General features: G+C 41.8%; 3 protein-coding genes and 1 long non-coding RNA gene across 5 annotated transcripts; 1 reads left to right on the top strand and 3 right to left on the bottom strand.

Annotated features, from left to right (window-relative positions):
* Positions 1–47,417: 47,417 nt before the first annotated feature.
* Positions 47,418–53,663, bottom strand: LOC117524303 (serine/threonine-protein kinase Nek2-like). Its single transcript, XM_034186069.1, has 7 exons — positions 53,571–53,663; positions 51,816–52,033; positions 51,464–51,701; positions 49,995–50,077; positions 49,782–49,905; positions 49,172–49,373; positions 47,418–47,437 (listed from the first exon to the last, which is right to left on the bottom strand). The coding sequence occupies exons 1-7, from the start codon at positions 53,661–53,663 to the stop codon at positions 47,418–47,420; spliced, it is 978 nt and encodes a 325-aa protein (XP_034041960.1).
* A 15,983-nt stretch (positions 53,664–69,646) lies between these two features.
* On the top strand, positions 69,647–181,234 carry LOC117524426 (radixin). Of its 2 annotated transcripts, none has more exons than XM_034186202.1 (15): positions 69,647–69,862; positions 104,631–104,731; positions 143,317–143,400; positions 155,160–155,255; positions 157,027–157,149; positions 162,403–162,554; positions 165,247–165,330; positions 165,402–165,548; positions 173,305–173,401; positions 175,147–175,310; positions 176,429–176,559; positions 178,124–178,284; positions 178,467–178,559; positions 180,215–180,424; positions 180,551–181,234. In XM_034186202.1, the coding sequence occupies exons 2-15, from the start codon at positions 104,720–104,722 to the stop codon at positions 180,713–180,715; spliced, it is 1,719 nt and encodes a 572-aa protein (XP_034042093.1). In that variant the 5' UTR covers positions 69,647–69,862; positions 104,631–104,719; the 3' UTR covers positions 180,716–181,234. The 2 variants fall into 2 exon arrangements, with proteins under 2 accessions (XP_034042093.1, XP_034042092.1); XM_034186201.1 differs by lacking the exon at positions 69,647–69,862 and adding an exon at positions 69,869–70,018.
* On the bottom strand, positions 107,273–132,453 carry LOC117524427. The gene is made up of 3 exons (XR_004564770.1): positions 132,423–132,453; positions 109,965–109,969; positions 107,273–107,344 (listed from the first exon to the last, which is right to left on the bottom strand). It is a non-coding gene; the product is annotated as an uncharacterized LOC117524427 (long non-coding RNA).
* Positions 181,235–221,635: 40,401 nt separating the features above from the next.
* LOC117525267 (probable ribonuclease ZC3H12C) lies at positions 221,636–234,855 on the bottom strand. Its single transcript, XM_034187108.1, has 5 exons — positions 234,013–234,855; positions 226,902–227,041; positions 226,582–226,816; positions 226,231–226,337; positions 221,636–223,969 (listed from the first exon to the last, which is right to left on the bottom strand). The coding sequence occupies exons 1-5, from the start codon at positions 234,780–234,782 to the stop codon at positions 222,462–222,464; spliced, it is 2,760 nt and encodes a 919-aa protein (XP_034042999.1). The 5' UTR covers positions 234,783–234,855; the 3' UTR covers positions 221,636–222,461.
* Positions 234,856–288,358: the final 53,503 nt, after the last annotated feature.

The following is a 288,358-nucleotide window of genomic DNA, read 5'->3' as shown; positions in this document are numbered from 1 at the left end:
TTCATGTAAATGGGGAATCTTCTTCACAGACTAAAGTTAATTATGGAGTTCCACAAGGTTCTGTGCTAGGACCAGTTTTATTCACTTATACATGCTTCCCTTAGGCAGTATTATTAGACGGTATTGCTTAAATTTTCTTGTTACGCAGATGATACCCAGCTTTATCTATCCATGAAGCCAGAGGACACACACCAATTAGCTAAACTGCAGGATTGTCTTACAGACTATAAGACATGGATGACCTCTAATTTCCTGCTTTTAAACTCAGATAAAACTGAAGTTATGTACTTGGCCCCACAAATCTTAGAAACATGGTGTCTAACCAGATCCTTACTCTGGTGGCATTACCCTGACCCTCTAGTAATACTGTGAGAAATCTTGGAGTCATTTTTGATCAGGATATGTCATTCAAAGCACATATTAAACAAATATGTAGGACTGCTTTTTTGCATTTACGCAATATCTCTAAAATCAGAAAGGTCTTGTCTCAGAGTGATGCTGAAAAACCTAATTCTGCAATTTATTTCCTCTAGGCTGGACTATTGTAATTCATTATTATCAGGTTGTCCTAAAAGTTCCCTAAAAAGCCTTCAGTTAATTCAAATGCTGCAGCTAGAGTACTGCGGGGACTAGAAGGAGAGAGCATATCTCACCCATATTGGCCTCTCTTCATTGGCTTCCTGTAATTCTAGAATAGAATTTAAAATTCTTCTTCTTACTTATAAGGTTTTGAATAAGCAGGTCCCATCTTATCTTAGGACCTCATAGTACCATATCACCCCAATAGAGCGCTTCGCTCTCAGACTGCAGGCTTACTTGTAGTTCCTAGGGTTTGTAAGAGTAGAATGGGAGGCAGAGCCTTCAGCTTTCAGGCTCCTCTCCTGTGGAACCAGCTCCCAATTCAGATCAGGGAGACAGACACCCTCTCTACTTTTAAGATTAGGCTTAAAACTTTCCGTTTTGCTAAAGCTTATAGTTAGGGCTGGATCAGGTGACCCTGAACCATCCCTTAGTTATGCTGCTATAGACGTAGACTGCTGGGGGGTTCCCATGATGCATTGTTTCTTTCTCTTTTTGCTCTGTATGCACCACTCTGCATTTAATCATTAGTGATCGATCTCTGCTCCCCTCCACAGTATGTCTTTTTCCTGGTTCTCTCCCTCAGCCCCAACCAGTCCCAGCAGAAGACTGCCCCTCCCTGAGCCTGGTTCTGCTGGAGGTTTCTTCCTGTTAAAAGGGAGTTTTTCCTTCCCACTGTAGCCAAGTGCTTGCTCACGGGGGGTCGTTTTGACCGTTGGGGTTTTACATAATTATTGTATGGCCTTGCCTTACAATATAAAGCGCCTTGGGGCAACTGTTTGTTGTGATTTGGCGCTATATAAAAAAAATTGATTGATTGATTGATTGATTGCTACTCTCATTGAAAACATATTTACGAATGACATTGATAATAAGGCAATAGTGGATTATTAATTACGACATTAGTGAGATCTCCCAGTATTTACAGTTAATAATATAAACCTTGGGAAAAAAAGAGACAAAAAATAGAATACAGACGAGTATAGACAGAGGAATTCATAAAAGCACTAAGGAAAGAACTGTTGGAACAGAACTGGGATACAATATATAATGATAACAATGTTGATTACGCTTACAATGAATTCTTAAAAATATTTACTTTATTATATGATAAGCACTGTCCAATTAAGAAATACAACAAGAAACTGGCATATAATATTTCTCCATGGATGACAAGATAGTTAAAAAATGCATGTAAAAAGAAGAAAACACTATACAGAGATTTTATTAGACAGAGAACTATAGAGGCAGAATGCAAATATAAAAAATATAAAAATAAGTTAACTAATATTGTAAGAGCGAGTAAGAAAGATTATTATAAGATATTAGAGGACAATAAAAATATTAAAGGAACATGGAAGGTACTAAATGTAATAAAAAAAAAACAATATGCACAATAGATTACCTAAATATTTTATTGATAAGGATATAGAAAATTATAACATGGATGAAGTAGCTAATAGATTTAATGATTTCTTTGTAAACATTGGACCTGAATTAGCAAAACAAATCCCTAATACTGGGAAATATAAAGAGTGTATGTCAGAGAGAAATCCTTGTTCTTTATTTCTTAAAGCTGTGACAGAAGAGGAAATACTGGATATTGTCATTAAAAGTAAGAACAAAAAATCTGCAGATTATAATGATACTGATATGTCACTAGTGAAAAGGGTAACTGAGGGCATCTCCAAACCATTAACATACATATGTAATGTTTAATTTCAAACTGGTTCATTTCCAAATAAAATGAAAATAGCCAAGGTTATACCTTTACACAAAACTGGGAACAAGCATCATTTCACTAATTATAGACCAATCTCATTATTACTGCAATTCTCAAGAATACTGGAAAAACTTTTTAATAACAGAATTGACTCATTTTTAGAAAAACACAACATACTTGCAGAGAATCAGTATGGATTTAAGTCAAATAGATCGACAACACTGGCAATAACAGAAGCAATAGAACTAATCACAAACTCTATAGACCACAAGAAATATGCTGCAGGGGTGTTCATAGACTTGAAGAAAGCATTTGACAGAATCAGCCATGACATATTAACCAATAATCTCAAAAGAAATGGTATCAGGGGATTAGTGCTTGATTGGGTCAAAACCTATTTAAGTGGGAGACAATAGTTTGTTAAGTTGGGTAAATGTTCCTCATCATGTCTGGACATTGTTTGTGGCGTCCCCCAGGGGTCAGTATTGGGCCCCAAACTCTTTATTCTGTATATCAATGATATGTATAAGGTTTCTAAGCTACTGCATTTTGTACTGTTTGCTGATTATACCAATATTTTTCACTCAGGGAATAATATAGTGCAATTGCAGGAGGAAATAACTACATAAATGAACAAATTAAAATATGGTTTGACAGTAATAGATTATCATTAAATTTAGGTAAGACAAAAATAATGTTATGTGGAAATTGTAGAATGAACACAAAGGTAAAGATAAAAGTAGATGGGGTAGAAATTGAGAGGGTTCATGAAATAAAACTTTTGGGGGTAATTATAGACAGTGGTGGGCACAGATAACCAAAAAATTAACTTCAATAAATAACATTAATACTGATAGAATAACTCCATTAATGTCAATTATGTCATTTGTATAAAGTTAAAATATAACATATATCTTTTAATGTTGAATAATGCACTAATTCTGAGGTTTTGTAACAAACAGACAGATCGCAAAGGATTCTGGGTAAAAGTGCCTCTTTTTGGAGCGAGGCGGAGGGGAAGGCGAAGGGCTACAAATCCCTCCGTTTGGAGGGGTAGGAGGAGCTTACTGCTGTCTCTGAAAAAACAAACATGGCGCCGAAAGAGCCACACAAATGAAGCGGCTTTCATTACAAATTACACTGTTTAGAAAGTTAGAACTTGCCAAAAAAAAACTTTACAGGCAGTTATCTATGACAGCAGCGTGTCTGCTGCTGGATGCGTGTTGCGTATGTTGTCGTTCTGAAGAATATCGTAACGTCGCTCGTGCGCTGCGTTATAATGCACATACACACAAACGCTACGATAACACACTTTTATATCTCACAACGGAGAATGATAAAGTGTAAGCACGTTAATTTGTATGTTCATAAATCTTTGGATAATATCAATCCCTGCTGTTGGATTTCAAGGTCTGTAACGTGTGTGTATTTTGTAAACAAACGGAGCCCTGAACACACTCATCTAATAAACTTTCAGGCAGAAAATGAAAAGTTTCATCAATGGGAATAAGTTGGAAAATATATACACACACATGTATATGTGTAACACATAACCTGACGTCCTAATAGACTGATATTATTTGTCAAAGAAATTTCTAAAGGAAATAAGGCTGGATGCAAAAAATGGGAGAATTTGAAAAGAAATAAGGTTGTAATTCCATTAAAAAAGTGAAACTTGTATAATGTATACATTCATTGCACACAAAAATAGCCATTTGCAAAGCCAAAAAGTTGATTTGACAATCATCTGACATAACAGGGGTCAAAATAAATAGAACACTGCTATCTACTGGTTCCCACACGCTTAGTGAACACTACTGACCAGTAGATGGCAGTAGAGGCCTTGAAAACAAAATTCCAGATACAGTAATCCCTGTCTGCTACATTTAAAATGCGTGGAATTTAACAAACGCAAATAAAACCAACATCTATAAACGCAGAGAATATATTCAAGAGAGTTTTAGGCACTAGAGTTTAATGCTGTTGTCTGTGGCGCCTGAACAGAGTGTCTGAAATGCATTTGTCCTGTCGTGATGTACTGAGATTACATCATCCTACCCAAAATGCATTGCGGGTCACAGGATGTGCTCACAAAACCTTAAAAATTAGCACATTACTTTAAAACTAAAACATATATCTGATATTTTCACTTAATAAAACTTCAGACATGACAGGAATTTTAAATAACTTGTCCAAAATTTGCTGATAAAGAAAACATTATCTTCGATAATTATCTATTATCGGAAGTGTGCCCACCACTGATTATAGATGACAAAATTAGCTGGAAACCACATAAACATATACAGAGTAAAATCTCAAGAAACATTGCAGTAATAAATAATGCAAAGAAGGTCTTAGATGGCAAATCACTCCACACTCTATACTGTTCACTAGTCTCTCCTTATTTGCAGCACTGTGCTGAGGTTTGGGGCAACAACTACAAAACCTCATTAAGTTCATTAAATATCCTACAGAAAAGAGCGATACAGATCATTCGCAATGCAGGTTATCAGGATCACACAAAGGCACTATTTCTAAAGTCACAATTACTCAAGCTTACAGACATTGTGCAAGACCAAACAGCACAAATAATGTTCAAAGCAACAAATAATCTACAACCGGGGAATATTCAACAACTGTTCAAAAATCATGAAGGGGATTACAATCTAAGGAGAAAAGATAACTTTAAAGACCAAGATTTCATACAACCAGAAAACATTTTTGTCTATTAGTCTGCGGGGTGAGACTTCTGAAGGGATTTAGTGTGGAATTGAAACAATGTTCAAATATGAGACCATTCAAAATGCTGTATAAAAATAGAATTTTCAAAAGATATTAAGATGAAGGAGGTGTTGTTGGGAAAGTGTAGTGACACGGACCCACAACAGGGGGCGCAAATGAACGGTCAATAGATGAGCCAAAAGGTAACAATTTAATGTTGTGAAACGTGCACAATGAACATACAGACAATCTCAGAATATAATTACAGTCACATTACAAAGGTGACGTGTGGGCAGGCTCGAGGATAGAAGACGTCTGTCCTGAGAAGAGCCGGAACCACACGATTTCCGCCCCCACAGAACCTGGTGAATACTGGAGCCGCCAAGTCCCGAATTCCCAGGTGATCACTGTCCCCGACTGTCGGATCTGGTACTGCTGGCGAAGAACAAAGACAGTCAAGTGTGGGTGTGTGTACACCCAGTAACAACAGCGGTGGGAATGCCACCTCCACCTCTCACTCAACACGTTGCAGCGGTCTCAGATGAAAAGGAGCGCCGTCTTGCCCAGCCTCCGCAAAAACGACCGGTTCTCCTGCAAACACTCACAATAACAGATTTATAAATCTCACAATCTCACATTTCACATTTCATCATTCATGTTGCTGTCAGGAATTCTCAAAGATTATGTTTTTTTGTTTTGTTTTTTGTTTCTTTATCTGACAGCAGGCTGTCATGGATAGAGCTGAGAACAGACTTATCCTGAGGTCTGTGACTGCAGAATTCTTTGCACACCTGTTACTAATCAGCTCTGTCACTATTTAAGCAGGAACTCACACTATGTTAGGTTGATGGGTTTTTTTTTTCCAATGCGATCCACAGTGAGGACCACAGCCACATCTCCATGCTCCATGAGAGAATATAAGTACTCGGGAACTCCAGACGTCATTCTTCAACACTCAAGTCCTGGGCCCGTATCCACGAAGCAACCTAAGGCTAAAAATAGCTCCTAGTGACGTTTTACTAAGAAAAATCTTAGAATACCTTGAATTCTTAGACATTTCTTAGAATTTTCCCTTGGTAAGATGAAAGTTGTCTGCAAAGCACCTTGGGCCTTAAAAGAGCTCCAAAGGTGCCAAACTGGTAAGAGTAGTGAGGAGAACTAGAAGCCTAAGATTGTCTTAAGCAGAGAAGATGGTGGAAAAGACACAGAGGAAGGAGAAACATTCTCCATATGTAGGATGACAGTGAGTCAGTAACACGCTACCAGCTTGATCCATGCAATTATTTTATGTTATTTTACTGTCTTAATGTATTTAGAAATTGTTTAGGTTGTTGTTGTTATATTCACACATAAATATTATCATTATTTTATTATTCTGATCAGTATTAGTAATATTATTTTATTATTACTTCTATTTCGTCATTTGATTTTTAAATGGGCCATAATGTTAATAAGTGTTTTCAATTTCTTGTGAAAAAAAAAAACAACAGACATTTGTTGTTAAGGGCCCCTTCACACGTAACATGATTGAAGCTGACTAGAGTATGCAGTCGACTTCCATGTCACTGCCGCGAGGGCTGGCTGGAATACGGTAGCGCTCCGCGCCGCCTTCGTAAATGGACTGTCTTCGGTCCTGAAGGAGCACCTGGTGGGTAGAGATGAGCCGCGGGATTTAGACGGGCTTATTGATTTAGTCATACGTTTAGACAACCGATTGGAAGAACGTCGACAGGAGCGAGACGAAGGACGTGGCCGGGCACGCGCCGCCCCTCTCCCTTCCCGGTCCGAAGAAGCCCCGCCTTCCCCACACTCCAGAGCCGACAGCTCCCCCTGCTGACAAAGCTATGGACACAAGCAGGGCCAAAATAAAATTAGAAAACAGACAGAGGAGGCTGGCCCGTGGAGAGTGCTTTTTCTGTGGCTCTAATGAGCATTTGCAGAAACAATGCCCCAAGCGGTTAAACACCAACGCTCACCCAGAGACTGGGCTAAGGGTGGACCATAACACATACACGGGTAATGCATGAAAATCCGCACAAATCCCAGTTGTGATCCTCTGTGGGGATTTAACCCTTCAAGCCCCAGCACTAATCGACACTGGGTCAGAAGGGAATCTGCTAGATAGCAGATGGGCTAAAGAAGTAGGGCTCCCTCTAGTGGCCCTTCCTTCACCAGTGAGGGTACGGGCACTAGATGGCACCCTCCTTCCACTAATAACATACCAGACACAGCCCTTAACACTGGTTGTGTCTGGAAACCACAGGGAGGAGATCGTGTTCTTCGTAACACCTTCTACCTCCAGAGTTATTTTGGGCTATCCATGGATTAGTAAGCACAATTCCCGGATCGATTGGCCGTCTGGGGTTGTGGCTCAATGGAGCGAAACCTGCCACCAGGAGTGTTTAAGATCCTCGGTCCCACCCGGTGTGACTGCTAAAGAGGAGGTTTGAGTCCCTCCCAATCTCACGGCGGTGCCAGCTGAGTACCACGATCTTGCTGACGTTTTCAGCAAAGATCTGGCACTCACGCTTCCCCCGCATCGACCATATGATTGTGCCATTGATTTGATCCCGGACGCTGAGTTTCCGTCCAGCAAACTGTACAACCTCTCACGCCCCGAGTGCGAATCGATGGAGACCTACATCCGGGACTCTTTAGCTGCCGGGTTGATCCGGAACTCTTCCTCCCCGTTAGGTGCTGGTTTCTTTTTTGTGGGCAAGAAGGATGGCAGACTCCATCCATGCATTGATTTTAGAGGGCTGAACGAGATCACGGTTCGCAACCAATACCCGTTGCCCCTATTAGATTCAGTGTTCATGCCCCTGCATGGAGCCAAAATATTTACAAAATTGGATCTTAGGAATGCGTATCACCTGGTTCGGATCCGGAAGGGAGACGAATGGAAGATGGCATTTAACACCCCATTAGGTCACTTTGAGTACCTGGTCATGCCGTTCGGCCTCACTAACGCCCCCGCGACGTTCCAAGCATTGGTAAACGACGTCTTGCGGGATTTCCTGCATTGGTTCGTCTTCATATACCTAGACGATATCCTCATCTTCTCCCCGGATCCTGAGACTCATGTGCAACATGTACGTCAGGTCCTGCAGCGGTTGTTGGAGAACCGGCTGTTTGTGAAGGGCGAGAAGTGCGAGTTCCACCGTACTTCTTTGTTCTTCCTGAGGTTCAGCATGTCCTCCAACTCCGTCTCCCCCGATCCGGCCAAGGTAGCGGCGGTGAGAGATTGGCCCCAACCGGCAAGCCGTAGGAAGCTGCAACAGTTCCTCGGCTTCGCTAATTTCTATCGGAGGTTTATCAAGGGCTATCGTCAGGTTGTTGGTCCCCTTACAGCCCTGACCTCCCCAAAAGTTCCCTTCACCTGGTCGGATCGGTGCGAAGCCACGTTTAGGGAGTTGAAACGCTGGTTCTCTACTGCGCCAGTTCTGGTGCAGCCCGATCCTAGCCACCAGTTTGTTGTGGAAGTAGATGCCTCTGACTCAGGGATAGGAGCCGTGCTGTCCCAGAGCGGGGAGTCTGATAATGTTCTCCACCCCTGTGCCTATTTCTCCCGCAGGTTGACCCCAGCAGAGCGGAATTATGACGTCGGCAATCGGGAGCTCCTGGCGGGTGAAGGAGGCTCTGGAGGAGTGGAGACACTTGTTGGAGGGAGCTGTGGTTCCATTCACGGTTTTCACTGACCATCGGAACCTGGTGTATATTCGGACCGCTAAGCGTCTGAACCCCAGGCAAGCCCATTGGTCTCTATTTTTTGGACATTTTGACTTCAGGATCACCTATCGCCCCGGGACCAAGAACCAGCGGTCAGATGCACTGTCCTGGGTGCATGAAGGAGAAGTCAAAATGGAGCTGTCGGATCCACCAGAAAACATCATCCCAGAGTCCACTATCGTCGCCACACTGACGTGGGACATGGAGAACATCGTCAGGGAGGCCCTGACGCGTCACCCGGATCCCGGCGGTGGACCACATAACCATTTGTACGTCCCACCAGACGCTAGGACTGCAGTTTGGGACTTCTGTCATGGTTCTAAGCTCACCTGCCATCCAGGGGTGCGAAGGACCGTGGCAGTTGTCCGACAGCGGTTCTGGTGGGCGTCTTTGGAAGCCGACGTCCGGGAGTATGTCCGGGCGCTTGTACCACCTGTGCCAGGGGCAAGGCAGTCCACCAACCGGAGAAGGGACTCCTCCAGCTGCTGCCAGTGCCTCGTCGCCCCTGGTCCCACATCGGCCTGGACTTCGTCACGGGTCTCCCTGTGTCCCAGGGAATGACAACCATCTTGACAATAGTGGACCGGTTCTCCAAGGCGGCCCACTTCGTGGCCCTCCCGAAGCTCCCGACGGCCCAGGAGACTGCAGACCTCCTGGTCCACCACGTCATACGTCTGCATGGTATCCCTGCGAACATCGTCTCGGATCGTGGTCCCCAGTTCTCCTCGCAAGTCTGGAGGAGTTTCTGTAGGGAACTGGGGGCCACCGTGAGCCTTTCATCCGGGTACCACCCACAGACCAACGGACAAGCAGAGCAGGCTAATCAAGAGCTGGAACAGGCCCTAACGGTGTATGACCTCCGCGCACCCGATGGCCTGGAGTTAACATCTGGCCTGGATCGAGTATGCTCATAATAGTCATGTTTCATCAGCAACTGGCCCTCTCCCCATTTGAAGCGTGTTTGGGGTACCAGCCCCCATTGTTTCAGGCTGTGGAGGGAGAGGTCGGGGTTCCCTCGTCCAGTCCCACCTCAGGAGGGTGCCATCGGGTGTGGCGAACAGCCCGCTCTGCCCCTGCTGAAAGCCCGGACGAGGGTGAAGAGCCATGCAGACCGCCGACAGCGCCCCGGCCCCAGAATATCACAAAGAACATTCCTCTCAACACGGAGTCACCCAACTGATGGACAGGTATATCGGACCATTTAAGATCACCAAAATCATCAGTCCAGCCGCAGTGAAGCTGAAACTCCCAGCTTCACTGCGGATCCATCCGGTTTTCCATGTTTCCAAAGTCAAACCATACCACACCTCGGACCTTTGCACCCCCGGACCAGCGCCGCCTCCTGCCTGCATCATCAACGGCAAGCGTGCGTGGACAGTCCACAGGCTCCTGGATGGTCGCCGGAGGTCGGGGTCTCCAATATCTGGTGGACTGGGAGGGTTATGGACCTGAAGAACACTCCTGGGTGAAGAGGAGCTTCATCCTGGATCCGGCCCTCCTGGCCGAGTTCTACCAGCGGCACCCCGACAAGCCTGGTCGGGCGCCAGGAGGCGCCCGTTGAGGGGGGGGGGGGGGGGGTCCTGTTGTGTGGACCGCCCGAAGAGGAGGTACTGCTGGCCAATGCCAGAGGGCACCCTGCCTGTTGTCGGGTTTCAGGCACTAGAGGGCGCAGTGGCCACCCAGGAGCCATGATTGACAGCTGTCAGTAATCATCATCAGCTCACTATAAAAGCCTGGAGGAGACACCACATCTCTGCCGAGATATCAGCTTACCTCACAGGTAAACTGCTCAGCCTGTTTTGAGTCTTTCACATACAGCTTTTGCTTCTGTATGTTTGCAGTCGTTTCTGTGAGTGCTTGCAGCTGGAGGCTGGGTTGTGGTTCGTGGAGGGCTGACGTCTTCGCTCCCCACGCCAAACTTTGCTAAGTAACTCACTGATACTGCACGTGCCGGGTTTCTGGATTGGAGGTGGAGGTTTTCCCTCCGTTGGAAACTAAAGACTGTTTTTTTGCTGACTGTTTGCTGGGTGTGTGCTCACACCTACCCTTAACCTGTTTTTGTTCCTGCCAGCAGTACCGATCTGACAGCTGGGAAGCAGAGGCCACCTGGGGACTCGGGACTTGGCGGCTTCGGTATACTGCAGGTCTTTGTTGGCGGCGGAACCTTGTGGGCCCCGGCTCTTCTCTGGATAGGCGTCTCCTACCCTTGGGCCTGCCCACACGTCACTTATTGTATCTTGTGATTGATTGTCTAAAAGCAGTATTCGACCTGTTGTGCACATTTGCCGCAATAAATTGTATTTATTGGACTATCTATTGACCGTTCATTTGCGCCCCTGTTGTGGGTCCGTGCATTACACTTTCCCCAACAGCAAGCATAGTTGGTGCGGCTGGTGATGAACATCCATGGACACATGGAGCGAACAGCAGAAAAATGCAATATCCAGTCACCCTCTCTACTGGCATGGAGGAAAAGAAGAAGTACCTCCACCATCTCAAGATAAGAACACCAGAACTGGAATGTTGGGCATTCTTCCTTTGACTGGATGAAGGAATACTTCTGGCACAGGTTGTTGAATTCAGGTGTTGTCACAACTTCTTTGTAACCCTGTGAAGGGAACTTTTAGGGCAGACATGATTTGTTCCACCTGGCTGAGATCTGGCTTTGGAACTGTCTCTAAGAAACATTGCCATCAAAGACGATGAAGGGCCTCGTACATCAATTTGTGGCACCTTACACTGCGATTGTAATGGTGGCCACTAATCACCCCCATTGACAGAACCCTCAGCACAAAGCTCAGTCTCAGTTACTATGTCTCGCAAGCCTGCATCTCTAAATCGCTTGCCAATGCAAGCTAAGAAGGTCATGGCAGTGTGAAACTCACCCATACGAATAACAGTTCTGGCGAGAAACAGCTCTGTTTGCTTCCTTGATTTAGGCATTGGTCAGCCATCAATTCTAATGATTTTTTTTTCTTGGATAAAAATCTATTTTTCTAGAAAATGTGCAAATCTTTTCAAGTGGTAACAGGCTGAAATATTGATAGGAAAATAAATTTTAAAGTAATTTCCCAGTAGTTACCAGATGTGCAAAAATGAAAAATAAATGGGTTACGTTCTCATGGCCCCATGAATACTAAGATCATTGGATGTCCGTTGGTACAAAGTATCTTCAAAAGGATCCTTGGGTAGCGCCTGGAATGACTTTGTCAAACAACAAGAAGTTAGAGAGGCTCAGATGAGGAATATCAACATTTTCTCCATCTGCCACTTGTCTCGGCATGATCGAGCAGGCAGATGAACCCAGCAGCTGAGGAGGGTCAAGGGGATGCCCACGCTTCACCTGGCTGTGGCAGATAGTGGTTACTGTGGAGAGATGGGCATAGACTGCGTCTGTTTGGTTCATTCCAGTGGTTTTGTGGGTGTGGGTGGATGCAGCTGATGTGCAGCATCAAGCACAGACCTCATAGTCCTGCCAATGCAAAAGAAAATCGAATGATCGAGGTCGTGAATCAACAACAGTGTTAATTATCCCATCTCATCCATGTTTTGGACTGAACGACAACAAATATCCCACGACAACAGTAACAACATGTAAAAAATGTGGGCAGAAAAATGGTTAAACATCTGCTACTGCGCACACAGACAGACACAACCAAGCAGTATGGGTTCTCATCCCCCTCCAGCACAAAAGTCAAGCATGTTAATCAGGATTAAGAAGAAACAATGAGGATTATATGTTCATAATGTGAGATTGAAGGGAACATTTGGTGAGCTCTGTCCATCTGTATAATGTGAACGATGTCAAACAGCCTGTGCAACCTGTGTGTGAACTCGTGGAGGACGTTCAGAGTCAAAGCTCACAAACATAGTGAGACATGTTAGTAGCACATGTTTAAAATGTCAACTGCAGTAAATAACCTCCTGACACTGACACACTGTTGGATACAACCAACGAAAACAACACAAAACAGTCCAACCCAGGACAAAAGGATCAACTTAACATTCATCCAACAATTTCTTCCTAACGAGACAGACACGAGGAATATCTGCGATACTGCACAGCTGGAGAGTAATATCCTCTCAGCAAATATAAATGAGAGATAATGACAGACCTCCCCCAAAAAAGTGATTGAGACTGAGAATAACATTTAAAAATCCAGAAGGAAACGAAGATGTAGAGTGAAGCAGCTGTCAAGTTCAAAACCAACAACCTGTCATTATTAAAACACCAAAGCATGCCTGTCAGGGTCGAAACCCGAGACAGGAGCTGTTCCAAACACAGGGCATGAGGTCAAAGGTTAAAGGTTGAACTTTGATCAAACAAGAAAAAGAGTCTGAACATTCTTTAGACATCACATTTAAAGCAAATTACTGAATATATGTACAATTTTTACTCTCCAGATACTCTATATTTTTTGTTTGTAGGTTTTATTTGGTTTTTAGTCTATATGTAACACAGATCCAATAATTTCTGTTGCTCCACAATGAAGACACAGATTCTGAGTGAGAGAGGAAATACATTTGTACATACACACAACTGGAGTTGACACAAAGCTTCAATTTTTTTTTTTTTAATGGACATGCTGGAATGTCATTTGTGTGTGAGGAGCATACTGGTGCCAAAACAAATATACCGCTGACATCTGTAGAACAAACCCTCTTGATGAAATCCTGAGCAGTGACACATCAGAGTGCAACAAAGGGTCACAAAATAAAGTCGGCCAGACAGGGTCTACATTTGCAACAAAATTAAATTAAATATGATAGTTTTTTTTTTCCTACAGGTCTGTCAGAGTATGTGGAATTTACTTCAGACAGAAATGATCCAAATACTGAAAACATTCTGTTGTGGATCCCATAATGAAATGGAATTTGTCAACAACTCAGCAGCAGTGCTAACAGTAGCAAATTGTAAATGGACTGTATTTGTGCTTTTCCATCTGTATCAGACTCTCAAAGCGTTTTACAACCCCAATTCCAAAGAAGTTGGGATGTTGGGTAAAATGTAAATAAAAACAGAATACAATCATTTGCAAATCCTCTTCAACCTGTATTCAATTGAATACACCACAAAGACAAGATATTTAATGTTCAAACTGATAAACTTTATTGTTTTTATGTAAATATTTGTTCATTTTGAAATGGATGCCTGCAACACATTTCAAAAAAGTTGGAACAGTGGTATGTTTACCACTGTGTTACATCACCTTTCCTTCTAACAACAGTGTATAATTGTGTACAATTGTACAATTATGCCATTCACACAGACACACTTGCACATTGATGTCAGGGTGCTGCCATACAAGGCGTTCACTACACACCGGGAGCAACTCGGGGATTAAGGACCTTGCCCAAGGGCCCTTGGTGATTTTCCAGTCAGCCTGGGATTTGAACCAAGGATCCTCTGGTCTGAAGCCCAACGCTTAACCACTAGACCACCACCTCCCAAGAAGGTGAGGGTATTGGTGATTGTATTTTATTGATATCAAAATTAATGTATATTTGGCGTTATCATCACTTTACCGAGGCGTTGCTAGGCCGGTATCATAGACTTACGTTGACACTACCTGGCTATACCCGCCCGCTGTGCGTAAACAAATGACGTCATAGCGCACGCGCAGCCCAAGAACTATCCGCAGTGGAAAACATAAAAAGGCGAGAGGTGTGTATGTTGGTCCCGATATGGATATTCTGGATGATTTTCTCATGGATAGTATGACAATGAACAGCAGCCAAAGCAGCCAGCTTGATGAGGACGCACTGCAGAATTTGGAGAGCAGCGTGCACCAGCCAACACGACAAAAGTTAAAGTGAGCCAACTTTTTATGTACGCGTTACGTGTTGTGTATCTCAGTAAACTGATAATAATGCAAATAACATGCATTTGTCATGCGGTATGCATTTTCAGAGGCCCGACGTCCATGCCCAGTCGCCCAAAATGACAGATATTTCCCAGAGTTAGACGAGGGTGTGGATGTCGGGCCTCTGAAAATGCATACCGCATGACAAATGCATGTTATTGTATTATTATTTTTCATGTTTGGTTCTTTAGTGTTTCATAAAAATTGGCCCAATATGTGTTATTACAGTGTTGATGGTATTGTTTCCGTACAATGATGCACTATCAAACCGGGGATGACTGTGACACTGGTGTACCGCCCACCCAGAGGTAAGCCAATAAGTTTCCTCCGACTGAACTAAAGCCGTGGTCACAACCTGCCGCACTTGCACGTGCTTGCAGTCTACTTGCAAAAACGTGGGCTAAATTTGGAGATCCGTACTTCGTAAGTACTGCCTCATTACGAATTTAGGAGCACGCAGACACACGCAGACACGCCGTAGAGATTTTAGTGCATGCAGAACTTTCGCTGCGGTCAGGCTGCGGATTCACCAGCAGTACAGATGAGGCACGTTGTGAGTACTGCCTCAGTACGGATTTAGTTAATTCAATAGTAATTGAATGAAAATGTGCTGCTTTCCGTACGGAGGCAGTAGGCTACTCACCACATACTATGGAATTAAGTTGTAGGTATCAGATTTTGAAGATTGTGATACACATATATAAATTACAATTAAGTTGAAATTTAAAAAGCTGGTAATCAAGTGTGTAGTGAATATATTCCTCTATCAGTGTTTCACACCTTGTGTGACTTTTCACTAACAGGCTGGACATGCTCATGCATCGCCGACGCCGAAAAACACCTGCCGCTCCGCTCCCGCTCATAACACACACACACACACTGCTTTATTGTCAACTCTCTTTATCATTACACTCCTAGAGACGTGCGTTGAACGTACTCCCTCCCTCCTCTTGCTACTGCCTCCGTACGTTTCCACAAAAACGCAGTGGCCGTGGCATCCGCAGAAAACGTACGGTGGAAAAAAAAAAAACGCACGGTGGGTTGTGACCCGCGCTTAACTTACCTGGTTTTGCAGTGATATTTCCTTGTGTACTGTCAGTGTGGATCCTACAGTGATTTGTAACATCTGTGACAATGACGATATAATTTGATGAGGACTCTTTTATTCTTTATTGTCCACACACTCAAAAGCTAACAGGGTTTTAAAAAGTTAATAGGGTTTTAAATGTGTATGCCATGCTTAGTTGTCATGTTAATGCTGCGTTTACACATCAATCAATCAATCAATTTTTTTATATAGCGCCAAATCACAACAAACAGTTGCCCCAAGGCGCTTTATATTGTAAGGCAAGGCCATACAATAATTATGTAAAACCCCAACGGTCAAAACGACCCCCTGTGAGCAAGCACTGTGAGCTGGTTCCACAGGAGAGGAGCCTGAAAGCTGAAGGCTCTGCCTCCCATTCTACTCTTACAAACCCTAGGAACTACAAGTAAGCCTGCAGTCTGAGAGCGAAGCGCTCTATTGGGGTGATATGGTACTACGAGGTCCCTAAGATAAGATGGGACCTGATTATTCAAAACCTTATAAGTAAGAAGAAGAATTTTAAATTCTATTCTAGAATTAACAGGAAGCCAAAGAAGAGAGGCCAATATGGGTGAGATATGTTCTCTCCTTCTAGTCCCTGTCAGTACTCTAGCTGCAGCATTTTGAATTAACTGAAGGCTTTTTAGGGAACTTTTAGGACAACCTGATAATAATGAATTACAATAGTCCAGCCTAGAGGAAATAAATGCATGAATTAGTTTTTCAGCATCACTCTGAGACAAGACCTTTCTGATTTTAGAGATATTGCGTAAATGCAAAAAAGCAGTCCTACATATTTGTTTAATATGCGCTTTGAATGACATATCCTGATCAAAAATGACTCCAAGAATTCTCACAGTATTACTAGAGGTCAGGGTAATGCCATCCAGAGTAAGGATCTGGTTAGACACCATGTTTCTAAGATTTGTGGGGCCAAGTACAATAACTTCAGTTTTATCTGAGTTTAAAAGCAGGAAATTAGAGGTCATCCATGTCTTTATGTCTGTAAGACAATCCTGCAGTTTAGCTAATTGGTGTGTGTCCTCTGGCTTCATGGATAGATAAAGCTGGGTATCATCTGCGTAACAATGAAAATTTAAGCAATGCCGTCTAATAACACTGCCTAAGGGAAGCATGTATAAAGTGAATAAAATTGGTCCTAGCACAGAACCTTGTGGAACTCCATAATTAACTTTAGTCTGTGAAGAAGATTCCCCATTTACATGAACAAATTGTAATCTATTAGACAAATATGATTCAAACCACCGCAGCGCAATCAATCAATCAATCAATCAATCAATTTTTTTATATAGCGCCAAATCACAACAAACAGTTGCCCCAAGGCGCTTTATATTGTAAGGCAAGGCCATACAATAATTATGTAAAACCCCAATGGTCAAAACGACCCCCTGTGAGCAAGCACTTGGCTACAGTGGGAAGGAAAAACTCCCTTTTAACAGGAAGAAACCTCCAGCAGAACCAGGCTCAGGGAGGGGCAGTCTTCTGCTGGGACTGGTTGGGGCTGAGGGAGAGAACCAGGAAAAAGACATGCTGTGGAGGGGAGCAGAGATCGATCACTAATGATTAAATGCAGAGTGGTGCATACAGAGCAAAAAGAGAAAGAAACAGTGCATCATGGGAACCCCCCAGCAGTCTACGTCTATAGCAGCATAACTAAGGGATGGTTCAGGGTCACCTGATCCAGCCCTAACTATAAGCTTTAGCAAAAAGGAAAGTTTTAAGCCTAATCTTAAAAGTAGAGAGGGTGTCTGTCTCCCTGATCTGAAAGCGCAGTGCCTTTAATACCTATGGCATGCTCTAATCTCTGTAATAAAATTTTATGGTCAACAGTATCAAAAGCAGCACTGAGGTCTAACAGAACAAGCACAGAGATGAGTCCACTGTCTGAGGCCATAAGAAGATCATTTGTAACCTTCACTAATGCTGTTTCTGTACTATGATGAATTCTAAAACCTGACTGAAACTCTTCAAATAGACCATTCCTCTGCAGATGATCAGTTAGCTGTTTACAACTACCCTTTCAAGAATTTTTGAGAGAAAAGGAAGGTTGGAGATTGGCCTATAATTAGCTAAGATAGCTGGGTCAAGTGATGGCTTTTAAGTAATGGTTTAATTACTGCCACCTTAAAAGCCTGTGGTACATAGCCAACTAACAAAGATAGATTGATCATATTTAAGATCGAAGCATTAAATAATGGTAGGGCTTCCTTGAGCAGCCTGGTAGGAATGGGGTCTAATAAACATGTTGATGGTTTGGATGAAGTAACTAATGAAAATAACTCAGACAGAACAATCGGAGCGAAAGAGTCTAACCAAATACCGACATCACTGAAAGCAGCCAAAGATAACGATACGTCTTTGGGATGGTTATGAGTAATTTTTTCTCTAATAGTTAAAATTTTGTTAGCAAAGAAAGTCATGAAGTCATTACTAGTTAAAGTTAATGGAATACTCAGCTCAATAGAGCTCTGACTCTTTGTCAGCCTGGCTACAGTGCTGAAAAGAAACCTGGGGTTGTTCTTATTTTCTTCAATTAGTGATGAGTAGGAAGATGTCCTAGCTTTACGGAGGGCTTTTTTATAGAGCAACAAACTCTTTTTCCAGGCTAAGTGAAGATCTTCTAAATTAGTGAGACGCCATTTCCTCTCCAACTTACGGGTTATCTGCTTTAAGCTACGGGTTTGTGAGTTATACCACAGAGTCAGACACTTCTGATTTAAAGCTCTCTTTTTCAGAGGAGCTACAGCATCCAAAGTTGTCTTCAATGAGGATGTAAAACTATTGACGAGATACTCTATCTCCCTTACAGAGTTTAGGTAGCTACTCTGCACTGTGTTGGTATATGGCATTAGAGAACATAAAGAAGGAATCATATCCTTAAACCTAGTTACAGCGCTTTCTGAAAGACTTCTAGTGTAATGAAACTTATTCCCCACTGCTGGGTAGTCCATCAGAGTAAATGTAAATGTTATTAAGAAATGATCAGACAGAAGGGAGTTTTCAGGGAATACTGTTAAGTCTTCTATTTCCATACCATAAGTCAGAACAAGATCTAAGATATGATTAAAGTGGTGGGTGGACTCATTTACTTTTTGAGCAAAGCCAATAGAGTATAATAATAGATTAAATGCAGTGTTGAGGCTGTCATTCTCAGCATCTGTGTGGATGTTAAAATCGCCCACTATAATTATCTTATCTGAGCTAAGCACTAAGTCAGACAAAAGGTCTGAAAATTCACAGAGAAACTCACAGTAACGACCAGGTGGACGATAGATAATAACAAATAAAACTGGTTTTTGGGACTTCCAATTTGGATGGACAAGACTAAGAGACAAGCTTTCAAATGAATTAAAGCTCTGTCTGGGTTTTTGATTAATTAATAAGCTGGAATGGAAGATTGCTGCTAATCCTCCGCCCCGGCCCGTGCTACGAGCATTCTGACAGTTAGTGTGACTCGGGGGTGTTGACTCATTTAAACTAACATATTCATCCTGCTGTAACCAGGTTTCTGTTAGGCAGAATAAATCAATATGTTGATCAATTATTATATCATTTACCAACAGGGACTTAGAAGAGAGAGACCTAATGTTTAATAGACCACATTTAACTGTTTTAGTCTGTGGTGCAGTTGAAGGTGCTATATTATTTTTTCTATTTGAATTTTTATGCTTAAATAGATTTTTGCTGGTTATTGGTAGTCTGGGAGCAGGCACCGTCTCTACGGGGATGGGGTAATGAGGGGATGGCAGGGGGAGAGAAGCTGCAGAGAGGTGTGTAAGACTACAACTCTGCTTCCTGGTCCCAACCCTGGATAGTCACGGTTTGGAGGATTTAAGAAAATTGGCCAGATTTCTAGAAATGAGAGCTGCTCCATCCAAAGTGGGATGGATGCCGTCTCTCCTAACAAGACCAGGTTTTCCCCAGAAGCTTTGCCAATTATCTATGAAGCCCACCTCATTTAGATGAACAGCCTATAATTTTTTGCACCTGCGTACAAGTTTTCCCCTCTCCAATCAACTTTTTAATCAAACTACGCTGTTCTTCTGAACAATGTCTTGAACGTCCCATTTTCCTCAGGCTTTCAAAGAGAAAAGCATGTTCAACAGGTGCTGGCTTCATCCTTAAATAGGGGACACCTGATTCACACCTGTTTGTTCCACAAAATTGATGAACTCACTGACTGAATACCACACTAATATTATTGTGAACACCCCCTTTTCTACTTTTTTTTACTAATAGCCCAATTTCATAGCCTTAAGAGTGTGCATATCATGAATGCTTGGTCTTGTTGTATTTGTGAGAATCTACTGAATCTACTGGTACCTTGTTTCCCATGTAACAATAAGAAATATACTCAAAACCTGGATTGATCTTTTTAGTCACATAGCACTACTATTATTCTGAACATTACTGTATATGCGTTCTTACTGCCAAAGAAAGAACAAAAACATGCTTGTGTCAAATGTTAAAAATAATTGCTGAGTCCAGTGCATGCTGACGGTGCAGCCTGTACTGGGTTCACATTCATTTAACTGCATGTTTATTTTAATACAAATGTGATTCTTTAGTTTCTGAGTAATCAGGCGGACATACAGGCAGGAACATCACCTTCTGGATGGGGATGATAAAAACCTGACTAAACACACTGTGTCCTGTGGGACAGCACTGTATGTAGACTGCTCTCATGCACTCATGTGCACACTGAGATCCAGGCAGGTTCAAGCACACACCCATAAACACACACACGCATGCACAGAAGATTCTCTGTGTAAATGTTTAGGAATGTTCTTGTCTGAATGCCAGACTAGGTTAGGACAGTGTGGCAGAGGTCAGACAGGATAAAAAGAAAATACACTTTTTAAAACTAAATGCGTCAGTTATCAGCTCCAACACACCCCCATCACAGTCTGTCATGAAAGTGATTTTTGTGTGGTCATTTATTTCTGTTGTTTATTACTGTCACTTGTATCTCTGAATACTGGATGCGGAGTTTCCCTTGATGTTCTGGAACGACCTATTGACCTCTCAGTCTCTCTCTCCAGTTGCTTTCTGCTCTGTTATTCTCTGTCTTTTCTGCTTCTCGTCACTTTAAGTTTCCATTTTGTCATGGTCATTTCTCGTCTCGTCTTCGGTCCCTGGCCTGCGTTCGTGCTGCACTCACTCCTCTTTGATGCAGTGATTACTCCATATAAAGCAAAGAAAACACAACTGAAAGAGGCGTGTGCCACTCGTCACTGAGAGTGACTGTACAACTTGTAAAAACATCAGTCCCACCGAGAACTTTTCTGCGCCACACCAACATGGTGCGACTAGCTTCAACTGCCATCAAACATATCAGACTGGAACACAAAAGCCAGCTGGAATAAAAACGTACATGTGACAGTCTTGACCTCCAACAATGGAAAAGTTTCCATTTGCTTTGCTTTTGTCATAACTCTGCTCCCAAATGAGTTAAATCAAATTCAATTCAAATTTATTAATTTATATAGCGCCATTTCTTGATGAAATTTTCTCAAGGCGCGTCACACAATATATATATATATATATATATATATATAAAAAAACTGAATTAAAAATTTAAAACACAATAAAAAGATGACCATAAAAGAATACAAGAATAAAAACACATCATAACACTAAGAAATGAGTCTTTAAACGTGACTTGAAAGTCTCCACAGTATCCGACTGCCGAATGTGTGCTGGGAGATCGTTCCACAGAGCTGGAGCACAGTAGGAGAAAGCTCTGTGACCGGCAGAGTTTTTATTCTCCCTGGGAACACATAAAAGTCCTGCACCCTGAGAACGCAGAGCCCGAGCTGGTACATAGGGGCTTACCAGGTCAGCCAGATAGGGAGGTGCAAGTCCATGAACAATTTTATAAACTAATAACAGTACTTTAAAATCCGATCTTGCAACAATTGGAAGCCAGTGCAGGGACGCCAAAATGGGCATAATGTGGTCAAACTTTCTGCTTTGTGTCAAAAGTCTGGCAGCAGCATTTTGAACCAGTTGAAGACCCCTAATCCTGGACTGCGATAAGCCAGAAAATAGAGCATTACAATAGTTAAGCTCCTCTCACGCAGTAGGTATGTGCTTGGTGTTTAAAGGTGCATGTAGCACTCGCCACTCTTTGCCACAAATGTCACACTGTTGCCAGCACTCACCAGGGTGTGTGTGGCAAGTTTTTGGTCATGTTCCACACACTTGCCACTCAACTTTACTCACTCTGCATTTGCGACCTTGACACTTGCACTAATTTGATCACTGCACTGATGCGCAATCTGCCGTGCCAGAGAGTAAACTCAAACTGTGCACGGCTGCATGCAAGTATGCAAAGAAAATTTTGAAATGTTCACAATCTCTGGCATGCATTAATTTTGTGAACTACACATGAACATTGTGCAACCTATTCAAAAATACTGTGTGTCAGTGCAAGTCAATGCGTCAGTGCAGCTCATCTGAACGATTATGACGAGATGTTAAATCTATAATAAACATAATATTACAGATACTCTTAAGAAGGAATGGAAATGCATCTGTTTTACCAAGCCATTACAATCTAAATATTACAAACGAGAAGCACTCAGAGAGTGCAAACCTCCGCCAAGGCCATGAGGTCACTGACACTGTAACATCTACACGCCGTGGAATCATTGAACCTAAAAAAGTCTAACGATGTTTGCTCAGTAGTAAAAAAAAGTTTAATTTGCTGTGACTGGATAGCATGTATCCTTAGCGCTTGGCATCACAGTTTATTGGAACTTGCACCTTTCCCAGAAGCTACTGTCATTAGATACTGATATTGCATGAGCTTATAGACAAAAACAAATAAGAGACAAAATTCAATTTATTATTCAACTAATCTGCAAATATATGAATTTTTTAACATTTATTAAACACTTCTCTAAACAAGGCCATTGGGTCACTGACCCTAAAGAGATTCCCTCCTTGGCACAGTGATCTATTTCTTTTTGTCTCTTTCTCTAAAATTGTATATAATAATCATTAGATTATTAATATATAAACAAAATTCAATTTAAGAAGTATTAAAATTTGAAAACAAATGCACCCGGTGATGATGATGATGGTGATCCAGATCACCACTAAAATTTAATCACTTGTTCCTCTTGTCATTTCCAACCATTCCACAAAATTTCAACAAAAATAAATTTAAGAAATATTACAATTTGAAAACAAATGCACCCGAACGTGATGACAGCTGCAACTGCTTAATGCTAACTTTTAACATTGAAAATGCCATAGACATGCTAACGCATTAGCATCTTGATCCGGATCATGATCCGGATCACCACTAAATTTTAAACACTTGTTCCTCTTGTCATTTCCAACCACTCCATAAAATTTCATCAAAATCCGTTAAAAACGTTTGGAGTTATCCTGCTGACAAACAGACAAACAAACAAATGCGACCGAAAGCATAACCTCCTTGGTGGAGGTAATAATTACCTTTGAGATGATTCCAAATGCGTTCTCCACATCATGAAGTGCACAAGAGAGAGAAAGAAAAAAGCTGCAACTGTCAAAAATTCCTCTGTGATTCCAAAAGTGATTGGAGGTGGTTTCATCAGCCAAACTCAGAGCAAATGATTAATCTGCTATGGAATAATTATTTTATATAACACAGCATCCAGCGGCACAAAGCATAGCATCCAGTGGGACAAAGCAGGTCACACTGGCATGACAAATTGCGAGGCAATACAGGGGTTAAATGTGTGCAAGTGTCAAGGTGGTTTTACATGGCACTAACACCTCGTTTCCACATAGCATATGTGCCCATAACCGTGATGACTGTTTCCTATTCATTTCTACAGAAGCCCTTGAAATGTAATCAGTTACTGAATTCCAATACAATCTGAATGCTTTGGATTTAAACATTTATTTAATGGAAAACCTGCAACATTAGCAAAACTTGTAAAAAATTAGCAAAAACTGCTTGACACATAATTATTTACACATTGTAGCAAATCCCAGTGGGTGTTAAAATGAGGCAGTGCATAAATCTATTGAAATTAGAACTTGCTATTAATCTGGAGATGAAAAACTGAAAAATTTGGGGAACTCAAGAAGATTATTGAACATTCTGAAATATGGCCAAGACAATATAAAAGAGACAATTAAATGGCAAATATTCATCATCATTTATCGCTCTCACTTCCATTACTTGAGTGTGATGATTCAGAAATGGGGATGCAGTTAGTACAGTCATTGGAGAGGTCACTGTCATTTGCATCATCCAAGAGAGACTATTCAGAAGTTATGGAACATTGATTACCACGGTCCAGCAAACACAGAAATCAGTGCATGAAACCTGATCTGAGAGGGAGGAACACACTTCAAACTCGCATTTTGATCTCAACTCATTTTAGAGCAGGTATCCCAGTGAATAAAGAGCTAGTCTACCAATATGTAGACCTGGGTTTTGAATCCAGCTCACGCTACCTGTTTGGATCCTTGGACAAGACATTTCTACATTGTCGCAGTGACAACTCTGTACTGGCCTCAGCTGGGGAGGTAACCTGCCTTGGACTGGCGTGCCATCCAGGGGCAGTCATAGACTCTAATCCGCTTGATCCTACGGACTCTGGAGATAACCATGGCACCAACTGGCCTCATGGCCTATATAGGACTTCTTCATTAACAGCGAACAACATCTCAAATCTTTAACATCTTTAACATCTCAAATCCAGTGAGTTTGAATTTGTTTTTGTGTGCAGTGCACATAAAGTTTAGCTATAGGCTGTTTCTGAGTAATGCAAAAGGAAAGTGGAATGTAATGAGTTAAGTTCCATTGTTCGTCATGTCCAGGCATTTCTTGTGGTGTCTCGCAGGGTTCAGTGTTGGGGTCGGAATTCTTTATTCTGTATATCAATGACATAAACAAGGTTTCCAATACTGAAACTGAATACTGAATAGAATGCTGAAATTGGTTTTGTTTCCTGATGATACTAATGTTTTCTGTTCTGGGAAGAATTTAAAACAATTATTGGACGATATGACTAATGAAATAAGTAAGTTCAAAACATGGTTTGATAAAAACTAATTTTCATTAAATTTCAACAAAACAAAATTTTATTTGGTAACTTTAGAGTGGATACGCAAATACAGATGCAGATACATGGTGCTGACATTGAAAGGGTTTATGAAAATAAATTTCACTGGGTAACCATTGATAGAATCACCTGGGAATGGCACATTAAACATGTACAAAATAAACTGTCAAAAAGCATTTTAGTACTGAATAGAGCAAAACAGCGTGGAGCAGAAATCACTCCACACTCTTTACGCTTCTCTAGTCTTTATCATATTTAGCTACTGTACAGAAATCTGGGGCAACAACTTCAAATGTTCATTACATTCTATCCAATTCTCTAAAAAAAAGAGCAATGTGGATTATTCAGAATGTAGAATATCTGGATCACACCAGCCTATTATTTTTACAGCCAAAATTATTAAAAGTCATAGCTATTGTGGAATTTAAACCAGTGCAAATAATGCTTAAGGCAAAAAACAACAAACTACTTGGAAATATTCATAAAACGTCACTGTTGAAGAGGGTAGTAGAGCTATACGTTAAGAGGAAAATCTAATTTCAAACCTCACAGGGTTCATATTAACTTGGAAAAGTTTTTTGTTTATCGAATGCACAGTAAAGCTATGTAACAGTTTAATGTGGGATGAAGCAATGTACAAACATAAACCAGTTTAAACATAAACCACGAAATAAGTACTGGACCCCCTACCAACCAGCAAGAATTCTGGCACACACAGACCTGTTAATTTTTCTTTAAGAAGCCCTCTTATTCTGCACTCTTTACCTGTATTAATTGCACCTGTTTGAACTTGTTACCTGTATAAAAGACACCTGTTCACACACTCAGTCAATCACACTCCAACCTGTCCACCATAGCCAAGACCAAAGAGCTGTCTATAGACCTGCACAAGGCTGGGATGGACTACAGGACAACAGGCAAGCAGCTTGGTAGAAGACAACAACTGTTAAGATTATTTATTAGAAAGTGGAAGAACCACAAGATGACTGTCAGTCTCCCTCGGTCTGGGATTCCATGCAAGATCTCACTTTGTGGGGTAAGGATGAGTCTGAGAAAGCTCAGAACTACACAGGAGGACCTGGTCAATGACCTGAAGAGAGCTGGGACCACAGTCACAAAGATTACATTAGTAACACATGATGCTGTCATGGTTTAAAATTCTGCAGGGCAGCAAGGTCCCCCTGCTCAAGCCAGCACATGGCCAGACCCGTTTGAAGTTCACCAGTGACCATCTGGATGATCCAGAGGAGGTATGGGAGAAGGTCATGTGGTCAGATGAGACCAAAATAGAGCTTTTTGGAATCAATTCCACTTACCATGTTTAGAGGATGAGAACAACCCCAAGAAAACCATCCCAACCATGAAGCAGGGGGGTGGAAACATTATACTCTGGGGGTGCTCTTCTGCAAAGGGGACAGGATGACTGCAGCATACTGAAGGGAGGATGGATGGGTCATTTATTGCAAGATTTTGGCAAACAACCTCCTTCCCTCAGTAAGAGCATTGAAGATAGGTCATGGCTGGGTCTTCCAGCATGACAGTGACCCTAAACACACAGCCAGGGCAACTAAGGAGGGGCTCTGTAAGAAGCATTTCAAGGTCTTGGAGTAGCCTGGCCAGTCTCCAGACCTAAACTCAATAGAAAATCTTTGGAGGGAACTGAAACTCCAAACCTGAAAGATTTGGAGAAGATCTGTATGGAGGAGTGGACCAAAATCCCTGCTGCAGTGTGTGAAAACTTGGTCAAGAACTACAGGAAACATCTGACCTCTGTAATGGCAGACAAATTTTTCTGTACCAATTGTTAAGCTCTGTTTTTCTAGGGGATCAAATACTTATTTCATGCAATAAATGCAAATTAATTATTTAAAAATCATACAATGTGATTTTCTGGATTTTTTTTTATAACTTAAAAACGGGACAGATGCTAACATTAGCATGTCTGTGGCATTTTCAATGTAAAGTTAGCATTATGATGAGCCATTATCAAGCCTCCCTCCTCAGTGTACAAAGGATTCTGGGATACTCTAAAACCGTGAAAAAAAAATATATATATGTTCTCCAGTCAGATTGCGATAGCCAATCACAGATTAGCCTTTCTGTCCATCATTTACCTGTATTTTGGCATGCTTGGTGCCAGAAAGTTATGTTGGATCCAAAGGGATCCAAAAAGGCTAGGACCAAAAGTTATTTTGGATCGGTTCCCACTGACCAATAGCGTTAGAGCTTTCTGCCAACAGCTAGCCAATCAGAGCGTGGCATACAATTATTCATGAGATGACATCACTAATGACGTAGCAGAGGTCAGGAACTTGCTGACTGTCTGTATGTGATTCATGCCACCTCAATATTTATTTTTGGCCCATATGTCAGTACATACAGATTAATTAGAATTTGGCTAGCTCTGTTATAAGGTCTGTATGATCCTATGTTTCCTACATAGGAGTATGATGGTGAGAGGAATGGAGCTAGCTGATGGAGAGAAGAAATGTAGACATAGATACCATGTGCATAAGAGACCAAGTGGAATGGAATTAAGGCCAGGTCAGAGGTGGCTTCAAACTGTTTAATCATGGTGTGGATGGGAGAATACATGGTGTAGGGGTAATCTTGAAGGAAGACTATATTAGTATATCAGTGGTGTCTGACAGGGTGATGAGTGTGAAGCTGAAAGCTGGACAGATGATGATGAATGTCATCAGTACATATGCCCCACAAGTGTGTTGTGGGAGGGAGGAGAAGGAATATTTCTGGAGTGAGTGAGATGAGGTCATACAGTATGTGCTCAAGGAAGAAAGAGTAGTGATTAGAGCAGACTTTCTGGGCATGTTGGTGAAGGGAACAGAGGTGATCAAGTAATGGGTCAATGCAATATCAAGTCAAGCAATGTGGATAGCAGATGTTGGTGGTTTGCACCAAAAGGATGGGCATAGCTGTGGTAAATACTTTTTCTGAGAAGAAGGAGGATCATAGGATGACATATAAGAGTGGAGGAAGGTCATATATTGGAAATGCAACCTAAAAGAAACTGGAGACTGTAATGTGGTGGCAGGGGAGAGTGTAGCCAGACCACATTGTATGATAGTTTGCAAGGTGGCTTTGGAGGTGGAGAAGTGGAAGAGAGTGAGAACTAAACCATGGATCAGACAGTGGAAGCTAAAGAAGGAAGACAGCCTTGTGAAATTCAGGGAGGAGACAAGACAGGCACTGGATGAAGGTTAAGTCACGCTGGATGACTGGACAGTTACTGCAGAAGTGATGAGACAGACAGCTAGGAAGGTAGTGGGTGTGACTTCTGGACAGAGGAAGGAAGACAAGGAGGCTTGGTTGTGAAATGAAGAGAATTGGGGTAGTCAGAGAAATGAAGAAAGTAAACAGGAGTATTAGGAGATGTGGTAGAAGGTGAAAAGAGAGATAGAAAAGACTAAGGAAATGGAGCATAGCAAGCACTACCTGAAGTTTAACACAAATAATGATGGAGAAAAGAACGTGTACCTTTTGACCACACAAAGAAGCTGAGCTGGAAAGGAAGAACAGCATGTTAGGTAGATAAAGGATATCAATGGAAATGCACACTTGAGTCAGTGTTGGATCTCGTCGTTGATCTCAGTGTTTGATGACACACAGCTGCCCAGGTATGGAAAAGTGGGTCACATCTGTCCAGGATCTGTTTGTGCAGTCTCACAGCAAGAAGATTTGGTTTGACCAAGTTGGGTGGAGGCTGATACGGGATCTGTGCCCTTTTCAGGTTGATGTGAAGACCAAGCTTGGTATGCTTCATCAAAGGTTTTGAGGATTTTCTGAAGAGTTTCTACCATAAATGAAGACGTGTGGTCACTGGCATACTGGAAGTCCAGGAGCAAAGTAGTGGTGATTTTCTTCTTGGTTTTCAGTCAGGTCAGGTTGAAGAAATTTTTCATCTGTTCTGTACATGATGTCAATTAATGGTGACAATTTGTCTTTAATCAGGTGGAAAACTGTGACCACAAAGATGCTGAAAAGCATAGCAGCAAAAATGCAGCCCTGCTTTACTCCTGATTGAACATCAGTTTTTGTGCCATTCACCAGAACTGTGGCAGACATGTCATTATGGAGAATCCTCAGGACCTTGATGAACTTCTCACAGCCCATTTTGTTCAGGATCTTCCACAGAAGTGGGTGTGAGATGCTGCCAAAAGCCTTTGTCAGAATAATGAAGGTGAGATACAGCAGTTGGTGTTGCTCCTGAAAATTTTCTTGCAATTGCGCACTGTAGTCTCATCTGTGGGCGGGCAGTAAAGTGGTAAAATATGACTCATAGGATGTAATTTCTCTATTTCCTGAGACATAAACACTGCATTTTGTCTGAGTTTTTGGGCATATTACATACAACATACATGTGATGATGAGTTGTTGCACTTGGTGTTGGAGAAACAGACCTCCTTCTATACAGACTTCAATGGGAATGTTGTTTTCACCAGGTGCTTTGTTGTTTTTCATGTCTTTCATGGTGAGGAGAGTTTCTTCCAGAGTTGACTGAGTTCTTCAATGATGTCTTGTCTTGGTGAATGGCTGGACATTCCCTCCTTCTCATCAATAAGGTTGGTGTTCAAAAGGTTCTTTCCATTGATCAATGATGTGAGCTTTGGTCTTCAGCAGACTCAGGCCATTCTTGCATCAAATTGATGCTTGTACTTGGGTGTATGAGACATAGCTTTGGTGCTATTGAAAAAGTCTCTGCTGTCATTTGTGTGGGCAAGGGTTTGGATTTCAGCAGCCTTGCTGATCTACCACTGATTTTTCAGCATGCAAGCTTCACTTTGCAGAGTTGCTTTTCTTTTCTGGGGTTGAGACATTCCTTTACGAGGTTGGATCTTTCTGGAGGTTGAAGCTTTTCAGTTTTCATTGATGAGTCATTGGAGGACCTGGCTGTTCTCATCAAACCAGTCAGAGTGTTTCTTGGCAGGCTGTTATGGCTGTCTTGAGCTCCTCCTAATTTTTATGAGCCCAGAGAGAGTCCTTCACGACGAGTTCTTTCAGCAGGCAGTGTTGAAACTGCATTTATTTCTGAGCCTTCAAGTTTGGAGATGTTGAACCTTTTGGCAGTTTTGCAATATCCAGTCCTCCTCTTGGGGTGAATGTGCAGCCGAATCCTGGGGCAAATCAGACAGTGATCCCACCAACAGTCACCTACACCAGCCATTGCCCTTTTGGACATCTTTCTTGTCACGCTTTTGGACAGTGATGTAGTTGAGCAGGTGCCAATGTTTTAAGCGAGGGTGCTGCCAGGAGACTTTGAACTTTTATTTTTGCCTGAAGATAGTGTTGGACATGACAAGATCATTCTCACTTTGTGAGAAGCAGGGTGCCCCTGACATTCCATTTGCCCACTCAATTTCTCCCAGTGGTACTATTCCAGATCTGGTGGTCCAACTCAGACATTGTAGTCTCCTAGGAAGATGATCTTGTCAGATGCTGGGATTGCAGATAAAATGGTGTCCAGTTTGCTGTAGAAGTTTTCCTTCTTTTCATGGGCAGCATTGAGTGTTGGGGCATGAGCATGGATGACGGTGGCATGGCATGCGCTTGCAAGTTGGAGATGGCATGTTCTCGGTTGTTCACTGATGGCCAACAGAGGCTTGGTCAACTTTGGGAGGAGATACACTCAACAAAAATATAAACGCAACACTTTTGGTTTTGCTCCCATTTTGTATAAGATGAACTCAAAGATCTAAAACATTTTCCACATACACAATATCACCATTTCCCTCAAATATTGTTCACAAACCAGTCTAAATCTGTAATAGTGAGCACTTCTCCTTTGCTGAGATAATCCATCCCACCTCACAGGTGTGCCATACCAAGATGCTGATTAGACACCATGATTAGTGCACAGGTGTGCCTTAGACTGCCCACAATAAAAGGCCACTCTGAAAGGTGCAGTTTGTTTTATTGGGGGGGGATACCAGTCAGTATCTGGTGTGACCACCATTTGCCTCATGCAGTGCAACACATCTCCTTCGCATAGAGTTGATCAGGTTGTCAATTGTGGCCTGTGGAATGTTGGTCCACTCCTCTTCAATGGCTGTCCGAAGTTGCTGGATATTGGCAGGAACTGGTACACGCTGTCGTATACGCCGGTCCAGAGCATCCCAAACATGCTCAATGGGTGACATGTCCGGTGAGTATGCCGGCCATGCAAGAACTGGGACATTTTCAGCTTCCAAGAATTGTGTACACATCCTTGCAACATGGGGCCGTGGATTATCCTGCTGCAACATGAGGTGATGTTCTTGGATGTTGGCACATGGGCCTCAGGATCCCGTCACGGTATCTCTGTGCATTCAAAATGCCATCAATAAAATGCACCTGTGTTCTTCGTCCATAACAGATGCCTGCCCATACCATAACCCCACCGCCACCATGGGCCACTCGATCCACAACATTGACATCAGAAAGCCGCTCACCCACACGACGCCACACACGCTGTCTGCCATCTGCCCTAAACAGTGTGAACCGGGATTCATCCATGAAGAGAACACCTCTCCAACGTGCCAAACGCCAGAGAATGTGAGCATTTGCCCACTCAAGTCGGTTACGACGACGAACTGGAGTCAGGTCGAGACCCCGATGAGGACGACGAGCATGCAGATGAGCTTCCCTGAGACGGTTTCTGACATTTTGTGCAGAAATTCTTTGGTTATGCAAACCGATTGTTCCAGCAGCTGTCCGAGTGGCTGGTCTCAGACGATCTTGGAGGTGAACATGCTGGATGTGGAGGTCCTGGGCTGGTGTGGTTACATGTGGTCTGCGGTTGTGAGGCTGGTTGGATGTACCGCCAAATTCTCTGAAACGCCTTTGGAGACGGCTTATGGTAGAGAAATGAACATTCAATACACGAGCAACAGCTCTGGTTGACATTCCTGCTGTCAGCATGCCAATTGCACGCTCCCTCAAATCTTGCGACATCTGTGGCATTGTGCTGTGTGATAAAACTGCACCTTTCAGAGTGGCCTTTTATTGTGGACAGTCTAAGACACACCTGTGCACTAATCATGGTGTCTAATCAGCATCTTGATATGGCACACCTGTGAGGTGGGATGGATTATCTCAGCAAAGGAGAAGTGCTCACTATCACAGATTTAGACTGGTTTGTGAACAATATTTGAGGGAAATGGTGATATTGTGTATGTGGAAAAAGTTTTAGATCTTTGAGTTCATCTCATACAAAATGGGAGCAAAACCAAAAGTGTTGCGTTTATATTTTTGTTGAGTGTAGTTCTTAATGGCAAAACTGATGCTGTGGTTTCATCATTTTTTCCCAGGAAGCCCTTTCCAGAAGAAAGTGTAGCCCCTTGCTCCTCCTGCAGTTGGCCTTCTCCTGTTCTTCTTGTTTCACTCAAGCCAATGATGTTGAGGTCAAGATTCTGGAGTTTACAAGAGATGAGAGCTGTTTGCCCAGTCTGACTTTTTGTTCTCCATCAAGTTTCATATGTTCCATGTACCAAATCTCATCACTTGTGTTTTTCTGTCACAGAGCTGGTGACCCACTGAACGCAGTAATCCAGACAGGTTAAGGTGAAGTAGACTATGTTTAGGACACCTTTTCTAGCCCCACCCCTGTTCAGGGTGAGCAGAATGGATCTTAAATTGGGCTGCTCATTTACAAATTCAACTACCAAAAAAACCCTCCTGCTTCTTCCAAGAATCTGAAGAATGAATCACACCTTTCCTGCTTCTGTGCCGGGTTACAGCTTAAGAGCATCAAGATTCAGTCTTGCCACTGTCACTGTTCACCATTTGCTGAAGGAAATGTTGGTGTGCAGTCCAGCATTGAAAATCTGCATCCATGGTCGATTGGGAGACACTTGTGTATAGGTTTGTTTAATGTGGGAATGCTGTTGCATGTCAATAAACACAGTCCCTGACAGATCCTCAGCTTGGTCCAGTGGCCAGAAAATCCAATACAATCAGGGTCTGAGGATGGTCTACAGCCTTCATCCACCTTCACAGCTGTTGGGTTAGTGGTCATCACCTTCTCTATCTGATCTGCTGTTGAGGACTTCTTGTTTCAACAGAGCCCTCTTAGCCAGCTTATGCTCAAGGTTCATGTTGGGCGTTCATGACTACCACAGCCACCACGGGGTGCGCAAGGTTTCCATCATATTTTTCTCCAACAGGCACTCCCCTGCTTGAGCAGTAGCCCAGATGTCACAAAGTGGACGCAGGGTTGGACTAACATTCTAACGAACTTAAATCAGAATCAGAATAGCTTTTGTTCACCAAGTATCCACAGAATACAAGGAATTTGACTTTGGTTTGAGCTGCACTCTCTCTGTACGGTGTATCTTTGTATAAATATACACTAAACACTGAATAATTCATGGTAATAAAATGTGCAAATGAAATGTGCAACTAAAATAAAATGTGCAATAAGAGAAAAAAATGTGTGAAATAGACAAACAGATTGAAGTTAAGTTGCACATGAGGTATGTGAATTAGTGAGTTTTTTGGCAGGTTAAATTGTTCATCAGTGTGATGGCCTTAAAGCACGATTGTTTGACAAAGTGGAATAAATGCAATTAGGAAAAACTGATTTTAAAAGTTTTTAGCCAATGCATATGTACAAGGTCTGTGAGAAAAGTATCTGACCTTTTTATTTTTTCAAAAACCATATGGATTTGAATCACGTGTAATTGCATCAGCCAAGCTTGAACCTTCATGCGCATGCGTGAGTTTTTTCACGCCTGTCGGTTGCGTCATTCACCTGTGAGCAGGCTTTATGTGAGCACTGGTCCACCCCTCTCATCGTTTTTTTATTGCGAATAAATGTCTGAACGATTTGGAGCTTTGCTGCATCAATTTTTTTACAGAAACTGTGAGAGACCTCCAGGTGGACACCGTTTGGAAAATTAATATGGCTTTCAGGGATGATTTTATGGGGATTACACAGATTAAGGAGTGATCCAGCCGGTTTAAAGACCACCCACAACTGCTGAGAGCGCACCGCGCTCCGAGCGCCGATCGACAGGCTCCAACCCCGCTGGAACAACCAGATCATTTCCAACATGAAGGCTTTGTTGATCCGGGACATCGTCTGACTTTCACAAAAAGGCAGAAGGTGTGGACATCAGCACTTTTTCGGCACATTCCACTGTTACAGGAGTTTTTTTCATGGAAAGAAAAGCGGAGGGACGCGCCACAGAGCCGTTCATTACGCGGCACAAAACCACCTCCGTGTTGGTCTCACAGGACGGCTTTCAGGTGGATTTCAGACGGCTGTCAGTTGCTTTTCAGTCGTGTGATTATCCGAGAAATTGAGCCTGAGCTGGACATGCCCCAACATGTCCTGTGAGGCTTCATCACGGCGTTGCTTTGCGCCATACGGCTCCACCGCAATGCACGGAACTCCTCCGCACGTCTGTCTCAGTGTGCAGAAAAAGTGCTGATGTTCACGTCTTTTCACAATTCCTGTGCTAGTCAGACGACATACCGGATCAAGACAGCGTCCAGTTTAGAAATGAACAGCACATTCCACTGTTACAGGAGTTTTTGTCATGGAAAGAGGAGCACTAATCATGGTGTCTAATCAGCATCTTGATATGGCACACCTGTGAGGTGGGATGGATTATCTCAGCAAAGTAGAAGTGCTCACTATCACAGATTTAGACTGGTTTGTGAACAATATTTGAGAGAAATGGTGATATTGTATATGTGGAAAAAGTTTTAGATCTTTGAGTTCATCTCATACAAAATGGGAGCAAAACCAAAAGTGTTGCGTGGCTCTCATAGACCTGTTAGTTTTTCTTTAAGAAGCCCTCTTATTCTGCACTCTTTACCTATATTAATGGCACCTGTTTGAACTTGTTACCCGTATAAAAGACACCTGTTCACACACTCAATCAATCACACTCCAACCTTAAAGATCTCTGAAGAAGAAGTCATGAAAAAGGTCACATAATATCATGAGAAGACCTTATCCGAACAGACCTCAGTCATCAAACTGGCAAAGAACTTTGGCAGAGAACTCTTACAAGAGAGAGAAAGCAACAATCTGACGCCTGCAACAAAATTCGTAAGACAGACCAGAGAACAATACAGCAAAAGAGAATGAAAACACAGAGTGGACAGATGGAAACAGCACAAAAGGGCTGGACAATTTCAAGAAGAACTCTAAAAGGAGTACATTGACAAAGTTGGATCAATGCAGTGGCTGACAAATGGAGAACTTGGTTTTGATGGAGAAAGAACTCTAGTTGGAGCACAAGATCAAGGACTTGGCAGGGATCTCACAAAATGACAAATGCTGATTCTGTCATACATGGCAGATGGACATCATACATCCCGACACAACAAGATCTGTCAATATCTCCACTGGAAAGTATGCAAGGAACTGGAGATGGAAGTCAAGGAAAACATCTGGGAGCATGAGCCAGCACCAGTCTTGTCCAATGGAAAAGTAACTGTCTTCTACGACAAAGAGATCCCAGCAGGAAGACATACCAAAGGAGGTGCAATAAAACCTAATATTATCATCGAACAAGCAAAAGAAAACAGCCAAAATCATTGATGTGACAGTCCCCAATGACTATGGCCTGAATCAAGCTGAAAGGGGAAAGATCACGAAATACCAAGACCTGAAAAATGACCTACGAACAACATGGTCATTGAAAGACATCAATATCATCCCAGTTGTGGTGGGGGCAACAGGCCTTATGAAGAAGAACCTGAAGAAATACCTTGAGGCAATCCCCAGTCACCCAAGCGTACAGGAGGTGCAGTCGTCTGCAATTAAGGGAACGATCACCATCTTGAAGCGAGTCCTCAGATACAGTGCCAGCTATGGTTATGGTAACTATAGAGCCGAGGGTGCAACTTTAGACCCCGGCCTGGGGCCCACTGCATTCTATTAAAAAGAAATCAAAGATAAATGAAAAACAAAGACAACCTATCCACCATGGCTAAGACCAAAGAGCTGTCTAAGGACACCAGGGACAAAATTGAAGACCTGCACAAGGCTGGGATGGGCTACAGGACAACAGGCAAACATCTTGGTGAGAAGGCAACAACTGTTGGCGTAATTATTAGAAAATGTAAGAAACACAAGATGACTGCCAGTCTTCCTCGGTCTGGGGCTCCGTGCAAGATCTCACCTCGTCTGGTCAATAACCTGAAGAGAGCTGGGACCACAGTCACAAAGATTACATTAGTAACACACTATGCCATCATGGTTTAAAATCCTTCAGGGCACGCAAGGTCCCCCCTGCTCAAGCCAGCACATGTCCAGGCCCGTTTGAAGTTCACCAGTGACCATATGGATGATCCAGAGGAGGCATGGGAGAAGATCATGTGGCCAGATGAGACCAAAATAGAGCTTTTTGGTATCAGCTCCACTCGCCGTGATTGGAGGATGAGAACAACCCCAAGAACACCGTCCAAACCGTGAAGCATGGGGGTGGAAATATAATTTTTGGGGCACAGGACAACTGCAACATATTGAAGGGAGGATGGATGGGGTCATGTATCGTGAGATTTTGGCAAACAACCTCCTTGCCCCAGTAAGAGCATTGAAGATGGGTCATGGCTGGGTCTTACAGCATGACATTGACCTGAAACACACAGCCAGGGCAACTAAGGAGTGGCTCCGTAAGAAGCATTTCAAGGTCCTAGAGTGGCTTCGCCTCCAGACCTGAACTCAATAGAAAATCTTTGGAGGGAGCTGAAACTGGAAACCTGAAAGATCTGGAGAAGATCTGTATGGAGGAGTGGACCAAAATCCCTGCTGCAGTGTGCAAACTTGGTCAAGAACTACAGGAAACGTCTGACCTGTACCAAATATTAAAGTCTGTTTTTGTTATTGTATCAGATTCTTATTTCATGCAATAAAATGCAAATTAATAATTTAAAATCATACAATGTGATTTTCTGTTTGTTTGTTTTTTATTCTGTCTCTCACAGTTGAAGAGTATCAATGGTAAAAAAATTACAGACCTCTCCATTCTATGTAGATGGGAAAACTTGCAAAATCGACAGTGGATCAAATGCTTATTTGCCTCAATGTACATAGCATTATTTTTTTTTATCTAGTTTTGTAATGTGTACAATGTGTACAATGTAATGTGTACACTGCGTGTTTAAACATTATAAATCATTCTTCATGTCATCAGTCTGTTGTGTTCTTTTATCTTCCTGTGAATTCCACAGAGCTGTTCACTGGTCAGCACATTCAGTCCTACAAACACACCTCACAAAAGAACCTCCACCTCCAAACACGTGCACTCTCATGTACTGTACTCAAAGTAACACACTGTGGACCTACAATTTCAAAGAGTTACCACACAAAGCAGGCCCTGTGTGAGCACAAACATCAAAGGGCGCCCTATCATTGGCTGATATATCCAAATGATAAAGGGGAACTTCAGAAGGTGTTTTGCTGCCCCCATGTGGAAGTATGTCGAGGAAACATTCACACCGATTTGGAACTGGGAAAAATGGGAAATGGAATGTCTGTCGAGATCATAAAGGTAAAGCTGACAACTGAATTCTATGACGTAAAAAGACTAAGAAAAATAAAGGTTGTTTATTTCAAAGTGAAGAGCTGTCAGAGGACTGCGAGCCTTGAGTCATCATCTTGGACTCTAATCTTTCCTTCAAAAAACGTGAAAAAAGTTAACACTGTAAAATTTAACCTTCAAAACTTCAGGCTTTGTATTTCGACTGATGCCGCAAGATCGTACCTTCATTGTATGATCCTGTCTCATATGAGACAGGATATATTGAATATGCAGCAATATTGAATATTGCTGCACAACATGGTCATTTGCTGGTATGGCATTACTAAAACCTTTAGAGCAACTTTATAAAAAAGCCATCAAAGTGTTTGCTAAAAAGCCATACTCCACTCATTACTGTGAAATTCTGGAGAAATACCATCTTTTAAGTTTTAACAACTTTATGCGTGCTTGTCTCATCTATAAAACTCTCCATGGCCGAGCCCCACCTCCTCTGGAGGAATTTATTAGACATAGAGATCCTAACCTCAGGACTCGGTCTGCTTCTAGAGGGGACTGTGAGGTGCCCCTGAGGCGAACTGCCACAGGACAAAACACCATCTCTGTGAAGGATTGTACAAACTGGAACAGCCTTCCAACAAGGATACGAGACAGTCCCACCCTGAGTGCTTTTAAGAATGACCTTAAAAAATGGCTCAAAAACCATCAAACCTGTCAACACAAGTGAGAAAATGTACAAAGTGTTTGTTAATGTGCATTGTCCTCATCAAATAAACAATAAAGAAAGAAAGAGTCTCCCACATGGTCTGTGACATGGAAATGACCCAATTTTGTGAAAGTTGTGGAGACACAGAGCTTCATTGCCCTCTGCTTTGAATCTATGCTCACATGTACAAAGTCTGAGATTCACCACAAGCTTTTAAATGCCTTCCCAACATCATTTCACACCCTCTGCCAGGACAATTGTAGATGTGCTGTTTGCCCAAATTTGGAATCAGATCATTGTCTTAATCATTTAAATTGTATCAGCAGCTGAACAGAACATTTTTGAAATTTTATTATTATCACTAGTAATTAATTTATGCTAATATATAAGTACTTCATAATTTACAGTTCTGCTCAGAGTGATTGGCACGCTGGAATTTAAAACATATACAAAATTGTATAAAATGTTGAGAATTATTAAACAAACAACAACAAAATAAGGCTTAATTTACTAGAATAACTTTTTTTTTTTTCTTCAAAAAACTAGGTGGTGGCTTTGCCAAAAGCCTCTGTCTGGTGTTGTCATGATTCCATAAGCTCTAATGTCTCACCACTTCATAAGCCAAGCTTTGAGAGACATGAACGCCACTACTGACATGGGTATATCACTCAACAAGTTTGACGCTTTCACCACTAGGGTTGGGACGACTAATAAAAATTATTACTCAGCTAATTGGGTACCATTAATCATTAACTAGTCGACTGGTCAACAACTAAATTTGACATTGAATGAATTAGGCCAATTATTAATCTTCACTGTAAAACTCCAATTTATCTGTATTGTAATAGCCAAGTGGCCCCTGTGTGTGTGTGTGTGTGTGTGTGTGTGTGTGTGTGTGTGTGTGTGTGTGTGTGTGTGTGTGTGTGTGTGTGTGTGTGTGTGTGTGTGTGTGTGGCTTCGATCACGGCAAAACCAGAGAGAGCTGACATTTGCCGTTTGGTATGCTTATGTATTTTGGGTGAAAGATGAACGCTGTGAAAATGGAAAGTTGATAGGACTAATATTTTTTGAAAAATTTGTGATTTTAGCAAACCAGCAAAGAATGGACACTGTGTTGCAACGCTTTGGGGTTTTAAATGTTGTTATTGTGGTTCATGTTAGTTTGACAGTGATAGTGTTATCACCTGCTTTTCTTTTTTATTATTTTTTATTTTCACACATTGTGCTGGACAGAAAAAAGCTGCCACACTAAAAATGTGTGACACTAAGACTTGGTCAGTTTTTTCTTATTTTTATATACAGTAGGAAATGTTACAAATACTGAAAGAAAAAAAAAAAACAGAAAAAAAAAACGACCACAAAGTCACTGGATTACTTATAAATTTCCACCATAAAGTAGTGGGGTTAACAGGTGACGGGAAAACCTCTGTCGTCATGGCCTTAGATGGCCACTAAGGTGTCAATGTTGAGCAACAAAAATGATTAACTATAGCAAGCACCCAGTAATCACTGTTGGCATTTTACTGTCAAGTACTATATTAATAATGAATTAATTAATGTTGTTGCTGTTGTTGTTAAACAGAAACCTTACAGAATCGTATTAAATGTTGCATACTTTATTGCTTAAAACTAACTCACAGATCAAAAATAAATTGTGAAACAAATTTACATATCTTTAACATTTGTAGTGCTGATATTTTATGGCTGATTATATGTTTTTAAGAGCGCACTGTTGCAAATTCGACTCAAAATTGACATGCGTAGCAATGTCTCAACACACAAAAGATAATGTTACTTTTGGATGATCTTGATGTCAAGCACACAAAAAGATGCTAAAAGAAATGTTAGTATCACTTTTGTTGTATTTTCAAAAACATCAAACAACTGAAAACCCAAAATGTATTGTGATGTTGTTAGACTTTTTGCCTAATATGTATATGTCATGGACACGAACAAGTGAAGCTCTTCAGTATCTCACCATGTTATTTAGGGCCTTCAGACTTTTTTTCAGTAAACACTTCTGGTGGGAGGAGAGGCATTAGCATAGCTAAAAACCTTCAACTTCTGGGGAGCTTCACCCCCCGAACTACGGCCCTCTTAACCCCTTGCCATCATTTCTCTTTATTTGTGTCTCACATGCCTGGAATGTCCTCACCATCTTATTTAGGTCCTTTGCACTTTATTTTCAGTAAATGTTTCTGGAGAGCATTAGCATGGCTAATAAACCTCAGCTTCTGGGGGAGGCTTATTATTATCATTATTACTTCTATTTTGTCATTTGATTTTTAAATGGATGACAATGGAAATAAGTGTTTTCATAGTAAGTAAGACCCTTCGGCTGCTCCCTTATTTTCACTCAGGGTAGCCACAGCAAATCCCAGGTGGATTTGCATGTTGATTGTGGCAGAAGTTTTAAGCAGGATGCCCTTCCTGACGCAACTCCACATTACATGGAGATACGTGGCAGGGGTGGAATTTGAACCTGGAACCTTCCGCACTGAAACTTGGCCACCAAGTGGTTCCTGGTTCTTAGAGAATAAGTACAACTGTTCATATTAATTTTCAGAACCTTTTTCTTTGCACTGGAGCGATCAGACTACAACCTGCCTGTGCACCTGTCAGAGGTGTGAGGGTTTAACATCCCCCTGCCTGCCCCAAGCCTTGCATATTTTAATACCATCTGGCAAATAGCCTGCCCGCACACTGGCCCATGTGGGAGTAGGCAGAGTGAAGCCACCTGTAAGGCGGGATGGCAGGGCCCGCGAAGCATGCCCCATCACCCTCCCGCCTCCATCGGGTGGGGGGGGGGGCGATTGCTCCCACAGCCGCGATGTGAACACAGCCCTGCTTCGCACCCCAGCCCAACCGTCCCAGCCCTTAAAGCCAATCCTTTCCCCAAAGTTACGGATCTGACTTGCCGACTTCCCTGACCTGTCATTCCAACATACCAGAGGCTGTTCACCTTCAAGACCTGCTGCGGATATGGGTCCAGACACGGGCGTGAGATTTACACCCTCTCCCACAGATTTTCAAGGGCTAGCGAGAGCTCACTGGACCGCCGGAACTGCAACGCTTTCAAGGGCATGGACCCCTTTCTCAGGGCCCATTCCAGGGTGCCCTGCCCTTCACAAAGAAACAAGAACTGCTTCTCCGGGAACGTGGCGCTCCTCTCTGCCACTCCAGATTTGGGGATCTGAACCCGACTCCCTTTTGATAGGCTGGGGGACATAGGGCACGGCCAATCGAAAGGGAGTCGAGTTCTCTGGTTTTGTGATGTTTGTGTGTTGTTGTTGGATGAACACAGTAATATTAAATTAATGATGTAGATCATCTTAAAAACCATCAAACAAGACAACTCAAATGTCTGAATGGGCTCCGTTTTTTTTTTTTGTTTGTTTGTTTGCAGGGGCAGAGCCAAAGGGGTGGCAGGGGTGGCAATTGCCACCCCCAACCAGTGGCAGAGCTCGACTTTTTTTTCAAGGGGTGGCCAGAGGTAAAAAGGGACCATGGAGCAGTGAACATGTAAATGTAACTCAGAGCCCAGAACAGGACTAAAATCTAATTCTCAAAAATAAATAAATAAATACATAAATAAAACTGGCTCAAACTGCAAACTGAAATCAAGGATACACTCAAGAGAGCATAATTCTCCGATTCCAGTGGGAAGCAGCAAAATGTTTTACAAAGTCATCCATGTTGAGGCTTTGTGCCCTCCTGGACTCAACACTGAGAATGCCGAGGTGACCTAACCTGTCATCAGCCATAGTTGTCCTAAAGTGGTTTTTGATCAGTTTTAGAGCAGAAAAACTTTGCTCACAGGACGCAGTACTGACTGGGATAACAACTGATATCTTACGAAGCCTAAACAGCTCATGAAAAACCTCTTTATAAGGTTCCAGGAACACAACAAAATCAAGTAAAACAGAGGGTCTCTCTAATCCATTTTTCTCTCTCCTTAGAAGAAGCCGTCTGGTTTGGTGAACCTCATGTTTAAGATCTTCTAGATCTGACTCAAATGTCTGTCCAAAGGCAAACAGTGGTTCCTCTTTCAAAAATAATGGGCTTTCTGGGACTAGAGACTGAATCCTGTCCATTATCTCACAATTCTTCTGTGAAAAACACCTCTCAAGTTCAGCTGTGAGACAGTCAAGTACCAGATAAAAGACACCTCTGTTAAAATCCTCATTACTTTGGTCACTGTGCCTCTGTCCTACAGTACTCATTACCAGTGAGTCCAAAAACCTAGAACTGGCTTTAGGCTGTCTCTTGCTGAGTGGCAGGGTGCTGATTTTGCAGCACTCTACTAGTTCTTGAGTGTCCCTCAGAAGTTCACCAAAGCAAGCTTCACTTCTGTGGCTTTTCAATGTGTTTCTCAGGGAGCCACTAAATCTACAGCTTTTGATAAATGAAGACTGCTAGATTGAAGCATGTCAGACCGGATTTTGACATCTCCAAGCGCCTTACAAAAAGTAACTAAAGTGCTATAAACTGAAAATCAGTCTGAGCCAAAAGACCCTTTGCTTCCACTTTTCTATCCCCACTGTTATTCTCGAGGGAAATATCTTGCAGAAGCCTCAAAACAGCTGGAGGCCTGTTTCTCAGATTGCGACATGCCGGGTATCTACATGCTCACCTAACATTTGTCAGTCTCTGGAGCTGCCTAGGCTTCTCTTGTGGATACAGCTCTTTTTGGACAGCAAGCCACTTGATGTGAACAGCAGAACCAGTTACAAATCTATAAATATTCTGAAGAAGAGGAAAAAAAAGTCCTCAGTTTCAGGCACTGACTTTACCACATCAACAAGAACAAGATTCAAACAGTGTGAATGACAATGTATATAAAATGCAAACTTGGCATTGTTTTTAATGCGTGCAGCAACACCTCAATGCTTTCCACTCATCACAGAGGCACCATCTTTCTTTTGTCAATCTTTAGTCTCATCTGCCAACACACCGAACACCTCGCTTTGTTTAAATTCAGCTATGATTTCTTTTGGAACCATTTCGGCCAATCCCTGCAGAATTTCATTTTGGATTTGGTGGCTAGTATACTTTGTATTGCCATGTGCATCTAGCCTTCTCTGCACAAAGGGGCAATGCTTTGCAATTTGATTCAAAATGGCTAAAAAAAATTGCCTTTATTGTCAGAGTCATCAGACTCCCCGTGAACCCTTTTGTGCAATATTTTGAGGCGCTGTTAATAGTAATACCTCAGCAATTGTTTTAATATATTTTTATTTTTGTCAACTTTCTTTTTCCTAGCCTCATTTAAGGCATCAAGAATAGATCTGTTACCTTCATTGCCCCTTTTGTACTCTGTCCAGGCATACATTGCATTTAGGTGCTGCTCTGATTTTGAGTGAACTTTAAACCCAGCATCCTTAAACAAGGCTTTTTTTCCATTCAAAAACCCTGATTCAGATGTGAAGGATGATTCTGTGTAACTAGGGAGGGAAAAATGCCTGCAGGCAAAACAATAACTGGCATTTTGAGATACAGAGTACTCAAGCCATGGATTGTCTTTGTACCAAGAGCTGTTGAAGGCCCTTGTTCTTGTTCCATGCTGAGTTCTTGGGAACTTTGTTAGACATAGCTGAGCTGGACCTTCCTCTTTAGTTCTTGAGATGTCTGGAATAAATATTAAGTAGTTATATTAAGGCCTAGTTAAAAAAATAATGAAGCCTAACTGCTGATTTGCATTGCATTTGTCATGAACAAGCCATTATTTTATTTAGCACCATCCAGATTTATCTGAGTTGCCTATAGTCTCTTTGACAGGTACTGAAAATTTCATGGAAAAATTCCGCACGGTTCCAGAGATATGCACGAAATTTACCCCAAAAATAGCACTTTTTTCATCAATTTTGTGTGACATTGATATTTATCATTATCATTTAAAGTTAAATGTTAAAGAAATAACCTTGTATTCTGTCAGTTTGTTTGTTTGTGCTTCACACTAACACACAGTAATACATTTTTGTAAAGGTAGAAATGTCATTTCCTACAAAAAACGTTTCTAAAGCAAGGTAAAACTGTCGCAAGCGTAACGCTGAGAATAAGTCCTTGATTTATTTGTGTCTAAACCTTAGCTATATCTCCTACTCTGCTTCCATAGAATAATTATATTACTTGTTCAATAATACCAGGAACTAATGGACAGAATTTCGTTTCAGGCTTCTGCAGACTAAAGAAGATACCTCCAACTGTTGTCACAGGCGTTACGCTCTAGCACATTATAGTATATATGCACTGATAATTTCTAGCAATGACTGACCCGAGACCAGTGTTGCCACAGTTACTTTGAAAAAGTAATCCAATTACTGATTACTGATTACTCCTTGAAAAAGTAACTTAGTTACTTTACTGATTACTCAATTGTAAAAGTAACTAAGTTAGATTACTAGTTACTTTTTTAGTTACTTTCCCCAGCTGCCGACAACAACCCACGTCAACATGACAATGATACCTGTTTTGCCAAAACTCAACTTTATAGTCACCCTTTCTTGACTTCAATGAAAATAAATACTTGTTTTATAAAAAGTAAAATAAAGACGTCTTTCTTGACCTCATATTTAACTGTTGACAGCACTGTAACAGTAAAACTTGCAATTTCAAACCTACATTGTTTATAAATGTAACTATTAAATTCTAACATTTTTCTAACATTTAAATTCTCTCTAAACATTTTACTTGTCAAAATTATTATTATTTTAAGCAATATTAGTAGTTGTAGTAAAAAAACGGCTTCAAAACTGGACCTTTAATCTAGGGGTGTTGTGGGGGAGGGGGGCACATCCCTGCCCCACGCCCCCATTCCATCTGGATTCGCCCCTGCTTTGGCGTTTGAGCACAAAGAATGGATAACATTTATTTATGCAGAAAACATGACCAGATTTACAGGTAAGAAAGTTTTATTGCGTTTTCACATCACGTGGTCCTCAGAAAGACAGTTTAGGTGCATTAACACTTTTAATAGTGTTGTTGACGCGTCGCGGAGGATCAGCTGTTTTTAACGAGACGATACAGAGCGGCTCAGCTCAGAATTCTAAATAAAGGAGGGAAAAAAGTATAAAAATGTCTTTGTAAAGCTCAGTGCAGGTGTGCTGATCACCGCACTTTAAGAGGTGAGGACGAGTCGAGCAGCTGCAAAAAAACGCGGATGAAAAGCTCACAGTTCGCTTAAAGTGGGCAGTTCAGTCGAACCCCGACCTCCTGCCCACAGACCAAGTTTAATGCTGCTATCAACCCACAATGAAAAATAATAGTAACGCACAGTGACATGGAGAAGTAACTTTAATCTGATTACTGACTTGGAAAGATTAACGCGTTAGATTACTCGTTACTAAAAGAAGTGGTCAGATTAGAGAACTATTAGAGTAACGCGTTACTAAGTAACGCGTAACTAGGCCTTGACACTATTTTAACTATAGTTTTTATTTCCTATAGCTAACATAATACTAAATTAAAAAAGATTAATTAAATTATTTAAAATAAGTAGTTAATTGGTTACAATTCAAAGTTAACTTGATTCAAAGCTTTAATATGACATAGCCTGCTTACATTCAGTAATAGAAAACTAACAATAACAATAGTTAGTTAACACTCAGCCTTGGCTCGTGTGTCATACATCACACTGACAAAGTGAGGAATCTTGGGGTAATTTTTGATCCTTCGATGTCCTTTGGCCTCCACATTAGAAATATTACTAGGACTGCTTTCTTCCACCTGCGAAATATAGCGAAGATTCGTCCCATCCTGTCTATGGCTGATGCTGAGCGATTCATGTGTTTATCTCTTCAAGATTGCACTACTGCAATGTTCTATTTTCTGGTTTACCGCAGTCTAGCATTAGGGGTCTCCAATTGGTTCAGAATGCTGCAGCCAGACTTTTGACACGAAGCAGAAAGTTCGACCACATTACAACCATTTTGGCATCCCTTCACTGGCTTCCTGTCCCAGTGAGATCAGATTTTAAGATTCTGCTACTAACCTCTAAAATTATTCATGGACTGGCACCTCCCTACCTAGCTGACCTAATTAAACCTTACGTACCGGCCCGGGCTTTACGTTCTCAGGGTGCAGGACTACTTTGTGTCCCTAAGGTGAATAAGAAGCCGGCAGGTCACAGAGCTTACTCTTATGGTGCCCCTATTCTGTGGAATGATCTCCCTGCGTCAATAAAACAGTCAGATTCTGTGGAGATTTTCAAGTCCAGACTTAAGACACGCTTATTTTCCCTTTCATATGGCTAGCATACTGGTACAGTTTTGTTTTACGCTTTTTACTCTTTTAATTCATTTATTAGTAATTGGAGCGGGCTGCGGCCTCAACTTTACCTAAATTCTGGGTCTTTTAGTGAAGTTTAGGGCTAGCGGCCGGCGATCACCTTAGTATTTCTCTGTTTTTCTTGTTGTTTAATGCTGGCAAATTACACAGTATTTCTGTCTTTCTGATGCCTGATTCTGTTTTTTCTCTGTTTAAGGTGCAGCTCCATCCAGAGATGGGAGTTGTATTTGTGTTGGCAATCCTCCTGTCCTGTGCGCCAATAGCATTTCTTGTATATTCGTCCGTGAATTGTTCTGTAATTTATGTTTGTAGCATGGCCCAAGCAGAGGGTCACCCCTTTGAGTCTGGTCTACTTGAGGTTTCTTCCTCAGAGGGAGTTTTTCCTTACCACTGTTGCTCTGGGGGTTGGTAAGGTTAGACCTTACCTGTGTGAAGTGCTTTGAGGCAACTCTGTTGTGATTTGGTGCTATATAAATGAAAATAAATTGAAATTGAAATTGAATGGTTCTCCACATATACTTACAACACACATTTCAAGCAAGAGCTGGGAGATATAGCCTTGCTAAATTAACAAAACATTACAGGCCAGCATGTGCACTAAAACATATGTTCAAAGAATCTGTCTAAAAGACCATCTATCAGCACTAGCATGGCTAATTTAAATAATAAATGAGGCATGCACGGAGCAGTGCACCGTTGTTGTCTTCCTCACAAATCTTTGCCGATCTCCGAAGTAGTATATTTTAATATTGCCATTTCCAGTTGGGTGGCAGTAGGGGTGGCAAGGGCTCTGTTGGGGGTGGCAATAGCCACCCCTTTGGCTCTGCCCGTTTTCACTTAGGGTCGCCACAGACCCTGAGTATGTTTAATGGAGTATTTTTTTAAATGACATTGTGTATAAGTTGACAGTTTAATGTCTGCATTGATCATCACATTTATTGGAGGCAACATGATTGAAAGCTTTTATGTATCAAGAAAAAAAAAAACTGTTTTGTAAATTGAAGATGAGAAACAATAAGAGATATATTGAAGTTTACCAGAATCATTTGTAATTTAAAGAAAACAGAAACAGAAACAAGTTCCTGAGAAACTCGAGCAGTGAGTGAAGGTTGATGGGGGTCACCTCAGACGGGGTCACATCAACTGAAGTCACACAACCCTGTGGAAGACAAGGACAAAATGTTATTCAGGCATTCATCAAGTCCTCTGTATGTTTTTTTCTTTCTTTATTAGATAAATGTTCCAACTGTCTGTTATTCTATTTCAGAATGATTCACTTTAAACAACAGACCACAGCAGGTTGAAACAGGATCCACATCAACTTTCACACAAAAATGTCAAACATTTAAAAGATGGACAGTGTGGGAAAACTACAGTCATACAAGGTCTGTTAGAAAAGTATCTGACCTTTTTATTTTTAGCAATAACCTTATGGATTTGAATTACGTGTGATTGCATCAGCCAAGCTTGAACCTTCGTGCGCATGCGTGAGTTTTTTCACGCCTGTCGGTTGCGTCATTCGCCTGTGAGCAGGCTTTGTGGGAGGAGTGGTCCAGCCCCCTCGGTGGATTTTTATTGTCAGGAAAATGGCTGAGCGACTGCCGCTGTGCTGCATCAAAATTTTTTCAGAAACTGTGAGAGAAAGCCAGGTGGAAACCATTCGGAAACTTCAGATGACTTTTGGTGAAGATCTTATGGGCATCACACAGATTAAGGAGCATTACAACTGGATTAAAGACGGCCCACAGCGGCTGAGGGCGTGCCGCACTTCGAGTGGCCATCGACAGGCTGAACCGACCAGATCATTTCCAAAGTGAAGGCTGTGTTGATCCGGGACGTCGTCTGACTACCAGAGAAATGGCAAGAGAGGTGGACATAGCACTTTTTCTGCACATTCCACTGTTACAGGAGATTTTGTAATGAAAGACGTGCGGCGGAATTCGCGCGTCAGGATGGAGCCGCTAATGGCGCAGAACAAAAAGCACCTCCGTGTTGGAAGTCTCACGGGACATGTTGTGACATGCCCAGTTCTTCCACCACTCGGAAGATTCAGATGGCTTTGGGTGGCTTTTCAGTCGAGTGAGTATCCGAGAAATTGTCAAAGAGCTGAACATGTCACATGTCCTGTGATACAAAACACGGAGGTGCTTTCGTTCTGCGCCATTAGCGGTTCCGTGGCGAATTCCTCCGCTCCTGTTTTCATGACAAAATCTCCTTTAACATTGGAATGTGCCGGGAAAGTGCTGATGTCCACCTTTTCTGCCATTTCTCTGGTAGTCAGACGACGTCCCGGATCAACACAGCATTCAGTTTGGAAATGATCTGGTTGTTTCAGCCTGTTGATCGCCGCTCAGAGCGCGGCGCGCCCTCAGCCATTGTGCGTCGTCTTTAAACCGGCTGTAACACTCCTTAATCTGTGCGATCCCCATAAAATCGTCCCTGAAAGCCATCTGAATTTTCTGAGTGGTGTCCACCTGGCTGTCTCTCACAGTTTCTGGAAAAATTTTGATGCAGCGCTGCTCCAGCCGTTCAGACATTTTCCTCACAATGAAAATCCGACGAAGGGGGTGGACCAGTGCTCACTCAAAGCCTGCTCACAGGCGAATGACGCAACCGACAGGCGTGAAAAAACTCACACATGCGCACGAAGGTTCAAGCTTGGCTGATGCAATCACACGTGATTCAAATCCATAAGGTTATTGCCAAAAATAAAAAGGTCTGATACTTTTCTAACAGACCTCGTACTGTGTTTTGAGGGTAATAATTAGGAAGAATAGATGATTTGAGCAGGCTTTGTGGAGACTGATTCATAATATGAGTAATCCAGCAAACTGACAAACAAATAGTTGCCACTGAAAACAGAACCTCTTTGGTTGTTGGTGACATCACTGACCTTCTCGTCTCCGTTTGCTAGCTTGATGATCCTCAGTGTCCAGCCTCCGCTTCCACTTATTTGGTGTGGCCTCTTGTTGGTCCCTGGGCTTCAGGCCTGCAGCTGACGTGGATGGATGAAGAAGTTGATCCAAGTCACCGGCTCTGTGATCAGCCAGGAGTCTGCTGCTGAGGATGTCTTCAGCGGAAGGCCTCAGAAAGTCCTAGAAAGAGAACCATTTTTCATTTGGGATGTGATCCAACAACATCATAAATCAGTCAGAACAATGGTTTTAACAACAGAAACTGAATGTTTAAAAAGCTCCATGAGTTCTGCAGAACTCCTCAAAGGTCACCTGACCACATGTCGCAGGTTAAACCCACAAACATAAACCAGGATCACTGCAGAGGTTTTAATGTGGATCTCCTCAAGATGCTGATTGTATGGTGACGTCTTTGAGCCAATTACATCATTGTGATGAGCTTCCTTTCAGACTGAGTTGGTTCAGATTTGTTCCCACCCCTCATCAAATCCACGAGGTCACAGATAAAACATGTTCTTATAAGCTGGTGTGAAAATGACAGATGTGAATGTCTAAAATAACAGTGCAGTAAATAAACGTTTATCTCACCACGACTTGCAGCATGTCCCTGATCAGGGCGTTCAGCTGGTCAGAGTACTGGGCTGGGATTCGTTTGAACGCCCCGCGGTTGACACAGTCCTGCAGTTTTCCACTGGGGGCATTAAATGGAAGCCTGAAGAGGAGAAATTCATCAAAACGTTATGCAGCTTTATTGTTATCAAAGTCTTCAAAATCAGCTCAGCTGTAATTTTCAGAACTTACCTTTTTGCACACAGCTCATAAATCAGACACCCCAGAGACCAGATGTCAGACTTCTCGTGATAAAAAGTCTCGTTTAATTTTTCCTGGGGAAAAAAAAAGGAAACAAGTTTAGGAGATCTGCACAATTTCATGTTCAATGTTCCACATTTACAATATGACACTTTGTGTTGTTCTTCAGAATTTTGTTATTTCCTGAAGCGTAATCCCAGATTTTAGGAGCAGTTGGCCTGACCTCTTGACCTGACCTCACTAACTCGAATAACAGGTTTGGGCAGAAACCAAGTGGGCCTTCCTCATTGTTTTCTCTTATTAGATATGGTGATGGAACGTGAAGCTTCCCCACCCACAGCCACGGTTAAAGGTGCAGGTCAGTGTGTCTCAAACAGACCACCAAACTCCACGAATGTCTAAAAACAATAGATCTGCTGACCACTCAGTAGGATTTTACAACTGTATATTACTATCTATTAGACTTTGAAGTCACATTTAAACAGTGTGAGAAACACTAGATAGAGCACAAAACTATTTTACAAATATACTCAGGGACCACTAGGGGTTGCTAGTTGCTAGAAGAAATACAAACAGTGTGGCACTCTATGGTCAGTCTGCATGGAGTAGATCAGGGGTGGCCAAGTTCGGTCCTCAAGAGCCACATTCCTGACACTCTTAGTTGTCTCCCTGCTCCAACACACCTGAATCCAATGAAAGACTCATTAGCAGACTTTTAATGAGCCTTTCATTGGATTCAGGTGTGTTGGAGCAGGGAGACAACTAAGAGTGTCAGGAATGTGGCTCTCGAGGACCAAACTTGGCCACCCCTGGAGTAGATAGTTCTCAAAAACTGAGTGACTGTGCAAGACGGAGCAGAGTGAGGAAAGACACCCAGACAACCCAGAAGAAGTTATAGGCTGATGTGACTGATTGGAGAACTTGTGTACAGTGCAAATTTTACATTTTGTATCTCCACTCTTCGTTTCATAGTGGAGTAGACCGGAGAAGGATATTCTTTCACCAAAACAGATCAAATCTCGGCTTGCATCTCAGATGTACCTTCTGGCAATTTGTAGCTAAACTTTCAGGTCTTCTTTTTTAAGAAAGTCCTCCTCTATACCACTTCATCATGAAGCTGTAGAACTGGTGATACAACTGGTGCACAATTTCTCCAACTACCACAAAAGACTCCAAGCTGTCATTGATGTTAAAGGGGGCAAAAATTATTTCTGGTGTTCATGAAGTGATGGTTTTCTATTTGATTCTGGGGTTTTAGGGAATTTTTGAGGTTATGGTTGGGGTCCGGGTTAAAATTAGTAAACTAATGGTGACCATGTCATATCCACGAGTGTAGACAGGACCACTGTTACTGAGGAAGATCCCTTTGTGCTCTGCATTGAACCGAACCTCAAAATCTCTGAGAACTTCTCCTGACAAGAAGGAAGTTCAAAAAGAAACAGACAAGAAAAATAACTCACTGGACACATGTACTTCACGGTCCCATCATATGCCTTGATGTAATCATTCCTGCTGGGGAGGATGTGTGCCAGCCCAAAGTCACCCAGCTTGACACTGAAGTCCTTGTCCAAGAAAACATTGGCTGGTTTAAGGTCCTGGTGAAGAACAATGCTGCCATCAGGGCGTCTGTGGCAGAGCTTCAGGGCCGACGTAAGCTGCACCAAAACCCGAAGAATGTATTCCTCGGACAGGAAACTCCTGTTGGGATGAAGAGAGAGACAGTTAATACTGCAGACACTGCTACAGAGCACAGAAGTCAAGACTTTCTGAAATGATGCAAAGCCAAGAGAAAATAACGTTTGATGTTTTTACTTTTGTTTGGTGCAGTCTTTGATCACACTGTCCAGACTTCCACCCACACAGTACTCCATCACTATGTAGACCGTTTTGTTCTGGTGGTCTATGAAGTGATCGTAGCACTTTACGATGTTTGGATGCTGGAGCTCCCTCAGAAGGTTGATTTCCTGGATGAGCATCTCTTCTTCAAATTCACTCATCTTCTGAGTGCTCACCACCTTCCAGGCCAGGATCTACACAGACAAACAGGTTTCATGGAAACACATCTTAAATTCATATTCCACAATAAAATACATTTTAGTGTTAGTGTGTTTAGTTTATAATGAAACATCCTTTTAGTCAACACTTGACTTTCGCAATTTTAAGACAAAATATTCTTTTGTGACTGCAAAAGAATATTTTGTCCCATGTCCATGTATTTTCTAAACCCACGTGTTCCAGTTCAGGGTCATGATGTGTTGCAGCCAATCCCAGTGGTCTAGAGGATGTCATTTAAAAAACGAAAAAAAAAAAAAAAAATTAGCTTAAAAAAAGAAGCAATTTTTCTTTAAGCTATTTAATATAAACAACATAATGTGAATCATACTTGAAATCAATTATTCTGGACTGTGTGGTGGACCAGGTGTGAGGTGATTTTGTCAACAGTATCAACTCCTTGGTTGCATGTTCCTGTATGTAGGTACATCTGTCAGAGGATGGAGAATTTTTCAAAAAATGGTTACAAATGAACCTAAAAGTCAGTTTATAGTGTCCGGCAACCACAGTTATTGACAGACTGGTGTGGTGAGAATACACTCAAAATTAACTAATAAGATTTACTTTTATGTTGCAAAAACAGTAAAAACCACACACAAAAACATTTATATTCCCTCTTAATTCAAATCAATTGTTTGTCCGAAACTGATGCTTTTATTTACCTGACTATATATATTTTTTTTTAAACTTATTTCTCAACATTATTAAGGTTTCCCTGATGGCCATGACAGTCATTTTATAACCTGGACTATAAATTACACTAATTATGGTATATAATCAAGGAATTATTTTTTTAATAAACTACAATGTGACAATTTATTTGTGTGCATGTGTACACATACACACACACACATCTGAAATTAAAATAGTAAATAATTTGTATGTGGAGATGCTGTCAGTTAATTACTTTGACGTTTTGAAGAAAACGAATCGTCTTAAGAACTTGGTGTGTGTCTTTGCCAAAAACAAGTAGGTCTGTTTAATTTTGTTACATTGCAAATGTTGATGATTTTATTATTATTTCTTGATAATTAATGTAAACACTTCGCAGTCAAGAAAAGTATCCCCAAGGGGCAATTCAAAGACATTATTCATGTTGTATTTAAATTAATGAATTATCCTTGCATGTTTTGTTTTTTGTTTTTTTCGTGAAAAGCTGGATTAAAACGGTCGAAAACCGAACGTTGATTAGACGTTGATAAATTGGTGGGAAAAAAAACTTTCACTTTTGAACGTCTTTTTAAAAGGAAAAATGCTCAAACTACAAAATGTGTCCGGTTCTGTGCACCGGGGACTGAAACAACCGGTCAGCACCGACAGCACCACCTACAGGAAGACCGACGATACAACCGTTTTTTTCCCGGTCATTTTCATATTTGTTTCACAAGTTTGATCATAAACATTTTAACATTTGTTATGGAGTCAGTTTCATCGGTATTGAGACTAGAAGAAAATGTGTTTTGACTTTTTGTTATCACCGTTGTCAGTGATATGTTTTACTTAAGTGTTACTTACTTTCCTATCAGACTTTCTCCTGATTTTCTGGCATTTACCAAATGCACCAGAACCAACTGTAGCCAGAACCTCAAAGTCTTTGATAAAAGACATCCTGAAAGTCTGCAATAAAATCCTGATGTGCTCCTTCTGGACAACTGATCCCCACTGACTGACTGTTCAGAACTGTATCACTTGAGACCTCCTGAGCTCTTTGTGACGTCACTCCTCCTGAGTTCTGTGTGACGTCACTTCTTCTGTGTTATTTGTGACGTCAGTCCTGTGTTTTTCTTTGATCATATTCTCCATGAGCTTTGTTTAAATGCAGGATTCAAAATTAACATCACATGACCTCGCTGTTGTTGTGTTTGTTTGTTTTTTGTTCCCTGTGATCTCAGATTAAAGTGTTACATTTCTACACTGTAAAAAGTAATTCAGCGGCTCTGTATATATCACAGTAAGAGCTGTACTCGTAGGTCCCTTCAACTGCTCCCTTGTTTTCACTCAGGGTCGCCACAGCAGGTCCCAGGTGGATCTGCATGTTGAATTGGCAGAAGTTTTACACCGGGTGCCCTTTGTGATGCAGCTCCACATTACATGGAGAAATGTGACAGGGGTAGGGTTTGAACCAGGAACCTTCTGCACTGAAACCAACCACACTCACCACTCATTCAACACCTGACTTAATAAAATCTCTGAAACTCATTCAATTGATTGTTTGAGTTGGATAAATCAAATGAAATACCTAAAGATTTTAACTGCTGATTTTATCTTAACTTTACATTTAGAATTTGAGCTTATTTCATTTAAATAAATTAGCATTTGCTTAACAAGTTATAGTTTATGAAATATACTTAATTTGTTATTTCATTCAAACTATTTGGAAAGGATTAAAATACTCTATATTTTTACTTAGATTTGCCAAGATCATCGGATATATTTAAATGATGAACTTCACGCAGTAATATCTTATAAATCATGAGGAATTAACATGCTTTCAGAGTTGATAATCAGTAATAATCACAGATTATATATATATATATATATATATATATATATATATATATATATATATATATATATATATATATATATATATATATATATATATAATTATTATTATTATTATTATGATTATAGATGTAAGATGAGATCATAGTCTATCACACAGTCTCTTATTGTGGCCGATTGTCAATCATAATATACTTATGGCCATGACAAACATTTAACACAAATATCTAACCTCTTTAATTGAAACATTTTGGTTTGGTTTGTTAAAACAAAAGAAAAATGCCCCCCTTTTTAAAAACACTGGATTCTGAAATGTATTTGCCAATAAATGCATGATTTAATATATCAATCAATCAATTTTTTTATATAGCGCCAAATCACAACAAACAGTTGCCCCAAGGCGCTTTATATTGTAAGGCAAGGCCATACAATAATTATGTAAAACCCCAACGGTCAAAACGACCCCCTGTGAGCAAGCACTTGGCTACAGTGGGAAGGAAAAACTCCCTTTTAACAGGAAGAAACCTCCAGCAGAACCAGGCTCAGGGAGGGGCAGTCTTCTGCTGGGACTGGTTGGGGCTGAGGGAGAGAACCAGGAAAAAGACATGCTGTGGAGGGGAGCAGAGATCGATCACTAATGATTAAATGCAGAGTGGTGCATACAGAGCAAAAAGAAAAAGAAACAGTGCATCATGGGAACCCCCCAGCAGTCTACGTCTATAGCAGCATAACTAAGGGATGGTTCAGGGTCACCTGATCCAGCCCTAACTATAAGCTTTAGCAAAAAGGAAAGTTTTAAGCCTAATCTTAAAAGTAGAGAGGGTGTCTGTCTCCCTGATCTGAATTGGGAGCTGGTTCCACAGGAGAGGAGCCTGAAAGCTGAAGGCTCTGCCTCCCATTCTACTCTTACAAACCCTAGGAACTACAAGTAAGCCTGCAGTCTGAGAGCGAAGCGCTCTATTGGGGTAATATGGTACTACGAGGTCCCTAAGATAAGATGGGACCTGATTATTCAAAACCTTATAAGTAAGAAGAAGAATTTTAAATTCTATTCTAGAATTAACAGGAAGCCAATGAAGAGAGGCCAATATGGGTGAGATATGCTCTCTCCTTCTAGTCCCCGTCAGTACTCTAGCTGCAGCATTTTGAATTAACTGAAGGCTTTTTAGGGAACTTTTAGGACAACCTGATAATAATGAATTACAATAGTCCAGCCTAGAGGAAATAAATGCATGAATTAGTTTTTCAGCATCACTCTGAGACAAGACCTTTCTGATTTTAGAGATATTGCGTAAATGCAAAAAAGCAGTCCTACATATTTGTTTAATATGCACTTTGAATGACATATCCTGATCAAAAATGACTCCAAGATTTCTCACAGTATTACTAGAGGTCAGGGTAATGCCATCCAGAGTAAGGATCTGGTTAGACACCATGTTTCTAAGATTTGTGGGGCCAAGTACAATAACTTCAGTTTTATCTGAGTTTAAAAGCAGGAAATTAGAGGTCATCCATGTCTTTATGTCTGTAAGACAATCCTGCAGTTTAGCTAATTGGTGTGTGTCCTCTGGCTTCAATATACACAATAAATATTTTAGCTCTTTATAGAATCTGGTCAGAATGTGGACTGATTAGAGTTGTGCAAACACACTGGTGTCTGTGCTCGTGTGTGTGTGTGTCCGGAAGATCAATTGAAATCCAGTAAAAGCTGACTTTCGTCCTTTCGCATACTTGTGTATTTTTTCATGAGGATTCAAGTGGTGAAAACAACAAGGTGATCGGACCAATATTTTTTGAGAAATCAGTGATTTTTTTGAATTTTTGAAAACAACAAGCCTGTTTATGTCACACTTCCACAATAAGAGCCTGTATTTCAAAATAAAAGCCTGTGAGGTTGCTGCAGACCTGACAGAATTAATCAGTCTGTCCATCCTCAAACATCTCAGACAGCAGATTCAGATCTGGACATTTTCTGTGTGCATGTGACCCTAAACCCAGAATTAACATGTTCACACTCTCGACAAAACAGCAGAATTTTTGGTAACACTTTACTTGAAGGTATCGTTATAATAGTGACATAACACTGTCATAAGTGTTACATGACACAGTCATGAATGTGTCATGTCAATGTCATAAATGTTTATGACTGATGCCATTCCGTGTCATTCGGTTTTTGTAATAACAAGTTGACATTTTTGGGTTGTCTTGAATATGACAACTTGATATTAATCAAAACGACATAACCAGAAGTTGTCTTTGGTCTTTTTGGTCTTCAGTTATATGCCAACTTGTCAACTTGTCATTAGAAAAACGAATGACACGTAATGACAGCAGTCATAAACATTTATGACATTGACATAATGTTTATGACACATTTATGAACTGTGTCATGTAACAGCTATGACAGTGTTATGTCACTATTATGACGATACCTTCAAGTAAAGTGTTACCGAATTTTGTCTCAACAGTGTTTCACAAACTCCAAAAAAAGGGAAAAAAATTTAATCTTATTTTTTTATTTGGCCTTAAATGGCCTCATTTTGTGTAGCTAACATGATAAAACATTCAAAATACCATGGTAAACAGAAATACAGAAGTCCACATCGGCACGTGTGTTTATCCTGTTTTTTTGTCAGTGTCATGTCTGCAAAACCTTCGATCAGTTCACCCCTGAAAATAGTGAATGGCAAAATATGCCAATTTTCAATAGTGAAAATCACCAATATCGAGCTACTATCATGAATGTGAAATAAGGAGATCTTAAACTCTGATGGTCTAACCCCTAACCCTAACCCGACCGCGGCCGTTCCATTCCATCAGTCGTGAATAAATTTAGATGGCCGGCAAAACAGTGCAACCCACCATTTTGCCGGTGCGGCGTACAGCGAAATATCGTCCAATTCAACTTTGCCGAGAGCACCGCCATGTTGAAATAAACTCTTCGATGATGTCATTTGAACTACCCAATCAGCAAGGAGATCCGGTCAAATAGCGCTAGGTGCGTGTTTGCCGTATCCGGCAAAATATCCACTGACCATTTATTAACATTCGCTTTGTTGAATTTGACTTAAGTTCTGAAACGTTTTATAGACAGACATCTGGTCGTCTCTCAGTGGTAGCAAAAAAGCTGTTTCCGCCCCCACTTACATTACATCATGTGTCTGTGTTCTGTGGTTTTTAAAACGAGTCCTCTTGTACAGTTACAAAACTAAACATCCATTTATGATTGAATGACCAGCAGCAGCAATGTTTTATCCCCACATTTAGCACATAACTCTGTTAATCGTGGAAGCTCTCTGTAGCAGCGTGAGTGGACAAACACTCACCCAGTCATGCGGTTATGCTGTATTTTGCTGCTCTCTTTACCTGTCAGATGAAATGAAAAGAAAGATTACTGCCTACTTCAGCAAGTGTAGTAAAAAAAAGTAAAAAGCGATGGAAGTCTTGAAAGGAGGGACAGTGAGGTCAGGCAGAATGAGACAGAAGTCAGAGCAAATTGTACAGCACAACAGCAAAAGAGAAACGACAACAACATTAACCAAAACGGAAAAGGCAGGTACCTTCGGGCAACACGAGTCATCACTGATTGGACGGTGGTCCGTCCTGTCCTGTGAACCGTAAGACCGTATACTCAGGTGCCAGACGAACAGAAAAAAACGAACATGCCGCGATGTATTGCCAAAACTGTGGCAAAGAGTTAGAGGAAAAAACAAACTTCTGCAGTGATTGTGGGAAACAGCTAAAAGAAGACGATGACGACACTCACGTGCGACCTTCAAGTTTAAGAGCACGTATGTATTCACTTGCGGCACTCATATTTTGAAAACATGTAAACCTTCCGGTTCACAGGACAGGACAGACCACCGTCCAATCAGTGATGATTCGTGTCACCCGAAGGTACCTACCTTTTCCGTTTTGGTTAATGTTGTTGTCGTTTCTCTTTTGCTGTTGTGTTGTGCGATTTGCTGTTGTGTTTTTTGATTTGCTGTTGTGTTTTTTAATTTGCTGTTGTGCTGTGCGATTTGCTGTTGTGTTTTTTTGATTCGCTGCTGTGCTGTGCGATTTGCTGTTGTGTTTTTTTTTTTTTTGCTGTTGTGCCGTGCAATTTGCTGTTGTGTTTTGCATTTCAGGGCCACTGTACCCTCTGCTGTTTGAATCTACCAGACACTTACTGACACTCTTTGCTTTTCTTCTACGGTGTTTTATGGCAGCTTGCAAGAAATACATATGGACATTGATCTATGTATCCCTGAGCCTGGTTCTGCTGGAGGTGTTGTGTGGGCCGCTGAAGAGGAGGTACTGCTGGCCCACCACCACAAGATGGCGCCCTGCTTGAAGTGCGGGCTTCAAGCACGAGAGGGCATCGGCTTTGCTGGAGGTGACAGCTGTCATCAATCAACACAAGCTGTCACCCATCACCACCACTACAAAGACCGGACTGCAACTCCACCTCCTCGCCGAGAAATCAACTACCATTCAGGCAATTTCTCTGCTGACTGACACTTTGTGTGTAATAACCTGAACTTCTGTTGCAGCCGTTTTCCTGGAGTGTGTCCTTATCTGAGGGATTGGCGTTTGGTGTGACAGCGACGGCTTCGCCTCACACCCCAACCCAGATAAGTGGTTGACCAGGAGCTGCACGAGTGTGTGTGATTGGAGGTGGAGGTTTTCCCTCCTTTACTTAATACAGACTGTGGGATTACTGAGTGTGCAAACTCACACTCATCTGGACTGTCTCTGTTCTCTGCCAGCAGTACCGGGTCTGACTGCTGAAGACAGCGGCCACCTGGGGCGCAGGGCTTGGCGGCTCTGGTGTTCTTCAGCTCCGTTGGTGTTGGAAGCTGTGTGGGGATCCAGCTCTTCTCTCTCCAGGCGTCTTCTATCGTCGAGCCTGCCCACACGTCACCTGGTGTATGATTGACAGTCCACCATATTGTTATTGTCTGTACGTTGTTGGGCGATTCACAACATTAAATTGTTACTTTTTGGCTTATCCATTGTCCGTTCATTAACGTCCCCTGTTGTGGGTCCATGTCACGACACTTTCACAACAGGATTTCTCGGCCAGCGTCATGGATCCCGAGGGGCGTCAACCATCGCTTGAACAGCCAATGGGAGAGCGAGGTGCACAGGCAGGAGGCGTGGTGGGTGAGCTGCAACACATCTTAACCGCCTTTGCCGCTCGGTTGGACTTGGTTACCGAGCAGAGCAGTGTTCTCAATCGCAGGATAGAGGCTCTCACCGCCCAGGTGGAAGCGCATGATCAGGGCGCTGCTGCAGCACCTCCTCCTGCTGACCGTGTGCCAGAAACAGACATTCCGCTGGTCGTTCAACGACCCCCCCCCCACCTTCCCCTGAAGCATACATAAGCCCTCCGGAGCCGTACGGAGGCTGTGTGGAGACGTGCGCGGACTTCTTGATGCAGTGCTCGCTCGTCTTTTCACAGCGTCCCGTCATGTACGCGTCAGACGCCAGCCGGGTGGCTTACGTTATAAACTTGCTTCGAGGAGATGCACGCGCCTGGGCTACGGCGCTTTGGGAGCAGAATTCACGGCTCCTAACGGTTTATACTGAGTTTGTGAGGGAGTTCCGACAGGTGTTCGGCCACCCTCATAGAGGCGAGACCGCTTCAAGTGTGCTGCTGTCGATAAGACAGGGGCGTCGGAGCGCAGCAAAGTATGCAGTCGACTTCCGCATCGCGGCAGCGCGAGCCGGCTGGAATGCTGTTGCGCTCCGCGCCGCCTTTGTAAACGGACTGTCTCTGGTCCTCAAGGAGCACCTGGTGGCGAAGGACGAGCCGCGGGATTTAGACGGGCTTATCGACCTGGTTATACGGTTAGACAACCGATTAACAGAACACCGACGGGAGCGAGACGAAGGGCGTGGTCAGGCACAAGCCGTCCCTCTTCCTCCCGGGTCTGAAAGGGAGCCGACTTCCCCACGCTCCACTGCCAGGGCTCTCCACGTGACAACAGCTCCCCCTGCTGACGTTGCTATGGAAACGAGCAGGGCCAAAAAACGATCAGATCAGAGACAAAGGAGGCTGATCCGTGGAGAGTGTTTTCTCTGTAGCTCAACTGAGCACACACAGAGAGAATGCCCCAAACGATCAAAACAGCAGCACTCTGTAGGGCTAAGGGTGGGTCACAATACCCACGCGGGAGACCCTGTAAATCTGCACGAATCCCAGTCACGATCCTGAGTGAGGATTTAACCCTTCACGCCCCAGCACTGGTGGACACGGGGTCGGAGGGAAATCTGCTGGATAGCAGATGGGCAAAGGAGGTTGGGCTCCCTCTAGTGGCCTTACTGTCACCATTGTCGGTGCGGGCACTAGATGGCACCCTTCTTCCACTAATCACACACCAGACTCAGCCAGTGACATTGGTGGTGTCTGGGAATCACAGGGAGGAGATTGTGTTTTATGTAACACCTTCTACCTCCCGAGTGATATTGGGTTTTCCATGGGTGTTAAAACACAATCCCCGGATTGATTGGCCGTCTGGGGTTGTGGTTCAGTGGAGCGAAACCTGCCACCGGGAGTGTTTAGGATCCTCGGTTCCCACTGGTGTGACAGCTAAGGAGGAGGTTTTAGTCCCCCCCAATCTGGCGGCGGTGCCAGCCGAGTACCACGACCTTGCTGACGTCTTCAGCAAGGATCTGGCACTCACGCTGCCCCCGCACCGTCCGTACGATTGTGCCATTGATTTGATACCGGGCGCTGAGTACCCGTCCAGCAGGCTGTACAACCTCTCACGTCCGGAACGCGAATCAATGGAGACCTACATCCGGGACTCGTTAGCTGCCGGGTTGATCCGGAACTCCACCTCCCCGATGGGTGCTGGTTTCTTTTTTGTGGGCAAGAAGGACGGCGGACTCCGTCCATGCATTGATTACAGAGGGCTGAACGAGATCACGGTTCGTAACTGATACCCGTTACCTCTGTTGGATTCAGTGTTCACGCCCCTGCATGGAGCCCAAATTTTCACGAAATTGGATCTTAGGAATGCTTATCACCTGGTTCGGATCCGGGAGGGAGACGAGTGGAAGACGGCATTTAACACCCCGTTAGGTCACCTTGAGTACCTGGTCATGCCGTTCGGCCTCACCAATGCGCCCGCGACGTTCCAAGCATTGGTTAATGACATCTTGCGGGACTTCCTGCATCGGTTTGTCTTCGTATATCTAGACGATATACTAATTTTTTCTCCGGATCCTGAGACCCATGTTAAGCATGTACGTCAGGTCCTACAGCGGTTGTTGGAGAACCGGCTGTTTGTGAAGGGCGAGAAGTGTGAGTTCCACCGCTCTTCTTTGTCCTTCTTGGGGTTCATCATCTCCTCCAACTCCGTCGCCCCTGATCCGGCCAAGGTTGCGGCGGTGAGAGATTGGCCCCAACCAACGAACCGTAGGAAACTACAACAGTTCCTCGGTTTTGCAAATTTCTACCGGAGGTTCATCAAGGGTTACAGTCAGGTAGTTAGCCCCCTGACAGCCCTGACCTCCACAAAAGTCCCCTTCACCTGGTCGGATCGGTGCGAAGCCGCGTTTAGGGAGTTGAAACGCCGGTTCTCAACTGCACCAGTTCTGGTGCAGCCCGATCCCAAGCGCCAGTTTATTGTTGAAGTGGATGCCTCTGACTCAGGGATAGGAGCCGTGCTATCCCAGAGCGGGGAGTCCGACAAGGTTCTCCATCCATGTGCCTACTTTTCCCGCAGGTTGACCCCAGCTGAACGGAACTATGACGTCGGCAATCGGGAACTTCTTGCGGTGAAGGAGGCTCTTGAAGAGTGGAGACACCTGTTGGAGGGAGCGTCGGTACCATTTACAGTTTTCACGGACCATCGGAACCTGGAGTACATCCGGACCGCAAAGCGTCTGAACCCCAGGCAAGCCCGCTGGTCGCTGTTCTTCGGGCGTTTTGACTTCCGGATCACCTACCGCCCCGGGACAAAGAACCAACGATCTGATGCCCTGTCCCGGGTGCACGAAGAGGAGGTCAAGACCGAGCTGTCAGACCCCACTGATACCATCATCCCCGAGTCCACTGTCGTGGCTGCCCTTACCTGGGACGTGGAGAAGACCGTCCGGGAGGCCCTGACATGGAGCCCGGACCCGGGGACCGGTCCGAAGAACAAACTGTACGTCCCACCAGAGGCCAGGGCTGCGGTCCTTGACTTCTGTCACGGTTCCAAGCTCTCCTGTCACCCAGGGGTGCGAAGAACCGTGGCAGTGGTCCGGCAGCGCTTCTGGTGGGCGTCTATGGAAGCCGACGTCCGGGAGTATGTCCAGGCCTGCACCACCTGCGCCAGGGGCAAAGCTGACCATCACAAGGCCCAAGGCCTCCTCCAGCCTCTGCCAGTGCCTCGTCGCCCCTGGTCTCATATCGGCCTGGACTTTGTCACGGGCCTCCCGTCGTCCCAGGGAAACACCACCATCCTAACGATAGTGGACCGGTTTTCCAAGGCGGCCCACTTCGTGGCCCTCCCATAGCTCCCGACGGCCCAGGAGACTGCAGACCTCCTGGTCCACCATGTCGTGCGTCTGCATGGGATTCCATCAGACATTGTCTCGGATTGTGGTCCTCAGTTCTCCTCCCAGGTCTGGAGGAGTTTCTGTAGGGAACTGGGGGCTACCGTCAGTCTCTCGTCTGGGTACCACCCCCAGACGAACGGGCAGGCAGAGCGGACAAACCAGGAACTGGAGCAGGCCCTCCGTTGCGTGACCTCCGCGCACCCGACGGCCTGGAGTGACCATCTGGCCTGGATCGAGTACGCTCATAATAGCCAAGTCTCGTCTGCCACCGGCCTCTCCCCATTTGAAGTGTGTTTGGGGTACCAGCCCCCATTGTTCCCGCTAGTGGAGGGAGAGGTCGGGGTGCCCTCGGTCCAGGCCCATCTGAGAAGGTGCCGTCGGGTGTGGCGTACCGCCCGCTCTGCCCTGCTCAAAGCCCGGACGAGGGCCAAGAACCATGCAGACCGCCGGCGTGCCCCGGCCCCTGCATACCAGCCTGGGCAGGAGGTTTGGCTTTCTACAAAGGACATTCCCCTGCAAGTGGAATCCCAAAAGTTGAAGGACAGATACATCGGACCTTTCCCTATCCTCAAGGTCCTCAGTCCAGCCGCAGTGAAGCTGAAGCTGCCAGCTTCACTGTGGATCCACCCGGTTTTCCATGTGTCCCACATCAAACCTCACCACGTGTCACCCCTCTGTGCCCCCGGACCGGCGCCGCCTCCTGCCCGGATCATCGACGGGGAGCCGGCTTGGACCGTGCGCCGGCTCCTGGACGTCCGTCGGAAGGGCCGGGGGTTCCAGTATTTGGTGGACTGGGAGGGGTATGGACCCGAAGAACGCTCCTGGGTGAAGAGGAGCTTCATCCTGGACCCGGCCCTCCTGGCCGACTTCTACCGGCGGCACCCGGACAAGCCTGGTCGGGCGCCAGGAGGCGCCCGTTGAGGGGGGGGTCCTGTTGTGTGGGCCGCTGAAGACGAGGTACTGCTGGCCCACCACCACAAGATGGTGCCCTGCTTGAAGTGCGGGCTTCAAGCACGAGAGGGCGTCGGCTTTGCTGGAGGTGACAGCTGTCATCAATCAACACAAGCTGTCACCCATCACCACCACTACAAAGACCGGACTGCAACTCCACCTCCTCACCGAGAAATCAACTACCATTCAGGTAATTTCTCTGCTGATTGACACTTTGTGTGTAATAACCTGAACTTCTGTTGCAGCCGTTTTCCTGGAGTGTGTCCTTATCTGAGGGATTGGCGTTTGGTGTGACAGCGACGGCTTCGCCTCACACCCCAACCCAGATAAGTGGTTGACCAGGAGCTGCACGAGTGTGTGTGATTGGAGGTGGAGGTTTTCCCTCCTTTACTTAATACAGACTGTGGGATTACTGAGTGTGCGAACTCACACTCATCTGGACTGTCTCTGTTCTCTGCCAGCAGTACCGGGTCTGACTGCTGAAGACAGCGGCCACCTGGGGCGCAGGGCTTGGCGGCTCCGGTGTTCTTCAGCTCCGTTGGTGTTGGAAGCTGTGTGGGGATCCAGCTCTTCTCTCTCCAGGCGTCTTCTATCGTCGAGCCTGCCCACACGTCACCTGGTGTATGATTGACAGTCCACCATATTGTTGTTGTTGTGCGATTCACAACACTAAATTGTTACTTTTTGGCTTATCCATTGTCCGTTCATTAACGTCCCCTGTTGTGGGTCTGTGTCACGACACTTTCACAACAGGAGGTTTCTTCCTGTTAAAAGGGAGTTTTTTCCTTCCCACTGTAGCCAAGTGCTTGCTCACAGGGGGTCGTTTTGACCGTTGGGGTTTTACATAATTATTGTATGGCCTTGCCTTACAATATAAAGCGCCTTGGGGCAACTGTTTGTTGTGATTTGGCGCTATATAAAAAAATTGATTGATTGATTGACATGGTTGAAATGTCTTAGTGTTTTTTTTTTTTTTTTCCTTCTTTAGACATCTCCAGATCAAGGGCTGATGCACCTGTCCAGCCACAACTAAAGTTTTCCCAAGGACAGCCTTTGGAGACAGGCGAAGAAATGTCAATGCCTCGTGGTCCACTCAGCACACATGGACTGAGAACTCCCAGTGCAAGGACACTGCTTACTGTTACACCTGCAGACACTTTAGCTTTCCAAGCACAGTCAAGACTTTCACACATGCAGGGTACAACAACTGGAAGAAGGTAATGTTCACGGATGGAGGCTTTGCTGCTCATGCTAAATCTGAGGTGTAGAAGTGGGCGGATCGATCCTAATATCAATACCAATGCTGGTATTGATATTGAATGATCCTCGTGTAAAAAGATTGATACTCAAGCTTTCTTTCTCTCCCGCATGCACTGACTGCTGCACACACAGATTCATCAAAGTCCACTCTCTGTCTGTAAGAGCAGCGCTGCGCTGAATCACACGACATGGAGCAGTGCACCCTTGTATTGTGGTTTGTCAGCCCTCTACCTCAGGAGATTTTCTTTTAAGTTGTGTTGAGTGATATTTTTTAAACAAAAAATGTTGATTGTGATAATGAAGTATTTTGTAGTCACGTACAATGTTTGGCGAAATTCTGTCCTAGGTCTTTTGGATCCTTTGGATCAATGAAGCTTAAATATGAAAAAGTATCGGTATTGATAGCGGCAATACTGGGCCTGTATTTACTTGGTATCGGATCAATACCAAAATTCCCGGTATTGCCCACCTCTACTGAGGTGCACATCAGTGCCACGTCAGCTTGTAAAGATTTTGAGAAAATTGGCCAAGACACTCCAAAGAAATCAATGTCACAAGAGTACACAAATTTGGTACAAAAAAAAAAAAAAATCATTACATTAAATGTGTTGTTCAAGTGTTATTGTTAACTGCCACTCAGAATATATCACACAAAGGCCACAGGGAGACTGAAAGTGATGCTAACTAAAGGAAACTTTTTAGCCATTTTAGAACTCCTTGCACAGCATGGCATGGTTGTTGAGAAAAAATTAAATGGGCTGCATAATGCCAAATATACTTCACATCACATCCAAAATGAAGTTTTAGATGTAACAGAAATGGTGCACTCCACCATTATAAATGAAGTGAAGGAGAATGAGGTCTTTGCACTTTTAGCAGATGAATCTAAAGATGTTGGAAAGACAGAACAGATGTCTTTTGTACTCAGGTACTGTTATCGTGTCCAGGGCAGGCACTCACACACCTACACCTGCCTGTGTTCCATTTGAATGAGGAAATATAAGCTGGTACATTTTATCGAGACATGACACATCTGTTCATCGTTGTTCTTCACCTCCAATAATAATGATTATTTTTGTTAAATCTGGGGCCGTTGCCGTCGTATACGACGGCTAAAACCAAGCTTTACTAAATTATAAATAACTTTTGAATGAAATGAGATAGAAACTTACTTTTTTTTTTTGCTGAAAAGTTAATTCCGCGGACTTTCGAGTCAGCCATCGGCCATCTTTGTACTCCTCATAGAACCTGTGTGATGACGTGTGCAATGTGAGTGTCCAATCGGAATTAGTTCACTGTCACATGGTTTTCCAAAATCCAATCGTAGGAAAGATTTACCTCACATGAAAAGCCAAAGATCATTTTCAGGAGTGATATGTTACTAGTTCGCCCATTTGAATAACCCCCTGGGTGCTTCAATGAGTACATACTATTAGTACATACTCAGTGCGCCCTGTGCTATTATATACAGGGAAAGTGAAAGCAGATGGAGCGCCTCTGATGACAATCTCACGTGCTAAAACAAAGAGTGTGTAACTATCAGGATTGCTCCACTAGTTTGCATGTGAATGTTACTGGATAACTCTATTGCTTTCTCTGCGTAAAGCACTGTTTACCATATCAAAATAACAAAACTGTAGACCAGGGGTGCTCAAGTTCGGGCCTCGAGAGCTACCTTCCTGATACTCTTAGTTGTCTCCCTGCTCCAACACACCTGAATCCAATAAAAGGTTTCATTAAAAGCCTGCTAACAAGTCTTTCATGTTGATAACCATTTGTAAAATCCTCCTTTGGAAGCCTTAAGGACAGTGATGCCGGTAACGCGTTACTTAGTAACGCGTTACTTAGTAACGCGTTACTCTAATCTGACCACTTTTTTTTAGTAACGAGTAATCTAACGCGTTAATCTTTCCAAATCAGTAATCAGATTAAAGTTACTTCTCCATGTCACTGTGCGCTACTATTATTTTTCATTGTGGGTCGATAGCAGCATTAAACTTGGTCTGTGGGCAGGAGGTCGGGGTTCGACTGAACTGCCCACTTTAAGCGAGCTGTGAGCTTTTAATCCGCGGTTTTTTGCAGCTGCTCGACTCGTCCTCACCTCTTAAAGTGCGGTGATCAGCACACCTGCACTGAGCTTTACAAAGACATTTTTATACTTTTTCCCCTCCTTTATTTAGAATTCTGAGCTGAGCCGCTCTGTATCGTCTCGTTAAAAACAGCTGATCCTCCGCGACGTGTCAACAACTAACACTATTTTCCACTCAAATGCACCTAAACTCTCTTTCTGAGGACCACATGATGTGAAAACGCAATAAAACTTTCTTACCTGTAAATCTGGTCCTGTTTTCTGCATAAATAAATGTTATCCATTCTTTGTGCTCAAACGCCAAAGCAGGGGCGAATCTAGATGGAATGGGGGCGTGGGGCAAGGATGTGCCCCCCCAACACCCCTAGATTAAAGGTGCAATTTTGAAGCCGTTTTTTACTACAACTAATATTGCTTAAAATAATAATAATTTCGACAAGTAAAATGTTTAGAGAGAATTTAAATGTTAGAAAAATGTTAGAATTTAATAGTTACCTTTATAAACAATGTAGGCTCGAAATTGCAAGTTTTACTGTTACAGTGCTGTCAACAGTTAAATATGAGGTCAAGAAAGACGTCTTTATTTTACTTTTTATAAAACAAGTATTTATTTTCATTGAAGTCAAGAAAGGGTGACTATAAAGTGAGTTTTGGCAAAACAGGTATCATTGTCATGTTGAGGTGGCAGAGGGTTGTTGTCGGCAGCTGGGAAAAGTAACTAAAAAAGTAACTAGTAATTTAACTTATTTACTTTTACAATTGAGTAATCAGTAAAGTAACTAAGTTACTTTTACAATTGAGTAATCAGTAAAGTAACTAAGTTACTTTTTCAAAGTAACTGTGGCAACACTGCTTAAGGACAAGTTGGAACATGTCCAGCTGTTAAACAATTTCTCATATACTCACTCCACTGAAAGCCATCAAAAGCTGCCTGGATTTTACAAATGGTTATCAACACGGAGGTGTTTTTCCTGTGCCGTCGCACCGCGCCGGCTGGACAACTGGACATGTTCCAACTTGTCCTTAAGTCTTCCAACAGAGGTGTTTTTCCTGTGGCGGAGCGTCGCGGCGGCTGCGAGCCGACGCGCGGACCCGTCCGCACGTCTTTCATTAAAAAAATCTCCTTTAACAGTGGAATATCCGGATAAAATGCTGAAACCGACTTCTTCTGAAACTTCTCTGTTCTCTCACAACGTCCTGGATCAATAGAGCCTGAAATGTGGAGGTTTTCAGCTTGAAACAGGCCGACGACGGCGCCTGGGAGTGCTGCGCGACGTCTCGCACCGTGGGAAGTCCTTAAAGCGACAGTATCACCTCAAAATCTCTCATCAGGTGTTAAAATTTTCACCGAAAACCAGCTTAATTTTCTGAACCGTGTGCACTTCGATGTGTCTCACAGGTTTAGAAAAAATTTTGATCAAACAAAGCGCCAGTCTCTCAGCAACTTCTCAGACAAAGGAATTCCGACGAGGGGCTGGATGACTCCTCCCACAAGGAGTGCTCACAGGCGAATGACGTCACCGACAGGTTTGGAAAAACTCACGCATGCACACGAGGGTTCAAGCATGTCTGACGTAAAAACATATGAGTGAAATCCATATAGTTTTTGAAAAAATAAAAAGGACCTATAGTTTATGGACAGACCTCTTATTATATATATTAGTCTGGAACAAAGAGGACAAACAGTGTTGTAAAGAACAATAATTAAGACGTTAAAGAGCAAACTTCACTTTCCCACAGAACGACATGATCAGGAAGCGAGCGAAGCTCACAGCAGCTCCCATTGAAAATAACAGAGAGACAGACTGTGATTCTCGCATGTTTACATAAAGCAAGCGCAATAACAACGTCTATAAACCCACAGAATATATTCACAAGAGTTTTTGGCACAATATAAGAATAGTTTTATGTTGCAGTGTTAATGGTGTTGTCCGTGTGCAGCGGTTAAAGTGCAGCCCGATCAGAGCGTCTCAATGCAGTTCTCAATGTTACTGAGATCTCGCAGTGCGGCGACCCCTCCGAGGTGCAATATGCATCATATTTTAGCCTTTAGCGCCCGCCCTCAAACGAGACTGCACTGTCCAATTAGCAGCCAAGATACAAATAGCGGTATGGTCCTTTAAAGCTGGGGTGATCTCCAGAGCCCCCCCTGCAGATTATGCTGCCTACGCCCCTGCTGTTTGGGGCACGAAGAACTTTAGGAGCTAATAACACCCCCTGCAGCAGGGAGGGGGAGAGTGTGCAGGGCTCACCACCGCCACGGCTCAGTACGGTGAGTTCGTCAGCCATATTGAGTGTGTTCACCTCTTCTCCGGTCGTGGGAGCGTCCACGCCGCAGTCTGCATCATCACTGCGGGCACCGGGAGGCGAAGCGCTCTATTTTTACTCCCCGTGGACTTATAAAGAGACGCCGCCGGCTGGAGGGGAGCAGCCGGACACGTCCTGAGCGCAGGCAGGCGTCACAGAGGTGAGTTGAGCTGCTTCCTTTCAGCCTCTTGGCAGCAGTCGATGTTATTTTTTCCTCTCCCCGGCGGCTGCCGGCAGGCCGCCTCTTATCGCGGCGCTTTCAGCCTGACAGGCGGCGTGAGGCTCACATTTTGTGTGTTACACGTTCGTGTACCGGGTGAGTAAACCGCTTTCTTCGGTCGAAACGTTCCGCGGCAGGACGCGGGTTTTTATTTTATTCCTGGTGGTTTTTTTGTTGTTGTTTTTCGGCCCGGGCGCTGTCAGCGGCACCCCGCCGCTAAACGTTACTGACAGACTGCGGCTTTAGCGCAAACACCGTCCTCCTTAACTTTCTGAACACAAGCCTCCACCGACAGCCGGGCTATCGTGGTCTGAACTCGCGGAAATATTTTGGCTGGCTTCTCAAATTCCGCTATTTTTGCGCCTTTCAGGCAAATAGGTTCCAAATGCAACAAGTGTGTCAACACATCAGGTCTTTTTTTTTGTTTTTTCCTCTCTTAAAATACGTCTTCTGCATGATGAATTGTAGTTTGTTTCCTGTGTGAGTGACCTTTGTTTCTCAAACAAGTTCAGAGTTTTGTTCTGGTGGAGAAACTGAACCTGCACAAAAACTGGTCCTGACGTCGCGCGCCCGTGTGATGCTGGACTTTGTTGCCAGATTTGCTGAGAGAAATAAGCAACTTGGTAGTTTATATGTAGGACCCGTCACCAGCCTTTTTAAACATCACTCCTACTAAACCGGATGTTGGATTTTAATTAAACTTTACACAATAGGACTGTACCATATGAAGATATGCAGTAAGAGCTAAGTGGGCTGTTGTTTTAGTAGTACTAAAGTGTATTATATGGTATTCAATTTGTAAACAACTCTTCTTCAACCAGCTGGTGGATTTCAGTGAGTCTATACTAGGGTGACCAAATGTCCTGTTTTCCCAGGACATGTCCTGTCCTGGGTCTTTTTTTTGTTTGTTTGTTTTTTTAGAAAGTGATGACAGTGCCCTGGTTTTCATTATTTTTCATTGGGCCATTAAATTGACCAACATTCCAGAAGCTACTAATCGCCGGAACTATAGGCGGAATGGAACCGGAACAACTGGTAATTGGCGGGATGGATTGTTTTTGCACATATTACACCCAAAACATGTATTGAGATGATCAGGTCTCACTATGAAAGTAATCAAATTATTTAGCCACTATATAAAGCAGGGTTGCCCAAGTTCGGTCCTGAATCTAATGAGACATGTTAGCAGGCTTTTAATGAGCCTTTCGTTGGATTCAGGTGTGTTGGTGCAGGGAGACAACTAAGAGTGTCAGGAAGGTAGATCTCGAGGACCGAACTTGGGTACCCTTGATATAAAGCTATAGGTCAGGATGAGAAGCCCCAAACTCTTGACAGAATAGTGACGTAATGGCAGAACGGGATCTTGTGTGGTGCCATCTAGTGTTAGTGAGGGTAAATTTTCCAATGTGGTGATCTGCTATTCCGGTGATTAGTGGTATTTGGGACAGAAAACATATATGTTTGTGCTTTGAACATGACAGGGAGGGGGGCATTATCTTGTGATTGGTTATCAATATTTTGAGAGTAGGGGGCATAGAAGGTGCTGTTCTGTTAAACATTCCGTCAGTTGTATTATCGTTCTGGTTCTGCCGATTAGTACCCACTGTCAACAGAGTGTCATTTAAGTATCTCATTGCTGGGCCAGGTGTCTTGGTTTTTGGTAATCAAAATATGGTCACCCTCGTCTGTACCCCATGGAAGTACACTGTATGATGATATTCTGGTATAATGTTTTTAAGGAGAGAAAATTGGACTTTTTTGTTGTTGCTTTTTTGCATCTATTGGTTACACGTGCACCCCGCTGGTGGGCTGTCCAGAGTGGATTCTGTCTCTCTCTATGACTACTAAAATAGATTCAGGCCCCCTGTGACCATTTAACTAGAATAAATGGGTTCAGAAAATTAATGGATGGATCTGCTGCTCGGTGCACACCTGTACCTGTCAAGTCTCAGAAATGAAACACGGAAGGTCCTGATTAGTACTTGGCTAGGGGACTGTTTAGGAATGCCAGCAGTTTTGTGTGTGTGTGTGTGTGTGTGTGTGTGTGTGTGTGTGTGTGTGTGTAAATAACTGGAGTGGTGTCAGGAAGGGCACCTGGTGTACAACTTGTGCCAATTCCCAAAGCAGATCTTTCCCAGATTCATCGAAAAAATTTGGGACAGCTGAAAGCCTGTCATTTGTAAGCCTAAACAGATGTGTTGGACAACCTGCTTGTAAATTCAATCAGTATAATCTATAAAATAAACTACTATGATGGGGGGTATACTTTTATTATATTACTCATTTTCCAGAGCTATCTTCAGAAACTTAAAGTACAATAATGCTGCACTGGTGTACAAAGGTGGTTTGGGGGAAAGCTATCACATTTTTTTTTTTCCTTTTTCAAATACAATTAAAGGCCATTTGCTGTTTTGCAGTTGTGAATCTTGTGGTCCATGACTCACGCGAGCGGTCAGTTTCAGAGTTCCGGTTCAGGGCACAGTGTAAACAAACCTCGTGAAGTATGGACAACAAGACATCGGGCCACAGCAGAAGTCCATCACAGGTGCTACACCTCCTCCAGATAACCCTCTCAACTTGGGAGAACGTGTCATCATCATAATCGCCTGTGAACTCACTGGATCAACGCCATCCACATCCTCACAAGCCATTGTTTACATGCGCTGTGAGACGCCAGAACTCTGCCACGGTGCATTCTGGGAAGTGCAGGGGGCTGTCAGGAGGATTATGGGAAATGTTAAAATACTGAATTTCCTGCAACTTCATGTTTTATCTAAAATAACAAACTAAAGAGACAGACACAAATCTTCAAACCGAAGTTCCTCTTTAAGAGCATCACTTAGCAGTACCCCAAAAGCCCCGGTCACACGGCACTAACGAAGGACACCAAAGACAAAATAAAACAAGAAATCTGGACTTACGTTGACTTTTGGGACATGGTTTAACCCTCTTCGGGACCATCGGGACATGGTTTGTCCATCTTCGTTCCTGTAGCTGGGGTTCTTCATCAGAATTTTCAAACTGTTGAAAAATGTGAATGAATCCCAATGACAACCTCAGTTTGTTTGTATTGTGTTTTTCTTCCGTCTCTTTCTGTCTTCATCATTGTTTGTGTAGTTTCAGTAACGTCAGCGTTAAATGGTAAATGGACTGCATTTATATAGCGCTTTTCCATCTGTATCAGATGCTCAAAGTGCTTTACAATAATGGCTCACATTCACCCCGATGTCAGGGTGCTGCCATACATGGTGCTCACTACACACCGGGAGCAACAGGGGATTAAAGACCTTGCCCAAGGGCCCTTAGTGATTTTCCAGTCTCAAGCCCAATGCCTTAACCACTAGACCATCACCTACCCTAGCGTTTCGTTTGATTGTCATCCAACCTCCCAAGTCCGATGTCTTGCATGACCGTTAATATCTGAACGGATCAATAACTAAAGCTCAGACGAGCTGACGGTGACTAATCCATGTGTGGGACGAAAAGCAACGTTTTCACACAGAAACAATAGCAGCAAGAAAGTTTTACCAACTATTGTAACTAGATTTGCACACGTTGTGGCTGCACACACATTGTCAAGACAACCAGATCCCACACTTGCAGGTGCTGCAGACTTGAGGAAGTGGCTGGCTGCGCTTGGGCTGTCAGTCACGTTATCATGAATGTTTCATATTGATTTTTTTTTGAAAGCGTCAAGGTCGCCGTTCGCTTCCTTTTTCTTTTGTTAGTTTCGGTTTTGTTTCATTACTTTTGGTGCTCTTGATTTGCAGACTATTCGGTGATGGGAGAACTGCAGGATCATTCATCCACCTTTTCGCGACACTTTGTGACTTTTTTCCTTCGTTCAGTTGTCATCGTGTGCTGTCTGTCCGGGCCCTTACCAAGCAAAATCAAAAACCTATAAGAGAGTAAAAATGCTATTCTGAAAAACAGGAAAAAGTGTCTGAGACATTTCACTGTCTTGTCTCTGTGCAATTACAGTGAAAAGTTTGAATCTTCAAATCGCCATGTTGGAGGGGTGTTACGGTACACAGAATTATGGTTCAATAAGGATTTTGGGTTTCAGCTTGTCGTGTGATATGTTTTAGTCACTGTAAATCAGAAAGAAAACAGACTGTTTACATTAAAAAGAAATTATGGAGAGAGGGAACTTTTAGTATATAGTATGTTTAAAGGACATGTCGCACAGAAATCTTAACAATAAGGATTTAGGCTGTTACCGACCATCCAGTGATCCACCAGGATTGCTTTGCACACTTCTGTACGGCATTCGCAGCAAAGAGCTACGAAGACTTCCGAAAACAAAGTACTCGTGTGTTTCCGACAAGTGACGTAACTATTAGAAGCATCCCAGCGTGTGCGTCAATGGAATGTAGCTGCCAACATTAAAAACTGAGGCAGTGAACACAGTGCAATAAAACAGCTGAGCAGCACGTTAAAACAGCTGCTGAACACACATCCAGACTCTCTCAAAGTCAAAAACTGTTTTACTTTCATTGAAAGCTCCATTGAAAGGAACACAAAGCATAAGATGAAAAAAATTAACATTCCACTCACCCAGTGAAAAGATTTCCAAGTAAGTCCACAACAAAAAGCAGCGTATGTGAGGGCCAAGTAAAAGGTCCACTTGTCCTCACTCGGATGGACAGCCAGAGATCATTTTCAGGTACGGATGGCCGGCCAGAGAATAATGTCTAGGTCCGCTTGTCCTCAGAACCTGACGACAAGCGGCGAGCGCAGACGCATAATGTCCGATCCCAGCTCTGCCTTCAACTCAAATTCTATCACGATTGTGGCACGTAGATAGAGAGTCCATTATCAACTGAAAATACTGTCTTCCTTCCAATATGTGACATAAATCTGTACGTCTAGGCAGTCTGTGGTGGAGACAGTCCACGTCATGTTCACAGCAGCGTCACGACACTTTAGGTTCTAAAATCTGATAGACTCTGAAAATTTAAGCGTTTCAGGGTGAAGTGTGTCGTCTCCTCTGTAAATCCGAGCCATCACTTTTAAATAAGACATAACCACATTTGTTTCCCTCGTTCTGTCAGCTATCAGATGTTTCTGTTTTGCTAATAAGTATGTCACATGCTGAGAATTGCAGAGTGAGACATTTTTCGGAAATGCACCTGTTAACTTGCTCAGGGAGAGGAATAAAAAACATCAGAGGCCACTAATTATAAGCACGTGCACGGAAAGACTTACAATCATGAATACTTTCATGTTGTGTTGCTAACTGGGATGTTAAAAAACATACGACATGTCCTTGAGATACCATGTTATCACAAATTTGATGTATTACAACCCCAATTCCAGTGAAGTTGGGACATTGTGTAAAATGTAAATGAAAGCAGAATACAATGATTTGCAAATCCTCTTCAACCTATATTGAATTAAATACACCACAAAGACAAGATATTTTATGTTCAAACTGATAAACTTTATTGTTTTGTGCAAATATTTGCTCATTTTGAAATGGATGTCTGCAACATGTTCCAAAAAAAGCTGGGACAGTGGTATGTTTACCACTGTGTTACATCACCTTTCCTTCTAACAACACTCAATAAGCGTTTGGGAACTGAGGACACTAATTGTGTGTGTCATGATTGGGTATAAAAGGAGCATCCCCAAAAGGCTCAGCCGTTCACAAGCAAAGATGGGGTTAGGATCACCACTTTGTGAAACACTGCATGAAAAAATAGTCCAACAGTTTAAGAACAATGTTTCTCAATGTTCAACTGCAAGGAATTTAGGAGTTCCATCATCTACAGGTGATGGGAAGACGTTGCATCAGAATTTTGGCTCTCTGTTGGAACTGTTTACACAGAGACTGCTACCTGCTGCTTTGGACTTTGAACTAACAGTCTTTTTCAAGACTTTTTTACTTTTTACTTTTTTTTTTTTTTTTTAACTTTTTCACCGTGCTCCAACGCCTAAAGAAGACCTCTAACGGTCGAAACATCGCGACGGAGCACTTTCATCAGCTAACTTTCATCAGCGTTGGCAAGCTAACTAGCTTGCTAACGCTTTCGTTTTTATTTTATTTTTTAGCACCGTTGTCGTGCATTCGCTGTTGCCGTGCGTTACCTGTGCTGCTTCATGGCCTGTCTGGTGCCTTAACTAAAGCACTCCTTCTGCTGAATCACCTCTAAATTATTTACACATTATTCACTTTGCGTGTTTTTAGGAATCCGCTAGGTTGCGTAGCTACTAGCTCTTAGCCGATTTAGCATGGCGGCTTCTCCTGTCTCTCCCGTACTTTTCTGCTCTGGGTGTGAAATGTTTAGTTATTCCTCGGCCTCCTTTAGCAGTAACGGTACTTGTAATAAGTGCAGCTTATTCGTAGCTTTGGAGGCCAGGCTGGGCGAATTGGAGACTTGGCTCCGCACCGTGGAAAATTCTACAGCTAGCCAGGCCCCTGTAGTCAGTGCAGATCCCGGGCAGTCGGGAAAGCAGGCTGACTGGGTGACTGTGAGGAGGAAGCGTAGCCCTAAACAGAAGCCCCGTGTACACCGTCAACCCGTTAACATCTCTAACCGTTTTTCCCCACTCGACGATACACTCGCCGAGGATCAAACTCTGGTTATTGGCGACTCTGTTTTGAGAAATGTGAAGTTAGCGACACCAGCAACCATTGTCAATTGTCTTCCGGGGGCCAGAGCAGGCGACATTGAAGGAAATTTGAAATTGCTGGCTAAGGCTAAGCGTAAATTTGGTAAGATTGTAATTCACGTCGGCAGTAATGACACTCGGTTACGCCAATCGGAGGTCACTAAAATTAACATTAAATCGGTGTGTAACTTTGCAAAAACAATGTCGGACTCTGTTGTTTTCTCTGGGCCCCTCCCCAATCGGACCGGGAGTGACATGTTTAGCCGCATGTTCTCCTTGAATTGCTGGCTGTCTGAGTGGTGTCCAAAAAATGAGGTGGGCTTCATAGATAATTGGCAAAGCTTCTGGGGAAAACCTGGTCTTGTTAGGAGAGACGGCATCCATCCCACTTTGGATGGAGCAGCTCTCATTTCTAGAAATCTGGCCAATTTTCTTGGATCCTCCAAACTGTGACTGTCCAGCGTTGGGACCAGGAGGCAGAGCTGTGGTCTTATACACCTCTCTGCAGCTTCTCTCCCCCTGCCATCCCCTCATTACCCCATCCCCGTAGAGACGGTGCCTGCTCCCAGACCACCAATAACCAGCAAAAATCTATTTAAGCATAAAAATTCAAAAAGAAAAAATAATATAGCACCTTCAACTGCACCACAGACTAAAACAGTTAAATGTGGTCTATTAAACATTAGGTCTCTCTCTTCTAAGTCCCTGTTGGTAAATGATATAATAATTGATCAACGTATTGATTTATTCTGCCTAACAGAAACCTGGTTACAGCAGGATGAATATGTTAGTTTAAATGAGTCAACACCCCCGAGTCACACTAACTGTCAGAATGCTCGTAGCACGGGCCGGGGCGGAGGATTAGCAGCAATCTTCCATTCCAGCTTATTAATTAATCAAAAACCTAGACAGAGCTTTAATTCATTTGAAAGCTTGTCTCTTAGTCTTGTCCATCCAAATTGGAAGTCCCAAAAACCAGTTTTATTTGTTATTATCTATCGTCCACCTGGTCGTTACTGTGAGTTTCTCTGTGAATTTTCAGACCTTTTGTCTGACTTAGTGCTTAGCTCAGATAAGATAATTATAGTGGGCGATTTTAACATCCACACAGATGCTGAGAATGACAGCCTCAACACTGCATTTAATCTAGTATTAGACTCTATTGGCTTTGCTCAAAAAGTAAATGAGTCCACCCACCACTTTAATCATATCTTAGATCTTGTTCTGACTTATGGTATGGAAATAGAAGACTTAACAGTATTCCCTGAAAACTCCCTTCTGTCTGATCATTTTTTAATAACATTTACATTTACCCTGATGGACTTCCCTGCAGTGGGGAATAAGTTTCATTACACTAGAAGTCTTTCAGAAAGCGCTGTAACTAGGTTTAAGGATATGATTCTTTCTTTATGTTCTCTAATGTCATATACCAACACAGAGCAGAGTAGCTACCTAAACTCTGTAAGGGAGTTAGAGTATCTCGTCAATAGTTTTACATTCTCATTGAAGACAACTTTGGATGCTGTAGCTCCTCTGAAAAAGAGAGCTTTAAATCAGAAGTGTCTGACTCCATGGTATAACTCACAAACTTGTAGCTTAAAGCAGATAACCCGTAAGTTGGAGAGGAAATGGCGTCTCGCTAATTTAGAAGATCTTCACTTAGCCTGGAAAAAGAGTTTGTTGCTCTATAAAAAAGCCCTCCGTAAAGCTAGGACATCTTCCTACTCATCACTAATTGAAGAAAATAAGAACAACCCCAGGTTTCTTTTCAGCACTGTAGCCAGGCTGACAAAGAGTCAGAGCTCTATTGAGCTGAGTATTCCATTAACTTTAACTAGTAATGACTTCATGACTTTCTTTGCTAACAAAATTTTGACTATTAGAGAAAAAATTACTCATAACCATCCCAAAGATGTATCGTTATCTTTGGCTGCTTTCCGTGATGCTGGTATTTGGTTAGACTCTTTCTCTCCGATTGTTCTGTCTGAGTTATTTTCATTAGTTACTTCATCCAAACCATCAACATGTTTATTAGACCCCATTCCTGCCAGGCTGCTCAAGGAAGTCCTACCATTATTTAATGCTTCAATCTTAAATATGATCAATCTATCTTTGTTAGTTGGCTATGTACCACAGGCTTTTAAGGTGGCAGTAATTAAACCATTACTTAAAAAGCCATCACTTGACCCAGCTATCTTAGCTAATTATAGGCCAATCTCCAACCTTCCTTTTCTCTCAAAGATTCTTGAGAGGGTAGTTGTAAAACAGCTAACTGATCACCTGCAGAGGAATGGTCTATTTGAAGAGTTTCAGTCAGGTTTTAGAATTCATCATAGTACAGAAACAGCATTAGTGAAGGTTACAAATGATCTTCTTATGGCTTCGGACAGTGGACTTATCTCTGTGCTTGTTCTGTTGGACCTCAGTGCTGCTTTTGATACTGTTGACCATAAAATTTTATTACAGAGATTAGAGCATGTCATAGGTATTAAAGGCACTGCGCTGCGGTGGTTTGAATCATATTTGTCTAATAGATTACAGTTTGTTCATGTAAATGGGGAATCTTCTTCACAGACTAAAGTTAATTATGGAGTTCCACAAGGTTCTGTGCTAGGACCAATTTTATTCACTTTATACATGCTTCCCTTAGGCAGTATTATTAGACGGTATTGCTTAAATTTTCATTGTTACGCAGATGATACCCAGCTTTATCTATCCATGAAGCCAGAGGACACACACCAATTAGCTAAACTGCAGGATTGTCTTACAGACATAAAGACATGGATGACCTCTAATTTCCTGCTTTTAAACTCAGATAAAACTGAAGTTATTGTACTTGGCCCCACAAATCTTAGAAGCATGGTGTCTAACCAGATCTTTACTCTGGATGGCATTTCCCTGACCTCTAGTAATACTGTGAGAAATCTTGGAGTCATTATTGATCAGGATATGTCATTCAAAGCGCATATTAAACAAATATGTAGGACTGCCTTTTTGCATTTACGCAATATCTCTAAAATCAGAAAGGTCTTGTCTCAGAGTGATGCTGAAAAACTAATTCATGCATTTATTTCCTCTAGGCTGGACTATTGTAATTCATTATTATCAGGTTGTCCTAAAAGTTCCCTAAAAAGCCTTCAGTTAATTCAAAATGCTGCAGCTAGAGTACTGACGGGGACTAGCAGGAGAGAGCATATCTCACCCGTGTTGGCCTCTCTTCATTGGCTTCCTGTTAATTCTAGAATAGAATTTAAAATTCTTCTTCTTACTTATAAGGTTTTGAATAATCAGGTCCCATCTTATCTTAGGGACCTCGTAGTACCATATTACCCCATTAGAGCGCTTCGCTCTCAGACTGCAGGCTTACTTGTAGTTCCTAGGGTTTGTAAGAGTAGAATGGGAGGCAGAGCCTTCAGCTTTCAGGCTCCTCTCCTGTGGAACCAGCTCCCAATTCAGATCAGGGAGACAGATACCCTCTCTACTTTTAAGATTAGGCTTAAAACTTTCCTTTTCGCTAAGGCTTATAGTTAGGGCTGGATCAGGTGACCCTGGACCATCCCTTGGTTATGCTGCTTTAGACGTAGACTGTGGGGGGGTTCCCATGATGCACTGTTTCTTTCTCTTTTTGCTCTGTATGCATCACTCTGCATTTGATCATTAGTGATCGATCTCTGCCCCCCTCCACAGCATGTCTTTTTCCTGGTTCTTTCCCTCAGCCCCAACCAGTCTCAGCAGAAGACTGCCCCTCCCTGAGCCTGGTTCTGCTGGAGGTTTCTTCCTGTTAAAAGGGAGTTTTTCCTTCCCACTGTAGCCAAGTGCTTGCTCACAGGGGGTCGTTTTGACCGTTGGGGTTTTTCATAATTATTGTATGGCCTTGCCTTACAATATAAAGCGCCTTGGGGCAACTGTTTGTTGTGATTTGGCGCTATATAAAAAAAAGTTGATTGATTGATTGATAATATAATCAGAAGATTCAGAGAATCTGGAGAACTTTCTACACATAAGCGGTAAGACTGAAAACCAACATTGAATGCCCATGACCTTTGATCCCTCAGGCGGCATTGTGTAAAGGATCTTACCGCATGGACTCAGGAGCACGTCAGAAAACCATTGTCAATTAACACAGTTCGTCGCTACATCTACAGCTACAAGTTAAAACTCTACCATGCAAATCGAAAGCCATACACCAACAACATCCAGAAACGCCGCCACCTTCTCTGGGCCCGAGCCCATTTGAAATGGACAGATGCAAAGTGGAAAAGTGTGCTGTGGTCTGAGTCCACATTTCAAATTGTTTTTGGAAATCATGGACTTTCTGTCCTCTGGACAAAGGAGGAAAAAGACCACCCAGATTGTTACCAGTGCAAAGTTCAAAATCCAGCATCTGTGATGGTATGGGGGTGTGTTAATGCCCATGGCATAGACAACTTACACATCTATGATGGCACCGTCAATGCTGAAAGGTACATCCAGATTTTGGAGCAACACATGCTGCCATCCAAGCATTACCTTTTTCAGGGACGTCCCTGCTTATTTCAGCAAGACAATGCCAAGCCACATTCTGCACATTTTACAACAGCATGGCTTCGTAGTAAAAGAGTGCAGGTACTAGACTGGCCTACCTGCAGTCCGGACCTGTCGCCCATTGAAAATGTGTGGGGCATTATGAAGCGCAAAATATGACAACGGAGACCCCGGACTGTTTAACAACTTAAGTCATACATCAAGCAAGAATGGGAAAGAATTCCACCTACAAAGCTTCAACAATTAGTGTCCTCAGTTCCCAAACGCTTATTGAGTGTTGTTAGAAGGAAAGGTGATGTAACACAGTGCTAAACATACCAATGTCCCAACTTTTTTGAAACGTGTTGCAGGCATCCATTTCAAAATGAGCAAATATTTGCACAAAAACAAAGTTTATCAGTTGGAACATTAAATATCTTGTCTTTGTGGTGTATTTAATTGAATATAGGTTGAAGAAGATTTGCAAATTGTGCTCCAGCCCCCCGCAACCCTTAATTGGACTAAGTGGTAGAAGATGAATGAATGAATGTATTTTGTTTTTATTTACATTTTACACAACATCCTGACTTCATTGGAATTGGAGTTGTGCTCCATGCCCTGACCGCTTTGCTATGCAGATGACAATAATGGTGCTGGAGCAACGACGCTGTTGCTGCGGTAAGCTTTGCTTACAGAAAAATAAACCGTGCAAAAGATGGTATTGGATTAGAATGGGAATAACCCCATTGTGTCTGATTTGCAGATGTTAGTGATGGATTACAGTCACAAATAGCTGTTTTAAAACTCCTCTTTGCCGTAAAATCCAGCATTAACGTCCGCAAATCATCAGACACAACAGGGTTATTCCCTAATTGCATGGCAATATTGTGGCAGGCATGGGGTTTGAACTGGGAACCTTCTGCACTGAAACCAAGTGCCCTAACCACTTGGCCCCCATCCCTGCATAATCTAAAATAAAGGTAAAAAAAATAAAGCAAAAAAAAAGTCTCTCTATCTCTAACAACTAAACACATGCCATGAATGAACACCTTCCACACTCTGAGGGTGTTGACCTTTGATGACCCGTCCACCTCCTAGCATGAGATGAAAGGTTAAGAGTGGCAGCTGAGCATGTTAAGCCCTGGCTCCTTCTGTCACAATTGCCAGACACACAGACGGCCTGAGGAGCACTGACACATTTAAATTGTACAAATACCTGAATATGAAATATAACTATTGCAATGTTACTACATCCAGCAAAATGATAAAAAAAGAGGCATTAAAAAACTGAAATGATAGTGATATAATATGTAATATCTTTACATACAGTGAGGCAAATAAGTATTTGATTCACTCTTTTTTTTTTTCCCACCTACAGAAAATAGGTCTGTAATTTTTATCATAGGTACACTTCAACTGTGAGAGACAGAATAAAAAAAATCAGAAAATCACACTGTATGTTTTTTAAATAATTCATTTGCATTTTATTGCATGAAATAAGTATTTGATCATCTACCAACCTGCAAGAATTCTGGCTCTCACAGACCTGTTAGGTTTTTCTTTAAGAAGCCCTCATAGTCTGCACTCTTTACCTGTATTAATTGCACCTGTTTGAACTCCTTAGCTGTATAAAAGACACCTGTTCACACACTCAATCAATCACACTCCAACCTGTCCACTATGGCCAAGACGAAAGAGCTGTCTAAGGACACCAGGGACAAAATCTTAGACCTGCACAAGGCTGGGATGGACTACAGGACAACAGGCAAGCAGCTTGGTGAGAAAGCAACAACTGTTGGCCTAATTTTTAGAAAATGGAAGCAACACAAGATGACTGTTAATCTTCTTTGGTCTGCGGCTCCATGTAAGATCTTGCCTCGTGGTGTAAGGATGATTCTGAGAAAGCCCAGAACTAGGGATGGGTATCGAGAACTTGTTCCTTTCGGGTATCATTAAGAAATAATTCGATCCACCGACATCAATAACCTTTTTGCTTAACGATTCCCTTATCGGTCCTTCAGAGAGGCAGTTGTTTTTGGAGGTGTTTTGTCAGGAAAATTATAATTTCTCTACATTGATTACAGACCCCGCAGTGGGTCTGTAATCAACTTTTCTGCAGCGCAGCTTTGCTTTGAGCCTTGAACCAATCAAAGCAGTGATTCGCAGATCGAAGCAGTGCTTTGATCTTTTGCTTTGTTGATTCATTTTTTTTTCTTTCGGTTTATCTTAATTTTCCCCCGCTAAAACCCTAAAGAGCATATGTCTGTGAGTATTATTTACCTTTTTTATGTTAAACTGACCTGTTATGGTCTTCTGAAACAGTTGATGTATTTTATAACTTAAATACGGGACTGATGCTTACGTGTTAGCATGTCTATGGCATTCTCAATGTTAAAGTTAGCATTAAGCAGTTGCAGCTCTCAGCACGTTTGTGTGAATTTGTTTTCTGTATAATAAGCATTTGTTGTCGTAAAAGAGTCAACTGTATTACAAATTGTAATTGTTTTAATTTATTTTATTTATATATTAATAATAATAGCAACCACAACAATAATTGTAATAATAACTAATCTAATGATTAGTTATTATATACAATTTTAGAGAAAGAGACAAAAAGAACCTGAATAAAAACAAACAGAAAATATAAAACCAACTAACTATAAATATACAGAAATAAATAACCATTTCCTGTGAACACCTAGTGACTATCATACCTCCACTTCATCCCTGTCTTACTTAAGTTTAATGACAATTTGTTTCAGTCAAACCATATTTTCAATGTGTTAATTTCTTCAGTGATTTCCTCCAGAACTATCTGACAAACTAGAAAACGCTGCAACAGAATAGAGCAGAATACTACTGGAATGAATTTTAATAAGGAAAGTTGTTTTTTTCTCACCTAAATGGATGCTGCACTCACTGCAGTTTATTTTCTGGAATAGCCCCAGATTGCATCTCAGAGCTTCTAGAATTCAAACATTTTCATGTGGGTGGTGGTGGGGGTTAATTTTGGTTTCAGCTTTTTTTGTTTTTCACCACTTTCATCCCTGAATATGTCAATCGTGAGTCACTTTTGTGCGGATTAAAGTTACTAACTGGGACTCCTGTCTTGTTATGAGAAAGATGAGAATCGTCTGCCGTTCTGTTCACACAGCTCCAAACGCTGTGCGGCTCTCTGCCGAGTCAAGTTAGAACGATAGTCCAGTCAGAGTTAAAAACTTCAAAGCGAAACGCCGTTTTGTTTATTTTTAATTATGTCCAGAGATCAAGGATACAGTGACCAATTTCATATTTATTTACTTTAAGACACAATGAAATACATAGAAAACCTGTAAAACCTACTTTTAGTACAAAATTCACAAGAGGTATCGATAAGGGATTCGATAAGGAATCAGATCGATAAGCAGAATCGATAATGATATCGATGTCGATAAAATCTTATCAATACCCATCCCTACCCAGATCTGCACGGGAGGACCTGATCAGTGACCTGAAGAGAGCTTGGATCATAGTCACAAAGATTACATTAATAACACACGATGCAGTCATGGTTTAAAATCCTGCAGGGTCCCTCTGTTCAAGCCAGCACATGTCCAGGCCTGTTTGAAGTTCACCACTGACCATTTGGATGATCCAGAGGAGGCATGGGAGAAGGTCATGTGGTCAGATGAGACCAGAATAGAGCTTTTTGCTATCAACTTCACTCGCTGTGTTTGGATGTTGAGAACAACCCCAAGAACACCATCCCAGCCGTGAAGCATGGGGGTGGAAACATTATTTTTGGGTGAACAGGACAACTGCACTGTATTGAAAGGATGATTGATGGGGTCATGTATCGTGAGATTTTGGCAAACAGCCTCCTTCCCTCAGTCAGAGCATTGAAAATGGGTCGTGGCTGGGTCTTCCAGCATGACAATGACCTGAAACACAGCCAGGGCAACTAAAGAGTGGCTCTGTAAGAAGCATTTCAAGGTCCTGGAGTGGCCTAGCTAGTCTCCAGACCTGAACTCGATAGAAAATCCTTGGAGGGAGATGAAACTCAAAACCTGAAAGATCTGGAGAAGATCTGTATGGAGTAGTGGACCAAAATCTTTAAATGGCTTTGAGAGGGGTTAAGAAGTGGACTTTCTGCTTCTGAAAACCAATGAATGCTTCAAGCAGAGCCGCTGCTGAAGCAGTTGATTGCAGACCCGCTGCAGGGTCTGTATTCAACGTAGGGAAATTATCATTTTCCTGATAAACACCCTCAAAAACAGTGGCCGCTGTGAATGACCAATAGGAATCATTAAGCAAAAAGGCTATTGATGTCAAAGGATCGAATAATTTCTTAACGATTCTTGAACTGGTTCTTGATACCCAAGCCTAATCATGGTTGTGATTGTGATGCAATTAATTGTGCCAGCCCAGTTAGCCTGCTAGCTTTGTTTGGGAACTTTGGAGATAGAAGTGTGTTCTTCGTACCGAGGCCACACAGGGTCTTGCCACCACTACCCATGTATGGTGTGGCAGTTAAGCAGCAGCCATAGCCTGGTGTTAATTAAACAGTGTAACGTATCTGAATATTCTTTTAAATGTGCAGTAACACATATTTTAAGTATGCCCATAAGGAGCCCAGTAGCCCAAGCTAAGTAATGCAGACAGTTTTTTTTATTGCATGTTTTTTTTTTTTTTTGCAAGTCTGTTGCTGACTGCTGCCGCAGACATGGAGAAGGGAATGGAACTTTTACATGGCCATTTTAATTTAAAGTGCTTCCAGACGGCGTAGTCGACAGAACTGAATCTGCTAAAGTTCTCCAGCAGTGTGCCCTGTACCGAGCGCTGGGGGAAAAGTTTTCCTACAGCCGCTAAAGGTCTCCTTACAGAAAACCTGAAACGATTCATCGAGTAATTCGATTACAAAAAATGTTTGAGGCAAATTCTTTGCCTCGAGGCTTCGTTTAAAGCTGTAGTACATACGTATGTGGCACTGTAACGCTCCCACAAAAAAACACAGAAGACCATAGCGCTCATTAATGTAGCAGGCAATGCTACAAGTTTGCAAAGCCACACGCTGAGTAAAATAAAGCCTTTTAAGAGAAAGGGTCCGCACGAATTGTCTGAAACGGACTTATTGCGCATTTTAAGTGAAGCAGTATGTTTGTATATATTAAAAAAAAAAAACAAGTTTTGCTCCACTGGCCGTTCTCCACCTCCGCAGATGAAGCGAAAGGACACACACTTTAAATGAGTCATGTTTAATGATTTAAAAAAAGCTTTAATTCAGATTTGGTAAGAGTTTTTATCAACAGGCAGCTTTTGTGGAAACACTGCAATCCAAAGCCGTTTTTCAAAGGCTCTGTTATTCGCCATGTATCCACAGAAAACAAAGAATTTGACTTTGGTTTGAGCTGCACTCTGTATGGCATGTATAAATATACACTAAACACTGAATAAATCACAGTAATAAAAAGTGCAAATGAAATATGCAATAAGAAGGAAAAAAAGAATGCAGACTGAAGATTTCACTGACTGCCTGGGCTTATGGTTTGGCAAAGCTCTAAAACTCTTAATATGAAAAAATTACTAACCCGGCAAAACAGAGAGAGGGAACACCCTAAACTTAAAAATCTGCATGATGGCACAGCAACATTGTGCCACTGCTTTAGGGAGAGCCCTGCCACTGCTGATATTGTTTAAAAATTCAAAAGTACTTTTTATCCGAATAATCGATAGAATATATGATTCCAAAAATATTCGATAGCTGCAGCCCTGCCAGGCACTGGTCCAGTCGCTAAAGTTCTCCTTGCAACGAGCTGCTGAGCATCCCCACCTCTGGCTTTTTAAGGTTTGCGCACTTTCGTTCATATGGCAGAACATTTAAAAAATAAAATTGTGTTATGCACTACTTTTGAATTCATTTTTGGATTTTGTGTATGGCAAAGCGATTAATCATGGAAATCATGGAATTAATCGCGATTAAAAAAATTTTCACTGCCCACCTCTAATAAATAAATATTTATGTGTGTGTGTGTGTGTGTGTGTTAAAATGTCATGGTTTGGTACAGGAGCTTTTATCTGAGCTGCACAGAGCTGCCATCAGCCACTTTAGCATTGTGACACAAAATGTAAATGTAAGCTTTCTTTTTTGATTAAATGCTCATGAATTGATTAGTGTGTTGCCCATGGGGATCCACGGGCTCTAGATTGGGTAGTGTTTATAAAATAGGCAGCTGACATTTTTCAAGGGTGGTAATAAATTAAGCAACGCTTGTATAATGAGTTGGAATGGCGTGTGAGACGTCAACAATTTTTAGAAGAGGAACTCAACCCTTTTATTTCCTGGTAATTATGTAATTTTTAATGTTAATTTACTGTCTTAATGTATTTATAAATTGTTTAGGTTCTTGTTATCACACTATTTTTATTATCATTATTGTTGTTTTCATTTTATTAATACTTCTATTTTGTCATTTGATTTTTAAATGGACCACAATGGAAATAAGTGTTTTCACTTTTTGTGTCATCCATGTATGTTTAATGTATTTACAATTATATGCACTTACACTCACGCTTTTAATGTAAAGATGATTTACTGCATGCATTAAAGTTCTTCGTCACCACGACGGATTTCCGTCATTTGGAAAATTTAACCACACATACGCGTGCGCACGTGGTGTCATGCGTGTTTTGGGGCCAAAATATGATAATCTCACTGTCAAAGCAACATCCCATTCTGTGCTAATCAAAGCAGCAGCAATGTCAGCGTGGTCTGCGGAGGAAGGGACTGTGTGAATTTTCACTCCTCTCTGCTCTGTTTACTGCTTGCTATGAGCCATGGTTCTTCTCCTCCCTGTCTTTGTGGGAACATTGGCAGATACTCCCCAAGTTGAGCAGGGCATGGCTTTGGTTTGAACCAATGAAGCATTGATCCGACTCACCGTTTCGATGGTTTCGCTTTGTCTTGATTTTCCCATGCTAAAACCATAAAGAGCATATGTCTGTGAGTAATATTTACCTTTTTTATATTAAACCGACCGGTTATGGTCTTCTAAAACAGTTGATAGATGTATTTTATAACTTAAAAACAGGACCGATGCTAACGCGTTAGCATGTCTATGGCATTTTCAATGCTAAAATTAGCATTAAGCTGTTTGCATCTCAGCACAGTTTGTGTGCATGTTTTCTGTATAATAAATAATTAATGGCTTAGTGTTTGTGGTAAAAGAGTCAAATGTATTACGAATTGGATTTTTTTTATTTATATATTAATAAATAATAATAATAATACCAACAACAACAAAAGTAATAACTAATATTGCTACAGTACAATTTTAGAGCAACAGACAAAAAGAAACTGATAAAACAAAACACAACAGAAGAGGTAAAACCAAGTAACAATGAACATAAATAAATATAGAAATAAATAACTGTGAACACCTAGTGACTCTTACATCTCCACTTCATCCCTGTTTTATTTAAGTTTAATGACAATTTATTTCAGTCAAACCACATCTAAGCTGTTTTTAGACAAGAAAAAAATAATATGCAGTAAACTGCACATTTGTGTCTTTTTTCATGAAAATAACATTAAAGATCATATATTACACTTTAGTCAGGCCTTCAAAATACTTTTGTGGACTCTTTTTGATGAGAATATAACATCATAACTTTATTACAAGCTCAAACGTTGATGTTGCGTGATAAAGGCCTTTTAATAATAACTCACTTCAAGAAATAATGGCAAAACTCATATGTAAGTAAAAAACAAACCAACAAAAAAATGATTAATCGATTACTAAAATAATCGTTAATTGCAGCCCTAGTTTGTTTTACAAGTGAGATTACAGATTAAATGTGAATAAGACAGTTTTGAGTTTCTCAGTACGCATGCGTTTTCAAAACTGGTGACAGCGTTACTTTGTGCACAGCAGAACAACGTTGTCAGTTGGTTTAGGCCCTAATTTTGTATTTTATTGACTGTACATCCAGCAACACAGCACCCATTTGGTGCATTTACCGGTTTAGAACAAATCAAAATACTACAGAAGACAAAGAATTTTTACTTGACAGTTTGAAGTGAGTTTTCTTTGTTTCAGAGGGCTTCATACCCATTACAATTCACCAGAATATACAAAATTTGACTTGCTCTTTTAAAAACAAATTCTGGGGGAGATCCCCAGACCCCCCATAATCAATACTGTGTTTTTACTTAACAGTTTGAAGTGAGTTTTCTTTGTTTCAGAGGGCTTCATACCCTTTACAATTCACAAGAATATATAAAATTTGACTTGCTCTTTTAAAAAAATTCTGGGGAAGCACCCCCAGACCCCTCCATAATCAATAGTGTGTTTTTACTTTACACTTTGAAGTGACTTTTATTTGTTTCAGTGGGCTTCATACTCATTAACATTCACCAGAATATCCAAAATTCGGCTTGCTCTTTAAAAAAAAATTCTGGGGGAGATCCCCCAGACCTCCCATAATCAATACTGTGTTTTTACCTAACAGTTTGAAGTGAGTTTTCTTTGTTTCAGAGGGCTTCATACCCATTAAAATTCACCAAAATATACAAAATTTGACTTGCTCTTTTAAAAAAAATTCTGTGGGAGATCCCCCAGACCCCCATAGTTTGAAGTGAGTTTTCTTTGTTTCAGAGGGCTTCATACCCATTAAAATTCACCAGAACATACAAAATTTAACTTGCTCTTTTAAAAAAATTCTGGGGGAGATCCCCCAGACCCCCCATAATCAATACTGTGTTTTTACTTCACAGTTTGAAGTGAGTTTTCTTTGTTTCAGAGGCCTTCATACCTGTTAAAATTCACCAGAATACACAAAATTTCACTTGGTCTTTAAAAAATGTTCTGGGGGAGCACCCTCAGACCCCCAGATTTAAGACTACACCCCACAAAACAACACCACCCTTTTATGTACCTTTGTGTTCAGGTTTTGCATTCTTTTTATGCTTTGTCTGTCTCTCCTTAGAGGCTATTTAGAATAGATTTGTATACTGTATAATGTGTTTGTTGTATTTATTGAGGAAAAAAGTGTGTGTGCCCCCACTACGCCACATTTTAGGGAATTGCTGGCATTGATTTTTGCCAGGAAAAAATTTCAGTCAGATGAGAATTTATTGCTTTAACCCATGATTTACTGTGACCCACGCTAACTAATGCAGACAGTTTTTTTTTTATCGCACGTTAACGCAGTTTTTTTTTTTTTTTTTTTTTTTTTTTGCAACACCCGAGCAGACTTTCCTCTGCAGCCGACCTGTTTTCCAGAATCGGCCTTGTCAGCCTGGAGTTGACCTGGACCACCACCTTTGTACTCTTTGAACAATCCGGTTGTTAAGCGCTGACGTAACGCATCACGTGATAAATCTGTTTCCGGGTCCAAAGACCTCCAAGTTTACAATTAAAGTTACGTCTCTTTGGTCCTTTTAAGGATTTACAGTTTAAGTTTAGTTTGTGTTTACATTGTGCGCAAACCTCTGTCCCTCCCTTCTCCGCCTCCACCTCTGTTAACCACATTCGTGTGGTTCTGTGGTCACAGCACTTAATAAAACTTTTTTTTTCTTTTACTTTACATATTTTATTATGTACAGGTAAAATATACATGTCTGTTTGTTAATAAAAAAAAATATTTATTACAGTAAACAGGACGTTAAAGTGCAAACTTCACTTTCTCCCCGAACAACATGAACAGCAACTCCCATTGAAAATAACGGAGAAACAACCTGAGTGTCTGACATTTTTACATACACTCAACAAAAATATAAACGCAACACTTTTGGTTTTGCTCCCATTTTGTATGAGATAAACTCAAAGATCTAAAACTTTTTCCACATACACAATATCACCATTTCCCTCAAATATTGTTCACAAACCAGTCTAAATCTGTGATAGTGAGCACTTCTCCTTTGCTGAGATAATCCATCCCACCTCACAGGTGTGCCATATCAAGATGCTGATTAGACACCATGACTAGTGCACAGGTGTGCCTTAGACTGCCCACAATAAAAGGCCACTCTGAAAGGTGCAGTTTTGTTTTATTGGGGGGGGGGGGGGGGATACCAGTCAGTATCTGGTGTGACCGCCATTTGCCTCATGCAGTGCAACACATCTCCTTCGCATAAAGTTGAAGAGAACACCTCTCCAATGTGCCAAATGCCAGCGAATGTGAGCATTTGCCCACTCAAGTCGGTTACGACGACGAACTGGAGTCAGGTTGAGACCCCGATGAGGACGACGAGCATGCAGATGAGCTTCCCTGAGATGGTTTCTGACAGTTTGTGCAGAAATTCTTTGGTCATGCAAACCGATTGTTTCAGCAGCTGTCCGAGTGGCTGGTCTCAGACGATCTTGGAGGTGAACATGCTGGATGTGGAGGTCCTGGGCTGGTGTGATTACACGTGGTCTGCGGTTGTGAGGCTGGTTGGATGTACTGCCAAATTCTCTGAAATGCCTTTGGAGACGGCTTATGGTAGAGAAATGAACATTCAATACACGAGCAACAGCTCTGGTTGACATTCCTGCTGTCAGCATGCCAATTGTACGCTCCCTCAAATCTTGCGACATCTGTGGCATTGTGCTGTGTGATAAAACTGCACCTTTCAGAGTGGCCTTTTATTGTGAGCAGTCTAAGGCACACCTGTGCACTAATCATGGTGTCTAATCAGCATCTTGATATGGCACACCTGTGAGGTGGGATGGATTATCTCAGCAAAGGAGAAGTGCTCACTATCACAGATTTAGACTGGTTTGTGAACAATATTTGAGGGAAATGGTGATATTGTGTATGTGGAAAAAGTTCTAGATCTTTGAGTTCATCTCATACAAAATGGGAGCAAAACCAAAAGTGTTGCGTTTATATTTTTGTTGAGTATAAAACAAACGCAGTAACAACGTCTAAAAACCCAGTTAATATATCCAGAAGAGTTTTAGGCACAATATACAAAGAGTTTTATGTTGCGATGTTAATGCTGTTGTCCGTGTGCAACGGTGTAAGTGCAGCCTGATTAGATCGTCTCAGTGCAGTTCTCAATGTTAATAACAACGTGCCTTTTTTGTTTGGAGCCGGAAGTTGAAAATCACATGATAGTGACGGATAGTGACAGAAACATTAAGGAAACTCTAATTAGTCGACACTTACCGCGACCTTCATAATTTTCTTGGATTCACTGTATAGGACCAAAAGTTTAGCTTCATCAGACACTTGGGAGTGGATTGTTTGTCATTAATTTCTTCTGCTCTTGGTTGTCTTATTGTGTTTTGACCATGTTTGTCCGTGCTCTATGTCATCATTAGTTGGAGATACGGGTGGTGGTGTTTGTTGGTGCATGGTAGTGGGCAAGTTTTAACAGCTTTATAACAAAATGATACATTTGCTAATAATGATGAGGTTATTATTTGACATGTATGGCACTTGGTTAATATTATGGAACAAGCCTAAAAAATCCCCAACTTTTTTGCTTTGGGAGGTGATGGTCTAGTGGTTAAGGTGTTGGGCTTGAGTCCAGAAGATCATGGGTTCAAATCCCCGCCTGACTGGAAAATCACTAAGGGCCCTTGGGCAAGGCCTTTAATCCGCTATTGCTCCTGGTGTGTAGTGAGCGCCTTGTATGGCAGCACCCTGACATCGGGTTGAATGTGAGGCATTATTGTAAAGCGCTTTGAGCGTCTGATACAGATGGAAAAGCGCTATATAAATGCAGTCCATTTACTAACCTGGCAACTCTGATTCTAGGGTCCATCTGGCATAAACCGTTTCTGTTTTGGCTGTCAAGAGTCCTGATTGGCTCATTACAGTTCAGGTTATCACTTCATTGGCTGTTGTCACAGTCTGTCAATTTTGTCTTGATTTTAGCCCCGCCCCCCTACAGGGACTTAAGCCCAGGTTACACATAGACGGTTTTGTCGGCGGGCAGTACGTAGACCGAAGTTCGCGGTAATTCCGGCTGTTTTCGCGGTGGAAAGGGGTGGAGCATTTCGCCGGTGTTTTGAGCGCCATACTAGCCGCAAATGCACGGATGAAGCGGCGTTTTGATGCCGTAGCATCCGGCACACGTCAGGCAACGGGGGTTAATACCCAGTTCTATCCTTTACAATCGCAGGTTAAGACACGCGTGAGAACGGCGGTGTTCTGCTGCTGCCGATAATGCCCTGTGTACCGCTGGATGTATCCAGGCAAATCGTGCGTTACTCCAGGAACTTTTGCATATAGGCACCGCCCCCAGAGTATAATAGGCTGAAGCAGCTGTCACTGCAGGGGGAGGGAGCTCATCTCTCAGCCTTTTATTCTCCTTTCCTTTTCCCCTCCTCAACGTGTTGCTCGTCTCCACTACAGGGCTCTCCTCTGCTTCTGAACCAGACCTCTTGGTAAGTCCTTGCCGCTGCCAATTTTCTTTTAGTGAGAAGTGAGAGGCCTGCATGCAGCGCGCTAGCATTTTTATATTGACCACCATCTATCGGCCGTTTGGAACGCTGTTAACCGGGAGGTGGCGTTTAGCGCCAGCGTTTTGTCTGCCTCTGTCGCCGGGTAAAACGCCTTTGACGCCGATGTGGGCTATATCGCCGTTTTACACACCGTTGGTTAGGGATACAATGCCGGCCGCCAAATACGGCGGTGTAAACTGCGGCACTACAGGAAGGGGCAGGATGAAACGGCGATTAAAAAGTATCGAATGCCGTTGTTCGCGTTGTCTCCGTCGTCACGCGAATTCTCCGGGAGCGCTCCCGGAATTATTTGACATGTTGAATAATTTTTTCGACGATTCCCGGTAAAGCCGGAACTAAGCCACGCCCCCTAGTGCTGGCATTGACAACAGCGTTTGATCCTTAAGACGGCCAAAAACTCTTCCGGGACGCTTCCGGGAGCTCTTACCATCTATGTGTAAACGGGGCTTAAGTTACAACTCATCTGAGAAAGAGGCTCGGCATCATGACATGAGATACCTGTGATGGCTGGTTTTAGATGTCCCAGCTATTATTATTTTTTGGTAACTTTTGAATTCTATCACAGCTCAATTATAGGAAAATATTTTCTCATCAAATGTGCACACACTTTGGTTATCTGAAAAGTTAATTACTGCAAATAAGAGGTTTTCCTAGTCTTCTGTTTGGAACTTGTGTTTATCTTGTCACACTGGCTTTCTTAAGATGCCCTCCTATTTCTTTGGATTCTGCATTGGAAAAGCTGAGCCACGTACCCTGTAACTTGTCCATGCATTAATTTTCAGTCAACTCTGGTAGCTGTCATGCTGCTTTTCACTGGTCTGTCCCAAAAACAATTGGACACCTGCAGCAAATTTGACCTCTGCTGCTTGTATCCTCATTGTCAACATGAAACCACCCAAAAAAATTAAAAAGCATACTTAATTTACTCATATTTGAAGTCAGTCCGGGTAAATCGTCTCATTTGTCTGATTTTGTCTTTTTGCTCTGGTTAAAAAAAAAATCCTTGCATTATTAAATGTGGTGCTTTATCAGATGTTTGATTCAGGTCGTGACAGAGCGTTTCCACCCTCTGTGCGTTGGCTGAAATAAATAAACAGCTTTGAAAAATATCAGTGACGGAACAAGCATCTCACAAACTTACATGAACAGCAGTGAGAGTCAGTCACCTCAGCTCAGAACACCCCTCTCCACCACAGCAAACTGGTTCTCACACACACACACAGCTTCACAGAGGAGTTTTGCTGGATCGAGAAACTGCGCAGCAGTTATTGCGATTAGTCGGTGGAGTCCAAATCTCTACTGTCAGGCCAAAATTATACTGTGTCAGTTAAACCGGCTAAACCATGCACCGCAATCAGGGACAAGTCAGAGGACTGGTTCCAACAGAGGATACAGTTTAAAACACACACAGACTTAACCAAAATAAAGAAAATGTGTACTGTATTTTCTGGACTATATATCACACCAGAGTATTAGTGCCATCTGCCCAAAAATGCATCAGGAAGAGGAAAAACTTACTTAACTCGCACCAAATGAATTTAATTGGCACATTTATCTGTAATGCAAGCACTGTTAGTAAGCAGAGACTAATGGGCTAATTAGTCTTATTGTATGAGGCCCAAAGAGCTTAAGAATAAATAGTGTTGCCACTGAACAGAAGAAAACCTCAAAGCAGAGCTAAGCATATGCACGTTTACCTCACAAAATGTAAATAAAAGATTATACATTATTGGTTATACACTTTTATAAATTTTTGGTTATCCCTTCTGTGGCCTAGTGCAACCAGGTGAAGTCCTGAGTAGTATGAAAGTTATTCCCTTGCTTTATTTAAGAGCGGTATAAAGATAATTCCCTCTGTTTATTTAAGATTGTGGTCTTTCAGTTTTAGTTTTTTAAATTCAGATCTGTTATAGTGGTTGATATCCAGCTTAATGATGCATTAGTCACCTTTTGCACCTGAGTGTGGATTAATGCTGCAGCTATTGAATGTTTTTGGGATTGATTATGCTATCAATTTTTTTTTTTTTTTTTTATTCAGTTAATCGTGTAGTTGGATTAAAAAAGTACTTTTGCATTTTTAAACCATATCAAGAGTGCGAGGGCTTACCCCAAGCAATGGCACAACAGTGCTATGCCATCATTCAGATTTTCAAATTCAGGGTGTTCCCTCTCTGTTTTACTGGGTAATTGTTTTTTTGTTTTTTTTTTCATGTTATGAGTTTTGGTGCTCTCCCAAACCATAAGCACAAGTGATTGGAGAAATTCTCAGTCAGCGGACAGGTTGTTTATGAATGTGAACACAGGGTGTGAAAAAAATTGGGCTGTGGAGTCCAGCTTTTCTGCAAAAGCCACATTGTTAAATCTGCTGTTTACCCTGTTGATAAAACTGATCGAATCTGAATACAGGCTTTTTGAATAGTTAAACTTGCTTCAGTTAAATTCCGCATCCTTTCGCATCATCTGTGAGGTGGCGAGCAGCCAGTGGACCAAAACAGTGTCATGTTTTTTTTTTTTAATACGCAAACTCACTGCTTCACTTTAAATACGCATTAAGTCTATTTCAGATGATTAGCGTGGACCCTCCTTCTCTTAAAAGGTTTTATTTTACTCAGTGTGCCCTCTGAGAAGTTGTAGCTCCATATCGTTTTAATTTTTTGGGGGGGCTTTTTTTTCCTTCTTCTTTTTTAATAAACACCTTATACACCTTTTTAAAAATCAAAATAATGTGAATCATCAGGGGCTTCTGGAATTGAGAACATGCAAACTCCACACAGAAAGGCCACAGATGGGAATCGATCCTATGACCTTCTCATTGTGAGGCAGCAGTGCTAACCACTAAGCCGCCATGCTGTCTGTCTAATATTTACAAACTTTTATTTACAGCCAAACATCATGGAAAAGTTTAGAGAACCATACAAAATTTAAACTCCCCCTCCCTTTCTCTCTCTCTCTCTCTCACGTCCCCTTTTGTGTGTGTGTGTGTGTGTGTGTGTGTGCGTGCGTGCGCTCAGTTCTGTGTCTGTAATCCTGTCCCCTCCTGCTAAGTGCAGTGTGGACACAAACACTGCCACATGTAGTTGACCAATCACGTGCAACATTAAAAGAGAAAACTACAATAAACACCGCTCTGCCTCGCAGACAGGAGCTGATGTTCTGTCAAGATGAGCTCCCCCATCGAGTTGATCTCCCCGTAGTACAAATCGACAGTTACGTGTGTCGAGTTGAGCTCCCTGTTGAGCTGAACTCCCCGTTATCTAATGACAATATTCTCCTTTAAAGACAGCATGTACATGCAACTCTTTACTTTTTTTTTTAATTGAAAAGACACTTATTACTGTATTTTTATGTAAATACAAAACTTACGTGGGTTTTCTTCGGTAGTGGAGCGCATCTGGATGGGTGACTGTGTCCTGTCGAGATGAGTTCCACTGCGCATGTGCACCTTACCTATCGAGTTGAGCTTGGCCACTGAAGCAAATCTTCACATAAAAATACAGTAATGTGTCTTTTCAATTTTAAAAAAGTAGACTTGCAAGTACACATGCTGTCTTTAAAGCAGAATATTGTTGTTAGATGACTGGGAGCTCATCTTGATGGGGAGATAAACTCAATGAGAGGAGGTGTCAAAGTCCGGGGCAGAGAAAACTGCGCAGTTGCACACTGGAAATCCTTTCGATGGGTAGATTCTCGTTGGGACACCGGCTCAGATCATCACTTCAAAGAGCAAACTCTAAGAGCCATTCTGTTTGTGAACGACACATTAGTGTGAAAGGTTTTTAAGTTTTTCAGGTCTGATAGTTGTGCTAACTTGTTCTCCTACGTAAAGGTGCCTTGACACTTGCACACATTTAACCCCTGCACGGCTGCACAACTCGTCGTGCCAATGCAATCCACTGCGCTTTGTGCGGTCGGACGCTGCGTTAGTTTTTGAGAACTGCCTACTTGACACAGATTTACCATAAAGTACCACACTGTATTTGTGATGCAAATGAAGTCTAAGAAATATTCAGTGAGTTGGAAATGTTCATGTATTCATCCCTGACTTTTCTCAAGAAAACTGGCTTTGCAGTGTTAAGAAAACAAAACTCCTCAATGTGGGCCTGTTTAGCTGACTGCTATGTGCAGAAGAGACTGCTCAAAACACTCCTCCCAAGACACGCCTTAGCTGAGGACACCCCTTCTCTTTGCAGTCTGTCTGCTGCAGGAAAGGAGCAGTGCTTCACAGATGATTCACAGAGTTTTCGTGGATCGAAAAAACTGCGGGTTGTATCGGAAGCATTATTGCAATTGTTCAGTGGAGTCCAAATCTCTATTGTGAGCCAAATTTATATAATTTCTACTGTCAACTGTAAAAAAACGTGCAGCCCTAGTTTTATGTACTGGCCAACCGGACCCAAAACTTACTTGCTAACAAATTGGACATTTTTCCAGTTCATGAATTTGGAAAATATGACAGCTTGTTTGTTTGATTTTCTTTTTTTAATGTTTTTGCACATTTGATATAGGGCTGCACGGTATATCCGTTTATAGGGTACACTGTATAAATTTGGCCTACGGTAGAGTTTTGGACTCCGACTAATTGCGATAACGCCCACCGAAGGTTTTTGATCCAGGAAAACCCCTCCGTGGAGTATCTGTGAAGCACTCCTCCTTTGCTGCAGAGTGCAGAAGGGGGGAGGGGGAGGTGCTCTGAGCTGAGGCGTGTCTCTCAGTGAGTGTTCATGTGATATGCCTGAGTGTCTTCGGCATTTAGCAGTTCTATCACTGAACAACGCTAAACCAAGACCGCAATGTGTAATATTTGCAAAGTTGTTGGTTCAGTTCAGTGGATGCTCTGGGCGGAGGCTGGCAGCTCCGTCGCGACCTGAATCAAATATTTAAGAAAGCACCACATTAAATAACGCAATGATTTTTTTTTTTTTTTTTTTAAGCCAAAGCAGAAAGATAAAATCAGCCAGGGAAAGTCGATTTATCCAGACTGACTTCAACTATGAGTAAATGAAGTCATTTGGGGGGCGGGGGGTCCTCGTTGCGTTTTAGAAATGAGGAAATGCCTCTGTCCTGAAAAGATTCATGTATTCAGATGGGTGAGCTGTTCCATCTAGTCTTCAAGAGATTAAACTTCAGCCAATGAAACCCAAATCTAGGCTTGCATCTTAAATGTACCTTCTGGCAAAGTGTAGCTGTAGTTTTGAGATCTCCACAATAAATGTTGTCAAAATTACATTATATCTGTTTTTGTTATTTATTTATTATTATCAATTTAGCTTTGCTAAGGGACCCATTCAGAAATACTTAAGTGTAAAAATTATAATGTAAGTATTTCTGCGATATATACCATTACCATGAAGGGATTCAGTCTATACCACAATATGAATTTTAGGTCACATCACCCAGCCCTAATTTGATAGCATCTTTAAATATTACATTTATGTAATTTTCCTATTTCTTAATTTTCTTTGGCCAGGATGCATGTGTTTTAGTGTCAAGGTTGTTACAACTTTTTTTAAATATGGTTTTGAATACGATTACTGATTGAACAATGTTTTAATTAATAAAACATTATTATTATTATCTGCAAAAAAAATGTCTAACATTTGAGCTTTACTGTGATTGGGTTGAGGTGAGGGGTGGCTCGTGGGGTTCGACCATTCGCCCCTCTGGTTACGCACCTGTACTGTCTTTCTAGCAGCAAAAGAGACACGTTGACACAAAAACTCTTTTTTTTTTTTATGTGGCTTGAGTGGTGTGTTTCCTACCCACCATCAGTCACAAAGAGACTTGGTGTATTTCAAGCAACGAAAGTGAACAAAAGTATGTTTTTTTTTTTTTTTTTTTTTTTTTTTTTTTTTAAGTGACTGAATGCTGTGCCACCATTGATCTGTGGGAATAAAATAGACATTTTGTGTATTGAAGGTAAATGACAGCGTTCTGTGCTTTTAAAACATGAACTGTGACTTATGTGTTGAATGACTGCTTGTATACTAGCACTGCGTGTATGAAACAAAGTGAGAGGAAAGAGCTTTTATAAAAATGCTACATGGATACGGGGCTTTACACTGCACTTGCTCATATCTATGGTGGCCAGGTCAGGCTGTTAATTTTGTAATGTAGTCATCCGCACTGACTTGGGACACCTCAAAAATGGCCTTGGGCCACTGTGCAATGCGTAATATCGATCTTCGTGTGTGTAAATGTGTTTTACATTGCATTATTGCAGCAAATGCCACAAAACGTTGAGAGGATGATTTTCTTAATTTGTGATGTCTAGCATAGGATTTGTGCACCTGTAAGGCCATTGTTATTGGTTTACAGGTTTTTTTACGGGCCAGGGTTGGTCAAAAAATCAAACAAACAAAAAAACAACATGGTTTGAAGGGTCGGTTGATTTAAAAAAAAAAAAAAAAAAACCCTCCAAAGTTTACATAAGTTGTTTTCCGGAATGGATGGGTTTGATTTATTTTATTTATTTATTTTTTTTTTATTATTTTTTTTTTTAACCAGCAGGAGACCACTGTGTGCAGTGAATTTGGTTAATATTGCCCGGTTAGGAGGTGTCATGTTGCTGTCCATGAAGGGATGTTCATGTTTAGTGTGCAGCATTGGGAGTAGTCATATCTAGTAGTCATATATAACCCCTTTGTTGATGCATCTGACAGAGAATATCAGAACGAGGCTCATCCCAAACCAGTGACGTCACCCGCCTGACCTGCATAAATGGCGGCAGCCGGTCCATGTCAAAGCCTCTCAGACCATGACTAAAACAAGGTTTTCTGTAGAGGTTTTATGGTCTTTAGTGTTTCTTGAACTATCAAAAGAATGCATTTTTTGTGTTCATTGATACTGTAAATAATCCATGGGCATTTCTGTTCCCCTTTTAAGCGTTGGGCTTCAGACTAGCACTGCATCTGTTCAAAACCCAACCAGAGAGAAAAATTGCTAAGGGCCCTTGGGCAAGATCCTTAATCCCCTAGTTATTGCCGGTGTGTAGAGTGCACCTTAGGTGGCTGCCCCCTGGCATTGGTGTGTCTGTGTGAATGGGTGGATGTGAGGCATAATTGTAAAGAGCATTGAGCTTCTGACGCAGATCGAAAGACGCAACGTATGTGAACGTTACCAGCACATAGTGAATATCAGAAAATGTCAACATAATATGTTGATAATATCGACATTAAAAAATGAATGTTTTAAATGACAGTACTAATGTCTGTGTAAGAACATAAGGAAATAAAATTTTGTGGAAAACCTCTGTTATATGTGTGTAATCAAAGGACATGATGGGCTGATGAGAAGGCAACATTCACAGAGCAGAGATCGTTTCTGCATGACTGCTGATTTGGAAGTCCTTGTTGATGGAGGTAAACATGTACACTTACCATTACTACAAGCTTTATTCTGGAAGGGTCTGAACAGCAGAGCAGGCCTATTTTCTTGTGGAAAATTTTAGGCACTTTAATCTACAGTACACTATATAGGTCAGACTGTAGAAGGGGTCGTGTGTTTTCCATTTCCATCCACTACATTTTGTAGATTGCAGTCAGTTTCACTTTGAATAGAGAACAAAGCTGATGTTATTGGTTGTGGCAGCTGTTGGAACTAAAGTGTGTACACACACACACACACACACACACACACACACACACACACACACAGGCTTAGTGCAGTGTTCTTTGAGGCATTGTGTCCAGAATACACTCATTTTGCATTGAGGATTTTCCCTCCCTGAGCCTGGTTCTGCTGGAGGTTTCTTCCTGTTAAAAGGGAGTTTTTCCTTCCCACTGTTGCCAAGTGCTTGCTCACAGGGGGTCATTTTGACCGTTGGGGTTTTTCCGTAATTATTGTATGGCCTTGCCTTACAATATAAGGCGCCTTGGGGCAACGGTTTGTTGTGATTTGGCGCTATATAAAAAAATTGATTTGATTTGAATTTGATTTGATTTTGCAGTTTGCAAAAATTAAGCTCTGGCCTTCATCAACAGCCATTATCTCCATTTTTGTGAGGTCTAGTTTCTAAGAAAGCATGTTATGTAGTTTGCATGCCTGTTAGTTCAGTGTCATTATGTCCAGTATCTCCTGGCTGCAGGTATATGGGACAGGGCAAGCTTTGACTTTTACTCTGATTATTTAAGCCCCCCTGCCATCAGAGTGGTGGTCCTTCCTTTGTGTCACTTTCACTGCTTGTAAAGGCTCCCTGACACTTGCACGACTTTGATTCACGCACCCGTACACAGTGTGTCGTACTGGTGAGTAAAGTCACTGTGAACCGGTGTAGACAGAATGTGAGATGTGCGCTGCCAAGTGCGCAAAGTTGTGCAACAAACGTGAAATGGCTGTGAATGTTGTGCGATCTACTTGCCAACACTACATGTTGATATCAGCATGTTGATGCTCGATTGTGTATGAGATGGCATACGCAGCTTGTCAAGTAAAGAAGTGCATCACAGCACAGCTCATCTGAACATTTATGAGATGTTAAATCTATCATAAACATACTTTTACAGCCGCACACAAGAAGAAAAGAAGATGTAACTGTTCTATCAAGCCATTACAAAATAAACATGACGGCTCCAAATGCTTTCTCCACCTCGTTCAGTACGCACGAGAAAAGCAGCAGCTGGAGCACTCCTCTGTGATTCCAGAAGGAATTAGAGGCATTTTCAGCAGCTAACTTGGACAGAAAATGATTAATCCGCTACAAAATAATTATTTTATATACACAGCATCCAATGCACAATGCGTGGCAGCCGGTGGACCAAAGCATGGTGTCCAGCTGGGAACACAGCGGGTGGGATTGTCACGACAATGTGCATAGATCAAAGTCATGCAAGTGTCAGGGCACCTTAACAGATGGAGATGGCCCAGACAAATACAGCTGTGCGAATTCTTGGCATCGTTGATTAATCTCCATTTCCCAATCCAGTTTTTGAGTCATTTAAAATTGATCATCTGTCCATACAGATGATTTACAGGTTTCCAAAATTTTCCTTGGTTCATGGTAAATTGTTCATGTGTCATGAATAATACATCTGATACATGAACTGTGCAGCTGAACTCCAGACACATCATATGACTATATGGTTCTTAGTAAGTAGTTCTTACCACGTCGTTCAGAACATCTGGTGCATGGTTCTTGACAAATGCCTTATTTTAGCATCGTTTTTACATTCCAGTTTCAAGACCGAGAGGATAATCTGAGATGATGACTCTAGGAAATCTATGACCTCCTCATTGAATAAACTGTTCTAATTAACACTGACACCAAAACCAATACCCCACGTACTGCTTCTCCAAATCCAAAAAGAGGTTACCTATTGATGTTTTTTTTTTTTTTTTCAGCTAGCAGCAGAACGTACCTGGAGATGCCAATGGTGAAGTTGAAAAATACGTATCCTGCCCGACACAGAATGTGGATGCAGATGTAAATTTTTGAAAATAATAATTATTTTTTTATTTATTTAACCAGCTTAGTTCCATTGAGAGACCTGGACAATTATAAAGTTTCTAATTCACCTAACTGGCATGTCTTCAGATGTGGGAGGAAACCGGAGCATCCGGAGGAAACCCACACAAACACTGGGAGAACATGCAAATTCCACAGGTGGGAATCAAACCCATGACCTTCCTGCTATGAGGCAACAGCGCTAACCACTAAGCTCCCGTGCTGTGACAGCACATTATCATAATATTAAGGAAAAAGCCTGGCAAAATTATTTTTCATGCTTCATGTTTTGCTTGACCAACCAACAAAATTTAAAAACTGGTATATAGTTAGAAGTCTGCACTTTCAACACACAGAAAACAGAAACTCATACCACTTAATTCAGTCATGTGACTTTGAAGCATCTCAACATTAAATGACTCCAGAGGGTTAATCAATCAATCATTCAATCAATACTTTGTCATTGCCTTAATAACACAGTTATAAATAATGACATATCATTTAGAGCAACTTATTACTGACATAGAAGTATACTTAAAGTGCAAATAGTGCATATGACATTAATGCCCAGAGGCATTAATTCATCTTATTAGCAATGAAACATGTCTCAGCCTCACTTCATCAAACTTCTGGGTCTGTTAGTGAAGCTCAGGGCTAGCTGCAGATGACCATCTTACGATTTTGCTGGTGAACTATACCTAAGGTGTTGTTTTTCCGGCCAACAGATTTTGCTCTATTTCTCTGTGCCCGAGGTACCGATGCTGTCACACAAGGCTGACAGCTGCACACCACAGGGTGCTGGACTGACCATGAGATGCCGTGCCTTAAGCTGATGCCGCACACTGCAGTCTGCGTTTGGAATAAACTTTGCCATGGTGGCAGGCCCCCTGACAGCATGATGAAGGAACACTGACCCTGCACCACAGGGTGCTGGATAATGCCCTGCCTGCAGTCCAAATGCTTGTGTGGTCATCTCAATAATTGCACTTTGTTTTGATGTTGCTTTGGTTTTCCCGTTTCCTGGGTTTTTCCTTATCACTGTCACCTGTGTGCTTACTGTAGGGGTTGGTAAGGTGAGACCTAACTCATGTGAGTTAGGTCTCCCACTGCTTGCTCACAGGGGGTCGTTTTGACCGTTGGGGTTTTACATAATTATTGTATGGCCTTGCCTTACAATATAAAGCGCCTTGGGGCAACTGTTTGTTGTGATTTGGCGCTATATAAAAAAATTGATTGATTGATTGATTGATGTGAAGCGCCTTGAGGCAGCTTTGAGGTGCTTTGGGGCTATATAAATGAATTAAATTGATGACTATGTTTCATCTGGCTGTGGCAAATAGTTGGTAACTTTCAAGAGGTTGGGATGGACTAGTTGCCTCCTGGGGTTTTTGGCATCCAGACCCAGGGTTTCTCAGTACTGTGGTGGATACAGTTATGCACAGCATCAGTGTATGCTCCCTGACTTGACCTGACTGGAACTGTATGTCTGCAATCTGTATTTTTGTTTTAAATATATTTTTATCTCTTTTTTTTTTTTTCTTGTTTACTGAGTTTTTTTTTTTTTTTTTACTTTTACAGTGACAAAATAAACAGAATTGAAGAAACATGGGGAGGTACCGGGGCTCCTGCATGTTAACATGTTTTTAATGAGCCTGAGGAGTACGCCACATGAAATGTTATTGTTTTTGTCACTTTTGTTTTTTCGTTGTTGTCTTAGGCGCTGGTGGCCCGGAGGCAGGCAGGAAGACAGAGGACGACTTCTTTCTTTCTTCTCATCAGAAGGGGACGGCCGGAAAGAGTGGAATTATGCCGAAACCGGTTAGTGCCTTTGATTTATTTATGCATTTATAATTTATTATGTTTGTTGGTTTGTTTTGTGATGCCATTCTGCTTTTCTGTGAAGGAAATTTTGTGTCTTTTTAATGTGTTCAACAAATAAAACTTTCTTTCCAGCCAGTGACGCACGTCTTAGTACTGGGCTGTGGAGTTTCAGGGAAAAACATCTCCAACGATGGTGCACATTTTTCCCAAGAATGGTGGTTTTGTATTTTTCACACGATGAAATAAGAATACCTCATAAAGAATATGAAAAATGATTGATGCTAAGCAAAGATGACCTTCATGTCAGACAAAAAGCAAAGATTTTCCTGACTAGTTGTGGCACCTGTTCAACATGTCATCTTGTTTTAACCCGTGAGCAAGTTCAGAAAAGAAAAGAAAAAGCTCCATGCAATATCTACCCCACAAAGTTTTCCATACTGACCTTAGTCTTTCCACATAACTTAAAAACAATATTTTAATATTCCATGCAGCAAAGCATCAACAACACAACTGCAACGAGTGATTATTTAAGAAAGCAAATGACAGATTGATTAGTTGTTGGTGCTATGTTTAAACCATCTCAATCTCATCTCTCTAACTTTGTCTCCAGACTGTCCTACCTGTGCTGTCCCTCTCATGTGTGCATTCTTAATTCTGTCCATCCTCTTCATTTGTAATGAAAATCACAGCATCTTCAGCTTTGCTACCTCTGTCTTTTTGTTAGTCTCGCCACCTCTAAGCCACACAACATAGCTGGTCTCACCACACTCTCTTCTTCACCTCTCTAACTACCTCTACTTCTTTTAACCTCACAATTCTACTGTGCTCCCCCTCATTTATGCACAGTGTACTCAGTCACTCCAAATGACTTTCATTCCCCTTCTCTCCAGAGCATATGTCCACCTCTCCAGATTCATCTCAGCTTTGTCTCTACTCTCACTCCAGATCAGAATGTCATCAGCAAATATCATAGTTTACAGAGGCACCGCTATGATCTTGTTCATGAACCTGTTCATTACCATTGCAAAAAAGAAAGGGCTCAGAGTTGATTCTTAATGTAATCCAACCGCCACCTTGAATTTGTCATTCCTACTGCACATCTCACTGCTGGCACACTGTCCTTCTATCCTGCATCACCCTCACATACTCTCTGCCAATCCAGACCTCCTCATGCAATACCGCAACTCTTCTCTTGACACCATTTTCATAAGCTTTCTCTAAATCCACAAACACACAATGCAACTCCTTTTGGTCTCCTCAGTACTTTTTCATCAACACTCTCAGAACAAATGGTGCATGTGTGGTGCTTTTTCTCTACATGAAACCATATTGCTGCTCACAGACCTTCACTCTTTTTGAAGCCTCCTTCTGCTACTCTTTCCCATAGCTTTATGCTTCATAAACTTTATGCCTCTGTAGTTATTGTAGCTCTGCACATCACCCTTGTTCTTAAAAATCAGAACCAGCATACTTCTTTTGCACTCCTCAGGGATTTGGTCCTTTAGGAATGTGCTCTGTTTTGGAGCCAGCCTCAAGTGGCCAGTCAAGGAACTGCACTTCAGCATTGGCTTCATCTAATGGCATTGGGGGTTTGCCGCTTGAGTTAAGCAAACCTTTTACCTGTTGACGGTCTGTGAAGTTGAAGGAATAAAACATTTATATACCATGGAGCAGGTTAGAGCTTAATCATCTCGCTGACTGAAGAATATCTTCTTTCTTGTTGTTTTATGCATGATGACATGATTATGGACAAATTCAGGGTTTCACTGCAAACAGTGTTGTTAATGTTATTGATTTATTGGGTTTTTTGTAGTTCAGTTGTTTGTCAGTTTAGTTAAGATTCATGTTGTAGTTACCGTGAGTGAGTTACGTGCCATGTTGTCACTACCATGAGTGAAAAGGTAGTACTTTTGATGTCTTCCGCCACTGTCTCTGTGGGTTTATAAAAATAAAAACGTGCGTATATAACTTGTATCACGGACAAACTGGATAGAGCTGACATTTGCCATTTGGTATGCGTATGTATTTTGGGTCAAGGATGAATGCTGCCAAAATGGAACATTGATGGGACTAATATTTTTAGACAAACTATGGATATTAGCTAACGGCACTGAACAATGGACGCTGATATTTACATTCTGGACTCACATGTCAATCCAGCAGGGGGCAATAAATCATCTATATATTAAAAGCGTGTGTGATTTTTATGTAGTAAGTTCAATGTAAGTGCATAATATAATTGTAAATATGTAATTTAATAATATAATTGTAAATATAATTGTAAAAATACATGGATGACATAAGAAAGTGAAAACACATTTCTGTTGTGGTTTATTTAAATATCAGATCACAAAATAGAAGTAATAATAAAAATAATAATAATAACAATACTGATAATTAGGGCTGAAACGATTAGTCGAGTAACTTGAATAATTTGATTTAAAAAAAATGTTAGAGGCAAATTCTGTGCTTCGAAGTGCATATGTGAGGCCTGTGTGTGACGCTGTAACGTCCCCAGGAAAAAAGAAGACTAGACTTTATTCGGATTTGATCATAGTTTTCATCGACAGGGTGCAGAGCGGATTTATCAAAGTGGCTTTTGTGGAAAAGCTGTACTTTTGATGGGAGAAGGAAAAAATTGGAAGTGTAAGTAGCGAGAGGATGATTGAATAAATGAGAAAAGATGAAACGTGCACAAGAGATGGACAGAAGCCGAGTGAGATGGAAAACAGTGAGACATGCAGTTAACATATGAAATAAAATTAATACAGTCATACAGGTCCATCTGCTGGATTGATTTGTTTTGGGGTTTTTTTTTTAACATGTTTTGCCAGAGCACAAGAGATGTGCTGATGTCTTTACTAAGTCTCACAGTATTATCAAAGCACATGTATAAGGTGTTCAGTATGAGTTCCGTAATCTCATCCTCATATTCTCAGTTTATCGGCGCTACACGTGGTGAGCCATTTGTTATCGGTTTTGTGCAGCAGGTCTGAGTGCTTTAAGTTTAAAAAAGAAAAAAAAAACTTCTCACTGTCATCTCACTGTGTCTCACAGCATGGTGGTGATGTGGTGAACAGAGTTTTGTTTTTAATGACATGCTGCCATTTGTGAAAAAAAATCTAACAAACTTAAAATTGTCAAAATACTGAAGGTGGTCTGGTGTGACACAGTGCGACTTTAAAAACAAAACAAAAAACACACTGCAGCGTACATTCATCCAACGCTAATGACAAGCGCTGTAATCCAATTCAAAAACTTTTAGTGAAAAAAAATGTACATTTACAATCTCTCATGGTGCTAAAGTGCCTGATCAACTCTCTGCTGTTAACAGATTAAAGTTGCTGTTTAACATTTTATACATTATTCATGACCTATGTATAGCATCAAATGACATGAAATATAACACAAAACAATGAATTTTAATTTAATTTAAATTTAATTGGCTCAAGTTGTAACTGACAATAGATTAAAAAACATGACATATCTTGAATTATTTGGGACTCACATTTTCAATACCTATAGTGTGTACCAGGATTTGGTGGTCAAAAATATGAATGCAAACCCTGGTTTAATCGGTATTACTCTGTACCTTAGTTGTACTGCAGTTCTACACAAAGGGGAATTGATAAGCCATATAAAAATACATTGACTTAGTTTCACTTTTCTGCATAACTAAAGTCGTATGTGAAGCAATTTCTTTTTCGTTTTTCCCCCATTTTGTTGAAATTTTAATGGGAAAATTTCATTTGAAATGGGAGCATATTAAATATCATGGTAACAATTTCAAACATTAATTTTTAACACGAAAAGTTGTATTTTGCTTTAATTTATGTGCATAATGTACAAGGTGGCTGGTATAAATGGTCTAACAGGGCTAAACCTTCCCTGTCAGCATGCGTTGGACAGACAAAAAGTAGAGCTGCAAGAATTAATAATATAATGCAATGCTAAAATGCCCTCAGCCATATGAGCATTGTTTTCTTTATAATTCACAGTTGTTTAATTGGTATCCCAATGCAAAGTGTGTGTGTGTCTGTCTATCTATCTATCTGTCTATCTATCTGTCTATCTATCTATCTATCTATCTATCTATCTATCTATCTATCTATCTGTCTATCTGTCTATCTGTCTGTCTGTCTGTCTGTCTGTCTGTCTGTCTGTCTGTCTGTCTGTCTGTCTGTCTGTCTGTCTGTCTGTCTGTCTGTCTCAACAAAAATATAAATGCAACACTTTTGGTTTTGCTCCCATTTTGTATGAGATGAACTCAAAGATCTAAAACTTTTTCCACATACACAATATCACCATTTCCCTCGAATATTGTTCACAAACCAGTCTAAATCTGTGATAGTGAGCACTTCTCCTTTGCTGAGATAATCCATCCCACCTCACAGGTGTGCCATATCAAGATGCTGATTAGACACCATGATTAGTGCACAGGTGTGCCTTAGACTGTCCACAATAAAAGGCCAAAAAACCATCTCAGGGAAGCTCATATGCATGCTCGTCGTCCTCATCGGGGTCTCAACCTGACTCCAGTTCGTCGTCGTAACCGACTTGAGTGGGCAAATGCTCACATTCGCTGGTGTTTGCTACGTTGGAGAGGTGTTCTCTTCACAGATGAATCCCGGTTCACACTGTTCAGGGCAGATGGCAGACAGCGTGTGTGGCATCGTGTGGGTGAGCGGTTTTCTGATGTCAATGTTGTGGATCGAGTGGCCCATGGTGGCGGTGGGGTTATGGTATGGGCAGGCATCTGTTATGGACGAAGAACACAGGTGCATTTTATTGATGGCATTTTGAATGCACAGAGATACCGTAAGGAGATCCTGAGGCCCATTGTTGTGCCATACATCCAAGAACATCACCTCATGTTGCAGCAGGATAATGCACGGCCCCGTGTTGCAAGGATCTGTACACAATTCTTGGAAGCTGAAAATGTCCCAGTTCTTGCATGGCCGGCATACTCCCCGGACATGTCACCCATTGAGCATGTTTGGGATGCTCTGGACCGGCGTATACGACAGCATGTACCAGTTCCTGCCAATATCCAGCAACTTCGCCCAGCCATTGAAGAGGAGTGGACCAACATTCCACAGGCCACAATTGACAACCTGATCAACTCTATGCGAAGGAGATGTGTTGCACTGCATGAGGCAAATGGTGGTCACACCAGATACTGACTGGTATCCCCCCCCCCCCCCCCCCCCCCCCCCCAATAAAACAGAACTGCACCTTTCAGAGTGGCCTTTTATTGTGGACAGTCTAAGGCACACCTGTGCACTAATCATGGTGTCTAATCAGCATCTTGATATGGCACACCTGTGAGGTGGGATGGATTATCTCAGCAAAGGAGAAGTGCTCACTATCACAGATTTAGACTGGTTTGTAAACAATACTTGAGGGAAATGGTGATATTGTGTATGTGGAAAAAGTTTTAGATCTTTGAGTTCATCTCATACAAAATGGGAGCAAAACCAAAAGTGTTGCATTTATAGTTTTGTTGTGTGTGTGTATATATATATATATATATATATATATATATATATATATATATATATATATATATATATATATATATATATATATATATATATATATATATATATATATATATATGACATGCAGCTTAGGTGAATTGGAAACTTTACAATTGTCCAGGTCTCCCTTGATCTCAATGGGCCTAACCCAGTTAAATAAAGGTTAAATTAAAATTTACATTAATTATAAAGATCCTATTGTCTTATGCATAATTTGTACATGTTCAATTAATCTATTTTGTCATGTGATAATTTCACAAGGCCCACAATGGAAATAAGTGTTTATGCTTTATTGTGTTATCAGTGTGTGTTATTGACACATACACCTCTGTATGTTTATACTGGTGTTGCAGAATAAACTCAATCAATCAGTCTTAAACAAAATTGTATTTACATTTTAATGGCGTCGCAGGAGGGTGTGTATGCACTCATACATGGGCTTTTGACAAGAGCGGAAGTTAGCGTACATGGTGATGTCCGTGAAATGTCTCGTAAATCACTCCAGAGGTGTTATCGGGTTCCAAAAACAGCCTTTTTCAGTTTTAGAAATATTTATTTCTCATTAAATTTGCATAATAATGACAAGAGGTTATATTTACACACAAACGAAACAGAGTTTGCAACTAGCTAGACCAACCTGTGATGTCACCACGCTACATGGGCTTTTGACAAGAGCGGAAGTTAGCGTACGTGGTGATGTCCATGAAAGGTCTTGTAAATCATTTCAGAGGTGTTATCAGATTCAAAAACAGCATTGTAGAATTGTTCATTTCTCGCTAGCTTTTACATAATATATGACAAAGTTTTGTTAACACACAAACAAAACAGTTTTCAGCTAGCTAGACCAGCCACTGACATCACAGTGCCGCTCTACTCTGATTGGCTATCACCCCACCCCTCAAAAAACAAAGAAACAAAAAATAACAGAATGAAACAGAATAAATTTTTAACCTCTTAAAATATGTTAAGGTTAGCCATCTTTGAACTTGTCCAAGGTCTGTGTCCCAAGAATAGTCACTGTGAATTTGAAAACTCTGGCAGTAATAGGACTGGACCTATGCTGAGCACCAACAGATGCAAAGTCTTCGCAGTACCCAGTGGCCATATTTGATGACCTCGTCTGAAAATCAAGTTATTAATAGACTGTTAATTATTTTAATGTTTTTAAGAATATATCCAAATTTGATTAATTTGGCTTCTTAAATGTGAGCATTTTGTACTGTATTTAGTAGTTTCTTGACTTAATTTATACAGTAAATATATTTAGGTTGTGGACAAAACAAGAATTTGAGTATGCTTGTCTGATTTCACAATTTTCTGACATTTTATGGACCAAACAAGTAATCAATTAGTTGAGAAAATAACTGAGGGACAGATGAATTGATAATGAATATAATCATTAGCTGCAGCACTTAACAATAAATGTCAGTGCTCTGCAGTGTCACTTTTTTTTTTTTTTTTTTTTTTTTGCTATTAGCGTGGTAATTGTAAGACTGGGAAAATTGAAAGTAAAAATGTCATGGAAAGTTTGATGCACATAAGGAAGGCTAATCATAGTACAAATGTGCTATCCTGTGAACAGCATGTGGCTGAGTCATGGTCGGATGCAAAAATATCTCAGTGCTTCACAAAGTAGCATTTGACAACCCATGGACTAAGGTCTTCTTAAAATGCCTTTTCAGAAATGGACAACAGATGATGAATCATGTCGATTTTACACCTGCTTGGGTAGTTGCCATCCAGGACCCAAAGATTTCATGGATGTGGCAAAGCGCGATACGTGAGCATGCTCCTGGACCTATCTGATTAATAACCCTTCTCATATATGCAACATTTTGAAATTCCAAATGAAACATTAAACAGAAAAAGGAGTAATGTGAGACTACACACTGTGAATCTATTGCTGCATGGATCCTGGAGGTGCAGAGTTAAATGTTGCCAGAGAAAGTATTGATTTTTTTTATTTTTTTTATTTTTTATCTTTCTTTCATGTCTTGGTCAGCTTATTTTTGTGTTCTTCCAACAGCACTCCTGTGTTTCTGTGCGCACGTGCGGACGAGTGCGCCTGTTGACCTAAGGCATGAGTTGCGGTGGGACATCATGCATTATTGATTTATGGTTGCGTTGTGCACATGTTGCCCCTCCTGGTGGTAGTGTCCCCTGGGGTTTGGGGAAGGGGGGCATCAAGCCTTTGCTGAAGCTTTAAATATTTCATAGGGCCATTTTCATTTGTATAATGGGAATTATCCAAGTCACTACAACTAATTAGAGGGAGGGTGTGAAGTTCAACACTACATCACATCTCTCCGTCACAACAAATTCAAGTGATTGCTTCATTGGATTGTAGGAATAAACAGGTGATCAGTATCTTCCGGGGCACCCATCAATCTCTGGTTCTTTTTGCTTTGATTTTGGGAATTCCATCTAGCTTGGTGTTCTCCAATAACATGTTTGAACACTGAGTGCAGAGTCATCAAAAGTACATATTTAATACCAATTAGACATTTAAATATAAGTAACAAATAAAAATAAGTCTGTCCACCCACCCATTTTACTGCAGTATTACAGTTCTGGTCAGAATTACTGCACTGCACTGTGAAAGCGGCTTTAAGCTATGCTGCTCGTTGGTGTTTTTTTTCACTCGAGGCACTCTTCAAACCTTTGATTTGAAGTGACTCGCAGGTTGAAGTCAAAACAAGAAACAGTCTAAACTACCAAGTTACTGATTAATTTTATTATTAATATTGACGTTAGGTAGTTCATTGTGTTAGCAGACATCTGTGCTTCCAACTCTGCTGCTAATTGGCTGGACAATAATGGCAAATGTTAAGTTTTGTAGCATTTCCATGGTTCAATATTTGCTGAACGTGTTAACAACACACTAAAGGACAGCCTGAGCAGCTTATAGAGGTTGTATGTCCATGGTCATTAAATACATTAATTAGTTTCATTTATATAACAGCTGAATGGATTCTTGTCATATGATTGGTGCTTTGTATGTCACATGACATGGATTAATTCATACCATTTGTGTTGCATTGCATTCAGAGTGTGGCTTGGTTCCATTTAGAGTGCAAATTTGGTTTCATACGTTTGGAACATTGCACTCTCACACGCAAGCGTGCACGTCCTCGTGCACACGCGCACATGTGATCACGCACATGTGCATGCATGTCCTCAGGCACGCACACGTCGCACACACATGCTTGCGCATGAGTACACAAAACCAATCCTCTGTGCTGCCTGGAGGTTGTTAGCAGGAAGAAAGAACAAAAGCTGGACTCATTTCTGACGTGATTTTTTTTTTTTGCTGCACTGAGGACGTATACAGTCTTATTTTTGTTGTTCACGCATGCACAAGCGCCGACCAGGTTGCTGTGTGCGCGCGGGGGACACGACTCTCCTGAGACATAATTTGAGCTAACTGACACTGCTAATTCTTGTAAGATACTCACAAAAGAAATCCACTGTGCTGTCTGTTAGCAGGAAGAGAGAAAGAAAACCTTGACTCATTTCTGACATTACTTTTTTTTTCGCTGCACTGAGGAGGTACACATCTGGACCCAGCCGGACAGCGACATGATGACTTGATTGAGTTAACTGACGCTGCTACACACACACACACACACACACACAAAATCCACTCCGCTGTAAGCTGTCTGGATGCATGAAGAGCTGCTAACATGAAACGCTGATGGGATTTTTGGCTGGACTGAGGAACTACACAAAGTCTTTTTTTTTTTTTTTTTTTTTTTTTTTTTTTTTGAAGTCCGAAGTCAGTGCACAGCATCACTGGACTACACGTCACAGTGGAACACCAAAATGTAAGTCCCTTTTCTGTTGTTTATAAATTAATAAAATATCAAATGACAATGATCTATTTTAGCCGTTATATAAAACAAATAATGAATGTTTTTACATTCTTTCAATGGCAAAATATTTAATTCAGTGAAAGCTGAAACATACCATTCAACTCGGCTTTGCCTCGTTGAATGTTATTTTCCAGCTTTCACCTCATGAAATATTCGTACCATTGAACTCATAAACATTCATTATTTGTATACCAACAGCTGAGGTTATATGTGTTTGTGTGTGTGTGTGTGTGTGTGAAGTGAGTGACAGAGGAGGAGTGTTGAACTGAAATCCAGTTAAATGCTTCTTAATACTGATTATACTACAAGTACTGCTAAAATAATCTGCTGTGGCTTTGCACCACACACTCATTTCAAATGGCCACCTATTGTGTCATTTGTCAATCACCCTGTGTAGTGTTTAAGCTAAGTTCTGTCTGATAACTGGACTCATCCAAATCTCGGTCGTCGTCGCTCGTCTTGTTGTTGTTGTGTGATCATTGTTTATTGTGCTGAATGTTTTTTTTTTTTCCTCCATCGCTGCTGTGTGGTGCAACGCAGCAGCTATGAAGGCTTTTCTCTCCCAAGTTTACCTTGTGTGTGCTTTTATATGTGTTCACGTACCAGGCCGGCTTATGTGTGTTATGTGGCCTTGGCCTCTACTGGTGGTTGGCTCTCACTGCGGTATTGTATCACTTCCTGTTCCGGAGCACAGCGGTGTTTTTCTGTATCTGTTAGCTGTTTAATCTGCGCAGTTAGATTGATCTAGTTATCTAGATTACGATTTGTTTCCCAGTGTAATCTTTACGTGCCTTAACTAAAGCACTCCTTCTGCTGAATCACCTCTAAATTATTTACACATTATTCACTTTGCGTGTTTTTAGGAATCCGCTAGCTTAGCGTAGCTACTAGCTCTTAGCCGATTTAGCATGGCGGCTTCTCCTGTCTCTCCCGCACTTTTCTGCTCTGGATGTGAAATGTTTAGTTATTCCTCGGCCTCCTTTAGCAGTAACGGTACTTGTAATAAGTGTAGCTTATTCGTAGCTTTGGAGGCCAGGCTGGGCGAATTGGAGACTCGGCTCCGCACCGTGGAAAATTCTACAGTTAGCCAGGCCCCTGTAGTCGGTGCGGACCAAGGTAGCTTAGCCGCCGTTAGTTCCCCCCTGGCAGATCCCGAGCAGCCGGGAAAGCAGGCTGACTGGGTGACAGTGAGGAGGAAGCGTAGCCCTAAACAGAAGCCCCGTGTACACCGCCAACCCGTTCACATCTCTAACCGTTTTTCCTCACTCGACGACACACCCGCCGAGGATCAAACTCTGGTTATTGGCGACTCTGTTTTGAGAAATGTGAAGTTGGCGACACCAGCAACCATAGTCAATTGTCTTCTGGGGGCCAGAGCAGGCGACATTGAAGGAAATTTGAAACTGCTGGCCAAGGCTAAGCGTAAATTTGGTAAGATTGTAATTCACGTCGGCAGTAATGACACCCGGTTACGCCAATCGGAGGTCACTAAAATTAACATTAAATCGGTGTGTAACTTTGCAAAAACAATGTCGGACTCTGTAGTTTTCTCTGGGCCCCTCCCCAATCGGACCAGGAGTGACATGTTTAGCCGCATGTTCTCCTTGAATTGCTGGCTGTCTGAGTGGTGTCCAAAAAATGAGGTGGGCTTCATAGATAATTGGCAAAGCTTCTGGGGAAAACCTGGTCTTGTTAGGAGAGATGGCATCCATCCCACTTTGGATGGAGCAGCTCTCATTTCTAGAAATCTGGCCAATTTTCTTAAATCCTCCAAACCGTGACTATCCAGGGTTGGGACCAGGAAGCAGAGTCGTAGTCTTACACACCTCTCTGCAGCTTCTCTCCCCCTGCCATCCCCTCATTACCCCATCCCCGTAGAGACGGTGCCTGCTCCCAGACTACCAATAACCAGCAAAAATCTATTTAAGCATAAAAATTCAAAAAGAAAAAATAATATAGCACCTTCAACTGCACCACAGACTAAAACAGTTAAATGTGGTCTATTAAACATTAGGTCTCTCTCTTCTAAGTCCCTGTTGGTAAATGATATAATAATTGATCAACATATTGATTTATTCTGCCTAACAGAAACCTGGTTACAGCAGGATGAATATGTTAGTTTAAATGAGTCAACACCCCCGAGTCACACTAACTGTCAGAATGCTCGTAGCACGGGCCGGGGCGGAGGATTAGCAGCAATCTTCCATTCCAGCTTATTAATTAATCAAAAACCCAGACAGAGCTTTAATTCATTTGAAAGCTTGTCTCTTAGTCTTGTCCATCCAAATTGGAAGTCCCAAAAACCAGTTTTATTTGTTATTATCTATCGTCCACCTGGTCGTTACTGTGAGTTTCTCTGTGAATTTTCAGACCTTTTGTCTGACTTAGTGCTTAGCTCAGATAAGATAATTATAGTGGGCGATTTTAACATCCACACAGATGCTGAGAATGACAGCCTCAACACTGCATTTAATCTATTATTAGACTCTATTGGCTTTGCTCAAAAAGTAAATGAGTCCACCCACCACTTTAATCATATCTTAGATCTTGTTCTGACTTATGGTATGGAAATAGAACACTTAACAGTATTCCCTGAAAACTCCCTTCTGTCTGATCATTTCTTAATAACATTTACATTTACTCTGATGGACTACCCAGCAGTAGGGAATAAGTTTCATTACACTAGAAGTCTTTCAGAAAGCGCTGTAACTAGGTTTAAGGATATGATTCCTTCTTTATGTTCTCTAATGCCATATAACAACACAGTGCAGAGTAGCTACCTAAACTCTGTAAGGGAGATAGAGTATCTCGTCAGTAGTTTTACATCCTCATTGAAGACAACTTTGGATGCTGTAGCTCCTCTGAAAAAGAGAGCTTTAAATCAGAAGTGTCTGACTCCGTGGTATAACTCACAAACTCGTAGCTTAAAGCAGATAACCCGTAAGTTGGAGAGGAAATGGCGTCTCACTAATTTAGAAGATCTTCACTTAGCCTGGAAAAAGAGTCTGTTGCTCTATAAAAAAGCCCTCCGTAAAGCTAGGACATCTTTCTACTCATCACTAATTGAAGAAAATAAGAACAACCCCAGGTTTCTTTTCAGCACTGTAGCCAGGCTGACAAAGAGTCAGAGCTCTATTGAGCTGAGTATTCCATTAACTTTAACTAGTAATGACTTCATGACTTTCTTTGCTAACAAAATTTTAACTATTAGAGAAAAAATTACTCATAACCATCCCAAAGACGTATCGTTATCTTTGGCTGCTTTCAGTGATGCCGGTATTTGGTTAGACTCTTTCTCTCCGATTGTTCTGTCTGAGTTATTTTCATTAGTTACTTCATCCAAACCATCAACATGTTTATTAGACCCCATTCCTACCAGGCTGCTCAAGGAAGCCCTACCATTATTTAATGCTTCGATCTTAAATATGATCAATCTATCTTTGTTAGTTGGCTATGTACCACAGGCTTTTAAGGTGGCAGTAATTAAACCATTACTTAAAAAGCCATCACTTGACCCAGCTATCTTAGCTAATTATAGGCCAATCTCCAACCTTCCTTTTCTCTCAAAAATTCTTGAAAGGGTAGTTGTAAAACAGCTAACTGATCATCTGCAGAGGAATGGTCTATTTGAAGAGTTTCAGTCAGGTTTTAGAATTCATCATAGTACAGAAACAGCATTAGTGAAGGTTACAAATTATCTTGTTATGGCCTCGGACAGTGGACTCATCTCTGTGCTTGTTCTGTTAGACCTCAGTGCTGCTTTTGATACTGTTGACCATAAAATTTTATTACAGAGATTAGAGCATGCCATAGGTATTAAAGGCACTGCGCTGCGGTGGTTTGAATCATATTTGTCTAATAGATTACAATTTGTTCATGTAAATGGGGAATCTTCTTCACAGACTAAAGTTAATTATGGAGTTCCACAAGGTTCTGTGCTAGGACCAATTTTATTCACTTTATATATGCTTCCCTTAGGCAGTATTATTAGACGGTATTGCTTAAATTTTCATTGTTACGCAGATGATACCCAGCTTTATCTATCCATGAAGCCAGAGGACACACACCAATTAGCTAAACTGCAGGATTGTCTTACAGACATAAAGACATGGATGACCTCTAATTTCCTGCTTTTAAACTCAGATAAAACTGAAGTTATTGTACTTGGCCCCACAAATCTTAGAAACATGGTGTCTAACCAGATCCTTACTCTGGATGGCATTACCCTGACCTCTAGTAATACTGTGAGAAATCTTGGAGTCATTTTTGATCAGGATATGTCATTCAAAGCGCATATTAAACAAATATGTAGGACTGCTTTTTTGCATTTACGCAATATCTCTAAAATCAGAAAGGTCTTGTCTCAGAGTGATGCTGAAAAACTAATTCATGCATTTATTTCCTCTAGGCTGGACTATTGTAATTCATTATTATCAGGTTGTCCTAAAAGTTCCCTAAAAAGCCTTCAGTTAATTCAAAATGCTGCAGCTAGAGTACTGACGGGGACTAGAAGGAGAGAGCATATCTCACCCATATTGGCCTCTCTTCATTGGCTTCCTGTTAATTCTAGAATAGAATTTAAAATTCTTCTTCTTACTTATAAGGTTTTGAATAATCAGGTCCCATCTTATCTTAGGGACCTCGTAGTACCATATCACCCCAATAGAGCGCTTCGCTCTCAGACTGCAGGCTTACTTGTAGTTCCTAGGGTTTGTAAGAGTAGAATGGGAGGCAGAGCCTTCAGCTTTCAGGCTCCTCTCCTGTGGAACCAGCTCCCAATTCAGATCAGGGAGACAGACACCCTCTCTACTTTTAAGATTAGGCTTAAAACTTTCCTTTTTGCTAAAGCTTATAGTTAGGGCTGGATCAGGTGACCCTGAACCATCCCTTAGTTATGCTGCTATAGACGTAGACTGCTGGGGGGTTCCCATGATGCATTGTTTCTTTCTCTTTTTGCTCTGTATGCACCACTCTGCATTTAATCATTAGTGATCGATCTCTGCTCCCCTCCACAGCATGTCTTTTTCCTGGTTCTCTCCCTCAGCCCCAACCAGTCCCAGCAGAAGACTGCCCCTCCCTGAGCCTGGTTCTGCTGGAGGTTTCTTCCTGTTAAAAGGGAGTTTTTCCTTCCCACTGTAGCCAAGTGCTTGCTCACAGGGGGTCGTTTTGACCGTTGGGGTTTTACATAATTATTGTATGGCCTTGCCTTACAATATAAAGCGCCTTGGGGCAACTGTTTGTTGTGATTTGGCGCTATATAAAAAAAAATTGATTGATTGATTGATTATGTGTTACGTGTGTGTCGTCTGTTGTCAGGAGGCCGGTCATGGTTTGCTCAGCCCTGCTTTTGACCAAGGCAGGGATGTACATCTGGAGCTGGTACCCGGGCGCCTAAAGGCGACTTCTGCTCCTAACTGGAAATTAGGATGGGTTAAATGCAGTAGACACATTTCATTGTGCAGGGAACATGTTCCTATGTGCATATGACAATAAAATTCTCTTGAATCTTAAGAGGAACTGATTGGAGTGTTTAACCAAGGGTATGTAAACATACAGTGTCACATACAAAGTAAATTGAAATATTTTACATTTCATTGAATTTCTCTTACTGGTATTGAACCTGGTATTGAGTATTTGCATTGGGTTTACTGTTGTTCATATGGACTGCTAGTAGTTTTGGTATTGTTATTTCTGTTTTTCAACCAAGATTAAATGATCCAGTGCTAATGTACACAAGTGTAACATTGAAGCTAGTTGCTAATGGCAAAAGTACTGTTTCTGGAGAATTGTAATGGTCACAGCTGGTCGTGTTATAGTGGAGAGTGGAGTGTTGAGGGATGGGTTATGCCTATCATGATATGTACAGTAACATATCATGATGGCTGTGCTTGATCCTTACTTTATTTTGCACTTTTTAAAATGTTTACTCATGAATTAAATAATAAAATACCTTGTTAGATTTTTCTGCAGGTGAACTGGTGGACAAACGTTGAAGCATTGACAGTATGGCAGCGTTTATAAGCAGCAGACAGGTGGTTTTGTGAAGAAGGCAGTGTTGTCCTGGTTTCTTGTAAAGCCTGAGTTAACTAGCTTAGCTACAAACTGCTTCTAATTATGGTTGACTCTGTCACACCGGGCTGGTGGCATGCACACATTAGTCTTCTCTTTAACTGTTGCTGTTCCTTATGTTCAACTTGAAGATGGTGGAAGAATGGTGGTAAACACAAGAGTAAAACTAGGAGTCTGAGACAGATTTGTCTTTTCATCTGGGCCACCACCTCATGAATAAAAACTGTTTCTGAGAAGCTGCAGAGCAGCAGGTCCACAGTTTCTTAATTAACTCCCCTCAAAGCCATTTAAAGATGCCAATCATGTGTCACCTTTGTGACTCTAGTCTTGTTGCGGTCAAGAAACGAGAATCATCCTACGTTCCACACCAGAGTTCTTATTTGTTCCTTATTAAATTTTCTTGGGGCAGCACACACGATGGTTCTCTGGCATGAACTGGACCCGCTTTGCTGGTTCGTAAACTGAAGTTACTCATGTACAGGAAATAATAATAATAATAATGATCTGTTTTGTGGGTCTAACTGCAGAGCTCCATGCTCTGCTCGGCTCTCTGCTGAGTAAAGTTGGAAAGATAGATTTTATTCGGAAATAAGAACTTCAAAGCGAATCACCATTTTAAATCAAATGACACCTCTTTCCAAACGTTGTGATACAGATAACAAACTACAACTGACCAAAACAGTACCCCCCCTCCAAAAAAAACAAAAACAAAACAAAAACTGAGACGTCTTCCTGTCTGAATTACACTGATCTTGACAAGCATCGCAGGCGGCTGCAAGACCACAGCTCAGAGGCTATGGTGTTAAATTTGTCTCATTAATACCTGAAAGGAAATGCTTTTGAGAAAAAGTGTTTGGGTCTGTGGGACCCGTTTTCAGTTTTTGCTTAAGGAAAATGGTATGAATATATATATATATATATAGAGAGAGATATATATAGATATATATAGAGATATATATAGAGATAGATAATATAGCAGGATTGTTTTACACCGGCGCGGCTCCACCTGAAGCCCGAGGCGCCAGCGCAGTTCCACTGGCGCAGCTTTACCGAGGCCCGAGGCGCCAGCGCGGAGTTATCTGACCATGGGTCCGAAGAAGGCACTGACGGCGGAGGAGGGAGACGATATCAAGAAGTCTTTTTGTCTGAGGAAATCTCTGTGGTTAAAATGCAGCAGAAATCCATTATGGAGCTGGTGGAAGAAGTGAAGGCTCTCCGGATCCAGAATGCCGAGAAAGACTGGCGTCTGGTGTACCTGGAGAACCGTGTTGCGGAGTTGGAACAGTACACAAGGATGAACAACGTTATTATTACAGGAATTCATATTAAACCTCGATCCTATGCACGGGCGGTGTCAGAAGACAGCGGAGGGGAGGCCAGTGAGCAGGAGGCCAGCTCAGTGGAACAACAGGTGGCTGACTTCCTGCAATCTAAAGGTATTCAAATGGACTGTAATAACATTGAAGCATGCCACCCCCTGCCCAGGAGAGAGGATGGAGACAAGCGAGCAGTTATAATGAGGTTTGTCAACAGAAAACATAAAATGGCATTGTTAAAACAGGGACGGAAACTTAAAGGAACAAACGTATTCATCAATGAACATCTGACCAAAAGAAACGCAGACATCGCCAGGAAAGCTTGTTTCTTAAAAAAGCAGGGAAAAATTCAACAGACATGGACATCCAACTGCAAAACATTTATCAAATTGAATGGAACACCAGAACAAGCGACGGTTATGGTAATCAGGAACATCGAGGATCTGGACAAATATGACCAATAAGGTATGAGGACACAAACACATCACAACACCATGACACAGACCAGAGGAACCTATTCATCTACTACCTATTCATCTACATCTGGAGACAAGAAGGATATAACTCAAAGGATTGCTGATCATGGAAAACTAGAACTGAGAACATTTAAATACACAGACCACAATGTACTGGACTTGGAGCACGATATAGACCCGGACAATAATTTCTTCTCAAATATCAATGACAGTTGTTGCTATTATACAGATGAACAGTTTAATCGGATCATTAAAACGGATAACAAATTATCAATAATCCATTTCAACAGCAGAAGTCTATATGCAAACTTTAACAACATTAAAGAATATTTAAGTCAGTTTAAAAAAATATTTAACATAATTGCTATATCAGAAACATGGATCAATGAAGATAAAGGAATGGATTTTGAACTGGATGGATATGAATTTAATTGTGTAAACAGAAAGAATAAGAGTGGAGGAGGAGTGGCTGTGTATGTGGATAAGAACATGGATTATAAAATAGTAGACAATATGACAACTGTGATTGATAACTTATTAGAATGTATAACTATTGAAATATGTGAAGAAAAAAGCAAAAATGTATTAGTCAGCTGTATATATAGAGCACCAGGATCTAGTATTGAAACATTCACTGACTGTATGGGGAAAAAAGTTCTCAAAAACTAATCAAAAAACTGTGTTCATTTGTGGTGACTTAAATATTGATCTACTCAATCCAAATAAGCATAAAATAACATGAATTTATCAGTATAATGTACAGTATGAGTTTATATCCAAAAATCACCAGGCCAAGCAGAATTACATCCCATAGTGCTACCTTAATTGATAATATATTCAGCAATGATATTGAGAATAACACTGTGAGTGGATTATTAATCAGTGACATTAGTGATCATCTACCAGTTTTCATCGTTTATAATAGAAACCATCGGCGGAATCAGCCAGAGGAGAAAATAAAATACAGGCGAGTGCGGACAGAGGAAAACATGAACACACTAAAGAAGGATTTACAGGAGCAAAACTGGGAAAAGGTATACAGTGAAAGTGATGTTGATAGTGCATATGAAACTTTTTTACAAATATTTACATCATTATATGATAAAAATTGTTCAATTAAACAAGACTACAGAAAACAAAAAATCCAAGCTCGACCATGGATGACGAAAGGGTTACGAAATGCATGTAATAAGAAAAATACACTGTATAGAGAATTCATAAAACTAAAGACTAAAGAGGCAGAAAATAGATATAAGAAATACAAAAATAGATTAACTACTATTATACGGGTCTGTAGGAAGGAATATTATAGTAACATATTATATAATAACAAAAACAATATTAAAGGAATATGGGATATATTAAATAGCATTATCAAAAATGGTAATAAAAAACAGAGTTACCCTCAGTATTTCATTGATAATAATGTCAAGAAGGAAAATAAGGATGAGGTAGTCAACGGTTTTAATAATTTTTTTGTAAATATTGGACCAAGCTTGGCAGAAAAAATTCCCGATTCCCAACCTGAGGATTGGGATAATAATCTCATAGAAAGAAATCCCTGTTCAATGTTCCTCACAGCAGTGGATGGAAAAGAAATTATAGACATTGTGAATAATTGTAAATATAAAACATCTACCGATTTAAATGAAATTGATATGGTGGTGGTAAAACAGGTCATTGAATGGATTGTAGAACCATTAACATACATCTGTAACTTATCATTTCAAACCGGTAAATTTCCCAATCAAATGAAAATAGCTAAGGTTGTGCCGCTGTATAAGACTGGGGATAGACACCACTTCACAAATTATAGACCTGTTTCTTTGCTTCCACAATTTTCCAAATTATTAGAAAAGTTATTCAATAATAGATTAGACAAATTCATAAATAAACATAAATTACTTACTGATAGTCAGTATGGATTCAGAGCACATAGTTCAACATCACTTGCATTAATAGAATCAGTTGAGGAGATTACAAACGCCATAGACCACAAATTACATTCAGTTGGAATATTTATAGACCTTAAAAAGGCTTTTGATACAATCAATCATGACATATTTGTTGGGAAAGTGTAAGTACACGGACCCACAACAGGGGGCGCAAATGAACGGACAATGGAATAGGTCAAATAACACTTTACTGTTGTGAATGTGCACAACAAACACTACAGATTACAATAATGGAAAAAAGTCAATTCACAAAGGTGTCGTGTGGGCAGGCTCGAAGATAGGAGACGCCTCTCCAAAGTAGAACCGGAACCACACGATTTCTCCGCCACCAGACCCCGGGAATACTGGAGCCGCCAAGTCCCGAACTCCCAGGTGGCCACTGCCTCCGCGTGTCGGACCTGGTACTGCTGGCGAGGAACAAAGAACAATTAAAGGAGGGCGCGTTTGCACCCAGGAATCCGAACGGTAGGAAAACTACCTCCACCTCTCGTTGGAAAAATACTCCTTAGAACAATGCACAAAATCCAAAAAGGATACAATTCGTCAGCTGAGCTACGTTACCTTCTAGGTAGAAACGATATCTCGGCGAAGAGGTGGAGACGTTGTCCTGCTGATATACTCCTGACATCAGATGATTGGTAACAGCTGTTGCAGGTAATGCGTGACAGCTGTCACCCTGGCTGCTCCTGTGAGGCGGCTGCGCCCTCTGGTGCCTGGAGCCCGCACTCCAGACAGGGCGCCCTCTGGTGGTGGGCCAGCAGTACCTCCTCTTCTGGCGGCCCACACAACAATATTAATCAATAACCTTGAACAGTATGGGATTAGGGGGTTGGTGTTGCACTGGGTGAGAAGCTACTTAAGTAACAGAAAACAGTTTGTGAAGTTGGGGGAATATACATCATCATGCTTGGACAATGCTTGTGGCGTCCCACAGGGGTCAGTATTGGGTCCAAAACTGTTTCTAATTTATATAAATGATATTGTCAATGTTTCCAAAATATTAAAATTAGTATTATTTGCAGATGACACAAGCATTTTTTGTTCAGGGGGGGATTTGCAGGAGTTACTGAGGAGGATCAGTATAGAAATGGGAAAATTGAAAATATGGTTTGACAGAAACAAATTATCATTAAACTTAAGTAAAACAAAATACATGTTATTTGGCTATTGTAATACAGACATACAGGTTCAGTTACAAGTCGAGGGGGTAGATATTGAAAGGGTACATGAAAATAAGTTTCTGGGGGTGATAATAGATGATAAGATAAACTGGAAGACTCATATAAAACATATACAAAGTAAACTGTCAAGAAGCATTTCAGTTCTAAACAAAGCGAAACATATTCTGGACCACAACTCACTCCGCATTCTTTACTGCTCACTAGTTTTACCATATTTACAGTACTGTGCAGAGGTATGGGGTAATACTTATAAAGGTACAACACAATCACTATCAGTAATGCAGAAAAGAGCTATAAGAATTATTCATAATACTGGCTATAGAGATCATACAAATCCACTATTTTTACAATCCAAATTCTTAAAATTCACAGACTTGGTTCATTTTCAAACAGTACAAATTGTGTATAAAGCAATAAACAATTTACTTCCAGCAAATATTAAAAATATGTTTTTTAACAGATCAGGGGATTACAGTCTGAGGGAGAAATTTAATTTAAAGCATCAGTGGGCACGAACAACATTAAAAGGTTTCTGTATTTCTGTCTGTGGGGTGAGGATGTGGAACAGATTGGGAGTGGGGCTCAAGCAATGTCCAAGCATGAACCAGTTCAAACAGCGGTACAAAAATATGTTTTTTTCTAGGTATAGGGAGGAGGAAGTGTAATGAGGGTTAGGGTGTTTTTGTTTTTTGCTTCGGCTTGTAAATATATAGTATTTTGTATGTAAGTAGGTATGTGTAGGTGTATATTTGTTTGTGTATATATGTATATGTGTATATATGTGTATGTATGTATGTATGTATATATTGATATATATATATATATATATTGATATCGGTTTAGGTGTGTAGGAATCTATGTGTATATGTGGCAAAGGGTATTACTGGTTGTGGGGAAGAAGGGGTAGGGATAAATAAGCTGATGCTTCACCCTACCCCTTTTCGGACATGTTGGGTACACAGTAGGAACTTTTTTGTTGTTGTCTTTACTGATCTATCTTGTAATTGTTGTTGTATCAAATGTTCGAAATAAACAGTTTTCATTCATTCAAGTACAGATTTTCCAGTGGCCAATTACGTATTTATTTACTTTAGTACTCAATAAAATGTTGTTGACATAGAAAACCTGTAAAGTCTACTTTTAGCACACAGAAAAGGAGGTATTGATAAGGAAATCGATAAAGAATCGGATCGATAAGCAGAATTGATAATGGCAGCAATATCGATTAAAATCTTATCAAAACTCATCCCAACAAATTTGAGCTTCTCCTTCTGTGGATGCAGGAAAGATATTTATGCATGCCATGATTTTGTTCCACATACGACTTGCTGCATTTCATGTTGGGGGAGGCTGGTGAAGCCCGAAGGTGAGATCAGAATCAAGTTTGCCAAGTAAAATTTCACTGACTTTTTTTTTTTTTTTTTGCATGACAGTAAACACAAGAGAAATAAAACCAGTACTATAACTTCAGGTGCAAGTAGAAATATAGGTCTACATTAAAAATGGACAGCGATTTTAAAAAGTGAGAGCTTTGCAGTATATACAGTGTGCTGTCTAAAGGAGCACGTCCTGTGGTCGTGCACCAGTGTGCAAGGTGATTCACCAGAGCATGTGCAACAGATCGCAGAGTGTGGTGCAAGTAAAAATAGTCCACGTGGGATGTGCATTAATGGAACACAGAAACAAACTCTAAAAGTTCTGGACAAAATGCATTAATTAGAGATTTTTAGGTTTTTAGATTTGTTTGATAAAATTTCATATGCTTTGCTCCTCCTCCACGATGTGGTTTTGTGTGCAGTCACCCAGAGGGTTGTATGAGATCCTTCAGAATATCATCTACACAAGATGGTACCACATGTTTTCGGCGCACTGCATTTGGGCAATCGGTCCTTTCTGTCAAAGCCACTAAACAGTGGAACACCCTGCCTGTTGAAGTGAGGAGCTGCAGCTCAATTACTGCTTTTAAAACTAATGCAAAGCTGATAAATATTTTATTGTCTAGTTTTGATATTGTTTTATAGTTTCCTTGGTCGTCTTTGATAGACGTGCGCACTCGTTTGTGAATAGGTACTTTTGCACTTTTTGTACTGTGCTTGACTTTGTATGTTTTTTCTTTCTCTCTGTTGTTGTGTTCTGTTTCGTTTTGACCTGCCAAGGGACTGCAGATGGGAATGAGCTTGTTCCTATAGTCTTGGTACGGTGCATCATTGTAAATGAGAACTGGTTCTCAGTTGACCTACCTGGTTAAATATATGTTGGAAAGAAAGAAGTGCATCAAATGGTGAAATTTATGTTTGTAACTGTACATTGTCCCTTTTTAAATAAGGTGAAGTAAGCGTATTTGTTGAGGTAACTACTTCATGCTTGTTTTGTGTAGCTTGTTGCCTTAATGCTTAATGGGTAGAATGCAGTTCTGCGCATCTCTGCTGCATTGAGCACAAAGTACTTCTTCATGTGACTGGGCACTGCTGGGATAGGTTCCAGACCCCCATGAGCCTTAACTGGAATAAGCGGTCTTTGAAAATGGATGGATGGACACTCTCAGTGGTGAAAGATATGATGAGTACAGTCATGTAATTTGCATTTAGTCATTCACAAGATGTCAAAAAGATTTTAGGATGTGTCACCCAGTCCTGCTGCTGTGGGGTCGACTGTGGAGCTCAGCCTTCTACTCTGGACCGTGACAAGTATTTGTTTGGCCAATAAAAATGAGTTGATGTTCCTGAGACAGCAAACAAACATTTTTATATATTTGGCCTACCTCAACAGAACTGCCTGGCATTCTGTTGTAGAACCCTGTCTGGGTCTGCCTGCCCCCGGGCCCATATTCTGAATTCTTAGATTAATTTGGTGAGTTTATCTCTGATTTGGCAACCCGTGTCAATAACATTCTGATTGTTGGTGACTTCATCATTCACGTAAATAGGTCTTCTGTGTAGGCTCTCAGTTGTCCAGGTGGTTTCCATAGTAGAGAAGCTTGAATCTTCGACTGGACTGGGTTGCTTGATGCAAGGACATTTCGCTTCAAATCGCAGAAGCTTCCTCAGCTAACATTCTTGCACTGGTGGTCTGACTTCTGTCTTGACTCTTGTAGAGAAGAATAATCAAGAAGTCACAAAAGCTGGAGTTTTAAACCTAACCAGACCCCTCCTACCAAGCGGCAGACTGCTATAGGCTAGTGACTAAACAATAGCTCTAATCAGCACCTATTGTGCTCTAGTTAGCCCCCTCCTAATGACAGGGCAGCTGTCCCTCTCCTGATGGCTCCCTTAACGACTCTGCTGATGACGTGAATGACTCATTACCATGAACAAAAGACTGAAACTGCTTTGACCTGAGTACCCCATTGTAAACAGGGGACAGAGGTCCACTGGCACCCTCTCTGCGGTGCTGGTATAGCCTTTTGTGTAAAGGTTGCTTAGTCTCACCGATGTAGTGTTCGTTACAGTTTTCCTGACATCTGATAGAATACACTACATTGCTCTGTTTGTAACTAAGGATCCTGTCCTTAGGGTGAACTAATTTCTGTCTCAAGGTGTTAACCGGTTTAAAGTAAACTGGGATTTTGTGCTGTCTGAAGATCCTCTGTAGTTTTTCCCCTACTCCTGCTAAATAAGGCAGAGACACTCCTCTTCTTCTTGTCTCTGTCTCCTGTCTATCTGGTCTCTTTGTTCTCTGGGACTTCTGCACTTTGTCCAGGGACCATCGTGGATACCCACATACTGTGAGGGCTTTCCGGACAAGTTGTTGTTCTTTAGCCCTTCCCTCTGCAGTTGTGGGCACCTGTAGGGCTCTGTGTTGAAGCGTCCTGATCACCCCGAGCTTGTGTTCAAGGGGGTGGTTTGAGCCAAAGAGCAGATATTGGTCAGTGTGAGTTGGTTTTCTGTAAACCCCTGTCTGGAGTTGCCTGTTCTCTCCAATCATAACATCACAGTCCAAGAAGGCTAAATTAAATGGTGACAACACATGAATAAATGATTGATGGTAAATAAATAAATGGTAAATGGTTGATGACACATGGGTTAAAATCAAGCAACAGGAAGTTGAGGACTTTACAGAACACATCAACTCGGTGGACACCAATATCAAGTTCACACGTGAGGATGCCAGAAACAACCGTTTAGCCTTCTTGGACTGTGATGTTACGATTGGAGAGAACAGGCAACTCCAGATGGGTTTACAGAAAACCAACTCACACTGACCAATATTGGCTCAATCCACCCCCTTGAACACAAGCTCGGGGTGATCAGGACGCTTCAACACAGAGCCCTACAGGTGCCCACAACTGCAGAGGGAAGGGCTAAAGAACAACAACTTGTCCGGAAAGCCCTCACAGTATGTGGGTATCCACGATGGTCCCTGGACAAAGTGCAGAAGTCCCAGAGAACAAAGAGACCAGATAGACAGGAGACAAAGACAAGAAGAGTGTCTCTCCCTTATTTAGCAGGAGTAGGGGAAAAACTACAGAGGATCTTCAGACAGCACAAAATCCCAGTTTACTTTAAACCAGTTAACACCTTGAGACAGAAATTAGTTCACCCTAAGGACAGGATCCTTAGTTACAAACAGAGCAATGTAGTGTATTCTGTCAGATGTCAGGAAAACTGTAACGAACACTACATCGGTGAGACTAAGCAACCTTTACACAAAAGGCTATACCAGCACCGCAGAGAGGGCACCAGTGGACCTCAGTCTGCAGTTCATCTCCACCTTAAAGACACTAACCACACGTTTGAGGACAAGGACGTTAAAATATTAGCCAGAGAGAAGAAATGGTTTGAGAGAGGGGTCAAGGAGGCATTCTTTGTGAAACGTTTGAAACCCAGCCTTAACTGGGGAGGGGGTCTGAGGCACGCTCTGTCCCCTGTTTACAATGGGGTACTCAGGTCAAAGCAGTTTCAGTCTTTTGTTCATGGTAATGAGTCATTCACGTCATCAGCAGAGTCGTCAAGGAAGCCATCAGGAGAGGGACAGCTGCCCTGTCATTAGGAGGGGGCAAACTAGAGCACAATAGGTGCTGATTAGAGCTATTGTTTAGTCACTAGCCTATAGCAGTCTGCCGCTCGGTAGGAGGGGTCTGGTTAGGTTTAAAACTCCAGCTTTTGTGACTTCTTGATTATTCTTCTCTACAAGAGTCAAGACAGAAGTCAGACCACCAGTGCAAGAATTTTAGCTGAGGAAGCTTCTGCGATTTGAAGCGAAACGTCTTCGCGTCAAGCAACCCAGTCCAGTCGAAGATTCAAGCTTCTCTACTATACGAGGGCTGTCCATAAAGTATAGGTCCTTTTAATTTTTTTCAAAAACTATATGGATTTCATTCATATGTTTTTACGTCAGACATGCTTGAACCCTCGTGCGCATGCGTGAGTTTTTCCACGCCTGTCGGTGACGTCATTCGCCTGTGAGCACTCCTTGTGGGAGGAGTTCCTTGTCGGAATTCCTTTGTCTGAGAAGTTGCTGAGAGACTGGCGCTTTGTTTGATCAAAATTTTTTCTAAACCTGTGTGACACATCGAAGTGGACATGGTCCGAAAAATTAAGCTGGTTTTCAGTGAAAATTTTAACGGCTGATGAGAGATTTTGAGGTGACACTGTCGCTTTAAGGACTTCCCACAGTGCGAGACGTCGCGCAGCGCTCTCAGGCGGCGTTATCAGCCTGTTTCAAGCTGAAAACCTCCACATTTCAGGCTCTATTGATCCAGGACGTCGTGAGAGAACAGAGAAGTTTCAGAAGAAGTCGGTTTCAGCATTTTATCCGGATATTCCACTGTTAAAGGAGATTTTTTTAATGAAAGACGTGCGGACGGGTCCGCGCGTCGGCTCGCAGCCGCCGTGACGCTCCGCCACAGGAAAAACACCTCTGCTGGAAGCCTTAAGGACAAGTTGGAACATGTCCAGCTGTTAAACAATTTCTCATATACTCACTCCACTGAAAGCCATCAAAAGCCGCCTGGATTTTACAAATGGTTATCAACACGGAGGTGTTTTTCCTGTGCCGCCGCACCGCGTCGGCTGCGTCCTGACGCGCGGACCCGTCCGCACGTCTTTTATTAAAAAAAATCTCCTTTAACAGTGGAATATCCGGATAAAATGCTGAAACCGACTTCTTCTGAAACTTCTCTGTTCTCTCACGACGTCCTGGATCAATAGAGCCTGAAATGTGGAGGTTTTCAGCTTGAAACAGGCTGATGACGCCGCCTGAGAGTGCTGCGCGACGTCTCGCACTGTGGGAAGTCCTTAAAGCGACAGTGTCACCTCAAAATCTCTCATCAGCCGTTAAAATTTTCACTGAAAACCAGCTTAATTTTTCGAACCATGTCCACTTCGATGTGTCTCACAGGTTTAGAAAAAATTTTGATCAAACAAAGCGCCAGTCTCTCAGCAACTTCTCAGACAAAGGAATTCCGACGAGGGGCTGGACGACTCCTCCCACAAGCAGTGCTCACAGGCGAATGACGTCACCGACAGGCGTGGAAAAACTCACGCATGCGCACGAGGGTTCAAGCATGTCTGACATAAAAACATATGAATGAAATCCATATAGTTTTTGAAAAAAATAAAAAGGACCTATACTTTATGGACAGACCTTGTAAATAAGTCTTCTGATCCCCTCTGCAAATCATTCATGGACATGATAGATATATTAGGATTCCAGCAATGCAATCAGGGTTCGTCTCACATTAGTAGAAATACTCTGGATTTGGTCCTCGTTAGTGGGATCACTGTCATAAATATAGACATGGTGTCTCTTGCGTCAGTGGATTCACAACACTTACGGTACTTGTTAAGTTTATTGTCTCTTTGCCTTGTCCACTGGAGCAAGACACTCATCATCACAGCGACACATCAACTCCTCAACTACAATTTGAACTTGGAGCCAGACTGCCTGATATCTTAGCATCACTACGGAAATAAAAGGATTAATTAATGAAATAGTTTTGCTTGGTCACCAAAGTAAAGGTCAAACAAGGTCGACGTCCATTGGAATCTATGACGTATGGCACCCCGTAACATGTTAACTAAGCATGGCAGAAGGTGCAAACTATTCCTTTTTAAAAATGCTATTAACTCAACCAATAATTTGCTTTTTTTTTCCCCAAAATTGGAGCAACTTTAACTTTTGACCCCTGTACAAACTGAAATTGATCTTTGTCACCATTTTTGCAGTTTTTTTTTCCCTATAACTCCATGGAATTCAGTTATAGATGGTCCAGACTATACCTTTTTGGACTTATGATCAGACAAATAATGTGGTATAGTTTTCAACATGTTTGGAGAACTCAAGAGTTCAGTTTTTCAAAGTTATGTGCAATATTGTCAAACATCTTGTGCAAATATCTTCCAGCCATTTAGCATAAAAGTGTTGTACTTATTGTAAAGATAAAAAATGTTTACTGTTTCTGTACTTGGTCAAAATAATTTCCTTCGAGATAAAGTTGATCTTTATCTTTTATCACAAAGTCTGCTTTCTTCCACTTTCGAAACATAGCGATGGTTCGTCCCATCCTGATGATGGCTGATGCAGAGACTCTGATTCATGCATCTGTCTCTTCTAGACTGGTCTACTGCAACATTCTCTTCTCTGGTTTACCGCAATCCTGTATTAGGGGTCTCCAGTTTGTTCAAAATACTGCTGCCAGAGTTTTGACAAGAAGCAGAAAGTTTGGCCACATTACATTGATTTTGGCCTCCCTCCACTGGCTTCCTGTCTCTGTGAGACATCCACCCATCACTAATTACAAAATAAGTGTTTCATGTGGGATTCGCCTCTAATATACTCCTGGAATTACATCCTAAAACTAGAGAATAGAAGGGGTGGAAGGGCCCAAAATATGCAAATGTATGTTAATTAGGTATGAGCATCAAAGGAAGCAATCAGACAACTGGAAATCTTGTATCTGCCATCAAAAGAAGGACTGAAATGGTATCCAAATTCACCTGTATTGTTAGTATGTTATTTCTGAGATATATCAGAAGAGAATAGGAGGACTAGTTTGGTAAGGTTAGAATTTCCTCGTGTGAAGCGCCTTGAGGCAGCTTTGTTATTTGGTGCGCTATAAATAAATTGAATTGAATGGATGTTTCTAGATAACAGTTTGCCGTGTGTGTGTTGCTTACTCACATTGAACATCACCTTAACGGCTTAAAGCACCAGGACTATAATGTTGTGCTGTGTTACGGGTAGAGAAGATTAGCTTTTTCTGCTCTGTGCATGTGCGTGTGTGGCTCTCAGGTCAGTTGAGGTGTCTTGTTTTGTGTTGTCTGAGTACATTGTCGCCTCAGGCATTATTTGTGTGTTTGTTTTTGTTCTCTTCAACACACACAGCCAGCAAACAATATAAATACTGATGTTTTGTCCTGAAGGCAGCTTCTTTTTGTCCCATTGTGATCCTGCTTCTTATTTTCTTTCTCTGTCTCACTCCCACTTGCTTGATCCTTGTCAGGGTTACTTGAGGACAGCGTCGGCTGGTTTGACTGCAATGGGTGTTGCACACTGCATCCTAAAACACCACAGTTTAGACTTATGTGAGGCATGCACACTTGAGGCTGTGTGTGTGTGTCTCTCTCTTGTAATGTCATCTTAGTTTTCTGAGTATCACCCTGTCATGCTGTGCCACACGTGTGCTCGCCGCACATGTAGCAGTAGTATAGTTTTTCTGAGCACTCTGCTGCCCAGTAGTAACAGTGGTGGTCATTACTAATCCGGGTCTCGACCTGTCCGGTATGAAAATCTGATCTGTGTTCTGCATATTTGATTTGGCACACATTTGTGTTGGATACCCCTCATGAAACAACCCTCCTCATTTATCTGGGAGAAAGACAGTTACTCAGAACACACTGGCATGTGCATGTGACTTAGTCAGTTGTGAAAAGACATTCATTTTTTTTTTCTCTTACTTGTCCATTTAACATATGCTGAATCTGATCTCTGACCACCCCCCCCCCCCCCCCCCCCCCACACACACACACACACGGGGTTTAGTGGTGGAAAGTTACTTTCATATTCTCACAACCATAAATAAAAGTATGTATGCATGCAAATGAGAAGTTATTTAAGCGGAACACCGGCATTTTTTATTTAAAGTTTTTTTTCTTTTTCTTTTTTAGATTAATTTGGGTCCATCTTTTCACTCGAGACAAAAATTATTTCAGTTGGATGAGCGGTTCATTCCTGTTGTTAGAAGATTGAGCCTCTCATCTACAGTCATCTTGTGCTGATTCAGCAATGCTACCGAATAGGCAGGAGAAAAGCAGGGGGCCTAAGACAGACCCCTGTGGAACCTCATATTTCATGTCAGCAAGGTTAGAGGTAATGTTGATGGATAGGACACAGGGAGAGCAACTGGTTGGGTAGGATGTCAAGAATGCAAGGACTTTCCCAGTAATCCCAAAATGATTCTCTAGCCTATCAAGCAGAACACAGTGATCCACCATATCAAATGCAGCGCTAAGATCTAATAGCACCAGAACCAGCCGTAGTGGTGTCTGAATCCATTGTTAGCAGAAGATCATTTACCACTTTTGTGAGAGCTGTCTCTGTGGAACGATACATTCTCAATGCAGACTGCTAAATGTGGCGACATCTGCTGGCCAATCTTTAACATAGCACTGGCATGAAAGAGTAAGGTTCGACGTGCATCTTGAAATTTTTTGCTATATTTTTGTTTAAAAACATTAATAATATATTTGTTATAATGTAATTGTGCCATCATAAAATACTGTTTGTAATCGAGATATAAATTGAGATATGCTTGTGCAGCTAGGGTCTGTTATGAAAATAGTTGTACAAAATGATGGGGATTTGAGCACTTCAAAGGTTTTTATTTATTTTAAACACAAGATCATTTCAGTGGTATTGGGTTTAAGTCTGTTCCTCTTTTGTCCAGTTTTGGGGAAGACCCTCTCACACAGCACACCAGTTGCTGGCATATGAAGCCAGATTTTGTTTAGCTTGTAAAGAGTTGGACAAACAGTTGCCTCCATTCTCTACCTTTACTTGCAAAATCACTGCAGAAAAAAATGTTTCTGGGGAGCATTTGCATGGTTAAAACTAGGAATGGGTATCGATAAGATTTTATCTATCGATTCCGCTTATCGATCCGATTCCTTATCGAATCCCTTATCGATACCGCTTGTGAATTTGTTTTGTCTACTAAAAGTAGGCTTTACAGGTTTTCTATGTCAGCGGGTCAGAGAGCTTTTTCTTATCGTGCACCTGCTCTGTGGAACGGTCTTCCTGCGACCGTGAGACAGTCGGAGTCCGTGGGCATTTTTAAGTCAAGACTTAAAGCCTATTTTTATTCTCTTTCTTATGAATAGTTTTTTTTTTTATCTGTTTCATTCTTTTACTTCTGTTTTTAATTATGTATTTGAATTTTTTGTTTTTTATTTTTTTATGTTGAACTGTCTATGTGAGGCGCCTTGAGACGGCTTTTGTTGTGATTTGATGCTTTATAAGCCGATTAAATTGAATTGAATTTGAACAACATTTTATTGAGTCTTAAAGTAAATAAATATGTAATTGGTCACTGGATCCTTAAACTTTAGACATAATAAACTCTACATGGTGGATCCTTGATCTCTGGACATAAATAGAAATAAACAAAATCTGTAGTTATTGTCAAAAGCATTTCCTTTCAGACATTATTGGCATGAATTTCTTTCCATATATCTGAGCTGAGCTCTTGCAGCCGGCTGTGCTGCACATCAGGATGTAATTTATAAAAAATGCAGGATGTCTCATTTTGAGAGGAAAAAAAAGTTTTAGTCGATTGTATTTTCTTGTCTGTATTACATTTGTAAGAGGTGTCATTTTATTTAAAGCGGCAATCCCTTTTGAAGTTATTAATTCTGACCGGACTCTGTCTCAGCAGAGAGCCGCGCATCGTTTGGAGCTGTGCCAATGGAACAGAAGACGATTCTTATTTCTTGACTGCAACAAGAGTCCCAGTTAGTAACTTTAATCCACACAAAAGTGACTCACGATATTTTAATGGCTTTGAGAGGGGTTAAGAAGCGGACTTGCCGTTTCTGAAGAGCAGTGAACCAATGAGCTAGTGCATCGAAGCATTGCTTCAGTGGTTCACACTTCAAAGTGGAGTCGCGCTGCAGAAACAGTTGATTACAGGGCCACTGCAGGGTCTGTAATCAACATAGAGGAATGATCATTTTCCCGACAAACAGCCTCAAAAACAACGGCTGCTCTGAAGGACCGATAAGGGAATCGTTAAGCACAAAGGCTATTGATGTCGGTGGATGGAGTCATTTCTTAACGGTACTCAAAGAAACGGTTCTTGATACCCAACCCTAGTTAAAACCCTTCAGTTTCTTCAGACCCTGCTGACCACTTTTCTTTCTTTCTTTCTTTTTTTTTGCCTCCCACATGCCTGTTAATAATTTCCAGCACAGTAGGCCCAAGAGTGGGCCACAGGTCCTTAAACAGTTTTGTTGGTATAGAGTCGAACAGACAGGTTGTGCTTTGAGCAGAAGTTGCAAGTTTTGTCAGCACGTCCAGTTACATAATATCAAATTTGCTAAATCTAGGTGATGTATCATTGATTGCACCCACCTTAATAATGTCGTGGCCAGACTAAGGCATGCTGGGATACATTTAACCTAATGTCATTTATTTTCTCTCAAAGTAATCTAAGAAAGCTTGGGGTGTAAATGGAGATCGACGTACAGGTGTCCTTGAATGAGAGTTGCTATAGTGTCGAACAGGAACTTTGAATTGTGCTTGTTTTTGTTAAACTAATCAGAATAGTTGGCCCGCTTTGTATCCAGTAGGGCATGCTTATAGTCTAGAACCGTATTTTTGTTGTGGACCTTGAGACTTGTGCTTGAGGCCACGCACGTATCATTGAACCAAGGCAAGTGTGTTTTTTTGGGGGGGGGGGGGGGGGGGGGGCTGTTTTATTGTAGGTGGAGTAGTCATATCGAGTGTGATTGTGAGTGCTGAGTTTAAACTGTCCACAAGAGTGTCTACTGAATTGTCATTCTCTGAAAGTGACCCTCAGATATCAAGCAGCCTGACTTGACCTGACCAAATTCAGTTGTAGTTCAAGAGTTGATGTGTCTCGAGTCGCAACGATGATAAATAATGTTCTTTTTCCAGTACACAAGACAACAAGACTGTAAACTTAATAAGTGAGTGAGCTTGCCTCATTCAGTTACATTACATAGCTGTTTAGTTTGCGGCTGTGTTTGCTTACTAAATCAATACAGCACAGATTTAAAATAGTTTTAGTCCCGAGTGAAAAGATGAACTGCAAAAATATCTAAAAATACAGTCCACGTTGAGAAATACCAGCTTCCCTCTTTAACTGGGAGTTCCGTGGGATTTTAACAGTAACGCAAAGTGAAGAACGAGGTCACTGGTAGAAGGTTGAGCATAATAAACAGCATGTGCCTGTAATGGACCCTGGTCCTATCACTGTGTGGGTGCGTAGTGCTCGGCTATGTGTCAGGATTATTTATAGAATGCTGATGAGAAACGCAGGCAGCGGACGTGCTGTCCCACAGGTATGGACGTGGACAGCGTCCGCTTATTTTGAGTCACAGACGTTCACTGACGTTTTTCAGTTCTTTCTTCATTTATGCCATCTTTTCCTTTTATTGTTGAATACCTGGGCTAATTTTTTCATGTCCTAACTCTGACCCTCGAGACGATAAGTCACGGTAACAGTTTTTATGAAAATCAACATACAGAGTAATCAGTCCACCAGTTCCCATAAGGTCAAACTACTGAGGCAGGTCCACTAAGGAGGCAGGAGGTCAAAACATGGAAAACCAAAACCAGACCAGGCAGCAGAATCCAGGGACGTAGGGTCAGGCAGCAAAGGTCTGCAGTGAGGAAGCATAAGAACACAATGGAAGCTGGAAGTCTTGACATTTCTGAAAGGAGTAACAGGTGTACGAGAACACAAGAAGAAAGCTACAGATGCAGGGAGGAAATGTCAGAATAAAATAGGAAGTGATGCAGACAGAACATGATTCCTTACTTTTCTGTGCAGCCTGTGTTATCATTGCACATGCTCTGGGAGAGGTCTGAAAGAGACACATTATGCTAACATGCTACAGCTGTACTATGTGGTCTCCACTTAAACTTGTTGTTTTGCCAACATTGGATAGTACAAACATCATTGTTGTGGTCAGTGCTGTGCGGTCAGGGGAGGCAGGTGATGGCAAGTTTCCATGATGACAGGCTGTGCCTCACCTGTCATCATTGAAAGAAAAAAATGTAAAATGAAAAAATAAATTAAATGGCCATATTTATCCTGTGATTTTTACTATAAAGTTATTTTCCTTTTAACTTCACCAGTTTTAGATTATTTTTTATTTAAAATTGTTGAATTTTCACATTTGCCGTTGAAATACTGAGAAGAGACGTATGGTGAGGCAGCAGCCAGCCGGGCCTCAGCTCGGATTGTGGAATCATTGGGCTAACTACTGGCATGCTGTGCAGTGAGACTGTGTCACTGTCTCTGTACGTTGCCATTAAAATGGTCAAACACTTTGGCTGTATGAACTTAAATTTCATAGTTTCATTGTTGTACATAATGTACAGTTTTTTTTTTTTTTTTTTTTTTTTTTTTTGTCAACAGCTGTATGTGTGTAACGTGTTTCGTGTGCTGAGCGATCAGAAAACTGCTGCAAAAAGCCACCAGGTGAGGCACGCAGTTCTCCTGCCTCATGTTAGGGGGCACTAGTGATCCCAGGAATTCTGCTTGCCGCAACTTCTAAGCTGCAGAATAAGTGACAGCAAGCTACAAGAGCGGCCGTTGACGAGCAGTCGACCACTCACATTCAAAGCCAGAAAAGACTCCAAACATACAGTTATACTGTTTGACACAAACCATGGCAAAATGCAAGCATTACACAAAGCCAGGGCCTGGTTTCATAAAGCAGTATAATCTTGTTTAGTTAAATAAACTCACTCAGTTGACTAGTTTTTGATGTTAGTTGTTGCACAAAGCGTGAGTCGGCTGGAGTTTCACGTTACCCGAGTAAACTTTTTAGCCTGGTACAGAGGAGGCCAATCTTATTTTAGTCGATAAAACTTCAATGTCTTACCTCCAGAAAATGGCAGCTACCATGTACCACCACTTGATGGAACACTCAAAAGCACCTCTACGTCGCTCGTATTCCTTCAGAAGGAGACCTTCCTCTGCTTTTGGCCGTGGTTGCAGCAAACGACTGTCATGATGTGTTTGTGACAGTTCTCACACAAGCCACCGGGAGTCGCTGTTAGGCTGAGCAGTGTGTGTGCACAAAAAGGTTGACGAAAGTGTAGAAGAAGAAACTGAAGCGTGAACCTCCTAGGCTAAGGATGTTGTTCTGCAGGTTTATATGGGTCTGTAAATGTTAATAAAAAAGCCAGTTAACGAAACAAAGGCTGGATAGTTCATGACAACGACCAACCCGGAAGTAAACAAAACTCTTGCGCATGGAGCTGTCTATTCGCAACGGCACGCACAAGGCCGTTATGCCTGTGAAAACAGTCAACTAAGGTAAGACAGTTAATCTACAAGTTTAGCTATCGATGTGAAACGGTGATTAGATGGATACTAACTGTAGTCCACTAAGAAAGTTTAGTAGACTGAAAGATTAGGTTGCTTTATGAAACAGGGCTCGGATGATCAGAGGATGATCTCTGGATTTTTTGTTTCGCCCTGGTGGGACCACGGGCACACTGGCTCCAAGCGTATGGAGGCAGCTGCCCCGCCGACTTAATCAACGCTGTCTGCTGTGGGATTGATCCGATCAGAGGCTGAGAACGATGCTGCAGCCTCTGTGACAGTGAACAGATAGGCTTTTTTGAAGAAAATGGCAGGACGGAATTCAAAATTATTCAGGTACCAGGACACACTTTGAGATTTTGGGGCTGGGAAACAGTGTGCATTATTTCCATTCTTCTATGTTTTAAAGGAGTGTTTCCCTCAGTGCTTCTTAGAGGAAAACGTCTCAGCGCACACTTGAATGCTGCTAACTAGAGATGGGTGATACCAGGAATTTTGGTATTGATCCGATACCAAGTAAATACAGGCCCAGTATCGCCAATATCGATACCGATACTTTTTCATATTTAAGCTTCATAGATCCAAAGGATCCAAAAGACCCAGGATAGAATTTTGCCAAACATTGTATGTGACAACAAATTACTTTATCACAATCAACATTTTTGTTTAAAAAAAAAAATGACTCAACACAACTTAAAATCTCCTGACGTAGAAGGCTGACTCGAGGAGAGCGCTGAGTGGGTGGGCCAGGCTGAGCCTATCTGCTTGGCTGTTGGCTGGCGCCGCTGAGCCACGTGACGGCGCAACAACAAAAGACCAGAGGGGGGAGGGTGCGCTGCTCCGTGTTGTGTGACACAGCGCAGCGCTGCTCTTACAGACAGAGAGTAGACTTTGATGAATCTGCATGCGCAGCAGTCAGTGCTTGCGGGAGAGAAAAAAGCTTGAGTATTGATCTTTTTACACGAGGATCATTCAATATCAATACCAGCGTTGGTATCGATATTAGGATCGATCCGCCCACCTCTACTGCTAATGTTAAAAATGGAACCACAGATTAATTGCAAAATTTACATAAGTGCGATATCGTGTTGTGATGACTCTTTTTTTTTTTTTTTAAGTGATAACCCTTAATTTTGATGCAGTCACGATAAAATGAGCCACTTTCCACTGTGCAAAAACAGTGTGCGTGCACATTGCGCGAGTGCAGTGCACGCTGCTATGTTACAGAACAGTCTCATGTCAAGACAGACACTCAAAATAAAATAAAAACAAACCGTACCAGCTCCACTGAGAAGAAGAAAATAAAAACCTGAACAGTCATCCACTTGTGATTTCCAAAGTCCGCTCCACCAAGACAAAAAGAGCATCATGGAGACTCTGGGGGTTTAACAAAAAAAAAAAAAAAAAAAAAAAAAAGTCTGCAATCTCCCACATCTTAAATTGTCTTTCGGTACATTCTTTTTTCTTTCAAATAAGTTTATTGCACATTTGTAACACACAATGTGTCAATGAAACACAAGCATTTTAGATAAATTTAAATAATCAACAATTCAGCACAGAATCAGACCAGAAACAGTACTAAAAGATTTTAATTTTTGTCTTAGGGCTTCAGGACACAAGGTCGGATAGGACCCCGAGTGGAAGCGTTGCGCGTGGTGATAGTTCCCAACAGCACAGCTGTACTAAAAATTTCTAATCAGAACATGTAACAGTTTGTCAAAACAATGCTATATACTGCTTTTTATATAGGAATAAAATTATTATTGTGCAGACTTGAATTTAGCCTTTTGGCCCAGCCCTCCATAATATTTTCTGTTTCTCATTTGGCCCTTTGCAAAAAAATGGTAAAACACTATTGAAATACAGTCCTTCATGGACGTACCATGGTCCAAGTGAGACCTCTGATGTAGCAAGAATGCAATGACAAGGCCTTGCAGTCTTTCCCATCTGTGTCACGCCTGCAGTATGTCATTGAAATCCCTACCAGGTTTTAGTTACACCAATGCTGCCCTTATTACATGCTTATTAAGCTGTTGGTGCGTCCTGAATGAGCCTCATCCTCACTGTTTTGTGTTTTTTTTTTTTTTCCCCCTCAGCATGTCCAAGGTTTGACCATGTCCCCCACGTTGATGAAGACAATACACACCCTTATCTGTTTTACCACATTTCTCCAATGTTGTACAAGTTCTTACTGTATCCACCCATTTTTTTGAGGACAGAGTAGGAATGTGGCTGAGTGTGAGGGTTTAATAACATCGGCATAACACCATGCAATACAGGCTATGATGCAATACAAGGAATATGGTGCTGGTTGCTTTGCATTGGATCAGTCGCAGCACAGCCATCATGTCTGAAGGGCTGCGATGTGCACTCATCTCACAAGAGGAGTGTTTGTAATGCAGGTGCACATGCTGCAATAAGACTTGCATTACTGTGTGATCCTGTTGAAATGCGCATTCATATCACAGGTCGTGAGTGTGCAGCTTTAAGATACCATGAAAAAACTTGGTGATCTGTCTGTGTATTCAAATCTATTTCTCTTTTGTCTAGTCTATTTAGTCAATAATGAATCAATCAATCAATCTCTCTCTCGCGCGTGTGTGCTGCATAAATGAAGGGTCCAGATGCAAAACCCAGTAACACCATTTTTTTCAAACAGAGAAAACTGCAGTTTAAAATGGGAATGTAACAGAAAGTACGTTAGAAAATGAAAAGATTTCCATAGTAAAATGGAAATGGTTTGTTCAAATTCTTTCATATTTTGCACCCTGAAAGTTGTCTAAGCAGCCAAGTGCATGCTGGACATTTTGGAGATAGTGTGTGTGGCAGGGGTGGTGGCCAAGTGGTTAGTGCGCTTTCAGTGCGGAAGGTACCCGGTACAAATCCCACCCCTGCCACATTTCTCCATGTAATGTGGAGTTGCATCAGGAAGGGCATCCAGTGTAAAACTTGTGCCAATTCAACATGCAGATCCACCTTGGATTTGTTGTGACGACCCAGAGTGCAAACAAGGGAGCAGTCGAAGGGACTTACTTTGTGTGTGTGTGTGTGTGTGTGTGTGTGTGTGTGTGTGTGTGTGTGTGTGTGTGTGTGTGTTTCTTCAAGTTGCACAAAATGTACAATGAATATATTTTAAGTCATGTCCAAAGTTGTAATAATACTTCCAAACCTTTCACTTGTTTTCATTAGTTTTGTTTCTAATTCTTTTAGTTAGAGCAGAATTATGATACTATCAGATCTGTGTACTACACTGCACCTGACTGTGAACAGGTGTTTTGGAGTCCTCTGGATGTTCTCTCATGTCTCATAGATGCAGGAGTTGCAATATATTTAATGCCCTGACATTCAGCGAATTACTCTGAGACCAAAATCGTAAGAGCCCAAACACAACACCTACTGTGCGTGCGTGTAGTCTGGGGTGTTTTTTTTAAATCAAACTTGTAATTAGTGTGGGAACAAGAAAACACATCTTAAGAAAATGTCAGCGACCTTGAAGCATAATTCACTTTTATATGAGCCCAGTCCGGAGCCACAGTGCGCAATCTGCTATCTTCATCATACACTGACCTTTGTCATACCTCAAGATTTTAAATGTAAATGTGGGATTATGATTGAACTGTTCATTTAGTAGTTGTGTCTTCTTTGGCTTTTGCAGATAAATGTCCGTGTCACCACCATGGACGCAGAGCTGGAGTTTGCCATCCAGCTTAACACAACAGGCAAACAACTCTTTGACCAGGTAACACACACATACACCAAGCACCAGAAGTGCAGACTACATGGGTGCAAACGGTATATTTCAGTGTCAGTCAGATTTAATGTCATACAGTAGTGTTCAGAATAATAGTAGTGCTATGTGACTAAAAAGATTAATCCAGGTTTTGAGTATATTTCTTATTGTTACATGGGAAACAAGGTATCAGTAGATTCAGTAGATTCTATTAGACTATTTAGTCTATTAGACCCCATTCCTACCAGGCTGCTCAAGGAAGCCCTACCATTAATTAATGCTTCGATCTTAAATATGATCAATCTGTCTTTATTAGTTGGCTATGTACCACAGGCTTTTAAGGTGGCAGTAATTAAACCATTACTTAAAAAGCCATCACTTGACCCAGCTATCTTAGCTAATTATAGGCCAATCTCCAACCTTCCTTTTCTCTCAAAAATTCTTGAAAGGGTAGTTGTAAAACAGCTAACTGATCATCTGCAGAGGAATGGTCTATTTGAAGAGTTTCAGTCAGGTTTTAGAATTCATCATAGTACAGAAACAGCATTAGTGAAGGTTACAAATGATCTTCTTATGGCCTCAAACAGTGGACTCATCTCTGTGCTTGTTCTGTTAGACCTCAGTGCTGCTTTTGACACTGTTGACTATAAAATTTTATTACAGAGATTAGAGCATGCCATAGGTATTAAATGCACTGCGCTGCGGTGGTTTGAATCATATTTATCTCATAGATTACAATTTGTTCATGTAAATGGGGAATCTTCTTCATAGACTAAGGTTAATTATGGAGTTCCACAAGGTTCTGTGCTAGGACCAATTTTATTCACTTTATACATGCTTCCCTTAGGTAGTATTATTAGACAGCATTGCTTAAATTTTCATTGTTACGCAGATGATACTCGGCTTTATCGATCCATGAAGCCAGAGGACACACACCAATTAGCTAAACTGCAGGATTGTCTTACAGACATAAAGACATGGAGCATATTTCAACCATATTGGCCTCTCTTCATTGGCTTCCTGTTAATTCTAGAATAGAATTTAAAATTCTTCTTCTTACTTATAAGGTTTTGAATAATCAGGTCCCATCTTATCTTAGGGACCTCATAGTACCATATCACCCCAAAAGAGCGCTTCACTCTCAGACTGCAGGCTTACTTGTTGTTCCTAGGGTTTGTAAGAGTAGAATGGGAGGCAGAGCCTTCAGCTTTCAGGCTCCTCTCCTCTGGAACCAGCTCCCAATTCAGATCAGGGAGACAGACGCCCTCTCTACTTTTAAGATTAGGCTTAAAACTTTCCTTTTTGCTAAAGCTTATAGTTAGGGCTGGATCAGGTGACCCTGAACCATCCCTTAGTTATGCTGCTATAGACTTAGACTGCTGGGGGGTTCCCATGATGCACTGAGTGTTTCCTTCTCTTTTTGCTCTGTATGCCCCACTCTGCATTTAATCATTAGTGATTGATCTCTGCTCCCCTCCACAGCATGTCTTTTTCCTGGTTCTCTCCCTCAGCCCCAACCAGTCCCAGCAGAAGACTGCCCCTCCCTGAGCCTGGTTCTGCTGGAGGTTTCTTCCTGTTAAAAGGGAGTTTTTCCTTCCCACTGTCGCCAAGTGCTTGCTCACAGGGGGTCGTTTTGACAGTTGGGGTTTTTCTGTTATTAATTATTGTATGGCTTTGCCTTGCAATATGAAGTGCCTTGGGGCAACTGTTTGTTGTGATTTGGTGCTATATAAATGAAATTGATTTGATTTGATTTGATTCTCACAAATCCAACAAGACCAAGCATTCATGATATGCACACTCTTAAGGCTATGAAATTGGGCTGTTAGTAAAAAAAAAAAAGTAGAAAAGGGGGTGTTCACAATAATAGTAGTGTGGCATTCAGTCAGTGAGTTCGTCAGTTTTGTGGAACAAACAGGTGTGAATCAGGTGTCCCCTATTTAAGGATGAAGCCAGCGCCTGTTGAACATGCTTTTCTCTTTGAAAGCCTGAGGAAAATGGGACGTTCAAGACATTGTTCAGAAGAACAGCGTAGTTTGATTAAAAAGTTGATTGGAGAGGGGAAAACGTATACTCAGGTGCAAAAAATTATAGGCTGTTCATCTACAATGATCTCCAATGCTTTCAAATGGACAAAAAAAATCAGACGCGTGGAAGAAAATGGAAAACAACCATCAAAATGGATAGAAGAATAACCGGAATGGCAAAGGCTCACCCATTGATCATCTCCAGGATGATCAAAGACAGTCTGGAGTTACCTGTAAGTGCTGTGACAGTTAGAAGACACCTATGTTTATTTGCAAGAATCCCCCACAAAGTCCCTCTGTTAAATAAAAGACGTGCAGAAGAGGTTACAGTTTGCCAAAGAACACATCAACTGGCCTAAAGAGAAATGGAGGAATATTTTGTGGACTGATGAGAGTAAAATTATTCTTTTTGGGTCCAAGGGCCGCAGACAGTTTATGAGATGACCACCAAACTCTGAATTGAAGCCACAGTTCACAGTGAAGACAGTGAAGCATGGTGGTGCAAGCATCATGATATGGGCATGTTTCTCCTACTATGGTGTTGGGCCTATATATCGCATACCAGGTATCATGGATCAGTTTGGATATGTCAGAATACTTGAAGAGGTCATGTTGCCTTATGCTGAAGAGGACATGCCCTTGAAATGGGTGTTTCAACAAGACAATGACCCCAAGCACACTAGTAAACAAGCAAACTCTTGGTTCCAAACCAACAAAATTAATGCCTCGCAGATGTGAAGAAATCATGAAAAACTGTGGTTATACAACTAAATACTGGATTGCTAAAAAAAGCAGTTTGAACATAATAGTTTTGAATTTGTAGCGTCAACAGCAGATGCTACTATTATTGTGAACACCCTCTTTTCTACTTTTTTTTTTTTTTACTTATTGCCCAATTTCATAGCCTTAAGAGTGTGCATATCATGAATGCTTGGTCTTGTTGAATTTGTGAGAATCTACTGAATCTACTGGTACCTTGTTTCCCATGTAACAATAAGAAATATACTCAAAACCTGGATTAATCTTTTTACTCATAGCACTACTATTATTCTGAACACTATACATATTTTCAGAATCCCTCACACTCATCACTGACAGATGTCACGATGCATGTTGTACGCACTCTTTTTCATCAAAATTTCAACCCATCACTCGGGTTATGTTAAGAATCACAGAATTTTATGCTTTTTTTAAATGACACATTGGCTTTTTAACAGTGCTGATTCTGGTGTGAAAGGAGTTTTTGAGAACATTATAACAGCGCAGAGGGTGAGAAAGTGTTTCATGAAAAACAAGTGTAGCAGTGCACAGGCTGAGGTGGTGAAGTTTTCAGACTAATGTCACGGTAGTCACAGTTACAGCACTAATGACACTTAAACAAGACACACTGTAATCTCATCATATAACATTGCTCTGACATTTTCGTGTGTGTGTGTGTGTGAGAATGATGGGTGTTTTGTGTTTTATGCACAATTTATGCCGTAAATAAGAAAATGAAGGGAAAAAAATGGAAGAACTGACAGTGTTTGGCCTTAATCTTATGTTTGTTTATTTTTTCATCTTTTTGTTGTTTGTTTGAATTATGTTAAACTAAAAAAGTAACTAAATAAAGTTATTCTTTTCGAAAGTATGAATGTGAATATGGTGCTCATGCAGAAAGTATTCGTCGTGTCCTTTTAGTGACCCCTGTGACCTTCTAGAAGAATCCCAGGGCTTTGTCCACAGCACTAATGGATGTGAGCCTGCATGAGTGCCAGCGGGTGCTCGGCTGGCTTTGGATCAGTACTGGCTTTAGAGATGACAGAGAGCTCATTGTCCTAAATGGGAGTTCAAAGAGAATGAGTGTTAGGTATCTGGTGTGTGTCTGTACGGTCTGAGGACAGAAAGGACGGCTTTCAGGGTCCTTTGATTTCTGTTCAAATTGCTTCTTATTCAAGTTAAAGAAGATAAAAGTTATAGAGTAATATTTATGTTGTGGCCAAGTTTCTGTTTTTCTTTTGTCTCGATTTTACGGTCAAAGAATTTGAAGGAGACTGGATAACATTTTTACACAAGTGTAATGCTGTTATACAAGTAAAAACAGAGATTTTGATCAAAAATGTAAATCTTTTCACATTATGGGAAAATGCAAATTCATGGCTAAACATGCTGAACATGTTCAGCGTCGACACATAACTGTAACTTTGAACATTATGTGTTTTGGTTACTGATGTGCTTTACAAATACAGCAGATTAGTTATCAGCATTTATAACTAGACTAATAAAAACAAATTGAGAGATGGAAGATCATCTATGGGATGCAGCGATTCATATTTCAAGTGGCCTGCCTCGTTAAAGCATTCATTTTTTGACAAACTCATTGGAAAGCTCACAAACATTACTTACATTTTGCGCAAAATAGAAGGTGAGAAATAAACACTTTTAAAACTGAAAATGCTGTTTTTGTAACTCGATAACACCCCTGGAGTGATTCACAAGACATTTTGAAGACGTTGGCATGTATGCTAACTTAGAGCTCACTTCCTATGGAGTTAAATTTGTCTCATTAACTACCTGCAAATGCACAGAAGGTGAGCTACAAATATTCCTTAATTTGCACAACTTCCGCTCTGAAAAAAATGTTTTTGATTGATTGATTGATTGATAGAGGGGCTTTATTGAACATGTACAAATTATACGTAAGACAATAGGATATTAATAATTAAACAACTGCAAATTATACAGTACACAATACTGATACAGCCAAGGCTATTTTAGCATTGCGTTACATTAAAATGTATAACTTCTTGAATTGCAGCTCATCTCCTCTGTGTCAGCCTGATCCTGTCAGATCTCAGAAGCTGGTTGGTACTTGGATAGGAGACCTCTTAGGAAGACCAGGGGTAGGCCGTGTCTGTTTCTCCTGATAAAAACTGGAGTTGCATCAGGAAGGGCTGGCATAAAACTTGTGCCAAATCCCAGTGCAGATCTGTGCTGGATTCGCTGTGGTGACCCTGAACAAAGTGGTGCTGCTGAAAGTTGAACAACAGCAACAACAACATGTTAACTTCTTGAATTATTTTCATTTTTTCGTTTTTTCATTCATTTCATTCATTTAAAAGAAAAAACAAAACAGAAAAGCAGAAATAAAGCATCTCCATTGCCAGAATGAAAAGGAGCAGAGAGAAGAACAAGTCTTTTGCTTCGGTCCTTAACACATACTTTATTAGACTGCATTTCTTGCATTACATAGCTTTATCTGCTGGTCAGTTTAATCAAATTGAACCACAGACCTACATGTAAGGCTATATATATTGACATTGCCAATATTGGACGGCCGCCACCATGCATACGGTCAGGTACAGGACTAGATGGGCAATGACACTTTTTTTTTATATTAATTTTTTTTTTTTTTACTTTATTCAAGGGGTTGAACAAAAATATTTTAACCATTCAGGAATTACATTTATATCCACAATCCCTTTCAGAAGTCTGTTGTAATTGGACACATGAAATATGAGGATTATAGTAAATACAAATCATCACTTTTATAATCAGGGTTTTTTTTTTGTTTGTTTGTTTGTTTTTTTCCACAAGTCAGGGAATGGATACATGGACATCTTGTACTTCATTTGTGTAATCATTAAGAAACACAAACCATATGTTACTGTATGGTAAATCTGTCTGGAGTTGGCAATTCTCAAAAAAACTGAGTAACTATGCAAGAAGCGTAGCAACAGCGCAGCAACAGCGCCTCCGTGATGAAGCCTCACAGGACATGTTGTGGCATGTCCACCTCATCCACAATTTCTCGGATAGTCACATGACTGAAAAGCCACCGAAAGCCGTCTGAATCTTCCGAATGGTGCAAGATCTGGGCATGTCAGGGCATGTCCTGTGAGACTTCAACACGGAGCTGCTTTTGCTGTGCCACCAGCATCGTGCCGATGAATTTCGCCGCCGCTCTTTTCATGGCAAAATCTTCTTTCACAGTGGAATGTGCTGAAAAAGTGCTGATGTCCACCTCTTCCGCAATTTCTCGGATAATCACACGACGGCCCTCCACCGTTGTGCGGCCGTCTTTAAACCGGTTGTACCGCTCCTTAATCTGTGTGATGCTGAGAGGATCGTCACTGAAACCCGTCTGAATAATCCGAATGGTTTCCACCTGGCTGTGGCCCAGTTTCTAACAAAATTTGATGCAGTCGCACTGCTCCAGTCATTCTGCCATTTCCTTACAAAGAAAAAATGACGAGAGACTCCACCCATCCTCACACAATTGCTGCTTACAAGGAAGTGACGCAACCGACAGGCGTGAAAAAAATCACACATGCGCACTAGGGTTATGACAAATCTCAAATTTATTAGCCTGTGGTTATAAATGATGAACTTTTAACTAAAACTCACAAAAATTACTTTGGTTTTGCCAGACCTTGAAAAAACCTCCCGCACCTAAGACAGTTTCATATTTCACATTAAAACACCTAGCGGCTCAAACACTCTTTATTATAACATGTCACTTTTACATACAATACACAAGGAATACATGAAAATGAGTACATATAGCATTTGTAGTATTTTTAATAGTGTTTCAGATTTGTGTATTAGTGTTAATAAATTTGCTGTTAAGATAGTTATCTGTTTTACAAGTAGAACGAACCTCCTCCATCAACCTTACAGCCGTCTCAGCTACTATGTTGGAGCGAGGCACATCAAGCACTGATAGTTCCTTTTTCCAGTGAGTAGAGAAGCATTTCACATCTTTGGGACACTTAAGTTTGGATATTGCTGACAGCAGGTCTTCATAATCCATCTCTTAATAGTGTTGGTTAGAAAACCAGGCTCGTGACCATGTAGTTGCAATGAAATCACAAGTTACCCTCAGCTGTTCTCGCCAGTTTGGAAGAAGGAAAAATGCAAGAAGTGCAAAAATTCCTCATGAGTTCAACCTGGCACTGTGAGTGTTGGCAGCTTGTGCCATTTGATGCGAGGCCATTTTTCCTTCGTTTTGTAAAACTTGTATGCTTCACAAAGCTTAAAAGGGAATTTAAAATCATCTCTCCAGCCAAGGTTCTCATACTCTGTTATCACTTCTGTGCCCATGTGTGCATTTTGCAGATCATCATACTGTTCCAAAATCTCATCAATAAACTCATAGTTAATGTTAGGTGACCGTATAGGAAAAAAGAAGTCCAACACGTCGCAGAACAAGATCAAGAATGTGGTGTTGGCAGCCGATGTATTAAGGTTCATCGAATCCCTTGTCTTGAAATGTTCTCTGAAGCCTGGCTACAACACCATTTTTGCGACCAGTATTGACTGCTGTTGTGTCAGAGATGATCATCTGAATACTATTATATTTTATCTGTTATCAATTTTATCTATTTTACCTTTATTTTTTATTTCTTTTAATTATTGTTTATTAATATATTTTAGCAATATTTATTTGTATATATTTTCTTGTTATTTCTTGATACTTGCTAATTCTTTTCTTGTTACGTTATTTTTATATAGTATTGTGTAAACTCATGTATTTTTAAAAGTGATGCGGTGCTAGGTGCGGGAGGGTTTTTCATGATCCAATGAAATAAACTTCAAAAAAGTGATCTATGGGTAAAACTTCATCAAATGCAACATCAGGAAAATGAAAGTTTTGAAAAAGGTTTTGTAGTCATAACCCTAATGCGCACGAAGGTTCAAGGTTTGCTCATGCAAGCACACGTGATTCAAATCCATCAGGTTTTTGAAAAAAAAAAAAGTTTTCTAACAGACCTCGTATAATAAACAACTGTTTTGACACTTTAGAAAGGTAATTTGAGGTCTTGTGTGAAAGACTGAAAAACAAAAAGGTTCACACAATAAACACAAATGCACATTTTGTGTTATGGATAAGACGCGGATTGAGGAGCGGTCCAGTATCTGACTGAACCCAGCATGAAATAATCAGAAGCAGTTCCAAAAAGAAAACACATTTTTCTCCCTTTGTGCTATACATGAAATACTAAATAATTAGAGTTCTGGTGAGGTGAAAAGGCGGCGCGCTCTCTCAGCGTCTCAACAGTCGGAGTCCGAATGTTCAGGACTCAGGAGTTCCGCCAACACCCCCACCCCCCCCCCCCCCCCCCAGGTGACTTTCCCAGACTGTACTCTGCGAAGGAGGAACAGAGATGAGATTATTCAACACTTATTACTACGAAATATTGTTTAGAGGCAAACTTATCAGCTACACGTTTAGGTCTGGTTTCAAAACTTAGTTCAAAGAGGCTGCTGCTCACAGCTAGTGGAGGATCATTAATCCGCACGCCACTGCCGTGAGGAGCACGCCAAACAATTTCCACCAATAATTACTTATAGCTGCGTATAAACGCCAATTTACATTCACCGATAAACTTTTCAGAATATTCACCTCTGTCGTGTGCTGACAACGTTTGCCTCTCACCCTCGTCCTCCTTCACAGGCGCGATGTCAGACTCTGAAACAGCCCTCAGCGTCCCCACACGGTCGTCACAAGGTCGTATTCTCCGGCAATCTTATCCAACTCACTGCTGATTTAAATGTAGTTCTTCATCACTACATTGGTACCAGCTGGAAGTCCTCAGATCTGCACGTGAACATCACAGGTGTCATGGATTGTCCTGATAGAGAGCCGCACGAGAATGCAACAGGTGCAGCCAATCATCGTAACAGAGGAGAGAGACTCTTCTGCAACACATTTTCCTCAGAGAACAGCCCCAAATCACCTGGGAAGGAAAATAAACACAAAACAACCCAACCTTGTCCAGCCAAACCCCCCCCAGCACACAACATTTTGAACAATATATACAAAATGGTCTATGCGTTTTGTTGTCCATTGATATGGTAAACAGTGCTTTACGCAGAGAAAGCAACAGAGTTATCCAGTAACATTCACATGCAAACTAGTGGAACAATCCTGATAGTTACACACTCTTTGTTTGAGCATGTGAGATTGTCATCAGAGGCTCTCCGTGTGCTCCTGCTTTCACTGATCTCGCTGTATGTAATGGCGCAGGGCACACTGAGTATGTACTAATAGTATGTACTCATTGGAGCACCCAGGGGGCTATTCAAACCGGCCAACTAGTAACATATCACTCCTGAAAACGATCTTTGGCTTTTCACGTGAGGTAAATCTGCCCTACCATGGATTTTGGAAAACCATGTGATGGTGAACCAATTCCGATTGGACACTCACATTGCGCACGTCATCACACAGCTTCTATGAGGGGTGCAAAGTTGGTCGATGGGTGGCTCGAAAGCCCGCGGAGTTACCTTTTCAGCAAAAAAAAAGTAAGTTTCTATCTCATATCATTCAAAAGTTATTTATAATTTAGTAAAACTTGGTCTTAGCCGTCGTATACAACAGCAACGACCCCAGAGGGTTAAATTAATGTAGACTTTCTTTCATTGGCAAAAAAAAATACATTGTGGCTTTGAATGGATTTACAGGAATTTACACAAGGATCTGACATGTCATATTCTGTTATTTCAGCATTATCATTGACAGTACAAATGAAAGGTTGAATCTTGGTTCATTTAAACATGCACTTCTTAATTCCAGGAGATGCTAAAAATGTATCATTAGATACAAAATTAACTTGGTTTCTGGGGCCATGCGGGCCCTAAACCCCGGCTGATCGGGAGCTGTGCCCCTCAGACCCCCTGCAAATTTTCCTCCGATTTCACAATTTTTATTTCACAGTCCCGTTTGTCTCTAGTTGGAATGGAGCAGAGAGTGGCTGGTCGCTTCCACAAACTGCAGCTACATTTTCATGAGTTCTTCTGAAGAAAGTTCTTCAAAATTGTGAAGGGCATATTTATTAAAAGTCATGAGTTGAAGCTGCCTTCGTGGTTGTCAGTCTGGTTCTGTGAGGTGGTGTATGCAGCTATGAGTGGCACTAGCACATGCTTCTAGATTTGATCGCTAATCTGTCAGTAAAATGGGTCCATTGAAAATGCGAATTAGAATCATGCAAAAGTGTCGGTGATGGTGTCAGGCATGTTTTTTGTATATTACACTGTTGTTACATTGTTTAGCTCATGCAAACTGAGTACTCCGCAAGTTGCTCATGTGGAACGCTGTGGGGAGCAGAACCTTTAATGTGGGCATGCATCCTCCGTGTACATACACGGACATGACAAAATCTAGGGATAACACTGCAACAAATGCTTGTATCGCCTAAACAAAGGTGAACAAAGTCCCTTAAACGTGTCCCAGATGTGACAGTCAGAACTATAAGATAGGGATGTGAATCGTACAACAACTCATGATTCAATTCAATTCCGATTCTTGGGGTGATGATTTGATTCAGAATCGATTTTCGATTCAAAGAGCTCTTAGAAATAGTTATATTACTTAAAAAATGTTTGTGTTTAAGAAAATGCAGCTTTACAAGGTTAATCAAGTGATTGTAGATGTAAATTTACTTATCTGCTTTGCTCGTTCGGAGTTGGCTGGCAGTTTAGTGAAGCGCTGTTCGGTAGTCGGCAGAGACCGCTGCTCCGCTCCGTTTAGCTCCGGGTGATGGCGTAGCATGTGGGCTTGCGAATTTCAAGTGTTTCCGAAGTACTTGACTTTCATTTAGCAGATTTTGCACACTGCATAAGTCATGTCAAGCTCCTTCTTACGCAGCAAATAATAAAATCCAAAATGCGCCCAAACATTTGCCTTCAGCAAAGATGGTGCTGGCTGAATTAGCTCTTCGTCTGCCATGCTAAGCTTCAGCCACTGAGCTCTGCAGCTCACAAGTGTTTGAAGCACGCCAGACCCCCCCCCCCCCCCCCCTCGCGGGGATGCTGTAGTGACAAACAGTACACACAGCGTGTAAGCAAGAAAATGTTTAAAAAATGCTTTTTAAAAATCGATTCTTGGACATTTTGGATCGATTCAGAATCATAATAAATAAGAATCGCGATTCGGACGTGAATCGATTTTTTTTTTTCCGACACCCCTACTATAAGACAATATTTAGTAGATAACATTGGCACCGTGTATGCGCTGCCAAATAATTCAGTATTACTACAATAAAAGTAGTTTGTGTGAAAGTACATTTAATGCCTTGATTCAAACATGATTCGCACAAATGATAGCTGTATTTGGGAGGAAAGCCGTAAAAGACCGGCGTTTTCCATCAGGGAACTTTGTCAGACAGATTGCAGAATGTTATAAAAACGCAACGCTCCATTTATTCATCAAAAACATTCAAGTGTACTGCTCTAGTAGTCATGAAAACAAAACACCAACTGAATATTTTTCAACCATTTAGAAACAGTAAAACGTGCACTGTAAGTCGGGGAGCGTCTGTTCTTTACTGTCGTTTTTGGGTGGTTTGCCAGGTCTGCACTTTATAAGCCACACTGTTAAGAGGCAAGCCGGATGAAGTCGTTTCATCCTGTTTTAGCACTTTTTTGGATCATGGGCATTGGGCAACGTAGCAGAACAGTGCTCTGTGGAATAAGCTGTGAGATGTGCTCCTCCTACTCGTTTTGGACAAATAGGCACTTAACGCTCCCCATGCCAACAGTGGAGGTGGGAGCTCACACAAGATTTATGCAATACTGAGCATGTGCCTTGAGAATGTAACAATGGTCTATTAGACTGTTGTTCATTCTTAAGGCACATGCACGCCATCTAAAACTCTGTTTGGAGGATGTCTTACAACGTTCTGGGATGTGCATTTTAGGAAATTAGCTTCCGCCAGATCCTTCAAATGGGTAAAATTGTGCAGTTTTGCTGTGTTTCAGGTGGTGAAAACGGTAGGACTGAGGGAGGTGTGGTTCTTTGGCCTGCAGTACACAGACAGTAAAGGCTACATCACATGGCTCAAACTCAACAAGAAGGTGAGTTTTAAAACAGAACCACCAATATTTTTTCTGTCTACTCCTGTTCTCAACATAGCAAATGAACTGCATTTCAAGTAAACCCTCACACTTTAAAATGTTAGTGCCCCTTCACACGTAACACAATTGAAGCTGACTAGCCTAGCGCACGAAGGAGGAAATGCATGCCATTCGTGAGAAATCGGAGCTGCCTCAAATGCCTCGTACAGCTGTCACTACAATCATTTGCGCACACAAGTGGCCGAAAAACAGCGAATGCCCTCTGCGTGCTCATTCGATCCCACTCTTGGCAGGTGTCGGCCAAATTCGCACACGAACATCTAACACCAATTGCTGCACACTTAGAAAAGGCATGGCTATTCGCGCTCATGGTATGATAGTAGACAGCAGGTGACCACATTTGACCTGTCTGTGAAAATTTTCAAAGTGCAACATGATTGTGTCATCACCTAGCAACACACATGGGTGTAACTGTGCCAACCCCCCCCCCCCAGACACACACAAATGGCTTGTGGAGTGTGCTGTCCCCCACCACAAGCAACACACACACACCATGAATCCAACATTGTCAGCTGTCGCTGTCCAGCGCAGTGTGGTGCTGTACGACCTGACCGCTGTGTCTTGCAGCTGCGCTGGAGAACATGCAGTGCACATGTGTGTGCGGGCGCACACGCTCTCATGAGGACCAGCCAGCGTCTGAGTGCGCAGCACGGTGTGAAGCTGCCCAGCCGGCTGATGTCACTTCCACCACGCAAATTGTAGTTTACAGGACAGGCAGAAAAAGTGGAAATTAAATAAAACAAATAAGGGTGAAGGCGTAAACTCATTCTTGTGTGATCGTGTTGCTCATATGGTTTGCTATGGACATACACCGCCTGTCAGCTGAACACAGACTGTCAGCTGGTCGTTACTGTGCACGCAAGGTGTCAAATTAAAAACAGACATCAGACAGATGCAGGACACGTAATACATACATTACATTAAAATCACAGAACAAAGCAACAGAGAGTGAGCCTTTTTTTTTTTTTTTTTTCTGTGACCTGCCGAGGTCTGCTGACAGAGGTGGGCGTGTCCCCCGCGACGTGCAGCTGTTCAGATATCTGTGCTCACAAGTCACAGCCCAGGAACACCTGCAGTGACTTGTAGGACATTAAGTCACATAACTACAGCATGAAGTGCAAATGTTGGCATGCTGTCCTCATGTGGAAATAAATTAAAACACATTGCTTCAGCTGACCGCTGCATCAGTGCACCGCAACACTGGTGAATTTCGTGTTATGCAGGAAATCACCCCACGGGATGCCCCAGCAAGGCGTGTGTCACTGTGGGATTTCCCCACATTGTAATAATTTAATCACAGAACACATTTACAGCAGATCGCTGCGTGCTGGGCACGCCATGCTGGCTGTGTGTGTTCACGATGTGAGGGCCTGGTTCTTCATGACAAGGGAGCTGGCCTGCTCTTTATGAGATGAGCACATCAGGTAATTTGTGTAAAACATGAAAGAGAGGACAGTAATCCACACATTACTTCCTGGTGTACATCTACGTGGAGGATAAATCAGCTCTATAACCGGAATTCAGTATTATAAATTGTGGTGTTTTATTTTTTTTCTCTCTGCTGCTGGGTGCACAACTTTCCATGTGCTCACATGTAGTAGAAATGTAGTAGAATGCATTTCAGAGCATCTCGAACCCTTCAGCTTCAGCCTAAGGGTTTGCTTTTCCTCACATTTCTCTGTTACTAAATCACGTCCCTGGTTTTCTTCAGGTGACCCAGCAGGATGTGAAAAAGGAGAATCCGCTGCAGTTCAAATTCAGAGCAAAGTTCTTTCCAGAGGATGTTTCTGAGGAACTTATCCAGGAGATCACACAGAAGCTGTTCTTCTTGCAGGTACTGTAGTTTCATGTGAAACAAGATGTGATGCAGTGGCACTAAAGCCATGATCAGTGATCTTAGTGATGTGGATCTGTGCACTTACAGTATAAATATCAGACACAAGGTCTGCTGACATTTTTGAATGTCATTGAGATAGATTATGACTGACCTGGTTCCCACCCCCATAGTGCCATAAGTTAACCTTTTCCTTGTTTGAGGAGCAGTTTCCTCTCGCACAGTTAATATCTACGTGCGTAAAATAATATAATCCGCATTTTTTTATGCGAGTGTGATTTTGGCACTTATCTGATGGCATATTTTTTTGGTGGTTTCTTGAGGCATTTTGGAAATGTGGAAATGTACTCCGTCCTCTAAATGTGGCCCTGTGAAGAAATCAAGCGCACCTTGTCTTCTTCTATGGCGTTTAATAGCAGCCGGAATCCTTATTGCTGCATTACTGCCAAAATCAAATCATATCAAATCATTATATTGTAAGCTTTATATTGTAAGGCAAGGCCATACAATAATTACGGGAAAACCCCAACGGTCAAAACGTCCCCCTGTGAGCAAGCACTTGGAGACAGTGGGAAGGAAAAACTCCCTTTTAACAGGAAGAAACCTCAAGCAGAACCAGGCTCACGGAGGGGCAGTCTTCTGCTGGGACTGGTTGGGGCTGAGGGAGAGAACCAGGAAAAAGACATGCTGTGGAGGGGAGCAGAGATCAATCACTAATGATTAAATGCAGAGTGGTGCATACAGAGCAAAAAGAGAAAGAAACACTCTTTTCTCTGAGGAAATAAATGCATGAATTAGTTTTTCAGCATCACTCTGAGACAAGACCTTTCTAATTTTAGAGATATTGCGCAAATGCAAAAAAGCAGTCCTACATATTTGTTTAATATGTGCATTGAATGACATATCCTGATCAAAAATGACTCCAAGATTTCTCACAGTATTACTAGAGGTCAGGGTAATGCCATCCAGAGTAAGGATCTGGTTAGACACCATGTTTCTAAGATTTGTGGGGCCAAGTACAATAACTTCAGTTTTATCTGAGTTTAAAAGCAGGAAATTAGAGGTCATCCATGTCTTTATGTCTGTAAGACAATCCTGCAGTTTAGCTAATTGGTGTGTGTCCTCTGGCTTCATGGATAGATAAAGCTGGGTATCATCTGCGTAACAATGAAAATTTAAGCAATGCTGTCTAATAATACTACCTAAGGGAAACATGTATAAAGTGAATAAAATTGGTCCTAGCACAGAACCTTGTGGAACTCCATAATTAACCTTAGTCTGTGAAGAAGATTCCCCATTTACATGAACAAATTGTAATCTATTAGATAAATATGATTCAAACCACCGCAGCGCAGTGCCTTTAATACCTATAGCATGCTCTAATCTCTGTAATAAAATTTTATGGTCAACAGTATCAAAAGCAGCACTGAGGTCTAACAGAACAAGCACAGAGATGAGTCCACTGTCTGAGGCCATAAAAAGATAATTTGTAACCTTCACTAATGCTGTTTCTGTACTATGATGAATTCTAAAACCTGACTGAAACTCTTCAAATAGACCATTCCTCTGCAGATGATCAGTTAGCTGCTTTACAACTATCCTTTCAAGAATTTTTGAGAGAAAAGGAAGGTTTGAGATTGGCCTATAATTAGCTACGATAGCTGGGTCAAGTGATGGCTTTTTAAGTAATGGTTTAATTACTGCCACCTTAAAAGCCTGTGGTACATAGCCAACTAATAAAGATAAATTGATCATATTTAAGATCGAAGGATTAATTAATGGTAGGGCTTCCTTGAGCAGCCTGGTAGGAATGGGGTCTAATAGACATGTTGATGGTTTGGAGGAAGTAACTAATGAAAATAACTCAGACAGAACAATCGGAGAGAGAGTCTAACCAAATACCGGCATCACTGGAAGCAGCCAAAGATAACGATATGTCTTTGGGATGGTTATGAGTAATTTTTTCTCTAATAGTTAAAATTTTATTAGCAAAGAAAGTCATGAAGTCATTACTAGTTAAAGTTAAAGGAATACTCATCTCAATAGAGCTCTGACTCTTTGTCAGCCTGGCTACAGTGCTGAAAAGAAACCTGGGGTTGTTCTTATTTTCTTCAATTAGTGATGAGTAGAAAGATGTCCTAGCTTTACGGAGGGCTTTTTTATAGAGCAACAGACGCTTTTTCCAGGCTAAGTGAAGATCTTCTAAATCAGTGAGACACCATTTCCTCTCCAACTTACGGGTTATCTGCTTTAAGCTGCGAGTTTGTGAGTTATACCACGGAGTCAGGCACTTCTGATTTAAGGCTTTCTTTTTCAGAGGAGCTACAGCATCCAAAGTTGTCTTCAATGAGGATGTAAAACTATTGACGAGATACTCTATCTCACTCACAGAGTTTAGGTAGCTATTCTGCACTGTGTTGGTATATGGCATTAGAGAACATAAAGAAGGAATCATATCCTTAAACTTAGTTACAGCGCTTTCTGAAAGACTTCTAGTGTAATGAAACTTATTCCCCACTGCTGGGTAGTCCATCGGAGTAAATGTAAATGTTATTAACAAATGATCAGACAGAAGGAAGTTTTCAGGGAATACTGTTAAGTCTTCAATTTCCATACCATAAGTCAGAACAAGATCTAAGGTATGATTAAAGTGGTGGGTGGACTCATTTACATTTTGAGCAAAGCCAATTGAGTCTAATAATAGATTAAATGCAGCGTTGAGGCTGTCATTCTCAGCATCTGTGTGGATGTTAAAATCACTCACTATAATTATCTTATCTGAGCTAAGCACTAAGTCAGACAAAAGGTCTGAAAATTCACAAAGAAACTCACAGTAACAACCAGGTGGACGATAGATAATAACAAATAAAACTGGTTTTTGGGACTTCCAATTTGGATGGACAAGACTAAGAGTCAAGCTTTCAAATGAATTAAAGCTCTGTCTGGGTTTTGGATTAATTAATAAGCAACCTTTTGGATCAGTCCATTATAGCAGCACTAAATCTTCTCGATGAGTCCAGTGTCTTTCAAGTATTTAAAAAACCAACACTTCCCCCTCCCACTAGACCCTCTGACTAAAATACTTCTACAGAAACTTTTTTCAAGCCAGTTCTTTTAAATTATGAGAGAAGCTCTTGTCTTTCTCTGGAATATTTATGAGGACATGCTGCACTGTCTCTGGCTGTGGACATTCCAAATGTAGTCCTCCTGAGGCTTTCCTAGGAGGAAGAGAATACTGTTCAAGAAAGTATGACAAATTCTCAGTCTGGCAATAATGATGTCATCCTTCCTTTTCCACCTGTTTCTTCTACAATTATTTACTGAATGTGTCATTCTACTAGCTATTTAAAATAAATGCCTACCCTTACTCTCCTGCTCCCAGTATTTTTGTCATTGTAAGTAGGGATGCACGATCCCAATACCAGTATCGCATATCGGCTCAATCCCGTGTTCATTTACTTGTACTTGTAATCATAAAACTTCTCCAATACTATGACACCAAATATCCCGTTAGAGCAGCATGATGTCAACCTCTCAATGGGGGATTTTCACGCACACACGCCGTAATTTCTGGAGTATAAGTCGCTACTTTTTTCATACATTTTGAACACTGCGGCTTAAACAATTATGCGGCTAATTTATGGATTTTTACAGGCATTCATGTAATTTACAAATCAGTCGAAATACGTCCATCAATGCTGTCCATTGATTGGCTGAAAGCTGGCTGAAAATAAACAAAACGTCTTACCTGTTCGTGGAATTCATCATCACATGATCCTGAAGAAAAAATTATCCACATACAACCTCCTGAGTTTGGAAAACAACATCTGAAAATACTTTAATTCCTTGTCATGGCTGGAAAAAAGTTCCTATGTAACTTTGGCGCTTTGCACAAGTTCCTTGTGTGTCTTGGGGTGGGGGTTGCTGCATCATGGTATGTGCACCTTATATTTTCCTGCTTTTTTGTCCTTTGCCAGTCACACCTTTGAGTTTCTGAGGTCCTCATCTTTGAGGCACCTGCTTCCTTCCCATCACCTGCTCATCCTCCCAGATGTGACCATAGTTATTACATTATTATTTTACTATGGTATAAGTTCTTCTTGGTCGCATAGCTCTACAGAGTTCTTTTCACTTGACTTTTTGTTTCCCTCGGTATGAAATACAGGGGCAAAGAGTGATCAGCATGTCTGTCTGTCCATTTTCACTTGTTAGCGTGACATCTTAAGAACCAGTTGACCACTTTCATTCATATTTAGCATTTGGCTGTACTTGGATGATCTGGGGAGATATGTCCTCTCCTGGTGACGCATGTTTAATACTGCACTTTGTATAGCTGCTTTCAATTAAATGTAGACCCCAAACCTTTTTAAATTCACTGAGATGTAAGATATTTTTTTTCCTCTGATTACTTTTAAAACAAAATGTCATGTTTTAATGAATGGTAGTGATGTCTTGTAATCCATGTTTTATTTGCAGGGTTTTTATTGCCAGCATTACCATGACACAAGGTGATTGTAGAATTTGATAAACTATCACAGAATTGACATAGCCATGATTGATGTCTGTCTGCTCTGGTGTACTAGGGTTGAATGTGTAACTCAGCTGTAGTGTATTTAGTGTTAAGTAATGAGGACTACCACAACAGCTGGTAGCTCAGTGAGATAAGAAATTGGGCCATCCAGCATGTAGACCTGGGTTTGATTCCAGTTTTCACTACCTGTCTGTGTCTTATGACAGTACACTCCATCTGCGATCAGCATGTTGGGCGGCAAACGGTGGCTTAGTGGTTAGCACGGGCCCTTTCTGTGTGGAGTTTGCATGTTCTCCTCGTGTCTGTGTGGGTGAAGCGGGTACTCTGGTTTCTCCCACAATCAAAAACATGCTTATTTAGGGTCTGCTCCTTTCTCTGTCCCTGACCAAGGCAGCGTCTACGTCTGGAGTTGGTCCCCGGGCGTCAGACTGTGGCTGCCCGCTGCCCCTAGTGGTTGGATTGTGTCTAACTGTAATTAGGATAGTTAAATGCAGAGGACAAGTTTCGTTGTATGTTTGTATATATGTGCAGTGACAATAAAGATTCTATTCTGCACCGGCCCATTAACTTCTTCCGTCAAGAGGGGGTCGTATTCTGTCATCCACTTCACTCTAGAGAATCCAGAGATATGCACCAGAGGGCCTCGGGCTCTATATAAGGCTTACTACTTCTTCTAAATACCACAATTGCTGTGTTTTAATCTTTGTTTTTTTTCCCTGTAGGTGAAGGAGGCCATCTTGAATGATGACAATTACTGTCCTCCAGAGACGGCCGTGCTGCTGGCTTCCTACGCTGTCCAAGCCAAATACGGAGACTACAGCAAAGAAGTTCATAAACCTGGTTACCTGGCCTCTGACCGTCTACTGCCTCAGAGGTACACACACAGGCCTGACTCAGCTATGCCTACATACAGTCGAAGCCAGTCACATGTTTTAGAAGAAGGAATCATTTTAAATTCAACATGTGCTGTACCTGAACTCCCTGCAGAGTCTTACAAATATCAATGTGCCAGAAAAGTACAACAACATTGTCAGCAGTGTTCAGTTGGTGTTCGGTACTTTCTGGGTATAATGATGTGATGGAGTGAGAAAAGACACGTTTAGTGCACCTTTATCATGACCAAAAAATGGATTGTACATTGTGCTAGAAGGTTTCAGTCTGAGTATAATTCACCAGACATAATAGATTTTACAGTAGTTGAACAAAATGGAATCTTCATGGGAAACTCTAGGATTTTCAATCTAAATGTGTTTTAGATTAAACTTTTTACTCTGTACAAAAATTATGTTAAGTATTGCGTTATAACACTGATGCAATCAGTGGCTAAACAGCTATACAGTGTAAACCTATGAGGAAAACTAAAAATATCACAAACTGACTGGCGAAATGCTTCTCAGCTAAACTAGAAGTCCAGTTGCATTTAATAAACTTGAGGAAGCTCCTCACAGTAAACTATTTCTGATTAGGCAAAAAATAGTGGCTTGTTTTTCATGTCTGGACTTATTTTTAGAACGTGTAATATGCTTATGTCGCCGACATGAACGAGTGAAGCGCTTCACCATCTCACCATGTCATTTAAGTCCTTCAGACTTTTTTCAGTAAATGTTCTGGGGAGCATTGCCATGGCTAAAACCCTTCAGCTTCAACCCCCAGACCCCCAACTACAGCCCTCTTAGCCACCTGCCATTTTAAGCATTTTTCTTGATTCGCCTCTTACATGCCTGAAAGACACAAAACGTGCCTTCCTAATGCTCCCTTTTACATGCCTCCATGCCATAACATAAACAGCGGACAACTTCTTTTACATAGACGTTTGTGTTCACACAATATTAATAAAGCCTGAGGTGATTTGTATGATTCATTTTACAGCAGTAAAAGGCACAGACTGCATGGATGTACAGAGTCGTTGATGTATTCCAGTGCGGGATGTACCACACAAATCAAAATCAAATCAATTTTATTTATATAGCGCCAAATCACAACAAACAGTCACCCCAAGGCGCTTAACACACACACATATAATATATATATATATATATATATATATATATATATATATATATATATATATATATATATATATATATATATATATATATATATATATATATATATTTCTGTTTTTTTTTTTTTTTTTTTTTTTTGGCTGAAGGTGGTTTTTAAACTGCCTTCTTACTGGAAGTAATCAGTTGCATCTGCAATATTGCAGCAAAGCAGAGATTCAGTCATGTGATCTCTCAGAAACACCACAACACTCGTCAACTTAGCTCTTCGCATGACCGAAGTTTAAAAACAAAAGTGGAAAACTGAGCCAACATACAGAAACCTCCAGTCTCCCTCAGAAGATTTAGTTGGTAGAGGCGGATCAACGTAGTGATTCATGTTTCAACACGAGTTCAACATTCAGGTTTCAACACTGACGAAGCATGAATTTTAAAAGAACGCATTGAAAGGTTTGTTGACCCCGAAAATGTCAGTCTGCTACAAATTGGAATTATCTGTAAACTATTAATGTAAATTGATGCAAACCAAGAATATCCATGAACCGTTAATAGTTTTGCTGCAAATCGTGAATAATACATCCCACAAAACATGCACACAGGTCTCACAAACTGTAAGTCGCAGAACGTGAATATTCAGTTTAAGCAGTTTACGGGTGTCAGTTTACGGATCAATTACTTCAGGGAATCTTGATTGCAAACTCTATCTCTGCAGAAATATTTTATTTTCTTTGGGGTGGGGGGGTCACTACACCTGGTGAGATGGGCCCCGAACACACTCACAGTTCTGATGTCAAGCGCCCGGCCCTGTAGGGTGTGACCTGCTGTGGGGAGTTTGACTGGAGCGGTACACCTGTCAAACAGTAACGCGCAAGTCCAGGGGTGGCGCAAAGCTCGGTGGTGCAATGAAAGTGAGGGGCTCGTAGTCTTAATCCCACAACATGGTAGGTTCCCAAATTGGTTCCTCAGTCAAGCAGATACAGTACACCAAATCATGAAGAAACTCATGTTTCAGGAGATATGTTTTGCAATTCACAGTTTGTGGCTGATTCATGTTTTGGGGGTTAACAGCTTGTTTCTTTTGTCTTGCTGTGGGCATCTCTTCTGAGTCAAACACTTTTTCATCAAGGACACCCGTTAGTTAATGTCATTTTCTTCTGAAAACGATAGTTTAGCCTAATTGAATTAATGTCTTAACTGCGATTCTGTTTGAACTGCAGAGTTTTGCTCTGAAGCTCATTGGTGCCTAATGACTGTTAAACAGTCACACATTTGTTAAGATGTAAACCTGCAGAAAAAAGTTTTTTGTTTTTTTTTTTTTAGCTGAGAATTCAAGTGGTTGAATGAAATCTCTGTGACATTTTGTTGCTGATCTATTAATAGAAACATAATGAAAAGTGCACTTAGACTCAGTAGTGCGTCCATGGACCTCAGATGGTTCATCTTTAGATTGTATTCATTTTGTAATCTCAGAACATTAATTTATTCTGAGTTAATTATTGTAAACATGTTTGGTTTTGTGTGTGTGCGTGTGTGTTTGTGTGTGTCTGCCCATCCATCCTGTAGAGTTCTGGAGCAGCACAAGATGACAAAGGAGCAATGGGAAGATAGAATTCAGACCTGGCATGAGGAACACAGAGGGATGCTTAGGTGAGTGAATGAGCGAGTGAGAAAAGTGTGTGCGTGGACATGTGTGTTCACTTTTATTTTTATGTGTGCAGGGAGGATGCAATGATGGAGTATCTGAAGATTGCTCAGGACCTGGAGATGTATGGCGTCAACTACTTTGAGATAAAAAACAAAAAGGGCACAGAGCTGTGGCTGGGGGTCGATGCCTTGGGCCTCAACATCTACGAGCACGGCGACAAGTAAATCTCTCTCTGTCTCACACACGGGTGCATGCATCCACACACACACACATACACGTACTCTCTCTCTCTTGAGAAAAGAGTTTTATGCTCTAATAGAAGTTGGAGCTGACCACATTGCCCCCCCACCCCAGTTTACCTTCAGCCTTTCTCAAGCCAGAAGGTTCATGCATGTGTGTGTGCTTGCATGCCTGGCAGCCTAGTGTGTGTGCGTGTTGCAGATGAACTCAAAGATCTAAAACTTTTTCCACATACACAATATCACCATTTCCCTCAAATATTGTTCACAAACCAGTCTAAATCTGTGATAGTGAGCACTTCTCCTTTGCTGAGATAATCCATCCCACCTCACAGGTGTGCCATATCAAGATGCTGATTAGACACCATGATTAGTGCACAGGTGTGCCTTAGACTGCCCACAATAAAAGGCCACTCTGAAAGGTGCAGTTTTATCACACAGCACAATGCCACAGATGTCGCAAGATTTGAGGGAGTGTGCCATTGGCATGCTGACAGCAGGAATGTCAACCAGAGCTGTTGCTCGTGTATAGAATGTTCATTTCTCTACCATAAGCCGTCTCCAAAGGCGTTTCAGAGAATTTGGCAGTACATCCAACCAGCCTCACAACCGCAGACCACGTGTAACCACACCAGCCCAGGACCTCCACATCCAGCATGTTCACCTCCAAGATCGTCTGAGACCAGCCACTCGGACAGCTGCTGAAACAATCGGTTTGCATAACCAAAGAATTTCTGCACAAACTGTCAGAAACCGTCTCAGGGAAGCTCACCTGCATGCTCGTCGTCCTCATCGGGGTCTCGACCTGACTCCAGTTCGTCGTCGTAACCGACTTGAGTGGGCAAATGCTCACATTCGCTGGCGTTTGGCATGTTGGAGAGGTGTTCTCTTCATGGATGAATCCCGGTTCACACTGTTCAGGGCAGATGGCAGACAGCGTGTGTGGCGTCGTGTGGGTGAGCGGATTTCTGATGTCAATGTTGTGGATCGAGTGGCCCATGGTGGCGGTGGGGTTATGGTATGGGCAGGCGTCTGTTATGGACGAAGAACACAGGTGCATTTTATTGATGTCATTTTGAATGCACAGAGATACCGTGATGAGATCCTGAGGCCCATTGTTGTGCCAACATCCAAGAACATCACCTCATGTTGCAGCAGGATAATGTACGGCCCCATGTTGCAAGCATCTGTACACAATTCTTGGAAGCTGAAAATGTCCCAGTTCTTGCATGGCCGGCATACTCACCGGACATGTCACCCATTGAGCATGTTTGGGATGCTCTGGACCGGCGTATACGACAGCGTGTGCCAGTTCCTGCCAATATCCAGCAACTTCGGACAGCCATTGAAGAGGAGTGGACCAACATTCCACAGGCCACAAATGACAACCTGATCAACTCTATGCGAAGGAGATGTGTTGCACTGCATGAGGCAAATGGTGGTCACACCAGATACTGACTGGTATCCCCCCCCCAATAAAACAAAACTGCACCTTTCAGAGTGGCCTTTTATTGTGGACAGTCTAAGGCACACCTGTGCACTAATCATGGTGTCTAATCAGCATCTTGATATGGCACACCTGTGAGGTGGGATGGATTAACTCAGCAAAGGAGAAGTGCTCACTATCACAGATTTAGACTGGTTTGTGAACAATATTTGAGGGAAATGGCGATATTGTGTACGTGGAAAAAGTTTTAGATCTTTGAGTTCATCTCATACAAAATGGGAACAAAACCAAAAGTGTTGCGTTTATATTTTTGTTGAGTGTATTTTCCTTGTAAAAGACAAATTTAAAAAATAAGTTGACAGATGAAATGTGAGGGTTATATTCCTTCTGTTTGTTCATGAGTGTGGTCTTTTACTTTGAAATCATGACATTAAATGGACTGCATATATCAAACGTTTTTCCAGAATACACCCCTCTATTTAACTCTGAACCACCTAAGCTAAGGCTAACCTCAGTTTGGATGTTTATGAAATCTTATTTTTGGGGCAAGCGCACTGGTTTTCCTAATGGTTTACTTTGGTGTGGATATTAAAAGTTATAAGGTGCACATTTCTTCAGTAATCGTGGATTAAGTGGACCGAACGGATGAAGCGAATGACCACTGGTAAAAGTGCTAACACCGCTGGCATTAAATGTGATGAAAATTTCACTCTGTGTGAATATTGTAGGACGATCCATTAGTGTGCCATGGGCATAATAAATCCCTTTGCCTGCTCCCTTGTTTTCACTTTGGGTTCCTCAGCAAATCCGAGGTGGATCTGCATGTTGTATTGGCACAAGTACGCTGGACGCACCTCCATATTACACGAAGAAATGTGGCAGGTGTGGGGTTTGAACCGGGAACCTTCTGCATAGAAACCAAGTGCACTCGTCATTTGGCCTCCACCCTTACAACATCTTAAGCTTTCTAATGATACCACATTTTTCAGGTTGTGTGTGTGGGGGGGGGGGCGGTGCACGGTGGGCCATGCTGGCCCATAGGACGTTTTACTACCCAACAAGCCATATTATTCCAGGTTTTATTCCAAACAACACAGACACAGCCTCCCCAACAGCAACCAGCCGCATCGAGCGGACACTCACTTATGGCCGGACCGTACAAGCGACGCTCAGCTCAGCTGCTATCACTCAAAGTGATCACGCCCACAGTTATGCAGAACTTTATGGCTTAAAACATCTTAACCTCTTCACCCCCTGTGCAGCTGTCATGGAGGTGAAAACTATCTATAGAGACCAAAACAGTTTGTTGTACCAGGCTGCTGTTGTCCATTCGGCTGCTCCCATTTCTTCTGGGTCGCCACAGCGGATTCAGCCAAATCTGCATTGGTATTTGGCACACGTTTTACACTGGATGCCCTTCTGGCGCAACTCCAGTTTTACCTGGAGAAGCACACACGGCCGCTGGTGTTGCAAACAGGTCTCCCATCCAAATACTAACCAGGCCCCACACTGCTTAGCTTCTGAGATCTGACGGGATCAGGCTGACACAGAGCAGAGCGGCTGCTTGTTGTACCAAGCTGTAAACATGTTCATTTCTGCTCTTTCGATGGTCTTCTTTTTGTTTTACTGCAGTAGACATCCAGTTTAATGGTGCATTACCGCCACCTTTTGCTCCAGAGTGTGAATCACAGTTGCTCTTTCAGATCAGTATACACAGTGAAGGGAGTTTTCCGGATATTTACTTCTGTGGCACATGTTTCCAGGTTATTTTTGTTTTCCTGGCATGTGTTGGATTTAGTCTGTGGTCTGATTTAATAATGATCGTATTTGTAAAATTGTTTGGAAACGTCTCTGAAGAGACGTCACAGTGGATATTAAGTCTCACATTTTCCTGTGCTGATCCGAGACTGAAGGATAAATGTAACGTCCACCCAGCAGCCAATGAGAGACGATGTTACAGATTTTACTATGATCACCGCGTCATGTTGAAACTACCAAGAAAATGGATGCAAACATTGTACGTCTGCACGGAGAAAATTTAAAATTAATCAGGAATAAATTGAAATGGGGCTGGTTTGAGCAAAATGAACCCAACACTTCAAACTGTCTCCATGCAAACTCTAGCCTGCTAAATCTGCATTTTATTTTTTTTCTACTGTTACATGGGCATGAAATATTCATGTGGATGAAAATTTGCTAATCATTTAACATGCTCGTAGAATGCAAATATTGATGTGAATAGCGTTTGTGTGTCGTTTTGCGCGACACATAACTTGTCAGTATCTCAGAAATACTGGATGGAACAAATCTGTTATTGTATTTCCTGTCTCTATAAGTGAATAAGACTCAAATCTAAACCCAAATCAGTGATCCGGAGAACTAAAAGTGATATTAGTGATTTAATGAAGAGTAAGTGCAGGTTTACTTGTATCACATTTTATTTTTGCTAATATTAAGATACTATCAGTTGTTATAAAAGCAGAAATTGCTGAAGTCAAATGTTTAAATTAATGTAGAGAGAGAACAGGAACAGTCCAATGCAACTATGTGGTCCCTGAATGATTATTATCTTATTGGACAAATAAGCTAACATTACTGAAACCTTTTTGAAACAGTAGTGTGAATGTTTGGCTGTTGACTCAAGTTGTGTAACTTTGCTAACACCAATACGCTAATATGACTACTTGACCCAAGGGGGTTTTACAGTCATTGAACCTAACAAAATAACCTGCTGAGCTAATTCACCCAAAGTCGCAGGCAACCAGGTGAAATCAAATCAAATCAATTTTATTTATATAGCACCAAATCACAACGAACAGTTGCCCCAAGGCGCTTTATATTGTAAGGCAAGGCCATACAATAATTACGGAAAAACCCCAACGGTCAAAACGACCCCCTGTGAGCAAGCACTTGGCAACAGTGGGAAGGAAAAACTCCCTTTTAACAGGAAGAAACCTCCAGCAGAACCAGGCTCAGGGAGGGACAGTCTTCTGCTGGGACTGGTTGGGGCTGAGGGAGAGAACCAGGAAAAAGACATGCTGTGGAGGGGAGCAGAGATCAATCACTAATGATTAAATGCAGAGTGGTGCATACAGAGCAAAAAGAGAAAGAAACACTCAGTGCATCATGGGAACCCCCCAGCAGTCTACGTCTATAGCAGCATAACTAAGGGATGGTTCAGGGTCACCTGATCCAGCCTTAACTATAAGCTTTAGCAAAAAGGAAAGTTTTAAGCCTAATCTTAAAAGTAGAGAGGGTGTCTGTCTCCCTGATCTGAATTGGGAGCTGGTTCCACAGGAGAGGAGCCTGAAAGCTGAAGGCTCTGCCTCCCATTCTACTCTTACAAACCCTAGGAACTACAAGTAAGCCTGCAGTCTGAGAGCGAAGCGCTCTATTGGGGTGATATGGTTCTATGAGGTCCCTAAGATAAGATGGGACCTAATTATTCAAAACCTTATAAGTAAGAAGAAGAATTTTAAATTCTATTCTAGAATTAACAGGAAACCAATGAAGAGAGGCCAATATGGGTGAGATATGCTCTCTCCTTCTAAAATGGTTTGATTGTGTTCATAAATGATTTTACCGGCTACCGTGTGTGCAACAACATGAGCGCACGCTTTGGAACAGAGGAGCGCATGCATGTAGCACGATCGCTAACGGCTTGACTGTCAGACGTCATGTCATAGATGCAACTTTTACAGCTAATATTATTATTGCTACTTGAAGAGTGATGTCTTCAATCCATTGAAGAACGTTTGGATTCAAAAAAAGAGTCTGGTTTCTTATCTTACTGATTAATGTGAATCGTTGTCACAATACTTCCTTGTCATCTGCCCCCTCCATAAAACAAAAAAAAATCACACAGCATGATAAATTGATAAATCACTTATTGCATAATTTATCATGCTCGGCAAATGAGAAGCGACCAAGGCAGAAAAACATCTCAAAATAATCCATAGACAGTAACGTAATGGTCCCCACTCCATTATTACAATGTTGAAGCTGTTTAATCAAGTCCAAGGTTCTCTGCAGAACTAGGCTACTTTTAAGTTATTGCATATTAGTGGAGTAACTGAAAAATGATCAGATCTGTGACTTAAAGACCATAACGTTTGTGATTCATGACACCCCTATTGCACATTAAATTGCTGGTATTGGGCTTGTTTTTGTGTTGGGGTTTTTTTTTTTTCCTTTTTGGGGTTGGCTGGTTTTGAGTGGCTAATTGTTTGGCTTTGTTCCAAAGATCTGGCAACCCTGGGGGGGGGGGGGGGGGGGGGGGGACCGTGCTCTTATTCCGAACACGCTTTCACCCCATATCAATGTAATTTCTCTTTGTCCTGATTGGCTTCTGCAGATGAAGCTTTTCTGTGGTTGTTTGTGTTGGAGCCTGTGCTCTGTTTAGAGTTGCTAGTTTGTTGGTGTTAGCCAAATCTGTTGTATCTGTGCAAACTTAGTTGGCTCCCCTATGCAGGAAAATGTCAAGACCACAGGAGCAAGCCTACGTATGGCCCAGTAATCCAGCAACAGGCTATTGGATGGGCTGCAGTATGGAACCTGACCACTAGATGTCATCAAAACTGTAGATGACTACTTTTAGGAGGTGGTCTTGTCTGGTTGAGTGAGTGCCAATCAGGATCAGGAGAGCTGTCCCTAAATCCATCCACATACAGTAGTGTTCAGAATAAAAGTAGTGCTATGTGACTAAAAATATTAATCCAGATTTTGAGTATATTTCTTATTGTTACATGGGAAACAAGGTACCAGTAGATCCAGTAGATTCTCATAAATCCAACAAGACCAATTAAGCATTCATGATATGCACACTCTTAAGGCTATGAAATTGGGCTATTAGTAAAAAAAAAAAAGTAGAAAAGGGGGTGTTCACAACAATAGTAGTGTGGCATTCAGTCAGTGAGTTCGTCAATTTTGTGGAACAAACAGGTGTGAATCAGGTGTCCCCTATGTAAGGATGAAGCCAGCACCTGTTGAACATGCTTTTCTCTTTGAAAGCTTGAGGAAAATGGGACATTCAAGACATTGTTCAGAAGAACAGCATAGTTTGATTAAAAAGTTGATTGGAGAGGGGAAAACGTATACGCAGGTGCAAAAAATTATAGGCTGTTCATCTACAATGATCTCCAATGCTTTAAAATCGACAAAAAAAAACCAGAGACGTGTGGAAGAAAATGGAAAACAACCATCAAAATGGATAGAAGAATAACCAGAATGGCAAAGGCTCACCCATTGATCAGCTCCAGGATGATCAAAGACAGTCTGGAGTTACCTGTAAGTGCTGTGACAGTTAGAAGATGCCTGTGTGAAGCTAATTTATTTACAAGAATCCCCCGCAAAGTCCCTCTGTTAAATAAACGACATGTGCAGAAGAGGTTACAATTTGCCAAAGAACACATCAACTGGCCTAAAGAGAAATGGAGGAATATTTTGTGGACTGATGAGAGTAAAATTGTTCTTTTAGGGTCCAAGGGCCGCAGACAGTTTGTGAGATGACCCCCAAACTCTGAATTCAAGCCACAGTTCACAGTGAAGAGAGTGAAGCATGGTGGTGCAAGCATCATGATATGGGCATGTTTCTCCTACTATGGTGTTGGGCCTATAAATCGCATACCAGGTATCATGGATCAGTTTGGATATGTCAGAATACTTGAAGAGGTCATGTTGCCTTATGCTGAAGAGGACATGCCCTTGAAATGGGTGTTTCAACAAGACAATGACCCCAAGCACACTAGTAAACAAGCAAAATCTTGGTTCCAAACCAACAAAATTAATGCCTCGCAGATGTGAAGAAATCATGAAAAACTGTGGTTATACAACTAAATACTAGTTTAGTGATTCACAGGATTGCTAAAAAAGTTTGTAGCATCAACAGCAGATACTATTATTGTGAACACCCCCTTTTCTCCTTTTTTTTACTAATAGCCCAATTTCATAGCCTTAAGAGTGTGCATATCATGAATGCTTGGTCTTGTTGGATTTGTGAGAATCTACTGAATCTACTGGTACCTTGTTTCCCATGTAACAATAAGAAATATACTCAAAACCTGGATTAATCTTTTTAGTCACATAGCACTACTATTATTCTGAACACTACTTTACAGCATTGCTTATAATCCTATGTTTCATTTAAACTGTTAAACAATTCTTCATGAAGCCTGTGTGCATGCGTGAGTGTGTTAAAATCTGAAAATAAATGTCTGAAAACACTGTTATTGTTTGATCTTTATTCTGCCATCATGATGATGTGATTTTGCTTTTTGTTTCTGTCTCTTCAGGTTAACACCAAAGATTGGCTTCCCCTGGAGTGAAATCAGAAATATTTCTTTCAATGACAAGAAGTTTGTCATCAAACCCATTGACAAGAAAGCTCCAGTAAGTGTGAGACTGCTCCCAGGAGCCATAATGATTATAGAAAGTCACAGAAAGTACATTTTAGGTGTATTTTTGGTCAAGTATGCATCTAAACTACAGAGCAACTTCCTCTAAAACATTTGGGAGCTGAACTCAGTGACTGCATTAAAGAAGCAACTCAAGATATGCTTCACTTAGCTTTTTATTTTGCTTCTGTAGTTTTATTTGATCAAGTTGGGTTTTGTTTTTTCTTCTTAACTTTTTAAAATTTAAAATGGTTTAATTCTTACAATTATTTTGTATTCTTCAGGGATCTTGTGACTTTTGTCATTCCTTTCTAAAATTTAAGTGTTTTCGTTTTCATTGTTGTATAAATGTATTATATTACGTGTCTTGATGTATTTCTTCGCAGGGCGCCGCGTTCACACCGGGCGCGACGGGAGCGACAGCGGCAACAGGTTGCCATGTAATCCCTATGGAAGGATGCGTTGTGACGCCAAGCAACGCGACGTGATGGACGCGAATGAAGCGACACGAATGAAGTGATTTTGAGCGATTGGCGCGATGTCACGCCGCATTGCGTCGCGTTGCCCTCCTCCCCAAGTTGAAAAATCTGAAATTTTTCATCTTGTCGCGCTGCGATGACCAATCAGGGACTGGATATGTAGTGACTTGGAGATGTCTGGAGTTTGACTTAGTTGGATGTGAACATGTCCTGTCTCTGGTAGCCAGCCTGTGAGCAGGACTTATGTCCCTTTTGTCCTTTATTTCACAATTATACAGAGTTTCTGGGGGAAGAGCGAGCAGCGGCAGTGGCAGCAGACAGTTTTTTTTGTTTCTCCTCCACGTGTGCGCGTGAGCGAATCGTCCGTGAAGATTATTTTATTTATTAACTACACAGATGTATAATAAAACAAATGGTGACTGGTTTATAAACACAATTATGACAGAGAGCAAGCAACAGCACCGCAGGAGCGGCAGCGGACAGTTTTTTTTTTTTTTTTTATTGTTTACATGTGCGCATGTGAACGGGACAGGAGGTCCTCAAACTGGGTCCTGCAGAGGCCGAAGTACTGCTGAAAGCAGCCGTCATCCAGACGCAGCTCCTGCAGCAAATAATGATACTCCCCGAATTGGGAACGTCTCATGAGGATGTTGTGAACCCAGGCACGGTGCCGCTGGCGGTGTTTGTCAGCTTTCCACAACAATTAAGAGCACAGCAACTCGCTCCGTGTGATCAAGGTCTGCCATGTTAACTTGACTGACAACCGGAGCCGGCGAGCGGAATGGAAGCTCCTCCTATTTGATGACGCACTGGGGCAAATTTTTGCAGCGAAAGCAGAGCGACACACCGGGCGATGGTGGCGTGTGGCGACGGACGCGAATTTGTGGCATCGCGTCGCGCCCAGTGTGGATGCGGCATCAGAAAGGATTTTTAAAAATAAAATGTATCATTATTTCTAAAAGGTGGCTTATTTTATATCTTTACAGCTTAATGCATAATTTCACAAAGATGACAAGATCATAAGCAGTAAATAATGAACTGATCAATGAAATGCTTTTCTAAAATTATGGGATGGTTTTAAATTTTAAATATGCTTCCTTCATCGAATTTTTAAAATTATGTCTGAGGTTTGTGCACAGCATTGTAACACTTCTTTTTTTAGTTAATGCAAACATATTCAGAACAAGAACTAACAGATTAAATTAACCCTGTTGTGGTTGAGCAGAAGCTGATTTTCTCACTGCCGTGTGTCTTTGTCCAGGACTTTGTGTTCTACGCCCCACGATTGCGGATCAACAAGCGCATCCTGGCTCTGTGTATGGGAAACCATGAGCTGTACATGAGGAGGAGGAAGCCTGACACCATTGAGGTGCAGCAGATGAAGGCTCAGGCCAGGGAGGAGAAGCACCACAAACAGATGGAGAGGTACACAGCAGGCCACTGCGTCTTTGTCCTCTCTAAAGCAGCAGGTCTCCCTTTGCTTATTTTTGCCCTCCAGATTAAAAAAAAAAAAGAGATCTGAAATGATTCTTCACAACAGCAGTGTGAAGTTTAAAAGTGACATTAACCCCAGTTTGAGTTGATGTGGGGGGAGCAGATTTGTTTTGTTTTTGTCCCTGACAAGTAGCCTGGTAAAGCTTTTAGACCAGTAGGAGGCAGCACTACATTCAAAATGCAACTCATCTGCAGTTTACAGTCTACTTCTACTGTCCATTAGGAAACTCATCAGTATTGCAAATAAAAGTGCATGTTGTTGTTGTTGTTGTTTTTTTTTTCCTTTTTCTTCTTATACAATGCATAATAGATATCAAGAGATAATATCTAAATTTGTGATTCCCATTAAAAAGCACGCCTGTATTAGCTATCCATACCTAACAATTAAGAATAACTTTAGATAAAACCCTAAACAAATTATATCTTAGCTCCTGATATATATATATATATATATATATATATGTGTGTGTGTGTGTGTGTGTGTGTCAGTTAACGTCGTTTTATCAGTCTGTATTTTTAAGGTTTTGTTTTGTTTATATTTTATTTTATTTTATTTTATTACTATTAGTTTTCTACCTAAGTGGTAACTAGGCTTACTGCTGTAAACGTTAGCTACAATAATGATCGTTAGCAACATGCCTTACTGAATTTTCATGCACGTGTATAATAACAGAATTTATTATTTATTAATTAATCTGACGTATGATCAGAAACAGTAAGCATCTGTCCACGCATCAAATACTATAAAAGCTATGGAATGAACTAGAGCTGAAATGATTGTTGTTAGAATATCAAAGAAGTAAACAAACCTCAAAACCTAAAAAAAAAAAGTGCTTTAAAAAAGGAAAACAAACAGGATAATCTGTATATGTTTTGTAGTGGTTACAAAGTACAAAGCATGGAAAGTGTTGCTTTGGTACAGTTAGAAGAACTCACCCCCCCCAATTGCTCATGTACACACTCTGCAAGATGTCAGCATTACAGTTTTTAAATTAGCCCTCACTGAGTCCCTGAGTGCGTAAGAATTGTTTTCCGTGTCACCTCATCAGGGCACAGCTGGAAAATGAAAAGAAGAAGCGCGAGCATGCAGAGAAGGAGAAGGAACGGATAGAACGAGAGAAGGACGAGCTGATTGAAAGGCTGAAGCAGATTGAAGAGCAGACTCAGAGGGCACAGAGAGGTACACAAACTGTTTTATTTACACTACATGAACATGTTTACACATTGACAAGTGCAGTTACATTAGATCAAACTTTACTGATCCCTTGGCAAGACTCCCTCAGGGAAAGTGAGGTTCCAGTAGCATTGTATAGCAGCACACAGGGTAAGAAGCACACAATGAAAAGTGAAAATTTTAAAAAAAAACTGTTTACAAATATAAATGTAAATACACAAATATAAATACCAGACGTACTGATCAGTTATGTCCAGCATACTAGTGTGTATTTTTTTTTATCTCACTATATGAACGCATTGAGTTATTTTTCAATAACTTTGGATATTTTTATTATGATTCTGACAATGCAACATTGAATCATTTGCATATATTTCTCAAGACATTTTAAGTTCTGTACTTAAAATTCATGAGTGCCAGTAACGGCAGTTCTTGTTTTCACTCTCATCACTCACTCATCTTCAAGTGCTTACTCCAATTAAGGAGCCTATCCCAGCATTCATAGGCAGGGTACACCCTGGACAGGATGCCAGTTCTTGTTTTTAGTTGTTTTTATTTGAAAGCCTTATTTTTTCCTATACAGTGGTCCCTCGCTATAACGTGGTTCACCTTTCGTGGCCTCGCAGTTTCGCTGATTTTTTTTTTCAATTTTGCATGCTTTTTTTTTTTTTTTTTTTTACAGCGCATTGTGTTCTGCATACTTATCAGGCGGGCCGGTTGCGGCACCGGTCGGCATCACCGCAGTTGCTCTCACTGCCTCCGATGCGCTTACTGAGTCTGTGGGCTCGGTAAATGCAGCAGCGGGCCACTCACACCGCCCTCCTGTCTGCTGTGCGGAGCTGCACCAAATCTGGCAACAGGTCAGAGACCACGCTCGCTGTTTTGATGCGGATGTTGATCACAGCCGCAGAGCTCCGTGGCCACCGAGAGAGGACTTGGATTCTTTGTGGGTCCCGCATCCGTACCCCCAGAGGCAGTGAGCAAAGGGAGAGTATGCACATTGTGTTCTGCGTGTCTCTGTTTATAGTCTTCTCGCACAGATGAAAAAAGAGAGTGTTTACACAGGAGAGAAAATTGAGAAAATGTTAATGCCTGTTTGAGAAAAGTGTATAAAGTGTGTAGTGAGGGGTTTTACAGCCTTAGAACATCTATAATAATTGCAAAAAATAGTGCTGACTACTTCGCGGATTTCGCTTATTGCGGGTTATTTTTAGAACGTAACTCCCGTGATAAACAAGGGACCACTGTATACTATACTGTTTCCTGTGACACTTGTGAATTATTTTATTTTGTTTGAATATGTATGGGTGGCCGGTTTACTATAGAAATGTAATTGCCCTGAAGGGAAGTTTTCTGTGTCTACATAATTTTGGCCTGGACTGTTGGTAAAAGACTAACATAATTATGAATTACTAAATGTGTAGTAAGAGAATAGTCTGAGTACTTCAGACCCTCTCATATTGTTCACACAAACATTTTGGAGGTCTAGCCTCCTGAAGAAAAGCCATCAAAATGTTTGCACTGAGGTTGACATGGCTGTTTTGCTGCTGTGGTGTTTGTGCGCGTGCAGAGCTGGAGGAGCAGACCCGTCGGGCTCTGGAGTTGGACCAGGAGAGGAAGCGGGCGAAGGAGGAGGCGGAGCGTCTGGAAAGAGAGCGGCAGGCAGCAGAGGAGGCCAAGGCAGCGCTCGCTCAGCAGGCTGCTGATCAGATGAAGAACCAGGAACAACTGGTACTGCACCGCTCACACACTCATCAAACAGTTCCTGCTGTTCAGGAGCACCAGTTCTCTGTCTATGAAAATATAGAGTAGCATTCATCAGGTGAAAGCACTTGGACAGCTGGTCGGATTTGTGTTGAATTGTGTCTCTGTGGTGTTCTGAGATAATAATTTGAAGTTGTTGTTGTTGACAGGCAGCTGAGTTAGCAGAGTTCACTGCCAGAATCTCTTTACTGGAGGACGCCAAGAGGAAAAAAGAGGAAGAAGCAGTAGAATGGCAACACAAAGTAATGTTATCATTTATGTATCTTCTGATTTTTCTCTGTTCTGATCACACACTGATGAATGACTGTTATGAAATGTGGGAGTTGTACAGAACTAGAGCTGCCGACCGTCGAGCGGGATTTACCCTCGTGTCCCGCATGAGTGTGTGTGGGATGCCCATTAGTCCCACAGTTGTGTGGGTCCGGGCACGCCCCTGGAGACCCCTAGTTACACTTTGCGCTGTTGGCGCTCGCGCAGGTGTCCCGCATTGGTAACGTCAGATGTTGACAGATATGCAGAACTGATGTTATATATTGGAAATTGATCAGCTGTATGCCACTCTAAGTCACACAGCAAAGATCCAAGACCCTTATTTATCAACAGTGTGTATGAATGCTCCCAAGCAAGGTGTGGGATTTATAAAAAAGTAAATGTACGTTAAAGTACTCAAACCCCCGACCATGCGTACGCGTATTACTTTGTGCTGAGCTACCGTCCGCCATGTGAAGCACCGACATCTATTACGAAACACTGAGGAATAAAGTCATCATGTCCAGGGTAGGGGCGGAATCTTTATGTGCCTCACGAGTCAATTCGATTCCGATGTAATTCAGTTCAGAGGATGTAATTCGATTATAAAAGGATTAATGGTGCATCTTTTTTTCTGACCAGGATTTCTTTTTTCTCCCTGTGTGACTACTTCTTACTTTTCAAATCAAAGTATTTCTCATGATCCATAATGGATTTATTTCCACTACTTTCTTTAACAGCTGAGTCATTTTACACCTGTGTGGCTCTCAGTCACTGAGTCTAAATTCTAAAATAAAATCCAGGGGAGCTTTTTTTCCTCACACACAGTGCGGAACCTTCAGCTGTACCATGCACTTTTCCATCTGTCTTTACAAGGAGGGATGTATGCAACAGACTTAAATAAAAAATTAGGGTCGTGGGATTGTAATAGGGTTGGTCATGTTATCAGAATTTTATTATTATTGTTTTTTAGGGTGCAAAATAGCAAGGATTGGGCATGTGAAATAAGGTTAGATTACCGGAAACTGATTTTTGTAATGGGCCTGGAGCAGCACTGATGGATGGAGCGCTGTCTGTTACAGTGCTGCACTTACAGTAGTGTTCAGAATAATAGTAGTACTATGTGACTAAAAAGATTAATCCAAGTTTTGGGTATATTTCTTATTGTTACATGGGAAACAAGGTACCAGTAGATTCAGTAGAGATTAAGAGGTCCTTTAAACCTTTGGAGTAGTTGCAGGCTGTGAAACAGGAGGTCACACAACAAACGGGTCAGTCTGGGAGCATGTGATGGAACCGTCCTACCTGTGTTCTGTTTGGTTACCACCCAGCCGGACTGTGTCTGGCTGTAGCTTGTGTAAAAACATTAATTTTCAACAGTTTGTCTGACCTTCAGTCTGATCACTAACACACACACACACACACACACACATCGTCTTTGTTGAGTCCTCTAGTTGCTGAAACTTTTTTTTTGTCATTCTTACCCTCAAAACCGAATCAGCAGTCTATTCTACCTGCTTTTGCTGAACACCAAAAGTGTCAAAATGGTCCACAGCTAGATGTTACCATAGAAACTGTTAAGTTGTTGCCTCTGTGGAAACCTTAGTGTGCATGTGCATGTTTTGAAGTACACGTGTGTTCTTCCCAGGCTCTGTCAGCACAGGAGGACCTGGAGAAGACCCGGGAGGAGCTGAAGACGGTCATGGTGTCTCCGCCAGCAGCGGAGCACGATGAGGAGGACGAGACCAACGCTGAGGCAAGCGCCGAGCTGCTCAGCGACGGCGTCACCAGCCACCGCAGCGAAGAGGAGCGCATCACTGAGACGCAGAAGAATGAGCGCGTTAAGAAGCAGCTGCAGGTGACCACAGAAAACGTGTAGAGGGCGCTGTTCAGTATCAAATGACATAACACGCCGTGTAGTTCTACAGCTCCACTTCTTTCTGCTTCCTGTCATCCGTCTCTCTGTGCGTCTCTCCTTTTTCAGGCGCTGAGTTCGGAGTTGGCTCAAGCCCGCGATGACACCAAGAACACGCAGAACGACATGCTGCACGCCGAGAACGTCAAGGCAGGCAGAGACAAATACAAAACGCTGCGCCAGATCCGTCAGGGCAACACCAAGCAGCGTATCGACGAGTTTGAGTCCATGTGAGCCGGGCTGCAGATACAAGCATGGACAGACGGTCTTGTTGCCATGTCAACGCCTCGCTTTCCTTGCAAAGCACAAAACCTGCGACAGATACTTTTGTTTTTTGTCCCGGGAGAAAGACAGGGTTTGTACTGTAGCTTCAGCCTCGCCAAAGCTCTACCTAGCAGCCATTGGCCAATCATGATGCTCCTCACCTTTAGAGCCCCGCCCCATGCATTGAAAGCACACACACCTTTTGAGCTGTCAGGAAAAATAAACATATTTTATGAAACACGAGCTGCTCTCGTGTAGAAAAATGGAAGCTTTTAGCTCTTGCATGTATAATAATTAAACGGAGGAACAGAGCAGACTGCGAACAGAAACTAAGTGACGTGATTTTATTTAACAAGATTAAAAGCCATTTGTAGCTTTTTGATGTTACTGGCACGCTCATCTGTAAAGCTTTAAATTACTTTGACTCTTTCTTTTGTCGTTAGATAAGTTGAAATAATTTTTATTAAAAAATGCCTTATTTGTCTCATTTCATTTGCATCCTGTAAGAGACTGTTGGTAAGTTGAGCTGTTCTGATGTTTGGTCCATAAGTAATTGGACAGTGATACAGTTTTTGTTGTTTTGCCACAATGGAGTTGAAATAGAAAAAAGATGTACTTCTGTTGACTTTCAGCATTAATTCAAGAAGTTTAACAAGCTATACTCAAGACACCTTTTACTTAGTTTGCTCAATAACTTATGGTCTCAGAAAATTGAGAGACTTTGCATATGAATGGTTGTAATTCCTCAGCGGTTAATGTGATAGTGTCCCCTCCCTGGCGAGACGCTGGAACAGGGGGATATAGAATTGTGCTCCGTCTGTGCATCCAGGCATCTGTCATGTTTTTACTTCAACACTGGGACTTATGAACACCTTATCCAATTTATTCCACAATTAATATGCATAACCATATACTACAGTGGCTTGCAAAAGTTTAATTTTAACTATTAGAGAAAAAATTACTCATAACCATCCTAAAGACGTATCGTTATCTTTGGCTGCTTTCAGTGATGCCGGTATTTTGGTTAGACTCTTTCTCTCAGATTGTTCTGTTTGAGTTATTTTCATTAGTTACTTCATCCAAACCATCAACATGTCTATTAGACCCCATTCCTACCAGGCTGCTCAAGGAAGCCCTACCATTATTTAATGCTTCGATCTTAAATATGATCAATCTATCTTTATTAGTTGGCTATGTACCACAGGCTTTTAAGGTGGCAGTAATTAAACCATTACTTAAAAAGCCATCACTTGACCCAGCTATCTTAGCTAATTATAGGCCAATCTCCAACCTTCCTTTTCTCTCAAAAATTCATTAAAGGGTAGTTGTAAAACAGCTAACTGATCATCTGCAGAGGAATGGTCTATTTGAAGAGTTTCAGTCAGGTTTTAGAATTCATCATAGTACAGAAACAGCATTAGTGAAGGTTACAAATTATCTTCTTATGGCCTCAGACAGTGGACTCATCTCTGTGCTTGTTCTGTTAGACCTCAGTGCTGCTTTTGATACTGTTGACCATAAAATTTTATTACAGAGATTAGAGCATGCCATAGGTATTAAAGGCACTGCGCTGCGGTGGTTTGAATCATATTTATCTAATAGATCATAATTAACCTTAGTCTGTGAAGAAGATTCCCCATTTACATGAACAAATTGTAATCTATTAGATAAAGATAAAATTGTGCACAGTGCATGTTTTGCATTTTGTATCCCCAGTTAGACAGCTTCATGATGAAGTGAAACAGAGGAGAACTTTATTAAAAAGAAGACCTGAAAGTTAACCTACAGTTTGCCAGAAGGTACATCTGAGATGCAAGCTTAATGTTTTGGTGAAAGAAAAGCCTCCTCCTCCTGCACAATTTCTCCAATCACAGCCAGAGAAGCCTGTAACTTCTGGGTTGTCTTGGTGGCTTTCCTCACTCTTCTGCTTCTTCCACAGTCACTCAGTTTCTGAGAACTGTCTACTCCACACAGAATTACCATAGAGTGCCATACTATTTGTGTTTCTTCATATCTGATTTAAATAAAGTTCAAGACATATTCAGTGACTTGGAAATGTTCATGTATCCATCCGCTGACTTGTCTCAAGAAAACTGGCAATAAAACTGATTATTAACAGGTATTATACCAAAGGGGCTGATTACTTATGCAACCCATCATCTTGGCTTTTATATTTTTAATTCATTTATATCAAGTTGTAGAGATTTACTTTCAGTTTGAGTCTAAGGATGATAATTTTAGAAATTTTTATATTGAGAGGCCTGATTTCTTTTTTGTATTTGAAATGCCATAAACAATTTAAAATGCGTGAAATACCAAGGGGCCAAATACCTTTGCAAGCCACTGTATGTTTCCCCACCCTATGAGGTATATCATACTCTGCACTCTGGATTTATGCATGTGACCATGAATGCTTCAGTAGCTGCAAGCAGGGTTTCATTTCATCCCTGTTATGGTTATAGAGACAAAATTACAAAAAATGGTTTCACTGTCCAATTACGTGTGCCTGATTGTATGTATCTTTTAATGTTCTATTAACTTTCTAAAGAATTTTCAGTGGGAGCATTTTGAGTATGTAGATACTGTACTTATTCAAACTAAAATGAATTATCTTAATGGTGCTGGCTTTTTCCATTCAGACATTTTTTCAAACCTATATTTTTACATCAGTTTATACATCCAAATATGCAGCTCTGGAATGCTGTTTAGTGTTTCCTTTCTTCATCATTTTAAGAAAAGATGTCAATAAGTATTTTGGTACAATGACATTTTACCATTAATTTACACTTTTATTAGCACTGAACACAACAACTGCACCATTAGCAGAGCTGAATAGTTAAAATCGGTAGTTAAAAACTAAATGTATGGCTACAAATTATTAAAGTATTTATGATTAATGACAATGATGACTTCTAGTAAAAGGTTATGTAAGGTACATTTGATGCATATGGCTGCATGAGCACCTTCAGCCATTTCATGTTCTGCTGCAGCTTTACTTTTAAAAGTAATGGTCACTATCCCACAGTCAAAGGGAAAACTGGATTTTAGTTTTTCACATTTATTTAAAATAAAAACAAAGCTATGGCATTAACTAGTAGAATGTGGACAGTACCTCATGTGTTTCCTTTTCTATAGATCGTTGGATGTTTCTACACTTATGTGTGGACTCCAAGAACACTTCTTAAAGGTCCACAACTGTTTATATCAGACACCCCTGTGGAATATGTGTATTAGATCAAAACAACGCCATGAGTTCCAAGGAAATGATAAGCTTAAAGACTGGACTAATTGTTAACAGATCTGAGACAGGGTCTACTGAAAATTCTACAATAGGTCCTGAGAGTACAGCAGCCTCCATAATGATCTCTAGTCTCTACTCTCTACTTTTAAGATTAGGCTTAAAACTTTCCTTTTTGCTAAAGCTTATAGTTAGGGCTGGATCAGGTGACCCTGAACCATCCCTTAGTTATGCTGCTATAGACGTAGACTGCTGGGGGGTTCCCATGATGCACTGTTTCTTTCTCTTTTGCTCTGTATGCACCACTCTGCATTTAATCATTAGTGATCGATCTCTGCTCCCCTCCACAGCATGTCTTTTTCCCGGTTCTCTCCCTCAGCCCCAACCAGTCCCAGCAGAAGACTGCCCCTCCCTGAGCCTGGTTCTGCTGGAGGTTTCTTCCTGTTAAAAGGGAGTTTTTCCTTCCCACTGTAGCCAAGTGCTTGCTCACAGGGGGTCGTTTTGACCGTTGGGGTTTTACATAATTATTGTATGGCCTTGCCTTACAATATAAAGCGCCTTGGGGCAACTGTTTGTTGTGATTTGGCGCTATATAAAAAAAAATTGATTGATTGATTGATAGTCAACAGAGGACACCAAAGGCTATACGTTTATACACACCTCAGCTGAAAGCTTCTCAGGTTACCATGTTTCCCTCTCTTTATTCAGGAGCATGGTCTTTCAGTTTGAGGGCATGATTTACTAATTTTTCCTTTGCTGAGACCCAGCTATAGATTATACAGTAGTGTTCAGAATAACAGTAGTGCTATGTGACTAAAAAGATTAATCCAGGTTTTGAGTATATTTCTTATTGTTACATGGGAAACAAGGTACCAGTAGATTCAGTAGATTCTCACAAATCCAACAAGACCAAGCATTCATGATATGCACACTCTTAAGGCTATGAAATTGGGCTATTAGTAAAAAAAAAAAAAAAAAAGAAAAGGGGGTGTTCACAATAATAGTAGTGTGGCATTCAGTCAGTGAGTTTGTCAATTTTGTGGAACAAACAGGTGTGAATCAGGTGTCCCCTATTTAAGGATGAAGCCAGCACCTGTTGAACATGCTTTTCTCTTTGAAAGCCTGAGGAAAATGGGACATTCAAGACATTGTTCAGAAGAACAGTGTAGTTTGATTAAAAAGTTGATTGGAGAGGGGAAAACCTATATGCAGTTGCAAAAAATTATAGGCTGTTCATCTGCAATGATCTCCAATGCTTTAAAATGGACACAAAAAAAAACACGTGGAAGAAAATGGAAAACAACCATCAAAATGGATAGAAGAATAACCAGAATGGCAAAGGCTCACCCATTGATCAGCTCCAAGATGATCAAAGACAGTCTGGAGTTACCTTAAGTGCTGTGACAATTAGAAGACGACTGTGTGAAGCTAATTTATTTGCAAGAATCCCCTGCAAAGTCCCTCTGTTAAATAAAAGACGTGCAGACAAGGTTACAATTTGCCAAAGAACACATCAACTGGCCTAAAGAGAAATGGAGGAATATTTTGTGGACTGATGGATGAGAGTAATGGATGGAGTAAAATTGTTCTTTTTGGGTCCAAGGGCCGCAGACAGTTTGTGAGACGACCCCCAAACTCTGAATTCAAGCCACAGTTCACAGTGAAGACAGTGAAGCATGGTGGTGCAAGCATCATGATATGGGCATGTTTCTCCTACTATGGTGTTGGGCCTATATATCGCATACCAGGTATCATGGATCAGTTTGGATATGTCAAAATACTTGAAGAGGTCATGTTGCCTTATGCTGAAGAGGACATGCCCTTGAAATGGGTGTTTCAACAAGACAGTGACCCCAAGCACACTAGTAAACGAGCAAAATCTTGGTTCCAAACCAACAAAATTAATGCCTTGCAGATGTGAAGAAATCATGAAAAAACTGGTTATACAACTAAATACTAGTTTAGTGATTCACAGGATTGCTAAAAAAGCAGTTTGAACATAATAGTTTCGAATTTATTGCGTCAACAGCAGATGGTACTATTACTGTGAACACCCCCTTTTCTACTTTTTTTTTTTACTAATAGCCCAATTTCATAGCCTTAAGAGTGTGCATATCATGAATGCTTGGTCTTGTTGGATTTGTGAGAATCTACTGAATCTACTGGTACCTTGTTTCCCATGTAACAATAAGACGTACGTACACTCAAAACCTAGATTAATCTTTTTAGTCACATAGCACTACTATTATTCTGAACACTACTGTATGTACTCGACAAACGGTTAAAGTGAAGCCCGTCGGGCAACACCACATCGACAGTAGCAGCAGCCGTGATTCTAGTTACGCCATGATGAACCCAGTGCCTGAATTGGTGTTGTGTGGGTGGCTCAGTGTGTGATGAAAGAAGCCGAAGCCTGAACACCCTCGTCTTGGAGTCCAAATCAGCTAAGCTAACAGACTAACCTTGGTTTGTGTTGTTTATTAAAGGGGGACAGAAACGCTTTTTGAGAATTTGTTTGTGCATTCCTTGGTAATTGGTTACCTTGGTTATTCTTGTCACTTTGTCCTTGACATTTGGTTGATAAACAGGTGTATGTTTCCTACCCGTTCATGTGTCAATGAAGGATAATTGCGTAAAAATGTATATATAAATGTTTTGTAATGTTTTTAGGAGCTGCGCTATGCTGACAACAGCAGCAGCACCTCGGTTCAGCCCAGCAGCACAGCTTAACTGCGCGGATCTGTGTAACTTTCAACACTAATATTTCAGGATTTGTGGGTGTCAGAGTAAGTTTAATACTTTCCTGACATGATTTAATGTTAATTAATTTTACTGGCTTGAAATCCAGGTCAGAATGGCATTTTAACATGTATTTTGCGTGTTTTTCCTGAGTGTGTTGAAAATGCATTAACATCCGGGATCTTCTGAGATATTTTGCCCGTTTAGGAGGTGTCATGTTGCTGTCCATCGCATTTAGTGGACAGCATTGGGAGTGCGGACTCCTAGTACTCATATAGTACTCATATACTCATATATATATAACCCTAACCCTAACCCTCGTATAACCTCTGTTGGTGCCTGGCAGGGAATCTCAGAACGAGGCTCATCTTCCCCCCAACCAGTGACGTCACCCGCCTGACCTGCATAAATGGCGGCAGCCGGTCGATGTCAAAGCCTCTCAGACCACGACTAAAACAAGGTTTTCTGTAGAAGTTTTATGGTCTTTAGTGTTTCTTGAACTATTAAAGAACACAATTTTTGTGACTATAAATAATCTGTGGGCATTTCTGTTCCCCTTTAAATCATGTTTTTTGGGATTGTGCGGTTGTTCTGTGAATGGTTTCAATTGATATGGGGATTAAAATTTATGAACTGCTTACGGTGGAACATCAAGATACGAGTTTAATTCATTCTGTGACAGAGTTGAAGTGATTAAATTAAATTAAATTTGATTAGATTAGATTAAAGGGCATTTCATTTTGGATTAGATTAGATTAAGTGATTAAACTTGATTAAACTTTATTCGCGATATGTATGTGCATATGTGAATGATGAAATATGTGAAGAAGCTAACAGACTCTTCATTGTGAAACATTTATTATAATCCAATCCACTTTATTTGTATAGCACATTTAAACAACAGAACAGTTTCCAAAGTGCTGCACATAAAAATTATTATACAAACGATACAAGACAATAAACCAACTCAGATACTAATAAATGAACATTAAAAACAATAAATAAATAAAACACTGGACCAAAAGACAACAGAGGACCATACAACTCACGCAGAGCTAAAAAGCCAGAGAATAAAAGTGGGTCTTCAGACGAGACGAGAGGTAAGGTAAACTATATGTACACTGTAAAAGAAGTCAGGCATATTTACATTTAGTTTTCAATATCATCAGATAATAACATCAGACACTTAAACAGCTACTAAACGTGGAGTCTTCCATCATTATCACCATCACGATCAGTCTTCAACAACATGAAAAGTCAGATATCAAATCAATTTTATTTATATAGCACCAAACCACAACAAACAGTTGCCCCAAGGCACTTTATATTGTAAGGCAAAAGCCATACAATAATTACAGAAAAACCCCAACAGTCAAAACGACACCCTGTGAGCAAGCACTTGGCGACAGTGGGAAGGAAAACTCGGTTTTAACAGGAAGAAACCTCCAGCAGAACCAGGCTCAGGGAGGGGCAGTCTTCTGCTGGGACTGGTTGGGGCTGAGGGGAGAGAATCAGGAAAAAGACATGCTGTGGAAGAGAGCAGAGATCAATCACCAATGATTAAATGCAGAGTGGTGCATACAGAGCAAAAAGAGAAACAGTGTATCATGGGAAACCCCCAGCAGTCTAAGTCTATAGCAGCATAACTAAGGGATGGTTCAGGGTCACCTGATCCAGCCCTAACTATAAGCTTTAGCAAAAAGGAAAGTTTTAAGCCTATTCTTAAAAGCAGAGAGGGTGTCTGTCTCCCTGATCTGAATTGGGAGCTGGTTCCAGAGGAGAGGAGCCTGAAAGCTGAAGGCTCTGCCTTCCCATTCTACTCTTACAAACCCTAGAAACTACAAGTAAGCCTGCAGTCTGAGAGCAAAACGCTCTATTGGGGTGATATGGTCTATGAGGTCCCTAAGATAAGATGGGACCTGATTATTCAAAACCTTATAAGTAAGAAGAAGAATTTTAAATTCTATTCTAGAATTAACCGGAAACCAATGAAGTGAGGCCAATATGGGTGAAATATGCTCTCTCCTTCTAGTCCCCGTCAGTACTCTAGCTGCAGCATTTTGAATTAACTGAAGGCTTTTCAGGGAGTTTTTAGGACAACCTGATAATAATGAATTACAATAGTCCAGCCTAGAGGAAATAAATGCATGAATTAGTTTTTCAGCATCACTCTGAGACAAGACCTTTCTAATTTTAGAGATATTGCGCAAATGAAAAAAGCAGTCCTACATATTTGCTTAATATGTGCATTGAAGGACATATCTTGATCAAAAATGACTTTAAGATTTCTCACAGTATTAGTAGAGGTCAGGGTAATGCCATCCAGAGTAAGGATCTGGTTAGACACCATGTTTCTAAGATTTGTGGGGCCAAGTACAATAACTTCAGTTTTATCTGAGTTTAAAAGCAGGAAATTAGAGGTCATCCATGTCTTTATGTCTGTAAGACAATCCTGCAGTTTAGCTAATTGGTGTGTGTCCTCTGGCTTCATGGATAGATAAAGCTGGGTATCATCTGCGTAACAATGAAAATTTAAGCAATGCTTTCTAATAATACTGCCTAAGGGAAGCATGTATAAAGTGAATAAAATTGGTCCTAGCACAGAACCTTGTGGAACTCCATGATTAACCTTAGTCTGTGAAGAAGACTCCCCATTTACATGAACAAATTGTAATCTATTAGATAAATATGATTCAAACCACTGCAGCGCAGTGGCTTTAATACCTATGGCATGCTCTAATCTCTGTAATAAAATTTTATGGTCAATAGTATCAAAAGCAGCACTGAGGTCTAACAGGACAAGCACAGAGATGAGTCCACTGTCTGAGGCCATAAGAAGATCATTTGTAACCTTCACTAATGCTGTTTCTGTCCTATGATGAATGAATGAATGAATGAATGAATGAATGAATGAATGAATGAATGAAAACTGTTTATTTTGAACATTTGATACAACAACAATTACAAGATAGATCAGTAAAGACAACAACAAAAAAGTTTCTACTGTGTACCCAACATGTCCGAAAAGGGGTAGGGTGAAGCATCAGCTTATTTATCCCTACCCCTTCTTCCCCACAACCAGTAATACCCTTTGCCACATATACACATAGATTCCTACACACCTAAACCGATATCAATATATATATATATATATATATATATATATATATATATATATATATATATATAATTATATATATATATATATATATATACACACACAAACATAAATATACACCTACACATACCTACTTACATACAAAATACTATATATTTACAAGCCGAAGCAAAAAACCAAAAACACCCTAACCCTCATTACCCTTCCTCCTCCCTATACCTAGAAAAAACCATATTTTTTGTACCGCTGTTTGAACTGGTTCATGCTTGGACATTGCTTGAGCCCCACTCCCAATCTGTTCCACATCCTCACCCCCGCAGACAGAAATACAGAAACCTTTTAATGTTGTTCGTGCCCACTGATGCTTTAAATTAAATTTCCCCCTCAGACTGTAATCCCCTGATCTGTTAAAAAACATATTTTAATATTTGCTGGAAGTAAATTGTTTATTGCTTTATACACAATTTGTACTGTTTGAAAATGAACCAAGTCTGTGAATTTTAAGAATTTGGATTGTAAAAATAGTGGATTTGTATGATCTCTATAGCCAGTATTATGAATAATTCTTATAGCTCTTTTCTGCATTACTGATAGTGATTGTGTTGTACCTTTATAAGTATTACCCCATACCTCTGCACAGTACTGTAAATATGGTAAAACCAGTGAGCAGTAAAGAATGCGGAGTGAGTTGTGGTCCAGAATATGTTTCGCTTTGTTTAGAACTGAAATGCTTCTTGACAGTTTACTTTGTATATGTTTTATATGAGTCTTCCAGTTTATCTTATCATCTATTATCACCCCAGAAACTTATTTTCATGTACCCTTTCAATATCTACCCCCTCGACTTGTAACTGAACCTGTATGTCTGTATTACAATAGCCAAATAACATGTATTTTGTTTTACTTAAGTTTAATGATAATTTGTTTCTGTCAAACCATATTTTCAATTTCCCATTTCTATACTGATCCTCCTCAGTAACTCCTGCAAATCCCCCCTGACAAAAAATGCTTGTGTCATCTGCAAATAATACTAATTTTAATATTTTGGAAACATTGACAATATCATTTATATAAATTAGAAACAGTTTTGGACCCAATACTGACCCCTGTGGGACGCCACAAGCATTGTCCAAGCATGATGATGTATATTCCCCCAACTTCACAAACTGTTTTCTGTTACTTAAGTAGATTCTCACCCAGTGCAACACCAACCCCCTAATCCCATACTGTTCAAGTTTATTGATTAATATGTCATGATTGATTGTATCAAAAGCCTTTTTAAGGTCTATAAATATTCCAACTGAATGTAATTTGTGGTCTATGGCGTTTGTAATCTCCTCAACTGATTCTATTAATGCAAGTGATGTTGAACTATGTGCTCTGAATCCATATTGACTATCAGTAAGTAATTTATGTTTATTTATGAATTTGTCTAATCTATTATTGAATAACTTTTCTAATAATTTGGAAAATTGTGGAAGCAAAGAAACAGGTCTATAATTTGTGAAGTGGTGTCTATCCCCAGTCTTATACAGCGGCACAACCTTAGCTATTTTCATTTGATTGGGAAATTTACCGGTTTGAAATGATAAGTTACAGATGTATGTTAATGGTTCTACAATCCATTCAATGACCTGTTTTACCACCACCATATCAATTTCATTTAAATCGGTAGATGTTTTATATTTACAATTATTCACAATGTCTATAATTTCTTTTCCATCCACTGCTGTGAGGAACATTGAACAGGGATTTCTTTCTATGAGATTATTATCCCAATCCTCAGGTTGGGAATCGGGAATTTTTTCTGCCAAGCTTGGTCCAATATTTACAAAAACATTATTAAAACCGTTGACTACCTCATCCTTATTTTCCTTCTTGACATTATTATCAATGAAATACTGAGGGTAATGTTGTGAGGCAGGGGGTGCCTGGCTGTCTTTTGTTTCTGTCTTTTGTTTTTCTTTCCAGGTGGCACGCGTTTAGGACTGAGTGGCTGTGTGGCTGAGTCATCAGGACCTCACCCTGATCACCTGAGGCTGATCATGTGCAGCTCGTCAGGACTCACAGCTGTGGTGCATCTACAAGGATTGGAGCATGGTGGCATTTAAGTCTGGAGTACACAGTGTGTATTTGCCAGAGACTCGACCTTGTGACCAGACGGGTGAGATCGTCGTTTTGAGAGCCATCTCATCATTTTGGATGCAGAGACCTTCCAGGTTTGATGCATGGTCTGTGAAAGAGGAGGGGGTGAGGTCTCACGCTCGTCGGCACACTTCCTGAGGTACGTTAGGTTTTGTGACTAACATAAGTACAGTCAGTAAATGTGGTGTCCCTCACACCTTATTATATTGAGCTGTTATGTTAGTTGTTTAATCAGCTTCCACTGCAGTGATAATGTGAACTGGGTGTTCCATGCCTGCAGGGTGGGAAGCTGATTGGTAATTAAGCCAGGAAGTGTTTGCTGTTTGTGTACACCTTTGAGTGGTCTGTCTGTGTGTGGAGTGTGGACTCACATGATGGTTTCTTCTTTCACAGACTCGGTTTGTCGCGGCCACCTGGGGGGTGTCGGCGGGGTCCTTGGGTCCGAACTGTTTCTGGCTCCGGACCGTAGTGCTGCTGGGAGCACACCGGCATTCCACCATGCCAGACCGCGCACTCATTTGTTTGTATTTTGCACGTCACTGTTATGTTTATTAAATTCAGTTATCCTTTGTACCGTGCTCTGCTTATTTCATACTGGGTCCTTCAAACGCTGGTCGGATCTCCGCCCTGCGTCCTACACATAATATTAGTCTCTGGCCAAACATCACGGACCCAGCGGTAGCAGAGACGGTACCGCGCCGGGAAGGCGGCAACAGACGTTCAGAAGTTATCCGGATCAGTTGCGGGTGCTCTCCGCCCGGATGGTGCGTGTCTGAGAACCCATTACTGAATACTGATTTGAGCTCTATTGCAGCCGTGTTCCTGTGTTTGTTGCCTTATCCGTGGGTCGTGGTGGAGTGTGACTAGCGACGGCTTCGCGTCACACTCCGACCGGATAAGAGGTTAAACGGGAGCTGCAGGAGTGGGTCTGTAATGGGAGAACGCGCACGGCGGAGCTCTGTGGCACGGGTCGCTGTGCTTCCTGTGTTACAGTTGTAGCCCCATTTCCCCGGGTAAAGATAACTACTGCGTCTGTTGTGTCAGCTCCGGTGTAATTTAGTTGAAGCACCTTTTGGTTGTGTGTTTACACATCGCTGCGCACAAGAAAAGCAGCATGAGTTGTTTTTTCTGTTACCAAAGGGGTTTTTATTTCCAGCACTTTGGCTCCCTCTGTTGGTGACTGAGTCACATTACCGTTAATGCTCTTAAGGTGGAACAGGTGTGTTCCATTTGTTTGAGCTTAACGGTATACGTCACTTATTAGTTTTGTATTGGTTCATTTTTTGTGGGTGTTTTTTTTTAGTTGGTTTTTGGGTGAGATTTTTTTTACACTATTAGTGTTCTGGGGTCGTGCCCTTGCAGGCTGTCTGGAGCATAAAAAAGGACCCAGGTAACTTTATGTTAGTCTGTTAGTCTTTCTTTTTATTTCTTTTAGTTTCACCTACGATGGTTTGATGGGACGGTCCCCTGGGGGGTGATGGGGGGGTAATTGGGTTGTTTTTTCTTTTTTCTTTTTTTTTTGTTGTGCCCTCTCTTCTCCTCTGGCTCCGGCCGTGTGAGCCGTACGTGTCGGCGTTGCTGGAGTGGTGCAGTTTGGTTGTGCTGGGCATTTCCCAGGTAACCTCTGCACCCGGGAGGGGGGGGGGGGGTTTGGGGTATTTTTTTTTTTAATTTTCCCTCTCTTCTCCTCTGGCTCCAGCCGTGTGAGCCGTAGGTTGTCGGCGTTGCTGGGGTGGTGCAGTTTGGTTATGCTGGGCGTTTCCCAGGTAACCTCTGCACCTGGGGGGGGGGGGGGGTTCGGGGTGTTTTTTTTTTTTTGTTGATTCCCTGTTCCACCTCCGGCTTCAGCGCGCCTTTAAGCCGTCTGCCATCAGCGTGGCTGAGGTTTGGGGCAGTGGGATATACCCGCAGCTGGTGGCTGGTTTGGAAGTCGGAGGGGTGGCGCCGTTTTGTGCTGTCTGCCATAACCGCTGTTCCACTCCTCCCGGTTGACTTCTGGGGTATAGTCATGGTTGGTGACGCTGGACGTGCTTCCAGTTTCCACTGCGCCGAGGGGGTGGGGTTGGGGTTGTTTTGTTTGTATGTTTTTTTTTTTTCTTTTTGTTTTTCCCCCCAGTTTCCGCCCTCAGGGTGTGACTGTGGTGTCCTCTGGGGGGGAAAGGGCTGTGGGTCCATCTAGCCATAGACGGCCGGGGCTGGGTCCGTTGGTCATGAGGGGGGGCGTCTCCTGGGGTTGATGGAACGGTCCTCTGGGAGGCGCTGGGAGTCCCTGTGGGTGACTTTGGATCCCAGAGGGACCTCGGCTATGGTTATTACTCCTGGAGCAGGCGGGATGTCCTCTGGGGGGTGTTGGTCCCTACATGTCGTCCGGGGGGGGGGGGTGTTAGTGTTTATATTTGTAAGCTTCAGTTTGGGTTGTTTTTCTTTTCTCCTCTTCCCGGGGTTTGATGGGACGGTCCTCTGGGGAGGGGGGGGGGGGGGTGGTTGGTTTGGTTGTTTGTGTTTGTCTTTTTTGTTTTATGACTAATCAGATGTTAAACATGGTTGGACAAAGGCTGACCGCACAGGTTCAAGAACTCCTGGCCACACCTGTGCATATTGACTGACAGAAACAAGGGCAAAGATGCAGCCAGAGGACAAGACGTCAACCGTTCTGTTAGATGAAGATTCTGATGGAAGATGAATGCAGATACGGTTTCCAGCCATGGTCCCTGGAGGGGGGTGTTTCTTCTCCTGGCGCAGTTTGTGTGGTCGCCGGGAGGCTTCCGTGAGGGTGGGGTGCTGTTGTGAGGCTGGGGGTGCCTGGCTGTCTTTTGTTTCTGTCTTTTGTTTTTCCTTCCAGGTGCCACGCGTTTAGGACTGAGTGGCTGTGTGGCTGAGTCATCAGGACCTCACCCTGATCACCTGAGGCTGATCATGTGCAGCTCGTCAGGACTCACAGCTGTGGTGCATCTACACGGATTGGAGCATGATGGCATTTAAGTCTGGAGTACACAGTGTGTATTTGCCAGAGACTCAACGTTGTGACCAGACGGGTGAGATCGTCGTCTTGAGAGCCATCTCATCATTTTGGATGCAGAGACCGTCCAGGTTTGATGCATGGTCTGTGAAAGAGGAGGGGGTGAGGTCTCACGCTCGTCAGCACACTTCCTGAGGTACGTTAGGTTTTGTGACTAACATAAGTACAGTCAGTAAATGTGGTGTCCCTCACACCTTATTATATTGAGCTGTTATGTTAGTCGTTTAATCAGCTTCCACTGCAGTGATAATGTGAACTGGGTGTTCCATGCCTGCAGGGTGGGAAGCTGATTGGTAATTAAGCCAAGAAGTGTTTGCTGTTTGTGTACACCTTTGAGTGGTCTCTCTGTGTGTGGAGTGTGGACTCACATGATGGTTTCTTCTTTCACAGACTCAGTTTGTCGCAGCCACCTGGGGGGTGTCGGCGGGGTCCTTGGGTCCGAACTGTTTCTGGCTCCGGACCGTAGTGCTGCTGGGAGCACACCGGCATTCCACCACGCCAGACCGCGCATTCATTTGTTTGTATTTTGCACGTCACTGTTATGTTTATTAAATTCAGTTATCCTTTGTACCGTGCTCTGCTTATTTCATACTGGGTCCTTCAAACGCTGGTCGGTTCTCCGCCTTGCGTCCTACACATAACAGGTAACTCTGTTTTTATTACCATTTTTGATAATGCTATTTAATATATCCCATATTCCTTTAATATTGTTTTTGTTATTATATAATATGTTACTATAATTTCCTTCCTACATACCCGTATAATATTAGTTAATCTATTTTTGTATTTCTTATATCTATTTTCTGCCTCTTTAGTTTTATGAATTCTCTATACAGTGTATTTTTCTTATTACATGCATTTCGTAACCCTTTCGTCATCCATGGTCGAGCTTGGATTTTTGTGTTTTCTGTAGTCTTGTTTAATTGGACAATTTTTTATCATATAATGATGTAAATATTTGTAAAAAAGTTTCATATGCACTATCAACATCACTTTCACTGTATACCTTTTCCCAGTTTTGCTCCTGTAAATCCTTCTTTAGTGTGTTCATGTTTTCCTCTGCCCGCACTCGCCTGTATTTTATTTTCTCCTCTGGCTGATTCCGCCGATGGTTTCTATTATAAACGATGAAAACTGGTAGAATGATCACTAATGTCATTGATTAATAATCCACTCACAGTGTTATTCTCAATATCATTGCTGAATATATTATCAATTAAGGTAGCACTATGGGATGTAATTCTGCTTGGCCTGGTGATTTTTGGATATAAACTCATACTGTACATTATACTGATAAATTCATCTGTTATTTTTATGCTTATTTGGATTGAGCAGATCAATATTTAAGTCACCACAAATGAACACAGTTTTTTGATTAGTTTTTGAGAACATTTTTCCCATACAGTCAGTGAATGTTTCAATACTAGATCCTGGTGCTCTATATATACAGCTGACTAATACATTTTTTGCTTTTTTCTTCACATATTTCAATAGTTATACATTCTAATAAGTTATCAATCACAGTTGTCATATTGTCTACTATTTTATAATCCATGTTCTTATCCACATACACAGCCACTCCTCCTCCACTCTTATTCTTTCTGTTTACACAATTAAATTCATATCCATCCAGTTCAAAATCCATTGAATCCATTTATCTTCATTGATCCATGTTTCTGATATAGCAATTATGTTAAATATTTTTTAAATTGACTTAAATATTCTTTAATGTTGTTAAAGTTTGCATATAGACTTCTGCTGTTGAAATGGATTATTGATAATTTGTTATCCGTTTAATGATTCCGATTAAACTGTTCATCTGTATAATAGCAACACACTGTCATTGATATTTGAGAAGAAATTATTGTCCGGGTCTATATCGTGCTCCAAGTCCAGTACATTGTGGTCTGTGTATTTAAATGTTCTCAGGTTCTACTTTCCATGATCAGCAATCCTTTGAGTTATATCCTTCTTGTCTCCAGATGTAGATGATGTAGTAGATGAATAGGTTCCTCTGGTCTGTGTCATGGTGTTGTGATGTGTTGTGTCCTATCATACCTATTGGTCGTATTTGTCCAGATCCTCGATGTTCCTGATTACCATAACCTTCGGCTTGTTCTGGTGTTCCATTCAGTTTGATAAATGTTTTGCAGTTGGATGTCCATGTCTGTTGAATTTTTCCCTGCTTTTTAAGAAACGAGCTTTCCTGGCGATGTCTGCATTTCTTTTGGTCAGATGTTCATTGATGAATACGTTTTGTTCCTTAAGTTTCCGTCCCTGTTTTTAACAAGGCCATTTTATATTTTCTGTTGACAAACCTCATTATAACTGCTCGCTTGTCTCCATCCTCTCTCCTGGGCAGGGGGATGATGAATTCTAAAACCTGACTGAAACTCTTCAAATAGACCATTCCTCTACCCTTTCAAGAATTTTGAGAGAAAAGGAAGGTTGGAGATTGGCCTATAATTAGCTAAGATAGCTGGGTCAATTGATGGCTTTTAAGTAATGGTTTAATTACTGCCACCTTAAAAGCCTGTGGTACATAGCCAACTAATAAAGATAGAGTGATCATATATCACTGATCACATATCAGATATATAACATTAGGGAGTTTACTACATAATACATAACACATACAGCCTTCAGTCATCACTAACACAATCAGAGTGTCTCACTCAAACAGTTCAAACCTGACATCTAGTAAGCAAGGGAGTCTTTGATCATAATCACCATCATAATACAGTCTTCAGTCACCACTAATACAGTGTCTCATTCAACCAGTTCACAACCTAAGCATCACTTCTTCACACACCTAACCTCCTTCCAGTTGCACTTGACAAACATAAGTGCTTGGAAGACAGAGTCACTGAGGCGGCACTTCTCAGGCCTGGAGATCTTCCCCGCCACTGAGAAAACCCTCTCCACTGGAGCTGATGTGGCAGGGATGCACAGGTATCGCTGGGCTACCTTGGCCAGGTGTGGGTACCTGCCCTTGTTGACCTTCCAGTAGGAGAGTGGATCCTTGTCCATGCAGGGGTTCATGCAAGTAGTCGATGACTTCTTGGTGGGCTGGGGAGACATCAGGGGAGGTGGGCTGGACCTCTTTTGTTGAGTTGTCATGCATGTTTACATTTGAAGGGTGAATTAAGTGGCCTCTTTTATAATAACTGGTGTTTGTATGGCACTCGTGTCATCACCCTGACATTGTGATATTGTTTGGAGATAGGAATGGATACGATGAGTAGATTGTTTTGCTGGGTAGATGGGAGGGAGACAGTGCTTTCTTTGTTGCAAGAAGATAGGTGGAAAGATGTATTGTCAATGAGATGTGTTTACATGTAATTATGCTATCACCCGGTTTTCAGAAACCTGCAAGGGTTGACGTTAGGCGCTTTTCCACTTCACAAAAGTAGCACGACTTGGCTCGACTCTACTCGGTTTTTTTGCTTTTCCATAGGGTAGTATCTGGTATCCGGGTCTTTTTGGATTATGATTAAATTGACTTCAACTCTGTGCTCGTAAGACGTCTGCTCGTATTTCAAATGAATTTTCCCCATGAAAATAACTAAAATATTTTAATCCGTTCCAGCCTTGTAAAACATCCTCAAACCACTATTCTATCTGAGGACCATCAAAGCTTACCACTTGGACGCAGCAAATCCTCCTCATTCAGATGTTTGCCTTCTATGGCAGTTGGCCAGGAGCAGCTTGTCCACTGTGTGTAAATGATGCCATCCACGAAATACTATTTTTTTTTCTGATGGACTTTGTGACCATAATAAAATGATTAACTTCTTGTGGGTGGGAAAAACAGGCCGGCTTCTCGCCCCAATTTGTTGTCTTACGTTCACTCAGTATCAGATGAGAAGCCAGCTTTCAGATCAGTGTTCTCCTTATGCCAGTGGACATACAGCACAAATAGAGTCCTATATTTTTCTTCTGCCTTAGATTCGTCTGTATGGAACTTCTGGTTGAAATATGTACAGTTGTATGCAAAGGTTTGGGATCCCGTGATAATTTTCATGATTTTCCTTTATAAATCATTGGTTGTCTGGATTTGAAATTTCAGTCAAATATATCATGTAGCAGACAAACACACTGAATTTGAGAAGTGAAATGAAGTTTCTAGTATTTACAGAAAGTGTACAATAATTATTTAAACAAATTAGACAGGTGCATTAATTTGGGCACCCTTGTCATTTTATTGATTTGAATACATTTATCACTGATTGTTGGAACAAAAAATTGGTTTGGTAAGCTCAGTGACCCTTGACATTCTTACACAGGTGAATCCAATCATGAGAAAGAGTATTCAGAGGTGTCAAATCCAGCTTCAGAAAGTAAAAGTCCAGCCACATATTTGTTCCATCTTCCCAATAAACCAGCTTATTGTCATTAGTTCAGCTCTTCAGGGAGGTGGATGACCTAATTATTGAGATTACCTGTTTTAGGTGCACAGGTAGAAGCAACACATGGGAGGGTTTACTTTCTGAAGCAGGATTTGACACCTCTGAGGGTAGTTAAGGTGGCCATTTGCAAATGTTTCTCCCCTTTGCATTTCTTCTAATGAGTGGCAACATGGGAGTCTCTAAACAACTCTCAAATGACCTGAAAACAGATTGTTCAACATCATGGTTTAGGGGAAGGATACAAAAGCTATCTCAGAGATTTCACCTGTCAGTTTCCCACTGTGAGGAACATAGGAGAAATGGAAGACCACAGGCAGAGTGCTAGTTTAAGGCCCGAAGTGGAAGGCCAAGAAAAATTTCAAACAAGCTGAAGTGAGGATGGTGAGAACAGTCATAGTCAAACCCACAGACCTGCTCCAAAGACCTACAGATCTTGCTGCACATAGTGTCTCTGTGCACCATTCAACTATACAGCACAAAGAGATGTTGTATGATGCTGTACTGTAGAGGAAGCCTTTCTGGCTACACGCCACAAACAGAGTCGCTTTAGGTATGCTAAAGCGCATTTGGACAAGCCAAGCTTTATTTTGGAATAAGGTGCTGTGGACTGATGAAACTAAATGAGTTATTTGGACATAAGGGGCGGTATGCATGGCTGAAAAAGAACACCAGCATTCCAAGAAAACACTTGCTACCTACAGTAAAATTGGAGGTGGTTCCATCATGCTGTGGGCTGTGTGGGCCAGTGCAGATACTGGGAATCTTGTTAAAGTTGAGGGCCAACATGATTCCAGTCAATATCAGCAGATTCTTGAGAAGAATGTTCATGAATCAGTGACAAAGTTGATTTTTCAACAAGACAACGACCTTAAACACTGCTCAAAATCTACAAAGGCATTCATGCAGAGGAACAAGTACAATGTTCTGAATGGCCATCTCAGTCCCCAGACCTGAATATTATTGAAATCTGTGGTGTGATTTTAAGCAGGCTGTTATTTCTGCAAAAGGGGGATCTACTAAATATTGATGTATTTTTTTCTGCTGGGGTGCCCAAATTTATGTACCTGCCTAATTTTGTTTAAAGAATTATTGCACACTTTCTGTAAATCCTGTAAACTTAATTTCACTTCTCAAATATCACTGTGTTTGTCTGCTATATGATATATTTAACTGAAATTGCTGATCCAAACAACCAATGATTTATAAAAGAAAATCATCAGGGGTGACCAAACTATTCCATACAACTGTAATTACGCGTTCCTGCGACAGACTGGCGTCCTGTCCTGGGTGTACCCCGCCTCACGCCCTTTGACTGCTGGGATAGGCTCCAGCCCCCCGCGACCCTTAATTGGACTAAGCAGTAGAAGATGGATGGATGGATGGATGTAATTACGCATTGTCGGATATATGTGATCTCACCTAGTTATCTGTGCGTCACAGATGGTCTTCTGCATTGTTATGAAGTTGCAACAGGCACAAGGCTATTTCTAAGAACTGGAAATGTTAAAAAAAATGTTGACAAACTGCACACTATGTTCCAGTTAACAGCCTTGTGGAGTGGGACCAAAACACCGACCGTAATTCTTTCACAGTGAAATGTAGTACTTGTCAGGGATGTGTTCTCGAGTCGTTCCCACCATCAGGCTCTGTTGAATGTTTCCTTGGACTGTGCTGAGTCAGTCCACTGGAGGGGAAAGTGTTGTGTTTTTAAAGAACACTACATCCTCCACTACACTGTACTGAACATTATGACCTTCCAATTTTCACTTTTATCTCACCTCACCAAAGAACTTTATCAAAAAAGACTCCGTCATTGTCCTGATGGTCAACTGTAAACTTTTATCTTGCTTTTTTATGTTCATCTTGAAGTAAAGGCATCCAACTTCAACAGCTTTTTTGGACTGCATTTATATATAACGCTTTTCCATCTGCATCAGAAGCTCAAAGTACTTTGCACTGATGCCTCACATTCACACAGATACACACACTGATGTCAGGGTGCTGACATGCAAAGTGTTTACTGCACACTGGGAGCAACTCAGGGATTAAGGACCTTGCTCAAGGGCCCTAATGATTTTCTGGTCAGGCTGGCGTTTGAACTGAGGATCCATCCACGAGACCATCACCAACCAAAGGTGGCTAGCTGCTGCTTGCAACACCCACAAAATTATGACGAAATGAAGCAAATTCAGAGCAGTTCTAGCAGATGACTCGAGCTGCGTGCTACATACATGCATCCATAAAGTAATCATAGCGCTTCACATTTTCTGCATTTTGTTAGGTTGTAGTCTTTTTCCAAAATGGATGAACATTTTTTTGAGATTTTTTTTCAAATTTATTAAAAATCAAACGAACTCTAACCTTAGTGACATGAATTTTGGGGTTCCACAGGGGTCTGTCTTAGGCCCCCTACTTTTGTTTAGTAATAGCCCAATTTCATAGCCTTAAAAGTGTGCATATCATGAATGCTTGGTCTTGCTGGATTTGTGAGAATCTACTGAATCTACTGGTACCTTGTTTCCCATGTAACAAAAATCAAATCAAATCAATTTTATTTATATAGTGCCAAATCACAACAAACAGTTGCCCCAAGGCGCCTTATATTGTAAGGCAAGGCCATACAATAATTACGGAAAAACCCCAACAGTCAAACGACCCCCTGTGAGCAAGCACTTGGCAACAGTGGGAAGGAAAAACTCCCTTTTAACAGGAAGAAATATACTCAAAACCTGGATTAATCTTTTTAGTCACATAGCACTACTATTATTCTGAACACTACTGTAGCACCCCTTGGTTTACATATTGCAGCGTTTTGGGATTACCTTTCATTGCTATGCTGATGACACTTGGTTGTACATGCTGATAACTGCTGGTAATCTTATCCACATAAAATCCTTAGAAGATTGCTTGCGTCAGTAAAAGCTGGATGTCTAGCAATTTCCTACTTTTAAACTCTAACAAGACTGAAATGATGGTTCTTGGTCCAGTGAGACATCGGCATTAATTTGACCAGTTAACGCTTAGCCTAGGCTTGTGTGTCATACATCACACTGACAAAGTGAGGAACCTTGGGGTAATTTTTGATCCTACATTGTCCTTTGGCCTCCACATTAGAGATGTTACGAGGACTGCTTTCTTCCACCTGCGAAATATAACAAAGATTTGTCCGATCCTGTCTATGTCTGATGCTGAGACCCTCATTCATGTGTTTGTCTCTTCCAGATTGGTCCACTGCAATGTTCTATTTTCTGGTTTACCACAGTCCAGCATTAGGGCTCTCCAAATGGTTCAAAATGCTGCTGCCAGACTTTTGACAGGAAGCAGAAAGTTTGACCACATTACACCCATTTGGAATCTCTTCACTGGCTTCCTGTCCCTGTGAGATCAGATTTTAAGGTTCTGTTACTAACCTGTAAAATTATTCACGGACTAGCCCCTCCCTACTTAGCTGACTTAATTAAACCCTATGTACCGGCCTGGGCTCTGTGTTCTCACGGTGCAGGACTATTTTGTGTCGGTAGGGTGAGTAAAAAGTCTGCGGGTCACAGAGCTTTCTCTTATTATGTCCCTGTTCTGTGGAATGATCTCCCTGCGTCAATAAAACAGTTATGTTCTGTAGAGACTTTCAAGTCCAGATTAAGTAGCACTTATTTTCCGTTTCGTATTGCTAGCATACTCACATAGTATGTTACTATGCTTTCTACCCTTTTAAATTAATTTTATTAGTAAATGGAGCAGGCTGCGGCCTCAACTTTATCTAAAGCCGGGTCTTTAAGTGAAGCTTAGGGCTAGTGGCCGGCAATCACCTTTGTATTTCTTCTGTTTTTCTTGTTGCTAAATGCTGACAAAATATACTGTATTGTTGTCTTTCTGCTGCTGATTCTGTTTTTTTTTCTCTCTGTTTAAGGTGCAGCTCCATCCAGAGATGGGTGTGGTGTTTTTTTTCTGCAGACCTCATCCTGTGCACTGGCATGGACTCCCAAAATCTCCCAAAATTTTGTGTATAATTTCCTGCATTGTCTATTGTGTCCATAGCATGGCCCAAGCAGAGAGTCACCCCTTTGAGTCTGGTCTGCTTGAGGTTTCTTCCTCAAATTATCAGAGGGAGTTTTTCCTTATCACTGTCCCCTGTGTGCTTGCTCTAAGGGTTGGTAAGGTTAGACCTTACTTGTGTGAAGCGCCTTGAAGCAACTTTGTTGTGATTTGGTGCTATAAATGAAAATAAATTGAAATTGAAAATTAAGCACACAGCCAAGATATCAAAGGAGTGGCTTCAGGACAATTTTGTGAATGTCCTTGAATAGCCCAGCCAGAGACCAGACCTGAATCTGAAAATGTCTATTTGAATTTCAAGGAGTCCAACCCCCCCCCCCCCTTTTTTTTTAACTCGAAGGGGCGGGTAATCTGCTAGTATTGTATAACACCTAAATTGATCCTTGGCATTTGATTGGTGAACTGGTGAATTGTATGCCACGTGACATTCATTATTTGTCCAGTTGTATGAGTGACATCATGTACTGTATATTTTGGATCTATTTACTTTGCATTTCTATTGAACGACTCCATTAGCGTTTCATAAAAATGTTTCCATTATACAAAGAAGTTAAATCAGTCATTGAACTTTCAATTCAATTCTTTCCACTGCACAAAAGGAAAACAGTCATTATTCGTATATCATAGTACATTTCACACATACAAGCAGCAGGTTTTCAAAAAAGTAAAAAAAAAAGTGTGTGTGTGTGTGTGTGTGTGGTGTGTGTGTGTGTGTGTGTGTGTGTGGTGTGTGTGTGTGTGTTGTGTGTGTGTGTGGTGGGGGGGGGGGGGGGGTTGGCCTATAGAGCTTTATGTCTGGCAAAATCCCAGATGACACACCAATTTAATGAAAAACATTATTTTTATCACCCATGCAAGCAAATGTTTGCCACAATGGGTTGCTGGGACAACCAAAGCTTTAAAGCGGATTCTCCCGACCATTTTTCTATGCACCTAATTCAGACAGAAGAATGCTGTTCCTTGGACACCTGTAAATATTTTTTGGTTTTAGGGACACTTGGTGACCCATATTAGCTTGATGAAAAGGTGAATAATATGACAGTTAGAGCCACTGAGGAAACAGAGGGGGCAACATGTGAAAGCTTGCGTAGGTCTTTTATTGTTCAGTTATACAGCACAGACAGTAAGAATAAACATGTCTCAATTGGCCACTTTACCAGATCCTGCAAATATAAACACTTATGGAATATAAACTGCTTTTGGCGTTCATTATCTAAACCTTGGATGTTTGTCCTAATACAAACCTATGAACAGAGCTTTTCTAAATGACAAAGAAATAACAGAACTGTTTCATTGGATTATTGATGTCAAACAATGAGATTACCTTGGCAATGTTATTTCCTAACCATTTAATTTCTGAAGTTGACATTTACAGCTGGATATAGGAACATCTCTATATTATATGATCACTGTGCTTTTGACACAATTTGGCCATGTTTAATTGATGCACCCTTGTTAGGTACCAGCTTTTGGTCTTTTACATCAAGTTCTGTGTCATTCACTGGTCAAACACTTCATTTGATGTGATACAACCACAGTTGCCCCTGAGCAAGAAAAAAAAAATGCTTTTCTACAGCTGAAATGAAGCTCTATTAAATACACAAAAGTGGGAAGAACTGTGGTATTCTGGAGTTATTGATGGTTCAAAGGCATTTTAGTCTATTGTAAAAAAAAAAAAATTAAACATCTTGTTGCCAGGCAGAAACCACATAAATACATATGTTCACATAGAAATTTATGTAATTTATGTATTACATAAATGCATATAAAATAAAATACATATTTTAGTTGTGAGGTGAATTTAAACTGAATGTGAGGTGAACATTGTGCTCAGGAAAAAGTCAGCGGAATGGACAAGAACACAACAAATGTGCACTAATAGCAACATGTGTGGTTCATTTTTAGACATTTTGAAGGAGTAATAACCACCTCATGCTGCTATGTTTAAATAAACATTGTGCAAACAGATTTCCACTGGCTCACATCTTAAAATGTGCACAATTCTTTCAAGAAGCACTTAAATTTTACACAAATCTGTGCAAAATGACAAATGCTGGCAAAAGCAGCAAAACTAAATGTTCCAGTGTTTGTGGCAACAATGTAGAAAATGAGAGGGTCTCAACCAAAAGATACCAGTTTTTGGCCTAAAATGACTGCAGTAATCTGCCCCCTAGTGGATAAAATTGTTTATGCTCCAGGTAGACAACAACTAGGAGGACAAGTGTAAGCCCAGCACTGAGCAAATTTCTACCATAAGTGGTAAAGTTTTTGGTGAAACTCCATCTGAGCGTGTTAACGATTTATTCTTGAGAATTTACAGCTATTGCAAAGCTGTACGACTGAACAAAAAGAAGTGAACAAGGTCAGGAAGAATCTGAGATGTTCGAGAGAATTTGATCAGTTTTTTGTTCTGGCCACATTTCTTTCATTCACATTTCATTTCTATTCTATTAGAATGTATTCACCCCAGATTTCCTCCAGGAGGCGCCACACATAAGTAATCCTTACAAACTTTGGTGAAGGTGTTACATTTGGGTTCACTTTGATGCCTGAATTGATGTCAATGGCCAATCACACGGCATTTTGCTACTGCTGACTTTTGAGGTGACCAGTTTAGTCATGATGTCAGTATCACACGGATTTTCTTGGCAACCACTACTTTTTGTAGCAAGCAACAATGGCTCTCGTCCAATTTGTCAGCTGCATTCTTTGAAGGCTGCAATCATCCCCCACTTATGTCAAAAGTAATGCAACTTGGCCCACTTCAACGAAGCCAATGTTCTCAGCCTTCGTTCCCCTGAAAGTGAAGAATACACCAGGTGTATCCTTAACGGCCCAAACAGTCCCACAAGTCACAGTGATTTTTCCTTTCCAAGACAAAATGGACGGTTGTTTAAAAAAAAAGGCCAAAGGACACTTCAAGGCTCCATATGCACATTCTAGACAGGTAACGCTCATAAGTTATTATTGTTGTCATTTCAGCAGCTCCTGTATGTCCGGGTTCACCACAGCAGATACAGCCATATCCACGTTGGTATTTGCACAGGCTTTACACCGGATGCCCTTCCTGACGTAACTCCAGTTTTACATGGAGACCCCTGGTGACCCGTACACACAGCCCCTCGTGTTCCGAAGAAGTCTCCCATCCAAGCACTGTCAAAGTGCCACACTGCTTAGCTCCTGGATCTAACTGGATCGGGCTTTTACCCCCGTCACACTAGAGGCCGAATGAGCCCGAATCGCATTCAAATGAAAATTTGACCCACATTCAGGGAGTGTCGAGGTGCATTCAAAAATGTCGGACAGTATTCTCAGAGCTGTCTAAACAGTCTGGCACAGTCGTGCGGCCGCCTCAAATGTTTTGCTCATGTTGAAAACAGTCGTGGTGCAGTTGAGTTGGAATCACTATCGAACGGGAGTCGAGGTGCCATCTGACCGCAGTCTGACTGCATTCTAAACAATCGGATGGTGTGAAAACAGCATGCGTGACATTCTGATAGCATTCGGGGGGGATGTTCGGCATGTTTCTGCCACATCGAACGGTGGCTGAATGTGTTGAATGTGCATGTGCGCAGCACGAGTGCGCCTCGAGTGCTGCTGGAATATATTCTGCCGAACCGCAATCGGACCACATCCGTACGGCTTGTAAGTGCGTTCTTATTGTTCTTACTTCTGGCAGCTGTCCAGGTACTGTTACTGTGTTCCACATACATTTGTACTGTGTTTGGAGGCTCATACGCACGGCACATGCACAAATCAGTCGGGGCGGTTGGAGCGCAGTCTGAGTTAGAGGTGGGCGATACCAGGAATTTTTTGTATTGATCTGATACCAAGTAAATACAGGCCCAGTATCGCTGATATCGATACCGATACTGATACTTTTTCATATTTAAGCTTCATAGATCCAAAGGATCCAAAAGACCTAGGACAGAATTTCGCCAAACATTGTACGTGACAACAAAATACTTTATTATCACAATCAACATTTTTGTTTAAAAAATATCACTCAACACAACTTAAAACAAAATCTCCTGAGGTAGAGGGCTGACAAACCACAATACAAGGGTGCGCTGCTCCGTGCTGTGTGACACAGCGCAGCGCTGCTCTTACAGACAGAGAGTAGACTTTGATGAATCTGCGTGCGCAGCAGTCAGTGCGTGCAGGACAGAAAAAAAGCTTGAGTATCGATCTTTTTACACGAGGATTGTGTTACACGAGGTTTCTTCCTGTTAAAAGGGAGTTTTTCCTTCCCACTGTAGCCAAGTGCTTGCTCTTAGGGGGTCGTTTTGACCGTTGGGGTTTTTCATAATTATTGTATGGCCTTGCCTTACAATATAGAGCGCCTTGGGGCAACTGTTTGTTGTGATTTGGCGCTATATAAAAAAAAAGTTGATTGAAGTTGATTGAATATCAATACCAGTGTTGGTATCGATATTATCGATCTTAGGATCGATCCGCCCACCTCTAGTCTGAGTGTTTGGACGACTGTCCTCTGCAATTGTTATTCCCTCCCAAATGTGGCACAGATTCTTGATATTCTGCCTGCTTCGACTTGGCTCGTGGTCATTTGCACTAAGTGTGATGGGGTCTTACACGGGCAGACCGGCCGCAGGTAATGTTTGTAAGTAAAGTATAAATAAGTACTGAAAAATGATTGCTCAATTACGGGTTGCATCCACTATGCCACCTTGGTGAGTGCAGCTGTCAAGGTTGCCAGGTGACAGGGGGCTGGGAAATATAATTGTTGTGTGGGCTGCCAGAAGAGGAGGTACTGCTGGCCCACCACCAGAGGGCGCCCTGCCTGAAGTGCGGGCTTCAGGCACGAGAGGGCGCTGCCGCCATGGACACAGCCGGGGGTGACAGCTGTCACTCATTACCTCTTGACAGCTGTCACCCATCTACTCAACATCATCTCACTCCATAAAGACCAGACGTCATCTCCACCTTGTTGCCGAGATATCATACTTCATAGGAGGTAATACTCTCAGCCTTTTTGTGAGATTTGTAACTCTGTTATTGTGAGAATTTGCAGGAGAACCGGTCGTTTGTGAGGAGGCTGTGCAAGACGGCGCTCCTTTTCAGCTGAGACCGCTGCAACATATTGAATGAGAGGTGGAGGTGGCATTCCCACCGTTGTTGTTACTGGGTGTACACACACCCACACTTGACTGTCTATGTTCTTCGCCAGCAGTACCAGATCCGACAGTCGGGGACGGTGATCACCTGGGAATTCGGGACTTGCCGGCTCCAGTATTCACCAGGTTCTGGGGTGGCGGAAATCGTGTGGTTCCGGCTCTTCTCAGGACAGACGTCTTCTATCCTCGAGCCTGCCCACACGTCACCTCTGTGTATTGACTGTTATGATATTCTGTGATTGTCTGTATGTTCGTTGTGCACATTCACAACATTAAATTGTTACTTTTTGGCTCATCTATTGACCGTTCATTTGCGCCCCCTGTTGTGGGTCCGTGTCACTACACTTTCCCAACAGGATATCTCGGCCAGCGTCATGGACTCCGAGGGGCGTCACCTGGCTGTTGAACGACCAATGGGAGAGCAGGGAGCGCAGACGCCTGCAGGAGACGTGATTGGTGAGCTGCAGCACATTCTCACCGCCTTTACGGCTCGGTTGGATCAAATGACTGAGCAAAACATCCTCCTGAACCGCAGGGTGGAGGCTCTCTCCGCACAGATGGCGGCGAGCGCTCAGGGCGCTGCTGCGGCTCGTCCTCCTGCCGACCCTGTGCAGGATATAAACGTTCCAGTGGTGGTTCAACAACCCCTCCCACCATCCCCTGAAGCATACATAAGCCCTCCTGAGCCGTACGGAGGTTGTGTGGAGACGTGCGCAGACTTTCTTATGCAGTGTTCGCTCGTCTTCGCACAACGTCCCGTCATGTACGCGTCAGATGCTAGTAAAATAGCTTATGTGATTGCTCTGCTTCGGGGTAAAGCACGCGCCTGGGCTACGGCGCTCTCGGAACAGAATTCACGGTTGTTATCAGCATACACTGGGTTTGTGGGGGAGTTCAGAACAGTGTTTGATCACCCTAACAGAGGAGAGACCGCTTCAACTGTGCTGCTGTCAATGAGACAGGGACGCGAGAGCGCAGCCGCTTATGCAGTCAACTTCCGCATCGTGGGTGCGAGGTCCGGCTGGAATAACGTTGCGCTCCGCGCCACCTTCGTAAACGGACTGTCGTTGGTTCTGAAGGAGCAGCTGGTAGCTAAGGAGGAACCGCGGGATTTAGATGGGCTTATCGATCTCGTTATACGGTTAGACAGTCGGTTGGAGGAACGCCGTCGGGAGCGAGGCGAAGGACGTGACCGGATATGCGCCGCCCCTCTCCCTTCCAGGTTTGATAAGGTGCCGCCCTCCCCACGCTCCACAGCCGCAGCGCTTTGTGGTTCAACAGCTCCCCCTGCTGACGTTGTTAGGGAAACGCACAGGGCCAAAATGGGGAGGCTGATCCGTGGAGAGTGTTTTCTCTGCAGCTCAACTGAGCACACACAGAGAAACTGCCCCAAACGGCCAAAACGACAAGAACCGCCCTTAGAGACTGGGCTAAGGAGGGGTCAAACCATTCAAGTGAGACACACACAAATTGCCACACGACTCCCAGTCACAATCCTGAGCGGGGATTTAACCCTTCAAGCCCGAGCACTGGTGGACACGGGGTCAGAAGGGAATCTGCTAGACAGCAGATGGGCAAGGGAGGTAGGGCTCCCTCTGGTGGCGCTTCCTTCGCCATTGCAGGTGCGGGCACTAGATGGCACCCTCCTCCCTTTACTCACACACAAGACACAACCAGTAACTCTGGTAGTGTCTGGAAACCATCGGGAGGAGATTGAGTTTTTTGTGACTCCTTCTACCTCCCGCGTGATTTTGGGCATCCCATGGATGTTGAAGCACAATCCCCGGATTGATTGGCCGTCTGGGGTGGTGGTTCAGTGGAGCGAAACCTGCCATCGGGGGTGTTTAGGATCCTCGGTTCCTCCCGGTTCACAGGCTAAGGAGGAGGTCAAAGTCCCTCCCAATCTGACGGCAGTGCCGGTTGAGTACCACGATCTTGCTGACGTCTTCAGCAAGGATCTGGCACTCACCCTTTCCCTGCACCGTCCGTACGATTGTGCCATTGATTTGGTTCCAGGCGCTGAGTTCCCGTCCAGCAGGCTGTACAACCTCTCACGACCTGAGCGCGAATCAATGGAGACCTACATCCGGGACTCATTAGCTGCCGGGCTGATCCGGAACTCCACCTCCCCGATGGGGGCAGGTTTCTTTTTTGTGGGCAAGAAAGATGGCGGACTTCGTCCATGTATTGATTACAGGGGGCTGAATGAGATTACGGTTCGCAACCGATACCCGTTGCCATTGTTAGATTCCGTGTTCACCCCCCTGCATGGAGCCAAAATCTTTACTAAGCTGGATCTTAGGAATGCGTATCACCTGGTTCGGATCCGGAAGGGAGACGAATGGAAGACGGCATTTAACACCCCGTTAGGTCACTTTGAGTACCTGGTCATGCCGTTCGGCCTCACCAACGCCCCGCGACGTTCCAAGCCTTGGTTAACGACGTCTTGTGGGACTTCCTGCACTGATTCGTCTTCGTATATCTGGACGATATTCTCATCTTTTCTCCGGATCCTGAGACCCATGTCCAGCATGTACGTCAGGTCCTGCAGCGGTTGTTAGAGAACCGACTGTTTGTGAAGGGCGAGAAGTGCGAGTTTCACCGCGCGTCTTTGTCCTTCCTGGGGTTTATAATCTCCTCCAACTCCGTCGCCCCTGATCCGGCCAAGGTGAGAGATTGGCCCCAACCAACAAGCCGTAGGAAGCTGCAACAGTTCCTCGGCTTTGCTAATTTCTATAGGAGGTTCATTAAGGGCTACAGTCAGGTAGTTAGCCCCCTGACAGCCCTGACCTCTCCAAAAGTCCCCTTCACCTGGTCGGATCGGTGCGAAGCCGCGTTCAAGGAGTTGAAACGACGGTTCTCTACTGCGCCAGTTTTGGTGCAGCCCGACCCTAGCCGCCAGTTCATGGTTGAAGTGGACGCCTCTGACTCAGGGATAGGAGCCGTGCTGTCCCAGAGCGGAGAGACCGATAAGGTTCTTCACCCGTGTGCCTACTTTTCCCGCAGGTTGACCCCGGCTGAACGGAACTATGACGTCGGCAATCGAGAACTCCTTGCAGTGAAAGAGGCTCTTGAGGAGTGGAGACACCTGTTGGAGGGAGCGTCTGTGCCGTTCACGGTTTTCACTGACTATCGGAACCTGGAGTATATCAGGACCGCCAAGCGGCTGAACCCCAGGCAAGCCCGCTGGTCACTGTTCTTCGGGCGTTTCGACTTCCGGATCACCTATCGCCCCGGGACCAAGAACCAGAGATTGGATGCCTTGTCCCGGGTACACGAAGACGAAGTCAAAACAGAGCTGTCGGATCCACCGGAGCCCATCATTCCGGAGTCCACTATCGTGGCCACCCTCACCTGGGACGTGGAGAAGACCGTCCGGGAGGCCCTGGCACGGAGCCCGGACCCTGGAACCGGTCCGAAGAACCGTCAGTACGTCCCACCAGAGGCCAGAGCTGCAGTCTTGGACTTCTGTCACGGTTCCAAGCTCTCCTGTCATCCAGGGGTGCGAAGGACCGTGGCAGTTGTCCGGCAGCGCTTCTGGTGGGCGTCTATGGAGGCCGACATCCGGGAATATATCCAGGCCTGCACCACCTGTGCCAGGGGCAAGGCAGTACATAAGAAGGCCCGGACGAGGGCAAAGACCCATGCAGACCGCCGGCGATCCCCGGCCCCTGCTTACCAGCCCGGGCAGGAGGTGTGGCTTTCCACGAAGGACATCCCCCTCCAGGTGGACTCCCCAAAACTTCAGGACAGGTACATTGGCCCCTTCAGGATCCTCAAAGTCCTCAGTCCTGCCGCAGTGAAACTCCAACTCCCGGCTTCACTGCGGATCCATCCGGTTTTCCACGTGTCCCGCATCAAACCTCACCACACCTCACCCCTCTGTACTCCCGGACTGGCGCCGCCTCCTGCTCGGATCATCGACGGGGAGCCGGCTTGGACGGTGCGCCGGTTCCTGGACGTCCGTCAGATGGGTCGGGGGTTCCAGTACTTGGTGGACTGGGAGGGGTATGGACCCGAAGAACGCTCCTGGGTGAAGAGGAGCTTCATCCTGGATCCGGCCCTCCTGGCCGACTTCTACCGCCGACACCCCGACAAACCTGGTCGGGCGCCAGGGGGCGCCCGTTGTGGGGGGGGGTCCTGTTGTGTGGGCCGCCAGAAGAGGAGGTACTGCTGGCCCACCACCAGAGGGCGCCCTGCCTGAAGTGCGGGCTTCAGGCACGAGAAGGCGCTGCCGCCATGGACACAGCCGGGGGTGACAGCTGTCAAGAGGTAATGAGCGACAGCTGTCACCCATCTACTCAACATCATCTCACTCCATAAAGACCAGACGTCATCTCCACCCTCGTTGCCGAGATATCATACTTCATAGGAGGTAATACTCTCAGCCTTTTTGTGAGATTTGTAACTCTGTTATTGTGAGAATTTGCAGGAGAACCGGTCGTTTGTGAGGAGGCTGTGCAAGACGGCGCTCCTTTTCAGCTGAGACCGCTGCAACATATTGAATGAGAGGTGGAGGTGGCATTCCCACCGTTGTTGTTACTGGGTGTACACACACCCACACTTGACTGTCTTTGTTCTTCGCCAGCAGTACCAGATCTGACAGTCGGGGACGGTGATCACCTGGGAATTCGGGACTTGGCGGCTCCAGTATTCACCAGGTTCTGGGGCGGCGGAAATCATGTGGTTCCGGCTCTTCTCAGGACAGACGTCTTCTATCCTCGAGCCTGCCCACACGTCACCTCTGTGTATTGACTGTTATGATATTCTGTGATTGTCTGTATGTTCGTTGTGCACATTCACAACATTAAATTGTTACTTTTTGGCTCATCTATTGACCATTCATTTGCGCCCCCTGTTGTGGGTCCGTGTCACTACACTTTCCCAACAATAATAACTAAATGGTCTGTGGGTGAGATCATCTCACTTCAAAATGGTCTGTTCCGGCCTCCCCTGTGATTGACGACCTGAAACCTGAACAGTTTCGTGGGACACAGCCCATATTGAGGTGATAAGTGGGGCTACAATGGCGCTGCACTTTCTGGAAGTTGAAAATGCACTAAAATGCAAAGGCTTGGCAGCATTTTCATGAAGCTGGGGAACGCATCCATCAAGGCCAAAGTCCGAGCCACAAAACCCTGGAATAATATTTTGTTGTGAATGTTGGAAGCTGGAAGCTAGTGTCAGTAAGGGCATCGCTAAGGAAATGACATCATGCTAAACTGTTCTCCATTCAAAATACTGCCAACTATCATATTATCTTGCTGTATCACATAGTACATCATTTATTAAGAATCTTCCCTATCGAAGTACAATCTGCTCAAAAAGGATCATTATAGTATACAGTTACTTTTAAGAGTACAGTGTGGCTCGTGGCTGTGCTAGCTAACCTGACCAGCTACTAACTGGTAGTCTTACTAGCTTGCTGCATACAAGTTTGTTTAGCACGTTTGCAGTGGAATAATGATTTCATTCATAATTAAGACAATGTAATATTTGTGTGTAAACACGGTCAGTCACTGTATATTTGCACATATAGCGCTAACACTGCCATTTATTACAATCTCTTCACTGGTAAAACATCACATAGAATTAGAAAAATAGTTATTTAATAAGAAATTTGTGTCAATAAAAATGGGTTTTTGCTCTGTTTCTCACATTTTAAGAAATATCCACAGGAATAAGAGGCACCCTTTAAAATCTGTGAACTGTGAACTGCTGAGTCTGATCGGCTGAGGTATGAGAGTATCACAGAAAGATCTGCGTTAAAGTCTTAGAGCCCTTTCACACATAATGCGAAGTTGGTTGAATTGCGCATGAAGCAGGGATTGTACGCAAAATGTGTAAAATTGTAGCTGCCTCTAACGCCTCGTACATCTGTTGCTACAACTATTTGCACACAGCAGCAGCTAAAAGAAAGAGTGTGCACTGTGAGAGCCCATCGAACCCTCTTACGGCAGGTGTCGGCCAAATTGCAGCTGACACACAGGAACATCTAACACCGCTCGTTTGGCACTTGGAAAATGTGTGGCCATTCTCACTATCATCATGAAAACAGTCAGCAGACAATCACTGTCGAGCTGGATGTGATATTTGTCTAAGTGCCCCACAACTGTGAAGTTGCCGAGTGCACATGTGGCGTGCCAGAGTGTCGGCTCCCCCCACAACACATGTGCGTGTGTTTCGTGCATTCTTCCCTGCTCCCCCCAACACACGTGTGCATGTGGATTGTGTGCCCCTGCAGGTGAGGCATCTTTCATCTGACATCTTGGTCTGTGCGCTGACGGGACAGGGAGTGTGGCTGGCTGCCCACAGCTGTTGTGACATCTCCAGTTCTGGACATCGAACCTGTAGCACACATCCTGTGTTTTGACAGACACGCATGTGTGTGTGCTTGTTTGGAAATACATAAACATATATAAAAACAGTAGGCAATCTGAATGACAGGCCACGCATGTTGAGCCCCTGAGGGCTGTGAGGGGTGTGCCGCAGGACCAGGACAAGCCAAGAGTGCCACAAATGTGCCACTTATCAGCAGAAATACGTCATACCAAACACAGTTTGGTCAGTTATCACAGCGCTTTTTTTCTTTTTTTAGAAAATACATTGATACGTTGATTTTAGCCATTTCACGCTCCTGTTACAAGACAGTGATTGTAGTGCAGTGGTACAATTTCTATCTGGTAATCAGAGCACGCAGGTTTGAATCCCATGAGTGGCATTTTTTTTTTTTTTTTTAACCAGGGTTATTTAACAGCGGGGTTCTGTATTGGGTCCCCTTTTATGTATTATTTATATCAACCCAGTGATATTCACTAATTAAATAGCTAGTTTTTATTTTATTTTCCTCCACATCAGCAGCGCGATGTGGTGCACCTCGTCCCATGGAACACAGTGCGAGCAGCTGCAGCAGTGTTCCTGCTTGAAAGACACCTTTGCATGCATGAACCTTCGCACAGGGATCGCGCACGCCTGCCCGTTGGCGCGATGTTTTGTGGTTCGCTCATACAGACTGTTTTGCCGTGAGTCGCACTATGTGTGAAGGGGCCCTTAAACAGGGCGGCTTCATTGCAAAGGCCTCAGACTGCATTGATCTTCAGCACCTCTGGAGGTTTTTCAATACTTAACCTACCATCCCTGATACAGGACAGAAACAGTCGTGTCACCTGCCAGTGAAGCTGGAAAAATATGTTTGGAAGGTGTCCTGTGATAAATGCGTTACTACATGAAGAGCATTAAATTTATTGAAGTGACTTAAAGTTATTGGAAGTTGTTCAGGGTTAGTTGAAATCAGTAATATTTGTAAATATAGCTCAAAACGATATTATTTTCGTTATGATCAATTAAAGTCAAAATGCAGATTTCATTATTAAAGGGAGTATTGTGAAAAATATTTTACAACTTTATGTTACAATGGATAATTTCAGACAAGAGACATATGCCATGAACCACCTGTCCACCTGTCAGGGACACAATTGGATGCCACATATTCATTATGAAAGACCAGCTTCTCTGTCAAAGTCACCACATCATAGTGATTGGATTTGTTGCTGGCTATATATATATATATATATATATGTATAAACATTTGGAAAGTGTCCAAATGTTTGACATACATAAAATTTACTAAAATTGACTTTTACTTTTATACAATTTTAAAGAAACAAAAATCATTATTACAAACAATATTAAGTATAATATTTAAATCAGTTGTTATATTCCAGCAACTCAAAGAAAACAGTACAAGTCCTAATTAGAGCTAACTATAAAATCAGTACAGGTGATCAATATTTAGCAGTTCATGGTTTTGACTTTTGTTTTGTTTTTTGTTTTTTTGTTTTTTTGTTTTTGTCATACTGATTGAAGATATTATGTCACATAGCATGCAGTAGTGGGTGTGGTTTCTGATGGGCCTGCCCACCAGGCCAACAGGCTAATCCTCATTCTCAGGGAAACACTGATGTCTGTACATCCTTTGAACACAATCATCTTTGAACCAACAATAATACAACCCCCCAAAACAAATAAACGCAATCAAACAACAACAAAAGACACATTTGATGATGCATTAGATGCTCCGCTTGTCTTAACCCGAACTCACACCACTTCATGATAACATCACAAAAAGTGATTTAATCTAGTAGTTTGTGATATCATCACAAAATGGGTTACGTTTTGGTGACAGTATTACAAAAATATTTAGGGATGGTATCAAGATTTTTGGGGTGAAGCGGGGGGGGTCATGGCTAAAAATAGAGTACAAAAACATGACACATTTCGTGACGGTATCACGAAAAATGAAAAGCATGAGTTTACTAAAAAAACTACTCAAATCAAAATAGTTTTGTTTCAGTATTCGCATACAAAACAAGTCTTGTTAAGACGTTAAGAGGACACAATTTGTATCAACAACATAAGAAGTTCTTAAGAAGTGGTGCATTTACTTTTACAAACAGCAATCAGACAAAACAGAATTCAAGTAACACAGCTTGAACTAACAAGATTTAACCTTGAAAAGACGTCAGACAGCGATTGGACAGGACATCCCACAGACAGCAGCAGGATGTGTGGATGGATTGTTTTTGGTTCTCTATGTCTGTCTGTGTGTACAAAACAACTGAGTTTTGGACCAAATATGGTAGACAAAGGACAAAGGAATCTGATTTTGAGAGAAATCTTTTGAAGGTAAAGGTCACAGTCAAAGGTCAAAGGTTTGCATACATATCAGAGATATTTACAGCAGAATGGAATTAGTCATGTCAGACCTGGCAGGCCCAAACGTATCGTGAGGGTCTGCTGGGAACGACTGGCGGAACCCTCTGTCAGCGAGGTCTTCAACTCCCACCTCCGGGAGAGCTTCTCCCAGATCCCGGGGGAGGTTGGAGACATGGAGTCCGAGTGGACCATGTTCACCCCCATTGTCGATGCGGCTGCTCGTAGCTGTGGTTGCAAGGTCTCTGGTGCCTGTCACGGCGGCAATCCCCGAACCCGGTGGTGGACACTGGAAGTAAGGGATGCCGTCAAGCTGAAGAAGGAGTCCTACTTATCTTTGTTGGTAGGTGGGACCCCAGAGGCAGCTGACAGGTACCGGCAGGCCAAGCGTGCCACAGCCCGTGTGGTCGCAGAGCAAAAACTCGGGTCTGGGAGGAGTTCGGGGAGGCTATGGAGGAGGACTATCTGTCGGCCTCGAAGAGATTCTGGCAAACTGTCCGACGCCTCAAGAGGTGGAAGCAGTTCTCCACCAGCACTGTTTACAGTGGGGAGCTGTTGACCCTGACTGGGGATGTTGTCGGGCAGTGGAAGGGGTACTTCGAGGATCTCCTCAATCCCATCGTCACGTCTTCCGAAGAGGAAGCAGAGACTGGGGACTCAGAGGTGGACTCATCCATTACCCAGGCCGAAGTCACCGAGGTGGTTAGAAAGCTCCTCGGTGGCAAGGCTCCTGGGGTGGATGAAATCCGTCCTGAGTACCTTAAAGGGGCTTTCACATTGGCGTATTCGTAGAGCTGCTCATTACAGCGTATCGTCTACGCTGTAATGAGCAGCTCTCCGCCCACTTCACAAGGAGTTTTTTCTCAATACGTAGCAGTATGTTGAGGGCTACGCGCGTAGGATGGAAGAAATTAAACTTGTTTAATTTTCTTCAGCGTACAGCACAGCATGGAGCCTCCACGGGAGTCCACGCAGCGCCATGCTACTGTCCGCTATTGTGAGCCCGCCCACGCGCTGCAACACGGACTGTGCACAACTTCACATCTCCCTGTTGTTCTTCTGGAGCTATAAATACTATGAGATCGTTGCTTCACTTTATCATACTGGACGAGGACTGTTTCAGTGTCGCATCATTTCATAAAACCGCTCTCTCTCTCACACACACAGACACACACACACAGAGAGAGAACGAGCACGCGTGCGCAAGAGAGCGCTTTCAAATTCACTCAGATTCCTCTAAATAAAATCTCTCTCTCGCTCAGAGAGAGAGATTTTAATCACAGCTGTGATTATAGAAAGAGAGAGGTTTTATTCAGAGGAGTGAGTCTCCTTATAGTGCTCTCCCTCTCATAAACGCCACTCGCTGCATGTCGGTTCGCTCATCAAACGCCCTGATCGATCAGAGAAAAGAGCTGACTCTAAAATAAACTCGCAGTCGCTGCATTAAAATAATAATAATAATAATAATGTTAAATGACTATCGCACCACACCATCCAGTAGAGAAAGAGTAGAGAGAGAGAGAGAGAGAGAGAGAGAGACTGCTTAAAATAAAATAAAACCGATCTCTCTCTCGCGCGTGCTTTCCCTCTCTCTCAGAGCGCACTTCACAGAGGCAGAAAATAGCACTGAACTGGTGCAACATGGCACACACGACTGTGTGCACACATGAACACACGTGAACACACACTCATGATAAAATCCCACTGATTTTCAAGCGCAGCCGTCTGGAGAGAATTGAAAAAAAAAGGGGAAGTGGCTTTTTTGCGGCAAAAGAAACGCACTGTGCACACATAAACACGCAGCTATACGAACGGAATGAACACTCGAGATACGCGCGCACTCCGGGCGTATTAAAATAGCCACACACGCCGCAATATGCAGCTCTACTAACGGAATGCACAACGGAAAAAACCGAGCACACGCGTATTTGGGGCGTATTTCAACTACTCACAACGCCGCAATGAGCAGCTGTACGAATACGCCACTGTGAAAGCCCCTTAAGTCTCTGGATGTTGTGGGGCTGTCTTGGCTGACACGCCTCTGCAACATTGCGTGGCGATCGGGGACAGTGCCTCTGGATTGGCAGACCGGGGTGGTGGTCCCTCTGTTTAAGAAGGGGGACCGGAGGGTGTGTTCCAACTATAGGGGGATCACACTCCTCAGCCTCCCCGGTAAGGTCTATTCCAGAGTACTGGAGAGGAGAATTTGACCGATGGTTGAACCTCGGATTCAGGAGGAGCAGTGTGGTTTTCGTCGTGGTCGCGGCACACTGGACCAGCTCTACACGCTCCATCGGGTGCTCGAGGGTTCATGGGAGTTTGCCCAACCAGTCCACATGTGTTTTGTGGATCTGGAGAAGGCGTTCGACCGTGTCCCTCGGGGCACCCTGTGGGGAGTGGTCCGGGAGTATGGGGTCCGGGGTCCTTTGCTAAGGGCTATCCGGTCCCTGTACGACCGCAGCAGGAGCTTGGTTTGCATTGCCGGTAGTAAGTCAAACCTGTTTCCAGTGCACGTTGGCCTCCACCAGGGCTGCTCTTTATCACCGGTTCTGTTCATTATTTGTATGGACAGAATTTCTAGGCACAGCCAGGGTGTAGAGGGGGTCTGGTTTGGGAACCACAGAATCTCGTCTCTGCTGTTTGCGGACGATGTGGTTCTGTTGGCTTCGTCAAATCAGGACCTTCAGCATGCACTGGGGCGGTTTGCAGCCGAGTGTGAAGCGCCCGGGATGAAGATCAGCACCTCCAAATCCGAGGCCATGGTTCTTGACTGGAAAAAAGGTGCTTTGCCCTCTTCAGGTCGGTGGAGTGTCCTTGCCTCAAGTGGAGGAGTTTAAGTATCTCGGGGTCTTGTTCACGAGTGAGGGACAGATGGAGCGTGAGATCGATAGATGGATCGGTGCAGCATCTGCAGTGATGCGGTCGCTGTATCGGACCGTTGTGGTGAAGAGAGAGCTGAGTAGGGGGGCAAAGCTCTCGATTTACCGATCGATCTACGTTCCGATCCTCACCTATGGTCATGAGATTTGGCTCATGACCGAAAGAACGAGATTGCGAGTACAAGCGCCCGAGATGAGTTTCCTCCGCAGGGTGGCTGGGCGCTCCCTTAGAGATAGGGTGAGGAGCTCAGTCACTTGGGAGGAGCTCGGAGTTGAGCCGCTGCTCCTCCACATTGAAAGCAGTCAGTTGAGGTGGCTCGGGCATCTTTTCCGGATGCCCCCTGGACGCCTCGCTGGAGAGGTGTTCCGGGCACGTCCCACTGGGAGGAGGCCCCGGGGAAGACCCAGGACACGCTGGAGGGACTACATCTCTCGGCTGGCTTGGGAACGCCTTGGGGTTCCCCCGGAGGAGCTGGGGGAAGTGTGTGTGGATCGGGAGGTCTGGGCGGCTTTGCTTGAGCTGCTGCCCCCGCGACCCGACTCCGGATAAAGCGGAAGAAAATGGATGGATGGAATTAGTCATAACAATAACTTATTGTTACTGTTAAACACTAATATGAAATCATCTGTCACCTTTCTATTGCTCACTGTACCTTTGATTTTGGTTGACCTTGATTGGTCAACTTCAGGGTCATAACTTTAACTCAAATATGGTGGAAGATTTGTGTGTTAGTCAAGGACAAAGCGGTCCCATTTTGGACATAAATGATCAAATATCAAGACCACACAGAACCGTACAGTACTGAACATCAGTGAATCTCGTTCATTTTCTAAACCCACTTATTTCAATTAAAGGGTCATGGAGCTGATCCCAGCAGTAATGGGACGAGAGGCGGGGCACGCCCTGGACAGGGCCACAGACAGACACACAAACACGTTCAAATTGAAGTTTAAACTTCAAATAACCTGCATGTCTTCAGAGGTGGGAGGCAGAGCAGTCAGATGGAACCCAGACAAACAGAAAGGACCAGGTGGGAAGTGATACCACGACCTTGTTGCTGTGAGTCGCCGTGCTGCCACGTATATCTGTTGTTTCATTTAACCTCTACTGTGGTGGTGTGCAGAGCCAAAATGACTAAAACGGTAACTGTCTGCTTATGGACCTGACTGTAAGTTAGTGTGTGTGTCTTGTTTTTCATACAGTTTGATCTTATTTATTTTCTATCATTTGTCAATGTCTCAAACACAACTGCTTGTGTTTACGCAGAATACAGTTTTTAAGACGACGATGCTGATGTTAGTTTAATTTTTTTCAGGTTCGTCTGCCGGTGGTAAATGGAAATGATTCATCCCTTTTTATTCTTTTTTTTTTCACTTGCACTCCAAAATTTAATATCTTACAAACCACATTCACACAACACATCAAAACAACACCTACAACCTGCCACCAGGTGGACATTACTTATTGCTCTCAACCGAGCCCATATGATTTAGAAAACAGTTATTACGGTAAAAAAAATAAAGTATGAAAGCTGATGAGCATGAAGTCAGCTGACAGTGTGATAAACTCTAATTTAAGGGTGTGTGGGGTTTTTGAGTGGAGTTTTTGTCACCTTATGGGTACAGTGTGTGTTTCACTTCCCTTCCGGGAAAACCCAGAAAAATGTCACAGCTCTAACTGATTTTCCAACTGTTACAACACAAAGAAGCTGCAAAAGCTGCTGCTGAGCTGACGTGAAACGTGTAGGATACATCTGTACTATAGAAAAAGGTAGATTATTTACGCTGTTCTGCATTTAGAATAATATAACTCATCATACCCCGATGTGATTGCCAAATAAAAAAATGGTAATACAAAGCTAAGCAGAAAAAAGTGCAAAAAACATAAAAATGTAAAACAATGGAAATAACTTAAAAATGTAACAAATAAATATATTAAGATGCATCACTATTACCTTGAAACACATCAATTCCTTTTTTTGTACATGCACATTAACACACATTCCTGATCATAAGTGCTGAATTAAGCGTATTCATAAAAACATATGGCAACTCACAGATTTCCTAGAATAAAAGAAATTTAATTCATAATTTTCCCTGCAATAAAAATGCCATTACAGCATCTGTTCCACTTTGCACCTGACTGTTTTTTTTACCCACGGTAACCATGAGTGTTTTAAGCTGTCCAATCACAGCTCCTTTTGTGCTGCTATTCCAAAAGAAAGCGCTGGAAAAGAGAATCAAATTCTGCTTGGCCCTCTGGTTGTATTCAGGAACCGTGTTGCAACTTCTCCATCAAAATGGATGCTGCAAGTTCTTGGGCATCCACCACATGAGGGTTCCTGGCCATCACCACCCTCACCAGTTCTGAAGGGAAGATGGTGCACAAGTTAACATACACCCTTTGTCTCAGGTCATAATGTCGACCTAAGGTGGAGGGCTCTTGGTGCAGCTGCTGTGCAGATGTTGGGTGGTTTTTGCGAGTACTGCTGGAAGGTAACAGCAGCTGTGGAGCTGGTGGAAGACTTAATTTTGAAAGGCCAAGCGGTGAGGAAAGAGTTTGCTGGTTCCAAGATGAGTGCCAGACTTTGTCACTGACATCTGGATGGTTCTGGAAGGCAAATGCTTCATATGTAGGATTTGGAGGATTCTGGTAGTGAGGTTCCCAGCTCATCCGGTACTGCATTTGATGGCTTAGTCCTGAGTAATTCCTTCTGGAATTCATTGACTCTTCATACACTTGGGAGTCCTGGATCCCACGTTCCTGCCAATGGGAGCTTACCAGATTGTGAGCCAGAGGGGAGTTCTGAGAATGGGCGTGCACTGTGGGTGCTTGGGGTAAACATGGTGGAAGTGTTGGGTACTCTCCAGTAAAACTACTCAATGGTGGATGCTGGAGACGGGGTGAGAGGTAGGTGGTCAGGGGCTTAAAATGATGGGAAGAGTGAATCATGGTAGAAGATTCCAAGTCCTCTGATCCAAAACCATTTTGGTTCTGTATGGTTTGAGGAAACCTATAATCATGAGGACTGTGCTGGCCTAAAGCAGGAGATACATGCCCTACTGAGAAGGTGTGCTGGGAGTGGCAGTAATGACGATGGTGATGATGGCAATGGTTGCATCTGGGGCTATCATCTAACAGGAGATCAGGGGAGAAGGAGTCAGAGCTGACACTGTCTTCACTGCTGCAGTCAGACAGCAGTGATCCGGCTCTCAGATCCAAGGAAAAACATTCAGGACTCTGTGGTGCTGGCAAATTGAGGTTGGAGTAGGTCCTTAAAAGTGAGCTGTAAGACTGTTTTGGGGACTTACACCTGTGATATGTTTCAGACAGACTTGTTCCTGAGCCTTGACCCGTCATAGAGCTGGTTCCACTGCTCCCCACAGATTGGTCCCATTGCTCAACACCTCCAAACAAAGGCGGTCCTCCTGGAGCAGCATGGCCTAGGATCCTGCCACTACAGTTGCTGTTGCTTCGTCTGTGTGCCTCCACTTTGGGCTGGCCCCATCTGTCACCCAGGAGGTCAGTGAGGGAGCTCTGAGGGATGAGGTTCAGATCTTTCTTTGGAGGCCCCCTGGTATCCACAGATTCTACTCTTACTTCTGGTTGGCCAGAACTTTGGTTTTTCACCATCAGGGCATCTTCCAGCAAGCCCCTGGATGCTACTGATGAGGTTTTGGCACTGGCACGGAGCTCATCAGCCACAGCACGCTGGGGCTGGGTTCCCCTTTCAGGATGGTAAAATTTGCACTTGTGGCCATATGTACACTTCTTTCCTAATAATAATAAGAAAAAAAAAGAAACATTTATCATTATGGCGCTAGATTCACAACTTTCTGACACAACAAAACACAAAAATCTGTCTGCAGTAAATATTGACTTATTTTAGGTTCATCGCATCGGAACTAATGCTGTCATTGTAATCAATGCTATTGACAGCAGTACACCCACGACCAGAAGAATGTCCCCTCTGAGACAGCTGTTAGGCAGCAGACCAGGTTCAGATTAGAATGCCTCTTTCACCCAAATGTCACCGACCAGGATTGGAGCGTGTGCATAATAGATTAGATACCAGGGGAGCACTAAGATCTCAGCCTCTTACTGCTCTGCAGAAACTGCTCCTTCAGTATGTCGGCAATAGGAGAGTGAAAAGATCAAAATAAGCTCCCAAGCTCCTTTTACAGCAGCAGGAGATGGTTTTAATAAGAGACGGGACATTCCATTTGCCCACCTGTATGGACCATTCCAGTTTGTAACTTCAGCACTATTGACTGAAAGATCAGCCACAAGAACATAAAGTACATCATATAATGCAATTTATACCATTGTCAGTGAGAATTCCATGTCTAACTGGCATGCATTATTTTCGTGTATACGCACACATAATTCAGCGAGTTAAGTCACTGTTATAATCACTCCGCTCTGGTCGTCACCATAGCAATGTGCAAATCAGTTGGCGCAGATCAGCTGTGTTTTGACAGGTGAATGACAAAAACGTGATAAAACATGGATTTCCAAGTGAATTTTAATATTTTGGACCAAAACAAAACGTTTGAGGAATGGAAAGAGGAGGAGAGCAAACGAGAAAACAACTGCAACTGCGTAAAGATTTAACATCGGACGAACTGGACAAGATTGAAGACGGGAAAGAAGAAGAGAACAGTTAGCTCACTGCGTGGGACCATGGTATAAAAGGATTAAACAACTTGAAGCCGTGCATTATACTGTTTGAATGCACTTCGTAGAGTAACACCACCAGTAGACTCCATGTCGTGCATTCAAACCGTATAATGCACGGCTTCTTGTTGTTTAATTCTTACATAATGCTAAATAACTATAAAACTGAGAGAATACAAATGCAATTAAACATGAAGCTACTGTATGTGAAACCTAATTAAATCTGCAGAAACCTGTATTGAAACTGAGTATCAGCTGCAGTTGAGAAAGTCTTTGTAGCTATTGACTGTTTTTTTTTTGTTTTTACTGAAAATATAATGATTAATGATTGATGACAATGATCATGATCATTAATAATTGATAAATCATCTTAATATGCTTAAGATAAATTTCTGAGCAATAGCCAAGCAATGAAATATGTTGTCAGATATACAATCAGTGTGTCTGTCTCAGTGCAGTCGAAAGGGTAGCACATTTAAGATTTAATTAAACCCTACATTTCTATCAAAGTTGTAAGGTCTATAAAACTATTGCTTCAACCCTAAGTCAGAAAAATTATTGAAATGTTTAAAAACAATGTTCCTCAAATAAAGATAAGAGATTTCCATATTTCTCCCTGTACAGTGTACAGTGTCATATCATTAAGCGACTCAAGGAATCTGGAGGAATTACAGTGTGTAAAGTGTAAGGGCGCAAGACGAAGCTCAACACAGGTGAACTCCAATCCTTCACATGGCATTGCCTCAAGAACTGTTATTCATCAATAGCTGATATAACCATGTGAACAAGGGATTACTTTGGGAAACTTTTGTCAATGCAGAATCACTTTCTGCAGAAATTACAAATGCATGGCTGTGAAAAAAAGGATATGGGTACTAGACTGGCTTGTCTGCAGTCTGTTCTGTGTCCAATAGAGAATGCATGGAGAGTTTTTAAATGAAAACTACAAAAATGATGACCCCATACTGTTGCACACCTTAGGATGCATTTACAGCAAGAATGTGACAAAATAACATTTGAAATGCTTCATCACTTGGTATCCTCAATACTAAAAGATCTTTTAAATGTTGTGAGAAGGACTGACAATGTTACATAATGTTAAATAATTTAGTGTCCCAACTTTGTTTTAAATGTGTTTCAGGCTTTAAATGCAAAAATTAATGAATATTAATAAATTAAATGAAGTTGACAACACAAAACATAAAATATTTTGGGTTCATACTGTCTGCAGTAAAATAGTCAAAGTAAATGCAAGATTCACTGTGGGTTGCATTTTCTAATTATCACATTGTCAAACCAACATATCTCTTTGAAGGATTTGAAGTACTGACAAGAAAACAGGGGTGTCTGTGTTTGTTACCATAAGGACATGGCTGCTTCCCGTGTTCTGGGACAACAGGCTTTTTCCTCAGAAAGTTCTCTAAACTGGGTCCGTGACGTCCAAGTGGGTCATCTGGTGGCATGAACCTGAACACAAGATCAAAGCTCAGATCAATACTTGGTTCTCATAATCTGTATGACCGATAGGATAGACAGATAGATGGCTGTGTGTTAGTGTGGCGATATAGTGCATTCTCTCAGGCCTGACCTGACCCTGAACCGGCACTCGGAATGCACCGACTTGTGCACCCACGGTGCTTTTAGTGAAATATGACAGCATGAATAGACCTGAACAACACTCTTGAGGGGACGTTCTAAACCAATTACTTACTTGTCATTGACAAAAGAGTACATTAATAGACGTTCATCAATGAATTTCTTCCACTCTGGCTTCTCATTGGCCAGGTCACGATAGTTATCATTGGACACAATGATCCCATCTGACTCATAGGCTAATTTGACAATGAAGCGGTCATCATAGCAAACCACCCGGCGCCCCTGCACACGGCGAGACGGAGTAAAGACCAGGATTTTCTCCTTCTCCAGCCGCCGTAAGATCTCCTGGTCTGGACAGAAAGGGACAATGCTTTTTGCATGTTTTTTTTTTACAGTTCATTGCGACTGTCTAGTGAAATCTACAGTTGCTGATACCTGTGATGAGAGCATCAGGTCGTGACTGCTCCTTTCTCCAAGCAGGTACAAAAACAGTGATGTTACGGTGTCCTCGCTTCAAGAACCAATCAACGGCAAGTTGGATACCTTGACAGGAGAATGCTTCCTTATTCCCATGGCTGTAAGGACAGAAAGAAAACATGATAATAATGACCGCTTGGCCTCTGGAACAGAATATTTCTCACAGTGATTCACACTTTTATGCAAATTTTACTTATTTTAAGTAATAATTTAACATAAATATATCTGATGTACTGACATTACACTTGATAGGATTGTAATCACAAACACAGCCTTCTCTGTCCATATACCAAATGATGAGTTAATATTGCCAACAACAAAAAAAAAGAAGTAGTAAATCCTAGTCAATTTCACAAAGAAAGCTGATTCATATTTACCAAGTATCTGAGCAAAAATCTTTTAGATTTACTAAATATCTGGAGGAAAGTGATTCATATTTACTGATAATCTAGGTGAAATTGATTTATATTTATTAATTATGTGGGTGAAATTGACTTACATTTACTACATATATGCATAAAAATGATTTGGATTAAGTAAATAAAGTAAATTATATCAACGCCACTATTCTAGGACAAAAGTAAGTGAGTCCCTTTGGCTGCTCCCTTATTTGCACTCAGGGTCACCACAGCACATCCAAGGTGGACCTGCATGTTGATTCTAGCACAATGTTCACAACGGATGCCCTTCCTGAAAGAACTCCACATTCTGTGGAGAAATGTGGCAGGGGTGAGGTTTGAACCAGGAACCTTCCAAGCGCTAACCACTTGGCCACCACACCTGCCTGACTTATATTCTAGCACACTGTTGCTTAATTCAACACATTTCCACTGTTGTAGTACATGAACTGCATATAATTAATAAATATAAGTCAATAAATTATTTATTAAATCGGGTACTTAGTAAATATGAATCAGCTTTCCTTGTGAAATTGAGTAGGATTTACTTTTTTTTTTTTTTTTTTTGGCAATATAACTCATCTTTTAGCTTGCTATTACTACAACCCCAGTTCCAATTAAGTTGGGACATTGTGGAAAATGTAAATAAAAACAGAACACAATGATTTGCAAATCCTCTTGAACCTATGTTCAATTGAATACAGCACAAAGACAAGATATTTAATGTTCAAACTGATAAACTTTATTGTTTTTGTGCAAATATTTGCTCATTTTGAAATGGATGCGTGCAGCACGTTTCAAAAAAGCTGGAACAGTGGTATGTTTACCACTGTGTTACATCACCTTTCCTTCTAACAACACTCAATAAGCATTTGGGAAGTGAGGACACTGATTGTTGAAGCTTTGTAGGTGGAGAGTCCGGGGTGTCTGTTGTTGTATTTTGTGCTTCATAATGCGCCACACATTTTCAATGGTTGACAGGTCTGGACTGCAGGCAGGCCAGTCTACCCGCACTCTTTTACTATGAAGGCACGCTGTTGTAACACGTGCAGAATGTGGCTTGGCATTGTCTTGCTGAAATAAATAGGGATGTCCCTGAAAAAGACGTTGCTTGGATGGCAGCATGTGTTGCTCCAAAGCGTGGATGTACTTTTCAGCATTGATGGTGCCATCACAGATGTGTAAGTTGCAGTGATGCCGGTAACGCGTTACTCTAATCTGACCACTTTTTTTAGTAACGAGTAATCTAACGCGTTAATCTTTCCAAATCAGTAATCAGATTAAAGTTACTTCTCCATGTCACTGTGCGTTACTATTATTTTTCATTGTGGGTCGATAGCAGCATTAAACTTGGTCTGTGGGCAGGAGGTCGGGGTTCGACTGAACTGCCCACTTTAAGCGAACTGTGATCTTTTAATCCGCGGTTTTTTGCAGCTGCTCGACTCGTCCTCACCTCTTAAAGTGCGGTGATCAGCACACCTGCACTGAGCTTTACAAAGACATTTTTATACTTTTTTTCCTCCTTTATTTAGAATTCTGAGCTGAGCCGCTCTGTATCTGGTCGTTAAAAACAGCTGATCCTCCGCGACGTGTCAACAACTAACACTATTTTCCACTCAAATGCACCTAAACTCTCTTTCTGAGGACCACATGATGTGAAAACGCAATAAAACTTTCTTACCTGTAAATCTGGTCCTGTTTTCTGTATAAATAAATGTTATCCATTGTTTGTGCTCAAACGCCAAAGCAGGGGCGAATCTAGATGGAATGGGGGCGTGGGGCAGGGATGTGCCCCCTCCCCCACAACACCCCTAGATTAAAGGTGCAATTTTGAAGCCGTTTTTTACTACAACTAATATTGCTTAAAATAATAATAATTTCGACAAGTAAAATGTTTAGAGAGAATTTAAATGTTAGAAAAATGTTAGAATTTAATAGTTACCTTTATAAACAATGTAGGCTCGAAATTGCAAGTTTTACTGTTACAGTGCTGTCAACAGTTAAATATGAGGTCAAGAAAGACGTCTTTATTTTACTTTTTATAAAACAAGTATTTATTTTCATTGAAGTCAAGAAAGGGTGACTATAAAGTGAGTTTTGGCAAAACAGGTATCATTGTCATGTTGAGGTGGCAGAGGGTTGTTGTCGGCAGCTGGGAAAAGTAACTAAAAAAGTAACTAGTAATCTAACTTAGTTACTTTTACAATTGAGTAATCAGTAAAGTAACTAAGTTACTTTTACAATTGAGTAATCAGTAAAGTAACTAAGTTACTTTTTCAAAGTAACTGTGGCAACACTGGTATGTTGCCAATGCCATGGGCACTAACACACCCCTATACCATCACAGATGCTGGCTTTTGAACTTTGCACTGGTAACAATCTGGATGATCTTTTTCCTCTTTTGTTTGGAGGACACAACGTCCATGATTTCCAAAAACAATTTGAAATGTGGACTCAGACCACAGCACACTTTTCCACTTTGCATCTGTCCATTTCAAATGAGCTCGGGCCCAGAGAAGGCGGCTGCGTTTCTGGATGTTATTGATGTATGGCTTTTGCTTTGCATGGTAGAGTTTTAACTTGCGCTTGTAGATGTAGCGGCGAACTGTTTTAACTGACATTGGTTTTCTGAAGTGTTCCTGAGCCCACGCGGTAAGATCCTTTACACAATGATGTCAGTTTTTAATGCAGTGCCATCTGAGGGATCGAAGGTCACGTGCATTCAGTGTTGGTTTTCGGCCTTACCGCATATGTGTAGAACGTTCTCCAGATTCTCTGAATCTTCTGATTATATTATGGACTGTAGATGATAGAATCCCTAAATTCCTTGCAAGTGAATGTTGAGAAACATTGTTCTTAAACTGTTGGACTATTTTTTCACACAGTTGTTCACAAAGTGGTGATCATTGCCCCATCTTTGCTTGTGAATGGCCGAGACTTTTGGGGATGCTCCTTTTATACCCAATCATGACACTCACCTGTTTCCAATTAGGTGTTCTTTGAGCATTCATCACCTTTCCCAGTCTTTTGTTGCCCCGTCCCAACTTGTTTGAAATGTGCTGCATCCATTTCAAAATAAGCAAATATTTGCACAAAAACAACAAAGTCAGTCAGTTTGAACATTAAATATCTTGTCTTTGTGGTGTATTCAATTGAATATAGGTTGAAGAGGATTTTCAAATCATATTCTGTTTTTATTTATACTCAACAAAAATATAAACGCAACACTTTGGTTTTGCTCCCATTTCGTATGAGATGAACCCAAAGATCTAAAACTTTTTCCACATACACAATATCACCATTTCCCTCAAATATTGTTCACAAACCAGTCTAAATCTGTGATAGTGAGCACTTCTCCTTTGCTGAGATAATCCATCCCACCTCACAGGTGTGCCATATCAAGATGCTGATTAGACACCATGATTAGTGCACAGGTGTGCCTTAGACTGCCCACAATAAAAGGCCACTCTGAAAGGTGCAGTTTTATCACACAGCACAATGCCACAGATGTCGCAAGATTTGAGGGAGCGTGCAGTTGGCATGCTGACAGCAGGAATGTCAACCAGAGCTGTTGCTCGTGTATTGAATGTTCATTTCTCTACCATAAGCCGTCTCCAAAGGCGTTTCAGAGAAGTTGGCAGTACATCCAACCAGCCTCACAACCGCAGACCACGTGTAACCACACCAGCCCAGGACCTCCACATCCAGCATGTTCACCTCCAAGATCGTCTGAGACCAGCCACTCGGACAGCTGCTGAAACAATCGGTTTGCATAACCAAAGAATTTCTGCACAAACTGTCAGAAACCGTCTCAGGGAAGCTCATCTGCATGCTCGTCATCCTCATCGGGGTCTCGACCTGACTCCAGTTCGTCGTCGTAACCGACTTGAGTGGGCAAATGCTCACATTCGCTGGCGTTTGGCACGTTGGAGAAGTGTTCTCTTCACGGATGAATCCCGGTTCACACTGTCCAGGGCAGATGGCAGACAGTGTGTGTGGCGTTGTGTGGGTGAGCGGTTTTCTGATGTCAGTGTTGTGGATCGAGTGGCCCATGGTGGCGGTGGGGTTATGGTATAGGCAGGCATCTGTTATGGATGAAGAACACAGGAGCAGTTTATTGATGGCATTTTGAATGCACAGAGATACCGTGACGAGATCCTGAGGCCCATTGTTGTGCCATACATCCAAGAACATCACCTCATGTTGCAGCAGGATAATGCACGGCCCCATGTTGCAAGGATCTGTACACAATTCTTGGAAGCTGAAAATGTCCCAGTTCTTGCATGGCCGGCATACTCACCGGACATGTCACCCATTGAGCATGTTTGGGATGCTCTGGACCGGCGTATACGACAGCGTGTACCAGTTCCTGCCAATATCCAGCAACTTCGCACAGCCATTGAAGAGGAGTGGACCAACATTCCACAGGCCACAATTGACAACCTGATCAACTCTATGCGAAGGAGATGTGTTGCACTGCATAAGGCAAATGGTGGTCACACCAGATACTGACTGGTATCCCCCCCCAATAAAACAAAACTGCACCTTTCAGAGTGGCCTTTTATTGTGGGCAGTCTAAGGCACACCTGTGCACTAATCATGGTGTCTAATCAGCATCTTGATATGGCACACCTGTGAGGTGGGATTGATTATCTCAGCAAAGGAGAAGTGCTCACTATCAAAGATTTAGACTGGTTTGTGAACAATATTTGAGGGAAATGGTGATATTGTGTATGTGGAAAAAGTTTTAGATCTTTGAGTTCATCTCATACAAAACGGGAGCAAAACCAAAAGTGTTGCGTTTATATTTTTGTTGAGTATACATTTTGCACAATGTCCCAACTTCATTGGAATTGGGGTTGTAAATCCAACACCTTTCAACTGTTTTGATCCCTGTGTAATTCTTTCTTGACCCCTGTAGCTCATTGAAGATCATTAGAGGTTCCATATCTGGAAATAAACATTAGTTAATTTAGAATACATGTGCAAAATTCTATGCTTTTATCACAAAATGCACAGTTGTTACGGAATTTTTAGCTAAGCTGTACCACTATTACACAGGAGTCAAAATTTAAAAATGCTCCAATCATATTGAAAACTACCTGATCATAAAGATTCCAAAAAAGGTATAGTTTGGACTATCTATGACTAAATATTAAGGAGTTATGCGGGAAAAACTGCAAGAATGGTGACAAAGGTCAGTTTCAGGTTGTACAGGGGTTAAAAGTTAAAGATGCTTCAATTTTGGTTAAAAGTGATTCAAATTATTACCAAACTGCAAATGTCAGCTCTCCCCGGTTTCTCCATGATCAAAGCCATATGTGCATGCATGCCCACATGCACACCCGGACGCACAGGCTACTTTGCTATTATAATCAAGATAAAATGAACTAGTGTACATAATCAAGGTATTGTAGATGATAAAATAAAGATTGTTGACCTGCGACAGGCCATGTGAACATATCTGATGGGCATACATAGGAATACGTAGGGTAGCACGATAACTTAAATGCCCAGTCACATGGCACTTAACGAACGGCAACGAAGCCTTAATGAAACAAGAAATCTGGACTTTCATTGACTTTTGTTGGCATCGTTTAACCTTCACTCAGCTTCATCGAAAATTTTGAACGAAGGCCAATGAAAACATCATTTCATATGTATTTTGTTTTTCTGTCATTCTTGATGGTTTCTTATCATTTGCTTAGTTTTTGTAATGTTAGACTTTCGTTTGACTTCGTTCAACCAGCTGAACGTTATCACACAGTACAAAAGCCAGTTTTTGGGCGCTTTTGTGGAGGAGCTACAGCTCCTCTGCAGCAGTGCTGGTGTGTGTGTGGTGTGGGGCTTCTTGTTTACTTGTTTGCTTGTTCTCGTGTTTGCATGTGTTCCCTCCTGTTGCTCCGGCTTCCTCCCTCCAAAGACATGCAGATTAGTTGAACTGGTGACTCCAAACTGATCGTAGGTGTGTGTGAATGTGTTTGTCTTATATGTGGCCCTGCATTGGACTAGTGGCCTGTCCAAGGTCTACCCCACCAGGAATAAGCTCCAGCTCCCTCTTGACACTCTATTGCGGGGGTGGGCATCGAGGGCCGAGACACTGCAGGTTTTCCATACAACCATTCACCTCAGCAGGTGGGTTGCTGATGAGCTTCTCCTCTGAACATAAACACCTCGTTGTCAATGAAATCACCTGCTGAGACACCTGATCATTAATGAAATCACCTGCTGAGGTGACTGGTTGCATGGAAAACCTGCAGTGTCTCGGCCCTTTATGGCACATGATTGCCCACCCCTGCTCTATTGGAATAAACAGGTATAGAAAATGGATTAATGGATGCATAGGTACAGTTACCTTTTATGTATAAGATTTTATAACCTGCACTGGTTCATCTCTCTCCACTGTTACACTCTCATACCCCTACATGCCATTCCCATCCGGGTCACCACACCAATGTAACCTGCATGGCTTCATCTCTCACTGGTCTTGAACGTCGTTCCCGGTGTGGGAGACAGGTACTCTAGCCATGAGGCTAAAACCCTAGGCCTCTGGCATCTGTCAGTAGAACATCTTTTGACCTTAGGGAATGACGTTTACTCACTGTACAGCACCTCCTGTTGGCCACGTTACACTTGAATGAACAAATCAACACGTGTTGTTTCTTCCTCACCTCATAGCTACGTTGCTCCCATCCAATATAACAGGCCTCAGATTGTCTCCATCCTCCAGACGCTGGGCTAGACACAATAGACGGTAGGAGTCCAGGGAAGAGGAGGATGAAGAGCAGGAGGTGGCCAAAGAGGAAGAGGGAAACAGAGAGAGAGCTGAGCCTCCTCCTTGCTGCTCCATCTGTGTTTTGGTTCCCATTTTGACCAGCTCTCCCAGGATGTCGTTGATGAGAGCGTCTGGTCCCAGTTTCCTTAGCACCGATAGCACAAGCTCCTCATTGTAACCTAATTTAAGAGCAAACTCCACCTTAGTGCGGGAGTCTGAGACAAGACTTGTGACTGTTTGTGGATGCTCGGGTCCTCTAGGGGAACTGAGTGGTGCCAGGTCTGGCCTGTCAGCACGGCAGACAAGGGAGGAGTCTTGAAGATGTGGGTGAGGCTCATCCCGTTGAATGACTTGAGATTCAGAACCAGATCCATTATGGCCCTGTTCATCTTCACTGTCTGAGACAGCGCTCTCCTCAGAGTGAACACTGCAATGACTACTGCTGTTACAGCTGGTGGCACTACTACTGCTGTAGTTACTGTCACCACTTTTGCTCCTGGTTGCTAAAACCACATCTCCAGTTTGTGAGGCTCCTATTGGCTCAGCTCCTTTTGCTATGCTCTGTCCGGTCTGTCGCTCAGCACCTTCCACATGGAGGTAGTCCAGATCCAGTGCCAGACCGAGGATGTTTCCTGTCCCATCTTCCACATGGTCCTTCAGGCCCATGAAGCCTCATACATCCAGCTCCACGCCCTCTGTGACCTCCTGGACACCTGAATGACCCCACTGTTGCTGCTGAGGAGTGAGTGTGAGTCCTGGGGTGGAAGCTTGAGGAAGAGAAATGAAGTGATGGATTAAAAACCTCAACAATGACAGACTGGTTGAGTAAAGTATTAATACAACACTGATACAATCAATCAGTGGATTATGTAAATGACTTATTGTAGGTGCAGCCCCAACAACAGGGAAAGTTATTTGGACATTGTAGTTACATTAAAGGTCTACTGATGTGGACTCATGAAGATCTACAGTGCATACTCTAAAGCTCATAGCTCTGGAGCAGTCAGGGCATGTTCAACTCTACTTAGATATTTACAAGTCCAATAATCTGTGCCATCAACATCACAAAAACCGAAACCATGTGCATTGGACCATTAGTCGAATTTTCCATAGATGGTGAAAAGTTGAAGAATGTAAAGCATTTCAAGTACCTTGGTAGTTACAGTGAGGAAAATAAGTATTTGAACACCCTGCGGTTTTGCAAGTTCTCCCACTTAGAAATCATGGAGGGGTCTGAAATTTTCATCTTAGGTGCATGTCCACTGTGAGAGACATAATCTAAAAAAAAAATAATCTGGAAATCACAATGTTTGATTTTTTTAAATAATTTATTTGTGTTACTGCTGCAAATAAGTATTTAAACACCTACCAACCAGCAAGAATTCTGGCTCTCACAGACCTGTTTATTTTTCTTTAAGAAGCCCTCTTATTCTGCACTCTTTACCTGTATTAATTGCACCTGTTTGAACTTGTTACCTGTATAAAAGACACCTGTTCACACACTCAATCAATCACACTCCAACCTGTCTACCATAGCCAAGACCAAAGAGCTGTCTAAGGACACCAGGGACAAAACTGTAGACCTACACAAGGCTGGGATGGACTACAGGACAACAGGCAAGCAGCTTGGTAGAAGACGACGACTGTTATGATTAAGGGTGTAACAGTACATATATTTGTATTGAACTGTTTTGGTACAGGACGTTCCGTTCGGTACAGAGTAAGGGTGTAACAGTACATGTATTTGTATTGAACCGTTTCGGTACTGGACATTTGGTTCAGTTCAGGGCTGTGCACGGGTGAGTTCGCGTTGTGTGTGTTACTGTGTTTACGTTCCACCTCTACACGTGCAGCTACACTTGCAGCCCGTTTGCATCATGGCTACTGCTAGCGATAAACCGGAGTTTGAAGATGCTGCCCTGTCACTAAAGTCTCCTGTTTGGGACCACTTTGGCTTTCTGGTTAAATATTGCAACGGAGAAAGACAGGTGGATAAGACAAAAACAGTGTGCCGACACTGTTTAGCCAAGATCGGGTATGTTTCTGGCAACACGTCAAACATGCTAACTCGCCTGAAACGACACCACCAGAGTGTAAATATCGGCGCTACAAGAAAAAAAGCACATTAATGCAAACGCAGCTGACATCTGCATTCAAGCAGACTCTCCCTGGCAATTCAGATCGGGCCAAAGCTATAACAAGAGCCATTGGAGTTTTTATAGCAGCAGATCTAAGACCATATTCAGTTGTTGAAAATGCTGGTTTTAAATACATGCTAAAGGTGATTGAGCCCTGGTATGAAGTACCCACTCGTCCACACTTCAGCCAGAAAATAATACCAGGCCTTTATGAACAAGCTAAATCTTCTGTTGTCCAAGACTTGTCAAAAGCTTGTGCAGTAGCACTCACAACAGATGGATGGACATCCAGAAATAACGAGAGCTACATAACTGTGACTGCCCATCACATCACCCCAGAGTGGAACATGGTGAGCCATGTACTGCAAACACGGCCCATGTATGAACAACACACCAGCGCAAACCTGGCCGAGGTACTTAAAGAGACAGTGTTTGAGTGGAAATTGGAGAGGCCAGGAACAACAACAGTCACAGACAATGCCAGGAATATGGTCAGTGCAGTGAGTGAAGCTGGAATGGGCCCCCAAATCGGATGTTTTGCGCACACTATTAATCTAGCTTCTCAGAAAGCAACAGGTCTCAACCAAATATCCAGACGTCTTGGTAAAGTGAGACGGATCGTGTCTTTCTTTCACCGTAGCCCAACAGCTGCACACATATTGGAGCGCAAACAGGAGATGCTTAACGTAGCAAAACACACCCTTATTCAGGATGTCACCACCCGCTGGAACTCAAGTTATGATATGCTTGAGAGGTACCTTGAGCAGCAAGCAGCAGTGCACTCTGCACTGACAGAACGGGCTCTCAAGAAGAAAGATAACAGCATCAGCACATTGTCTGACCAGGAGGTGAGCAATGAATTACTTAAAAAGAAAACATGTATATCAAAATATCTGTCAACGTTTTCAGATGGATCTAGAAGTTGCTCTGATCCTTTTGATATCGCTTGCAAGTTCAGTAATTTCTTTTCAAATGTTGGTGCTTCTCTTGCAAAGAAAATTGACTTCACAAATATAAATCCTGTGGATTATATTAAAGGTTCATTTCCTTCTATGGTTGAATTTGAACCCACAAATTCCAATGAGGTTTATGAAATCATTGCTGGTTTGCATCTATCTGCAGCTGGCCATGATGGAATAAGTACATCTGTCGTTAAATCTGTTATATGTGAAATTTCTGAACCACTTACACATATTCATTCTTTGTCTTTGAAAACGGGCATAGTACCTTCTTATTTAAAGATCGCTAAAATCATACCTCTGTTTAAAAAAGGTGATTCTGCATATTTTTTGAATTATCGTCCTATCTCAGTCTTGCCATGTTTTTCAAAGATCTTGGAGAAACTTGTTTATAAGAGATTAAAAAATAATTTGCTTAAGAACTCAATTTTAAAAAATAATCAATATGGTTTTCAGAAAAATCATTGAACTTATATGGCTTTAATTGAATTATTGGATAGAATTTATTTAGCTTTGGAAAATAATGAGTTTGGTATTGGTGTGTTTTTAGATCTTTCAAAAGCATTTGATACAGTAAATCATGAAATTTTGCTTTCAAAGTTAAACAAATATGGGTTATGATTTAAGGCAACTGTATACACACTGCTTAGTAATTATTTATCTGAAAGAAAACAGTATGTTTCTCTAAACCTGGACTCGGATATCAATTGTATAGAGTGTGGAGTACCTCAAGGTTCAATTTTGGGACCGTTATTGTTCACAATATATATTAATGATTTTTCATTTGTTTCTACTACTACATTCCCTTTGTTGTTCGCTGATGATACTACTCTTTTTATTTCCAGCAAAGATATTGATAGTTTGGTTAGTACTTTAAATAATTATCTTTATCTTTGTAATTATTCAACCTGGTTCAAAGCCAATAGATTATCGTTAAATATAAAAAAGTTAAATTTTATGTTATTTACTGGCAATAAAAAAATGCAATCATGGTGTAATGAAAATTTGCATTGATAATGAAATAATATCAAGGGTCTCATCTATATGTTGTTTGGGTGTGTGGATAGATGAGAAACTGTCTTGGAGAGAACATATTGATCATGTTTGTAAAAAAGTAACCAAGTCCATAGGAATCATAAGCAAAATAAGATATTTAATACATCACAAATGTCTTTTAACATTATATTATACTTTAGTTTATCCATATTTAAGTTATTGTAATATTGTATGGGGAAGTACCTTTGCAACTTACCTTCTACAGAAAAAATTTGCTCAAATAGCTACTCGTTCAAAACCTTGTGCTCCAAGTGCACCTCTGTTTTTTAAATTGCAGCTCTTAAATATTTTTCATATAAATATTTTCTTGTCTTGTACGTTTGTTTTCAGAGCTCTCTGTGATATTAAGTGGCCTTCCTTCATTAAATATTATTTTGTGCATAACCATCAAATTCATAATTATCCAACCAGGCAGGCTGCACATTTGCATTTACCTTTGCATAGAGCGACTTGTTATCAGCATCACATCAGATATCATGGCATTAAATCTTGGAACAATAATACACACCTCATGAATCCATATATCACCTTATATACCTATAAAAGTGAACTAAAAGCGAACATCTTGCAGGAGTATTTACAGTGATTTGTTTTAGTCTGGAAAAATGGTGTAATTCTGTTGTATTCTGTTATGTTTGCTTTGTTTGGGAGTGGATTCTATATAAGCCTTTTTGGCTTCCACCACTCTCTTGCACTTTATTTATATTGTATTTTTTTCTCTCCCTCTCTCTCCCTCTCTTTGGTTGTTTTATGTATGTACATTATTTTATGAGTTTTATTTTGTGCTAAATAAAAAAAAAAAAGAAAAAAAAGAAGGAGTCCTTCCAGGATATGTTATCTCGGAGGACTCCAGAGGCAGTTGCAAGGTACCGACAGGCCTGAAGGGCAGCAGCCTCTGCTGTGGGGGAGGCAAAGCAACGGGTGTGGGAGGAGTTTGGAGCAAACATGGAGAAGGACTTTCGGTTGGCACCAAGGTGCTTCTGGCGGACTGTGAGGCACCTCAGGAGGGGAAAACGGGGAACCATCCAAGCTGTCTACAGTAAGGATGGGAATCTGTTGACCTCAACTGAGGATGTAATCCAGAGCTGTAAGGAACATTTTGAGGAACTCCTGCATCAGACCAGAGTGCCCTCTATAGTAGGGGCAGAGCTGGAAGCTGATAGAGGATTTTCATCAATTTCCTTGGTGGTAATATTTAATCCCCTCTTATCGAGTGGACAGTACAAGTATGATCCTTCTGTTCCTCTGTATATGACCCATGGTCATAGACGTCAAGTCATGAAATGACATGAATGAAGCAGTGCGCTCTTATCATGTCCACATCTGCTGTCGTCACGTGTCCAGCCAGCTCCACATGTCCAGTGAGCGGCGCACCGAAGGACACTACACCATGTGGACGAAAGCCGACGTGGGTGACATGACATTCAGAGTGTACACATGATCAGACCATCCTTTTCACCTTGCACAGCCTACGTTGTGCAGTCGCTCCAGCCCATTGCAAAGGCAATATATGTTTTTATGTATTTCCATGCGAGGACAGTGTGCACATGCACACACCTCACGGTGGAGAGTTGTAAGGACATGTCCGTCATAATACGATACGTGTTCTCCAGCTGTGACTTGCAGGTCCACAGATTCCAACAGCTACAGCTGTTTGCGGACATGCCCACCTTTTAGATCAGTGCACAGAACAAAGTGTCACTCTCTGTTTCTGTGATTATTTGTTATGTAATTATGTATGTAGTTATTGCAGTATTTATTTATATACTTGTCCTGGCTGTGTTCTGTGTGCCAATTTAACACATCGTGTGCACTGAGCCATCATTTCGCGGGGGGCGCAACAAACACGCACACCACGTGTTACGGGGAGCACACTTGCTTGACATATGTGTTGCTTGGTAACGGCACACTCATGTGGCACTTAGACAGTTTTCACAGACAGCTCGAATGTGGTCATCTGCACTCTATTATTGTGCCGGGAGCGTGAGTAGTCCCGTCTTTTCTACATGCACCGCCTACTGATGATGTGTTGTTTCAATAGTAATCCTGCTCAGTACGAGAGGAACCGCAGATTCAGACAATTGGTGTATGTGCTTGGCTAAGGAGCCAATGGTGCGAAGCTACCATCTGTGGGATTATGACTGAACGCCTCTAAGTCAGAATCCTGCCTAGACGAAGCGATACCGAAGCGCCGTGAATTTTCGGTTGGCCCCTGATAGCTGGGCCTCGGTGAGCAGAGCCGCTCATGACTGGACTGGGGTGAGGCCGGACATGTGGCCGCCCCTCTCTCCCACGCAACTCATGTTTGTGCAGAACCTGGTGCTAAATCACTTGCAGATGACCTGATTTTGGATATTCATGTGTGGCACCTGGAATTTGGCCAACAACTGCAGAGAGGAGGTCGAGTGGGTACTCGCTGTATTGCAGCCGCCGGTGTGCGTAAATGGTTGTGGTGACAGTTGTAAGGGGAGTTCAAGGCGGCTCCAGTTTTTCACGAGTGGCATGCGATTGCTCCTTCGTGCGCTAGTCAGCTTCAATTGTGTTATGTGTGAACAGACTGTGGGGCCCGAACAGACTGTCTCCATAATTAAACTATGACTCATTATTCATAGTTTGCTGCAACATTGTTCACACCTGTCCGACCGTGTGTCCCTCCCGTCAGCAGGTGGAATTTTTCGCCGTTTGCCAAATTGATTTTTTTTTCGCTCTTTTTTGGCTGGTTCCTGCTTCTTTCACTCAACTTCATGTTATGTGTTAAGGGGCCAGTAGATTTGCGTTTCAAGCACAGGAGTCCTTATATTTGCTGAGCCACATAGGCTGCCTGAACATAGTTATCGGTAACCCAATACCTGTGACAACTGCTTCTGAATATCCCTCTGACCGCAGCTTACCATAGAGTGTGAACAGAACTGTGTCTGCTTCTGCATGGATACATGTGAGATTCTGCAATACTTCATCTGTGGTGAGATTCCTTGCTGGTTTACCAACAACACACTATAGAAGCTCAGCAGTGGTTGAAGATGCCCTTCTTTGAAGGCAGCCTCGATGAATGCTTGAAGGCAAACTTTATTTTCTAGCTTACCAAGAAGAGCATGAAAGTCTCTACTAGAAGGAAATTTGTCCTCTGACTTCATAAACACATTGCGAATGGAATTATTTTTTTTTGACGGTGTCGTTCACTGTCTTTGATGGAGAACTCTCGCTCGTACAAATCATTCACTAAGAAAATATGCTCTGCATTTGTATGCCTGTTCTGGACAAAGTTTACAAGTTTCTCAACATAGTCTCTCCGCATTAACTTGGTTCCATCTATTTTTTCTGTCTTCAGTAGTAGCGGTTGTTAGATGCCAGATTAGTTAAATGTCTACTACTGATGTGTAAACCCCTGGGTACGGCATTGATGTCATTGTCAGCTTTTCCTGTAGCTTAATCTTCTGTGTTTTGCACACAGTACTATTTGCATTAAATATTGAAAGGCACTCATCTGTTATTCGATATTGCATTAAGCCTCCATCTTTAAACCATCACTTTCCTCAGCAACTTTGATGACTGAGGCAAATGTCTTACTCTGCATGTCTTCAGTTGGCTGTTTCAGGTTTTCACTTCCTGGCTTCTCAGTTTCTTGAGTTGCAAAATTACCTCATTTACTACAAGGTATTTGAGCATTGAGGGATTTTATTTTTGATTATTTATTATTTTTGCCTGGATCTCTCAGAGGACTTGAAAAACTGCAAAAGCTTGGATGTCTATAACCAGTTTGTTTGTGGCCGATTCTGAGAAAATGTATCACGGATCGTCGAGGACAAATGGAAAAGTAACATTTCAGCACCTCCACAGTGCACGGATTATTTTTGTCATTAATGATTCCCGCTGCTCTGTCACACATGCAGATAAGATACATGTTAAAAACATTTCAAACTAAAGTTAACTTGCTTCAGTATCTGTCACTGTTAAATGTCAAATGTGGGTGTTTGTGCTTTTACCACCATTTAGACTCGTCATCTTAACGATCATTAATTCTAATCTAATTACATTTTTTCCACAAATCTGATTGGTTAATCGTGTGAGATTTCAGACCATAAAATATCGCATAAATGGTGGCAAAATATTAAAACCGTTTCACATTTAATGTATTAGTCCGGGGCAGCACAGTGGCTTAGTGGTTAGCACTGTTTCCTCACAGTGAGGAGGTCATGGGTTCAAGTCCCGCCTGTGGCCTTTCTGTGTGGAGTTTTCACGTTCTCCCCATATTTGCACGAGTTTCCTCCATGTGCTCCGGCTTCCTCTCACATCCAAAGACATGCATGTTAGGTGAATTGGAATCTTTAAATTGTCCGTAGGTGTGCGAGTGGGTGTGAATGTGTTTGTTTGTCTGTTTGTGGCCCTGTGACAGACTGGTGTCCTGTCCTGGGTGTACCCCGCCTCACGTTCTATGACTGCTGGAATAGGCTCCACCCCCCTGCAACCCCTTAATTGGACTAAGCACTTGAAGATGTGTGTGCGTGTATGTGTGTATTAGTCTGCGCCAGAGGCGATTTTAGGCTTCCAGTTTTAGGGGTGCTTAGCACATTTTTAAAATTTTAAAATCTAGATGTCCAGAAATACAATTTCCCATGATTTCAGAGTGAAAACATTGCTTGTAAAAGCTGCATTCATTGTCAGAATGATTAAAAAAAAAAGAAAAAAAAAAGAAAAAGGCATATTAGCAATGGTTAATGACCCATACATAAAATTCCATTCTGGTGCAGTTTATATAACAAATAATTTAATCTCCTAATGTAGTGAGGGCAAATAGTAACTGCAACTTAGGAGCAGGTATGAAATATTGAGAGGCTGAGTACAGTATACTATCTTTGTTTTTACATTAGTCTTATGAGCCTATAGTTATTGAAGATTTTTTATTTCCTCTTAACAGATTATTATGTCACAGTACTTAGTACAGAACACTCACTCTGGTATCACTTTTCAATTACATTTAGACAGTTTTAGGCATTACTTAGATTGTGTTTTAGTTTTGGCTATTCATTTATTTATTCTACAAACTGACTGATGTCTCGGTTTTTCTGGCAGCATGCACATCCACTCTGTAAGTCATAAAAATACAGTAGTTGCAATTGTTATGATCAGTGAGTTTAGTGCCGTGTGCAGGAGGACCTGGTTTAGCACAGCTACAGCAGCACTCCACTATCAGGCTGGATGGAGAACACAGATGGTACACTGCACATAAATGGGTTCAGGATAAGAAATATATGAATATGAATTACTTATTGAATTAACAGCAAAGCATAGAAAGGACAGACAAGATCTAATGAAGTCCTTAAATGTAAGAAAAATAAAAATGTGTGACTTACAAGTCAGAATTCATACCAAAACACCAGTAACACAAGTAAGACACCTCCACAGTCTGTTACACATGTTCAATTTACCCTTAGCTTCACTTTCCATCCAATGCTATTCTCAATGTCCATATCTACTATCACATAAGGTCTATAGCAGGGTTCTAGCTAGGATAAAATTTTAGCGTAGTGATAATGTTGAGGGAGCAAAGCAACCAATTGGGGGTGGGGAAGCTTTTGAAAATTCAAGCTAAAAATTGGCCATGCTAGGGGTACCCAAAGGGGAAAAGCCAGGTACGACAGCCCAAGTCCCTTCATCATGTCCAGAAGGCTGGGGAAGTTTGTTGAGTGGGCAATCTCATTCTGGGTTAGCCAGTACATGACCCTCAGTGAGGTAAAAATGGGCATTTTTAAATAAAGACTTAAAACCTATTTTTATTCTTTTTCTTATGAGTAGTTTTTATTTTGTTATGTTTTATTCTTTTACTTCTGTTTTTATTTAGGTATTTGAATTTTTTATTTTTATTTATTTATTTAAATTTTTTATGTTGAACTGTTCTGTGTGAGGCACCTTGAGATGACTTTTGTTGTAATTTGGTGCTTTATAAGCTGATTAAGTTGAAACTGAACATTTTATTGAGTCTTAAAGTAAATAAATATGAAATTGGTTACTGGATCCTTAAACTCTGGACATAATAAACTCTACATGGTGGATCCTTGATCTCTGGACATAAACAGAAATAAAATCTGTTAGTTTTTGTCAAAAGCATTTCCTTTCAGACATTATTATTGGCATGAATGTCTTTCCATATCTATGAGCTGAGCTCTTGCAGCTGTGCTGCAGGTCAGGTTTATAAAGAATGCAAGACGTCTCATTTTGGGAGGAAAAAAAGTTTTAGTCGATTGTACAAGGTCTGTCCAAAAAGTAACGGACCTTTTTATTTTTTTCAAAAACTATATGGATTTGAATAACGTGTGATTGCATTAGCCAAGCTTGAACCTTCGTGCGCATGCATGAGTTTTTTCATGCCTGTCGGTTGCGTCATTCGCCTGTGGGTAGGCTTTGAGTGAGCACTGGTCCAGCCCCCTCATCGGAATTTCATTGTCAGGGAAATGGCTGAATGATTTGGAGCTTTACTGCATCAAATTTTTCCAGAAACTGTGAGAGACAGCCAGGTGGACACCATTCGCTAAATTCATATGGCTTTCAGGGACGATTTTACGGGGATCACACAGATTGAGGAGTGTTACAGCCAGTTTAAAGACCACCCACAGCGGCTGAGAGCATGCCGTGTTCCGAGCAGCGATCGACAGGCTCAAACGACCAGATCATTTCCAAACTGAACGCTGTGTTCATCCGGGACATCGTCTGACTACCACAGAAATGGCAGAAGACGTGGACTTCAAGACTTTTTTGGCACATTCCACTGTTACAGGAGTTTTTGTCATGGAAAGATGAGCGGAGGAATGCGCCACCGTGCCGCGAATGGCGTGGCACAAAACCACCTCCGTGTTGGTCTCACAGGACGGCTTTCAGATGGCTTTCAGACAGCTTTCGGTGGCTTTTCAGTTGTGTGACTATCTGAGAAATTGTGGATTAGCTGGACATGCCAGAACATGTCCTGTGAGGCTTCATCACGGCGTTGCTTTGCGCCATGTGGCTCGGTCCCGACGCGCAAATTCCTGTGGTTTTGTCCCGCGCCATTCGTGGCACGGAACCCTGCTATAGAGTGCACAAACCTCACCTGAAGCTTTTTTTGCTTTTGAAAAAAATGCTCTGATATCCATCACTGCACTGCAGGCTTGCCACTTACTGCCAACAAATAAAAATACAAAATGAGTTCTATGATTTCACTTAGTCTGGAAAAAGAGTCTGTTGCTCTATAAAAAAGCCCTCCGTAAAGCTAGGACATCTTACTACTCATCACTAATTGAAGAAAATAAGAACAACCCCAGGTTTCTTTTCAGCACTGTAGCCAGGCTGACAGAGTCAGAGCTCTATTGAGCCGAGTATTCCTTTAACTTTAACTAGTAATGACTTCATGACTTTCTTTGCTAATAAAATTTTAACTATTAGAGAAAAAAAATACTCATAACCATCCTAAAGACGTATCGTTATCTTTGGCTGCTTTCAGTGATGCCGGTATTTGGTTAGACTCTTTCTCTCCGATTGTTCTGTTCTGAGTTATTTTCATTAGTTACTTCCTCCAAACCATCAACATGTCTATTAGACCCCATTCCTACCAGGCTGCTCAAGGAAGCCCTACCATTAATTAATGCTTCGATCTTAAATATGATCAATCTATCTTTATTAGTTGGTTATGTACCACAGGCTTTTAAGGTGGCAGTAATTAAACCATTACTTAAAAAGCCATCACTTGACCCAGCTATCTTAGCTAATTATAGGCCAATCTCCAACCTTCCTTTTCTCTCAAAAATTCTTGAAAGGGTAGTTGTAAAACAGCTAACTGATCATCTGCAGAGGAATGGTCTATTTGAAGAGTTTCAGTCAGGTTTTAGAATTCATCATAGTACAGAAACAGCATTAGTGAAGGTTACAAATGATCTTCTTATGGCCTCAGACAGTGGACTCATCTCTGTGCTTGTTCTGTTAGACCTCAGTGCTGCTTTTGATACTGTTGACCATAAAATTTTATTACAGAGATTAGAGCATGCCATAGGTATTAAAGGCACTGCGCTGCGATGGTTTGAATCATATTTATCTAATAGATTACAATTTGTTCATGTAAATGGGGAATCTTCTTCACAGACTAAGGTTAATTATGGAGTTCCACAAGGTTCTGTGCTAGGACCAATTTTATTCACTTTATACATGCTTCCCTTAGGCAGTATTATTAGACAGCATTGCTTAAATTTTCATTGTTACGCAGATGATACCCAGCTTTATCTATTCATGAAGCCAGAGGACACACACCAATTAGCTAAACTGCAGGATTGTCTTACAGACATAAAGACATGGATGACCTCTAATTTCCTGCTTTTAAACTCAGATAAAACTGAAGTTATTGTACTTGGTCCCACAAATCTTAGAAACATGGTGTCTAACCAGATCCTTACTCTGGATGGCATTACCCTGACCTCTAGTAATACTGTGAGAAATCTTGGAGTCATTTTTGATCAGGATATGTCATTCAATGTGCATATTAAACAAATATGTAGGACTGCTTTTTTGCATTTGCACAATATCTCTAAAATTAGAAAGGTCTTGTCTCAGAGTGATGCTGAAAAACTAATTCATGCATTTATTTCCTCTAGGCTGGACTATTATAATTTATTATATATATATATATATATATATATATATATATATATATATATATATATATATATATATATATATATATATATATATATATATATATATTTAGAGGTGCTTAAAATATATTTGGGGTGCTTCAGCACCGCTAAAAATAGGCTAACTCTGCCCCCTGTCTGCGCCCCGACCGCGCACGCTGCTACGCAGATGTAAATAATTGCGATCTCACCTGAGGGCGACAGAAACTAGTGCAGCGAGGTCGATGCCGAACTGCATGGATTTAACTGAATTGATTGATGGATTTACTGTGGATTTAACTCAATGCAGCTGATAAGATGGAGAAATCTGTGGGTTTGCTCACAGAATTTCCAGTTTGGCATTAAGACGCTGCTGCAACGGTGCTTTGATGAGCCAACCACACCCTTTCACAATGATTCGCCGACCGAATTACAGAAAAATAAACTGTGCAAACATTGGAATTGGATTAGAATGGGAATAACCTCCTTGTGTCTGATGATTTGTGGACGTTAATGCTGGTTTAAGGTCACAAATAGCTGTTTAAAAGCTCAATTTGCGACTGTACAATCCAGCATTAACATCCGCAAATCATCAGACACAACAGGGTTAGTCCCTAATTAACAGCCTGGAGCTCCAACAGGTTTAAAACAGTATAAAAATGTTTGATTCATGTTTGTCATCCAAATTTTACTTTTCAATGGACAGATTTAAAAATAAAATGGTCTCGGATCTAATAACATAATTATTAAATAGGTCATATTGTAGAAAATCCACCTTGCACATTCTCGCACAGTTTTTCCACAAACTTCCCCCTGTTTCCTGATCACCTTCAGCAATCTGTCGTAATGCAGGTTGGCTCTCTGTCTGACCGACTGTGGAAGTCGATGGTACGATAATAATTCACCATGGCAACATTGAACTCCAAAAACACATACAGATACAAACAGAATGGATAGCAGCATACCGCCAAAATGGCCACTTCCTCCTTTCATCCGGGTCCATCATCACAGACATACTGGTGTCCAAATAAGATGTCCTTGTTTTGGTGTGATAATCTGTGTAGTGAGTATTCGAGAGTGAGGAAAGGAAGGATAGGGAGGGTGGAGACAGCTGTTTATCCAGCTCTTTACAAGTTGGACAGAATCTATCTTCATATGCCACCAGCATCTGTGCCGTGTGAGAGGGTCTTCTCCAAAACTGGAGAGGTAGTAACAAAGTAGAGGAACAGACTCAAGCCACTCCTCAAATTATCTTGTTTTTAATTTACAAACCTTTGAAGAACCCAAATCCTATTGTCATATCAGTCCCTAGTTGCACAAACATTTCCCAATTTATATCTCCAATACTTAGAGTATTTTATGATGGCACAATCACATTATAACACAAGTATATTATTAATGTCTTTTAAAGAAAAAAAAATAGCCAAAAATTTCAAGATGCACATAGAAACTTTATTACTAAACACAGATAACAGTGCTTTACTGCTTCATGACACCTTGCACTTTATTGCTCCATGCAAGTGCTGTGTTGAAGATTGGCCAGCAGATGTCGCCATGTTTAATTGTATCAAATGCGTTGATACACTGAACCATTTCAACACAATTGATTCCTACTGATTCAGTAGGAATCAATTCAAAATGCTTTGGTTTCCCGCAGAGCACCTGTAAAACATAACACAACTTTTAAAATGAACCCAGCAGATGCTACCTGAATTCAAAGGATTTTCAGTGAACTCAAATCCTTTTATGCACGTTATCACAGATGCACCTCTTAACTTTGCAGTATATGCCTGGTTCCTGGACGATGCATGGTCCTTGTTAGACAATCATCAACAGATATCAGTTTTTTTCCTGGGTTTGATGATATGGACCATTTGTTTTGCCAGAGCACCCTTCCTGTGTCCCAAGATTTATCTTTTTCAACCCCTTAGTTTGTACCCTGATTTACTTACGACGAGCACTGTTTCATGTCCATGCCTTGTTATTAGAAATTTTGTTTTATGATAACTCACTGGTATTGGACACTCTCATTTCCTCAATTCTCCCTATCTGTGTCAACACATTCCTGGACAATCAAAAATAAGGGCAATCAATGGGGGGGGGGGGGGGGTTCCCCTGTGCTGTTTGAGGACCCAGAAAATTAGCACCTTATTTTTCAGACTCTTCTGCTGCAGTTCCTGGGTCCATCCCAAAGGCCACATGAGAGTTCTTTATTTCCCCAGTGACAACTGCTTGTCTGGCAGCTTTCAGAGCCGACCATGCTCTGGTAGTCTCCAGCGCTGATGTCTCACCACTCTACAGCACCGACTGCGCCCCTTCAGTCTCCACCGTTGACCATGCCCCATCAGTCTCCAGCGGTAATGTCTGGTTACTCTCCAGCGGTGACCACGTCCCGTCAGTCTCCTGCACTGATGCCGGCCGTGTCTTGTCGGTCTTCAGAGGAGCCTTCCAGGGCCCCCATGCTTCCAGAGTCTTCAGCGGTACCCACTTCTTCAGCCGCACCCTCATAGCAAAGGTCTGCAGCTCCTTCTCCTGAGTCTTCAGTACCTCTGCCTCCTCCAGAGTCTTCAGACGTACCCACATCTTCACAGTCTTCAGTGGCACCCAGAATCTTCAGCAGCGCCTTCAGTGGTGCCAACTCCTACAGAGTCTACAGCATGTCTGCCGCCTCCAAAGAGGACCTCCTGTGTCAAAACATCTTGGACAGTTATTCCTTTTGTGCTGTGTCTCGTGCTGGTGGATTTTTTGTTGTTGTTTTTTCCATGCCTTTTGTGTCTTTCTAGCAAGTGGTGTGGTTCCCCATGTCTCTGTCCTTGGCGTTCTCCCCATAATCCTTTGGTTGAGTTATCTGTCCCTTGTTGCTCCCATTGTTGTTGTTGTTGTTCAGTTGCTCCATTTGGTTTATTTTCTCCCCAATCTCATTTCTCTTATGCATGTCTATGGTCCCCAGTTCTGCTGTCCTCTCAGTCCTCTGTTTCCTCTCCTGTTTATTATGTGGTTTCCTGGTTTGTTTTCTCTGTTGTCAGTGTACCACGTAAAAGTGTTAGTGTATTCTATTGGTTTCCCCACAATTAGTCCTCTTGTTTTGTTTGCCTTGTGTCACCCTCACTGTTGCTCCTTTGACCTTCTGTCTCCGCATTGTTGTCCGCATTGACATTGGCCTGATGTTTGGTCTGTTGTCTCTGTTGTAGGTAAATGGTAAATGGACTGCATTTATGTAGCGCTTTTCCATCTGCATCAGACGCTCAAAGCGCTTTACAATAATGCCTCACATTCACCCCGATGTCAGGGTGCTGCCATACAAGGCGCTCACTACACACTGGGAGCAACTCGGGGATTAAGAACCTTGTCCAAGGGCCCTTAGTGATTTTCCGTTCAGGCTAGGATTTGAACCAAGGATCCTCTGGTCTCAAGCCCAACGCTTAACCACTAGACCATCACCTCCCCTGTAGGTCCGCTGTTTGTTTGTCTGTCCCCTGTTGGCCTCATGGGTGTCCTCCTGAAAGTCTGGTTGCCACCTGTCAGCCACATGGCTGACTCCTGGATGTTTTTTTTGTCCCGTCCTCTTGCCTGCCCCGCTTGTTGTTTTGGAGTGCATTGGTGGTCCTTTTTTTCCCTCTGTGTTTGTTTGTGTGTGTATATGTTTGTGTCCACCTTCTGGCCCCCTCGCTCCTCCCTGTTCCTGTTTCTGGTGTCTCCCCTCTGTTTTGTTCTGTGTGTCTGGTTCCGCCGTTTGGGGAGGGGTATCATTAAGGGTCATTAAGGGCGGTGTTTTTGCTGATATTATCTCTGTGTTGAGGTCTGAACCATCCTCCACCTGTGGCAGACATATTCACTGACTTGTCTCAAGGAAAACAGCTGTAAAAGTGATGACTTAATTGTTACATTTAGAATAAATTGCCCCGGTTCCAACCTTTTTTAGGAATGTGTTGCAGGCCTTAAATGCAGGAATAGATGTAAATTGAGAAATGAAAAGACGCTGACCACATGAAACATGAAATATCTTGTGTTCATCCTGTCTGTAACAAAGTAGAAGTCAAAGAAAATGGAAGGATCATTATAGGTCCCCACCACCACATTTTCCATATCCTTTAAACATTTTCTGATTTGAGGTTGAAAACAAAATTAACAAAAACAACAAACTATTGTGTGTGTGTGTGTGTGTGTGTGTGTGTGTGTATATATATATATATATATATATATATATATATATATATATATATATATATATATATATATATATACACACACACACAGCAAATGTTGTAGACCCCTGAAAGTCAGGCATTGAGCAGAAAAAATTGTGACTATTATGAAGGACTTCAAAATGAAGACACACTGAAGTCACATGTTGACGTCATACATTGTGAAACAAACAAACAAACAAACAAAAAATACCACCATTACAGAACACACCATTGCAGATATATGTATATTTACATAGTGGTGAATAATACAGTCCATTTCATTCAGCAACATTTAGGTTTAAAACAGGTCTGTCTCTCACTTTATTGATGAAAGTGAATTGTGGTCACCAGTACACCAAAGCGACAAAATATTCCTCTTCTTCTTATTGATTGATAATTCTCTTATTGCATAAAATGTTTTGGTGACTCAGGCTTTAAATGAGGAGGTCGGGTGAAGTAATTACCAGAAACCCTCAGTAATTTTATCTATCCTCATAGTTTGTGGGTTTTGCTTTCTGAAAAATGGTCAGTAAGTACCTTAAGTCAAGTTAAGTCTGGGAGCATGTGCTGTCAACCCAGGTCCTGGATGACAACCACCCAGGCAGGCAACCAGTTTATTCCCACATCTCTAAATTAACCATCTATCTGTTGCAGCCAGGTGAAACGTGGATGTCCCCTAGGACTTCTCCAGCTCCTGGTGTCCTCAACACTTAGGCACCTGCGTGCTGAATCATTCAATGAGAAACAGGTCACATGGCCAAAATGACAGAGCTGAAGCTCCCCCACAATGCAAGTGATACTCCTCATCTTTGTCTTAGTAACCGCTCGTTTGATACAAAGTCATTTTAGCGGTACCCAAGGATCCTTCAAAGACACTTAGTAGCCAAGACATCCAGTTGTCACCTTAGGTCACTGCTTAGTGTCCAAGTCTCACAACCATACAGCGAGACCAGCAGCACCAGGACCCTAAAGACTTGGACCTTCATTTGCCTGTAAAGATATTAGCATCACCAAACACCTCGGTCCAGTGACCTCATACTCCATAAGGTCTTCCCAGGTGCCTTTGCAATCTCAAAGCCTGAGGACCCAGAGACATGTATATGTCACAGCTGAGATAAGTGAAAGTCAATACAAGATCAGCTCTTTCACCATGTACAGATCTGAGTCCAGGAAGTCCTTAAAAGCCTGAATCTTAAGGTGCATTGACACTTGCATGAATCTGATTGCACATGAACGGAATCTTGTGTACCAGTGAGTTAACTTGCCATAAGCCATTGTAAACTGCGCGTGACCTGTGTGCGGCTACATGCCAGAGCACAGAGCAAATTTTGAAATGTTCAAACCTTCTGGCACGCATTAATTTCATAAACTAATCTCGAACATTGCGCAACCTATTTGAAAACACTGTGTTGCGTGTCTATGCGTTTCATTGCACGCAGGGCATCTGAACAATTATGACAAGATGTTACATCTGTAATAAACTTAACTTTACAGATACATGATCTAACTCATCCAGGGTTTTCATGTATCCCATAATCCCTTGCGTGCCAGAGAGTCGCTGCAGTCAAACCAACATAGAGAATCCACACGATGACAATTGTAAATGAATATTATACTACAAAAATGTATTTTTTATGCTTTTCATCACGTTAATAAGAGACTGCTGCATGATACCCTGAAAACTTGCTAAAACAATTATAACGAATAATCCGTGTCTGCTACGTCTAATCTGCGTGGAATTTAATAAACGCAAACCGAATTTCAGACATATTATGTATATTAGTCTGGAACAAAGAGGACAAACAGTGTTGTAAAGAACAATAATCAAGACGATAAAGAGCAAACTTCACTTTCTCCCAGAACGACATGATCAGGAAGCGAGCGAAGCTCACAGCAGCTCTCATTGAAAATAACGGAGAGACAGACTGTGATTCTCGCATGTTTACATAAAACAAACACAATAATAATGTCTATGAACCCACAGAATGTATTCATGAGAGTTTTAGGCACAATATAAAAATAGTTTTATGTTGCGATGTTAATGATGTTGTCCGTGTGCAGCGGTTAAAGTGCAGCTTGATCAGAGTGTCTCAATGCAGTTCTCAATGTTACCGAGATCTCGCAGCGCGGCGACCCCTCCGAGGTTTTGCGGGATTTGAAACCCGAAAAGGGTGGATAAGAAGGAATGAAAATGCAACTGTTTTACCAATCCATTACAATATATACTTTATAAATACACTCAACAAAAATATAAACGCAACACTTTTGGTTTTGCTCCCATTTTGTATGACATGAACTCAAAGATCTAAAACTTTTTCCACATACACAATATCAGTCTAAATCTGTGATAGTGAGCACTTCTCCTTTGCTGAGATAATCCATCCCACCTCACAGGTGTGCCATATCAAGATGCTGATTAGACACCATGATTAGTGCACAGGTGTGCCTTAGACTGCCCACAATAAAAGGCCACTCTGAAAGGTGCAGTTTTATCACACAGCACAATGCCACAGATGTCGCAAGATTTGAGGGAGCGTGCAATTGGCATGCTGACAGCAGGAATGTCAAGATTCCAAATACATTGTCCACCACATAACACGCACAAGCCAATTTCTCTGTGATTCTGGAAGTGATGAGAGAATGGTTTCATTAGCCAAATTCTGAGAGCAAGTGCATCTTCGGCTACAAAATTATTTTATATAGCGTGGCCTCCAGAGGGACAAAGCGTGACGCATTGGCACGAAGAATTGTGCGACAGTGCAGAGATCAAGTTTGTGTGTCAAAGCACCTTTAGTCTTGATTTAGGGCCAGCTCAAACCCAAACACCCTGATTCCTCATTCAGCTTTTCAAGTGCTACAATCAGAGCATCCATTGGCTCCACAAAAGATTACAGCATAATCTGTGAATTCAAGGTCAGTAAACCTTTCCTCGCCAACAAAAGCACCCAAGTCACTGGTTTCCACAACCCTAACCAATACACACATTGAACAGTGTAGGGGCCAGAACACGCTCCCGATGAACACCAGTTTAACTGGGAAAACGTAGGACAGCACTTGCATTATCTGTATAGAGGATGGCTATAATGGCTAAGTACCTCAGGTTATACCTATATTATATGAACACAAGCACTTGGTAGTGCGGTGGCCAAATGGTTCATGCACTTCTTTCCAGACCAGAAGGTTCCTGTTTCACGACCACCTCTGTTCATTCTCCATGTAAAGTGGGGTTATGCCAGAGAGGGCAGACAGCTTTAAACTTTAGCCAAATCAATGTACAAATCTGCTGATGTATGTGTAAAAGGATTTTTCTACTGTTTATGTCATGGCATGGAAGCATGTAAAATGAAGCACTTGATTAACACACTTTGTGTCATTTTATCTATTATGTTGTTGCATGCAAAATAGTCCACATCTCTGAATTCAGACTGAATACATAAATAATACAAACTCAGTTGGTCTGCTCTGTGTCAGCCTGATCCCGTCAGATCTCAGATGCTAAGCAGTGCAGGATCTGGTTAGTACTTGGACGGGAGACCTCTTTGGAACGCCAGCGGCTGTTTGTGTTTCTCCAGGTAACACTGGAGTTGTGTCAGGAAGGCATCCAGCGTAAAACATGTGCCAAATGCCAGTGCGGATCTGACTGTATCCATTGTGGCGACCCAGAACAATAAGCGGGAGCAGCCGAATGGACAACAACAACAACATAAATAATACTAACATGTCTGCCTTTGTATGCAACATGCTGTTAAGTTAAATGTCAAATTGAAATTTCGTCTCTTTTATTTTATTTTATTTTTTCAGTAACTGTCAAGTAAATGTGATGTGCACAACTGCCATATTCTACTGTGAAACCGTGGCAGGGTGTACGTAACCCACAGTGTGACTGGGCCTTAAAAGTCAAGAAGAAACATATATTTCCTTGGAAACTGTGTCATTTTTAAATCACATATTAGTATTATTTGATTTAATGCCAACTATTCCCTTTTCCCCCCATTCTGGGCACAACAACAAAGGGATTAACTTTGACAATGTATGCATGTGTAATTCTTGTATTGTAGTGAAAGCTGGGATGTGCAGCTTTTTTTTTTTAGATGTCTGGCTGCAGCAGAAAGCTTTAAATGTCCTGACCCCTGATGTCTGTGTCGCCGTGCCACCAATTGTTTCCATGAATGCCAAAAATTGCCCGAATAATTTAGTCCTGTGACGACAAAAAAGGAACAGAAGGAAAAAGTGAAGGAGAGAGCGAGTGTGTGTGTGTGTGTGTGTGTGTGTGTGTGTGTGTGTAAGGTGGGCTGAGATGAGGGGATTACACAGTGGGTAAGAAGTGTGTCTGGCCCGCCATCCTCCAACAATGCAGCTGCTGCCCAATCTGTCCCCCTGTGACGGCGGTATTGTTCCATCAGCCCGAGCAGCGTGCACGGACGGAGGGCGGGGCTATTCAGACCCTCTTAACCCACAAGCACACACATGCACAGACACATACACAAACATTTATACAATTATATACAATGCTTTATCTTTACATTAGCTCAACTCTGTGATATTGTTATTGTTAAATTAACTCTGTTAGTCAGGCAGCTCTGTCACAGTGCTAAATCAACTCTATGACAGTGTAAAATCAACTCCATCATGCTGTGAATGACTGTTATTGGAGTAGAAAAACTTGATTGTATTTTACTCTATTTAGACTGGGACCAAATGTTGTCCTGGCAGAGTATATTTTACTCTGCAAAATTTTCTGTGTTTCCTAGTGTTAAATCTGTCTGTGTTAAATTTACTCCATCTTAGCGTAAAATCAAATGTGTCACAGTGTGAAAATTCAGTTGACACAAAGGTCCTGCAGTCACAATCTGGCGTCACGAACAGGATGTGGGTAGTCACAGAACATGCTTAAATGCACCTGTGACTTCAGGACGAAGTCAAAAATGGTGGGGAGATATGTCACGGGATGAAGGTCCCGGGTCCTGATTGAAAAGACGTCCCCGCTAGCTTGGCTAACGGGGAATTCCCCTTTGGCTGACGTGGTAGAGGAATGGTCTTTAGTGCGAGCCGTCCGGGTTCTATCCCACCACAGTCCCGGCCACAAAGGTCCTGCGGTCACTCTACAGTAACTCCAGTGCCAAAGAAACCCTCCATCTCAGGTTTAAACAACTCCAGGCCCATTGTCCTGATGTCTGTGGTCATGAAATCCTTCTTGAGACTATATCTGCTAAACCCCCTGCAGTTTGACTACTGGGTGAGCGGGTTGGTGGAGGATGCAATCTACCTTGCACAGGTCTTCACCTTGGCCATCTAGAACCATATGCAATGATCCTGTTTGTTGACTTCAGCTCTGATTTTAACACCATCATTCCAAAAATCCATCACTGTAAGCTCACCCAGTTTACTGTCTGCTTCCATCAGTGAGTGGAACAACAACTTCCTGACAGACAGGAAGCAACACATCTGGCTGGGAAAAACTACTTCCAGCATCAGGGCCATCAGCACTGGAGTCCCCCATGGTCATGTACTCGTCCCCATTCTTTTCTCCTTCTACACCAATGACTGCACCTTGAGAACCCTCTCTGTTTAACACATTCTCACTCCCAACTCACCACATTTTTACGCTTGGTCAGGAGAAAAGCTACAACTGATATGCCTCCTGCAGCAAAGGGAGGCCAAAAACAGTATGTAATACAGTCTTCTTCTTTGTCTTTCGGCTGTTCCCGTTAGGGGTCGCCACAGCAGATCAATCGTTTCCATCTCACCCTGTCCTCTGTATCTTCCCCTGTCACACCAAACACCTGCATGTCCTCTCTCAGCACATCCATGCAACGTTTTCCTCCTCCTCTTCTACCCCTCAAACTAAACGTATCGTTGGGAGTCCCACAAATTATTATTTTTAAATACTGTAACCTGTGACTCTACCAGAAATGTCCTCAAAAACACATGTGACTTGTAGTTTGTGATACAGCAAAATGTGGCATTTCTGATACCAATTAAATACAGGGCCAGCATTGTCAGTACCAATACCACTACAGATACTTTTTTACATATAACATCAGCTAATGTGCATTCAGGGTGTGTCATTTGAATATATTTTCATGACCACTAAATAATTTAGAGATTTTTATTTACTAGTGTTAATGAATTGGTCATGGGCCCGTTCAAACCCAAGGAAAATTGCAAACATTTTAGGCAAATAAAAAAAGAACATTTTCATCAATGAAATATGCAAGAATCATTATTTTAAAAGTTTTTTTTTCTTATAGGTTTTGTTCAGAACCCTTAACATAATAAAATTTGTCTCCAACAAAAGACAGCAGAGAAGGGGAGGAGGAGCTAAGAGTGCATGCAGTATGTGTAAGGAATGGTGTTTGCACAGACTGGTCAACTTTTTGAAGAAATGGGAGAAATGTATTGAAGGTAGAGGCGAGAGACTGTGATTAACGTATCAATTCCATCGCGCTACTACTAGTACCAACATTAGTATCAATACTATTGGTATTTGGAGTGATCTGCCCACCCCTACTACCAAGTGTACGCAAAGCTGTTGCAGATATCATGATTAAGTTCAGGTTCGACTGTTTATTCATATCTTCTCCAGTCACAACATGTTCAGAGGAAACATGACACTATAGTGTTAAGATCATAGCCACCAGAATGCCTGCATTCTATAATGCTAGCTAGCTTTCAGGCTTTGCGTCCGTCTGCTGAATGGGTAGCTGTGGCCTCGTCTTTATACTGAGGCATTTCGACACAATTTGTGCTTTATTTTCAGAGAATTTTTTTTCTTTCAACTCGCCCTGGTTGCTCTAGGTTGCCACAGCAAATCTGGTACAGACCAGCATGAGGATTTGGCACATTTTACGCCCCGATGCCCTTCCTGTTACAACTCCAGCTGTGCATGGAGAGCCACATGTACAGTCTCCCAGCCAAGTACCAGTCAGGATCTACTCTGCTTCAGCTCTGAGATGTGACGAGATCAGGTGTGCACAGAGTGGAATGGCTACATGTATCAGTGCTACATTAATATAACAGAAAGATCACACTCAGAGTTATGCTGCATAATATCTGTAGATGTGGATGATTATTTTGGGTGGTGGGAGTTCAGAAGTGCTTCCATAGTGAGCAGATGCTGCTGCCTCCACCTCTGCGACCCCGTGCGCCTGCATCACTGCTGCACCGTGTGTCTGTGTGTCATGATTCAGGGGGAGCCCCCTTGGGTCCCTGAGGTGGATGGCAGGGGTGGAATTGGGGTATGGAAGGATGAGTTCCCTGGAGGCCAGACCCTGACTTGTCCCTCAGGACCGGCCCGCGCGGCTGCCATGTGCTGGCGGATCTCAGCAGAGTGCCGTCTGCCACACCAGTGGCAGGCCATGTGGGGAACAAAGCGGGTGATGGGTGTTGGGGCAACAGATGTCTCCTGAAGAGACAGGTAACCCCCCCCCCCCCCACACTCTTCCTGAAAGCATCCCCCTCCTCCCTCTGCACCTGATCAGCTGCAACTGGTGGTGACCAGATTGATCCTCAGTGACACATATCGCTGTTGTCTACCATGTGATGTTACTGGTGGATTGTAGGTAAATCTCACTCTCACCTGTCAGCTGCGCAGATTCTATTATGTACTTTTGGTCTGGATGTGCTTCATCGTGTCTGCAGACACAGAATGGATCAGCTCTCATCATCACGGCCAGCGTTCTCTAATGACGGCAGTCAGAGGTCAATTACAGCGACGCAAAATAACGTCTCATACAAAGAAACAAAATCACATATATTTTACACTTTAATTAGGGTGAGCAAACATCCTGTTTTCCCAGGACATGTCTTGTTTTTCACGTCCTGTCCTGGATGTCCTGATTTTTTTTAGGAAGTGATGAAAAATGTCCTGATTTTCATTGTTTTTCATCTTTGAGTAAACTTTGAGTATCATTTGAGTATCTCATTGCAGAGTGTCCTGGTTTTCGGTGATCAAAATGTGGTCACGCTAGTTTAATGAATATTTGCAAATGCATGCTGGGCAGGTTTAAAATTTTTAAAGACTTTTTAGCAGCTGTTAGTTGCATAATTCAGCCCAAAAACTTCCTAGCAGGGCAACGCCTGACGTAACAACACTACTTTATGACAAAAGTGTAATCTAACCAAGAAAAAAAAAAAAGGTCAGTGTGTACATCTCAGCCAGGTATATTCAGGTCCATAAGTATTTGGACAGCCCCCCCCTATACTCCACAACAGAGGAGTTGAAATTAAACAGTAAAGATGCTTGTGTAGTGTAAAAGTATCATATTTACCATTGAACAGTTATGGATATTTGTATGTGCAGACTCTCAATGATCAGAGATTATAGATAATTTAACAAGATTACTTTTTAAAACACAAATTGTCACTTTTATAGCCAGTTGTCTTTAGATGGGTCAGGGGATGGATACATGAACATTTCCATGTCACTGAATATGTCTTTGACTTCATTTACATCAATTATTAAGAAATTAAACATAGCAATGCACTGCATGGAAAATCTGGAGGAGGCAGTTCTAAAAACAAGCGACTCTGCAAGAAGGAAACTAGTGAGGGAAGCCACCAAGACACCCAGACAACTCTGAAGGAGTTTTTCTCCAGCTTTGATGACAGAGAGTGGAACAGAGACTGTTTAAATTTCATAATGATTGAATATGAAGTCCAAGACAAATTCAGTCGCAAAAATGTTCAAGTGTTCATGTGTGATGTAAAGTGCACTTGGTTTGTGGTGAAGGCGTTCAGACATGCAGAACAGTCCTGTAAGAGTTTCCCGGTGTTGGTGGAACCCCTGGAAACCACCCAGGAGCACTCGGGTGTCACAGCGTGAAATTACCACCTTTAACTCTCAGTTTCACTTGTCCTTCACTCTTTTACTGATACATTCATTTAACACCCTGAGTTAATAACACATCACTAAATAATACTGTTTTCAAACTACAACACACAACAAACTGTGAGTGTGGTATTAAACAAATTCCATCACATTTCAGGCTTTATTTCATGTGTTTGTATGGCACACCCCAATGACACTCCTACAGTCTAATTATATAATCCACGACTCAACTTAAAAAACAACAAAAAAGAAATCATAGTAACAGTTTGCATGGATCTTTTAAAAAAATTCCATGTCAGCCTTTTTTGACTAAATGCTGTGAGACTTTTTTTGAGACACTTAATTTTTTTTGTCTTCTATAAGGTTAATTAAGTTGAACCAACTTAACTAAAAGGTTTTGGTGTTAGGTAACTAAATGATTTCATTTAGGTTTTTCTACTGTAACGTTTTTATTGTGAAGGTTTAAAACTGTTTTCATTATATTTCACATAATAAATTACACGGCACCATTCCAGTGTTATGACCAAACTGTTTTATTTTAAATCTTGTCAGTCTATGTCCAACTGTTTTTTTTTTTTTTTATGGGAACAAAACAATTTTGTATCAAATTATTGTAAGTTATCAACTTATTGAGTTGTGAACATGCAAAAACCTATTTTTATGCTGAAAATACTGAAAAATGAAGCAATTTGTTTGTGCAGATACTTTCCACACTTTTTGTGATAAAACTTTTAAAATAACGAGAAACTGCTAAACTGCTTGTGTACAAATAAATATATATTACTTAAAAGTGTGAATAATCTCTTTCAGATGGTCTGCAGTTTACATGAATATTGTGCTCATCATTCATCAGGTTTAATCAAACTTGTATAATAGTTTTGTAATTCAGTGACCATCTGTGGATTTAGTTTTTTTTTTTTTTCCCTTTAAAATGAGGTTTGGAAGGAAAATTTTTAACTTTCTTGATGAATGAATGAATTGAATGAAATAGAAAATATACAAAAATTTGTAAGAGTAACTGCTACTGTGTGCACTTAATAAAAGTCAGAGACAGTAAGTGGCTCCATCATATCCTGACAGTAACTGTGTAAAACCAAACAACCAACCAACCAAACAAAGAAACACACAAGGACATGCAGGTGTATCAGGACAAGCATCCAGTGTACACGTTGTGCCAAATCAAGATTTGGAGAAGAAGGATAACTGTGTGGAAGCAGTTCAGACTGAGGATCAGTCATGAATGAAACACTCAGAGGAACGAAGCAAACAACACTTACCAAAACAACAAAACAGCACGAGAGCAGCACAGAAAGCAGCGAGGGCTGCCTCAGGTCATTCCAGCAGCAGCGTCACAGAGTCCTTTGGCAGAATGTCCATAGAATGGTGCAGCCTCAGTGTGTGGCAAAGTCCATCAAATCACTCTATCCACAAGTGATGAGAGAGTGAAGATGTGAGTCCAGACAGGCTGAGCTCAGCAGCAGCTCTGAGACATTCACTTCTCAGGTTCTTCTTTTTTGGTTTGAGCAGCGCAAGAAGAGTCCTGAAGCTGGAAGAATGCAGAAGTGTGAACGTGTGAGCAGCAGCAGATGGTGGCTGAAGAACCCACAGCCACCCCCCACACACAGCCAGACTGCTCTCTGACCAATACAGAGACAGCCAGATCAACACACACACACACACACACACACACACACACACACACACACACACACACACACACACACACACACACACACACACACACACACACACACACACACACACACACACACACACACACACACACACACACACACACACACACACAGAGCTACGGGAGGGAAAGACAGAGAAAAGAAATCTGGGCCTAGAAATGGGCCCTGCAGAACATTTCATTTCATTTATTTGTTTATTTGACCGTTACAATGCAGTCAACATAGACTGAGCAATGTCTGTGACTGATGCTCACTGTGGACTGCTGCCAGCTGTGACATCTTTGTGTCACAGTGTGAGCTGATTTACTCAGATAATTAAAGAAATTATTTTAAAAATAGTACGTGTTCCTAAAATAGATGATGTGTATGTGTGTGTGTGTGTCAGAGAGAATGTAGCAGGTGAACTCAGAAGGCCTGAACAGGACAATCAGTAGCCTTCAAACTAACAAGATAATAGAAAGATACATTATGTGCTTCAACTTTAGCATCTACTGTAACCTTTCCAACACAAGAAAATGCACATTAATCTAGAAAACAAGATTCAAGCAATGGCCCAAATCCAGCCCAGTCTCACACGTTTTGTGATACTATCGTGAAATATGTTACATTTTCATCATGTTTAGCTCATTATTTTTAACATTAACCCTAACCACAACCCCCCACCCCGCATCAGCCCAAATTTCATGATACCATCATGAAATCATTTTGAGATACTGTCATGAAAATGTAACACAATTTCATAATGGTATCATGATCTGGCACAAATCAGTGTGGATCCAAATGAGGTTTGGTGTATTTTGATGCACACTAGATGCTGTTCTCTTAGGATCCTCTCTCACTGGGCTGTGACAGCTTATGAACGCCATTTTGAGAGAATTAGCAAGAATTTGCATGACATTCGCTGGGTGTTGCTATCCCCTCACTTGAGTTGCAGTGTGTCGCTCCTGTCATGACTGAATTTTGAACAGTTCAATGTTGGTGAGGTGACAAAGGTCCTCGTCACATATTCACAGAGCTGTCGTGACGCCTTCTGAATGTCTCAATGACTCATAACGTGCGGGCAGCATGAAAGATCTTTGTGAGGGGTTGATGACAGATGAAACTACATTGTGAGCGCTTGGAGACAAACATGAGAATCTGACATTGTAGAAGACATGCATAAGCTGCCCTGGGAGCACGCCAAAATAAAAGAGATGACCGAAGAGGAACAGCGCTTCTGGAAGTGGGCAGGCGAGCGAGTCTGTTGCTGGGCTTCAGGACTCCCATTTGGACTTATGCATTTAATGTTTTGTTATTGAGGAGCACAATGGAAGTTATATGCTGCCTCCCAGCTCCAACTCACCGTGCACACAGGAGGACAGAGGACGACCTGTCCAGTCTGCTGGTGTGCTGGCACTGTGACACGCAGGCGGGTTGAGTTCCTATTTTCATCTTTGTTGTGGTGGTGTGGGTTTGCGATATGCCATGGTGTTTCACAGTTGTCAGCTGTGCCATTATGGACACGACAGCTATCCAACGGTGCATGCTTTCTGACTGCGATCACACTGTGATTACACTGCGATCACACTGCACTGCAGCCACCATTTACAATATTAGCTGCACCTCATAGGCTCGTAGTGTGGTTGGGTGGGGGGACACACTCACACGCCATCTGTGTTGCCTGGGGGGAGCACGTTGCACACTCATTTGCCATTTGTGTGTGGGAGGGGATACACCGCAAACTCACATGCCATTTTTGGGGGGTGCCCCGCAAGTTGTGTTGAATGTTTGTGGATGGCACCTGGACTCCAGCCGACTCCGGCCAAGAGTGGGTCGAATGGCCATTCGTCTAGCATTCAGTGACATTTGGGTGCTGGTGTGAAGGCTGCCTCAGTCGCGTCATTCAGCCACAGTTCGACATGGCTGATGATTTTATGCAGCAGCTCGATATATCTATATGATATATCCAACCTGCATATGACATGATGCTCAAATGCTGTGAACACGATCAGATGGCAGTGCGACCACATCATGCCCACTGTTCAGATGGGTTTCCGGCATGTACGGCATGTGAACATAAAGTGCATGTGCCATGCCCAAATGGATGTGGTGACTGCTGTATGAGGCATTCGAGTGCGACTCTGATTTCCAAGGAGTGCCATTTGACTCCTCCTTCGTTGTGTTATATGTGATGAGGCCCTTAAGAAGGAACTTCACTGACATGTTACCAATGATGTCATCAATAATCCAACAGTGTTCCAGATGTAGAGACACTGCTTTGGTCAGGGGCAGATAAAGGAGTGGAACCTAAATAAGCATGCGTTTGATGGTGGGAGGAAAACAGAGTGCCCAGTGGAAAACCACACAGACATGCACACTCCACACAGAAAGGAAGTGAGCATGGGTAGAATCAAACCCCCAGACAAACATCCTCGCATTTATTGTGACTGGTGAATTGTTATGCTATTTTTGTCAGTGTGTCTTGTATTTTTTTTAATATTGAGCTGCACTACTTTGGGTGGAGATGAATTTGTGAAAAACTAAACCCACATTTGGTTAAACATTTTTGACAAACCTATTTCTGATCTACACCAATGCACCTGTGTTCGCGCATTTGTGTGTATTAGGGTTTGTCAAGATACTACAATTTGAAACTTAATACCGAGACCCAGAAACATACTCGATACCATTATTGATACCATTCTGGAAAAAGACAAAGAGAATTAAGAAGCACGTAAAAAAAAAAAAAAAGATTAGAACAATACAAATAATGTCAATAACAACATTTTTTAAATACTTTGTAAATGTCATATAATACAGTAACATAACTGTAATATATATTAATAATAATAACAATAACGAGCAATTGGAGATTTCCGACATCCACCAGTCTGGATCGAGATCACCCCTAATGCCCTAATATCTGTCTGTTGTGGTGCAAATTTGGTGGGAATCCGTGAAATAGTTTTGACGTAATTCTTCAAAGCCTATATAAATTGAAATCTTGATCCAGAATGCAGATCCAGATTCGGATCACCTCCAAATTTTAATGGAGTCTTTCATGGCCTGATATCTATTTTTGGTGAAAATTTCGTCAAAAGTTGTGCAGTAGTTTTGTCGTAATTCTGCTAACAGACAGACAAATAAATAAAAGCCAATGATTTTAATATGTCCTTGGCAGACATAATATACTCAACAAAAATATAAACGCAACACTTTTGGTTTTGCTCCCATTTTGTATGAGATGAACTCAAAGATCTAAAACTTTTTCCACATACACAATATCACCATTTCTCTCAAATATTGTTCACAAACCAGTCTAAATCTGTGATAGTGAGCACTTCTCCTTTGCTGAGATAATCCATCCCACCTCACAGGTGTGCCATATCAAGATGCTGATTAGACACCATGATTAGTGCACAGGTGTGCCTTAGACTGCCCACAATAAAAGGCCACTCTGAAAGGTGCAGTTTTATCACACAGCACAATGCCACAGATGTCACAAGATTTGAGGGAGCGTGCAATTGGCATGCTGACAGCAGGAATGTCAACCAGAGCTGTTGCTCGTGTATTGAATGTTCATTTCTCTACCATAAGCCATCTCCAAAGGCCTTTCAGAGAATTTGGCAGTACATCCAACCAGCCTTACAACCGCAGACCACGTGTAACCACACCAGCCCAGGACCTCCACATCCAGCATGTTCACCTCCAAGATCGTCTGAGACCAGCCACTCGGACAGCTGCTGAAACAACCGGTTTGCATAACCAAAGAATTTCTGCACAAACTGTCAGAAACCGTCTCAGGGAAGCTCATCTGCATGCTCGTCATCCTCATCGGGGTCTCGACCTGACTCCAGTTCGTCGTCGTAACTGACTTGAGTGGGCAAATGCTCACATTCGCTGGTATTTGGCACGTTGGAGAGGTGTTCTCTTCACGGATGAATCCCGGTTCACACTGTTCGGGGCAGATGGCAGACAGCATGTGTCGCGTCGTGTGGGTGAGCGGTTTTCTGATGTTAATGTTGTGGATCGAGTGGCCCATGGTGGCGGTGGGGTTATGGTATGGGCAGGCGTCTGTTATGGACGAAGAACACAGGTGCATTTTATTGATGGCATTTTGAATGCACAGAGATACCGTGACGAGATCCTGAGGCCCATTGTTGTGCCAACATCCAAGAACATCACCTCATGTTGCAGCAGGATAATGCACGGCCCCATGTTGCAAGGATCTGTACACAATTCTTGGAAGCTGAAAATGTCCCAGTTCTTGCATGGCCGGCATACTCACCGGATATGTCACCCATTGAGCATGTTTGGGATGCTCTGGACCGGCGTATACGACAGCGTGTACCAGTTCCTGCCAATATCCAGCAACTTCGCACAGCCATTGAAGAGGAGTGGACCAACATTCCACAGGCCACAATTGACAACCTGATCAACTCTATGCGAAGGAGATGTGTTGCACTGCATGAGTCAAATGGTGGTAACACCAGATACTGACTGGTATCCCCCCCCAATAAAACAAAACTGCACCTTTCAGAGTGGCCTTTTATTGTGGGCAGTCTAAGGCACACCTGTGCACTAATCATGGTGTCTAATCAGCATCTTGATATGGCACACCTGTGAGGTGGGATGGATTATCTCAGCAAAGGAGAAGTGCTCACTATCACAGATTTAGACTGGTTTGTGAACAATATTTGAGAGAAATGGTGATATTGTGTATGTGGAAAAAGTTTTAGATCTTTGAGTTCATCTCATACAAAATGGGAGCAAAACCAAAAGTGTTGCATTTATATTTTTGTTGAGTGTAATAATAATATATACTTTTAATGTATATATGACTGTATAGCATATTTGAATAGGCTAAAAAATGTAAATAAAACAATTTGCATTTTAATTAAAAATTCCAAATTTAAAAACAACTTATTTATGTCTTCCTTGTAAAGACAGCAAAGCTTGAACATATTAACTTTGTGCATTCATATTGTTGAGGAGGGGCTGTGTGCCTTGCTGTCTGCAATATGCAGTGCTGAAGTTAGTTGTTAACTAGAGGAGCCATTGTTGGTGTCATTCATTCATTCACTCATTCATTCATTTTCTTTACCTGTTTACTCCAATCAAGGTTCATGGGGGTGGGGTGAAATTGTCGGTATCAATACTATTGCAAATGAGTAAACAGATTCTAATTTTTAGTGTCAATTCGTATTTGAATATCCATTTTTGAATACCTTTTTTATGCATTTTTCTTAGATTTAATTTAGATGTTTTTTTTTTTTTTTTGCACTTTAACTCATTGTAACTAACATTTGTTTTTACCATTTTGGCAGCTGATTGCAGTCACAGTCATTCCTGTTATAATTAAAGTAATTATAATTTAGCAAACCAACACTTGCAGGTTTAAGTTGTAATTGAAACATTTAACAAGTAAAAGTGCTCAGAAAACTAATTTCTTTTTCAAAGTGATATATCATATCATAAAGTGTATCCAGAAAACCAACGCTGACTGTCAAAATTCCAGAAGTCAAACAGCAGCTAATTTATGACATGAAAGACATTAAATTACAGCTTTTCCTCACTCTGCCCCCCCCTCCTGTTTGACTCGGGGTGACTCCTTAATTGGGTCTCAGCTGAGGAGGTTTCCCCTCTGGAAGCCTGATCCATGTGGACCATCTGCTTCCTGCTGCAGAATAAACAGGTGTCCTCCTCCCCAACACCTGCCTGCAGCTTCCAACCCCCCTCAAACACAACACTGCTGCTCTTTGTACAAGATAATACTGAGCACTTTTAAGTGACATCGCTAAAAGATGAGAGACTTGAAAATACCACACTCTAAAAAAGGAACTGCTGTCTCAACATGAAAAATTGATGGAACAATTTGCATAAATTTTTTTTAAAGTTATTTCAACTTAGTTATTTCAACTGTCAACTGAGCTAATGCCACAAAACTTCTCCAGTTAAACTTCAGTTAAGTTGAAATAACTTAAAAAAAATCTATGCAAATTCTTACATCACTTTTTCTCATTGAGACAGTGGTTCATTTTTAGAGTGTACATAAGTTGTCAATTCAACCTATTGACGTATCCTATAAACTCTTGTCCTCCAGAGAGGCACTGCAATCAAAACAACATGCAGAAACCACGTCGACAATTACAAATGAACATTATACTACCAAAATTTTTTTTTATAACATTTATAATAGACTGCATGCATGAGACCCATGAAGACTTGCTAAAAGTGGGGGAGGAGTAACAGGAAGACAGAGGTTGGGAATGACAGGAAGAATTTGAACTGTGCAGTGCTCTGTCTTTCTTCAGGGATTTGTAAGAAATTTCTATTTCTTTGTAAAAAAAAAAAACAACAACAACAAAAAACAAAACAAAAAACAAAAACAAAACAAAACAAACAACAACAAAAACCAACAGGGAAATAACTCTTTTGTTGCTAAATACTGTAACTTTCAGCTCTTGTTTGAGAAAAAGCAAATAAAAATACAACCCCAATTCCAATGAAGTTGGGATGTTGTGTGAACTGTAAATAAAATGAAATGGATGCCTGCAACACGTTTAAAAAAAAACTGGGACAGTGGTAACAAAAGACTGGGCTCCTGAATGAATAAGTGGCAACATAATCAATTAAGTCAAGGAAGGTTTCCAAAACAGTTTTGTTTTTATATATAGGAAATCACTACCAGTATTATGAGTAATGTTATGTATAATAGATAAAACAACTGAAATATTCTAAAGGTGAAGTCCACCACTTTAGGGTCTGAAAAGAGCTTATTATAAATTTTACACAGATCTCAATTTGTAGAATTTAGGAGAACGTTTTTGAGTTTTGCTGGGATACAGCATTAGTTCGAAATGTATTCATTTTTACCTCAAAATGTACCATCTCCCCATCAAAGTTTGAAGAGTTTTGTCAGTCTGTAGCACTTGCATGGGTGGGTGGGTGATGCTTTTGTAGGCCAGACCTCTGGCACACGATCAATGTTCAATGTTCAATGATCAATGTTCAATAGCAATACAATTTTAGGGAAAACACTGAACAGACAAGCGGCGATCACACATACCCTCCTTGAGACAGAAGCAGTGAAATAGAAAACAGAGCAGATGAAATGCTAATCTGAAGAAGTGTCCGTGAAGAGGCAACTATTTCTGCTGTGAAGCGTGATGGATTCCCTAAAGACTTGTCTGTACTTCCTGCAGTTGCAACAGTGAGTGCACAGATATTTATGTGCATGCAAACTGGCTGGACAGGTGGAATTTTGGAGCCACTTGCTCAGGTATTTAACATTTATTACGTGGCCAAGCAAAATATTGGAAATATTTCTGCATGTGTTGTGACTGACTGTGAACAAGAGAACTCAAAAGCAGATTTTCACCGAAGTTTGTGTAAATATTACTTGGTCAGATATCTTGAGATGATTGACTTTTGTAGAGGATCAGTCAAAGGTCAAGACAAACAAAAACATATTTTTCTGCTATAACTCTGCAACCAATTGGGTTAGAGAGGTGATCAAAATGAGTATTGATCAACAAAATATTTGAAATTGATTGGCATAAGTGTTGTTATGATGACATCACACAAAGTCATAAAAGGAAGTCATGATTGTTGACAAAATACATTGTTCTCAACATCTCACTCACATGATCTTAACAGCATACTGACAGTTTCTTGCTGGTGTTTGGTGGGTTTTGAGTTGCGTTCCTGATAGCACGTTGCTGGTTTGAAGCCAGTTATTTTCCTCACATAAAAATTGCTCATTGGATGAACTCAATTCAATTATGTGCAGAATTTCCATCTAATAAATATAGGTAGCCCCAACTCAAATAAAACACATCCATGCAAGATAATGTAATTTAATTTAGTTTAGACTATATATATTTATTAGATGGACTCAATCCAATGAGTCAGGTTTTTTTGAGTGTATCATACAAACAAATGACTCATTGGATGAACTCAATTCAATTATGTGCAGGATTTCCAACTAATAAATATATGTACCCCCACTAAATGAAATTAAAATATCTTGCATGGATACACTTTATTTGAGTTGGGGCTACATATATGTATTAGATGGAAATCCTGCACACAACTGAATTGAGTTCATCCAACACATCAGTTTTTTGAGTATACCATCATGACTCATAACTCAGCAAGATGTTGTCACAAAATAACCAAGACATTGAAAGGATGCACCAGTGCATCATGATGATGTGACACAATACTTTGAGATGGTGGAAATGTTTGGAACATTTAACAAAAATAAAATATATTCTGTATTTTCCGGAGTACAAGCCGTGTGTGGGATGTCCTGTGACATATTCAGGCACGACTTATACTGAAAAATCATGAGCTTGTTATTCATAATAATAATTAGAGTAACTATTATGAAGCCCTTTCACAGGAATCAAAGCATGAAACAAAATAAACTCCAGTAATAAAAGAATAAATGCAAATAATAATAAATACACGTCAACAATGCACAAAAATCCAAAATTAATGAGCTGATAATACAGAATAAAGGTGCAACTTTTACTCCAGTGCAATGTATATAACGGTTTTTCCTTTTCAAGAGGAATTTTTTAACAGGTGCAATTTATACTCCGGTGCGACTTTTACTCAAGAAAATAAGGTAATCATCCTGGGCTCTCCAGGGCAATACTATGATGTGACACCAACAAGCCAATAAGACTTACCAAGTCTGAGATCGGCCTACAGTTTGGAGTCATGTGATACACTAAGAAGCAGGAAACCGCCCTTAGATTACTGTAAGTACAAGGAAATACTTCAACACTTTAACAAGACATGAAAGGACAGAAAAATGCACTCCAGCTGCTAGCATCCACACACACTTTAAATCTATAACAATAAACCAAAAGTCACCACACATGCTTCTACATCTGATGCTAAACAAACCCGACCAGACCACATGGTGTGTGTGTGTGTGTGTGTGTGTGTGTATAGGGGGTGGGGCAGGTCGGGTCACCGAGGACTTTGAAAGAACAATCAATTGACCTCAGGCCCGCTGCCCCCTGGGTCACTCAAGGAGGCAGCATGACACCATGTGCACACAAACGCATGCACCACCTGCTGTTCGAGCAGCCCCGTGTGTGGTGTAATGGAGACGGAGCAGACACACAAAGTCAGTGACAGGACAAAGCCACATTGGTGACATTTTCCACATATCTCAAGAAAATAAAAACTTCCAAAGTTGCTGTGAACACTTTCTGATGCCTGTCTCTGTAGTTAAGGTCTCAGGTTGCTAAACTGGAAGGTTGCTTTGTTGCAGTGAAAAACTTGACGTCTTCTAATTTCCTGCATTTGAACACAGATAAGACTGAGGTGACTGGTAAGGAATTTTTATGCTTCTGCTACGCCGTAACTCTGTGCCACAAAATGGCTTTGACACAGTCATGAACCTTTCCAAATTCTCCATCACTGTTAATGTCTTAGTGGGTGTTGCAATGTAATTCACCACCAGAACAGGAGGGGCGAGACGTTTTTCATGAAGACTGGTCTACTCTCCCATGATGTCTATGGTCATGAAAGTCATTGATTATGAAGCCAGAAAAGTGAGATTCCAGAAATAATACAGTTAGCAATCACAGCCCGTACAGTCTCCGTCATCTCAATGCATAGTTAAAATTTTTGCGAGGTGCACGTCAGGTTATGGAGTGGGGCTTGGAGGGGTTCGCAATGACACAGAGGGGTCTGCATGACTATGGAGTTGTGGATATGGAGTAGTATAAATTGGCTTTTGGCCATTGCGGACTGCAGCATGTTTGTGATCAGTTAACATCATCTCTGGTAGACTGTGTGATTTGTCACAGTCAGAAGGTCAAGAATCTTGGTGTGATCTTTGAGCAAAAATTGTCATTTGAGCTACTCATTAAGGAGGTTATCAAGATGGCCCATTTTCATTTGTGATTCGATACGCACCTCGATACACTACCAGCGATATGATACATACAGCGATATGATTCACCCCTGTTCCCGATTCAATGCGATTTGATATGTATTTGATGGCGATTCAATTCCTCACAATGCGATATGATTAGGGATGGGTATTGATAAGATTTATCAAGCAGGGGTGGTGGCCAAGTGGTTAATGCGCTTGGTTTCAGTTCAGAAGGTTCCGGGTTCAAATCCCACCCTTGCCACATTTCTCCATGTAATGTGGAGTTGCGTCAGGAAGGGCATCCGGCGTAAAACTTGTGCCAATTCAACATGCAGATCCACCTTGGATTTGCTGTGGCAACCCCAAGTGCAAACAAGGGAGCAGCCGAAGGGACTTACTTACTATTGATAAGATTTATCAAGATTTATGCCATTATCAATTCCGCTTATCGATCCGATTCTTTATTGATTCCCTTATCAATAACTCTTGTGAATTTTCTGTGTACTAAAAGTAGGCTTTACAGGTTTTTTTTATGTCAACAACTTTTTATTGAGTCTTAAAGTAAAGAAATATGAAATTGGTCAATGGATCCTTGATCTCTGGATATAAATAAAAAACAATAAAATGTGCACATGGTCGCTGGATTCTTGATGTACATGATGGATCCTTGATCTCTGGACATAAATAAAGATCAATAAAATCTGCACAAGGTCACTGGATTCTTGATGTACATGAAGGATCCTTAATCTCTGGACATAAATAAAAATCAATAAAATCTGTACATGGTCACTGGATTCTTGATGCACATGATGGATCCTTGATCTCTGGACATAAATAAAAATCAATAAAATCTGTACATGGTCACTGGATTATTGATGCACATGATGGATCCTTGATCTCTGGACATAAATAAAAATCAATAAAATCTGTACATGGTCACTGGATTATTGATGCACATGATGGATCCTTGATCCCTGGACATAAATAAAAATCAATAAAATCTGTACATGGTCACTGGATTATTGATGCACATGATGGATCCTTGATCTCTGGACATAAATAAAAATCAATAAAATCTGTACATGGTCACTGGATTGTTGATGTACATGATGGATCCTTGATCTCTGGACATAAATAAAAATCAATAAAATCTGTACATGGTCACTGGATTCTTGATGCACATGATGGATCCTTGATCTCTGGACATAAATAAAAATCAATAAAATCTGTACATGGTCACTGGATTGTTGATGTACATGATGGATCCTTAATCCCTGGACATAAATAAAAATCAATAAAATCTGTACATGGTCACTGGATTGTTGATGTACATGATGGATCCTTAATCTCTGGACATAAATAAAAATCAATAAAATCTGTACATGGTCACTGGATTGTTGATGCACATGATGGATCCTTGATCTCTGGACATAAATAAAAATCAATAAAATCTGTACATGGTCACTGGATTATTGATGCACATGATGGATCCTTGATCTCTGGACATAAATAAAAATCAATAAAATCTGTACATGGTCACTGGATTATTGATGCACATGATGGATCCTTGATCCCTGGACATAAATAAAAATCAATAAAATCTGTACATGGTCACTGGATTATTGATGCACATGATGGATCCTTGATCTCTGGACATAAATAAAAATCAATAAAATCTGTACATGGTCACTGGATTCTTGATGCACATGATGGATCCTTGATCTCTGGACATAAATAAAAATCAATAAAATCTGTACATGGTCACTGGATTGTTGATGTACATGATGGATCCTTGATCCCTGGACATAAATAAAAATCAATAAAATCTGTACATGGTCACTGGATTGTTGATGTACATGATGGATCCTTGATCTCTGGACATAAATAAAAATCAATAAAATCTGTACATGGTCACTGGATTCTTGATGCACATGATGGATCCTTGATCTCTGGACATAAATAAAAATCAATAAAATCTGTACATGGTCACTGGATTGTTGATGTACATGACGGATCCTTAATCCCTGGACATAAATAAAAATCAATAAAATCTGTACATGGTCACTGGATTGTTGATGTACATGATGGATCCTTGATCTCTGGACATAAATAAAAATCAATAAAATCTGTACATGGTCACTGGATTCTTGATGCACATGATGGATCCTTGATCTCTGGACATAAATAAAAATCAATAAAATCTGTACATGGTCACTGGATTGTTGATGTACATGATGGATCCTTGATCCCTGGACATAAATAAAAATCAATAAAATCTGTACATGGTCACTGGATTGTTGATGTACATGATGGATCCTTAATCTCTGGACATAAATAAAAATCAATAAAATCTGTACATGGTCACTGGATTCTTGATGCACATGATCAATCAATCATTTTTTTTATATAGCGCCAAATCACAACAAACAGTTGCCCCAAGGCGCTTTATATTGTAAGGCAAGTGGAGGGGAGCAGAGATCGATCACTAATGATTAAATGCAGAGTGTTGCATACAGAGCAAAAAGAAAAAGAATCAGTGCATCATGGGAACCCCCCAGCAGTCTACGTCTATAGCAGCATAACTAAGGGATGGTTCAGGGTCACCTGATCCAGCCCTAACTATAAGCTTTAGCAAAAAGGAAAGTTTTAAGCCTAATCTTAAAAGTAGAGAGGGTGTCTGTCTCCCTGATCTGAATTGGGAGCTGGTTCCACAGGAGAGGAGCCTAAAAGCTGAAGGCTCTGCCTCCCATTCTACTCTTACAAACCCTAGGAACTACAAGTAAGCCTGCAGTCTGAGAGCGAAGCGCTCTATTGGGATGATATGGTACTACGAGGTCCCTAAGATAAGATGGGACCTGATTATTCAAAACCTTATAAGTAAGAAGAAGAATTTTAAATTCTATTCTAGAATTAACAGGAAGCCAATGAAGAGAGGCCAATATGGGTGAGATATGCTCTCTCCTTCTAGTCCCCGTTAGTACTCTAGCTGCAGCATTTTGAATTAACTGAAGGCTTTTTAGGGAACTTTTAGGACAACCTGATAATAATGAATTACAATAGTCCAGCCTAGAGGAAATAAATGCATGAATTAGTTTTTCAGCATCACTCTGAGACAAGACCTTTCTAATTTTAGAGATATTGCATAAATGCAAAAAAGCAGTCCTACATATTTGTTTAATATGCGCTTTGAATGACATATCCTGATCAAAAATGACTCCAAGATTTCTCACAGTATTACTAGAGGTCAGGGTAATGCCATCCAGAGTAAGGATCTGGTTAGACACCATGTTTCTAAGATTTGTGGGGCCAAGTACAATAACTTCAGTTTTATCTGAGTTTAAAAGCAGGAAATTAGAGGTCATCCATGTCTTTATGTCTGTAAGACAATCCTGCAGTTTAACTAATTGGTGTGTGTCCTCTGGCTTCATGGATAGATAAAGCTGGGTATCATCTGCGTAACAATGAAAATTTAAGCAATACCGTCTAATAATACTGCCTAAGGGAAGCATGTATAAAGTGAATAAAATTGGTCCTAGCACAGAACCTTGTGGAACTCCATAATTTACTTTAGTCTGTGAAGAAGATTCCCCATTTACATGAACAAATTGTAATCTATTAGACAAATATGATTCAAACCACCGCAGCGCAGTGCCTTTAATACCTATGGCATGCTCTAATCTCTGTAATAAAATTTTATGGTCAACAGTATCAAAAGCAACACTGAGGTCTAACAGAACAAGCACAGAGATGAGTCCACTGTCCGAGGCCATAAGAAGATCATTTGTAACCTTCACTAATGCTGTTTCTGTACTATGATGAATTCTAAAACCTGACTGAAACTCTTCAAATAGACCATTCCTCTGCAGATGATCAGTTAGCTGTTTTACAACTACCCTTTCAAGAATTTTTGAGAGAAAAGGAAGGTTGGAGATTGGCCTATAATTAGCTAAGATAGCTGGGTCAAGTGATGGCTTTTTAAGTAATGGTTTAATTACTGCCACCTTAAAAGCCTGTGGTACATAGCCAACTAACTAACATGATGGATCCTTGATCTCTGGACATAAATAAAAATCAATAAAATCTGCACAAGGTCACTGGATTCTTGATGTACATGATGGATCCTTGATCTCTGGACATAAATAAAAATCAATACAATCTGCACAAGGTCACTGGATTCTTGATGTACATGATGGATCCTTGATCTCTGGACATAAATAAAAATCAATAAAATCTGGACATGGTCACTGGATTGTTGATGTACATGATGGATCCTTAATCCCTGGACATAAATAAAAATCAATAAAATCTGTACATGGTCACTGGATTCTTGATGTACATGATGGATCCTTAATCTCTGGACATAAATAAAAATCAATAAAATCTGTACATGGTCACTGGATTGTTGATGTACATGATGGATCCTTAATCCCTGGACATAAATAAAAATCAATAAAATCTGTACATGGTCACTGGATTGTTGATGTACATGATGGATCCTTAATCCCTGGACATAAATAAAAATCAATAAAATCTGTACATGGTCACTGGATTGTTGATGTACATGATGGATCCTTAATCCCTGGACATAAATAAAAATCAATAAAATCTGTACATGGTCACTGGATTGTTGATGTACATGATCGATCCTTAATCCCTGGACATAAATAAAAATCAATAAAATCTGTACATGCTCACTGGATTGTTGATGTACATGATGGATCCTTAATCTCCGGACATAAATAAAAATCAATAAAATCTGCACAAGGTCACTGGATTCTTGATGTACATGATGGATCCTTGATCTCTGGACATAAATAAAAATCAATAAAATCTGCACAAGGTCACTGGATTCTTGATGTACATGATGGATCCTTGATCTCTGGACATAAATAAAAATCAATAAAATCTGGACATGGTCACTGGATTGTTGATGTACATGATGGATCCTTAATCCCTGGACATAAATAAAAATCAATAAAATCTGTACATGGTCACTGGATTGTTGATGTACATGATGGATCCTTAATCCCTGGACATAAATAAAAATCAATAAAATCTGTACATGGTCACTGGATTGTTGATGTACATGATGGATCCTTAATCCCTGGACATAAATAAAAATCAATAAAATCTGTACATGGTCACTGGATTGTTGATGTACATGATGGATCCTTAATCTCCGGACATAAATAAAAATCAATAAAATCTGTACATGGTCACTGGATTGTTGATGTACATGATGGATCCTTAATCTCTGGACATAAATAAAAATCAATAAAATCTGTACATGGTCACTGGATAATTATAGTGGGCGATTTTAACATCCACACAGATGCTGAGAATGACAGCCTCAACACTGCATTTAATCTATTATTAGACTCTATTGGCTTTGCTCAAAAAGTAAATGAGTCCACCCACCACTTTAATCATATCTTAGATCTTGTTCTGACTTATGGTATGGAAATAGAAGACTTAACAGTATTCCCTGAAAACTCCCTTCTGTCTGATCATTTCTTAATAACATTTACATTTACTCTGATGGACTACCCAGCAGTGGGGAATAAGTTTCATTACACTAGAAGTCTTTCAGAAAGCACTGTAACTAGGTTTAAGGATATGATTCCTTCTTTATGTTCTCTAATGCCATATACCAACACAGTGCAGAGTAGCTACCTAAACTCTGTAAGGGAGATAGAGTATCTCGTCAATAGTTTTACATCCTCATTGAAGACAACTTTGGATGCTGTAGCTCCTCTGAAAAAGAGAGCTTTAAATCAGAAGTGTCTGACTCCGTGGTATAACTCACAAACTCGTAGCTTAAAGCAGATAACCCGTAAGTTGGAGAGGAAATGGCGTCTCACTAATTTAGAAGATCTTCACTTAGCCTGGAAAAAGAGTCTGTTGCTCTATAAAAAAGCCCTCCATAAAGCTAGGACATCTGTCTACTCATCACTAATTGAAGAAAATAAGAACAACCCCAGGTTTCTTTTCAGCACTGTAGCCAGGCTGACAAAGAGTCAGAGCTCTATTGAGCTGAGTATTCCATTAACTTTAACTAGTAATAACTTCATGACTTTCTTTGCTAACAAAATTTGAACTATTAGAGAAAAAATTACTCATAACCATCCCAAAGACGTATCGTTATCTTTGGCTGCTTTCAGTGATGCCGGTATTTGGTTAGACTCTTTCTCTCCGATTGTTCTGTCTGAGTTATTTTCATTAGTTACTTCATCCAAACCATCAACATGTTTATTAGACCCCATTCCTACCAGGCTGCTCAAGGAAGCCCTACCATTATTTAATGCTTCGATCTTAAATATGATCAATCTATCTTTGTTAGTTGGCTATGTACCACAGGCTTTTAAGGTGGCAGTAATTAAACCATTACTTAAAAAGCCATCACTTGACCCAGCTATCTTAGCTAATTATAGGCCAATCTCCAACCTTCCTTTTCTCTCAAAAATTCTTGAAAGGGTAGTTGTAAAACAGCTAACTGATCATCTGCAGAGGAATGGTCTATTTGAAGAGTTTCAGTCAGGTTTTAGAATTCATCATAGTACAGAAACAGCATTAGTGAAGGTTACAAATGATCTTTTTATGGCCTCGGACAGTGGACTCATCTCTGTGCTTGTTCTGTTAGACCTCAGTGCTGCTTTTGATACTGTTGACCATAAAATTTTATTACAGAGATTAGAGCATGCCATAGGTATAAGGCACTGCGCTGCGGTGGTTTGAATCATATTTGTCTAATAGATTACAATTTGTTAGTGTAAATGGGGAATCTTTTTCACAGACTAAAGTTAATTATGGAGTTCCACAAGGTTCTGTGCTAGGACCAATTTTATTCACTTTATACATGCTTCCCTTAGGCAGTATTATTAGACGGTATTGCTTAAATTTTCATTGTTACGCAGATGATATCCAGCTTTATCTATCCATGAAGCCAGAGGACACACACCAATTAGCTAAACTGCAGGATTGTCTTACAGACATAAAGACATGGATGACCTCTAATTTCCTGCTTTTAAACTCAGATAAAACTGAAGTTATTGTACTTGGCCCCACAAATCTTAGAAACATGGTGTCTAACCAGATCCTTACTCTGGATGGCATTACCCTGACCTCTAGTAATACTGTGAGAAATCTTGGAGTCATTTTTGATCAGGATATGTCATTCAAAGCGCATATTAAACAAATATGTAGGACTGCTTTTTTGCATTTACGCAATATCTCTAAAATCAGAAAGGTCTTGTCTCAGAGTGATGCTGAAAAACTAATTCATGCATTTATTTCCTCTAGGCTGGACTATTGTAATTCATTATTATCAGGTTGTCCTAAAAGTTCCCTAAAAAGCCTTCAGTTAATTCAAAATGCTGCAGCTAGAGTACTGACGGGGACTTGAAGGAGAGAGCATATCTCACCCATATTGGCCTCTCTTCATTGGCTTCCTGTTAATTCTAGAATAGAATTTAAAATTCTTCTTCTTACTTATAAGGTTTTGAATAATCAGGTCCCATCTTATCTTAGGGACCTCGTAGTACCATATCACCCCAATAGAGCGCTTCGCTCTCAGACTGCAGGCTTACTTGTAGTTCCTAGAGTTTGTAAGAGTAGAATGGGAGGCAGAGCCTTCAGCTTTCAGGCTCCTCTCCTGTGGAACCAGCTCCCAATTCAGATCAGGGAGACAGACACCCTCTCTACTTTTAAGATTAGGCTTAAAACTTTCCTTTTTGCTAAAGCTTATAGTTAGGGCTGGATCAGGTGACCCTGAACCATACCTTAGTTATGCTGCTATAGACGTAGACTGCTGGGGGGTTCCCATGATGCACTGTTTCTTTCTCTTTTTGCTCTGTATGCACCACTCTGCATTTAATCATTAGTGATCGATCTCTGCTCCCCTCCACAGCATGTCTTTTTCCTGGTTCTCTCCCTCAGCCCCAACCAGTCCCAGCAGAAGACTGCCCCTCCCTGAGCCTGGTTCTGCTGGAGGTTTCTTCCTGTTAAAAGGGAGTTTTTCCTTCCCACTGTAGCCAAGTGCTTGCTCACAGGGGGTCGTTTTGACCGTTGGGGTTTTACATAATTATTGTATGGCCTTGCCTTACAATATAAAGCGCCTTGGGGCAACTGTTTGTTGTGATTTGGCGCTATATAAAAAAATTGATTGATTGATTGGATTCTTGATGCACATGATGGATCCTTAATCTCTGGACATAAATAAAAATCAATAAAATCTGTACATGGTCACTGGATTGTTGATGTACATGATGGATCCTTAATCCCTGGACATAAATAAAAATCAATAAAATCTGTACATGGTCACTGGATTCTTGATGTACATGACGGATCCTTAATCTCTGGACATAAATAAAAATCAATAAAATCTGTACATGGTCACTGGATTGCTGATGTACATGATGGATCCTTAATCTCCGGACATAAATAAAAATCAATAAAATCTGTACATGGTCACTGGATTCTTGATGTACATGACGGATCCTTAATCTCTGGACATAAATAAAAATCAATAAAATCTGTACATGGTCACTGGATTGTTGATGCACATGATGGATCCTTGATCTCTGGACATAAAAATCAATAAAATCTGTACATGGTCACTGGATTCTTGATGCACATGATGGATCCTTAATCTCTGGACATAAATAAAAATCAATAAAATCTCTACATGGTCACTGGATTCTTGATGCACATGATGGATCCTTAATCTCTGGACATAAATAAAAATCAATAAAATCTGCACAAGGTCACTGGATTCTTGATGTACATGATAGATCCTTGATCTCTGGACATAAATAGAAATAAACAAAATCTGTAGTTTTTGTAAAAAAAGCATTTCCTTTCAGATATTAATGGCACAAATGTAACTCAACAGACTGAGCTGAGCTCTTGCAGCCGGCTGGCTGCATGCCAGGATGTAATTCATAAAAAATGCAGGACGTCTCATTTTGGGGAAAAAACCTGGTTTTGGCCGGTTGTAGTTCTATTGTTTGTATTATAACATTTGGAAATTAATTTGAAGCTGTGCACTTAGTCCAACAAAACAGAGGATATTATAATTATTATTATTGTTATTTCCTTTGGGCAACTTCAGTTTAGGCACTGGCTGGTGCTCACGCCAATGGACTTGCCGCTTCTGAAAACCAACGAAGCATAGAATCAGTGAACAGTGGGTTGAAGCGCTGCTTCCTTGCTTCAAGCAGACCTGCTGCAGTCTGCAATCAATGAAGAGAAATATCATTTTCTCAATAAACACCTTCAAAAACAACGATCGCCCCAGTGTCCGTGGTGCATTTAATTTGCCTTGGAAAAAAAAATTGATGCAATCAGGCAGCGAGTGATGCAACATTCAACCCGTCAACCCGAATTCAACCCGTCAATTGAATCGATGTACACTGAATGAATCAATGCACTTGAATTGTGCATGTTTGTATCTACCGATTCGTATCCATTAATCTCCACATGCCTAATCTGCAGTGATTAGGTCTGTATTGTAAATGGGGGATGCGGAAACTTCGATTCATTCCTTTGTGTCTTGCAGAATTGGCTGTTGTTATGTGGTGTTTTCTGGATACCCCTAAAGAGCATCAAATGTCTGCCGATTGCTCAGATCAGATTTGAACACATTACACCTCTGCTTTGTAATCACAGGCTGTAGGATTGCTCTGTGTTCCCAGGATTAAAAAGACGTCAGCAGGTTTTACAGCCTTTCTTTACTGCACTCACACATTGTGCAACAGTTTGCCTGTTTCCATTGGAAAGTTCTTGGTCTGAATTACAGTTGCTGTTTTAATTTTATCTCGACATTTTATCGTAATAGTTTTTATCTGTTTCATGATGTGAAGCACTTTGTAAATTTTTCTCCTTAAAGTGCTATATAAATAAATGTATTATTATGATGATTATTGCTATTAATATGCATATGTCACAGACAGGAACAAGCGAAGTTCTTCAGCATGTCACCATGTCATTTAGGCCCTTCAGACTTTATTTTCAGTAACTATGCTGTGAGCATAATCATGGAAAAAAAATCTCCCTCCAGCAGACCCCCAACTACGCCCCTCTTAACCCCCTGCTACTTTAAGCATTTTCTTCATTAGCATTTTCACATGCCTATAAAAGGAGTCCTCACAATCTCATTTAGGTCCGTCACACTTTATTTTCAGTAAATATGCTGTGAGCATAATCATGGCAAAAATCTCCTCCCCCCCAGTCCCCCCAACTACTGCCCTCTTAATCAGCATCATTTTAAGCATTTCCTTTATTTGCATCTCACATGGCTGGAAAAGGGTCCTCACTATGTAATGTAGGGCCTCCAAAAATTTTTTCAATAAATGCTTCTGAGGAGCATATGCATGGCTAAAAATCTAACCCTAAACCCCCAGCTACGCCCCTCTTAACCCCCTGCCACTTTAAGCATTTTTTATGTTGATGTAAATGCTCTGCTCTTCCACAGCATGTCTTTTTCCTGATTTTCTCCCCTCAGCCCCAACCAGTCCCAGCAGAAGACTGCCCCTCCCTGAGCCTGGTTCTGCTGGAGGTTTCTTCCTGTTAAAAGGGAGTTTTTCCTTCCCACTGTCGCCAAGTGCTTGCTCACAGGGGGTCGTTTTGACCGTTGGGGTTTTTCTGTAATTATTGTATGGCTTTGCCTTGCAATTTAAAGCGCCTTGGGGCAACTGTTTGTTGTGATTTTGCGCTATATAAATAAAATTGATTTCATTTGATTTGATGTAAATTCAGATTCTAACTTTTCAGCTACTTCACAGTAGGGCGGCACAATGTGGCCAAATTAGCTGAACTTTCAGGTCTTCTTTCAGAGGAAAACCTCCTTTACACCACTCCATCAGGAAGTTGTATTTTATATTTTTAATTAAATTTACACCAAGTTGTAGAGATTTGCTATCAGTTTGAGTTTAAGGAAGACAATTTTAGACATTAGAAAACGGCCTTTTAACTCACCAATATAACTAGGAATCTGTGGTTCAGACGATATGTTCAAATTCAAACCTGACTCAAACATTTTTTTTCTTCTACTAAGGTGGATTAGAACTTTTTTGTGGAACATAGCACCAACTACTCTACAGGAATGGACCTAGCAGTCAATATGTGTCACTGATTTCAAAATGGCTCTTTTCAACCAGACATGCGGTGCCATGACATGTCAATCATCCAGGTGGCATCTGGGGTGTCCAGTCAGATTTCAGGGAAGTCGAGTGCAAATCAGGTACACCCATGCCAGGAAATGTGTGACATTTGACATTTCCTGTTTTACTGTGGACTTAAAATTTGGGACTTCCTGTTTGGGACTTAGCGTACCATGAGCAAGCTTCGCTCCGCTGTGCATCGCTTTGCTAGTATTATTATCTCCACCAGTGAAGTTGAAGGAGGTTATGTTTTCACCCCTGTTTGTTTCTCTGTTTGTTTTTGAACAGCCTGGAGGCCACGATTTTTCATATATCGTTATGATTTTTTTTTTTTTTTAACTGAAGATTTATATCCTGATAGACAATAACTGATTCAATTTTCAAGGTCAAAGGTCAAAGTCAGGAAAAATTTTGGAAAATTGGAAAAATCCCTATCTTTAACATTGGATGACTTTTCAAAAATTCATAACTCTGGAAAAAAGATCAAAGTTCTTTCATATTTGTTTGTGTTATGTACAACCCCAATTCCAATGAAGTTGGGACGTTGTGTAAAATGTAAATAAAAACAGAATACAATGATTTGCAAATCCTCTTCAACCTGTATTCAACTGAATACACCACAAAGACAAGATATTTAATGTTCACTACTTTGTGAACAACTGCATGAAAAAAATAGTCCAACAGTTTAAGAACAATGTTTCTCAATGATCAATTGCAAGGAATCTGGTGAATCTGGAAAACTTTCTACACATAAGCAGCAAGGCCAAAAGCCAACATTAAATACCCGTGACCTTTGATCCCTCAGGCGGCACTGCATTAAAAATTGACATCATTGTGTAAATCTATCTTACCGCATGGGCTCAGGAACACTTTAGAAAACCAGTGTCATTTAACACAGTTCATTGCTACATCTACAAGTGCAAGTTAAAACTCTACCATGCAAAGTGAAAGCCATACATCAACAACATCCAGAAACATCAACAACATCCAGAAACGCTGCCATCTGGGCCGGAGCTGTGTGAAAATGTGTGTGAAAATGAATGTGTGTGAAAATCATTGTATTTTGTTTTTATTTACATTTTACACAATATCCCAACTTCATTGGAATTGGGGTTGTAGGATGGTGTCCTTTATGGACTGACAAAGTTTGATCCAGATCTGATCCAGATTACATATTTTGTGGCTTTTTAAATTTAACATTGAAAACCTGCTTTTAATGTATATTTTACATTATAGCTTAATCAAACATGTCCCAATAACTCTCATATTTGAAAGTGAGGTGCAGAGTAGCACTCAGTATCACCTGACAAAGTTTTATCTGGATCTGATCCAGATTGTGGATATTGTGGACATTTGAATTTAATATCGAAAAGCCCCATGTGGTGTACATTTAGGGAAAAACCCTGTTGTGTCTGATGATTTGTGGATGTTAATGCTGGATTTTACGGTTGCAAACTGCAACCGTAAAATCCAAGACAAATCAAGACAAAAACAAGACAAATCACATTTGCAGCACATCAGACATGACAGAGAGCTTCCTGATTAAGCTGTGATGGATCGCCCCCAAACGCAACAACAATCTACTTCAGCAAATGTCCACATTTACATGCAGCTCATTGTGCATAAATATTACTTCTATGTCTGGACGTGTGCACACAAAGGCAGGTGTGCATGCGTGTGCGTGTGTGTGTGCATGACACCAGGGAGAGTGCCAGGTCAGCAGGGTCAGAGAGCCACAAAAGCCTGGAGCAGCTCCCAGCTGCCGGGTCAAACATCACCCAGCCGACCCCGACTCCCAGCCCTTTGTGTTTTCAATGGGAGTGTGCCGCTGTCACGGTGCTGCTGACAATCACACACACACACACACACACACACACACACACACACACACACACACACACACACACACACACACACACACACACACACACACACACACACACACACACACACACGTCTGGGTCACTGCAGCTGCTTAAGGACATGTGTATGGGGACATATACAGAGCACACAGGAATATTACAGCGTGGGGACACCTAAAAAGTCTCATTATTCTTTATCAAAATAACACCATTTCAGCTGAAACAAAAAACTACAAAAAGCTCATTTCAGATGACAAAATGCTGAAAACCCAGAGTGGTCTCTCTCTCACACACACACACACACACATACACACACACACACAGGGCTAACATGGTGCACAGACGACCAGAGCTCTGTGAGGAGACGACAGATGTCCACGGTGCCAAATGAATGGAAAACTAGTCCAACTGTGAAATTATAAAAAGACTGCAGGTTGTCTGGACTGAGGAAACCAAAGAAGGATCAAACTGATGTCCCACAGTGATGGTAAATGGAGAGAAAGAGAGAGAGAGAGAGAGAGAGAGAGAGAGAGAGAGAGAGAGAGAGAGAGAGAGAGAGAGAAGGCTGAGGGAGGAGACCACCATCAGAGCAGATAGAGGGACAGCTAATACAGTGTTAGAAACAAGACAACTTATATTTGTTGTGAGCTGGGCACAGCTTATGATGGTGGGCACATACAGAGTGCATGTTTGAAAAAAGATCCAGAAAGTATTAAAGTATTGTTTTGGATGTCTGAAGGGGTACAGTCTCAGGTTAGAAAAAGCATCAGCCTAACAGATATGATTCCAGAGTATTTTCTAGAGCTTTTTTTTTTTTTTTGTGACTGAGAGAAAGGTGTTGTGAAAGTGTAGGAACACGGACCCACAACAGGGGGCGCAATGAACGGACAATGGAGAAGGTAAATAACAAGATTTACTTCTGTGAAACAAGCACAATTAATATAACAAACACAATTTGGGGTCGAATCCGCTGGTGTCGTGTGGGCAGGCTTGAAGGTAGGAGACGTCCGTCTCAGTCGAACCGGAAACCACCCAGATCTCCTCTGCCACCGAACCCTGGAAATACCGGAACCGCCAAGTCCCGAATTCCCAGGTGGCCACTGCCTCCGCTCATCGGATCCGGTACTGCTGGCAGGAGAGAGCAACAACACACAGGCGTGGATGACCGCACCCAGTAACGGAGAGGGGAGAAGCCGCCTCCACCTCTTGTCAAAGAACAGCAGGAAGGTGAGTACTTATCCAAACAATGAAGCTATCTGTAGTCACCAGTCCTGAAAAGGTTTAACGGGTTTAGCTGGTTATGCGATATATAAATGCAGAGAATACTACCTTAGTCTTAGGCGATATCTCGGCACTGAGGTGGAGACGCCGTCCTCCTGATATACCTCTGTGCTGAGTGGAACAGCTGTGTCTGGTGATGGGTGACAGCTGTCACCCAGGCTACTCCCATGATGCGGCAGCGCCCTCTGGTGCCTGGAGCCTGCACTCCAGGCAGGGCGCCCTCTGGTGGTGGTGGGCCAGCAGTACCTCCTCTTCAGCGGCCCACACAACAGGACCCCCCCCCTCAACGGGCGCCTCCTGGCGCACGACCGGGCTTGTCCGGATGGCGACGGTAGAAGTCGGCCAGGAGGGCCGGGTCCAGGATGAAACCCTTCTTCACCCAGGAGCGCTCCTCGGGTCCGTACCCCTCCCAGTCCACCAGATACTGAAAACCCCGGCCCATCCGACGGACATCAAGGAGCCGGCGGACAGTCCAAGCCGGCGCTCCATCAATGATCCGGGCAGGAGGCGGCGCCGGACCCGGGGTGCAGAGGGGTGAGGTGTGAAGGGGCTTAATCCGGGAAACATGAAAAACTGGATGTATCCGCAGTGAGGCCGGAAGCTGGAGCCTCACTGCGGCGGGGTTGACGACCTTGAGGATCTTATACGGTCCGATGTACCGTTCCTGGAGTTTTGGTGAGTCGACCTGTAGAGGAATGTCCTTGGTGGACAACCAGACCTCCTGCCCAGGACGATACTTGGGGGCCGGGGCTCGCCACCGGTCTGCATGTTTCTTCGCCCTCGTCCGGGCCTGCAACAAGGCAGAGCGGGCGGCACGCCACACCCGACGGCACTTCCGTAGGTGGGCCTGGACCGAGGGCACACCGACCTCTCCCTCAACCACCGGAAACAAGGGGGGCTGATACCCCAAGCACACCTCAAACGGGGAGAGGCCGGTGGCTGATGACACTTGGCTGTTGTGGGCGTACTCGATCCAGGCCAGGTGGGTACTCCAGGCCGTCGGGTGCGTGGCTGTCACACAGCGAAGTGTCTGCTCCAGTTCTTGATTCGCCCGCTCTGCCTGCCCGTTGGTCTGGGGGTGGTACCCAGACGAAAGGCTGACCGTGGCCCCCAGTTCCCGGCAGAAGCTCCTCCAGACGTGTGAGGTGAACTGGGGACCGCGATCGGAGACGATGTCTGATGGTATGCCATGCAGACGGACGACGTGGTGGACCAGGAGGTCCGCTGTCTCCTGGGCCGTAGGGAGCTTCGGGAGGGCCACGAAGTGGGCCGCCTTGGAGAAACGGTCCACTATCGTGAAGATGACGGTGTTTCCCTGGGACGGCGGAAGACCCGTGACGAAGTCCAGGCCGATGTGGGACCAGGGGCGATGAGGCACGGGCAGTGGCTGTAGCTGCCCTGAGGTCTTCCTGTGGTCGGCGTTGCCCCTGGCGCAGGTGGTACAGGCCTGGACGTAGTCCCGGACGTCGGCCTCCAGGGATGCCCACCAGAAGCGTTGCCGGACAACTGCCACGGTCCTTCGCACCCCTGGGTGACAGGAGAGCTTAGAACCGTGACAGAAGTCCAGGACTGCAGCCCTAGCCTCTGGTGGGACGTATAGTCTGTTTTTTGGTCCGTTTCCGGGGTCCGGGACACGGGTCAGGGCCTCCCGGACGGTCTTCTCCATGTCCCAGGTGAGGGCGGCCACGATAGCGGACTCCGGGATGATGGGATCCGGGGGATCCGACGATTCCGTTTTGACCTCATCTTCGTGCACCCGGGACAATGCATCCGATCTCTGATTCTTGGTCCCGGGACGGTAGGTAATCCGGAAGTCAAAACGGCCAAAGAACAGTGACCAGCGGGCTTGCCTGGGGTTCAGCCGCTTGGCGGTCCTGATATACTCCAGGTTCCGATGGTCAGTGAAAACCGTGAATGGCACGGCTGTTCCCTCCAACAGATGTCTCCACTCTTCGAGGGCCTCTTTCACAGCAAGGAGTTCCCGATTGCCGACGTCATAGTTCTGTTCAGCGGGGGTCAACCTGCGAGAAAAATAGGCACACGGGTGAAGGACCTTATTGGTCTTCCCGCTCTGGGAGAGCACCGCTCCTATCCCTGAGTCCGAGGCATCCACTTCAACCACTAACTGGCGGCTAGGATCGGGCTGCACCAGAACTGGTGCAGATGAGAAGCGCCGTTTCAACTCCTTGAACGCGGCCTCGCACCGATCCGACCAGGTGAAGGGAACTTTTGGAGAGGTCAGGGCTGTCAGGGGGCTAACTACCTGACTATAGCCCTTGATGAACCTCCTGTAGAAATTAGCAAAACCGAGGAACTGTTGCAGCTTCCTACGGCTTGTAGGTTGGGGCCAATCTCTCACCGCCGCAACCTTGGCCGGATCCGGGGCGACGGAGTTAGAGGCGATTATAAACCCCAGGAAGGACAAAGAAGTGCGGTGGAACTCACACTTCTCGCCCTTCACAAACAGGCGGTTCTCCAACAACCGCTGCAGAACCTGACGGACATGCCGGACATGAGTCTCAGGATCCGGGGAAAAGATGAGTATATCGTCCAGATACACGAAGAC

The sequence above is a fragment of the Thalassophryne amazonica genome, chromosome 14 (genome assembly GCF_902500255.1).
Source record: "Thalassophryne amazonica chromosome 14, fThaAma1.1, whole genome shotgun sequence".
In the NCBI taxonomy this organism is placed as follows: Eukaryota; Metazoa; Chordata; class Actinopteri; order Batrachoidiformes; family Batrachoididae; genus Thalassophryne; species Thalassophryne amazonica.
Note: the sequence above shows the minus strand (reverse complement) of the source record. Positions and strands in the feature narration are given on the sequence as shown.

What these genes read in the sequence shown, in the direction of transcription:
- LOC117524303 (XM_034186069.1), bottom strand. Translation starts at nt 53,663, where the DNA reads ATGTCTTTTATCAAAGACTTTGAGGTTCTGGCTACAGTTGGTTCTGGT. An exon ending in GGAGAAAGTCTGATAGGAAA is followed by an intron (nt 52,034 to 53,570) that starts GTAAGTAACACT and finishes TTGTCTGTGTAG; the next exon opens with ATCCTGGCCTGGAAGGTGGT. An exon ending in TAGCAAACGGAGACGAGAAG is followed by an intron (nt 47,438 to 49,171) that starts GTCAGTGATGTC and finishes TGTCTTCCACAG; the next exon opens with GGTTGTGTGACTTCAGTTGA.
- LOC117524426 (XM_034186201.1), top strand. Translation starts at nt 69,904, where the DNA reads ATGTTATTTTTTCCTCTCCCCGGCGGCTGCCGGCAGGCCGCCTCTTAT. An exon ending in GTGGAATTATGCCGAAACCG is followed by an intron (nt 104,732 to 143,316) that starts GTTAGTGCCTTT and finishes TGGCTTTTGCAG; the next exon opens with ATAAATGTCCGTGTCACCAC. An exon ending in CCATTGACAAGAAAGCTCCA is followed by an intron (nt 173,402 to 175,146) that starts GTAAGTGTGAGA and finishes GTCTTTGTCCAG; the next exon opens with GACTTTGTGTTCTACGCCCC.
- LOC117525267 (XM_034187108.1), bottom strand. Translation starts at nt 234,782, where the DNA reads ATGGGCCTGAAGGACCATGTGGAAGATGGGACAGGAAACATCCTCGGT. An exon ending in ACCTGATGCTCTCATCACAG is followed by an intron (nt 226,817 to 226,901) that starts GTATCAGCAACT and finishes CTTTCTGTCCAG; the next exon opens with ACCAGGAGATCTTACGGCGG. An exon ending in GAAGCAGCCATGTCCTTATG is followed by an intron (nt 223,970 to 226,230) that starts GTAACAAACACA and finishes TATTATTATTAG; the next exon opens with GAAAGAAGTGTACATATGGC.